The sequence below is a fragment of the Pseudophryne corroboree genome, chromosome 2 (assembly GCF_028390025.1).
Source record: "Pseudophryne corroboree isolate aPseCor3 chromosome 2, aPseCor3.hap2, whole genome shotgun sequence".
Taxonomy (NCBI): Eukaryota; Metazoa; Chordata; class Amphibia; order Anura; family Myobatrachidae; genus Pseudophryne; species Pseudophryne corroboree.
In genome coordinates, this window is record NC_086445.1 from 426,401,867 (window position 1) to 426,653,913 (window position 252,047).

Below are 252,047 nucleotides of genomic sequence, written 5' to 3' on the forward strand. Positions count from 1 at the left end.
TGCTCTAGACACTAAAAGCATTTACAGCAAGAGCCTTAAACCCACATCAGAACAAATCTTCAATTAAACGCATCCACACGATAGAACGGGATACAGATAATCATTTTAATGCTTTAGTTATTCATGTAGTAGTTTTTTTTTCACATTATTTTGGTCACATTTTTCTTTTATAATTTTTCTTTGATACTTCGCTTCACTGAGCCCTTGAGGCTGAATAGATATTAGTATACAGAGCCCTACAGGTAACAGCGACGCTCTCTGCATTATCTGGCGGTTACAGCGACGCTCTCTGCATTATCTGACTGTTACAGCGGCGCTCTCTGCATTATCTGACTGTTACAGCGACGCTCTCTGCATTATCTGACTGTTACAGCGGCGCTCTCTGCATTATCTGACTGTTACAGCGGCGCTCTCTGCATTATCTGGCGGTTACAGCGGCGCTCTCTGCATTATCTGACTGTTACAGTGACGCTCTCTGCATTATCTGGCGGTTACAGCGACGCTCTCTGCATTACCTGACTATTACAGCGACGCTCTCTGCATTATCTGACTGTTACAGCGACGCTCTCGGCATTATCTGACTGTTACAGCGACGCTCTCTGCATTATCTGGCGGTTACAGCGACGCTCTCTGCATTATCTGACTGTTACAGCGGCGCTCTCTGCATTATCTGACTGTTACAGCGACGCTCTCTGCATTATCTGACTGTTACAGCGGCGCTCTCTGCATTATCTGACTATTACAGCGACGCTCTCTGCATTATCTGGTGGTCACAGCGACGCTCTCTGCATTATCTGGCGGTTACAGTGACGCTCTCTGCATTATCTGACTGTTACAGCGACGCTCTCTGCATTATCTGACTGTTACAGCGACGCTCTCTGCATTATCTGACTGTTACAGCGACGCTCCCTGCATTATCTGGCGGTTACAGCGACGCTCTCTGCATTATCTGACTGTTACAGCGACGCTCTCTGCATTATCTGGTGGTCACAACGACGCTCTCTGCATTATCTGGCGGTTACAGTGACGCTCTCTGCATTATCTGGTGGTCACAACGACGCTCTCTGCATTATCTGGCGGTTACAGCGACGCTCTCTGCATTATCTGACTGTTACAGCGACGCTCTCGGCATTATCTGACTGTTACAGCGACGCTCTCTGCATTATCTGGTGGTCACAACGACGCTCTCTGCATTATCTGGCGGTTACAGTGACGCTCTCTGCATTATCTGGTGGTCACAACGACGCTCTCTGCATTATCTGGCGGTTACAGCGACGCTCTCGGCATTATCTGACTGTTACAGCGACGCTCTCTGCATTATCTGGCGGTTACAGCGACGCTCTCTGCATTATCTGACTGTTACAGCGGCGCTCTCTGCATTATCTGACTGTTACAGCGACACTCTCTGCATTATCTGACTGTTACAGCGGCGCTCTCTGCATTATCTGACTGTTACAGCGACGCTCTCTGCATTATCTGACTGTTACAGCGACGCTCTCTGCATTATCTGACTGTTACAGCGGCGCTCTCTGCATTATCTGACTGTTACAGCGACGCTCTCTGCATTATCTGGCGGTTACAGCGACGCTCTCTGCATTACCTGACTATTACAGCGACGCTCTCTGCATTATCTGACTGTTACAGCGACGCTCTCGGCATTATCTGACTGTTACAGCGACGCTCTCTGCATTATCTGACTGTTACAGCGGCGCTCTCTGCATTATCTGACTGTTACAGCGACGCTCTCTGCATTATCTGACTGTTACAGCGGCGCTCTCTGCATTATCTGACTGTTACAGCGACGCTCTCTGCATTATCTGACTGTTACAGCGACGCTCTCTGCATTATCTGACTGTTACAGCGACGCTCTTTGCATTATCTGGTGGTCACAGCGACGCTCTCTGCATTATCTGGCGGTTACAGTGACGCTCTCTGCATTATCTGACTGTTACAGCGACGCTCTCTGCATTATCTGACTGTTACAGCGACGCTCTCTGCATTATCTGACTGTTACAGCGACGCTCCCTGCATTATCTGGCGGTTACAGCGACGCTCTCTGCATTATCTGACTGTTACAGCGACGCTCTCTGCATTATCTGGTGGTCACAACGACGCTCTCTGCATTATCTGGCGGTTACAGTGACGCTCTCTGCATTATCTGACTGTTACAGCGACGCTCTCTGCATTATCTGACTGTTACAGCGACGCTCTCTGCATTATCTGACTGTTACAGCGGCGCTCTCTGCATTATCTGACTGTTACAGCGACGCTCTCTGCATTATCTGGCGGTTACAGCGGCGCTCTCTGCATTATCTGGCGGTTACAGCGACGCTCTCTGCATTATCTGACTGTTACAGCGACGCTCTCTGCATTATCTGACTGTTACAGCGACGCTCTCTGCATTATCTGACTGTTACAGCGACGCTCTCTGCATTATCTGACTGTTACAGCGACGCTCTCTGCATTATCTGACTGTTACAGCGACGCTCTCGGCATTATCTGACTGTTACAGCGACGCTCTCGGCATTATCTGACTGTTACAGCGGCGCTCTCTGCATTATCTGACTGTTACAGCGACGCTCTCTGCATTATCTGACTGTTACAGCGGCGCTCTCTGCATTATCTGGCGGTAACAGCGGCGCTCTCTGCATTATCTTGCGGTTACAGCGACGCTCTCTGCATTATCTGACTGTTACAGCGACGCTCTCTGCATTATCTGACGGTTACAGCGACGCTCTCTGCATTATCTGACTGTTACAGCGACGCTCTCTGCATTATCTGACTGCTACAGCGGCGCTCTCTGCATTATCTGACTGTTACAGCGACGCTCTCTGCATTATCTGGCGGTTACAGCGACGCTCTCTGCATTACCTGACTATTACAGCGACGCTCTCTGCATTATCTGACTGTTACAGCGACGCTCTCGGCATTATCTGACTGTTACAGCGACGCTCTCTGCATTATCTGACTGTTACAGCGGCGCTCTCTGCATTATCTGACTGTTACAGCGACGCTCTCTGCATTATCTGACTGTTACAGCGGCGCTCTCTGCATTATCTGACTGTTACAGCGACGCTCTCTGCATTATCTGACTGTTACAGCGACGCTCTCTGCATTATCTGACTGTTACAGCGACGCTCTTTGCATTATCTGGTGGTCACAGCGACGCTCTCTGCATTATCTGGCGGTTACAGTGACGCTCTCTGCATTATCTGACTGTTACAGCGACGCTCTCTGCATTATCTGACTGTTACAGCGACGCTCTCTGCATTATCTGACTGTTACAGCGACGCTCCCTGCATTATCTGGCGGTTACAGCGACGCTCTCTGCATTATCTGACTGTTACAGCGACGCTCTCTGCATTATCTGGTGGTCACAACGACGCTCTCTGCATTATCTGGCGGTTACAGTGACGCTCTCTGCATTATCTGACTGTTACAGCGACGCTCTCTGCATTATCTGACTGTTACAGCGACGCTCTCTGCATTATCTGACTGTTACAGCGGCGCTCTCTGCATTATCTGACTGTTACAGCGACGCTCTCTGCATTATCTGGCGGTTACAGCGGCGCTCTCTGCATTATCTGGCGGTTACAGCGACGCTCTCTGCATTATCTGACTGTTACAGCGACGCTCTCTGCATTATCTGACTGTTACAGCGACGCTCTCTGCATTATCTGACTGTTACAGCGACGCTCTCTGCATTATCTGACTGTTACAGCGACGCTCTCTGCATTATCTGACTGTTACAGCGACGCTCTCGGCATTATCTGACTGTTACAGCGACGCTCTCGGCATTATCTGACTGTTACAGCGGCGCTCTCTGCATTATCTGACTGTTACAGCGACGCTCTCTGCATTATCTGACTGTTACAGCGGCGCTCTCTGCATTATCTGGCGGTAACAGCGGCGCTCTCTGCATTATCTTGCGGTTACAGCGACGCTCTCTGCATTATCTGACTGTTACAGCGACGCTCTCTGCATTATCTGACGGTTACAGCGACGCTCTCTGCATTATCTGACTGTTACAGCGACGCTCTCTGCATTATCTGACTGTTACAGCGACGCTCTCTGCATTATCTGACTGTTACAGCGACGCTCTCGGCATTATCTGACTGTTACAGCGACGCTCTCGGCATTATCTGACTGTTACAGCGGCGCTCTCTGCATTATCTGACTGTTACAGCGACGCTCTCTGCATTATCTGACTGTTACAGCGGCGCTCTCTGCATTATCTGGCGGTTACAGCGGCGCTCTCTGCATTATCTGGCGGTTACAGCGACGCTCTCTGCATTATCTGACTGTTACAGCGACGCTCTCTGCATTATCTGACTGTTACAGCGACGCTCTCTGCATTATCTGACTGTTACAGCGACGCTCTCTGCATTATCTGACTGTTACAGCGACGCTCTCTGCATTATCTGACTGTTACAGCGACGCTCTCGGCATTATCTGACTGTTACAGCGACGCTCTCGGCATTATCTGACTGTTACAGCGGCGCTCTCTGCATTATCTGACTGTTACAGCGGAGCTCTCTGCATTATCTGACTGTTGCAGCGACGCTCTCTGCATTATCTGACTGTTACAGCGGCGCTCTCTGCATTATCTGACTGTTACAGCGACGCTCTCTGCATTATCTGACTGTTACAGCGGCGCTCTCTGCATTATCTGACTGTTACAGTGACGCTCTCTGCATTATCTGACTGTTACAGCGACGCTCTCTGCATTATCTGACTGTTACAGCGACGCTCTCTGCATTATCTGACTGTTACAGCGACGCTCTCTGCATTATCTGACTGTTACAGCGGCGCTCTCTGCATTATCTGACTGTTACAGCGACGCTCTCTGCATTATCTGACTGTTATAGCGACGCTCTCTGCATTATCTGACTGTTACAGCGGCGCTCTCTGCATTATCTGACTGTTACAGCGACGCTCTCTGCATTATCTGGCGGTTACAGCGGCGCTCTCTGCATTATCTGGCGGTTACAGCGACGCTCTCTGCATTATCTGACTGTTACAGCGACGCTCTCTGCATTATCTGACTGTTACAGCGAAGCTCTCTGCATTATCTGACTGTTACAGCGACGCTCTCTGCATTATCTGACTGTTACAGCGACGCTCTCTGCATTATCTGACTGTTACAGCGACGCTCTCGGCATTATCTGACTGTTACAGCGACGCTCTCGGCATTATCTGACTGTTACAGCGGCGCTCTCTGCATTATCTGACTGTTACAGCGACGCTCTCTGCATTATCTGACTGTTACAGCGGCGCTCTCTGCATTATCTGGCGGTTACAGCGGCGCTCTCTGCATTATCTGGCGGTTACAGCGGCGCTCTCTGCATTATCTTGCGGTTACAGCGACGCTCTCTGCATTATCTGACTGTTACAGCGACGCTCTCTGCATTATCTGACTGTTACAGCGACGCTCTCTGCATTATCTGACTGTTACAGCGACGCTCTCTGCATTATCTGACTGTTACAGCGACGCTCTCTGCATTATCTGACTGTTACAGCGACGCTCTCGGCATTATCTGACTGTTACAGCGACGCTCTCGGCATTATCTGACTGTTACAGCGGCGCTCTCTGCATTATCTGACTGTTACAGCGACGCTCTCTGCATTATCTGACTGTTACAGCGGCGCTCTCTGCATTATCTGGCGGTTACAGCGGCGCTCTCTGCATTGTCTGGCGGTTACAGCGACGCTCTCTGCATTATCTGACTGTTACAGCGACGCTCTCTGCATTATCTGACTGTTACAGCGACGCTCTCTGCATTATCTGACTGTTACAGCGACGCTCTCTGCATTATCTGACTGTTACAGCGACGCTCTCTGCATTATCTGACTGTTACAGCGACGCTCTCGGCATTATCTGACTGTTACAGCGACGCTCTCGGCATTATCTGACTGTTACAGCGGCGCTCTCTGCATTATCTGACTGTTACAGCGGCGCTCTCTGCATTATCTGACTGTTGCAGCGACGCTCTCTGCATTATCTGACTGTTACAGCGGCGCTCTCTGCATTATCTGACTGTTACAGCGACGCTCTCTGCATTATCTGACTGTTACAGCGGCGCTCTCTGCATTATCTGACTGTTACAGTGACGCTCTCTGCATTATCTGACTGTTACAGCGACGCTCTCTGCATTATCTGACTGTTACAGCGACGCTCTCTGCATTATCTGACTGTTACAGCGACGCTCTCTGCATTATCTGACTGTTACAGCGACGCTCTCTGCATTATCTGACTGTTACAGCGACGCTCTCGGCATTATCTGACTGTTACAGCGACGCTCTCGGCATTATCTGACTGTTACAGCGGCGCTCTCTGCATTATCTGACTGTTACAGCGGCGCTCTCTGCATTATCTGGCGGTTACAGCGGCGCTCTCTGCATTATCTGGCGGTTACAGCGACGCTCTCTGCATTATCTGACTGTTACAGCGACGCTCTCTGCATTATCTGACTGTTACAGCGACGCTCTCTGCATTATCTGACTGTTACAGCGACGCTCTCGGCATTATCTGACTGTTACAGCGACGCTCTCGGCATTATCTGACTGTTACAGCGGCGCTCTCTGCATTATCTGACTGTTACAGCGACGCTCTCTGCATTATCTGACTGTTGCAGCGGCGCTCTCTGCATTATCTGACTGTTACAGCGGCGCTCTCTGCATTATCTGACTGTTACAGCGACGCTCTCTGCATTATCTGACTGTTACAGCGGCGCTCTCTGCATTATCTGGCGGTTACAGCGGCGCTCTCTGCATTATCTGGCTGTTACAGCGGCGCTCTCTGCATTATCTGACTGTTACAGCGACGCTCTCTGCATTATCTGACTGTTGCAGCGACGCTCTCTGCATTATCTGACTGTTACAGCGGCGCTCTCTGCATTATCTGACTGTTACAGCGACGCTCTCTGCATTATCTGACTGTTACAGCGGCGCTCTCTGCATTATCTGGCGGTTACAGCGGCGCTCTCTGCATTATCTGGCTGTTACAGCGACGCTCTCTGCATTATCTGACTGTTACAGCGACGCTCTCTGCATTATCTGACTGTTACAGCGACGCTCTCTGCATTATCTGACTGTTACAGTGACGCTCTCTGCATTATCTGGCGGTTACAGCGACGCTCTCTGCATTACCTGACTATTACAGCGATGCTCTCTGCATTATCTGACTGTTACAGCGACGCTCTCGGCATTATCTGACTGTTACAGCGACGCTCTCTGCATTATCTGGCGGTTACAGCGACGCTCTCTGCATTATCTGACTGTTACAGCGGCGCTCTCTGCATTATCTGACTGTTACAGCGACGCTCTCTGCATTATCTGACTGTTACAGCGGCGCTCTCTGCATTATCTGACCATTACAGCGACGCTCTCTGCATCATCTGACTGTTACAGCGACGCTCTCTGCATTATCTGGCGGTTACAGTGACGCTCTCTGCATTATCTGGTGGTCACAACGACGCTCTCTGCATTATCTGGTGGTCACAACGACGCTCTCTGCATTATCTGACTGTTACAGCGACGCTCTCTGCATTATCTGACTGTTACAGCGACGCTCTCTGCATTATCTGACTGTTACAGCGACGCTCTCTGCATTATCTGACTGTTACAGCGACGCTCTCTGCATTATCTGACTGTTACAGCGACGCTCTCTGCATTATCTGACTGTTACAGTGACTCTCTCTGCATTATCTGGCGGTTACAGCGACGCTCTCTGCATTATCTGGCGGTTACAGCGACGCTCTCTGCATTATCTGACTGTTACAGCGACGCTCTCTGCATTATCTGACTGTTACAGCGACGCTCTCTGCATTATCTGACTGTTACAGCGACGCTCTCTGCATTATCTGGTGGTCACAATGACGCTCTCTGCATTATCTGGCGGTTAAAGCGACGCTCTGCATTATCTGGCGGTTACAGCGACGCTCTCTGCATTATCTGACTGTTACAGCGACGCTCTCTGCATTATCTGACTGTTACAGCGACGCTCTCTGCATTATCTGACTGTTACAGCGACGCTCTCTGCATTATCTGGCGGCTACAGCGACGCTCTCTGCATTATCTGACTGTTACAGCGGCGCTCTCTGAATTATCTGACTGTTACAGCGGCGCTATCTGCATTATCTGACTGTTACAGCGGCGCTCTCTGAATTATCTGACTGTTACAGCGACGCTCTCTGCATTATCTGACTGTTACAGCGGCGCTCTCTGCATTATCTGGCGGTTACAGCGGCGCTCTCTGCATTATCTGGCTGTTACAGCGACGCTCTCTGCATTATCTGACTGTTACAGCGACGCTCTCGGCATTATCTGACTGTTACAGCGGCGCTCTCTGCATTATCTGACTGTTACAGCGACGCTCTCTGCATTATCTGACTGTTACAGCGGCGCTCTCTGCATTATCTGGCGGTTACAGCGGCGCTCTCTGCATTATCTGACTGTTACAGCGGCGCTCTCTGCATTATCTGACTGTTACAGTGACGCTCTCTGCATTATCTGACTGTTACAGCGGCGCTCTCTGCATTATCTGACTGTTACAGCGACGCTCTCTGCATTATCTGACTGTTACAGCGACGCTCTCTGCATTATCTGACTGTTACAGCGACGCTCTCTGCATTATCTGACTGTTACAGCGACGCTCTCGGCATTATCTGACTGTTGCAGCGACGCTCTCGGCATTATCTGACTGTTACAGCGGCGCTCTCTGCATTATCTGGCTGTTACAGCGGCGCTCTCTGCATTATCTGACTGTTGCAGCGACGCTCTCTGCATTATCTGACTGTTACAGCGGCGCTCTCTGCATTATCTGACTGTTACAGCGACGCTCTCTGCATTATCTGACTGTTACAGCGGCGCTCTCTGCATTATCTGGCGGTTACAGCGGCGCTCTCTGCATTATCTGGCTGTTACAGCGACGCTCTCTGCATTATCTGACTGTTACAGCGACGCTCTCTGCATTATCTGACTGTTACAGCGACGCTCTCTGCATTATCTGACTGTTACAGTGACGCTCTCTGCATTATCTGGCGGTTACAGCGACGCTCTCTGCATTACCTGACTATTACAGCGATGCTCTCTGCATTATCTGACTGTTACAGCGACGCTCTCTGCATTATCTGGCGGTTACAGCGACGCTCTCTGCATTATCTGACTGTTACAGCGGCGCTCTCTGCATTATCTGACTGTTACAGCGACGCTCTCTGCATTATCTGACTGTTACAGCGGCGCTCTCTGCATTATCTGACCATTACAGCGACGCTCTCTGCATTATCTGACTGTTACAGCGACGCTCTCTGCATTATCTGACTGTTACAGCGACGCTCTCTGCATTATCTGGCGGTTACAGTGACGCTCTCTGCATTATCTGGTGGTCACAACGACGCTCTCTGCATTATCTGGTGGTCACAACGACGCTCTCTGCATTATCTGACTGTTACAGCGACGCTCTCTGCATTATCTGACTGTTACAGCGACGCTCTCTGCATTATCTGACTGTTACAGCGACGCTCTCTGCATTATCTGACTGTTACAGCGACGCTCTCTGCATTATCTGACTGTTACAGCGACGCTCTCTGCATTATCTGACTGTTACAGCGACGCTCTCGGCATTATCTGACTGTTACAGCGACGCTCTCGGCATTATCTGACTGTTACAGCGGCGCTCTCTGCATTATCTGACTGTTACAGCGACGCTCTCTGCATTATCTGACTGTTACAGCGGCGCTCTCTGCATTATCTGGCGGTTACAGCGGCGCTCTCTGCATTATCTGGCGGTTACAGCGACGCTCTCTGCATTATCTGACTGTTACAGCGACGCTCTCTGCATTATCTGACTGTTACAGCGACGCTCTCTGCATTATCTGACTGTTACAGCGACGCTCTCTGCATTATCTGACTGTTACAGCGACGCTCTCTGCATTATCTGACTGTTACAGCGACGCTCTCGGCATTATCTGACTGTTACAGCGACGCTCTCGGCATTATCTGACTGTTACAGCGGCGCTCTCTGCATTATCTGACTGTTGCAGCGGAGCTCTCTGCATTATCTGACTGTTGCAGCGACGCTCTCTGCATTATCTGACTGTTACAGCGGCGCTCTCTGCATTATCTGACTGTTACAGCGACGCTCTCTGCATTATCTGACTGTTACAGCGGCGCTCTCTGCATTATCTGACTGTTACAGTGACGCTCTCTGCATTATCTGACTGTTACAGCGACGCTCTCTGCATTATCTGACTGTTACAGCGACGCTCTCTGCATTATCTGACTGTTACAGCGACGCTCTCTGCATTATCTGACTGTTACAGCGGCGCTCTCTGCATTATCTGACTGTTACAGCGACGCTCTCTGCATTATCTGACTGTTATAGCGACGCTCTCTGCATTATCTGACTGTTACAGCGGCGCTCTCTGCATTATCTGACTGTTACAGCGACGCTCTCTGCATTATCTGGCGGTTACAGCGGCGCTCTCTGCATTATCTGGCGGTTACAGCGACGCTCTCTGCATTATCTGACTGTTACAGCGACGCTCTCTGCATTATCTGACTGTTACAGCGACGCTCTCTGCATTATCTGACTGTTACAGCGACGCTCTCTGCATTATCTGACTGTTACAGCGACGCTCTCTGCATTATCTGACTGTTACAGCGACGCTCTCGGCATTATCTGACTGTTACAGCGACGCTCTCGGCATTATCTGACTGTTACAGCGGCGCTCTCTGCATTATCTGACTGTTACAGCGACGCTCTCTGCATTATCTGACTGTTACAGCGGCGCTCTCTGCATTATCTGGCGGTTACAGCGGCGCTCTCTGCATTATCTTGCGGTTACAGCGACGCTCTCTGCATTATCTGACTGTTACAGCGACGCTCTCTGCATTATCTGACTGTTACAGCGACGCTCTCTGCATTATCTGACTGTTACAGCGACGCTCTCTGCATTATCTGACTGTTACAGCGACGCTCTCTGCATTATCTGACTGTTACAGCGACGCTCTCGGCATTATCTGACTGTTACAGCGACGCTCTCGGCATTATCTGACTGTTACAGCGGCGCTCTCTGCATTATCTGACTGTTACAGCGACGCTCTCTGCATTATCTGACTGTTACAGCGGCGCTCTCTGCATTATCTGGCGGTTACAGCGGCGCTCTCTGCATTGTCTGGCGGTTACAGCGACGCTCTCTGCATTATCTGACTGTTACAGCGACGCTCTCTGCATTATCTGACTGTTACAGCGACGCTCTCTGCATTATCTGACTGTTACAGCGACGCTCTCTGCATTATCTGACTGTTACAGCGACGCTCTCTGCATTATCTGACTGTTACAGCGACGCTCTCGGCATTATCTGACTGTTACAGCGACGCTCTCGGCATTATCTGACTGTTACAGCAGCGCTCTCTGCATTATCTGACTGTTACAGCGGCGCTCTCTGCATTATCTGACTGTTGCAGCGACGCTCTCTGCATTATCTGACTGTTACAGCGGCGCTCTCTGCATTATCTGACTGTTACAGCGACGCTCTCTGCATTATCTGACTGTTACAGCGGCGCTCTCTGCATTATCTGACTGTTACAGTGACGCTCTCTGCATTATCTGACTGTTACAGCGACGCTCTCTGCATTATCTGACTGTTACAGCGACGCTCTCTGCATTATCTGACTGTTACAGCGACGCTCTCTGCATTATCTGACTGTTACAGCGACGCTCTCTGCATTATCTGACTGTTACAGCGACGCTCTCGGCATTATCTGACTGTTACAGCGACGCTCTCGGCATTATCTGACTGTTACAGCGGCGCTCTCTGCATTATCTGACTGTTACAGCGGCGGTCTCTGCATTATCTGGCGGTTACAGCGGCGCTCTCTGCATTATCTGGCGGTTACAGCGACGCTCTCTGCATTATCTGACTGTTACAGCGACGCTCTCTGCATTATCTGACTGTTACAGCGACGCTCTCTGCATTATCTGACTGTTACAGCGACGCTCTCGGCATTATCTGACTGTTACAGCGACGCTCTCGGCATTATCTGACTGTTACAGCGGCGCTCTCTGCATTATCTGACTGTTACAGCGACGCTCTCTGCATTATCTGACTGTTGCAGCGGCGCTCTCTGCATTATCTGACTGTTACAGCGGCGCTCTCTGCATTATCTGACTGTTACAGCGACGCTCTCTGCATTATCTGACTGTTACAGCGGCGCTCTCTGCATTATCTGGCGGTTACAGCGGCGCTCTCTGCATTATCTGGCTGTTACAGCGGCGCTCTCTGCATTATCTGACTGTTACAGCGACGCTCTCTGCATTATCTGACTGTTGCAGCGACGCTCTCTGCATTATCTGACTGTTACAGCGGCGCTCTCTGCATTATCTGACTGTTACAGCGACGCTCTCTGCATTATCTGACTGTTACAGCGGCGCTCTCTGCATTATCTGGCGGTTACAGCGGCGCTCTCTGCATTATCTGGCTGTTACAGCGACGCTCTCTGCATTATCTGACTGTTACAGCGACGCTCTCTGCATTATCTGACTGTTACAGCGACGCTCTCTGCATTATCTGACTGTTACAGTGACGCTCTCTGCATTATCTGGCGGTTACAGCGACGCTCTCTGCATTACCTGACTATTACAGCGATGCTCTCTGCATTATCTGACTGTTACAGCGACGCTCTCGGCATTATCTGACTGTTACAGCGACGCTCTCTGCATTATCTGGCGGTTACAGCGACGCTCTCTGCATTATCTGACTGTTACAGCGGCGCTCTCTGCATTATCTGACTGTTACAGCGACGCTCTCTGCATTATCTGACTGTTACAGCGGCGCTCTCTGCATTATCTGACCATTACAGCGACGCTCTCTGCATCATCTGACTGTTACAGCGACGCTCTCTGCATTATCTGGCGGTTACAGTGACGCTCTCTGCATTATCTGGTGGTCACAACGACGCTCTCTGCATTATCTGGTGGTCACAACGACGCTCTCTGCATTATCTGACTGTTACAGCGACGCTCTCTGCATTATCTGACTGTTACAGCGACGCTCTCTGCATTATCTGACTGTTACAGCGACGCTCTCTGCATTATCTGACTGTTACAGCGACGCTCTCTGCATTATCTGACTGTTACAGCGACGCTCTCTGCATTATCTGACTGTTACAGTGACTCTCTCTGCATTATCTGGCGGTTACAGCGACGCTCTCTGCATTATCTGGCGGTTACAGCGACGCTCTCTGCATTATCTGACTGTTACAGCGACGCTCTCTGCATTATCTGACTGTTACAGCGACGCTCTCTGCATTATCTGACTGTTACAGCGACGCTCTCTGCATTATCTGGTGGTCACAATGACGCTCTCTGCATTATCTGGCGGTTAAAGCGACGCTCTGCATTATCTGGCGGTTACAGCGACGCTCTCTGCATTATCTGACTGTTACAGCGACGCTCTCTGCATTATCTGACTGTTACAGCGACGCTCTCTGCATTATCTGACTGTTACAGCGACGCTCTCTGCATTATCTGGCGGCTACAGCGACGCTCTCTGCATTATCTGACTGTTACAGCGGCGCTCTCTGAATTATCTGACTGTTACAGCGGCGCTATCTGCATTATCTGACTGTTACAGCGGCGCTCTCTGAATTATCTGACTGTTACAGCGACGCTCTCTGCATTATCTGACTGTTACAGCGGCGCTCTCTGCATTATCTGGCGGTTACAGCGGCGCTCTCTGCATTATCTGGCTGTTACAGCGACGCTCTCTGCATTATCTGACTGTTACAGCGACGCTCTCGGCATTATCTGACTGTTACAGCGGCGCTCTCTGCATTATCTGACTGTTACAGCGACGCTCTCTGCATTATCTGACTGTTACAGCGGCGCTCTCTGCATTATCTGGCGGTTACAGCGGCGCTCTCTGCATTATCTGACTGTTACAGCGGCGCTCTCTGCATTATCTGACTGTTACAGTGACGCTCTCTGCATTATCTGACTGTTACAGCGGCGCTCTCTGCATTATCTGACTGTTACAGCGACGCTCTCTGCATTATCTGACTGTTACAGCGACGCTCTCTGCATTATCTGACTGTTACAGCGACGCTCTCTGCATTATCTGACTGTTACAGCGACGCTCTCGGCATTATCTGACTGTTGCAGCGACGCTCTCGGCATTATCTGACTGTTACAGCGGCGCTCTCTGCATTATCTGGCTGTTACAGCGGCGCTCTCTGCATTATCTGACTGTTGCAGCGACGCTCTCTGCATTATCTGACTGTTACAGCGGCGCTCTCTGCATTATCTGACTGTTACAGCGACGCTCTCTGCATTATCTGACTGTTACAGCGGCGCTCTCTGCATTATCTGGCGGTTACAGCGGCGCTCTCTGCATTATCTGGCTGTTACAGCGACGCTCTCTGCATTATCTGACTGTTACAGCGACGCTCTCTGCATTATCTGACTGTTACAGCGACGCTCTCTGCATTATCTGACTGTTACAGTGACGCTCTCTGCATTATCTGGCGGTTACAGCGACGCTCTCTGCATTACCTGACTATTACAGCGATGCTCTCTGCATTATCTGACTGTTACAGCGACGCTCTCTGCATTATCTGGCGGTTACAGCGACGCTCTCTGCATTATCTGACTGTTACAGCGGCGCTCTCTGCATTATCTGACTGTTACAGCGACGCTCTCTGCATTATCTGACTGTTACAGCGGCGCTCTCTGCATTATCTGACCATTACAGCGACGCTCTCTGCATTATCTGACTGTTACAGCGACGCTCTCTGCATTATCTGGCGGTTACAGTGACGCTCTCTGCATTATCTGGTGGTCACAACGACGCTCTCTGCATTATCTGGTGGTCACAACGACGCTCTCTGCATTATCTGACTGTTACAGCGACGCTCTCTGCATTATCTGACTGTTACAGCGACGCTCTCTGCATTATCTGACTGTTACAGCGACGCTCTCTGCATTATCTGACTGTTACAGCGACGCTCTCTGCATTATCTGACTGTTACAGCGACGCTCTCTGCATTATCTGACTGTTACAGCGACGCTCTCTGCATTATCTGGCTGTTACAGCGACGCTCTCTGCATTATCTGGCGGTTACAGCGACGCTCTCTGCATTATCTGACTGTTACAGCGACGCTCTCTGCATTATCTGACTGTTACAGCGACGCTCTCTGCATTATCTGACTGTTACAGCGACGCTCTCTGCATTATCTGGTGGTCACAACGACGCTCTCTGCATTATCTGGCGGTTACAGCGACGCTCTGCATTATCTGGCGGTTACAGCGACGCTCTCTGCATTATCTGACTGTTACAGCGACGCTCTCTGCATTATCTGACTGTTACAGCGACGCTCTCTGCATTATCTGACTGTTACAGCGACGCTCTCTGCATTATCTGGCGGTTACAGCGACGCTCTCTGCATTATCTGACTGTTACAGCGGCGCTCTCTGAATTATCTGACTGTTACAGCGGCGCTATCTGCATTATCTGACTGTTACAGCGGCGCTCTCTGAATTATCTGACTGTTACAGCGACGTTCTCTGCATTATCTGACTGTTACAGCGACGCTCTCTGCATTATCTGACTGTTACAGCGACGCTCTCTGCATTATCTGACTGTTACAGTGACGCTCTCTGCATTATCTGGCGGTTACAGCGACGCTCTCTGCATTATCTGGCGGTTACAGCGACGCTCTCTGCATTATCTGACTGTTACAGCGACTCTCTCTGCATTATCTGACTGTTACAGCGACGCTCTCTGCATTATCTGACTGTTACAGCGACGCTCTCTGCATTATCTGGTGGTCACAACGACGCTCTCTGCATTATCTGACTGTTACAGCGACGCTCTCTGCATTATCTGACTGTTACAGCGACGCTCTCTGCATTATCTGACTGTTACAGCGGCGCTCTCTGAATTATCTGACTGTTACAGCGACGCTCTCTGCATTATCTGACTGTTACAGCGACGCTCTCTGCATTATCTGGTGGTCACAACGACGCTCTCTGCATTATCTGGCGGTTACAGCGACGCTCTCTGCATTATCTGACTGTTACAGCGACGCTCTCTGCGTTATCTGACTGTTACAGCGACGCTCTCTGCATTATCTGACTGTTACAGCGACGCTCTCTGCATTATCTGGCGGTTACAGCGACGCTCTCTGCATTATCTGACTGTTACAGCGGCGCTCTCTGAATTATCTGACTGTTACAGCGGCGCTATCTGCATTATCTGACTGTTACAGCAACGCTCTCTGCATTATCTGGTGGTCACAGCGGCACTCTCTGCATTATCTAGTGGACATAGCAACGCTCTCTGCTTTACATGATGGCCACTATATCGTCTGTATTATTTGTCGGGCGCTGTGATGCTCCGTGTATATAATAATTATAAGTCTGTATAATATGGTGGTCATTTCAGCGCTCTATGCCACACCCCTTCAATCATCTGTAGCTTTGCGCCACCTCTCATCAGTGGGCCCCTACCATTGCATTTGCCCTGTGGACCCTTCATGTCCTAGTCCGACACTGCCCCATTCCCTGTCCTTTCAGACCACACATTGAGAAGAAGTGGAAAGAGGGCGGTCATGACAGCAGGGACACTGCTCTCCATGTTGAACAGTGCTGCACTGGCTGTTGTGTCCCTGTTTTAGCCTGCAGACATGAGAGCTGCATCAGAAATGGACCCCCTGTGCATTGCAGTAGTGCAACCCGGCAGAGTGAGACACTTGAGATCAGCAGCACATGTACCCAGAAAGTGCAGACAGGTAGGTACAGGGCTGTTCTGGGGCATTAGAGGGCACATTACTAGCCATAGCACCACACTTTGTAAAAAGTGTATTCGATCAGTGATGTGCGGTGCCAGGGACAGCCGTCAGAGAATTCACAGCCGGTACTCGGGAGAGCTAAAGGTGGCAAATTTAAAACTGCAGACATTGAACAATGAAATGTGCATTCTGTGATCCTGTGACTGAAGTGACAGAGCAGCCTGCATTCCTCACCATTACACTCACTGCTCCAGAACCCCTCCAGTGATTTTATTAGGGTCCCTGGCAAGCTGACTCATGTTTAACCCTTTGGATGCAGGAAGTAGTTGTAAATGTGTGTGTTGCTGCTGTGTGTGACATGGAAGGTATATAACTGCTTACTTTTATTATTGCAGTTTATTTATGTGCTGTAAAACCCTGTGTCTCTGTGAGTTGCGGGGGTTGGCTTTTTGGCAGGGGGGCACCAACCATTATCTTGCCTCCAGGCGCCTGGTATGAACTTACGCCACTATTCCAGGTGTATTAACAATCTCCACCGGCAAACTGCACTGCGGGCCGCTATTGCGGGCGTGTCTGAATGACCCCCTAATTTAACAATTTATGCATTAAAAATAATCATGTACATTTAATTGTGGATTAAACATGAGAATTACTACAGTACATAATTTTTCTTTTCAAAAATACATTACATACAGTACATGATCATTTTAATTGCAGTTCATCTATTAAGTATGCCAAAAATATTATGCTGGTCTCATGTTTGCTAATTCTGTCCATGAAGTGATTAAAATGATGACTAAATGCTATGGAATGAAATGTATTTGAAAGAAACGTAAGAAAATGAATATGGGATAGATCATAGAGTATTTAAGAATGAAATAGGTTACAGCACTAGTAATGAGTATAAACAGTAACCCGGTCTAAGTTCCTCGCAGACACTCGGAATGAGATAATGATTTCCTTCCTCCAATGTATGTGTTCTGTTAATTGAATCCTGTCTCCATCCATCTAACAACGAGGAGGCATGCAATGAGCTGAATTTGCCTGCAAAGTATTTTGATATATGAAAGGACTCAGATGAAGTTTTGTTATTAAGACATTTTACACTTTACATATGGGTTTCAGTCTTAATGGATTTCATGGGATATGTCACAGAACCTCAATGTGACGTTAATACTATATTAACAATAATCTTTTAACAGATTAGTAACATTTGTATGGAGTCATATTATTTTCTTCTTTGTAGTTTGTCTTATTATTATACTTATTTCAATCTGTTGTTTGGTTAAGGAAATGCAAACCTTTGGTAATAATGTCTTAAGTACAGAAAACATTTCTTATTTTCTAGGTTCCAGGATAATTGTATCATATTTACCTACTCTCCTGGGAGGTGAGGGAGGCTCACGGTTATTGGAGTAGTATCCCGCACTCCCAAAAAAGTATCTGATCTCCTGCATGAAGTAGGCACTGCAGGATTGGGAGGTAAAACTGGGCGCTGCAAGAACCCGGGGAAGGATTGGGGCTAAAATGACACGAAACACGTAATTTTAGCCTCACCCGCCTCTACCCATGGACCTGCGAATCGCAGAATTTTTGCTGTGATGGGGTGGAGCCTAATTATGTGAGTGCCGCCCCCAGAGGAGTCTGCAGCAACCCCTCTCTTGGCTTCTCCCGGAGAGGAGAAAAAGAAAGTCGGCAAGTATGCATTGTGTCCAGAGTACGGTAAAATGCTGATATTTTTCAAACCAGAGAAACTGCTGTTAACAGTGCTCTCTTCGAATAGCTCCAGACGGTAAAGCCCAAAGGCTACCACCTTTATTTCACACCTGCTATGTGTAGTTAGAAGGGCATGTAACACAACAACTATGTGAAAGAGGGGAACATAGTGGTGACTCCTTGCCTCTTATCCAGTCAATAACAAATCAAAGGAGGCAAGCTATGTTATGCTGTTTAACATCAGTCAAATTGTTCCCTCTTTTCTGTACTGTTTAGCCTTGTACACACTGGGTGACCTCTCCTAATTGGCAATGCTAATTAGGGGAGATCGCCAGTGCATACACACTGAACGATATCGATGAATGATATTGTTCAGTGACATCACCCCCTGCACGTATCAATATAGTTAAAGTTGAGCTGCAAGTTCGGTAGATAATGCCTGAATGAGAACAACCTGCGAGTGCACGCATCGTTCATCGTTCAGGCATATTTATTTTATTTATTTATTAACAGTTATTTATATAGCGCACACATACTCTGCAGCGCTTTACAGAGAATATTTGGGCATTCACATCTGTCCCTGCCCCAGTGGAGCTTACAATCTATATTCCCTATCACATGTACACGCAGACACATTCACGCTTGGGCTAATTTTTATTTTGAAGCCAATTAACCTATATCAAAGATAAAAGGTAGATCCAAAGTGCGCAATAAATGTTACAGTGGGCAGCCGTCACACAGAAAAAGGGAACACCAAATCCCTGTGGTACAATGCAAACAAAAAAGATTTATGTGTGCATAGGCGCCTTTGTAACAAAGATGAGAGGATAATGTAAAACAATATTTATTTACACAATAAAAACATAGAAGCATAGACAGCGTAACAAAATACAATGAACATATATATTGCACTTGTCCCAAAAAGATTTCTCACCCTCTAATGGATTTGCGGTGGGCAGATGGCTTTCTCAGCAAAAAAGCGATCAGTTCCCAGTGTGGTTCAGATGGCACCACCGCAAAAAGCTTTTGTCTTTAGAAGGCTGAGTAGGGATTCAGTCAGTGCATTCAAAATAGGGTATCCATATCGTCCAAACAACGCGTTTCGGAGTGTGCAACTCCTTTTTCAAGCTTGGATGGTATGGATCACAACCAAATGGATATTTATACCCTTACTAATTGACACAATCTTTCAATTATTCCCATTTCCGGTTTCGCCGACCGGAAGTGACGTATGCAGTTCATCACTTCCGGTTGCGTCTCAGTATCTCTATGTCGTAATATTCCATATAATATATATTACCCCCAGCACTTATGTGCAGGCACATCCGCCTGTTACTCATTATCTAATGGACTTCACGGTCACCAAAAACGAAAACAAGAACTTTCTTCCGTTTTCGCCGACCGGAAGTGACGCATGCGTTCCACCGCTGCGTTCCAAACGGCGGCCATTTTAGAATTTAAGAATTTCAATCATATACTTATGCTGGGGATCTACAAACTTCTAAATTTTAAAAGAAAGAATCCCTTCTATTTGATCTATTAACATATACATAAGATCCACATATACATATAGAAAAAATGTACAAACAATGTCCCCAAACAAAAACTTTGTCATTAAAAATGGAAAAGACTTCCGAAATCACTTTGCCGGATATGACATATGTGTTCCACCGCTGCGTTCCACATAACGGCCATTTGTAGATTCCTTTTTCGATTCATTTGAGAAGTATTTTGCAGAAAAGAAGAGGGAATTAGATCCACTGCCATATCTCCTCACCAAAACTTTGCCGTACTGTGTATTCCGGGCCAGTCCGTCCCTAATACCGGGAGATAGGCATCTCAAAAATCCAAAAGAATCTTCATTCTAATATAAGGCTCAGAGAGAAGAAAATAAAAACAATTAAGAATCACATACAATGGTTAAAATTACTCTAAAAACCATTTCAACTCAAAATCAAAATTATGTCCTTCAGGTTGTAAAGTGTTCAAAGTGTAGATCCACTTCATTTCACTCTGCGCAAGTTTTCTTTCTGTATTTTTATATTTCCAATTTCCTTTAATTAATTGGATCCCAAGGAATCTTTTTATTCCCTTTTCGCATTTGTTATGAACCACTGAAAAGTGTTCAGACAAGGGATGAGTACTGAGACCCTTCTTAATATTATAAATGTGTTCTGCTGTTCTTGTTTTATGGCTTCTAGTAGTTTTGCCTATATATAATTTTCCGCAGTTACATTCTATAAGATAAATTACATTGCGCGAGTGACAAGTTATAAATTCTCTTATTTTATGTTTCTTTCCTTTTATTTCAAAATCAGTAGTTTTTCTTTCTATTCCCTTTTTTGTAGTGGATTTACACATAAGACATGTTCCGCATCGGTGAAATCCAACATTACGTTCACTCGCTCCTTTCTCATTTTTTAGAGCACTCTGTACTAAAATATTTTTAAGAGAGGGTGCTTTTTTATATATGAATCTAGGTTGTTCGGGTAGGATATCACACAAAATTGGGTCATCTTTTAGGATTTTCCAATTTTTTTTGATGATACCTTCCACTTTCTTATGATGGGCTCCATATTTCGTAATATAGGCCCATTCATACCTAGTATCCTTTGTTGTAGGTCTAGTTTTCTCTTTTAACAACTCCTTTCTATCGATAATTTGTACTTTTTGTTGTGCAGTATCCAATAAATTTTTTGGATATCCTTTTTGTTGGAATCGTGCAGTCATTTCATTTGTCTGTTCAATTAAAGTGCTTTCATTAGTGCAATTTCTTTTCAGTCTTTTAAACTGCCCCAGAGGGATATTTTCCAACCACCTCTTGTGATGTTCACTCGATATTTCAATATAAGAGTTGGAATCCGTTGGTTTTCTGTGAGTTTTAGTACATATTGCTCCATCCTCTATATAAATAGTTAAATCTAAAAAAACTAGAAAATCTGCACTTTTATTGAAAGTCAATTCGATATTAAAATGGTTTTGATTTAAAACTTCACAAAAAGGTGGTGGGAGGTGGCCAGTCTGGAACATTATTATAAAAACAAAATGGTTCCAAAGGGCCTCCAAATACAAAAGGTTGCCTCCTTTGAAACAGCCACAAGAGATTTTAAAGATGAATGGTGTAGAATACTACACAGTTGTTCTTTGTCTCTAATAGAACTTATTCTAAAAGAGAGACAAAAAAATCTAAAGGATATCAATTTACAAATTTACAAATTATCGATAGAAAGGAGTTGTTAAAAGAGAAAACTAGACCTACAACAAAGGATACTAGGTATGAATGGGCCTATATTACGAAATATGGAGCCCATCATAAGAAAGTGGAAGGTATCATCAAAAAAAATTGGAAAATCCTAAAAGATGACCCAATTTTGTGTGATATCCTACCCGAACAACCTAGATTCATATATAAAAAAGCACCCTCTCTTAAAAATATTTTAGTACAGAGTGCTCTAAAAAATGAGAAAGGAGCGAGTGAACGTAATGTTGGATTTCACCGATGCGGAACATGTCTTATGTGTAAATCCACTACAAAAAAGGGAATAGAAAGAAAAACTACTGATTTTGAAATAAAAGGAAAGAAACATAAAATAAGAGAATTTATAACTTGTCACTCGCGCAATGTAATTTATCTTATAGAATGTAACTGCGGAAAATTATATATAGGCAAAACTACTAGAAGCCTTAAAACAAGAACAGCAGAACACATTTATAATATTAAGAAGGGTCTCAGTACTCATCCCTTGTCTGAACACTTTTCAGTGGTTCATAACAAATGCGAAAAGGGAATAAAAAGATTCCTTGGGATCCAATTAATTAAAGGAAATTGGAAATATAAAAATACAGAAAGAAAACTTGCGCAGAGTGAAATGAAGTGGATCTACACTTTGAACACTTTACAACCTGAAGGACATAATTTTGATTTTGAGTTGAAATGGTTTTTAGAGTAATTTTAACCATTGTATGTGATTCTTAATTGTTTTTATTTTCTTCTCTCTGAGCCTTATATTAGAATGAAGATTCTTTTGGATTTTTGAGATGCCTATCTCCCGGTATTAGGGACGGACTGGCCCGGAATACACAGTACGGCAAAGTTTTGGTGAGGAGATATGGCAGTGGATCTAATTCCCTCTTCTTTTCTGCAAAATACTTCTCAAATGAATCGAAAAAGGAATCTACAAATGGCCGTTATGTGGAACGCAGCGGTGGAACACATATGTCATATCCGGCAAAGTGATTTCGGAAGTCTTTTCCATTTTTAATGACAAAGTTTTTGTTTGGGGACATTGTTTGTACATTTTTTCTATATGTATATGTGGATCTTATGTATATGTTAATAGATCAAATAGAAGGGATTCTTTCTTTTAAAATTTAGAAGTTTGTAGATCCCCAGCATAAGTATATGATTGAAATTCTTAAATTCTAAAATGGCCGCCGTTTGGAACGCAGCGGTGGAACGCATGCGTCACTTCCGGTCGGCGAAAACGGAAGAAAGTTCTTGTTTTCGTTTTTGGTGACCGTGAAGTCCATTAGATAATGAGTAACAGGCGGATGTGCCTGCACATAAGTGCTGGGGGTAATATATATTATATGGAATATTACGACATAGAGATACTGAGACGCAACCGGAAGTGATGAACTGCATACGTCACTTCCGGTCGGCGAAACCGGAAATGGGAATAATTGAAAGATTGTGTCAATTAGTAAGGGTATAAATATCCATTTGGTTGTGATCCATACCATCCAAGCTTGAAAAAGGAGTTGCACACTCCGAAACGCGTTGTTTGGACGATATGGATACCCTATTTTGAATGCACTGACTGAATCCCTACTCAGCCTTCTAAAGACAAAAGCTTTTTGCGGTGGTGCCATCTGAACCACACTGGGAACTGATCGCTTTTTTGCTGAGAAAGCCATCTGCCCACCGCAAATCCATTAGAGGGTGAGAAATCTTTTTGGGACAAGTGCAATATATATGTTCATTGTATTTTGTTACGCTGTCTATGCTTCTATGTTTTTATTGTGTAAATAAATATTGTTTTACATTATCCTCTCATCTTTGTTACAAAGGCGCCTATGCACACATAAATCTTTTTTGTAAGCCAATTAACCTACCAGTATATTTTTGGATTGTGGGAGGAAACCGGAGTACCCGGAGGAAACCCACGCAAGTTCGGGGAGAATATACAAACTACACACAGTTAAGGCCATGGTGGGAATTGAACCCATGACCACAGTGCTGTGAGTCAGTAATGCTAACCATTACACCATCCGTACTGCCCACACGCTAGATGATATGAACAATATAGTCTAGTATATCGCCCAGTGTGTACGCAGCTTTATATGTATGCCAATTCTGGCCCTTTATTGTCCTATAGGTCTTGTGAAATTGTTTTTCTAAATTGAAGCAAATCAGCTCTTTTGAGGCAAGAGTTCATCTGCAGAACATATACAGTTAAGACCCGTACACACGGGGGAGGTGTGCTGAGTGATCTATCAGTGACCGCTCAGCACACATCTCTCTACCTGCTCAGCACAATGCGATGTGTGCTGAGCGAAGGGGCAGATGGGGGAGGTGCTTATTTCAGCCAGCAGTGAAATGAGTGAACCTGCTAGATTGTGCCTGCATGCAGGCAAATCTAGCACCGGCGATAGCGATGCGCGGCCCTATCGCTATGGGGCATACACACGGAGAGATCCGTGCTTAACTTCTAAGCACTCTAGTCAATCTTCTAAGCAATCTGGTGCATGTGCTGACTCTGTACTGCAACTCTGTACAAACACCATCACGGTGCATGCATGTGCAGATAAAAACATTGCACAAGAAAGAAATAAAACACAGAAAACAATGCAACAAATTGCAGCCCACAGGGGAAATAATAATAATTGAATAATATGGCTTTTGGAATTACAGCTAGTTTCAAATTTCCTTTGCTGTTTGAAAGGCCCAGTCACACCAGTGGCATCACAAAGCAGGTGCGGGGGGTGCTGCCCGCACACGGGTGTGACGCCTAGAAGGGGTGACACCAATCTGTGGGCTCCTCCGCAGTGACAGGAGCCAGGTGCTGCAGTGTGAAATTCTGCTACAGCACCTGTCTCCTGTCGTAGAAGAGGAGGCGACAGCGCTGCAGACAGTCTCCGGGGGCAACCCAGCATCTCCGTAGATGCTGGGCACGCCCCCAGAGTGAAGATCCGCGAGGCCATGCCCCCTTTATTTGCGGCCACGCCCCCTTTTTGCCACAAGCGCGCCTCCGGCATATCAAGGGTGCGCATCGGGTGTCACCACACCCGGTGACGCCTCTGAGACACACCAAGAGGTTTTATCATTCTTGGCTGTAACATCTATATATTAATTAATGTATTAACATTTATGTAGCGCTAGCATATTCCATTGCTCTTTCAAATTTGGACATGTGTAGATTAGCAGATTTGGAACTGAAAGTGGACTTGGAAAAATTAGTAAAAGCGGCCTTACACGGGCAGCACCAGAGGTATACAAACACAACAGGCCCCACTTGCACAACGGCCCACTGGGGATCTCCTCTGTGGGACCTGTGAACAACAATCCGCCCCAGAAGTATCTCATTCTTTATCACCGGTTTGTTAATTGTTTTACCTTCTAATGTCTTTATGTATTGCTAAGATTTCCAACGTACTGTACTGAGCCACAATAAAATAAAAACTGGGACTGTTGGCATTATTTCCAAACCATCACTTGACAAGGTATGTAGAAATCATTCTAGCACTATAGAAATATATGAAATAATTCCTGATGACCTGTCCAGGGCAGGGTATACTGTAGGTAGTAAAGTAACATATCGCTGATATATGGATATAGTAGAAGATATTAATGAGTTGATGTATTCTGACTTGAACATATATAGAAAGGCATTACGAGCTTTATAGAGGAATGCTAGTAAATATATAGTTGATAGATTTATTTTTTTATGTATTGCAACAGTGGGTTGCACATTCTTATTAATATTAGATTTTCCTCTGTCATATTCAGCACTGCACTTAGTAGCAGTATTCCAGCCATGCCATTGCGGCGTAGTTTATGAGTCTGCAAGTTGTTTCAGCTCCATCTGGTGGTAAAATCTGCCAACGTCATTGTTGCTTACATTTGGAAACCACATGTGCATATTTTGTGTCCAATATTTTATTTCCTCCGATTAAAAAAGAAGCATAGGTTATATAACTGGAAATCACATACTGTGATAAGATGCTGGTATTGTATGTCTGTATGTATTGGGAACACTCAGTAATGAATGATCAGTGAAATATATGGAACACTACTGACTCTTTTACAGATCTTCTGATCATAGGTTCTTGTAAACTATGCCTCTTTTGTTATTAAAGGCTGTTTAAGTCATTTACTGTAAGTGACTACTGACTGCAGTGAAATAGCAAAGTGTAACAAGATGGCATGAGAGTGATTGTACAATATCACTGGAGACAGGGAATTTACTGTATATTTGGAGGAGAGAAGGGAAAGGGGAGACATGATACAAACTTTCAAATATATCAAGGGTCTTAACAAAGTTCAGGAGGGAAACATTCTTCAAAGGAAGAGAAGTATTAGAACTCGAGGACATACACTAAGACTGGAGGGGGGGAGGTTCAGGGGAAATTTAAGGAAAAATTACTTCACAGAAAGGGTAGTGGATAAGTGGAATAGTCTCCCATCAGAGGTGGTAGAGGCTAAGACTGTAGGGCAGTGGTGGCCAACGCGTGGCTCTTGAGCCACATGCGGCTCTTTCTTCATTCAAATGTGGCTCCCAACACTCAAACTCACGTGACCACAAGAGATCTGTAAACCGCTTCACTCCAGCCAGACATGCAGCAGCACTACGTAGACTGAGAACTGAAGAAGCCAAATACACACGGGGAAGCTGGCTGGAGTGACACAGGCGGGTGCTGGCTGGAGTGACACAGGCGGGTGCTGGCTGGAGTGACACATGGGAGAACTGAAGTATATTATGTGAATCTGGCTTTTCAATATATTTTATGCGGATCTGGCTTTTTCAATTATTTGATGTAGAAGTGGCTTTTTCATTGTATTTTATGTTGGATCTGGCTTTTTCAATGTATTTTACACCAGGGGCATGTCCTAGCAGGCACAAGGTCACACCCCATTTTTGCAAGTGCGCCTTCGGCTCGAAGTCGGCTCTTTGATGTGCCTAACAAGATTTCTTGGCTCTTTGTCTCTGACTGGTTGGCCACCCCTGCTGTAGGGCAATTTAAACATGCTTGGGACAGGCATATGAATATCCTTACAAAGAATTAAGGTTCAAAAAGGGTTGAGATTACCTAAAGGATAAAAAAAAGGGGGCAGACTAGATGGGCCAAGTGGTTCTTATCTGCCGTCAAATTCTATGTTTCTATGTTTCTATGTTTCTATGTTTCTATTTAAAATGGCTGTGTCATTTTGTTTCACAAACATACCATTTACTGTAGCTTAGTAACTTTAGAATGGAACACTGTGGGGGAGATGTACTAAGTATTGAAGAGTGATAAAATGGAGAGAGATAAAGTGCCAGCCAATCATCTGTCATTTTTCAAACACAGCCTGTACTTTGGCAGTTAGGAGCTGTTTTGTTGGTACTTTGGGGTCCATTTACTAAGCCTTGGATGGAGATAACATTGCTGGAGATAAAGTATCAGCCAATCAGTGTCTAACTGCTCTGCCACAGGCTGTGTTTTAAAAATGACAGTTAGGAGCTGATTGGCTGGTACTTTGTCTCCATTCAAGGCTTAGTAAATCAACCCCTAAATCTCCATGCACTTTATCTCCATCTAAGGCTTAGTAAATAGACCCTGTTATCACTGTGCAATTATTCACTCTCCAAGGCATGATAAATCTGGGCCTGTGTTTTAAAAAATGAGTTAGGTTGGTAGTGTATCTCTATCCATTTTATCACTTTCCAAGGCTCAGTACATCAGCCCCTATATTTTAAGTCCTCAACCATCCTGCATGGTAGATAATCAATGGCCACATCAGCCAATTTAAGCTGGGTACAGGGTCGGTGCAAGTTTTCTCGACACCTTAGGTCATACTTGCTTACTTTTGAAAATGCATTTCAGGAAGATTGTGAAAGTAACACCACAGTTGCCTACCCTCCCTCAAATAGTAGCAATCTCCCTGACTCCCTGAATAGACCAGCAATCTCCCTGACTCCCTGAATAGACCAGCAATCTCCCTGACTCCCTGAATAGACCAGCAATCTCCCTGACTCCCTGAATAGACCAGCAATCTCCCTGACTCCCTGAATAGACCAGCAATCTCCCTGACTCCCTGAATAGACCAGCAATCTCCCTGACTCCCTGAATAGACCAGCAATCTCCCTGATTTCACCTTATCCCCACTATGAAGCTGTTTCATTCTTTTGAGTGGAAAAATAAATCAGAGATACATACATTTTAATGGGCTCATCAGTGCCATTTCCCTGCATTGGTTATAAGGCACAATGATCCCTATGGCAACATGCATTTTAAATAAAGTTTCTCATGGCCACTTACAGTATATGGAAGCTCTTGTAAAACACAATACACAAAAATTTCCTGAAAAATCTCAATGCATTTTCTTCAGCAAGTAGATCTTACTAACTTTTGGACTCATTTACATTTGGATATAAGTCATGTTCATGACACGCCTCTCAGATGTAGCAGTACACGTCCGCGCTGATAGGTGTTACCAGTGCCGTAACTAGACATTTTGGCGCTGTGTGCAAGAAACGGCATTGGCGCCCCCCCTTTATGTAAAATAGGGGCAGTGTTCACCGCAGGCGCACGTGAAAAATATAGAGGCGTGGCTTCATGGAGAAGGGGTGTTGCCACAAAATAATACCAATTCATATTACAGTGCATAGTAGTGTCCATTATTCAAATTACGCCGCACAGTAGCGCCACTACACCAGATAGAGCCCTTTTTACACATTGCGGCAGACGGATTCCCCTTTTTACACATTACGGCAGACAGCGTCCTCTTTTTTACACATTACGGCAGACAGCGTCCACCTTTTTACACATTACGGCAGACAGCGTCCCCCTTTTTACACATTACGGCAGACAGAGTCCCGCTTTTTATATATTACGGCAGACAGCGTCCCCTTTTTAGACATTATGGCAGACAGCGTCCTCTTTTTTACACATTATGGCAGACAGCGTCCCCCTTTGTACACATTACGGCAGACAGCGTCCCCCTTTGTACACATTACGGCAGACAACGTCCCCTTTTTACACATTACGGCAGACAGCGTCCTCTTTTTTACACATTACGGCAGATAGCGTCCCACTTTTTAACACATTACGGCAGACAGAGTCCCCCTTTTTACACATTACGGCAGACAGCGTCCCCTTTTTACACATTATGGCAGACAGCATCCCCTTTTTACACATTACAGCAGACAGATTCCCCTTTTTACACGTTACGGCAGACAGCGTCCTCTTTTTTACACATTACAGCAGACAGCGTCCCCTTTTTACACATTACGGCAGACAGCGTCCCCTTTTTTACACATTACGGCAGACAGCGTCCTCTTTTTTACACATTACGGCAGACAGCGTCCTCTTTTACACATTATGGCAGAAAGCGTCCCCCTTTTTTACACATTACGGCAGGCAACGTCCCCTTTTTACACATTACGGCAGACAGCGTCCTCTTTTTTACACATTACAGCAGACAGCATCCCCCTTTTTACACATTACGGCAGTCAGCGTCCCCCTTTTTTACACATTACGGCAGACAGAGTCCCCCTTTTTATACATTATGGCAGACAGCGTCCCCTTTTTACACATTATGGCAGACAGCGTCCCCTTTTTTACAGACAGCATCCCCCTTTTTACACATTACGGCAGACAGCGTGCCCTTTTTACACATTAGGTCTGGTAGGGGATAGGGTGAGGGGGAAAATGCGGCTTTTCGACAAAAGAATATTCAATTGAAGAATGTCTATTCAACAACAGTGCTTTTCGACAGTCATTTCATCAATTTCATTCCGCCTCATTTTGCTGTCGTAATCTAATAAAAAAAATTAAAAACATGTTTTTTTGTGTGTTTTTTTTATTGCTAATAGCATATCTATTTATATTAGAAGGGATTATCTACTTGGTTTGTCTATTTAGGAGCCACAAGTATTATTTTATATATTTTTTAAAAGAATATATTTTTTTTTTTTTACTGACTAAAATAATATGGAGAGATCAGAGCATGTTTTCAGTGGGAATGGGTTAAAATTTCAGAAACAAAATGCGTGGGGTTCCCCCTCCTAAGCATAATCAGCCTCGGGCTCTTTGAGCCGGTCCTGGTTGTAAAAATACGGGGGGGGGGAATGACATGGGATCCCCCGTATTTTAACAACCAGCACCGGGCTCTGCGTCCGGTCCTGGTGCCAAATATATGGGGGACAAAAACACGTAGGGGTCCCCCGTATTTTTAACACCAGCACCGGGCTCTACTAGTCAGAGAGATAATGCCACAGCCGGGGGACACTTTTATATCGGTCCCTGTGGCCCTGGCATTAAATCACTAACTAGTCACCCCTGGCCGGGGTACCCTGGAGGAGTGGGGACCCCTTAAATCAAGGGGTCCCCCCCCCTCCAGCCACCCAAGGGCCAGGGGTGAAGCCCGAGGCTGTCTCCCCCCCCCCCCCCCATCCAAGGGTGGCAGATGGGGGGCTGATACCCATGTGTCAGAAAAAATTATATTGTTTTTTGTAGCAGAACTACAAGTCCCAGCAAGCTGCTACTTGGAGAACAACAAGTACCAGCATGCAGTGGAAAAAGTAGTTCTACTACAAAAAAAATACCCAAATAAAAACAGTACACACACACCGTGACAGTATAACTTTATTACATACATGCACACCAACATACACACATACTTACCTATGTTGAAACGAAGTGTCTGTCCCCTTCTCCACGTAAAATCCACGGGGTACCTGTAAATAAAATCCAGGACGCACACTATTGTCAATTGGTCCGTTTTTTATTGAATATGTCGAATTCGGTCCCGGCAGCAGGGATTCGACTGTCGAATTGTGTCGAATCCAAAAATGGTCGAATTCCAGCCGGAATTCGACCGCAATTGCATATACCCCTAAGAATGTATTAGCGCACCTGAGGTATATTTTTTTGTTTTTATATATAATAATGGCACTCTTGGTTCATGTCAGCAGATACAGCCAAGGTGCCCTCCTCAGAAATGCATATATGACTATATAAAGAGGTGCCAACGTTTCAAGGCTCTGCATGCTTTTCGTCAGGGTGTTCTGTCACACCCTGGCGAAAAGGGCACAGAGCCTTGAAACGTTTGCAATCATGGATTAAAATTCACCTTTTTTGAAAGACCGAAGGAGTGCAACCTGGTCTATTATATATGAGATCAGTGGGTTCTCTACCAAACCCCCCCAAACTTTGCTATCCGAGCTCAGCTCAGGTTTTCCCGCCTGCCTCGATTACGTCATTGATTCTAGTGGGTTTTGGATTCTATATAAGTCCCCGTGCATCTGCGCCATCTTCACTCCGGCATTGGAGAGTGTACTGGACTGACGTGTCCGTCTCAGTAATGTGTGGCGTGTTGTGGCGTGCTGTGGGTGGGGGTGCTCTGTGTGCTGTATCTGAAAAAGGAGTGCTCTGCTGTATTTAAAAGGGGTGCTCTCTCTCTCTGTCAGCTGTATCTAAAAAAAGGGGTGCTTTCTGCCTGCTGTATTTAAAAGGGGTGCTCTCTTTCAGGTGTATCTGAAAAAGGGGTGCTCTCTTTGTCAGCTGTATTTGAAAGGGGTGCTCTCTCTCTCAGCTGTATCTGAAAAAGGGGTGCTCTGTGTCTGCTGTGTTTGAAAGTTGTGCTCTATCTGTCAGCTGTATCTGAAAAAGGGGTGCTCTCTCTGTCAGCTGTATCTGAAAAAGGGGTGCTCTCTGTCAGCTGTATCTGAAAGCGGTGCTCTCTCTCTGTCAGCTGTATCTGAAAAGGGGTACTCTCTCTGTCAGCTGTATCTGAAAAAGGGGTACTCTCTCTGCCAGCTGTATCTGAAAAAGGGGTGCTCTCTCTGTCAGCTGTATCTGAAAGAGATGCTCGCTCTCTGTCAGCTGTATCTGAAAGAGGGGTGCTCTGCTGTATCTAAAAGGGGTCATCTGTCCGTACATCCAGGGTCTTTGACCCAGCTTGCGGGGGAGGCTTGCTGGGGCTTGTAGTTCTGCTACAAAAAACAATATTCTTTTTTCTGACACATGGCTATCAGCCCCCCATCCGTCGCCCTTGGATGGGGGGACAGCCTCGGGCTTCAACCCTGGCACTTGGGTGGCTGGAGGGGGTACCCCTTGATTTAAGGGGTCCCCACTCCTCCAGGGTACCCCAGCCAGGGGTGACTAGTTAGTGATTTAATGACAGGGCCGCAGGGACCGATATAAAAGTGTCCCCCGGCTGTGGCATTATCTCTCTGACTAGTGGAGCCCGGTGCTGGTGTTAAAAATACGGGGGACCCCTACGTGCTTTGTCCCCCGTATTTTTGGCACCAGGACCGGACACAGAGCCCGGTGCTGGTTGTTAAAATACGGGGGAACCCCTGTCATTTTTTCCCCCGTATTTTTACAACCAGGACCGGCTCAAAGAGCCCGACGCTGGTTATGCTTAGGAGGGGGGATCCCACGCAATTTTTTTCAGGTTTTTTTTAACACTTTTGTGCCGTCCATGAAGTCGAATCCAGGACGCACACTATTGTCAATTGGTCCGTTTTTCGACAGCGGGACTGTCGAATCCGTTTTTTATTGAATATGTCGAATTCGGGTCCTGGCAGCAGGGATTCGACTGTCGAATTGTGTCGAATCCAAGTCGAATTCCAGCCGGAATTCGACCGCAATTGCATATACCCCTAAGAATGTATTAGCGCACCTGAGGTATATTTTTTTGTTTTTATATATAATAATGGCACTCTTGGTTCATGTCAGCAGATACAGCCAAGGTGCCCTCCTCAGAAATGCATATATGACTATATAAAGAGGTGCCAACGTTTCAAGGCTCTGCATCCTTTTCGTCAGGGTGTTCTGTCACACCCTGGCGAAAAGGGCACAGAGCCTTGAAACGTTTGCAATCATGGATTAAAATTCACCTTTTTTGAAAGACCGAAGGAGTGCAACCTGATCTATTATATATGAGATCAGTGGGTTCTCTACCAAACCCCCCCAAACTTTGCTATCCAAGCTTAGCTCAGGTTTTCCCGCCTGCCTCTATTACGTAATCGATTCTCGTGGGTTTTGGATTCTATATACAGTAAGTCCCCGTGCATCTGCGCCATCTTCACTTCGGCATTGGAGAGTATACTGGACTGACGTGTCCGTCTCAGTACTGTGTGGCGTGTTGTGGCGTGCTGTGGGTGGGGGTGCTCTGTGTGCTGTATCTGAAAAAGGAGTGCTCTGCTGTATTTAAAAGGGGTGCTCTCTCTCTCTGTCAGCTGTATCTAAAAAAAGAGGTGCTTTCTGCCTGCTGTATTTAAAAGGGGTGCTCTCTCTTTCAGGTGTATCTGAAAAAGGGGTGCTCTCTTTGTCAGCTGTATTTGAAAGGGGTGCTCTCTCTCTCAGCTGTATCTGAAAAAGCAGTGCTCTGTGTCTGCTGTGTTTGAAAGGTGTGCTCTCTCTGTCAGCTGTATCTGAAAAAGGGGTGCTCTCTCTGTCAGCTGTATCTGAAAAAGGGGTGCTCTCTGTCAGCTGTATCTGAAAGCGGTGCTCTCTCTCTCTGTCAGCTGTATCTGAAAAGGGGTACTCTCTCTGCCAGCTGTATCTGAAAAAGGGGTACTCTCTCTGCCAGCTGTATCTGAAAAAGGGGTGCTCTCTCTGTCAGCTGTATCTGAAAGGGATGCTCGCTCTCTGTCAGCTGTATCTGAAAGAGGGGTGCTCTGCTGTATCTAAAAGGGGTCATCTGTCCGTACATCCAGGGGCTTTGACCCAGTGTAAAATTAAAATACTAAAAGCTAAAAACAAAAAGCCTAAAATTATAATTTAAAAAAATGTATATATATTTTTGTTTGTGCTGTACTCCTGTGTACTATACAATTTTTATTTTATTTTCAGAAGTACTGTGACACTGCCGGTCAGACCACAGTATATTATTTTCTACTCATACACGTATTGTGCGACACTGTCGGTGAAGTCAACCTCAGTGTGTAATTATTATTATATACATTTCTGACTCATTTGTGTGACGCTGTCGGTGAAGTCAACCGCAGTGTGTAATTATTATTATTATATACATTTCTAACTCATTTGTGCGACACTGTCGGTGGAGTCAACCGCAGTGTGTAATTATTTCTTATATACATTTCTGACTCATTTGTGCGACACTGTCGGCGAAGTCAACCGCAGTATGTAATTATTTATAATATATATTCCTGACTCATTTGTGCGACGCTATCGGTGAAGTCAACCGCAGTATGTAATTATTTATAATATATATTCCTGACTCATTTGTGTGACGCTATCGGTGAAGGTCAACCCCACTCTGTGTTGATAGAAATGGAGGCTACTACTAGTGCTTAAGCTGCTGGCACTAGTCATGACATTGACAATGCAAGTCCGTCCCGTCAACATCATCTGCTAAGGCAGATGCAGAGGAGCATAGCGGGCTTAGGCCACAGTATGTACAATCATTTAATTTTAGAGTGGTAAAGAAAAAAAATCTAAAGGAAAGTTAGCTGCAGAGGCAGTAAGACAAACTGCGCATTCAGAATCAGAACCATCAGATATTCTTGAAGAACGTTTAGGGGTGTCCATGTCAGCTGACATTTCTCACACTGTCCTCATAGAGAAGCCTCTTTCACCTCCTTCCACCATTTCTGAACCATCTGCACATGTGGGGAGCAGTACAAATAAATAAGGTGATGAATCTGATGATGAGGACATAATACAAATTGAGAATTTGTGTGTGGAATTGGGAGAGGATGAGGGAGATATGTGTGTATTATCTGACAGTGAGGCTGTTGATGATGATGTTGTTTGTGTAAGTCAGCAACCAGTGGGTGCAGTTGTTGACCGTGATAAAAAGAAAGCCATTACGATGCCTGGGCATAATACCAAGAAAGCCACCTCTTGGGTGTGGGGTTATTTTTACCCCAATTCTGACAATTGTTTATGGAAGCATCTGCTCCATTTGTGAGGCCAAATTTAGTAGAGGTAGGAACGTTAGCCATCAAGGCACCTCCTCCATGTTACATCATTGCGGCAAAGACATTACATTTATTGTACAAGATTATAATGTAATTAACACCTCATCATCAACATCCTCAGAGTAATTACTTAATGGAGGAAGTCCTTTTAAAAATTTGTTTTGTGGGGGACGAAAAAAACAATAATTTCAGCCACAAGTGACGGTCCCTGTCACTGAAATGATTGGTTTGCTAAACTCTGCATGTCCTATTTAATATATACAACATAAAGGTGGGTGGGAGGGTCCAAGGACAATTCCATCTTGCACCTTATTTCTTTGTATTATGTGCTCTCTGAAGCATTCTTTGAGCATAGTTTATAAAACTGCCATCTTGTCTGCCACTTCAGAGCCACTCCTGGATGTGCCAGGCGTTTGTGCCACTCACTTTTGTCGCTTAGCTTAGTCATGCAGCTACCTCGGTGCAACCTTTTGGCATAAACTGGATAAAAACAATATTGTGAGCTGTGAGGTGTTCAAAATAGACTGGTAATGAGTAGGAATGAATGTTAATGAGAGTAATAATACTGTAGGAACAAAAACACCCACAAATTCCGTGATTTTAGCTGTTTTGATGACTTAAAAAAAAAATTAGAACCAAAACACACATGGGCGGTTTTGGCAAAATCAGTTCAAAACCCAAACATGGGAGGAAAACACAAAACAAAAACCTTAAAAAAGGGCAGGCGCACGCCTCTAATATATATATACTGTATGTTTTATTCTTAAAAATGTTCACACCACATGGGGCATTTAGCAGGTTTTACCCGTGCCTCTGAGTGGACTTAAAAATCACTTGGCTTGTTTAAAATCACCGGCATTGGCTCCACTACCCGTCTGTGCCAGTGACCAGTCTGTGCCGGTGGGCACATCTGTATATACATATTTGTGTGTGAAACATCTGTATATATATATATATATATATATATATATATATATATCCATGGAAGTCCTGCACTCACGTCCATATATAATCAACTTTGGGGTGCACCCAGTAGAATCCACACAATCTCTGTAGATCAACACATATAGTAGTAGTTCCAGTTTCCTGGGGGGCACTCTCCTTTGCACATCATCCAACGAAATTTCTTAATTCACAATAGGCTTTATTGGGTCTCACAATCGGCTTTATTGGGTCGACGTTTCGGCTCAATAAATGGAGCCTTTATCAAGACAAGCCATACATATAATCATATTGTCAAATGATCGTAACTAAAATAAGTATAAATCGGCAGTACAACACTGTGGACGGACTATCGGTCACTCCAGCATATTGGCTTCACAGAAAAAAACTCCTGGATAACTTATCCAAATAGTGGCACCTCAGTCAAAAGAGCCTCCCTGGAGCTCGCGGATCAACGTCCATTCAGTGTGCCTGCCACGCCTATTGTGAATTAAGAAATTTCGTTGGATGATGTGCAAAGGAGAGTGCCCCCCGGGAAACTGGAACTACTACTATATATATATATATATATATATATATATACAAACAAATCTAGAAAACCACAGCACTCACCACCCCAGAAGCGGGGTGCAATATCTGCACTCACCACTCATAGGGTGCGGTGCATGCAGCCCATGGCCACCAACCCAAATATATACAGACAGAAAGTTCAGCACTCACCATAGCAAGCTCACTTATCCTCACAACATCAATAAATTAATGATGGGGGTTTAGTTAGTGAATTGGCCAATGTACGGAAGCCTGCATACCGCTCGCCAAGGTACCCCACCTTCATGCAGGTCCTACACTATCCCAAAGTCTCAAAAATTAAAACCTGGCAACTGTATCACACATAATATACTGCACACATGCCCACTAGGTTTAATGTGTATCTGCCATGCATCTTATGGCTTTTAAAGGTACACTAGTCACCTGACACTGGCTGATAAATTACTAAGGAGCAGCTGACACAGGTTTAGAACAAGTGAGATTACACAGGGGTGCATGAAAAGGCCTGTGACCACTGTTAATAAGAGTTAACCAAAGATTAACCCCGTAATATACAAACAAATCTAGAAAACCACAGCACTCGCCACCCCAGAAGCGGGGTGCAATATCTGCACTCACCACTCATAGGGTGGGGTGCATGCAGCCCATGGCCACCAACCCAAATATATACAGACAGAAAGTTCAGCACTCACCATAGCAAGCTCACTTATCCTCACAACATCAATAAATTAATGATGGGGGTTTAGTTAGTGAATTGGCCAATGCACGGAAGCCTGCATACCGCTCGCCAAGGTACCCCACCTTCATGCAGGTCCTACACTATCCCAAAGTCTCAAAAATTAAAACCTGGCAACTGTATCACACATAATATACTGCACACATGCCCACTAGGTTTAATGTGTATCTGCCATGCATCTTATGGCTTTTAAAGGTACACTAGTCACCTGACACTGGCTGATAAATTACTATGGAGCAGCTGACACAGGTTTAGAACAAGTGAGTTACACAGGGGTGCATGAAAAGGCCTTTGACCACGGTTAATAAGAGTTAACCAAAGATTAACCCCGTAATATACAAACAAATCTAGAAAACCACAGCACTCGCCACCTCAGAAGCAGGGTGCAATATCTGCACTCACCACTCATAGGGTGGGGTGCATGCAGCCCATGGCCACCAACTCAAATATATACAGACAGAAAGTTCAGCACTCACCATAGCAAGCTCACTTATCCTCACAACATCAATAAATAAATGATGGGGGTTTAGTTAGTGAATTGGCCAATGCACGGAAGCCTGCATACCGCTCGCCAAGGTACCCCACCTTCCTGCAGGTCCTACACTATCCCAAAGTCTCAAAAATTAAAACTTGGCAACTGTATCACACATAATATACTGCACACATGCCCACTAGGTTTAATGTGTATCTGCCATGCATCTTATGGCTTTTAAAGGTACACTAGTCACCTGACACTGGCTGATAAATTACTAAGGAGCAGCTGACACAGGTTTAGAACAAGTGAGATTACACAGGGGTGCATGAAAAGGCCTGTGACCACTGTTAATAAGAGTTAACCAAAGATTAACCCCGTAATATACAAACAAATCTAGAAAACCACAGCACTCGCCACCCCAGAAGCGGGGTGCAATATCTGCACTCACCACTCATAGGGTGGGGTGCATGCAGCCCATGGCCACCAACCCAAATATATACAGACAGAAAGTTCAGCACTCACCATAGCAAGCTCACTTATCCTCACAACATCAATAAATTAATGATGGGGGTTTAGTTAGTGAATTGGCCAATGCACGGAAGCCTGCATACCGCTCGCCAAGGTACCCCACCTTCATGCAGGTCCTACACTATCCCAAAGTCTCAAAAATTAAAACCTGGCAACTGTATCACACATAATATACTGCACACATGCCCACTAGGTTTAATGTGTATCTGCCATGCATCTTATGGCTTTTAAAGGTACACTAGTCACCTGACACTGGCTGATAAATTACTATGGAGCAGCTGACACAGGTTTAGAACAAGTGAGATTACACAGGGGTGCATGAAAAGGCCTGTGACCACGGTTAATAAGAGTTAACCAAAGATTAACCCCGTAATATACAAACAAATCTAGAAAACCACAGCACTCGCCACCCCAGAAGCGGGGTGCAATATCTGCACTCACCACTCATAGGGTGGGGTGCATGCAGCCCATGGCCACCAACCCAAATATATACAGACAGAAAGTTCAGCACTCACCATAGCAAGCTCACTTATCCACTTACCTTTAAAAGCCATAAGATGCATGGCAGATACACATTAAACCTAGTGGGCATGTGTGCAGTATATTATGTGTGATACAGTTGCCAGGTTTTAATTTTTGAGACTTTGGGATAGTGTAGGACCTGCATGAAGGTGGGGTACCTTGGCGAGCGGTATGCAGGCTTCCATGCATTGGCCAATTCACTAACTAAACCCCCATCATTAATTTATTGATGTTGTGAGGATAAGTGAGCTTGCTATGGTGAGTGCTGAACTTTCTGTCTGTATATATATATATATATATATATATATTTAAAGAAGATTAGTGGTTGAGCAGGGGGAATGGGGTGGTGGTACATAGATATCAGTTTTCAGGGCCCTAAGACTTCTGTTGCTGGCCCTGCTGGTATCACAACAGCACACCAGACTGGGTTTTCCCTGACATCTGATGCAGCCAGTCCAGTGTCAGGCTGAGGCATGAAGAGCCCATCGGGGGAATGCAGTAGCAGAGGTCCATGCTTAAGGGATGTTGCCAGTTACTACAGGGTGAGACCAGCCTCTACAGTGGCTTGGACAGCCATTAGAGAGCATGTAACTGACTCTCTAACTGTATAATTTGAGTGCACTGTTTGAAAACTGACATTAGATGAAGGATGTGGCCCTCAGGCAGTGAGGCCCACCGGGGTATCTCCTCTAGCTCTGTGGGCAAGTCAGAAATACCCACTGAGCCTCGTTGGGACCTCGCAACCCGTCTAAATCCATAGCTTTGACCCCATGTCTGCCTATCACTGCTAGTCGCAGTGATCAGCCAGCCTTGGGGACCCCTACCCGGCGACTGCAGAGAGAAGTCAGGGAATGTAATCAAAGTAGAACACTGCCCCAATATATACAGGGTCTGACTAGGGCGTGAACGGCCCACCAGGGAATGCAGAAGTAGGGGCTCATGTTTAGAGGCTTGGCTAATCAGCGAGTGCATGGTCTGGATCCCTTGATAAATATATGTAGTAAATACTGCTAGCACATGCATGATAATGTACCAGATTAATAACAGCAATGCACTGTAGAGAATACACCATAGTCCCGTGCACTATAATGTAACATATGCATAATTGAAGTGCACAGTCTGGAACTTGATCTCTAGAAAAAGGGGTGGGACCTTGGGCAGTGGGGCCCACCGGGGGTTTCCCCTGAACCAATGTGGGCCAGTCTGACACTGCATATATACCTGGCAGCTGCAGAGAAGAAGAGCAGCCACCAGTTAAATGTACTCAAACCAGCGCTAAGTCCAACTGTATACCCGGGGCAAGGACGGTGGAGAGATTGGTGGGAGCACCGGAAAAGCAGGAAGCATGGCATAATTATGACAGTGTGGCCATGCCCCTTAAAAACACATGAAAAGCCTACTGTTAATGTGCCCGTCTGCACAGGGCAGCACTGTGCACCCCTCAACCAAGCATAGATTGGGGAGGGGATGGGGGGCATGATCAGTGCAATTGCTAACACCCCTAGCAAGCAGGGGAGACTGCTCCATTGAGTGGCAGTATCCTCCCTGGACTCACCACAGCTCAGACAGCAGTGTGTGCTGGGCTGGGGAGAGGGACTGAGGCTGGCTAACAGGTAATGGAAGTGGAGTGCAGCCTCGGACCCCTTCAACAGGCCCGGGCCCGGGTAATTTGTACTCAGAATCAGAATCAGCTTTATTGGCCAGGTGTACTCACGTACACTAGGAATTCTTTGTGGTACAATGCATCGCCAAGCAGCAACATGAAGGGGGAGTACATAGCATAAGAAGGGGGAAGAACATAGCATACATTACAAACATTACACATACGAGTTGATACTGCACATTGCAACTGTACAATAGACTCAACATATTAGACATATTATACACGTAAGACTAAAAACGAAGGCTGCTTGGCAAAGCAGCACCGAGGCAGCCATCCGCGGCGCCAACTAGAACTCAAACAATACACATAATACAGAAGATTTAAGTATTACATCAAAAGATTAACCACACAGACAAAAAAAAAAAAAGCACACAGAAAGCATAATGCAGGGTTGGTGTAAGCATTTTGGGTAATAACCTCCAGGGGTTGTGTATTCCACCCTCACAAGGTACCAGGTGCGGCAGCCATCTTAGGCGCACTGCGTAGGATTACCCAGGGTGGAATAGTCCACCCCTAGAAGAGAACACAAAATGGGGAGATTGCAGAGTCCTTAAGTTCAGAGTAGGGTTCCAATAAAACCATCAGGTCCATGTATTTTTCATCCCATCCACAAGTGTACCAGATAAGGCAGCCATGTTGGGCGCACTAGGAAGGTTACACAGTGGGAGATGAGCCATACAAGGGCCAAATGCATTTATGGGAAAACTGACACGTGTGTAGGAGTATGCTATACCCTGCATGGAAAGATCCAAATGAAGCACACCCTGCCCATGGAGGAACCATCCGAGGCAGCCATGTGGGGCGCACTGTGTAGGTTACTGCTGGCAGGGTGTGCAACCAATGGAGGTACACATTACAGGAATAGCACACAGTGGGGGGAAAGTACCCTGTAAGAAGAAAGAAGAGAAAGACACATTTGCAGGAAAACAGTACTAACATTAATTTGTGAAAATGATAAATGTCCTGGTCTCATGAGAGCAGTGCGGGTGGGTGTGAGAGTGTGGGGAGCAGTGTGGGTGGGTGTGAAAATGTGGGGTGCACACTAATGTCCAATGGAACTGACCCAGCAAAATCTGGTCCTGATGCGCACGCCCCTCAGTTCCCTGCTCAGCTTGAGGGGTAGTCTTGGGGGCAGTCATGCCTGTGCCTGAAGAGAGTAGCAGCCAAGGGGGACATTCAGTATAACAGCAGAGCCTCTTCCTCTCCCCCAGCCCCATAGCGTGTCACGATCTTCGATGTATCGGAATTCATTCTTTGTGAAGATCTACATTACTATTATTCCTAATTTTATGCTTTCTTTTGATTGTGTTGCTACTGTATTGATCAAGAATTATGATATGGGACTGTGGATTAGGGATGATTGCACTGTGCCACACAATTTACCTGGACTTCTGGTAGTTCCTGAGCATTTATTACTTGTAGCTGGACTTGTCTTTATCTCCATTGGACCAGAGGCCCTTTCATTTCTGGATGCCACGTGGACAACCTCTATAGCCTGCCATCTGTGCAAATTTGGTTGCTAAAAGGACTGTTTGGGACATCTATCCACCTTATGGTAATACCTTACTGCTTAAACTGCTTAAAATGTACATATCTATAGGGTTGGTTATCTTGTGGTTTTAGCACTGGAAACTGGAAGAATTTAAACAGGGCTGTCTCTTCGTCTGGGCTTTTTCCAGGGTACCAGATTTTTACAAATCAGCCCTGGGGAACTGGAGGTATTTAACTTCAAAGCAGTGGTCCCCACCCGAGCCTGTTAATGATTTTCACAGCCAGATATCTCAAGTTTTTCTGAGGGCATACTCCAAAAGCTGGGACTCTCCCCTTTCGGTGGACACTGGCAGCTTGTCTTTACTATGCCCAGAACCAGACATATCAGCCTTCCAGCAGCTCGGCTCTGCTGCAGCTCCACAAGCCTAGTATGCAGATTTAGATTTTCATTGGCGGATTGCTCTGGTTCCTGAACTCTGATCCCCAAGTTCCCAGTACCACTTGAAAGGTGGGACTATCTAGTTTTTTTTCATCCCATTGAACGCTAAGATATCTATTTCCAGGAACTCAAGATATCTGCAGTCAAGCAAGCTGCCCTCCAGCCGGAAAATTATGAATATTAAGCTCACACCAGTATCCACCCCTCCCCTGCGATTTAAACACCCAGTAACACCCTAGGCCCCCTTCATCCAGCCCAATGCTCTACAGTTTTAGTGTTCTCCCTCCTGCCCCATCTCCCACCATCTGTGCAGTAAAGGAGTAATGAGAGGTTAAAGTGGGGGGGAACGAGGTGGAACTGAACCTATAATGGTAGGAGGAACTAGTTCCACCATATCCCATTGCCCTGCACAGTAATTCCAACAGAAAAGCCCACCCCATCATCTGTATCAATCGATGATACAGGCTGCACTAGTGTTACTGATGAGCTGCAGCCACCTACTCCTTCCTCAGTTCCTGGTGCCTCCATGATCCTCATCCATGAGTTCCACCACCTCACCTGGACCACTTTAAGCCTTGGGAGTAATTAGCAGAAATTAATACTTCAGGTCCTACATGCTGAGTGGAAGATAGAACACCCCCTACCACCCGTGGTACATCAAAGCTGCCATTGATAGCACCCTCCACCTCTGCTGCTGGGGGATGGGTAGGGGCCCCAGCAGACCTGGATTAAGGTGATGGGAGGTCAGGGGCACTTCAGACAGTGGGGCCCCTAATAAAGAGACAGGTAGGTTAATTATATAATCACAAGTAGATCAAACAGCGGCACTCATAGACCTCACAGGAAGGATTAAGAAAACTGCAAGAAGCCGTTCAACACTTTCTGATTAAACAACCTTCAGAGGTCCGTGAGTGCTGTGGTTTGCTCTGTATATATATATATATATATATATATAGTCGGGAAAAAGACTGCGGCACTCAGGGTCTTGTATTAGTGTAAAGATGTATTAGAAATACATGACAGAGAACATCAACGTTTCGGGGGATCTAACCCCGTTGTCTCACATCTTGACAACGGGGTTAGATCCCCCGAAACGTTGATGTTCTCTGTCATGTATTTCTAATACATCTTTACACTAATACAAGACCCTGAGTGCCGCAGTCTTTTTCCCGACTACCTACAAGTGTTGCTGAGGGCACCGGGGCGCTATATTCAGAGGAGGAGTGCCGGGCCATACATGATCTATATATATATATATATATATATATAATTTAAAAAATATATTCTGTATACACTATATGTATGTATATATATATATATATATATATAGTATCATCCCACAGCACTGAGTCACAAATCACATAATAGACGGCAGGTTAACTGTGTATTGTGACTCAGTGCCGCGGGATGATGCTACATATGTTGGTGTTCGCAGTGATACCTACCTCTGGCACCAGGACTCTATATGTACCACTACCTATATATATCTATATGGCCTACACTGCTGTTAAGACAGCCTTGCAGGTGGCAGCTACTCTTCCTCTTCTCCCTCCTGACTACTCATGTGGTGGCAGGTGCAGTGGATCAGGAATGAGGGATGGAGGTTGAGCTGAGAGCCGCAGGAAGGACACAGGTATGTGGCTTGCACAGTGTCGGACTGGGGCATGAAGGGCCCACCGGGGAATGCAATAGCAGGGGCCCATGTCTAGGGGTGTGGTCAGTCTCCAGAGGGGGTGTGGCCAGCCGTTATATTGGATTGCCTAACCATTATTGAGTGCATGGGCTGGGCCCATTGACAAATATATAAATACAGCTAGTGCGTGCATGATAATGTAACAGATAATATTGGCAATGCACTGCAGAGAATACATTATAGTCCGGTGCAGTATAAGGTAACATATGTATAATGTATAACTCATGTGCACAGTCTGGAACCTGATCACTAGAGGAGGAGGAGGGCCCCAGGCAGTAGGGCCCACCGGTGGTTTCCCCTGTACCCCTGTGGGCCAGTCCGACCCTGGGCTTGCATGCTGTACTGATGCCCTCCGGTTATTGTCTTGTTAATGACCCTTATACATCAGTGATGTGCGGTTGGGTGAGGCAGAGCCTATCCTGTCATACTAACGTTTGTGCCAGAGTTTTGACTGTATAAAGTACATGAAAAATACAAAGAATATGTTTGAAATATCCTCTTTGTATTATTCTAATAATTTTTATAGCCAAAACTCTGGAGTAAAAAGTCTATGGCAGGTGAGGCAGTGCCTCATTTGTCTATCTTTTCTGCACATCTCTGATCAAATAGCAGCAAATTTCCCGGAGTTTATACTGCTCCTGTGTATAATGCCCAGATGTACCCTTTGGCTCATATATTGCATGTAAATCTGGCTCTGGTGCTAGCCAGTGCCTCCTGAGCTATTTAGCTCACCGCACGTCCCTGTTATATATAATAAACTACACTACTTTATTACCATTTTCTATATAAGAATAATAATATAAATATATTTAAATAATGATTGGCTTCATTCAAATTTGCTTTATCAAGCCCCACAGGAGTTTGTTTAGTTTACTGAATGTTCATACTTAAGTCTTGAGGAGTTGCAGGTATGCCAGTGGACAACTTCTAATACTGCCGGGTAATGAACATTAGGCATAAAAGGCTGCGCAAAGGCGAATTCATGCATTATTGCATATATGCGATTCTGAGATGGACAAATCTTTGCCTGATCTTGCTTTGTGTATAATGGGCATTTCAGGGTATGAACTAGTCGGTGACAATGCAATTGCATGGAACTATTCTTGTGGCTGTGTAGCTAGAGTTACAGTATGTGCTATTCTGAGTGGTACAATGGGCTGCTGCAAGTGCAGATACTGTAATTTATGATAACATTGTGGCTGTGGATGGAAAAACAGTTGGCAGAGAAGCTTCTTGCTTGAAGCCGCACTGACCCTTGAATTAGCCCTACAGAAACGGGCATTAGCACAAGGTAAATCTGGCTTTTGCAGCATCACACAAACAAATGCGCTTTGTGTCTGACTCAGAATTATCCCCTATATATGTACAAAATGCCGCTATTAGTCTCTGCCTTAGTCTGCCTCTGAAAGGATATAAGCCCCAGATTCCCTATCCTCCAATTTTATTTATACAGATTTCTGTGAAAGTGAGACCTACATTTAGCATACCTCCCAACTTTTCTATAAAGGGAGTCGGGACCCTCAGCTGAGAGGGGTGCGCCTTCTGCAAAATGGGCGTGGCCTCATGTATCCCCTTTTCTAGTCATTTTGGGGACGTGCCCAGCGCCCCCTGCTCACTTGCAGCACTGAATAGATGCCGTGCACATGGCATACATTCAGAGATCACTCGCTGCTTTGCAGAGCAGCGGGTGATCAAAAGCTCCCACAACCGCCCCCCCAGTTGGACACTGCAACCCTCGGGTGGGATAGCGGGACAGTGCCCGAATATCTGGAATCAGGACAGTTGGCAGGTATAATTTAGTGTGTTTTTTATTTTATTTTTACTCTTATAGACAGGGTAACACAGGGTCACTGGAAAGCAGGGCCGGATTGGGATGGAAAGCCAGCCCGGGAAATTTATGAAAGCAGCCCTAATGGGGGTGCAGCCTGATGAGAGTGTGGGGTCCGTTGAGAGGGCAGGATCCCTCCTCATAGGGCCTTATTGTACACTGCTGCGGCCTTTCTTGCGTCTTTTGCTGAGGTTTTGTCTGAGTCCAGGTGCGGATTGGGAACTAAATGGAGCTCTGTAAAATTTTGTAGAAGTGTCCTGACATGGGCAGCACAAGAGGTATAACATACCATGTAGCCATGGCAGCATCACTGGATGGCAGAGTTGCTGTACTGCAGAGATGGAATATCAGAATGAATGGGGACAATGCAGTGTACTGAGGGGGTCATTCTGAGTTGATCACACCAAGCAACGTTTTGCTGCTGGTGCGATCAACTAATCTCCGCCTATGGGGGAGTGTATTTTAGCATAGCAGGGCTGCGATCGCTTGTGCAGCCCTGCTATGCTAAAAAAGTTTTGTGTAAAAGAAGACCAGCCCTGCAGCTACTTACCCTGTGCGACGATCTCAGCGATGATGGGGCCGGCTTTGAAGTCAGACATCCGCCCTCCGTTCTCCTGGACACGCCTGCGTTTTCCTTACCACTCCCCGAAAACAGCCGCCAACGGACAGGTGGCACCCCGGAACGCCTTCCTTCTGTCAATCTTCTTGCGGGCACCACTGCGACCGCTTTCTTCGTAACCAGCGTCATAGCCCGGGGACCGCTGTCGCCGGGCAATGACACACATGCGCAATGCGCACACCGCGCATGCACATTCCAGACCCGTTTGCCCCGCAGCGAAGAACTGCTGCGTGCGGATGGGTCGGAATGACCCCCTGAGTGCGGGGTGGGCCCCACAGACATGTTGTCCCACCAGAAATCTTCCTGGTGAGCCCTATGGCATCTTCCCCTGCTGGAAAGAGTCAAAATAGTAATGTAAGCAGTTAGGGGGATATCCAATTAGCCCCCGCAATTTACCGAGGCTAATTGTCCCACCGAGGGCTATCCTATTAGCCCTGATAAGCCGTCACGAGCGGCTTATCAGGGGTTACCTGATGCAGCACTGGGTGCTGGCTCCTGACAGCTCCCTGTGCAGCGCTGCAGTTCCGGCTGCCTCCGGTCACATGACGGCTCTTCATGTGACCGGAGGCAGGGGAAGATGGAGGATTCGGGTCATGGCTCTGCCCCATATTGGATAGCCTGTAAAAAAAAAAAAATCAGTGAAACATCAGAAAAACAGATGTTAATTGGATATCCCCCATAGTGAGAGAAAATGTAACGATACAAACAAACAGTCTATTATTGCTGCTCACTCATTCTTTGTTGAGTTTTCATTCTGATTAGACCATTTCAGTGTGCTCATTATAGAACAGAACTGAAGGCTGTAGATATTTACAGCTTAATTGCAACGCAGTAGATTAATGACAGTATTCTTTATGTGCCAACAGTCTGTCATATCTAATTGGTTCTTGTTCAAAAGAACACAGAACATAAAGATTCGATTGTGAGCAGATGGACATCACTGAGGCCTCCATTCAGTATTATTGTGCGAGCTCTGTACTCCATTTAGCTCTTGTAGACGTTTAACAGGTGAATTTTTACAGACATACTCTATCTTGTCACTTATTGTATTGCTGCAATTGCAAATCAATTTTCTGTACAATATAAATGAAATCAATGAATTCCATAATAAAATCAATAAGAATTTGTGCATAACTTTTAATTAGAAATGTATCATACCTCTTGCCCTACTATATATGGAGAGAAGCAAGTCAGTGAAATAAATCACTGCTTAAAATCGTAGCTCTTGTTAAAATGTATCACTTCCTTTCTTGTTTCAAACAGTTTTATGTTAAATAACCAATGAAATAATAATAAACTTTTTAGTGATAAACTCTTTTGAACAGAACAATAAAGATAATTCACAAATAGAGGATCAGTAAATGTGTTATTAATATCAGATTTATTAGTGACTGTTATTAGGCTTATATTATTACAGATATACTATTCCTCCATGAAGGGTATGAAGTGGCGTTGCCGCAGCATGTAAATGCCGCCAGTGGCACCTGAACTTCGACCCTCAGTGGACCCTTTTAGTGCCCAACCAACAGATTTTTGTTTGCAGTCCACTCCTAATTTGAAAAAAATAATCAAGTTCTAAATAGTAAATAGTGGCAAATGTTGATGCAACTCTTTTTAACTATCTTTTAGAAGTAGGCTTTTTACAACAATCTTTCTATCCAGTATCTTCTATAAATTATGGATAATTAAGACCCTGGTAATCATTTTATTCTGTTCTGTAACCTGATGATTCATTATCAAAGTTTCTGTTTAGCCACAGCTCTCATGGCATCAGACGTCAGACTCAAGAAAATTGTAGACACCTGGGGATACCACAGGAAGATATATACTGTACATGGGCCCTCATTCCGAGTTGATCGCCCGCTAGCTGCTTTTAGCAGCAGTGCAAACAATAAGCCGCCGTCCTCTGGGAGTGTATCTTAGCTTAGGCGCAGTGCGCACCATATGCATGCGCAGAAGTGTTGCTTTTATACCTAATCGCTGCGCTGCGAACAAAAGCAGCTAGCGATCAACTCGGAATGACCACCATGGATCCTGCTTGTTATTGGCTGAGCGGGTATGGACCTTGTCAGTCAATTGAGAGTATTTATTCAGTGCAGTGACTCCATGTGAAGTTATATACAAAATATTTAGATTTCTTTGATCTTTTTTTCTGTTTGAATTATAAAGAAGATCTCTGTTTGGATTATTCAAAAAGATTATGTATCAGGGAACTTTAGAGTTTATTTAACCCATGTGTGTCCACGTGTTTATTTTAATTTTTCTAAAACAGCTATTAACAAAATTATGTTATGGGGGCTGCCAGGCTATTCGGAAAACTCCTGATGAGACCTGTGGCCAGACCTACCCTGCCCTCACTGGTGTACCAATCTCCGTTGACACTTGCTCCACTTACTGTACCTTAGCTCTGCCCATTTCCCCAAGATTGTAAACTCTCATGAGCAGGGCCCAGTCTTCTGTACTTATTTTTATATATGTACTTATGCTTTCTACTTTGTAAGCCCCATGTTACACCACAGTGTCTAACAGACATATTTAACCCAATCTGAAGATATTACTGAGATGGTACTTAGATCAAAGGAAATTCTACCACTAATCATGTCCTACTTTATTGGAAGAACTGTGGGGAAACTATAGATCTAGCTAACGGATCTGGTTCTGTTTCAAACTTTAACAAACGTCCTGCAATTTTCAAGCTAATAATAACCAATTTTTGTGCAGATGCTCTTCATTCACAGACCATCGTAGCTCTAGTGCATGCATTTTCTTTAAATTTGGGGCAACCATTTTAGGACATATAATTCATAGTTGCAACTAGGGGTGGGTGAATGGTGCTACTGACCATTGAGCAGTGTCTTGGAGGCAGAACCATCTCTACCTAGAAAGCCACTGCCTGGAGCATTTTGGTCAGCTTCCCCCTAGTGCTAGTGGCAAGCCACTGCAGAACCAGTGCATCCAAAAGACACTCCAGGAGCTCAGCTTCTCCCACTGGCTCCAGTGGCCCCAGCAACTGCGACCCAAAAGGTGGCAGGTTGCTGTCTGCCTTAGCAGCTAGGATGCTTAGGCAGAGGGCAACCCGAAACATGCAAATATTTTTGCATGTTTGCGGGGAAAGGGGGGGGGGGGGGGGTCTCAGGACCCGACATGTGGGGTGGACTTGCCCCGTGCTGGGTGTCCCCCCGCATTTTAGTGTAATGGGTCATAGATGTGCGATTTTTCGCACATCTATGATCCATGCCGAGTTAGGCCCTGGGTGCACAGAAGTATATTTTGTTGTCATGTAGCCAAAACTAAGTAAGGGTGTGTACATAAAAATGCATCTTTTTCATATGAGCACATACTGGAATATAAGCCTATTAGGAAGTACACGATGATGATGATGATGATGATGATGATGATGACTTGTAGAAAACTGGGAGCATTTTCAACCCATGCAGATGTGGGCTCTTCTTAAGATGCATACGGGCGAAATTAGGCATTTTTTCAGTAAATGTTTCTTTTGAGTATGTACTTCCGTTTTACTTAAAACTTAGCAGTCCTGTAATGCTGCCCTGTAGGAGACAAATTATAATACACACAATACTACATAAGTGATATAAATATTTTTCTGATAGATGCCTCTCTCTAATTTTGTTTCTGTCAACTGAGTAACCAGAAGGACAGTCGCATAACTACCATTGGTGCAGGGGATGGAGCTGCTATGGGGCCCGGACTGACTTCAGGGCCCGCTGCTCCCCCTGCACCAAGTCACAGTCCCCCACTAGAAATTACCCTGCTGAGGGAAGGACCTCAAGCTGCACCCCCCCCCCCAGGGGGCCACAGGAGTATAGCAAACCATCCCCCCCCCCCTTCCTTACTTGCCATGGAGCAAGGACAGAGCGGTTGAGTGGGTGATGACGATGATCTGTACTGCCCTCCCCCCCAGAATCCTGCATTCCATCCCTGCAGTCGCTCCATTGGGGGAACCAGATCTCGGCCACAGAATCTCCGATGGCTCCTCCGTGCCCCCAGCCTCACACTTTACTGGCCCGGTGGTGACGTGGGCTGGGTAGCTGCAAGGTGAGATCCGTGTTCGCCCTAGATCTTCCCGCTGCTGGCCTCCCCAAACCCGGCCAAGAAGGCAGCTCCGATACCGAGGGGACTGTATTTGGGTCTCAAGCCTTCTTCTCTGACACCCTGCTGCTCTCCCTGAGGTGGAAATGGAACACAGAGTGTTGAGTGCCCAGGAAGCCCAGTACTCCCCAATTCCCCTCCCCCCAGTGTGTGACCCCATGTACCTCCTACCCCCCCTGGTGTGTGATCCTTTGTACCCACCTATCGCCCTTTGATGTGTTACCCCCTTATACACACCTATCCCTCCTCACCCCCAGTGTGTGACCCCCTGTACCCACCTACCACCCCTCACCCCCAGTGTGTGACCCCCTGTACCCACCTAACTCCCCTCACCACCAGTGTATGACCCACTGTACCCACCTGATGCCCTCCGGTGTGTGACCCCCTGTACCCACTACCACTCCCCCCACTAGTGTGTGAACCCTGTTCCCCTCTACTCTCACCCCCAGTGTGTGACCCCCTGTACACACCTACTGCCCTCTGGTGTGTAACTCTCTGTACCCCTTCACCTCTCCCCTCTGGTCTGTGACCCCTGTACCCCCCTACCCCTATGTATATGACACAGTGTACACCACCTACCCTGTTTGACAACCTGTACCCCCTACCCCCATGTATGACACACTGTACACACCCTAACCATGTGTGTGTGCCACCCTGTACCCACCTAGCCAGGGCCGGATTAATCCTTGGAGTGGCCCAGGGCACTTAAGACAAGGGAGCACCCGGGTAAGGGGGGTATATTACATTGTGCATACTTCCCAACATGAACCAGTCCCCTCTTAATAAATGATTGGCATCACCTGTGTTGAATTATTTAATTGTTAAGATAGGCACAGTGTTGCCAAACAGAAGAGGAGGAGAAGCTGGGATCCCTGGGTCACTTATAGCTCTCTTCCCCCCTCTCATCCCTACTCTGTTCAGGAAGCTTCATCGGTAGTTCATGAAACCTGATACTTCTGTGTTTCTGTCTGCACTGCATACTGTCCTCACATTCTGGCTACCTGGTTCTGATGCTGGACAAGAGGGAGAGCTAGTAATGTAAGTGTGTGCACCAGTAGGGGGGGCCACTGACAGAGGGGGGCCAGTGGTACAGTATCCCCTGCACCCCACCCTTAATCTGGCTATGCCCCTAGCCCTTGTGTATGAAACACTGTATACCCCCAACTGTGTGTGTGTGTGTGTGTGTGTGTGTGTGTGTGTGTGTGTGTGTGTGTGTGTGTGTGTGTGTCACCCTGCACCCCTCTTTCCCCGTGTATGACACATTGTACACCCCCTAACCCTGCCTGTTTGTGACACCTTGTGTCCCCACTATACCTGTGTGTGTCACCCTGTACCCCAACTCTACCCATGTGTGTATGTCACCCTGTACCTCCCCTCTATGTAGAACGGGGGCCCTTTCAAAATTTTGCTGTGGGGCCCACAAAGTTCTAGTTACGCCTCTGCAGAAGGCATAAACAAATATAATTTGTATGTATATCTGTAATTTAACATTCAGAATGTAATACATATTATGTTTGTCTTAAAACATAATGTATATAATTTCTATTAGTAGTAAATGAAAAAGCCCTCACCTGGACCAGAGGGATCTGTAAGGAAGTTTATCCTATTAACTAATACACTGAGCAGACTTCCCAGACACATGTGCTTTGCACACTTAGGAGGATTGCCATTCACACATGAGTTGCCTATATATAGATTTGAGAACCAATTAGGGTAAATTCAATTATCCAGCTGATGGGAAATTGCAATCTCTTAGTGACAATACAATTATACAGTACTTTTTAACAAAAAGAGTCATTAGAAGCTAATTGCTGAGATACTGTGCTTTACTGTTCTCAATACTACTGTATAACGATTGTGGAGGACAATCCTTCTTTACTCTATTGTTCTAGCAGCATAATTCATATCTAAACACATTGTTTAAACGTTCATGTTAATAATGATCTGGAAAGCATGCACTGTTATACCCCTTTCACATAGCCAAAATAATCTGGATTTTTTTTTCCCGGGTTGGACACGGAAGGGACCTGTGTTAAGGAGCAGTGTTAACGGATGACCCGGCTCAAGTTTACACCATAGATTGAGCCAGATCCCCGGCGCTTGGAGATGAACAGGTAACACTGCATCCATGGTGTGAACAGGATCTGTCCTGGGTCTAACCTGGGTTAAAACCGTATTTTTGGTGTGAAATGGGTATTAGAGTTTCATGCAGATGGGGTTTCAGAAACACGGCTCTGCAGCATTCACTGAACGGAACTATTAGCATTGCATTCATCTACTTTCCTATTTTCATTCTGTTTCCATTGTAATCTATTGAATACTGGCAAGGGATAAGTTCACAGGCAGCATTTAGATAAAGGAAACATATTCTCTTTGAGATGTACAGCCTGCATTACATAGCATCCAAGAGAGACAGCTACAGCAACAACTGTCTGATGGTGAGTGTTCTTCCAATTGTTGCATCTCCAACAGAAGAACTCTCACTTCTGCTATTTACATTGCTACAGCATCAATATACAGATTTAGCCATGCTCATATATGCTGCGATGCAGCATGCTGCATGGCGCACCAGGATGTGACCATTCGCAGCCGGCAATCGCTCCATTAATTCCTGTTCATCCACTGAATCGGAATGCTGACGATCCTTTCTTTTTCTATTTTCTAACATTCAATGGAACAGGTCTGTATAAGTAGGTGGGAAAAAAAAACCTTTGCACAGGTGGATGGAGTTAAAGATTCCATTGGTTCCGCATGTTTTCCATAAAAAAGTGCTTCATACATTGGCCCCCTATTGTTTTATGGATCTGAACATTTCCTCATATATGGCTGATAACTGATTGCACTTTTCTATTCTGCCAGCAGCACTAAACACACTGATATACAGTTCCTTTGAAAAGTGTGGTAAATTTATATGTGAATGAACCACAATCTCTTTGGTGATGTGACACCTGGAAAGTTCCACTCTTCTAACCCCACCCCATCCCCCTCCAAGGCCAAATTTCATCCAGCAGTAAAGTGTTGTTCACTTGCGGTAGTCGGTTGAAGTGAGCGGTTTAGCAGTTGCAAAAAAATTATCAAAGACTAATTATGTGCAGAGATAAAACACTTTTATTTAAAGAAGTGGACAGCAGCGCAAATCAAAGCAAAATTAGATGAAGTTCATGGGACTGTGCGCTGAAGACCATTTATTTCTGGACAAAGGAATTTAAACATGGCTAAACCTGCACTGAAGACAAAGCGTGCTCCGTGCGCCCAATTGAGGTCACCACATTGGATATGGTTGCAAAAATCCATGGTTTCGTTATGGAAGATCGCCAAGTGAAGGTGTGTGAGATTGCTGAGGCTGTAGACATCTCAAGGGAATGAGTGCATGAAAAATTGCACATGAAAAAGCTGTGTGCACGATGGGTGCCACGATTGCTGGCTCTCGATCAAAAATGCATGCAAAAGTACAATTTTAAACACAATCCGATATTTAAGTATAAGCACAATCCGCAGGATTTTTTTTTATCGATTCGTGACTGTGGACGAAACTTGGATCCACCACTACATTCCTGAGTCAAAGAAGCAGTCAAAACAGTGGACAATGCTTGGTGAAAGTGCGCCGAAGGAGACGAAGACTGTTTTGTTGGCTGGAACGGTGATGGACACTTTTTTGGGGGATTCCCAAGGAATTATCCTAATTGACTTCTTGCAAAAGGGTAAGATAATAACAGGAGAGTACTATGCAACATTATTGGAACATTTGAAAGAAAAGCTGAAAAATAAACAGCCAAGATTGGCGTGCAAAAAAGTGCTCTTCCACCAAGATAATGCACCATCCAAGTCAACCATTGCAATGGCAAAATTACATGAATTGGGCTTTAAATTGATTCCCCATCTACCCTAGTCTCCGGATTTGGCCCCGTGCAACTTCTTCCTGTTTCCAAATTTATAATCTGGCTTGGCGGGTAAGAAATACTCGTCAAATGAGGAAATCATTGCTGTCATCAATGAGTATTTTGCAGGCTTTCAGACACCCTACTTTTCAGACAGAATTGTAAAAAAAATCGGCAACTCGCTGGACCAAGTGTATCGCCCTCAAGGGAGACTATGTCGAGAAATAAAGGCGATTTTTATTTTCCAGAAATGTGTTTTAATTGCTTTTTTTTTTTTACCACACTTATCAAACGGCCCTCAGTTACCTACATTTCTTTCCATAAATTGCAGAATTGCCCAGATTTTCTTCCTCTTTTGTTGAAAATATCTGCATCATTGCATACCATCAGTGCCTTTTCTGATGGTACCGATCAGTAAAGGGTACTGCCAGGGAAATAGGAAGTTCTACCGTAATCACTGGTACATTTTAACACTTCTGCCTGTAACTTGTTTCACCAGCTCCTCCATTCCTCCATTATAGACTTGACAGAGACTTGCCAGGCCACAGAGGTAAATTGAGGTACATACTGTATTGGTACCATAGAAAAAAGGCATTGATACATCACTATATATATTCTGCATTGGTGTTGATACTTTTCTTCTTTGCCAGGGAGACAGCTTCAGTGTCGATAGTACAATCATTACCATGAAGTTGTGACCACTCTGTCACATTTCCTTTTCTAGTGCTACTGAAGACTTTGTGTGAGCATTTCTTGCTGATGCAAATCATAGACTCCCTTTCTGATTCATTTCTAATTAATTGTCTTTTTTTTTTTAAATGCCACAATCGTGCTTGCTAACAAACTGGGTCACCACAACAAACCTGCACAGCAGTTACAAATGACTTTTATTAGTTGCCATTGCTGTTGTTGGGAAAAATTGTCAAAATGCTGTATATAATATAACCTAACCAGTGATGCCTTTTCTTTGCACATACAGTTTCTAAAGCCTAGCCATGACAGCAGGGCCATCTATAACACTTTGACCCTGCGGCTGTTTTTATCCTGGGTACCCCTCTCCTTAACAGACTAGTTTGAAAAATACTGTAAATTTGTGCAAAATATACAGCCGTAACTTAATTCCTTTCAGATATAAACTACTATACATTTTTATTTTGGCCCCACAACTGAAAATAAATGTTATTTAAGGTCAAGACATGCCAATTTCTTACCACAGCCCCATTTCTTCTTGGGAGGAGGGTTTCAGAAATGTAATAGCTCTATATCTAACTAATCAAATAAAGTATAGATAGTATCCCCTGAGTCCTACTTATTCAGCATATACTGTGGTCTGCTTTCTAAGCCTTGGAGAGAGCCAAAGTGGAGAGAGATAAGTACCAGCCAATCAGCTCCTAACTGCCATGTTACAGGCTGTGTTTGAAAAATAACAGGAGCTGATAGGTTAGTACTTAGTAAATAGACCCCTTCCTTAGATACACCCAGTAGTGACAGGTCTGAGTGCACTATACACACTCTCCACGTTACTCGCAATTCAGTGAAGTGTAGAGTCTGATCATGACATGGTCTAATTCCAGGGTGAGAAAGAAATAGGCTTCTGGTGATTATATATGTGTATGTAAGCATAGGGAAACAAAGGCAATAACTAACATAGATAAGACTGCAAAATCTTGTGACTCTGCAATCATTGTCCAAGTACTGGTGTGTACAGTGCCATGTATGTTATATGTAGTAGTATACACTATACCGACAGAATATGATGGTGCCCTGTACTGCAGCTGTGGGATCATGCATGCATCCATGACATGTGCCCGCCCCAAACCAAACCCAAAGCCCCAAACTCCTGGAGAGCTGAGCACAAACTTACCATCAACACACAGCTGCCACTAATCAAGACCAAGCTCTGAGTCCCCTGCATGTCGGCCTGGTAGTCACTCTAGTTGCATTCCCGCTCCTGCTTGGCCTCTCCTCACAGCAGAGACAGGGCAGGCGGGGAAGAGAGGAGGACGCAGCATCATGCGTAGGCAAGCGTAACGTCATTGCACACGCGGACTGGCTGCAGGACTCGGAGTTCCAGACAGCTGACCTGGGGCTGGGCTGGGGGCAGTAAGGGGTGACCACAGGGGGGCCACTATTACTGATAAATGCTTTTAAGTACACAGTGGGTGCGCAGCATGATGCGAGCTATATAATTATTTAGATCTATGCCATGCTGCTGCCGCCGCTGGACCTTGGGGCCCAGGACAAGTGTCCCTTTTGACCCCCCACCCCACCCCTCCCTCTGTCATCGGGCCTGGATACATTGGCCTGTTATTGTATTGGTATATGTAAAAGCATCTCTGTACAATGAGACTATGCACCTGAACAATACATGGGGTGCTTTATTTGTTCTTAAAAAAAAAACACTGAAATGGGATGATGTTGACCACAATCTTGATAATGAAGATGAAATTGATTATAACAGCAATGTCAGTTTTCCACTAGATTCTTGTACTAAAGTGGGGTTTCCGAATGCAGTCCACAGTCTACCGCTCTGCGTAACATTGGAGCAAGTGCAGGAGTCTGGGGGACCGGTAGAAGAACCCAGTAACGATCCTAGACATTGGTAATTTTATACACTGTATTGTATAGAATACAGTATTAATATTTAACACTATAGATGCTCTATAGTATAGGCTATATCAAACATATGTAAATAACACAAATAAGTGAGCAGGAAAAGTTTAAACATACCATAATAAATAAATACACAAATATAATAGAACCAGTCCTGCACTTTCTAAGCACACATTCTCCCACCTTATGGTAAGTCTCCTGTCTCTTCTTCCTGGCAGTTACTCTCTGGTCCAGTGCACTGACTGAGGGCTCAGATCCACACACACAGCAAACTGGGTAGAAGAAACTGCTACCACTGGGCATGTGCAGTAGTTTTGCTCTGTCCCTTAAACTGCATGTTGTGGTGGCAGCTCTAGTAATCATATTATATACCATTGCTATTGCTGTCATAATTTGAGTCACTTCCTAGAGGAGAGGGATTTCCGGCTCCCTGCGTTTGCCAATCTGTGGAGGTAGGAATGGTTGATGGCACTCAGATACTTTGTCAGTCACTTCTTCACAGGCAACATGAAAGCCATCAAAACCCAAAATGATTCACCAGACTTGAAAGGTATAATTATAACCAGACTGCAGACAAATAAGCAAAATCTCACCATTTTAGAAGATGCCACAAGACACCTCACCGTTTAATTTTTTTTTTTTTTTTACATGTCAAGAATACAAACAACAAAACATATCAAAAGGTGGTTTTGCAAACTGCTTCAAAAAATGAGGTAGTTATGGCAGGCTAGATTGCTTCCACAGTCATCCATCGTGCACCTAGACTCGGGTGCGTCTCATGTGGCGTGAATTAGACGCATGCACCGCCGTGTGCATGTGTCTAATTCTCATCAGTGACAATAGCCTTTCTATGGCTTTCCTATCACGGGTATAACTAACCACAGTTCGACGTACTACGTTGCACCAGCTGCAGGTGTGCATGTGCTGCCTGTAACTGGCCAATTAGCAGATGAGGAGGCACAAATAGTTTATTATATGGGCAATAATTATGTATTAAATAAGGTGGATAACAACCTTAGTATCTTATGAGAACAATATTAATTATTATATTGGGGGGGTGCAGTTAATATCCCAATAGTCGGGATCCCAGGCGGTCGAAATACAGACGCCGGAATCCCGACAACAGTCAAAATGCCGGCGGTTGAAATCCCGACCGCCGCCAGGTATACCCACTAGGGTGATGGTCCACACCACCACCCGAGGGGCAATATAATAGTGTGGGGAGCGAAGCTCGTCACCAAGCCCGCAAAGGGACATGCTGCGCTCGATGTCGGGATCTCGGCATTGGTATTTTGACCAACGAGATCCCGACTGTCTGGAAATCCTACTGAATCCATTTGGCGGGGGAAGTTAGTGAATAAATAGATTAATAAATCAACATTTATTTATTACTTATATTTAATTGCCAATATTATGTGATTGCTAATAAGGTCAATAAAAATGTATTTATGATAGGGGAAAAAATTGAAATATGTCATATAAAATGGCATGCACATCATAACATTTTAATTGTTTCATTATATGCTAAAGGCATTTGGAGGATAATTTATTTATTTCAATAATTAAGTTACATTGGTAAATTATTACATAGTATAAACAGCTTTTTTAATTATATGTCAAGTAGCTGTCAACATACTTTATTAAGCAAAGGGTATTTAGGGCATTGTTCAATAGAAGATTAATGACAATGTCAATTAAAGTTCCACAGGTTGCAGTTCTACAGTTCAATTATGGGTCATCTGTCCTTCTGCATTTTAGTCTCCATCATGTAATATGCTTACAATGCACCCTACAGACACAGTAATCTATTTCAACGTGCTTTACTTAATCTCCTTTACGATAAACTGATTGAGCTTTTGAAAATGGAGTGAAATAAATGTTTTGGATTGTTGTGGTTTATATGCTTAAAGGTATTATTTAAAAAAAATCTAAATTATAATTTTAAATTACATAATGGGGAAGTTTAGACATAAGCACATTTTTACCCAAAACAGTCATGTAAAATGTGTACCACAATGGCGCATTTACATGCTTGTTGAGTTGGACATATCTCAAAATCTGTACAACTCATAATATTACAGTATGTTTAAAGTGTCCACATGAAGACACATTGAGAGCGCATGCAGATACATAAGAATGTTATGGTGCGACTACACACATGAATGCTATTTATCACCCTCACTTTCATTGTTTTTTTATTATTCTGTTGCAGTAAATAGCATTAGGCTTAATAGGAGGTTACCAATTATACCTAATGTCAGAGAATGACATAATAAAAAGTAATACAAGCAGTATAAAATACGGGTGTAGTAGGGCCGCTGGGGGGCGGGCTCCCGGCAGCCAGCATACCGGCACCAGAATCACCGCCGGCATACCGACAGCTGGGCGAGTGCAAATGAGCTCCTTGTAGGCCCGCTGAGCTCACCATGTTGTGGACACGGTGGCGCGCCACGCTATCTAGTCTTCCTCTAGGGGGGGGCGTGGACCCCCAAGAGGGAGAAAAGGTGTCGGCATGCCGGCTGTCGGGATTCCGGCGCCGGTATACTGTGAGCCGGGATCCCGACAGCTGGCAAACTGAAGACCACCCATAAAATACTAATACAAAGTGTCTAATATACTCATCCTCTGAGTAAGAGAATCATGAGGAATTATAAGAGGAAAGCAATCAGTGTAATTATGCTTACTTTCTTTAAATTCACACCAAATACTTGTTTTTATGCTAAGTGCTGTGATATATACCCAGAATGTAGGTGTTATTTGACAAATGATGAAAACAAAATATGAAATAAATGATGAGACAAACATTGTTTTTTCAACAAAATATAAGAATTTGAATTTTCAACAAGTGACCACATTGACCCCAAGTGCATTACACAAAGGGGGAGATGTATAAAACCTTTGAGAGAGATAAAGCATAGAATTTTCCATAGCAATTAATCAGCTTCTACAGTAGCTATCATTTATGTAGCACATTTTATAAAATGGCAGGTAAAGGCTGGTTGGTTGCTATGGGCTACTTATTAACTTTATCTCTCTCAAATGTTTAATACATCTCCCCCAAAGTAACTTGCTGTTCTTCTTTTCATTAGGTCATTTCCTGTATTTTACCTCCCAATTTAGATAATGTAGGGCCTGATACCGAGGCATACTTACTGGAAAGCTCCAGAAAATTAGGTGGCAGAGAAAAGTAGACAAGTCTTCCAGAGCTGGCCTCCAGATGTATGCACTCCCCCGCATCTACCTGCTTGCTGAGTGAAAGTGGGCGGGGCGATGAGACAATTTGCTATGAATCATGTCATCGTAGCCCCACCCCCCTTCACAATTTCAGTATTCTGAGTACTGTACAGTGGGGGTGGGCCATGATTATGCGGATGGGCCTCCATGACCCTTCCGCCTTCCCCTGTTGAACCGACCTGGCCGCCTCCTTCCAGACAAAGCAGTTCTAGGCATATGCCAACCTGCTGAAAAGTGCTACATTTGAACACTGCTTTACCTAAATTGATAAATGAAATGCTTCAATAATAAAATGTAACATAATAATATAGTGTAGCTGAATATATACTCAGTGCCCGAACAAAAACGACATGCACATATAATAAAATGAAACACAGATGGAGACTTTCCTAGTAAACATATGTATTTGAAATTGATATCAAAGTACAAAAACAGAAACATTCAAACATGTAATGATTATAATATTCCTATCACATAGTGTATCCACCATGGTATAAGACAAAAAAGACATGTATTATTGGAATGAACCATTAGATGAGAATTACAAAGTGTATGTTGGACTGCCTGTCTGATGTACTATAATTTACAGTAAAATTATAATGCTATATAGTACTATATAATTCTCTGTTAAATACACTTTATTTGTAATTGTATAGGTACATTCAATGTACGATATACCATGTGAACAACTCATGTATTATATTGAGTTTGTATTCATTTCAAGGTATATATTGTTTGGGAAGTATGGGGTCAAAATAACTGGTAATGAGACCCCAACCAACAATACAACATATTTCATTTAGATGTGGGACTATATACCAGTCACAATATTAAATATCTATATCTGACAGTGTATTGATGAAGTGCACCCTCTGTATTTATGTACACATGAAAAACAGTTGTTTACCAATACAAAAGGCACACCTTATGCATTAAAGTACACAAACAAGAGAAAAGAGAGCAAACAAACAAAAACAAATCAACAGTAGCACACAGTTTTGTAGTTTAAAACATATCATTTGGTTGTAAAACAGAAATAATTCCTAATAGCATTATGTACAGTTTAGTAAACCTTTCACTGCAATAGTTCAGTATTAATTACCGGACTGAGCATTTAGGTGAAAAACACATTGAGTTCTAGTCCTTCATTAAGACCAGTGGGGTTCAGTGTTCAATGATACAAAAACCTCTGCACTCAAGAGGTCTATTGGATCCTTATATTAAGTGCACTGAGCCCCATCAGTTTTCATGATGAAGGACTAGACCTTAATGAGCTAGTTGCCTAAATGTTCAGTCTGTTAATTATTTGAATATAACAATTCTAATAACAACAGTTCTAAAAATGCCATTTACTGAATGGGTTTCAGTGTCAATATATTTTTATACCCAGTAAATGCTGGACACATTTACTCTTAAAATGCTAGCCACAAAAATATATGTAATTATGGGGCTCATTTATCAAAGAGTCATAAAATTAATTCATTCTAACTTCAAACACATGACAGGAGCTGAACATATGACAGTTAGGAGAAGATTGGCTGGAGGACCATTTATCATATGCAACAGGTTTTATCATTCACAACAAGTTTTATCACTCGTTGATAAATGAGTCCCTATGAGTTCAACCTATGTATTTTGATCACTTTTTGTATTTTTTTTTCTTTTTTTTACACTGCAAAAGCCTGTGGTGATGGTTATGTTTGTACAGTACTAGGGCTGGAGCACCTACAACAGATGTCGTCCAAGCCCATCTCTGCTTTCGATGCAATTCAGTGAACACGGCCATAACGTACTTGACCTTCTCGGCCACCTCTTCCCTCCACTCTCCATTCACAAAGAGTCACAAGTGTAAGGCGTAAACTGATCTGCATGTGGAGGCAGGTATGTGTATTTTTGGTAAATACACGCAGCCTGAAAATGCATACAGATGGGTCCACGTTTATCTTGACCTTTAATAGGATTAACTGAGACTGGCCAGTCAGACTTAAGAGCCGTATTCACGGCCCGATTTGGGGAGAGATGTGTGCTGAGCGGTTCGCTCAGCACACATCTCTCCCCCCGCTCAGCACAGCGCGATGTGTGCTGAGCGATGCGGAGGAGGACGGGGGCCCGCTCATTTCACCCAGCGGGTGAAGTGAGCAACCTGCTAGATTGGCCTGCAAGGCCAATCTAGCACCAGCGATAGCGATGCTCGGGGCTGCGCAGCACTATCGCTGTGAGGGGTACACACGGAGTGATCGCTGCTTAAAATGTAAGCAATCTAGTCAGATTGCTTAGATTTTAAGCATCGATCGCTCCGTGAATACCCCCCTTTAATCCCCTGCTGTAATGATATAATCCCCTGCTGTATTGTTCTCTGTACTGTATTGCAGCTGAGAACAATAGATTAAGGGTTTATGCTAATAAGTCATGTTGTGCCTAGGTGCAGAAAACTAGTAAAGATAACCGTGGACCCATCTGTACTTCCTGCTAATAGACTGGCACATGCCCCATTCTCCACGCAGCCCTCAGTATACTGACTATGAGAACTGTTGACATGCACTCACTAAACTGAGCCTATATATGAACAATACCAACCAGGTGCATGTAGACATACTCAGAGTGGCCCATAGATGCATACAAAACATGCGGCCTGGTTCCCTGCATCAGCTGGTGTTACCTTTCACACACAGAGAATGAATGTAGGGCCTCTGTTTAGTACCATAAAACATATAATAATGGCCAATATGCTAATCCTAAGGGTTATAGTTATTTTATTAACACTGAAAATGAACTTGTCTTCTGCTGTACCATGGTATAATAATCTTCTACACCTACTTCTCAGTTTATAAACACAGAGTTACCTGACGTGGAATCTTAGGGGTTTACCACCTAATGGCTGATGTCATGTATTAGAAGGCAGATGACACAGACATGTGTTAAAACATTGTTAGTCATTTCTGAACTTTGACCGTAGGCTGTATGGCACAAAACAGCCATTCCTATATACATTTGCATAGATTATACAGAACATATTCAGATAATCTATTGTATTTTCAAAATCAACAAAACAAAACAAAATACTGTATTGTAAAAGATAATCACATTTACAAAAATAACTGAAAATGAAACAGTATATTGTTAAAAAGAAAATATTAGCAACATGTGTTTTCCTAATGGTAATTAAAAATCATCATTCATCATCATTTTGTGAAAGTCTTTATGTACTAAATATTTACAATTCTGGCATAAGCTGTTCCTTAGCACAACATGAGGTAACTCATTTCTAATGGCAAAACGTCTCTGTGTTGTTCCAATGCCTTCATCCCTTCCTAAAGCAGAAAAGAGTAAAAGGGAAAGTGGTTGGTTGGTTGGTTGGTTGGTTGGTTGGTTGGTTGGTTGGTTGGTTGGTTACAGACATTTTAATAGAATGGATAATACAAATTTTATACTAAAATGGAAATACCAGAAACACAAGGTTGTTGATGTGTTGTGTGGCTTTTCAATATGTCCATTCAGTTGGTTTGTAGGGAATTCCCTGAGCACAAGGTACGTTTGATTAAAGCTATAAATAGATTCTATAAATATTTCAAGATCACACAAAATAAACCTGTATACTGACTAGTAAGTGTGCATCCTTCATTCATTGCTGCGGAACAAGGGCATGCATGAAAAAGCGTAGGGCACAAGAGTACCCTACTTTCAGAGACCAAAGTCAGTGAGGTATGTCTGAGGCCATGGTTTCAAATGATGGAATCAGTATGATTTGCCGGTGGCCAGGATGCCGGCTGTCCATATCCCGACAGCAGCATCCCGCCCTCCAGAATGCCGGCAGTGGGGCAAGCGCAAAGCATCCCCTTGCTGGCTCGCTGAGCTCAGCACATGATTTATTCCCACTCTATGGGTGTTTTGGACACCCATGAGTGGGAATATTCCTGTTTTGCCGGGATTCCACCTGGCGCCATTGCCGCCTATCGGTATTCCGGCGTCAGTATCCTGACCGCCGGGATCCCGACAGCCAGCAAATTGAACGGATCCCCAAATGAGATGGGTTTTTCATCTACAGATCTCGTGGTTTTAGGCAATTGGATGTGTGCCACTAATTTGACAATTATTGTGAGAGTTCTCATTATATAATTATATAAACAACATATGTGTGTTGGGCCTGATTCAGAGGGGACTTTCGGAATATGTTAAAGAGTCAGCCACCATCTTGTGCACAGAGACTGCCACTGCCGGTATCTCACATCCAGGGGTGTATCTGGTCTGAGCGCCCATGGCAAAGTAAGGAACTGGTGCCCCCCCCACCTCCCCCACCCAGGGACACAGTGGGGGGAGTTACAGATAGGCTGAGGTCAGGGACACTGATAGGGAATTACAGGGAGGGTGCGGGCAGGGACACTGAGACAGAATTACAAGAGTGTATGGGCAGGGTCACTGAGGGGGCAGTTACAGGGATGGTGCGGGCAGGGACACTGAGGGGGAATTACAAGGAGGGTGCAGACAGGGACACCGAGGGGATATATGCACACATACATACAGTTAAAAAAACCTTCTAGGTGTGATGGCACTACATGTCTTAGCAAATCCAGTTGACAAGGTGTGCTGGGACTTGTAGTCTCAACACAGCTGGACAGGCAGTCACTGGTCTAGATACCACTCCATACAGTGCTCTTTGTTAGCTTTGATCCAGACTGCCAGGATAGACCATGCAGTGCAGCTACGGTACCGCAGAAAATGTACAGGTATGCTCATGCTGCACTGCTGACTGGTGCTGATTGTAGTGGCTGGTGTTTGGTGACAGACTGCGTGGGACCAAAGAGAAGGGGAGCGGATGAGGAGGTGCCTCGCCCCTCCCCATACCTGGAAGAGCCCCGCTCACTGGCTATAATCACCATCATTGTGACTGTAGTCACAGAGAGTGTCAGAGTGCAATACCCTTCTTAGAGTCTGGCAGTGGATGAGCACTGCTAAGGGATGTAGTGAGAACTACTATGTCATTCTACCCCCCATAACCCCTCAGCCCCCCCCCCCACCCCTTGGCCGGCACCCCTGTTAAGTGCCATCCTGGCCAATAGGAAGATATACCCCTGCTCACATCTGCCACTTTCATATGCATGTGGAAACATCAAACACATTTCAGTCACACCATCGGACCTCTCAGCAACCCTATGCTGTCTCAGGCTAAGCCTCTGTCCCAAGACCCCAGTGTCTCTCCAGCTACAAATGAATTCTCAGTGACTGACTAGGTATTTCCAAAAACAGTCCCAATACACCTGCATTTTTTTTTTAATTCACCCCTGTTACCTACCCCAGTCACTGGCTATCTGTCACTGCATGTAGTGACAACAGTTCACTTCACTGCATCCAACACACTGTAGACACTGCCTGGACCTCTGAATCAGGACTAAAGTCATTAAAGTGACAATAATTATACTAAAACAATTAGTTTGATTTACCCTTTTCTCTCTAAACAGGAGAAAATAAATGGACAATTCATTTCATGGGTTTGCTGTTCTGACATTATCCACAGTCCTGTTAATAAAATACAGAAATATTATTTAATTAGGACAAATAGACTGAAAAAAGATGTGTATCATTGTATTATTATTGCAGTGTGTCATTTAACCATTATTGCAGTGTATTATTTAACTAAAATTAACATTTTTGTTTCATTACATTCTATCATAGACAGAAGCAAACATTCAAATAAATATTTGTAACATTTAAAACTTAAAAATGGGCTTAAATTGATGTGCTTTCAGCTCTGAATCCTGACAGAGAATTTGTCAGTTTAGGCAGCTGCATAAATAGTTTAGGCAGCTGCATAAATAGATGGTTCTTCTGGGATTTGGTGTAAAATGTTCAGTTCGGAGCTATGCAAATAAGCCACAACTGTTCATTAGAAAAGGCTTCTGGGTAATGCTGATTTATGTTACCCAGCAGTCTATGCAACCAAAGGAGTTGCTTATTTGCATATTGTCACCACAGAGCAATTTCAACTCTTTTCATAGTTACAATAGTAACTGTAAATGGACAGCAAGTACTAGCAATGTTTCACATGAAGGTCAATACATAACATACAAAATGGTTTCATAGCACAGGAAAACATGGGCCCCATTCTTGGCAGTTTTCCACTTGCATTTAGGATAATTGGTTATTAGTCATCATCCTGCCCTAATTATAAGTAGTAGTCCATTATGGACATTTACTGACTCCTAATACAGTCTGTTGAAAGCCAAGATTGTACGCAATCATAGTGACTTGTATTATCTCTGCTTTTGTACATAAAATGACTATGTGCACATAAGATTTGCAGTTCAGTAAAGTATAACATAAGAGTCTGTTTTACTTTCACTATTTGAAAGTTTAAACTCCATGTAAACTATCTCTACATGATACAGTGTAATGACTTTTATAGTGTAGCTACATCAGTGCAGAGGCGTAACTAGGGCAGGGCGAGTGGGGCACGTGCCCTGGGTGCCTTGGCAGGCCCAACAGAGGGGGGCCTGGGCATCATGCCCCACTCACCCCCGTCACGCTGCAATGTGAGGGGAGGAGAGCGCAGCGTCTCTCCTGCCCCTCAATGTCCTCACTACCGCTGCTGCGCAGCGCTGTCAGCAGCGCTGCGTGTGTCCGGTCTCCAGCGGCGTTAGCCAATCAGAGCTTGTGGACTGGCTCCTGATTGGCTGCCGGTCCGTGAGCTCTGAGTGGCTAACGAACCAGCGCCACATAGCCGCCGCCGGAGACCTGGAGCGTTGAGGGGCAGGAGAGGCGCTGCGCTCTCCTCCCCTCACATAGCAGAGGGAAGGAAGCGGTGAGTGACGGGGGGGGAGGGTCTTATATCTGGCACTGTGGGGCATGTATCTGGCACTGTGGGGCATGTATGGCACTGTGGGGCATGTATCTGGCACTGTGGGGCATTGTATCTGGAACTGTGTGGGGCATGTATGGCACTGTGAAGCCTGTAACTGGCACTGTGGGGCATGTAACTGGCACAGTGGGGCATGTAACTGGCACCGTGGGGCATGTATCTGGCACTGTGGGGCATTGTATCTGGCACTGTGTGGGGCATGTATGGCACTGTGGGGCCTGTAACTGGCACTGTGGGGCATGTAACTGGCACAGTGGGGCATGTAACTGGCACCGTGTGGCATGTAACTGGCACCGTGGGGCATTGTAACTGGCACCGTGGGGCAAAGTAACTGGCACCGTGGGGCATGTATCTGGCACTGTGGGGCATTGTAACTGGCACTGTGGGGCATGTAACTGGCACTGTGGGGCTTTGTATCTGGCACTGTGGGGCATTGTATCTGGCACTGTGGGGCATTGTATCTGGCGCTATGGGGCGCTGTATCTGTCACTGTGGATCTGACACTGTGGGGCACTGTGTATCTGGCACTGTGGGGCAATTGTGTATCTGGCACTGTGTAAAAAGGGGACTCTGCATGCGTACTGTGCAAAAATTGAATGAAGGTATGCTGAGAGGCGACATAAGGGGTAGGTGATAGTGTGCTGAGAGGCGACACAGGGGGTAGGTGATAGTCATGTTGGCACGCCCCATTTTCAGTGACTACACCCCTTCTGGTACGTGGCCACGCCCATTTTTTCGAAGGCGCGCGCACATACTTCTTTTGGTCTGTGTGTTGTTGTTTTTTTTTTGTTTTTTTTTTTGGGGGGGGCACTCTTCATCTTGCCCTGGGCTCCGGAAACCCTAGTTACGCCTCTGCATCAGTGCAAACCATGTAAAGACTACAATATAAATAGATGCAGGTGAGGAGACAAGAGGAAATGTTGGAACACATGCATGCCAATACAGTAAGAAAGACTACATTACTGTATTTGAGATTTCTGTAGCCAATATTGTAACATTCTCATTGTTCCCTATGTTTAATGCCACCAACTGTTGGTATTTGCTGGGGTACTGTAAGAAAATCAGCAATCCTTTTGCTTTGCCGCTGAGATACATTTCCAACAGTATGCAGTTTATTTGCCAGCGGTCAGGATACAGACACCGGAATCCCAGATGCTGAAAATACTGACAGCCGGAATCCCGGCTCACAGGGACTATTCCCACTTGCTTGTGTTCACGACACTCATAGAGTGGGACTATAACCTGTGGCGAGCACAATGAGCCACGGAGCCCACAGCACAGCGAGCGCAGCAAGCCTGCAAGGAGGCTCTTTGCACTCGCCCTGCTGCCGGCAAACTGTTGGCCGGGATGCCATTGTCGGTATACTGATGGCCAGCATCCCAACCGTTAGTAAATCATACTGAACCCATTTCCAACACATAGCTCCAAATTCTCAGCTTCTAATCCCAATGTGATTTATATAGATACTGTCAGTAATCTCAAGTGAGCAAACATGTTTCTTACATCTGATGCTGTCTCACAAAGTCAGCAAACTGGCGATCTTTAGCATACAGTTCTATTATTCGTATTCGGTCTTGAATTTCCTGAAGAATAGAAAAAAATAATTATAATAAAGGAAACTTATTAGCCAATGATATTGCTGCTGGACTGTTGTGAATATGCAGGGTGCATTTACTATTACAAATGGAAGCTATTCAAGTTCCTAAACTGAATCTTCTTCAAATTGGATAAGACAAGGGCCCTCATTCCGACCTGGTCGCACGCAGGTGGATTTTTGCACTGCTGTGACCAGGTAATCGCCGCCTACAGGGGAGGGGTAAACGCTGTGCAGGGGAGCGATCGCTTGGGCAGAGAGCTGCATAAACAAAAGTTACTCAGCCGCTGCAACGATCCTGCCTGGAGGTGACGTCAGGATCCCTCCCTGGAAACGGCCGGGCACGTTTGCGTTCGGCCGGACACTCCTTCAAAATGGTGAGTTGACACCCCCAGCCGGCCTTTTCCTGTCAATCTTCTTTTGTTCGCCGCTGCGAATGCTTTCTGCGTTCTTTTCGTCACTGCCCGGTGACGGGCAGCGATGCGCCTGCGCGTTGTGGCCCGCACGCATGCGCTGTTGAGACCCGATCGCACGGCTGCAAAAAACTGCAGAGTGCGATTGGGTCGGAATGACCCCCAAAGTTCAAAAGTATTAACTGCACTTACATAAGACAAGTATTACATGGGCATATTAACTACCTGGCCAAAAAACTCTGCATTGACATGCTCTACTTGTCTTCACATAGCACCAGCAATAATCACATAGTTTATTTGTATGTTGCCACAGATTCTATATAGCCTGGCATTAGAACAAAAAGCATAAAACAGCTATGTGATTACAACTGAGTAGAATAATAAAGGCATGTATTTAATTAATAGAATAAATTGCATAGAATATAGAGATAATTTAGCATCATACTTTTCAAGGGACATATGAGGTATGCAGATAGAGGAAAACATGATACATATGGATAGTACGAGATCCCGCCGGTCAGAATACCGACACCGGGATCCCGACATGCACAATCTCGACAGGGGGTGAGCGCAACGCAAGCCCCTTGCGGGCTCACTGCGCTCGCCACGCTCGGCACACTAATTTTTATCCCTCTCTGGGTGTCATGGACACCCACAGAGGGAGAATATGTCGGGATTGTGCCGGTCGTGATCCTGGTGTCGGGATTCCGACCGCCGGGATCCCCTCCGGCGGGATCTTGACCGCATCCCATGGATAGAGGGGGTGAAGAAAGACAGCAAGAGCAAGTGTGGGACAGTTACTTTGGGGTATGGACCAGGTGAAAGGGTAGCGTGAAGAGACATGGAAACAATAAGTCACCTTAGAAGTACTGGTACATAGTAGTGGAGCACTAAGGCACAAAGCACAAGTTCAATTATGGCATGGTAGTAGACAGTTCTGAGGGAGTTAGAGCTGAAAAAAGGTTGGATGAACTGTGTTGCAGACATCAAAATCACATGGAACCTCTGAAGTTACCAGATGACAGCTTGGACAGGATATTGGGTGGTGGGAGATGAGAGGCCTGGAGGACCGAAGCATGCTAGAGATCCAATGGCTAATGTGTGTATATGTAAACAAATCCCAGTGAGGCAGATTGTATTGAGAATGCAGGGAAGAGAACGGCGTAGTGTCCACAATATCAGCAATGGTAGTGAATCCACAGTAAAGCTATACCGTAACATTAAAATCAGGGATTAAATGGGAGAGAGCAGATAGGGAGAGATTGTGAGTGGGTAGGGAGAGACATTTGGTAGAGACCACAGTAGCATCCCAGTTAGTCAGATATAGCACGAAGAGTATCAGGCAGCAGAGGACATCATTGTTTAGGAGTCCATACTGTGGGCCTAATTCAGGTGGTCATTCCGAGTTGTTCGCTCGTTGCCGTTTTTCGCAACGGAGCGATTAGGTAGGAAATGCGCATGGTACACAGCGCGAATGCGTTCAGTAATTTAACACAAAACTTTGGAGATTTGCACATGCTCGAGCGACGTTTTTTCATCGCTCGAGTGATCGTTGAGTGATTGACAGGAAGTGGGTGTTTCTGGGAGGTAACTGGACGTTTTCCGCGAGTGTGCTAAAAAACGCAGGCATGCCAGGTAAAAACGCAGGAGTGGCTGGCCAAATGCAGGGCGTGTATGTGACGTCAAACCAGGAACTAAACGGACTGAGGTGATCGCAATCTAGGAGTAGGTCTGGAGCTACTCAGAAACTGCAAGGAATTATTTTAGTAGCAATTCTGCTAACCTTTCGTTCGCACTTCTGCTAAGATAAGATACACTCCCAGAGGGCGGCGACCTAGCGTTTGCAATGCTGCTAAAAGCAGCTAGCGAGCAAACAACTCGGAATGAGGGCCTCAGACCTGATCGTAGCAGGTCTGGGCAAAACCATGTGCACTGCAGGGGGGGCAGATATAACATGTGCAGAGAGAGTTAGATTTGGGTGGAGTGTAAAAATAAAGCAGCCAGTATTTACCCTGCACAGAAACAATATAACCCACCCAAATCTAACTTTCTCTGCACATGTTATATCTGCCCCCCCCCCCCCCCCCTTCCCTGCAGTGCACATGGTTTTGCCCATCTGCTAACAAATTTGCTGCTAAGATCAGTTCTGAATTAGGCACAAACTCCAGAAGGATGACGTGAGGTAGCAACATTCCAAATCAACCCAGGGTTTAGTGTTAGGGGACAAAGATCAGTCACTGATCTGTGCTACTTAACAGGCATGCTGATACGCTAATAAGTCAGAGTACCTCCAGGCCACCAAAATGTTTAGTCTGGGTCAAATGGTTATAAGTAATCCAGGGGAGGGGGGGGTCCCTTTTCATATATAGTTTATATAGATCATAGTATGGACTTATACGGGAAACCAAATAAGGGATTGTATGAAACAAATACATTGATTTGTGTAAGGTTGTCATTTTAAACGCAGCTAGTCTACTCAGCCAGGGTTCCTCATATCCCATCCAGATCCTTAACAAAACATCCACCTGATGCAAAAGGGGTAAGAAGTTAGTCTCCACTAATCTAAATGCAGATTTGGGAATGTTGATACCTAGATACAAGATAGAGTCCTTCTTCCAGTTATATTTATAAAGGAGTTTAAGTCGGGTCAAAATCTTAGGATTCATATGAAAGGGTAAGACCTCAGTTTTGGCTGTGTTTAGTTTGTAAAAGGAAGCTGCACTATATTGATCAATAATATTGTGATGGGTAGGAAGGGAGGATTCAGGTTCGGTGACAAAGAGAATAACTTCATCCTCAAATAAATGCAATTTGTGTGGAGAAGGGCCCACCTGTATCCCATGAAATGATAAGGAACTACATATTGTAGCAGCAAGAGGTCCAATAGCAAGGATGTACATAAATGGGGAGAGTGGGCATCCCTGTCTGGTTCCATTTGAAATCACAAAAAGGGGAGACACAAATCCATTACTTAGTACTGTAGCAGTACGGCAGCTATATATGCAGATACAGATGATGCTATCGCTCCTTGCAGTTCAAAATTTAACAATACAACATTAAGGATGTCCCAGTGCAGGCGATTAAATGCCTTTTCAATGTCAAGTGAGAGAAGAATGGCTTCTTGTCTCTCCCTCATGAACATTTCGGCTAGGTCCAAGACCCTGCGAGTATTGCCCGACACTTGCATACCCAGTACAAAGCCCACCTGCACCAGATGGATAAGTTGAGGTATAAATGGGGAGAGTCAATTGGCAATCAATTTACAAAAACATTGAGATCACTGTTGAGAAGGGCAATCGGCCAATAGTTCTGAGGGATAGGGCTTTCCCTAGCTTGTGGATGGTGACGATTTGAGCCTGAAGCATTTCCGTACGGAGAGAACCGTGAACAGTGGCATAAGTATAAAGACTAGTGAGAGTAGGGGCAAGGGCAGATGCAAACTGTTTATAAAAAGAGTTGGTAAATCCATCCAGGCAAGGAGACTTCTCCAAGGGGAGAGACTGAATGACATCTAGAATTTCTCTATCAGTCCATGGAGATTTAAGGGAGTCTAAATCATCAACTGTCATCTTGGAAAAATTTAAGTCTTTTAAAAAGGAGGAGATTAGGGTGGCATTAGCCTGAGGGACAGTGGAGTCAGATTTCTGATTATACAGTTTTTCATAATAATGGGCAAATGCAGCAGCAATATCTGGGGGGCTAAGTAGGGTCCTGCCATACGGAGACCATATGGCCTTTATTCTATTTCTAGTCTGGCGAATTGACAGTTTACGAGACAAGAATTTACTCAATTTATTACCCAGGGTATAGAACTTCTGTTACAATTTGGCAAGAGCTGACTGCATATGGGTTGGAAAGAGTTTGTGAAGCTGGTTCCGAATAGAAACTAACTCACGTTTCAAAAAGCAAGGAGGGCCTGGTTCGATTTAAGAATTCTACCTGGAGTAGTCGCTCCTCTAAATCAGCCTGACGACTTAGATATTGTCTCTGGGGGAGTTAGTCGCCAAATAGGCAGTCAGAGCATCGGATAGAGCAGAATCCTCATCTGGGGAGGACAACAGTCTGGAAAATGCCGAACTACCCGGCGAACTCGGCCACATTGTTTAGCTTAACAGAGTCGTACGTAAGCCACATCAGCCAAGGGGCACTCAATCAGGGGAGCTGTAAGCAGCATGAGCAACAGCAATGTCCCAGTCAGCCAACAATTTGATTCCAGCTTCAATTGAGGAGATCATGTATGTAGAGGAGTCATATTGAGTATCTTGACTGGGAAACCTCATCAGTACTGGATATCATTGTCACGGAGTGCAGCTGTAATGGCATGAAAGGAGCGTCTCTTGGCCAAGGTGTAAGGTGACAAGCCTGGAAAGATCTGGAGACCACCCAGGATGTCAGAACCCTCAGCTTGCTGGGCTGTCTTATGAATGCTCTCTTTAATATGGAAAAAATGGATCCTCATCAGGCTATCTTTGGAGAAGTTAGTAGGCCCCACTCTTGGCCTTGGTAAACAGTGTACTCGATCCACGAGCAAATCCCATTCCGTAGCCAAGGGGAGGACTTTCTGGAACAACTTAGTAACATATTCCTGGAGGTCTGCAGGTGCCACGGAGTCTGGGATACCTCTAATATTAAGTTATTACGCCTTGATCTGTCCCCAAGATCTGCTAACTTATCGCGGGTAGATGACATCTGAGTCTGCAGCTCCGAATGAGTGGTAAGGAGTTTGTTATGCAAAGATACCAATTCATGCCTCTTGCCCTCTAGGTGGTCAGTATGGCCTCCAAGTCCCATAAGCTCCATCCTAAGTGTTTGATGATTCCAGACCTGAGAGGATAATGGAGCAAAAAGGAGAGAACAGTTGGAACATTGATTGGGCAGTGAGAGGAGCTAGTGGGTCCATATCCAGCCCCATGGCAGATGGAGAGACGGAGGCGGCAGCCATATTAATAGCAGGGGGTCCAGACGGCTTGACCGGCATGTGCGTGGAGGGTTTCTCACCAGATGCGGAGGATCCACCCCCATTTCATTGGCATACTGACTGGAGAGACAAAATCAAGGGACGCTGAGAGGGGAATCCAATATTTAGAGATCGCCAATGGCAGGTGAATAACCAACCACTGAGGTATTACTGCATGGGTGTAAGGATAATGATAATCAACTCATTGAGGGAGACACCACAAACGATAACATTATGTTCCTGGTGTAGGTCACCAACTAAAATCGTTCACGTATCCTCAATGGAGCTGAGCTGTAGGCTTCAATATACAACCGAGGAAAGTCTAGATCTGTGGTGCATAGGGACTCGTATGGTGAGCCCGTAAACACAGGGTATGTATCTTAAGCGGGTATGTGGAGACCCTCTGTAAGGGAAGCAACAGAGCTGGGCAGCGTAACATAAAGACAGACAGGACCTTACTTGGCAGATGGGATGAGACCTGCAAATATTATTATAAAGATAGCCACCTGCCCTTACCAGTCCCAGGAGTCTCACAGGTCTGGCTGATATAGGAGCTCTGCAAAAGGGTGCCACCGCTCACTCTACAGGGAAGGTGGGAATGAGTCCTGCTCCAAGCCACCACACCAATTACAGAGTGCAGAAGCAGGGACAGGCTAGATAGATGCAGCACCCATCTCACAGGAACCAGTCCAAGATGGCAGGCATCCACACTCGCGGGGACAGAGCTCCGATCTCTGAGCACAGAAGGCTATTGGGGCAATCAGGTGAAGGGACTCAGGAGCACAGGTGGTCCCGGGAGTCAGCGCTGGTCCAAGAAGGAGGAGGGCTGGAAGTTGAGCATGCGGTTTCTCCCAGTAGCCAGGCCTCAACATGGAAGGACATCACCGGGACTTCCCAGTGCCAGCAGGTGCAGACATGGGAGATTGGTAGGCAATCAGGTGGCTCAAGTAGCATACTGGAGGTTGGAAACCTCCTCACAAGTGCACTCAAACAGATTAACATAATAAACTGTGGTCTGTCCTGTCATTGTCATGTGCATACTCCACTCACAATGGCTCCCACTGAAGCAATTGGAAAGACCACCAGGAGAGGACAAACACTCCACTTGCAAAAGGGTATATGTAAGGCAAGGAGGGTAGGGGGAGGCAGTGGCTGAGGTGACCCAGCATATTCCGCAGGACTTTATAAGTACTTACTGGGTCAGATGCTGCTGTCTCTTGGGACTCAGGTCTACTGACTCTTCCTCACTGTCTCCGTTGTCTGCTTGAAGCTCCGGTGTGGTATCCTCCCTAGTGGGGAGGGGACATGGCTTTCCTTGTTGCTTATACTTTCAGCTGTGTGATTGCTGCTATCACTGGAGGTAAGCTGTACTAATGAGGCAGCCTATTTAAACTCCGCTCTGGCTACAGGAAGTTGCTGGAGTATTAGGTATTACAAAATACCTACATCCAGTATTCCTAACCCGTTTTCTTTTGCCCTCAGTGTATAGCCCTGCTAGCTCCACACTCTTCTAACTGCATCAATCCTTGGCATTTTTCAGACTATTGCATTTTGAACCCAGCTGGTGACCAGACCTTTCTGCTGATTTTCCCTTTGGATTGGACATTCCTACTCCATTACCAGACCCGGCTTACTGCCTTCTCTCTACTATCACACTCAGAGCCAACAAAGGGGGCGGGACCTGTGTGCTGGGTGCAGCTAAGTCCATACCTGCTTGGTGGCAAAAAATAAGAGTTATGGTAGAACCTACCTTTGTTAACTCTTTTTCTTCAAAGTCCATAGGGTCCACAGGGATACCGTGGGGTGGTAAATGGTTGAGGAATGGGCACCAAAAAGTTAAAAGCTTCAGCTCCCAGGATGCACTGGTGCTATTCCCCTATAACCCCACCTCCAGCTAAGGCCTAGTCAGTATAGTGAACAAGCCCAAATTCAGGAGCAGGCAAAGGAAGAATTGTACAACCAAAGAAACACACTCACAGTAGAGGAGAACTTAGGGACCAAAAAGAAATACCCATGTCAGGGTGGGTGTCCTGAGGACCCTGTGGACTTTGAAGAAAAACAGTTAACAAAGGTAGGTTCTACCATAACTCTTATTTTCTTCTTCAAAGTCTATACGGAGTCCAATAGGATACGATGGGGATGTCCTAAGCAGTTTCCCCTAATGGTTGGGACATGCCTGAGCTTGGAGAACTCATCTCCCTAAGGCAGCATCCAGAGAAGCAAATTTATCAAAGGAGTAGAACCTTAGAAAAGTGTGGATAGAAGACCACGGGGCCTTTGAGATGAAGACAGGGTGGACTTCTTTCAATTCATGATCCACCCATGTGTCTGTAGGATGGCAATAGTCAGGCAGAGATGTTGTTGCAAAACCTCCGAAGACTGAGCCAAGATCAGTAGGTCGTCCAGGTAGAGAAAATTCTGAGCCCCTGATGTGCAGCTATGGCTGCCATATTTTTGGCAAACACACGAGGGGCCATAGAAAGTGCAAAGTGCAGTACCTGGAACTGATAATTCTGGTAAAGGATAGCAAACCTAGGTATTGCTGATGGTTGGCATTGATAGGCACATGCAGGTATGCATCCTGAATGTCCAGAGAAGCCATAAAGTTCCCAGGTTCCATTGCCAGGACAATTGACCAGAGGATTTCCATGCGAAACCTGGGCACTCATATGAACTTGTTGAGAGCCTTAAATTCGAGTATGGGTTGAAAAGAGTGGAGTAAATGCATATCCCTTATTGTAGCGAGGGCACCAGTACAATGACTCACGATTGTAGAAGGCCTGCTGCAAGGAGACAGCGTACCCGTGGGAGACCACTTCTTGTACCCAGGCGTCTGTAGTAGTCTGATGCCAGGTAGCTGCTAACTGAAGAAGTCGGCCTCCCACCCTGGAGTCCTCTGGGAGTAGGCCCAACCCATCAGGCATAGGGTTTATCCTCTGTCCGGCCTCCCTTTGCGGCTAGCTGCCTGGAAGCCCATAGCTGCCTGGATCTAGGCTTGGCTTTAAAAGAGCTGGTCTGCTAAGGAAAGGACTGACCCCTAGCCTTCCCCTGAGGCTGAAAGGACAATGAAGCTGCGACAGTGGGCACTATTTTGTCCTATTCAGAACCAAAAAGAATATCTCCTGTGAAAGGAATAGATTTAAGAGCCTTTTTAGACTCAAAATCTGCTCTCCAGGGAATAGGTAATGTGGAATTCCTTACCAAATGAGCAACATGCGCATCTACTGATGGAGGCACTTCCCACTTAGCACATTCCTTATTTGAAAGAGGGTAGAAGGATTTAAGCCTCTTTGGTTGCAGGAACCGCTAGGTAGGTGTAATTCAGGCCTCCTGCATGAATTCAGAAAGATGATCAACGGGGGAACTCTATTTTAACTACCTTCTGTCATTTCAATAATGGAGCTAGCAGCTGGCTCCTCCTCCTCAATATTCAAAATAGTTTTTACCACCCTCACTAAAGCTGGAACATCCACCTTCGAACTGTGTTCCTGCTCAACTGAAACAAACAGGGATCTGAGGCATTTGTATTCTTGATCAGATGACTCTTCAGAATTCGATGCATATATAGACTGTAAGGAAGGAGCCATATGTCTATGCCCTTTAGCTTGTCTGTCGCCCTGTTACATTTGTTGAAAAGCAATAGAGGTTTGGCTAAACTCTGAACAGAATGTGGAAAGTATCCATCCAAGAGGCTGTAACTGGGGGGGCAGAAAATGCAACTTGTAATTGCTGAGAATAACCTACCATAGGAGGGAGTGCAGCAAACCATCCTGTACAAAATCCTGTTGAGATAATCCAGCAAAACAGGTTTTACACATAATCAAGGTAGGAGCCCCAGCCTCTTTTCCTTTGTCTGTAGCAAACATGGCGTTAATACACAGTAAAGCCAGACAATACAACGTGACACCCCTGCACAGATACAAGTAAATGTGAGATACTTATACTGCTTTACACCTTTCAATGGGTTTAGAGAGAAAGCACAGTTGACAGTTGACAGCTAAGAACACAGTAAATCACAACAGCAAATATATATTTTTATATATATATATATATATATATATATATATATATATTAGGATTCACATGTTTTATAAACCTGGCTTGGAGGAGAGGTATAGAGGGATACAAGACCCTCCTGAGGCCTGTTGCAGTAAGCACCTGTAGCAACTGAGCATCTCACTGGGGAGGAGGATTCAAATACTCCGCTCAAAGGCGGGAAACCTCCCTGAGGGATCGCGCTCTGAGCCAAGGAGAGGTGCTATTTGGGGAGATCCTTCCTCTCCTTGCTGATATTAAGCCCAGGGCTGCTGGCCTCATATGATTACCGATGCCATTTAAAAGCCCTGGTGGCATAGTGGGACAAACCGCGCATGCACATCAGCGCCTCCGGTGTTAGAGACCACTGGAGTAGCGCTGCAAAAAAATGAAAACGGTATTACTCTTGTAAGGCATTATGGCATGTATATCATGATTTAAAAGCATTTCACAACTAGGCTGCTTATACACACAATCCTCCACAAGTGGGAGATCGCTTTACCTACTCCCCAGTGTCCAGCTGCAGCCTGAGCGTCTCAGTAGTGGTGCTACGCTGACAGGCACTAGCAGTTACTAGCATTGCAGTCTCCAACAGGGAGTTGGTGGTGCAGCAGCGTCGGCGTCCTATGGACTGCCCAGCACTGTTTGCTCAAAAAAATACTAAAAAGAAAATACAAAATAAAAGCTTGGGACTGAAACATAGAACCATAGAATTTGACAGCAGATAAGAACCACTTCGCCCATCTAGTCTGCCCCTTTTTTTTATCCTTTAGGCAATCTCAACCTTTTTTGAACTTTAATTCTTTGTAAGGATATTCATATGCCTATCCCAAGCATGTTTAAATTGCTCTACAGTCTTAGCCTCTACCACCTCTGATGGGAGGCTATTCCACTTATCCACTACCCTTTCTGTGAAGTAATTTTTCCTTAAATTTCCCCTGAACCCCCCCCCCCCTCCAGTCTCAGTGTATGTCCTCGAGTTCTAATACTTCTCTTCCTTTGAAGAATGTTTCGCTCATGAACTTTGTTAAGACCCTTGATATATTTGAAAGTTTCTATCATGTCCCCCCTTTCCCTTCTCTCCTCCAAACTATACATGTTAAGATCTTTTAGCCTTTCCGGGTAAGTTTTGTGATGTAGGCCATGCACCATTTCAGTTGCCCTTCTTTGTACACTCTCTAATGTATTTATATCCTTCTGGAGATAGGGTCTCCAGAACTGGACACAGTATTCCAGATGGGGCCGAACCAATGACCTATACAGTGGCATTATTATTTCTCTTTTCCTGCTACTGATTCCTCTCCCTATGCAACTAAGCATCTGACTTGCCTTTCTCATTGCTTTGTTGCATTGCTTTCCTGCCTTCAAGTCACTTGAAATAGTGACTCCTAAATCCCTTTCCTCCTCAGTAGTTTCCATTATAGTACCCTTGATACTATATTTAGCCTTTGGATTTTTGAGACCCAAGTGCATGATTTTGCATTTTTTAGCATTAAACTGGAGTTGCCACGTTCTTGACCATTTATCAAGCCTACCTAGGTCATCAATCATTTGGTTTACCCCTCCCGGAGTGTCTACCCTGTTGCATATCTTTGTATCATCTGCAAAAAGGCATACCTTCCCTTCAATACCATCTGCAATGCCACCAGCAAAGATATTAAAGAGAACTGGACCAAGTACAGATCCATGGGGTACTCCACTGGTAACATTTCCCTCCATAGATTGCACTCCATTAACTACAACTGTCTGTTTCCTATCCTGCAACCAGGTTCTTATCCATTTAACTGTTTTATAATCTACCCCCACGCTTTCAAGTTTATTTAGCAGTCTAAGATGTAAGACAGTATCAAATGCCTTACTAAAGTCTAGATATCTACAGCTCCCCCTTGATCTATAATTTTCATCACAGAGTCAAAAAAGTCAATAAGATTTGTTTGGCATGATCTCCCACCAGTAAATCCATGCTGTTTTTGGATCCTGTAAGTTGTTTGATTTAAGATATTCCACAACTCTTTCTTTTAATAGTTTTTCCATTACTTTCCCTACTACTGATGTAAGGCTTACTGGTCTGTAGTTACTTGCTTTTTCCTTGCTTCCACCTTTGTGCAGTGGAACTATATTTGCTCTTTTCCAGTCCTCTGGAATAGCACCTGTGTTTAGTGACTGGTTAAATAATTCTGTTAAAGGTGTAACCAGCACATCCTTTAGCTCTTTGAGTATCCTTGGGTGTATCCCATCTGGTCCCATTGATTTATCCACTTTTAGTTTTGAAAGTTCTGTTAGGACCTTCTCCTCTGTAAATGTACTACATCTGCCTTATTTTTATGAATGTCCTTGCAACTTAACTGTGGACCCATCCCTTCTTCTGTAGTAAATACTGAGCAAAAATAAGTATTTAGGTGATCTGCTATTGCCTTGTCTCCCTACACCAAATTCTCACTTTTCTGTCTTAAGTCTTATTATTCCTCCATTTGATTTTCTCCTTTCACTTATATACTTAAAAAAAGTTTTGCCCCCTTTATCTACTGACTGGGCCATTTTCTCCTCAGCTTCTGCCTTTGCACGTCCCCCTGTCTAAAGGTGCCTGGATGATACCGGCACCAAACAAATACTGACTAGTCCTTGGCTGGAGGCAGGGTTATAGGGTAGTAGGACCAGTGCATCCTGGGAGATGAAGCTTTTAACTATTTGGTGCCCGGTCCTTAACCACCTACAACCTCATGGTATCCCTGTGGACTCCCTATGGACTCTGAGGAAGAAATCACCAATTAGACTCTGTACCCGTGTTTGGTTGTGCCATTCCTAGCTGATATATTTATTGGATTTGCACTGACATGGAATCCTGACAAATTATTGTTTTTAAATATATTGCACAGTCATGGGAAATCGGTTTGCAAGAAGCTATGCTAATCTATAAAGTCAATCCAATTGCCCGTAACTTCATCGTGGTGTGAATCTGGAGTGACATTGGGCCACAAGGGGGTGAATTGTGGTGCCGTTGCCGGCATTTACACACTGCTGGAACGGCAACTTGCCCCCGTCATGGGTAACTGGATTGAGCCCTATATGTGGGTTTGTGGGAGCCTGATCCTCTGGCATTATTATATATAGTATAGATAATGTGACTTTTATCTGTGGAAGCATTCTGTACAATTTAGTAACTACTTGAAATATCTAATCATAATGATTTTAAATGTACATCAACTATATTTATAGTTAAATTTATGCATATTTCTTTGCTTGGAATTCACAAAGGGGACATTAAAATTCTAAAACACTAAAAAGTTTTTAATTCACAAATGGAACATTTAGGTGAGTAGCTGCATTAATTCACTTTGTATCTGATATATAAATCTGGAGTCACCATTATATTTCCTACATATCTGATTTTAATGCAAGAGGTGACTTAAACACTATTTATATCTATGTTCAGTAATTAGCTTTGATGCAAATGAAAGTGAAACGAGATGTCTTCAGGGCGGTACAACACCTTTACTATAAATTGAATTAAAAAAAAAATACAAAAAGTGAACTCAGTATATATAGTAAATTAGAACACCTTTATCATTCATGTGGAAATACTGCCCAACTTACCTCTTTAGTGAGCTCACTGTTTTCGTAAATGTGCCTGATCTCTTCACTGCTGAAGTCTGCAGAAGTCTCTGGACTTGTGGAACTGGTTGATGGGAGCTGTGGGTATCTCTTATAGTAATGACTGTAGCCTGTGGTATCACTCTCATACATTGGATTGTACTTCACAGCATTCTCAATAGATGAAATACTATCACTTTGCCTCCTGCAGGGTATACAACGCGATAATTAATGTCCAGGCCACATCAAGTGATGCACTGCCACTTTGTAACTTGTTCATAACATGACATAACTGAAATATGATCTGATACTACTCAATTGTACACAACATTTTTTTGGGTAAAATGATTAAAGTCTTATAGGCCCTACACATTGGCCGATCCGCCGCCGAGCTGTCCGGCGGCGGATACGGCCGACGGGCGACCCGGTGGCGGGGGGGCAGTGACGGGGGGAGTGACGTTTCTTCACTCCCCCCGTCACGCGGCTCCATTGAAGTGCAGGCAAATATGGACGAGATCGTCCATATTGGCCTGCATGCACAGCCGACGGGGAACCAGCGATGAACGAGCGCGGGGCCGCGCATCGTTCATCGCTGGAGCCTCCACACTGAAAGATATGAACGAGTTCTCGTTCATTTATGAACGAGATCGTTCATATCTTTAACACAAATCGGCATGTGTGTAGGGCCCTTACGAACTAGTTCTGGAGATGGAAATCAGTTCTATTGATCCAGAAATTAATAACATAAAGGGTCTGAAGACTTGCACAGAGTATGGAAGCTACTATAAATGTAGTATTACCTGATAACTTTAGGTGAGTACTGGCACCTTTTCTCATAGAAACCAAATGCACTGGTTATGCTACAGCTGTAATAAATTCTATGGTGCTGTCACTCTATGCCAGTGATGGGGAACCTTTGGCACTCCAGCTGTTGTTGAACCACACATACCAGCATGCCCTGCTACAGTTTTGCTATTTGGCCATGCTAAAACTGTAGCAGGGCATGCTGGCATGTATAGTTCAACAACAGCTGGAGTGCCAAAGGTTTCCCATCACTGATCTATGCTAATGTGAGATTCTGTTCAGCTAATGTGCGGATCAGTTCTCCTGCAAGCGGGAAACTGGACCGCCCGTTGTTCTTACACTAAACATATCATTTGCCCCAGCCCCATGCTAGGTACAAGACATCTGGCACCAATAGGCTTCAGTTTGCCACGCGCTTGGCTCAGATTCACAAGGATCTTTATATACATGCCCACGACACTTCCATGACAGTCCCACAATGCAATCCCAGTTTACAGACTTTTAAGGAAAGACAGATCGAGCCAAGATCCATCTGACTCACAAAAAGATGAAGAAACTCATGTAAATCCACATCTGCATATGTGCTGTATGCTAAAACTCATCATTGGCCGCCGTGCACAGAGTCAGCATCTATATGTTTAAGCAAGCTAAGTTTTATTGCTGTCCTTCAAAAAAAGTACAGCGTACCATCCAACGTCTAAATCAGATCAACAAACATTTGTGTATTCCTGCCCTAGAATCCCTCCCTCTTTCCTCAGATGTGACTGCATTAAACTTTTTGCTAATGTTTTAGCTCTCAAAGTCTAGATTTTGTACTTTATTATTTTTGCTAACATAAAAGACAATTTTCTTCACTTCAAACTGTTTTAGTTGCTATCCCCAAAAAATAGTTGCTTTAAAAAAAAGTGGGTGAATATAGATGTTGATGATGGTTAGTGATTGCATGGCTGATCATATAAACTAGTTTCTTACTCGCAGTGATAAAGGAATTGGAATGGCTAATATGGATTTTAAGAGAGATTGTCAAACTTGAAGAACTTTTACCATCAGTACACATTGGATATGACAAATATGGGATCCGGACTGAAAGTCGACAGTAACTAGGTCGACAATGTCTAGGTCAACCACTATTGGTCGACAGTAACTAGGTCGACAGGGTCAAAAGGTCGACAGGGTCAAAAGGTCGACATGTTCTAGGTCGACAGGTCAAAAGGTCGACATGAGTTTTTCACAATTTTTTTCTTTTTTTGAACCTTTTCATACTTAACAATCCACGTGGACTACGATTGGAACGGTAAAGTGTGCCGAGCGAAGCGGTAGCGGAGCGAAGGCACCATGCCCGAAGCATGGCGAGCGAAGCGAGCCATGCGAGGGGACGCGGTGCACTAATTGGGGTTCCCGGTCACTCTACGAAGAAAATGACACCAAAATAACATTAAAAATCCATGTCGACCTTTTGACCTGTCGACCTAGAGCATGTCGACCTTTTGACCCTGTCGACCTTTTGACCCTGTCGACCTAGTTACTGTCGACCAATAGTGGTCGACCTAGACTTTGTCGACCTAGTTACTGTCGACTTTCAATACCACACCCGACAAATATTCCAGACCTAAAAACTGTAAAGCTCTTTCTTATTGTATACATATATTAATGCAGAACTACTGTAGGCACCTGCCTAAAGCAACCTAGCTCCAGAATGAGCACCTGGGGTTACCACCAATCCAGGATTACTCCAGAAGGTCTGGATGGGTGAAGAGATGAATTCTACTGGTGACACATCTGTGGGAATGTGCTGGGAATAAGCATCTTCTGAGGAGCTGCTGCGGCTTTTCAATTTGGCACCGTCCACAATCTCGATGACTAGCAGACATGAGCTCACTCACTACAAAATGGCATAAAGTCAGTATGACAGAAGAGGGTGAGCATAGAAAAGGCAATCCAGTGTGAAGAAAATGAAAGGCACTGGAAGAAGACCAGAAGAGGCAGCAGAAAGAAGACAGAAGATGCCAGGTCAAGCCAGACGACTCCAGGAAGCCAAAGCCCTAGAAAAATCTTATTCTGGCCCCCTTACTGTTGAAGTGAAGTCCGATGAAGACAAACCAGCACCAACAGGCAAGAGAGGATCTGGCACTTGTCAAGCTAAGAAGCACTGCCGGCCGCCACCGCCGCAGAGCAAGTAACACCCTCTAGTCCTTTTTCCAAGCACTCATCTCTTCTCAGTCCTCCTGTCCACGCCGTCTCTTTGAAACTTTCAACACTCTCCTTCGCCCCCCTCCCCCTCCCCTCCCATCCTTCCTCACTGCCACTGACTTTGCCTCCTTCTTCATCTCCAAAATTGAGGACATCCAACACAACATCTCCAGCCGTCACCCCTCTGCTACCCCCCTGCCCCCTCTATCCCTCCCCTCCATCTATCCCACCCTATCCTCCTTCCGTTCTACTTCAGAAAAGGAAGTCCACTCCCTCATCTTATCCCCCCCCCCCCTCCACCTGCCCCCTGGACCCCCTTCCCTCCCGTCTTCTCCACTCCCTCTTCCCCACTGCCTGCTCCCACCTTGCTCACCTCTTTAACCTGTCCCTCTCTACCGGCATCTTCCCCTCACCATTCAAACATGCTCTGGTCTCACCTATTCCCAAAAAAACCAACCTCGACCTCTCATCACCCACTAACTACCGCCCCATCTCTCTTCTCCCTTTAGCCTCCAAATTACTTGAATGACTAGTCTACAGCCGTCTCACAAGCTACCTCTCTGACAACTCCATCCTCGATCCACTACAATCTGGCTTTCGCCCACTCCACTCCACTCAACTGAGACTGCCCTGGTGAAAGTCACCAATGACTTGCTTTCGGCCAAATCCAGGGGCCACTTCTCTCTGCTCATCCTTCTGGACCTCTCTGATGCCTTTGACACCGTAGATCATCCGCTCCTGCTCCGTACACTCCAAAACGCTGGCCTCTCTAGCACTGTCCTTGACTGGTTTTCTTCTTTCCTCACTAACCGCTCCTTCTCTGTGTCTACCTCCAGCACCACCTCACACCCTTCCATCCTTCCTGTTGGTGTCCTTCAGGGTTCTGTCCTTGGACCCCTTCTGTTCTCTCTGTACACCTCTTCCCTGGGTGCGCTCATTAACTCATTTGGCCTTCAATACCACCTCTATGCTGATGACACACAACTCTACCTCTCCTCTCCTGATCTGTCCCCCTCTGTCCTCTCTCAGGTTTCCAGCTGCCTCTCCGCAATCTCCTCCTAGATGTCTGAACGCTCTCTGAAGCTCAATATGGACAAAACTGAACTCATCATCTTCCCCCCATCCAGAGCAACACCCCCGACCAATATCTCCATTATTGTTGACAACACCACCATCTCCCCCGTTCCCCTACTCCGCTGCTTGGGCGTCACTCTTGACTCTCCTTTGCACCCCACATCCAAGCTCTGGCACAATCCTGTCGCTTCCAGCTATGCAACATTGCTCGTATCAGGCCATATCTCTCCCAGAGTGCAACTAAACTCATCATCCACTCACCTCATCATCCACTCACTGGTCATCTCACGACTTGACTACTGCAATGTTCTCCTCACTGGCCTCGCTTGCTCCCATCTTGCTCCCCAGTGGCGTAACTAGAAATTTTTCTCCCCAAAGCCAAAAAAATTCTTCGGCGCCCCCCCATCCCCCATAAGTGGCACTATCAAAGGGATAAAAATGCGTGCGCCGTAGGCGCGCGCGTTGCAAAAAGGGGGCGTGGTTTTGCATAAAGGGGCATGGCATTGCAGGAAAAGACTTCCTTATACCCCAGTTTTGCAACCTGCATGCCCAGACGTTAGCCACCACAGGAAAGAAAAATAATCCTGATTCATGCCCCTTACATTATTTGTCATTTTTCCTCCTTATAGTAATGCCCAGTATACATTATGCCACATACTGCAATGGCCCTTAGACATTATTCCACACACAATAATGCACATGACACAATATGCACACACCATAATGCCCCCGACACATTATGCCACACACCGTAATGCCTGTGACACATTATGCCACACTGTAATGCCTGTGACACATTATGACAGGAATCGCAATACCCGTTATACATTATGCTACACACTACAATGCCCCTGATACATTATAGCACATACAATGTCTGTGACACATTATGACACACACCGCAATGACCCTGAGACATTATACCACATACCACAATGCCCGTGATATAGTATACAACACACAGTAATGCCTGACACATACCGCAATGCCCGTTATACCCTATGCCACACACCGCAATGCCCGTTATACATTATGCCACACTGCAATGACCCTGAGACATTATACCACATACCACAATGCCCGTGATATAGTATACAACACACCGTAATGCCTGACACATTATGACACACACCGCAATGCCGTTATACATTATGCCACACTGCAATGACCCTCAGACATTATACCACATATCACAATGCCCGTGATATAGTATACCACACACCGTAATGCCTGTGACACATACCGCAATGCCCGTTATACCCTATGCCACACTGCAATGCCCCTGAGACATTATACCACATACCACAATGCCCGTGATATAGTATACCACACACCATAATGCTTGTGACACATTATGACACACACCGCAATGTCCGTGATACATTATGCCGCACACCGCAATGCCCATTACACATTAAGTCCTACAGTAAGGCTTCTAATTACTTTTAAATTACCTGCTCGTTGCCAGGGGTTTCATGCTCTTGGTTCCATGCACGGTGCCAGGGGTTTTCATGCTCAGGGTGTCATGCTCGTTGCCAGGTGTTTCATGCACTGGGTGTCATGCTCGTTGCCAGGGGTTTCATGCACTGGGTGTCATGCTCGTTGCTAGGGGGTAGTGCTTGTTGCTAAGACTGTGCTCCCAGTGCCACATATGTCCCCAGTGCCAGATATTCCCCCATGGTGCCAGGTACTCACATGCCCCCAGTGCCAAATATAGCCCCCACCCCATGTGTCAGGTACACATATACCCCCCCCCCAGTGGCACATATGCCCCCAGTGCCAGATATTCCCCCACAGTGCCAATTATACCCCCCCCCCGTGCCACATATGCCCCCAGTGCCAGATATTCCCCCACAGTGCCAAATATAGCCCCCCTCCCCCCCCATATGTGCCAGGTACACATACACCCCCCTCAGTGCCACATATGCTCCCTCAGTGCCCCCTCCCCTCCCCCGCTGCTGTGTTGGAGGGACACGGATGGCACAGAGCACGCCTCTCCCGTGTCCCTCCTGCGTCTTCGGCGGGTCTAATAAAGGAAGTGCCATTTCGTGAGCCAATCAGAGCCCACGAACGGCACTTCCTTTATTAGACCCGCCGGAGACGCAGGAGGGACACGGGAGAGGCGCGCGCTGTGCCCTCCGTGTCCCTCCAACACAGCAGGGAGGGTTATTGACAACAGATTGACATACGGACGCTCGTCCGCATGTCAATCTGCTCTAAATCAGTGGCGGCGCCCCCGCAGCCCCTCTTTCCCAAGCCACCGCGAGGACTGCGGGGGCAGTAGTTACGCCAGTGCTGCTTCCCTCCAATCTGTCCTGAACTCCGCAGCTAGTCTTATCTTCCTCTCCCGCCGCACCACATCTGCCACTCCCCTTCAACAAAATCTACACTGGCTCCTATTCCCCTACAGAATCCTCTTCAAACTCCTCACCCTCACATACAAGGCCATCTCTAATTCCACTGCTCCCTACATCTCCAACCTCCTTTCCCTTCATACTCCCTCCCACCCCCTACGGTCGACCAATGACCGTCGCCTCTCCACCGCCCTGGTCACTGCTTCCCATGCACGAGTTCAGGATTTTGCCCGTGCTGCACCACTTCAGTGGAACACACTCCCCCGCTCCATTAGACTCTCCCTGACCTTGCAAAGCTTCAAACGGTCACTAAAAACCCACCTATTCATCAAAGCATACCCTCCTGATGCATAACCCAGTGCTGAAGCCGTGCCTCCATCCCCCTGCCTCATGCCGTGAACATCTCAGCTTTGCTTGCATACTGCCATCAGGCTACCTCCCACTTGCCTGCACCTCTTGTCATCTGTCTGTCGCCCCTCCCCACTAGATTGTTAGCTCTTCAGAGCAAGGCGCTCTTTCCTCTTGTTATCTAAGCCCTCGTCTCGACACATTTCACTCGCAGCTCTCCCCTACTCAATGACCATCTTTACCCTGCTAGTAAAGGCTCATCTCCATCTATGGCCACCTGCCCCTAGTAGTACGATGATCACTCCATCAATACTTACATCTTAGCTGTATTATGTCTTGAGAATGTGTGGTGCTCTATGTTACCTGTACTCTATTTCTGTTATTTATTTATTTACTGTACTGCTATGTTTTGTCTCCCTGTACTGTCCTTTGTACGGCGCTGCGAAACACATGTGGCGCCTTATAAATAAAATGTAATAATAATAAATAATAATAGGACCAAAAATGGTCAGGGCTGGCGCTGCTCAGTGTTTCCTAACTCCATTTCTCAAGTACCCTTAACAGTGCATATTTTTCAGATCTCCTAGTGGGAAAACAGGTGCATTCATTACCGGCTGACACATTTAAAAAAAAAACACAGGTGGAACTAATTATTTAAATTGTGATACTGAGGAGATATGTAGAAAAAGTGCATTGTTGGGGGCCCCTCCTCTGCTATTTGCTTAGTGGGTGTCAGGGCTGTTGTAGTGGGTAACCAGGGCTCTTGCTGATCTACTTCTAGTCTCACCACTGCTGGCCTGGGTCCATGGAAAAAATTCTCAGTGCTGGGAGGTGATTTGCCTGGTTCACAACTGCCCAATGCTGTGCTTTCCTGATGCTCCTCCGCACTTGGTGGTTCTCTACTCACCCCAGTCTCCCTGCCCACAGCCTGTCACTCCCGATAGCCATCACTCATTTTCCATATTAGCTCTGCAAGTCACTGGTACAGGAGTGCCAGCCAGACACAGCTCCTCTGCTGCAGGTTACAGGTTGGAAAAGCTGTTTAATGGTTGTCGCCTACCCTTTTTATAGCCGGTGGCTTATGCTGACTTCTTTTACAGCTGCCCAGTATTTAAAGTCAGATATGTGCCCACTGGCTTGTCATACATTTGCCTTTATTATTTATAAACAATATTACTTTACATACTGTACATTTCTTAGTAATGTGCACCGGAAAATTTTCGGATTTTGTGTTTTGGTTTTGGATTCGGTTCCGCGGCCGTGTTTTGGATTCGGACGCGTTTTGGCAAAACCTCCCTGAAAATTTTTTGTCGGATTCGGGTGTGTTTTGGATTCGGGTGTTTTTTTTACAAAAAAACCCTCAAAAACAGCTTAAATCATAGAATTTGGGGGTCATTTTGATCCCATAGTATTATTAACCTCAATAACCATAATTTACACTCATTTCCAGTCTATTCTGAACACCTCACACCTCACAATATTATTTTTAGTCCTAAAATTTGCACCGAGGTCGCTGGATGACTAAGCTAAGCTACCCAAGTGGCCGACACAAACACCTGGCCCATCTAGGAGTGGCACTGCAGTGTCAGACAGGATGGCACTTCAAAAAAATAGTCCCCAAACAGCACATGATGCAAAGAAAAAAAGAGGTGCACCAAGGTCGCTGGATGGCTAAGCTAAGCGACACAAGTGGCCGACACAAACACCTGGCCCATCTAGGAGTGGCACTGCAGGGTCAGGCAGGATGGCACTTCAAAAAAATAGTCCTCAAACAGCACATGATGCAAAGAAAAAAAGAGGCGCAATGAGGTAGCTGTGTGACTAAGCTAATCGACCCAAGTGGCCGACACAAACACCTGGCCCATCTAGGAGTGGCACTGCAGTGTCAGACAGGATGGCAGATTTAAAAAATAGTCCCCAAACAGCACATGATGCAAAGAAAAAAAGAGGTGCACCAAGGTCGCTGGGTGGCTAAGCTAAGCGACACAAGTGGCCGACACAAACACCTGGCCCATCTAGGAGTGGCACTGCAGGGTCAGGCAGGATGGCACTTCAAAAAAATAGTCCTCAAACAGCACATGATGCAAAGAAAAAAAGAGGCGCAATGAGGTAGCTGTGTGACTAAGCTAATCGACCCAAGTGGCCGACACAAACACCTGGCCCATCTAGGAGTGGCACTGCAGTGTCAGACAGGATGGCAGATTTAAAAAATAGTCCCCAAACAGCACATGATGCAAAGAAAAAAAGAGGTGCACCAAGGTCGCTGGATGGCTAAGCTAAGCGACACGAGTGGCCGACACAAACACCTGGTCCCTCTAGGAGTGGCACTGCAGTGTCAGGCAGGATGGCACTTCAAAAAAATAGTCCCCAAACAGCACATGATGCAAAGAAAAAAAGAGGCGCAATGAGGTAGCTGTGTGACTAAGCTAAGCGACCCAAGTGGCCGACACAAACACCTGGCCCATCTAGGAGTGGCACTGCAGTTTTCTAGCGAGAGGATGAGTGCTTCCATCCTCATGTGAAGCTGAACCACTAGCCATAAACATAGGCCAGGGCCTCAGCCGTTCCTTGCCACTCCGTGTCGTAAATGGCATATTGGCAAGTTTACGCTTCTCCTCAGGCGCTTTTAATTTTGATTTTTGGGTCATTTTACTGAACTTTTGTTTTTTGGATTTTACATGCTCTCTACTATGACATTGGGCATCGGCCTTGGCAGACGACGTTGATGGCATTTAATCGTCTCGGCCATGACTAGTGGCAGCAGCTTCAGCACGAGGTGGAAGTGGATCTTGATCTTTCCCTATTTTACCCTCCACATTTTTGTTCTCCATTTTTTAATGTGTGGAATTATATGCCAGTATCAATAGCAATGGCCTACTACTATATATACTGCGCACAACTGAAATGCACCACAGGTATGGATGGATAGTGTGAAGATACGGATTCTCTGATCACTCAGGTAAACAGTTTAGTAAAGTGGCAAATGCCCTTTATTGTAAAAATACACACACAGTACACAAAACAGTAACTATTACATGCCAGGATGGTATCTTACCTACTAGGTTCCCACAATAGTATAGGATTACAGATGTGTGAGGGAGTATCTGTATAGCAGAGCCAACAAGTCTGCACTCCCAGGAAAAGCTTGTCATCCAGTGTCCACAATGCATTCAGACACAATCCTCACTCAGCACACTGGCAGCCTCGTCCTCAGTGCACGTCCAGTAGCCTTTTTGAAACGAGAGGATAACAACAATACTTCTAGGCCTCAGCACACTGGAAGTGCTATCCTACCAGTAGCTTTCAGAAGCCATACACCTTATTCCTCCCAGGTCAAGAACTCCACTCTCTCTTTTAAAAATCCCACCAATTCCTCTAGGTGTAGACCTGCCTTCCAGGGCTGTCCAAGACGTGGTGCTCTCTGCTTATTGGAGCTGCAGAGTAAGGGGTGGATATGGCTGGGAAAAGGCCAGGTTCATCGCAGGGTAACACCTGCTGTTGTCCTGTAACATGTCTATACAGGCCTACTAAAAGAACAATGGATGCTAATTAGGTTATCCCTCTTCCAAGTATCAGATAGTGTCCATTCACCACCAGATTGATCCCCTTTATAGCAGACAAGGTATTCCAGCTGACCAGCTGCTATTTGTCTGTGAAATCCTCTGGCAGATAACTATTCCTATAAACAACTACGCACATTGGCCCTCATTCCGAGTTGTTCGCTCGGTATTTTTCATCGCATCGCAGTGAAAATCCGCTTAGTACGCATGCGCAATGTTCGCACTGCGACTGCGCCAAGTAACTTTACTATGAAGAAAGTATTTTTACTCACGGCTTTTTCTTCGCTCCGGCGATCGTAATGTGATTGACAGGAAATGGGTGTTACTGGGCGGAAACACGGCGTTTCAGGGGCGTGTGGCTGAAAACGCTACCGTTTCCGGAAAAAACGCAGGAGTGGCCGGAGAAACGGTGGGAGTGCCTGGGCGAACGCTGGGTGTGTTTGTGACGTCAACCAGGAACGACAAGCACTGAAATGATCGCACAGGCAGAGTAAGTCTGGAGCTACTCTGAAACTGCTAAGTAGTTAGTAATCGCAATATTGCGAATACATCGGTCGCAATTTTAAGAAGCTAAGATTCACTCCCAGTAGGCGTAGGCTTAGCGTGTGTAACTCTGCTAAATTCGCCTTGCGACCGATCAACTCGGAATGAGGGCCATTGAACACAGTATAACCAAATAAACCGCATAGTCCAAATATAACATATAAAATATAACTGTACAATATAATAACACAACACAATACAATCATATATATATATATATATATATATATATATATATATATCTTCATATGCATTCTGTACAAAACATCAGGCTAGAGATAATATTCCCTGTTAAACACAAACACATATAACAGGGGGATAATGTTTCACAATAATATGTGATGTCCATTTCTATTGGGAATCCAGGCAGCATGCAGTATAAGTGATAACCAAGTTCTGGCTTGTCTCTTTACCCTAACGCACTGAATCTAGAAACAGGCTGGCAAAAAGTACTCCTCAAGAGCCAGCTGGGCTGCGTCCGTTACAGACCTCCCCTACTTTTTCCAGCCGCTGCGATTCAGTGACAAGAGTAACCCATTTGGGATGGGCAAACATCACATCTGGACCGCCTGGGTCAAACAAGTGTGGGCTTACATTTCCATCTGGCGGTGGAGGGTCTGGGCTCAGCAGTTCACAGTTTATAAGACCCCCTCCAGTATCCCAGGCACTGTGTTTAAACAGCCTGATTGGTGGTGGGTAACCCCTATCATCAGAGGTGCGTCCCTCACCACCCTCCTTTTTGGGTGACAACACTCCCTTTATCTTTGGTGCATCAGAGAGGAGAGTGAGCTGCATCAACAAAATCTGGTCTCTGGGGTCCTCACTCTCCCTCCCCAACACTATATTCCCTGGGAACTCCACTTCCATCACCTCTGGTGCATCTGGACAGTGGTTTGCCTCCCCCTCCCCCATTTTGAGTGACGTTACTCCCTCTACTTCTGAGGTATCACAGGGTAGCACAATCTGCATCACCAGCCTTGCATCAGGAAACCTGGCAGGGATAGTCAGTGGCTGGGGCCCTTCTTCTGCACTTAACCACTGGGATGAATTTGGCTGCAGGGGAGCAGTGAGTATCTGTAATTCTTCTCCACGTGCTCCCCCCTCAAAAGCCTCTACCCCCTCCCTTGGGTCTGAAATGTCTTCTACGCCCTCAATTGATAATTTCTGGGCCTCCCCTAGCATAGCAAACTGGACAGCTGGTTCAGGTGCCACTGGCAGACTAGACCTCACCTGCAGCAGTGAGTCCTCGGCCCTTATCAGCTCCTTGGTGCCCTTGACACCAACATCTTCTTGGAACTGGCATTCATTCACCATTTCTTCATTTTCCACCTCTGAAAAGGGAAAGCTGGGTAGCAGCACCTCTGCTTGGTCTGTAGTTATATCAAGCAGATCCTCACTCTGTGTCTTGTCCTCTGTGTGTGGGGTATCGAGCCCTCCCACCACAGGCACCTTAGCTGACTGGTTAGTACTTTGTAAAGGAATGCTATAACTCAGCTGTTCCTCAGATATTTCTTGCATAGAATAGCACAGGGTAGCATTCACTGCACTTACCCGCACAGTATGGTCCAGACTCCATGTACGCCTTTCTGGGGATAACTGCCTCCTGGAGTGATCCAACACACCTTGCTCCCTGGTCTGTTCATGCCACCTTAGAGTGGATTCCATCAGCCGACTGCTCGAGCTCTCCATCCTCTGACCCAGTCGCTGGTTTGGCAAATCTCCTCTGTATGAAACTTCAGGCGCCAGGTTGCGTCGCTGACAACTTCTCAGGGGCACATCCTGATGGGACAGGGCAGTCTGTAGAATGGTGGCTGCTGGTGCAAGAGTTCGCACTGTAGGACTGTCTTCTGGTAATCCCAGCACCTCCTTTATTACCCGCATCCGATCCTCGGGTGTCGCGCCATCTCCCAGTGCTTCTAGACGGGCCTGTAATAACTCTGGTGTCTTTTCAAACTTTTCTCCAACCTTCCCCTCTCCAAGGGCTTTCAGACGGGGTTGTACTAACCCTCGGGATCCCACCTCCGATCCACCGCTCTCCCTGCGGTTACTGGCATCGAATGTCCCGGCTGTAGGTCTCAACCACTCCGTCACTTGTTCCATCTCATCTGACTCCTCAGAGTCCTCCTCCTCATCACAAGGGTGTTCTTGATCCCATTTCAGCAATTTCGCAATTAGGGATTCCTTTCCATCTGTTGCGGTCACCTTAATACCTCGTGCTCGACAGACCATATGCAGGAATCTCTTGTTGAGGTTTATGTACATTTCTGTTTCTGCCTCCATACTGCTGACTTTCGAAATGTACTAACAACTTTTCAGCAAGATACCTGGCTACTGTGTGCCACACTGTTTACAAGGCTCTTAGGTGCCCTCCGCTGACACCTCTCGCAGCCTTACCCAGGGTAAACTGGGACTGAGTGACCCCACTGCTTGCCACCAATTGTGAAGATACGGATTCTCTGATCACTCAGGTAAACAGTTTAGTAAAGTGGCAAATGCCCTTTATTGGAAAAATACACACACAGTACACAAAACAGTAACTATTACATGCCAGGATGGTATCTTACCTACTAGGTTCCCACAATAGTATAGGATTACAGATGTGTGAGGGAGTATCTGTATAGCAGAGCCAACAAGTCTGCACTCCCAGGAAAAGCTTGTCATCCAGTGTCCACAATGCATTCAGACACAATCCTCACTCAGCACACTGGCAGCCTCGTCCTCAGTGCACGTCCAGTAGCCTTTTTGAAACGAGAGGAAAACAACAATACTTCTAGGCCTCAGCACACTGGAAGTGCTATCCTACCAGTAGCTTTCAGAAGCCATACACCTTATTCCTCCCAGGTCAAGAACTCCACTCTCTCTTTTAAAAATCCCACCAATTCCTCTAGGTGTAGACCTGCCTTCCAGGGCTGTCCAAGACGTGGTGCTCTCTGCTTATTGGAGCTGCAGAGTAAGGGGTGGATATGGCTGGGAAAAGGCCAGGTTCATCGCAGGGTAACACCTGCTGTTGTCCTGTAACATGTCTATACAGGCCTACTAAAAGAACAATGGATGCTAATTAGGTTATCCCTCTTCCAAGTATCAGATAGTGTTCATTCACCACCAGATTGATCCCCTTTATAGCAGACAAGGTATTCCAGCTGCTATTTGTCTGTGAAATCCTCTGGCAGATAACTATTCCTATAAACAACTACGCACATTGAACACAGTATAACCAAATAAACCGCATAGTCCAAATATAACATATAAAATATAACTGTACAATATAATAACACAACACAATACAATCATATAAATATATATATATATATATCTTCATATGCATTCTGTACAAAACATCAGGCTAGAGATAATATTCCCTGTTAAACACAAACACATATAACAGGGGGATAATGTTTCACAATAATATGTGATGTCCATTTCTATTGGGAATCCAGGCAGCATGCAGTATAAGTGATAACCAAGTTCTGGCTTGTCTCTTTACCCTAACGCACTGAATCTAGAAACAGGCTGGCAAAAAGTACTCCTCAAGAGCCAGCTGGGCGGCGTCCGTTACAGATAGTATACTTGACGACACAGAGGTAGGTAGAGCAGTGGCCTTCTGTACCGTACTGCTATATATTATATACTGGTGGTCAGCAAACTGTGCAAAACTGAAATGCACCACAGGTATGGATGGATAGTATACTTGACGACACAGAGGTAGGTAGAGCAGTGGCCTTCTGTACCGTACTGCTATATATTATGTACTGGTGGTCAGCAAACTGTGCAAAACTGAAATGCACCACAGGTATGGATGGATAGTATACTTGACGACACAGAGGTAGGTAGAGCAGTGGCCTTCTGTACCGTACTGCTATATATTATATACTGGTGGTCAGCAAAATTATGCACTGTACTCCTACTATATACTACAATGCAGCACAGATATGGAGCGTTTTTCAGGCAGAGAACGTATAATACTGGTGGACACTGGTCAGCAAAACTCTGCACTGTACTCCTCCTATATAATACTGCTGGTCCCCAGTCCCCACAATAAAGCAGTGTGAGCACAGATATATGCAGCACACTGAGCACAGATATGGAGCGTTTTTCAGGCAGAGAACGTATAATACTGGTGGTCACTGGTCAGCAAAACTCTGCACTGTACTCCTCCTATATAATACTGCTGGTCCCCAGGCCCCACAATAAAGCAGTGTGAGCACAGATATATGCAGCACACTGAGCACAGATATGGAGCGTTTTTCAGGCAGAGAACGTATAATACTGGTGGTCACTGGTCAGCAAAACTCTGCACTGTACTCCTCCTATATAATACTGCTGGTCCCCAGTCCCCACAATAAAGCAGTGAGCACAGATATTTGCAGCCACCTGAATAAAACTGAGAGGACGCCAGCCACGTCCTCTCACTATCATTTCCAATGCACGAGTGAAAAATGGCGGCGACGCGCAGCTCCTTATATAGAATCCGGATCTCGCGAGAATCCGACAGCGGGATGATGACGTTCGGGCGCGCTCCGGTTAATCGAGCAAGGCGGGAAGATTCGAATCTGCCTCGGAACCGTGTAAAATGGGTGAAGTTCAGGGGTGTTCGGATTCCGACGAACCGAACCCGCTCATCACTAATTTGCACATATAATAAACAAGTATTCAAAGATCTATATTTTATCCCAAAGGGGCCTTTTTTAATGATTCGCTGGTCTTTAAGGGGTTTGTAATATTCAGTTTAAGCTTAACGATAAACGTTTATCTTTAGGAATAATTTCATGCAAAGAATGTCCATCTGTACTCTGGGAGAAGTTTGACCTTTCTCTTTTTTATATAGATATTTTTTAACACAAACTCCTTGCTTATATGTCTGTTTTTTGGAACTATCTGTTCAGCTTAGTTCTTTTTTTTCTGTCTCATGTTAAATGATCAAAGGTCTATATATAGTACTAGCTAGGTTTGCACCTTGGCTAGAGAAATCTGGCAACATAATGAAGCACTTTGTAGTCAGAGCGTCTATTGGCAGTTGCCCATCTATAGGGCTGGACACACGGGGAAGATTTCCCCAGCGATGTGTGCTGAGTGATCTAGCACGAACACTCAGCACACATCTCTCCCCCGCTCAGCACACAGCACGATGTGTTGAGCGAGGGGGGGTAGGGGACGAGGGAGCCGCTCATTTCACCCAGCGGGTGAAATGAGTGATGTGCTAGGTTGTGACTGCATGCAGGCCAATCTAGCACCGGCGATAGTGATGCGCGGGCTTCGCATCGCTGTTGCTGAGGGGCTTACGCGCGGAGAGATCCGTGCTTAAATTCTAAGTAATCTAGTCAGATTGCTTAGATTTTAAGCACGAATCTCTCCGTGTGTACCCCCCTTATGACTTTGGTCTATGAAAATAGCCTACACACTCCTTGCCTTGTGTACCAATGTGCAGCCCAATGTGCATGGACTGAGGCACCCCCTTTTAGCACCTATGCACACTGTAACACCAATTGGCGCATACTTATATACCACCATCAGTCGCAGGTGCAGTGTCTCAGTCTGACCATGGTCACCTATACAGACGTCAGTCTGGGAATGCAGCCGCTTGCACTGACACACAAGCAACACTCCCATAATACGCCCACAGAACACACTATTTCTTCCTGCACTACTGGCCACCCCTCAGTTACTGCCCAGGAACACCCATCACTGTTCCGCCACCTTTCTGATACCGCCTGTCCTGATTGCAACAGTGCCTTTGTGCACCTACTCTGTGTACAGCATGCACCTTAGGGATTTTCACAAATATTTACCCATGCGCAAATAATTGCTCAAATACATGCAAATCGGCAGTGTGTGTGGCTGTGAGTGAGGCGCTGTGCATTGTTGGACTGTCCTGCAGGTGTACAGGGGAAACCACGGGTGGGCACCACTGCATGGGGGTTCACCCAGGTCCGGACTGTGCACTTGAATTATACAGTACATTACACATATGTTATATTATACTACACAGGACTATGGTGTATTTTCTAAAGTGCATTGTTGTTATTAATCTGATACATTAATTATCATACATAGACTAGCAGTATTTACTATATATACTGTATATATTTGGGTGGGGATCATAGGGTCGACAATCATTTGGTCGACCACTATTGGTCGACAGTGACTAGGTCGACACCTGTCATAGGTGGACATGGTCATTAGGTCGTCATAAACAAGGTCGAAATGGAAAAAGGTCGATATGGTTTTTTGTTTTGTTTTTTGGTGTTGTTTTCTCCATACAGTGACCGGGAACCCCAATTAGTGCACCGTGTCCCCTTGCATGGCTCGCTTCACTCACCATGCTTCGGGTAAGGTGCCTCGCTATGCTCTGCACAGGTTGCTATTCCCAATCGTAGTCCATGTGGACCATAAAATAGGAAAAAGTTGAAAAAATGAAGAAAAAAATGTGAAAAACTCATGTCGACCTTTTTCCAAGTCGACCTAGTGATCATGTCGACATATAGACCATGTTGACCTAATGCATATTGACCAATTGTGGCCGACCTAATGAGTGTCGACCTAAGTGCAGTCAACCTAAAGTCCGGATCCCATATATTTATCAAGGGGCACGGACCATGCATTTATTAATGGTTAGCCAAGCCTCTATGGGGGCTGGTCACACCTCCTCTGGTGGCTGGCCATACCCATAAGAATGGGACCCTACCACTGCATTCTCCCAGTGGGCCCTTCAAGCCCCAGTCTGACAATGGCCTTCTGTGGTTCTGGCAAGGTCATTTGAACAGAAATAAAGATGAGATTAAAGCATGTGATGTTCTTGCATATCCCATACATACCATAGTGTCTATGTATCTGGCTTGTACTGTCTTTGCCCATTATGCTGCTTGTTACTGACACTGCTAGTTTTGACTATGCTGCCTACCATCCACCTTTGCTTCTATTTAGTTATGTATTCTTCTCTGTGGCCTCTGTCAACTCTTGGGTGTTACAATTTTCATTGCATATTGCCCATGCTGACTCCAGCTTGTTAGCTTACTATCCTGTTAGGTGCCTGCCCCAAGCTCGGATCTATACTTGACTAATTGTTACTGACTGTTGTTCCGATAGTTATAACCTCAGCAAATAATTGTTTGAAGTTCAGTCTCCAGTTCTGTCAAAGTTGAAGATCAATGGACAGGTTCAACAATATCTTCAGAAGCTGCCTAGTGCGTCTAGCCTTGGGGCTGTGACCTGTGAGTATCTTGCAATGAGGTCCATTGCTTCATTGTGGCCATGTTTCCTGAAAAATCGGCTGCCCATTACACTCTGGTTAAATATTGTAAAAGTATTGGACACCTTTCTTTACTTAATAAATCATTGTGCCACCATAATTAATTAATAAATCAGTGTGAACACTTTGAAAAAGAATCCTAGCTTCCTATCTCAAAGTCATTAAACTAAGAAAGTTAGTATGGGCTCTCCAGTTGGGTTAAGTTTAATTTTACTCATAGCAGCTTTCAAATACTTAACTCCAGGTCTCCTTATATTTACCATGCAAACAAAGGCTTACCAATTTAGGGGGTTATTCTGACCCGATCGCAGGCTGCAGTTTATCGCAGTGGCACGATCGGATCAGAACTGCGCATGCTAAAGCTGCGCTGGCCGGGAGCTACTCCTGAAGTGCAAAACCATCGTCGCTGTGCGATGCTTTTGTACTTCTGCAGGGGGAAGGGGAGGCCGGCACGGACATGCGGGGCGGGATAGCCCTGTGCTGGGCGCCCCCCCACCCCGCATGACTATGGACATTTTGCAGGGCTACGATCAACTCGGAATGACCCCCTAATATGAAAACCTATCTTCAAGATGGCATTCCACTTTACATATGGAATGCCAATCTAAAATAAGCATTTCAGAAATATACTGTAGATTCTTAATTAAAATAATAATTCATGTATAGACTTACCCTCCAGATTCTTCAGAATCTCCCTTTGTACTTTGATCTCTCAGTGTCCTTGCTAAGAAGAATATAATAGCAGAAGCAACAAGAAGAAATCCAGCTACTGATGCAATAGCAATGCCAACAACTAGGGGTTCTGAGACATACTCCTCACAGTGTTCTCCACGGTACCACCAGTTTTCCCCTACCCGACACCTGAAGGCACAGAAAGAAAAAACAGGTTTCCTCACAATCTGAACAATGAGTATACCGGATTTATGTTGTCTACTTAATAATTTGTACATGGAACCTTGGCCCTCATTCCGAGTTGTTCGCTCGCAAGCGGATTTTAGCAGATTTGCTCACGCTAAGCCGCCGCCTACTGGGAGTGAATCTTAGCTTCTTAAAATTGCAAACGATATATTCGCAATATTGCGATTACACACCTCGTAGCAGTTTCTGAGTAGCTTCAGACTTACTCGGCATCTGCGATCAGTTCAGTGCTTGTCGTTCCTGGTTTGACGTCACAAACACACCCAGCGTTCGCCCAGACACTCCTCCGTTTCTCCGGCCACTCCTGCGTTTTTTCCGGAAACGGTAGCGTTTTTTCACACACGCCCATAAAACGGCCTGTTTCCGCCCAGTAACACCCATTTCCTGTCAATCACATTACGATCGCCAGAACGATGAAAAAGCCGTGAGTAAAATTCCTAACTGCATAGCAAATTTACTTGGCGCAGTCGCAGTGCGAACATTGCGCTGCGATGCGAAGATTTTTACCGAGCGAACAACTCGGAATGAGGGCCCTTATGCACAAGCCAGCGAGATTCAGACTCTGGCAACGTTCTGTTGAGCCTGCCCATAAATTTAAAGGGGCAATCAGTTAAAACGCAAAACCCGGTTGGTGTTTCCTTTTAAATGATTGCCGCTTTAAAAATATGGGCAGACTCACTGTAATCTCGCCAGAGAATGGATCTTGCATGCTACAACAGAAGCCACATATACTTAACATAATACAGAAAATATACAGAGGAACTATTATTTTATTAAACAGAACTAAGGTGTTACCTGCAAATGGCTCCTTGTCCAGGAATGACATCACATTTGCCATCATTCTGACAGAAATCTATTTCCAAATCACAGAGGCTCTGACAAGGCAAACCGTCCATGCTAACATATCCTGGGTTACAAACGCATTCCCCTTCACCAATCCACTTGTTAATGAGACACTCTGAATACTCGTTGCAAGCTTGGAATTTACATGGGTCAGCTACGTCCCCTGATAACACAAAGGAACGACACATATACAGTGGAATTCAGTGTTATTTTAAAAGTAAAACATCTGCAAAATACAAACTGAATCTAATTGTTGCAGTGAGTTTGCAGTGCCGATACCTTTTCATCTATGTTTATAGTCATTGTAATTCGCAAGTGGTGCGAATAAGGGAGTATAAAGGAAAGAATATACATACAAACATCATAAGGACTGTGTCAGCTATAATAGGGTATAGTTACAATGGAGGAGAGAGACAGATTAATTCACTATACCGTGATAAGAAGGGTACGCCTAATTTACCGAGCACAGCAACTGGGTATCATGCAAAAATCCTCCTTGGTGGCGCTATGAGCTTTGATATGAACAAATGCGGTTAGAGTTCTACATGGATTTGTAGGTCAAAATGGTAGTGTCTGTAGGGGAGCACTGGTGTAGAGTAGGCGCAGCAGTAAGCCTAGATTTACAGAGCAGTGTTGTACCCATTTCACACCGCACAAATAACCCGGTATCGACCCGGCCATGGTCATGGTCGCCTGACCTGGCAATTCAACCTGGGAATAAAGCAGTGTTATTCCCGGGTTGCATACCGGGTCAGTGGCAGCGTGAACAGTTTCCCAGGTCGATGTGACCCGGTATCCATTCACTACAATAGGGAGAGGCGGCACGGAGTTAAGCTCATCTCGCAGCGCCGCCTAGACCCCCCGCTGCCGGCTCCACCCCTGCTGATATGGCAACCGACCCGAAAAATTGCCGGGACGGTATGCCTGCTGTTAGGGCTAAAACACACTACCCGGCTTTTGCCGGCCGGGAAAAAGCCGGATGGCTTTTTCCCGTGCCGGCATTGTAGTTAACAGTGTGAGGCAGACGCGGAACTACCGCCAGTGCAAGCAGTGCGTTGCACTGGGGCCCGCCTCTGTCCAGGGGCCCAAGCATGTAATGAGTCAAATTGACTCATTACATGCCGCTGTGCGCTGCGGGCAACCGCTGCCCGCAGCTCACAGCCGCCCACAGAGGAGAGGAGCAGCGGCACGGACGGGGGAAGGAGGAGGAGGGAGGTGGAGGAGGGAGCCGCAGCAGCGCTTTGTTACTGGTGGAGGCGCTGCTGCTGCTGCCCCTCTGCTTCACTATAGGCTGTCTTCCGAGAACAGCCTATAGTGAAGCAGAGGGGCAGCAGCAGCAGCGCCTCCACCAATGACACAGCGCTGCTGCGGCTCCCTCCTCCACCTCCCTCCTCCTCATTCTCTACTGCCCGGGAATCGTCTGACGCTGCACCGAGGAGCCTGAGCCAGCGGAGAGGGCAAGTATAATTCTTCTTTCTGTCTTTCTTTCTTTCTTTCTTTCTTTTTTTCTTTCTCTTTTTCTTTCTTTCCTACAAAAAAGGGGGACTGTGTGCCGCAATGTGTAAAAACGGGGAATCTGCCTGCCGCAATGTGTAAAAATGGGGAATCTGCCTGCCGCAGTGTGTAAAAATGGTGAATCTGCCTGCCACAATGTGTAAAAATGGGGAATCTGCTTGCCGCAATGTGTAAAAATGGGGAATCTGCCTGCCGCAATGTGTAAAAACGGGGAATCTGCCTGCCGCAATGTGTAAAAATGGGGAATCTGCCTGCCGTAATGTGTAAAAACGGGGAATCTGCCTGCCGCTATGTGTAAAAATGGGGAATCTGCCTGCCGCAATGTGTAAAAAGGGGGAATCTGCCTGCCGCAATGTGTAAAAATGGGGAATCTGCCTGCCGCTATGTGTAAAAATGGGGAATCTGCCTGCCGTAATGTGTAAAAACGGGGAATCTGCCTGCTGCTATGTGTAAAAATGGGGAATCTGCCTGCCGCAATGTGTAAAAAGGGGGAATCTGCCTGCCGCAATGTGTAAAAATGGGGAATCTGCCTGCCGCTATGTGTAAAAATGGGGAATCTGCCTGCCGCAATGTGTAAAAAGGGGGAATCTGCTTGCCGCAATGTGTAAAAAGGGGGAATCTGCCTGCCGCTATGTGTAACAAGGACACGCTGTCTGCCGCAATGTGTAAAAAGGGGGAATCTGCCTGCCGTAATGTGTAACAAGGGCACGCTGTCTGCCGTTATGTGAAAAAGGTGTACGCTGTCTGCCGCTATGTTTAACAAGGGCACGCTGTCTGCCGTTATGTAAAAAAAGTGTACGCTGTCTGCCGCTATGCGTAACAAGGACACGCTGTCTGCCGCAATGTGTAAAAATAAGAATTTACTTACCGATAATTCTATTTCTCGTAGTCCGTAGTGGATGCTGGGGACTCCGTAAGGACCATGGGGAATAGCGGCTCCGCAGGAGACTGGGCACATCTAAAGAAAGCTTTAGGACTAACTGGTGTGCACTGGCTCCTCCCCCTATGACCCTCCTCCAAGCCTCAGTTAGGAAACTGTGCCCGGACGAGCGTACACAATAAGGAAAGATTTTGAATCCCGGGTAAGACTCATACCAGCCACACCAATCACACCGTATAACTTGTGATCTGAACCCAGTTAACAGTATGATAACAGAGGAGCCTCTGAAAAGATGGCTCCCAACAATAATAACCCGATTTTTGTAACAATAACTATGTACAAGTATTGCAGACAATCCGCACTTGGGATGGGCGCCCAGCATCCACTACGGACTACGAGAAATAGAATTATCGGTAAGTAAATTCTTATTTTCTCTAACGTCCTAAGTGGATGCTGGGGACTCCGTAAGGACCATGGGGATTATACCAAAGCTCCCAAACGGGCGGGAGAGTGCGGATGACTCTGCAGCACCGAATGAGAGAACTCCAGGTCCTCCTCAGCCAGGGTATCAAATTTGTAGAATTTAGCAAACGTGTTTGCCCCTGACCAAGTAGTTGCTCGGCAAAGTTGTAAAGCCGAGACCCCTCGGGCAGCCGCCCAAGATGAGCCCACTTTCCTTGTGTAACGGGCTTTTACAGATTTTAGCTGTGGCAGGCCTGCCACAGAATGTGCAAGCTGAATTGTACTACAAATCCAACGAGCAATAGTCTGCTTAGAAGCAGGAGCACCCAGCATGTTGGGTGCATACAGGATAAACAGCGAGTCAGATTTCCTGACTCCAGCCGTCCTGGAACATATTTTCAGGGCCCTGACAACATCCAGCAACTTGGATTCCTCCAAGTCCCTAGTAGCCGCAGGCACCACAATAGGTTGGTTCAGGTGAAAACGCTGGAACCACCTTAGGGAGAAACTGAGGACGAGTCCTCAATTCCGCCCTGTCCGAATGGAAAATCAGATAAGGGCTTTTACAGGATAAAGCCGCCAATCCTGACACGCGCCTGGCCCCGGCCAGGGCCAACAGCATGACCACTTTCCATGTGAGATATTTTAACTCCACAGATTTAAGTGGTTCAAACCAATGTGACTTTTGGAACCCAAACTATATTGAGAACCCAAATTGCCACTGGAGGCACAAAAGGAGGCTGTATATGCAGTACCCCTTTTACAAACGTCTAAACTTCAGGGACTGAAGCTAGTTCTTTTTTGGAAGAAAATTGACAGGGCCGAAATCTGAACCTTAATGGACCCCAATTTCAGGCCCATAGACACTCCTGTTTGCAGGAAATGTAGGAATCGACCCAGTTGAATTTCCTCCGTCGGGCCTTACTGGCCTCGCACTACGCAACATATTTTCGCCAATTGCGGTGATAATGTTTTTGCGGTTACATCCTTCCTGGCTTTTGATCAGGATAGGGATGACTTCATCCGGAATGCCTTTTTTCCTTCAGGATCCGGTGTTCAACCGCCATGCCGTCAAACGCAGCCGCGGTACATCTTGGAACAGACAGGGTCCTTGCTGGAGCAAGTCCCTTCTTAGAGGTAGAGGCCACAGATCCTCCGTGAGCCTCTCTTGAAGTTCCGGTTACCAAGTCCTTTTTGGCCCATCCGGAGCCACGAATATAGTGCTTACTCCTCTCCATCTTATCAATCTCAGTACCTTGGGTATGAGAGGCAGAGGAGGGAACACATACACTGACTGGTACACCCACAGTGTTACCAGAGCGTCTACAACTATTGCCTGAGGGTCTCTTGACCTGGCGCAATACCTGTCGAGTTTTTTAATCATGTGGACGACTTCTGGGTGAAGTCCCCACTCTCCCGGGTGGAGGTCGTGCTGAGGAAGTCTGCTTCCCAGTTGTCCACTCCCGGAATGAATACTGTTGACAGTGCTATTACATGATTTTCCGCCCAGCGGAGAATCCTTGCAGCTTCTGCCATTGCCCTCCTGCTTCTTGTGCCACCCTGTCTGTTTACGTGGGTGACTGCCATGATGTTGTCCGACTGGATCAACACCGGCTGACCTTGAAGCAGAGGTCTTGCTAAGCTTAGAGCATTGTAAATGGCCCTTAGCTTCAGGATATTTATGTGAAGTGATGTATCCAGGCTTGACCCTAAGCCCTGGATATTCCTTCCCTGTGTGACTGCTCCCCAGCCTCGCAGGCTGGCATCCGTGGTCACCAGGACCCAGTCCTGAATGCCAAATCTGCGGCCCTCTAGAAGATGAGCACTCTGCAACCACCACAGGATGGATACCCTTGTCCTTGGTGACAGGGTTATCCGCTGATGCATCTGAAAATGCGACCCGGACCATTTGTCCAGTAGGTTCCACTGGAAAGTTCTTGCGTGGAATCTAACGAATGGGATTGCTTCGTAGGAAGCCATCATTTTTTTTCCAGAACCCTTGTGCATTGATGCACTGAGACTTGGTTCGGTTTTAGGAGGTTCCTGATTAGCTCGGATAACTCCCTGGCTTTCTCTTCCGGGAGAAACACCTTTTTTCTGGACTGTGTCCAGGATCATCCCTAGGAAACAGAAGACAAGTCGTCGGAACCAGCTGCGATTTTGGAATATTGAGAACTCAATCGTGTTGCCGCAACACTACCTGAAATAGTGCTACACCGACCTCCAACTGTTCCCTGGATCTTACCCTTATCAGGGAATCGTCCAATTAAGGCATAACTAAAATTTCCTTCCTTCGAAGGGATATCATTTCGTCCATTACCTTGGTAAAGACCCGGGGTGCCGTGGACCATCCCTACGGCAGCGTCTGAACTGATAGTGACAGTTCTGTACCATAACCTGAGGTACCCTTGGTGAGAAGGGTAAATTTTGACATGAAGGTAAGCATCCTTGATGTCCCGAGACATCATGTAGTCCCCTTCCTCCAGGTTCGCAATCACTGCTCTGAGTGACTCAATCTTGAATTTGAACCTCTGTATGTAAGTGTTCAAAGATTTTAGATTTTAGAATCGGTCTCACCGAGCCGTCTGGCTTCGGTACCACAATAGTGTGGAATAATACCCCGTTCCCTGTTGCAGGAGGGGTACCTTGATTATCACCTGCCGGGAATACAGCTTGTGAATGGCTTCCAAAACTGCCTCCCTGTCAGAGGGAGACGTCGGTAAAGCCGACTTTGGAAACGGCGAGGGGGAGACGTCTCGAATTCCAATATGTACCCCTGAGATATTACCTGAAGGATCCAGGGGTCTACTTGCGAGTGAGCCCACTGCGCACTGAAATTCATTGAGAACGGGCCCCCACCGTGCCTGAGCTTGTAAAGCCCTAGCGTCATACTAAGGGCTTGGCAGAGGCGGGAAAGGGTTTCTGTTCCTGGGAACTGGCTGATCTCTGCAGCCTTTTTCCTCTCCCTCTGTCACGAGCAGAAAAGATGAACCTTTTGTCCGCTTGCCAACAAAGGACTGCGCCTGATAATACGGCGTCTTATTTTGAGAGGCGACCTGGGGTACAAACGTGGATTTCCCAGCTGTTGCCGTGGCCACCAGGTCTAAAAGACCGACCCCAAATGTCCCCTTTCAAAGGCAATACTTCCAAATGCCGTTTGGAATCCGCATCACCTGCCCATTTTACTGGTAGAATTGGACAACGCACTTATACTTGATGCCAGTCGGCAATTATTCCGCTGTGCATCATGCATATATAGAAATGCATCTTTTAAATGCTCTATAGGCAATAATATACTATCCTTATCTAGGATATCAATATTTCCAGTCAGGGAATCCGACCATGCCAACCCAGCACTGCACCTCCAGGCTGAGGCGATAGCTGGTCGCAGTATAACACCAGTATGTGTGTAAATACCTTTTTTTGGATACCCTCCTGCTTTCTATCAGCAGGATCCTTAAGGGCGGCCATCTCATGAGAGGGTAGAGCCCTTGTTCTTACAAGCGTGTGAGCGCCTTATCCCCCCTAGGGGGTGTTTCCCAACGCATCCTAACCTCTGGCGGGAAAGGGTATGCAGCCAATACTTTTTAAGAAATTATTAATTGTTATCGGGGGGAAACCCACGCATCATCACACACCTCATTTTATTTCTCCGATTCAGGAAAACTACAGGTAGTTTTTCCCTCACCGAACATAATACCCCTTTTTTGGTGGTACTCGTATTATCAGAAATGTATAAAAACATTTTCCATTGTCTCAATCATGTAACGTGTGGCCCTACTGGAAATCACGGTTGTCTCATCACCGTCGACACAGGAGTCAGTATCCGTATCGGCGTCTGTATCTGCCATCTGAGGTAACGGCCGCTTAGAGCCCCTGACGGCCTATGAGACGTCTGGACAGGCACAAGCTGAGTAGCCGGCTGTCTCATGTCAACCACTGTTTTTTTATATAGAGCTGACACTGTCACGTAATTTTCAACAGTACATCCACTCAGGTGTCGACCCCCTAGGGGGTGACATCACTGTTACAGACACTCTGCTCCGTCTCCACATCATTTTTCTCCTCATACATGTCGACACCAACGTACCGACACACAGCACACACACAGGGAATGCTCTGATAGAGGACAGGACCCCACTAGCCCTTTGGGGAGACAGAGGGAGAGTATGCCAGCACACACCAGAGCGCTATATATATACAGGGATAACCTTATATAAGTGTTTTTCCCCTTATAGCTGCTGTATGTTTTAATACTGCGCCTAATTAGTGCCCCCCTGTCTTTTTTTTTTTAACCCTTTCTGTCTGCAGGGAAGAGCCAGGGAGCTTCCCTCCAACTGAGCTGTGAGGGAAAATGGCGCCAGTGTGCTGAGGAGATAGGCTCCGCCCCCTTTTCGGCGGCCTTATCTCCCGGTTTTTTGTATATTCTGGCAGGGGTTAAATGCATCCATATAGCCCAGGAGCTATATGTGATGCATTTTTTGCCATGTAAGGTATTCTGTCATGTTTTATTGCGTCTCAGGGCGCCCCCCCCCAGCGCCCTGCACCCTCAGTGACCGGAGTATGAAGTGTGCTGAGAGCAATGGCGCACAGCTGCAGTGCTGTGCGCTACCTTATTGAAGACAGGAACGTCTTCTGCCGCCGATTTTTCCGGACCTCTTCGCTCTTCTGGCTCTGTAAGGGGGCCGGCGGCGCGGCTCCGGGACCCATCCAGGCTGGACCTGTGATCGTCCCTCTGGAGCTAATGTCCAGTAGCCAAGAAGCCCAATCCACTCTGCACGCAGGTGAGTTCGCTTCTTCTCCCCTTAGTCCCTCGATGCAGTGAGCCTGTTGCCAGCAGGTCTCACTGAAAATAACAAACCTAAACTAAAACTTTCACTAAGAAGCTCAGGAGAGCCCCTAGTGTGCACCCTTCTCGTCGGGCACAGAAATCTAACTGAGGCTTGGAGGAGGGTCATAGGGGGAGGAGCCAGTGCACACCAGTTAGTCCTAAAGCTTTCTTTAGATGTGCCCAGTCTCCTGCGGAGCCGCTATTCCCCATGGTCCTTACGGAGTCCCCAGCATCCACTTAGGACGTTAGAGAAAAGGGGGAATCTGCCTGCCGTAATGTGTAACAAGGGCACGCTGTCTGCCGTTATGTGAAAAAAGTGTACGCTGTCTGCCGCTATGTTTGACAAGGGCACGCTGTCTGCCGTTATGTGAAAAAATTGTCCGCTGTCTGCCGCTATGTGTAACAAGGGCACGCTGTCTGCCGTTATGTGTAAAAAGGGGACGCTGTGTGCCGTTATGTGTAAAAAGTGCACGCTGTCTGCCGTTATGTGTAAAAAGGGCACGCTGTCTGCCGTTATGTGTAAAAAAGGGGGACGCTGTCTGCCGTAATGTGTAAAAAGGGGACGCTGTCTGCTGTAATGTGTAAAAAGAGGAATCTGTCCGCCGTAAGGTCTAAAAGGGTCTCTACCTGGTGTAGTGGTGCTACTGTGCGGCGTAATTTGAATAATGGAGACTACTGTGCACCGTTTTATGAATTGGTATTATTTTGTGGCCACACCCCTTCCCCACGAAGCCACGCCACTATGTATTTTTGCGCGCGCCTACGGCGCGCACTGCCCCTGTTTTGCATGCAGGGGTGGGGCTCCAATGCCGTTTCTTGCACACAGTGCTAAAATGTCTAGTTACGGCATCGTTGCTAGGTATCCACTTCCCTGAGCAGGTTCCCCTCACCAGATCCTCTCCAGGGGTGAGGGGGTGGACTTGTATGGGATGGGGGATGGGGGGGGGGGCAAGCCATTTTGTCGCACATGGGCCCACCGCTCGCTGGTTCCGCCACTGGTGTGAGGGGTAGGGTCCCTTCACACTGCACGGCCCCGGCCCGGCTGCCGGGTTGCAGCCGGGTCTCACCACTGGAAGGTCCATCTGCCGGGCGGGCGCCGGGCCGTCTTTGTAGCCAGTAAACCATGTGTGTGTGAAGGGGAGCTTTCACACACAACGGTTTTTTCTGAAGCCGTGTCTGATGCTGCGCATGCGCACAGCATCACACACGGCTCAAAGCCGTCCTGTGTGACAGACTCTGCCGGTTTCTCCCGGATGGCAAAAAGCCGGACAAAGTTTGTCCAGCTTTTTGCCATCCGGGAAAAACCGGAGTGTGTGTTACAGCCCTTAGGGTCCAATGCCAGATCCCACCTGGGAAGAATCCGTTTCCAGTTCCCGGGTGGGATCCGGCATTGGCGGTGTGAAAGGGGTATAAGATGACATCTCAGCTTGTGGAGTGAAATTATTAAAATGAGATAAAGAAGTGGAGATGGTGCATTTCAGGAGCATTCCCTGCCATTTGCAGTAACAGACTTAATGATGGCCTAATTCAGACATGATCGCTCCTCTGCGAATTTGCAGAGGTTTGCCATCAGATAGTTGCTGCCCAGACAGATTAAATACCCGCCCCGTGCACGTCTGCATACGCCTTGCAAAAATCTCTGCGTACACCAGTCAGCTGCAAACCGGTTCGCAACTCACTCACCATTAAATGATTTTTCAGGTCTGTGCATAAGCCCAGGACCTACTCCTATAGTGCGATAGCAACAGGCTGATCAGGGCCGGAGCTGACGTCACACACCCTCCATGAAAATGCTTGAGCACGCCTGCGTTTTTCCTGACACTCCCAGAAAATGTCCAGTTGCCACCCCCAAACATCCGCTTCTTGTCAATCTATTAGCGCACGCCTAGCGATAAAAAAAGATGCTGGATTTTTTTAGTTTGGCCCCGCGCGCGTGCGTATGCACAGTCAATCCATAATCGACCGCCTTGCGAATTCGCACAACAGCGATCAGGTCTGAATTATGCACTGAATACGCAAAAGGCCTTAATTTCTACACCAGCTTTGAGCTGGCAGATATGGGGTGTTAGGGTTTGGTATATGAGTTTGACAGTTAAAATGTTGACACAAAGGGGGACACTGGGAGAACCTGGAATGCCAACATGATAATAATGGGATTTACAGTATTTTACCAGGGTCAGCTTTACAACTTCTTACATGATGGCAAAGCATCAATAAAACTGCTAAAATATGTAATACAGCAGTAGAAACAACATGATTTGCTTAAAGATCATGATTTGGCAGCTGTCACATCTATGTATATAGATAAGGTAACCACTGTCACCCTTTTATAGTTATGCTGAGATTTGAACTTTTCCTTAGCTGAATAACGCTAAGAGGCCCGTTTCTCAATTATCGCATTTGCAATACGATCTGGGCGCGATATTATCACCCAGCACAGGCAGGGACAGGGGTTCCCATACATTGGTGGAATATATAATATTTGTGGCTATACCTGGAACTTTGTTTAATAAATGGGCCCCTAGATCCATATTTAGAGGTGGGAGGAAGTGATCAGAAAACCACAGCTTTTGTGGATGAGTTGTTGTTTTTTGTTTTGTTTTTAATCATACTCACTGTCCTCCCTCCCTGTCACTATGCAGGAAAGTATTACTGTGCCCCATCAAACTTCAAAATTGCTGTTAATAAATCAAAAGCTGCAAAGTTACCGTATGTCCTCTACAAGGTTTACAATTTGCTGGCCTCTCCAAGGGCCAGTTGGCTGCCTCTATATGTTACAAAACGGTTAATAGACATACATACAGTACCAACGTATCACGTAATGGAATAGAATTTTACGCTTTTCCTAAAATTTTCTGTTGCCAGTAGATATCTCCAGGTGGGGTTGAAAATTCTTGAGTCAATGAATGAAGTACTATACTACAGTGCCCACCTTTTGGAAATACAGCATCTCACATCTTAACACAGCACTGATTGTTAAGGTATGTGATATGATGACTATGGGGGATCTTATATCAATTACCAAGTGTCAGTTGGAAATCTTTTCAGTATCTTGGTTCCGTTTCTGGTATCTATCTTATCTACTGTCCCTCTAATACTTCCTCCTTCTGGATCGGGCTTTGGGCACTGAACATTTGAAATCGCCAAACAGTAAGACCCTGGGGTTGCAGCATTAGGACAGCATGGCAGGGTACTCTGTAATATATTTTCACATCTAGCAGTGTGATGGGACACCAAGTACTGTACCTGTACTGCAGATAACGTCTATATTCACAGTGGGCACATGGCAACACACCACATAGACAGTCCATCCCACTTCCCCTCCAAATGCCATCACTGAGGTGGCCTTGTGGGCTTTAAATGCCAGGGCTAATTTTTAGCTACAGGTCTGGCAATGGGACTGTCATCAACTATGTGTACCTTCCACTGACCACCAGCAAATAATACAGCTTTCTTTAGAGCAATTGCAGCCTTGCAATAAGCGTAATTGGTGAAATCATGCAAATCTGTATTGGATTATTATTATTATTATTATTATTATTATTATTATTATTATTATTATTATGACATTTTATTTATAACGCGCCATAAGTGGTTAGCCGTGAGATGCATAGAGCACACATTAGAATAATACAGGGTAAACACAACATCACAATAACCAACACTAAACGGAGCACTAGAAACAATTAGCACTACAACTCTCAATACTTAATACAGCTGGAATGTAAGGTAATTGAAGGCGTAATCTGTACTACTAAGAGAGTACAGTCATTGAAAGAGATGAATGGATATGAGTGAGAGGAGATGCGCTTTAGACGGCCACTGGGTAGGTGAGGGCTGTAGTTGATTTGTGAGAAGAGAGCTGTGAGGACAGGAGGGAAGAGAGGCCTGCTCCAATGAGCTTACAATCTAGGGGAGAGAGGGAAGACAGGTGACATGAGGCACGAGCAAGACTGAGGGCAGGAAATAAACAGGATGGAGATGGCCAAGGCATGGAATGGTTTTGAAACTGGTTATGTGGTGGAAGGGTACACTTTGATGAACAGGTGGATTTTCAGTACCAGTTTGAAGCTTTGCAAAGTTGGGGAGAGTCTGATAGAGCAAAGGAGTTCGCCCCAGTGAAGGGGGACAGCATGGGCAAAATCTTGGATTCGGGAGTGAGTTACAGTAACCAGGGTAGAGGAGAGGTGATGGTTACTGGCTGACAGGAGAGGGCAAGAGGGAGTATGTAGAGACATGAGGTTGGAGATGTAGGGAGCAGTGGAGTTGGAGAGGGCCTTGTAAGTGAGAGTTTGGAGCTCACTCTGTAGGGGAAGGGAAGCCAGTGCAGGTTTTGGCAAAGGGGCGCGGCAGATGTGTAGTGGCAGGAGAGGAAGATTAGTCTAGCTGCAGCATTAAGAACAGACTGGAGGGGAGCGAGATGGGAAAGTGGGAGACCAGTGAGAAGGTTGCAGTAGTGGAGCTGAGCCGAGAAATGACCAGTGAGTGGATAGTACATTTGGTTGCATTCCGGGAGAGGAAAGGCCTAATGTGAGCAATGTTGCATAACTGGAACCGACAGGATTGAGCTAGAGTTTGAACGTGGGGGAGAAGAAGAGGGAGGAGTCAAGAGTGACACCCAGTCAACAGAGTTGGGGAACGGGGGAGATGATATGTGTGCATTCACTTTTCTCGGCATGTGCATAGTGATTTAATACAAGATAAACTACCGCAGTTGGAGTAGTACTCACTTGACATCAGCTCTTTATGCTGGAAACAAACTATGTAATATAATATCCATACAGCCGACAAATTATACCTCTAACATGCATCAGCTTGTGTGTACACACAATATGTCTGTGAATGGTGTTGTTCATAGACATATCACGGCGGCCCTGCAGCACAGCAGATACAGATATATCTGTACATCTGCTTGTGAACGGGTGATTGACCAACCGATCCATTATGCTGGTTGCAGGAGTTGACAACAATGTCATGACACCTGGGTGAGCCAATTTAAATGCCCACCCAGTTGTTATGCCTGCAGCCGATTGGTAAGGGTGTATGCTTACCAAAGTTGGTCGCTGGGTATGTCGGTCGGTGGTGTCATTGGCCAAGTGTGTACCCAGCCTAAATGTTTACATACAATAAATATTGGTTATTAGTTAATTAGTTTGTTATTTAAAAGGGCATATCTTTGCTATAGTACCTGATTCAACATCCAAGGAGTATTTGTCAATTGCCAAGTTCATAGTTTGGTAAGCGGTGTTGCAGAAGTCTTCAAGAATTATATATACAGCATTTGTTACATTACGTGGGACAGGCTTTGCAAACTTCATTCTGCTGTTTATAATGATGCTGCCATTCCTAAAATTCAATATTTCAAGGTTTTGAAATCCAGTTAAGTTGGACTGCAGATAGGGAACCAGCTGAAACAAACAAATTAGTAAAAGTAATCTGTACGCTCTACACAAGTTTAGCTCAGTATTTTTCATGTGAATTCTTACCTAGGGTCAGTAAACACAATAAATGTTAGAGTGTGATTTAAAACAAATTATTATTATTATTATTATTATTATTATTATCCTTTATTTACATAATCAAATGAGCAAACAAGAAAACAGCACTTACAGTACAAGACAATGTAGGACAGGTATAGAAACCCGGGGTTAGGTGCCATCAGAGAGAGTATGGAGTATAAGATAGTGTAATAAGAAAAGGAAAGGCAAATGAGGAAAGAAGTCCCAGCTCTTGCGAGCTTACAATCTAAAAGGTGAGGGGCTAACAGACCGGGGTGACACAGAATGGGTAGACAGTGAGCATAGACAAGAGGGTTAGGAGGAGAGTTGGCTGGATTTGGTGAAGAAGTGGGTCTTAAGAGCCAGATTGTAGTTTTGTAGAGAGGTGGAGAGTCAGATGGGGAGAGGTAGAGCATTCCAGAGATAGGGAGCAGCATGTGCAAAATCTTGTAGGTAGGAATGTGGGAGGTAATCAGTTGGCAGGAGAGACGGCGTGCATTAGCAGAGCGAAGAGGATGGGTGGGAATGTAAAGAGAGATAAGGTCAGAGATATAAGAAGGAGAAGAGTGGGTGTGGTCTTTGTAGGTGAGTGTGAGAAGCTTGAATTGGATTCTGAATGGGAAGGGTAGCCAGTGAAGGTCCTACAAGAGAGGGGTTGTAGATGTAGTACGTTTGGTGAGGAAGATGAGATGGGCAGCAGCATTGAGGATAGATTGGAGTGGAGAGAGGCATTTTTCAGGGAGGCCAGATAGGTGGAGATTGCAGTAGTCCAATCTGGAGATGACCAGTGAGTGGATGAGGGTCTTAGTAGTGTCCTGGGTAAGAAAGGCTCTGATCCTGGAGATGTTTTTGAGATAGAAATGGCAGGTTTGTGAGAGGTACTGAAAGTGTGGTTTGACGGAGAGGGAGGAGTCAAGGATTACTCCAAGATATCACACTTGGTGGCTATAGGAGATATTTGTGCCATCAATTGATAAAGAAATTGAAGGAGGTGAGGTTATGCGGGAGGAAGGGAAGATGATCAGATCAGTCTTAGACATGTTAAGTTTAAGAAAGTGCTGGGACATCCAGGAGGAGATAGCAGAGAGACAGTAGGAGATACGAGTGAGGAGAGCAGGGGAGAGGTCAGGGAAGGAAAGGTAAATTTGAGTATCGTAGGCGTAGTGATGATATTTTAAGTCAAAAGAGCTAATGAGCTCACCTAATGAGGATGTGTAGAGAGAGAAAAGGAGAGGCCCAAGAACAGAACCTTGAGGGACACCTACTGGTAGAGAAAGTGGGGGGGAGGTGGAGTCATGAGCGGAGACAGAGAAGGAACTGTCAGAAAAGTAGGAGGACAGCCAGGAGGGAGCAGTATCACACAAACCAAAGGAGTAAAGGATTTGCAGGAGGAGAGGTTGGTTTACAGTGTCAAAAGCAGCAGAGAGGTCAAGGAGAATAAGCAGAGAGTAGTGGCCCCTGGATTTAGCAGCAAGGAGGTAATTTCAGACTTTTGTGAGGGCAGTTGCAGTGGAGTGCTGAGGATGGAAACCAGACTGGAAAGGGTCAAGCAGTGAGTGAGAAGAAAGAAACACAGTGAGGCGGTTGTAGACAATACGCTCAAGGAGTTTGGAGACAAAAGGTAGAAGAGAGATGGGTCGGTAGTTAGAGAGATTGGTTGGATCAAGGGTACATTTTTTAAGAATAGGAGAGACAAGTGCATGTTTGAAGGCAGAAGGGACAGTGCCTGGTGAAAGTAAGAGATTGAGTAAATGGGCAAGATGGGAACAGGCAGAAGAAGAGAAGAAGCGGAGAAGGCGAGAGGGAATAGGGTCAAGTGGGGAGGTGGAGAGGGGTGAGGACCGGATGAGGACCATGACTTCCTCTCCAGATACAGGGAAGAAAGATGTCAGAGTTGGTAGGAGGAAAGGAGAGGGGGTGTCTGGAAATGGAGGAGGGGGGTTGCTCAGGTTCTGGTGGGATGTTATGTCCTGACGAATGGAGTCAATTTTGGATGTGAAGTAGGTGGCAAAGTGAAAAGCAGAAAATGAAGAGGGGAGTTGAGGCGGGGTGGGCAGAGGAGTGAGTTGACAGTGGCAAAGAGGTGCCGGGGTTTGAGGATTGGGAGGAGATGAGGTTTTTGAAGAAAGACTGTTTTGAGTGGGTAAGTGCAGCAAAGTAGGATGAGAGCATAAATTTGTAGTGGAAGAAGTCGGCCTTAGAGCGTGATTTCCTCCACTGTCGCTCAGTGGCACGTGAGCATTTTTGCAGATATCTGGTGCATTTTGTGTGTCAGGTTTGAGGTGTCAATCTACGGGGGTGAAAAGTGGTTGGTGGGATGACAGCATCAAGAGCAGAGGTAAGGGATGCATTGTATAGGGAAGTAGCTTGTTCAGGGCAGGAAAGAGAGAGAATAAGAGAGAGCAGTGAGTCAAACAGGGAAGATAGGGAAGTGGTGTCAATAGCCTCAATGTTACGCTTTGTGATGGTAGTCTTAGGTGGTAAAGATGGAGAAGCAGATAGAGATAGGTTAAAAGTGAGCAGGTGATGGTCAGGCAGGGGGGACAGGGAGTTGGAGAAATCAGAAAGACCACAGCGATGAGTGAAGACCAGATCCAGTGAGCTTCAACTCACATGGGAGGGGGAGGAGGTCCACTGGGAGAGACGACCAAGAGAAGAGGTGAGGTTAAGGAGTTTAGAGGCAGTTGATTTTGTGGGGTTATCGATGGGGATGTTGAAATCACCTATGATAATAGAGGGAAAGTCAGAAGAAAGGACGTGAAGAAGCCAGGAAGCAAAGTTGTCAAGGAATTTGGAGGGCATGCCAGGGGGGTGGTAAATGACAGCTACTCGAAGATGAACAGGTTGGAAGAGGCGTATGGCATGGACCTCAAATGTAGAGAATGTAAGGGATGGTTCTGGTGGTATGAGTTGGTATGAGTAGCTAGAGGGTAGTAGGAGCCCAACACCACCGTGGCGACACACAGGTCAGGGGGAGGAATGTGAGACCCCCTGCAGAGAGAGCAGCGGGAGAAACTGTGTCAGAGGGAGTAATCCAAGTTTCAGTGATGGCTAGAAGATGCAAGGAATTTGAGATGAAAAGGTCATGGGTGGGGGCCAGTTTATTACAGACATATCTGGCATTCCAGAGGGCACAGGAGAGAGGGAGAGAGTCTGAGGGAGTGATGTGAATGAGATTATCAGGGTTACTGTAGCAATGAGGTGAGATGAATTTAGAAGACAGGGATACAGAGGGTGTAGTGAGGGTGCTGGCTCCTGGGCTAGGAAGGGACACTGCAGCAGTTGAGCATGGAGAGAGTAATTTGTGGTACAGAGGGATATGAGGTGTGTAGGGAGAGGGGGGAGGGAGCAGGGCAGAGTGGTGAAAATGGAGAAGGATTATAAATATAGTAAAATTGATTAAGAAAAAAGTGATAAAAACGTGCCTTTTTATGTGGCATATTTATTAATTAACAGGACTTGACCCTGACAATTATAATTTATCACCATTTATCACGGCAATAATAAAATAAGTATCACTCAAATGTATGAAAAATCACATCCTGGGACAGGGTCTCCAATAGCACCAGCCCATTCCTGTCATGTGTAAAATGAAAGTGATCACTAGTGCAATCACTTTATTTCCACTACTGTGCATGCATGGTCTGCTGTACATGTGCGAGCGACCATTGTACGGAAAGGGTCCATAGGATCCCTCACCAGCTAACTTTGTATAATGTAGACCATAGCCTACATGGCTAATGCATCTAAAGATGGCATTACAGTAGCTACCCGGACCAAGCTTGCCATTTTAGAAGCTGTCAGAGAAACCTATGGTGGCTGCTTTTGTAATATAAAATGGGGTATTGCAGCAGATATCTACAATAACTGCTGTAGTCCAGAGTGCATATGGCCAAAAGATCCTTAATATTTGCAGGTAGCCCCTGAAAACTGGTATTTTCATGGGATATCCCACAAATATTATTTGAGAAATATGTCACGCATCAGTTAGTGTGGGAATTGCTTAATTTACCAAAACTTCAGCCATAAGAATATGGGAAATGTGCTGTGATACAAAAAGGAGTATTTATTATCGTTACAACTTCTCACAAAGGTTAGGGAGAGTTTAGAACTACTCATCAGATGCATGTAAATATATTATTTATTAGTATTTACATGGGAGATCTTTGAGCCCATACTTTACCACATGGGTAATTAGAGAATAGTGTATGCAAATCCCACTTAATTATAGTTTCCTTCATTAGGCGGTTGATCCATGCAATGTAATAAAAGTCTAAGAACTCAGTGACGGTTAGACGTATATCTACAGATGCTACAGTAGTTAAATTTGCTAACAAAAATAGCAAATTCTATAAATTTTGTTCTGGCAATAAACGCAAATTTAACTATTTTACATTTCGCAGTTAAAACTTACCAGTTCTAGAAACCTTTGTTCCAAAGATTTATATTCAGGAGAGTTTTTATTAAAGAGGTCCTCAGAGAATATCATATTAGTGACACGCAGGCTGAAAAACACCACAAGTGCCCGAGCTTGCGCTGAAGCATTGATGTTGCTCCCATGAGTAGAAAAGATGACATCAGACAAATCCGTAGAGTCAATGTTTTTTCCTATCAAGCTTCTCTCTTCTGGACTCAAGTCAGGATGAAAGTATACTGTGCTCATGTGATCTAACTCCAGAGATATATCTTGAACGCCAACAGTATCTACTTCATTCTGTGTCAACAAAGTTGTCGGGCCTACATAAGTTTGACTGGATTGTGGCTCATACTGCATTGAGTCTGTAATAGCAGCCTCCTTTGGTACTATAGGAATAATATTGGGCATGTTGTTTTCACTTCCAGAATCAAAGTCACTGAGAGAATGGGTCTTCTTAGTATCCAGGCTTGGGATGGTATTTAACAATTCCTCATGTAAAATAATATTTTTGTCAGAACTAGTTATAAATTGATTATCATGTCCATTAGTTGTTGGAATTGGAGTGAGATCATTTACAGGAATATATGGTTTTAGTGGTTCTATTTCATTAGAAGTGGAACTTTCCATCATATCTGTGTCATAGTCCAGAACTAGGCTTGTCTGGGATGGTGGTTCTGTCGTTTGTACAGGCCATGAAATATCCTCAGAATCTGATTGTAAATATTCCTCTGTGGTATAATGTAAACTATCTGATTCAGGGAATAAGTACACATCTTGGTCAGATGATTCTGGTGTTTGCACAGACTGGTCAATATTCCAGTATTCTGAAGTCAGCAACAGAGAAGGCTCAGTTGAGGTCTCATGAAGGAGAGGTTGTACTGTAGCAATAGGGTTATGAGTAAGTTCAACATCTTTTGTATCCTGATTTGTAACAGGGCTCATTTCAGTGCTGACCAAGCTGATACTCTTCTCAATGAATTTATCAGTAAAACGTTCTTCAAGTAATTCATCATAGTTTCTTGTTGTCTCAGTTAAATCTATATCTATTGTTTGTCTTTTGACTGAGGAAACATATTCTCCTGTTGTTTTTGTCCAAGACCATGTAACAGCTTTGTATTCGTCAGTCATAAGATCAAATCCTGAGCCTGATCCCTCATCCAGAGGAACAATACTTTCAGGGTTTTTATAAGTTGGTAGTAAATGGTCCTCTACAAGTATTTCAGCTGTTTCTAGATTGCTTTTAGAAGTAACTTCTGATGTTATAGTATCACGATCTCCATTAAAGCTTTCACTCTTATTTAATAAGATTGTGAAAGAAGATTGACTTAAAGCAGGCTCTTCAGCAGCTATTGCAGATGTCACAATGTCAGAATCGCCTGCTCCAGCTGATGGAATTGTTGCACTTGGTGGCAGAACGGTGTTAATTACTTGGCCCTCATAAGACAATGATATATCGTTAGACACAAACTCAGAGAGTGAACCAATAGTTGGTTGATTGATCTGTAATATATCATGCCCTGATCCTTCTTGATTTTCTAAGTCTGTGATAGAATCAATAACTACCACTGTTCTTGAGTCCAGTGAACTGAAGATTGTGGTATGCTGGAAAGTCAAGTAATCTGAAGGTGTAGTAAAGATATATTCAGGAACAGGAGTAACATGAAGGTTAAAATCAATGTCTTCTGTAACAACATGGCTTTCTGCCCCCAGAGCAAGTTGACTTCTTGATGTTAGGTCTTCACTTGTTTCTTTATATGCGAAAGTGTTTATAGTTGAATAAGCCGTTGGCAGCCATTCAGCTTGTAGCGCATTATCCTAAAAACACATAAATGACATATAGGATATTACAACAAAATAAATAACAAAGTATTTAAAAGCTCATAAAGAGATGCTCATGATTATATAAAAGAATATAATAAAATATACATTGATTTTAATTTTTTTACTGGCTGGTTTCTTCATATTTCTGAAATTTAGGGCGGGATGTACTAAGCCTTGGAGAGTAATACAGAGGAGAGAGATAAAGTAGCAGCCAATCAGATCCTATCTGCCATGTTACATGCTGCATTTGAAACATTGCAGGAGCTGAATGGTTGGTAGTCTATCTCTCTCCACTTTATCTCTCTTGAATGCTTAGTACATCTGCCCCTTAGTGTTTAGCCATCCATTTCTACCTTGACTAATTTCAAACATTTCTTTGAGTTGGGGAGTTCACCAATTCATTACTACTTTATTTTTTGGCATTAACATTTTATTTTTAGATGTTGTGATCTTAAAATGTTTTAATTTATAGAATACTTACAACATCAGCTGTGGATGGGATAGGAAATGCTGGTTTCTCAGTTATTATGGTCCATTCATTGTAAATATGTGATGGAACATTTTTAACTAAAAAAAAAAAAGACAAAAAATATATACATATAAATATTTCATTAGTTAAATAGGTGAATACACACGGTGCGATATAATCTTACGATTTTGACTATATAGTCAAAATCGTAAGGACAGTTAGTGCAAATTGCACCGTGTGTACACAGCTTGCGATACCGATGAGGGCTCCCGTGGGGTTGGTATCGCAAGAAAGGATAGACTGTGCAGGCAAGTCAATCTTGACTATGGCCCTCATTCCGAGTTGTTCGCTCGCTAGCTGCTTTTAGCAGTATTGCACACGCTAGGCCGCCGCCCTCTGGGAGTGTATCTTAGCTTAGCAAAATAACGAACGAAAGATTAGCAGAACTGCTACTAAATATTTCCTTGCAGTTTCTGAGTAGCTCCAGACCTACTCCTAGACTGCGATCACCTCAGTCAGTTTAGTTCCTGGTTTCACGTCACAAACACGCCCTGCGTTCGGCCAGCCACTCCTGCGTTTTTACCTGGCACGCCTGCGTTTTTTAGTACACTTCCTTAAAATGGCCAGTTACCACCCAGAAACACCCACTTCCTGTCAATCATACTACGATCACTCGAGCGATGAAAAAACTTTGCTCGACCTTGTGTAAATCTACAAAGTTTTGTGTGAAAGTACTTAGCGCAAGCGCGCTGCGTACCATGCGCATGCGCATTTTTGCCATTTTTTCTCTTAATTGCTGCACTGCGAAAATCGGCAGCGAGCGAACAACTCGGAATGACCACCTATATTGTGTAAAATCTAGTACATAGTATAGTCAAAACTGGCCCTTAGTCAAAATCTCACATAGTCAAAATCTCAAGTAAAGATAGTCAATATCGGTGGTTCAGGGCTCCGGGGAGCAGAGGCGTAGGGAGGGCGGTTCCAGCAGAGCGCAAGCTCCAGGCGCTGAAACTGCAAGAGTTCGCCCGCGGGTTCCGGAGCAGCAGGGAGCGTGATCAGCGGAGCGACAGTACCCGTAGCTGCAGGGAGTGTGATCAGCGGAGCGGAGAGTCCAGGGGATGCAGGGAGCATGATCAGAGGAGCGGCGGGACCTGTAGCTGCAGGGAGCATGTTCAGCGGAGCGACATGTCCCGAAGCTGTAGGGAGCATGATCAGTGGAGCAGTGGGTCCCAGGGCTGCAGGGAGGGTGAGCAGCAGAGCGGCGGGTCCCGTGAGTAGTGGAGCAGCAGGTCCTGGAGCTGCAGGGCGGGTGAGACACATACTCTCACCCTGCTGGCTAGTGTATATGGGGCTACCTGGCGTAAAGTGTATGTGGGGCTGCCTGGCGTAAAGTGTATATGGGGCTGCCTGGCGTAAAGTGTATCTGGGGCTACCTGGCAAAAAGCGTATATGGGGCTACATGGCGTAAAGTGTATGTGGGGATGTCTGGCGTAAAGTGTATCTGGGGCTACCTGGCATAAAGTGTATATGGGGCTACCTGGCGTGGAGTGTATATTGGGCTATCTGGTCTAATGTGTATATGGGGCTACCTGGTGTAATGTGTATGTAAGGGATACCTGGCGTTATGTATATGTAAGGGATACCTGGCATAATGTGTAAGTAAGGGATACCTGGTGTAAAGTGTATGTATAGGATACCTGGTGTAATGTGTATTTAAGGGATACGTGGTGTAATGTGTATATAGGACTACCTGGCGTAATGTGTATATGGCACTACCTGGTGTAATGTGTATATGAAGCTACTTGGCGTAATGTGTATATGGGGCTACCTGGCATAACGTGTATGTAAGGGATACCTGGTGTAATGTGTACATAGGACTACCTGGCGTAATGTGTATATGGGGATACCTGGCATAACGTGTATATAGGGTTACCTGGCGTAACATGTATATGGGGCTACCTGGCATAACATGTATATGGTGCTACCTGGCATAATGTGTATATGGGGCTACCTAGCGTAATGTGTATATGGGGCTACTTGGCGTAATGTGTATATAGGGTTACCTGTCGTAATGTGTATATAAGGCTACCTGGCATAATATATATAATGGGCTACCTGGTATAATGTGTATAAGGGGTTCGACTGAGGTGTAATGTGTGTAAGGGGCTCCACCATGGTATAATTCAGGTTTCTGTTGCAGGGAAGGTGATGGAGCTGGGGTCTGAGGAAGGTGAAGGCTGAGGATGGTGATGGGGTTGGGAATGGTGAGGGGGCTGTGGCTGAGGAAGGTTAGGGGACTGGGAGATGAGGGAGACGATGGGCTGGAAGCTAAAGAAGGTGATGGAGCTAGGGGCTGAGGAAGGTGATGGACCTGGAAGCTGAGGAAGGTGAAGGGCTGAGGAAGGTGATGGAGGCTGAAGATTGGGCTGTGGCTGAGGAAGAGGAGAGGCTGGGGAGCTGAGGATGGTGATGGGTCTGGAAGCTGTGGCTGAAGAAAGTGATGGGGATGTGTTTATGTATATATGGGGGGGCAGGGTGCCGTGGCATGAGCTTGCTCTGGGTGCAATGGCTACATGCTACACCTCTGCCGGGGAGTTCAGGGGAAAGTTGCAAAGTCAAAATCGAAGATAGTTAATAGCTCACCGTGTGTATGCACCTAAAGGAATATGCATTATATATGTATAAATGAAAATCACTAGGTACTTTATTGTTTGTGTCTTTTTAAGCTGCTCAATTTACCTTGAAGAACTTAAATGTTGCCATTGACATGTATGGAGGAAAGTAAATTACAGCAGTCTTTACAAGCACTTCTACCACAACCCACCTCACTCATACCACCCAGCTCATATCACTCCCCTATTCCCCACCACCCTGTCTGTTGTGGAAATATTAAAAAAAGGAGAGATGCAAAATAGACAGCTATTACAGTTAACTCTGGTGGCTACAGCGGTCTAGTGAAGTCAATTAGGTCAAACTGGCCTTGGCTAGATCAAAGACATAATACATTTATCAAAGACATAAAAAGCACTTCACTACCAATGTAACTTTTCCACAAAACATCACATATATAAAATATTTTCCAAAACTGCCCCTTCTGTATATTTTTATTATGCTTATGAATACCCTGTAATACATCTATGTGTTGTTGTTGTTGTTGTTGTTGTTGTTGTTGTTGTTGTTGTTGTTGTTGTTGTTTTGTTTGTTTTTTTGCTACTTCATCTGCCTTATTGGCGACTAATAAAATGTTGTGTTTTTATTTATTTCACTATATATATTGAGTACAGTATGTGCTTTAATTTTTTTATTAATTTTTTTATGTCAGGTTATTTTTCTCTTGGCAGACATTTTATATATATATATATATATATATATATATATATAGGAGATAAAGTCAGGCGGCACTCACGGATTTCAGACAAACAAGTAAGGAGACGACCACTGCTTGTAGACTTAACGTTTCGGTTTATTAACCGTCTTCAGAAGTAAATTATATATAAGTAAAGTATATATATAAAATAGAAGAAGCAACATAGCTATGTTAGTTAGAGAATGAGGGGCTAGTCAAAGGATATGCCTTACAAATTGTATACCAACAGGATGCCAACGGTCAGAATACTGACAGCGACCTCCTGATGATTGTAATCCCAACACTTTTTGAAAGGTAAGCTAATTCTACCACTTACCCTGGACCATCAGGACAGAGGGGCACCCCACACACATTGGGGGGAAGACGGAGAGCCAGCTGGGGGAAGCAGAGGACCAGAAGCCGCTTTAAGCCGGTGACTCTGCAGCTTGCAGCCATAGACTCCTCACCAATTTGCTGCACCCTTGCACTGCAGGTCGCTGCCGCACGGTGTTGATGTGGGGGGGGGGGGTGAAAGTGTCCCCATCCCCTGTTCCCTCTTGTGTGCTGGAGCCGCAATGTCAGTACTGCAGGTGTGTGGAGGGAGACTCTGATTGCTGCCCCTGGCACTGCAGTCCCAACATGGAGCCAGCGGAGGATAGAAGCAGCAGGTGTTGGGGAATTCTCTGATGGTGAGTGATGGCCTGAGAGTTACCCTTCATATGTATCTCCCCCCTGCTCTCCTCTTATCCATGTGTATCCCCTGCTCCCACCTCATGCATACGTGTCCCCCCTGCTCTCCTCTCATCCATATGTATCCCCCTGCTCCCCTTCCACATATACCCCCCCCCCCTGCTTCCCGCTAATCCATATGTATCCCCCCGAGCTTGAATCTTTCTGAAACCATGCCCCCTCCCCATTTAAACCATGCCCCCTTTTCGGAAGTTTACAAGGACACTTTTATTTTAAGCGTGGGGGGCACCATTTTACCTCTTGCCCTGGACACCAAAAACACTAGTTATGCATCTGTCCTCTCCCCAAACCTCCCTACCTGCAGCCTAACCCTAACCCTCCCCTCCCATAAACTAGCCCTATCCCTCCCCCTAGTGCCTAACCTTAATCTCCCCTCCCACAGCCTAACTCTAACCCTCCCCGACCTACTTACATTCAGGATTCAAGCTCACTGGCGTATCTGTAATGGGTGCAAGGTATGAGGTGCACATGGGCCCTTGGGTGCAGGGGGCCCAAACACTGCAAACCCTGCATCCATTTAATTATCCTCACCTCTCCATAGGCCCGACGCTGGCTGCACAGTGGCAAATATCACTCAGAAAATGGCTGCTGAAGCTATTTTCCAGTGATTTAAGCAAGCGCAGTAGAGATGTCTACAGGAAGGTGGTGCAGGCGCATTATTCCCGGAGACCTGCACATGTGCAGTAGACTCTGTCACAACGCAAAAGTCTACTGCACCACCAAAGAGGCGGACACTGCACATGGGCCCCCTCCTCCCTGAAAGCACCACTGTTCAGGCTGCTGGAGTTCCGTAGCCGGGATTCTGAGCGGTGAAAACATCATTCTTGGTTTAGAAACATTTAACACATTTTTACTATTATTACTTTAGCAAGCATGTAAAAATAAATACTTACCATTATAAAGTTGTAGAGAGTCTGCGTTGAAATCCAGAGTTTTTTCACCAATTAATATTTGCTTCTTTAGAGCGTCAACTATATAATTTCTAAAGCTACTGACTGTATAAACTGCTGTCGGATTATCTTCAATATTATTTATGGAGGTATCTTCAATTTTATTGGAATGGAGATTCATGAGGTCCAAAGTTGCATTGTTAATGGCATCAGCATCTCCATCAAATATTACAGCATATTGTACTTCCAAAACTGCTCTACATGGAACAATTAGACGAACAAACATTTTACAACAAGAGTATAAAAAACATTAAAAAGAACATAAATATTAGATATGTCATAGAACAATGCACTAGTCAATGTCTAATGGAAGATAAGAACTATATACTTGTAGCTAAGGACATTAGCAGAAGAGATTATGAGTCCAATTTACAGGTCATAGTGATCACGAGGGTCGGATTAAGGGCCACATGGGCCTGGAGCTGAAAATTTTCAAGGGCCTACACTGAGAAGGGGAGGAGCTGTGACCAGAGTTGCCTACCCTCCCTCATTCTGCAGGAGACTCCCTGAAATAGTAGCAATCTCCCTCACTCCCTGAATAGACCAGCAATTTCCCTGATTTTACTTTACGTTCTTGAGGTATAAAAATAAATCAGAGATAAATACATTCAAATGAGTTCATCAGTGCCATTTCCCTGCATTGTTAAAGGGCACAATGATCCCTATGGCTACATGCATTTTAAATAAGGTTTCTCTTGGCCACTTACAGTATATGGAAGCTCTTCTAAAACATAATACACAAACAATTCCTGAAAAATATCAGTGTCTTTTCTTCAACATCTTACTATCTTTGGGGCTCATTTACATTTGGATGTAAGTCATGTTTATGACACGCCTCTCAGATGTAGCCGTACACGTCCGCACTGATATGTGTTACGGTCATAATCTCCCTGAAATGCTTTTTCAAAAGTAGGCAAGTATGGCTGTGACTAGTGCTGTGTGGGTGTGGTCAGAGCTATATGGGTGTGTACACCCTATACACTACTGTATAAACCCTAATGTCTCCCTAAATACATAAACATAGAAAATATGCATCATTTTGTGAGAAAATGAAAAAACTATTTTAATACTTATGATTTATGATTGTTGGCCAGCTGTGTGCCTGGTCATCATCCTGCTGCTAGCATGATGGGCCTTTTATATGTGGAGGCCTGGAGCTGTAGCTCCATCCGCCCCATTGTTAATCTGGCCCTGGTGATCACCACAGAATATATGTAATGAGAAATTTGGAACTCAAGAAACAATGCAATTCCTATTTTAAGCTTTATTCAATTCTATGCAAATAAGTGACACACAAAGTGAATATTCAGTTTACCCTAAGATGGATACAAGGGGGAACCTTAAGGAATACAAGTGTGTAAGTAAACGTATAAAAACTTGCACTAAATCACAGCAGCCAACGAGATTCTATAATTTTTCTGTTATATCAGAGTTTCCCAAAGTCCGCCATTACAGTTCAGGGTTTAAGGATATGCATGCTTGAGCACAGTTGGTTAAAGGGCCTTATTCAACTTCAGTTGCAAAATTACAAAATTGAAAATTGGGCGATTATCAGCAGACTGCACATGCGCTACGAACACTTGTGTGTGCGAAGGCTAAATTACAATCACAATTTAATGAAATGCAATCGCAATTTGATTGACAGCTAGTGACCGTTTGTGGGTGTGAACATGGCGTTTGTGGGGAGTGGTTGGAAAGATGCAGGCGAATCATGGCTGATTTCGGGACATGTTTCTGACGTCATGGATTGATGTCAATGGATTGTGACTAAAAGCATGGCAGCAGTGTGACTGCATTCTCATTATTCTGAATAGCCCTGAGTCAACCGAAATTGTTGATGTTATTCGATTTCCGCATATGCATCGCAATTCTGCAATTGCATAAACAATTTTGCGATTGCATAAGTGGGTGTCTTTTACCTTTCTGCACGGCTCTTCACATGTGATTTTTAGCAGAAGCAGGATTGAGAAAATCACAATTTCTCAATAGCGACCCAAGCTAAATGAGGTCTTAAGTCAACTGCGCTCAAGGCATACTTGCCTATTTTCCTGGAATGGCCGGTGAGGCTCCCAAAAATCTTGTGGCGCTCCCGGCCTCCCAGAAGGGTGGGCAAGTTCCCCGGCCAGGCGTCATCTACCCACTACCCCCTGCAGTCTGCCGCAGCCCACGGCATTACCAATCATATCCTCCCACAGCTGTCTCGAATTGCTCCGCCCCCTGCCTAACAATGTGGTAACCTCGGCATTATGTAGCGGGGGCAGGGCCACAATGACATAGCCATACTGTCATGCCCCTGGTTCCACCCCAATTTAGCATCAGTTTGTCCTCTCCAAGCCCCTCGCAGTGCTGACCTTGCTGCTCCCTCCCGGAGTGGGCAGCCAGAAAGTTGTCATGTATGTCTCAAGTATGGATAGCCTTAAAACGTGGCCTACAATAGCAGAATTTTGGAACCTATTTGTTAGACTTTGAAAGTAAATATCTGACAATATCTGGCAATTACATGAATGTAGCTTGTTAACTATACCTTCTATCCAGTAATACAGGACTGAAATAAAAAGAAAAGTCGCATTAGAATGTACATTGTACAGTAGCTATTTTACACATTTTCATGGTTTACCATGCTAGAGATATACAGTATATACAGGCCCGGCGCTACCCGCTCAGCAAAGGGATGCAGAGCAGGTAGGCACCAGGCAGGAGGGGCGCTCTCCCTGCTCTGCATCCCTGCTGAAGCACTGTCCTGTCCCCCCTGCTGCTGCTGACTACTGCGCCTATCACACTGACAGGCAGCCGCAGCAGTGCCAGCAGCATGAATCCTTCTCCCCTGTGACAGTGAGAGGAGTGTCAGTGTTCTTTCGGCCGAAAGGGGGTGTAGCTACACAAGACCATGCTTTTGAAGATCTGGCTTACATCCACTTACCACTTACTGTGGTAAGTGGATGTAAAAATAATGTGAGAGAGAAAGTGTGTGTGTCTGTGTATGTATATGTATGTGTGTGTTTGTTTGTATGCATGTATGTATGTATGTCTGTATGTATGTGTGTATCTTGTGCAGGGCTATAACGAGTGTGTGTGGGCAGAGAGTTCACATCCATAGGCTTGCACGGATCTCCTGCAGTTCAGGGCCCAAGAGGCTGTAGTAACCCCCCGGCCCTATATGACGCTCGCAGCTTGCTTTGGGATCAGCAGCAGTGGGAACCATCTAACCCCGCTATGGGGCTGGTTGACCTCTGCGTGAGAACATGGGCAGGCATTCACTGGCTTTTGTGTGGGAGGCGCAGCGTACAGGGACATGGGTCAGTTAGGCACCTCCTTCTATCAGGATGCACAGCACTGCCTATACAGAGTGCTGAGGCTGGAGAAGGTGGTGTGAGGGGGTGTCTGACATCCCGTGCGCACGGGCCATGGACCATGTGCAAGTTGCGAGTGCCATGCAGGGCCAGAGGGTTACCAACAGTGACGTGCGGTGGGGTGAGGTAGAGCCTTTCCTGTCATACTAACCTTTGTGCCAGAGTTTTGACTGTATAAAGTATATAAAAAATACAAAAAATATATTAGAAATATCTTCTTTGCATTATTTGAATTATTTTTATAGCCAAAACTCCGGAATAAAAAGTCTATGGCAGGTGAGGCAGTGCCCCCCCTCCCCCCCCACCCCCCCCCCACCCTGCCTACTGTATCTTTTCCGCACATCTCTGATCAAAACTCACCAAATTTCCAGGCGTTTATACTGCTGCACCTGTGTATAATGCCCAGATGTATATACTGCTGCACCTGTGTATAATGCCCAGATATATATACTGCTGCACCTGTGTATAATGCCCAGATGTATATACTGTTGCACCTGTGTATAATGCCCAGATGTATACACTGCTGCACCTGTGTATAGTACCTGGATGTATATACTACTGCACCTGTGTATAATGCCCACATGTATATACTGCTGTGCCTGTGTATAATGCCCAGATGTATATACTGCTGCACCTGTGTATAATGCCCAGGTGTAATCACTGCTGCACCTGTGTATAATGCCCAGATGTACCCTTTGGCTCATATATTGCATGTAAATCTGTCTCTGGTGCTAGCCAGTGCCTCCTGAGCCATTTAGTTCACCGCACGTCCCTGGTTACCACGGCCTCTTGGGCCCCTGAGCCGCAGGAGATCCATGCAAGCCTGGCCATGCTGGGTCAGATGGAGGCTGATGAGGACGACTGCCGTGTACCCGGGCACACTCACAGTGCGCCGGAAGAGCATCAACACCAACAAGTTGGTCCCTGTCCCCAGCTCTGAGCACATCATAGAGATCGTGGGGGGGCAGAGTGAGTTCCCCAAGGCTCTGCGGGCAGGGGGGACTATAAGAGGGATTCCTGGAATGGAGACTAAAAAGAGGGACCACTAATGGAACAATGAGGACTAAAAGGATGGATCACTCATAGGGACAATGGGGACTAAAAGTAGGGGACCATAAAGGGACATCGACATGCCCAATCACCTGTACAGCGCAGGGATGAGGACAGTACCAGATGCAGCTGGCAGCACAGGATGCTGAGGTGTAGTTTTGGGATACAAATGACTATGGACTGCTGCATATTATTCTATGTTATTCTAGTTTAATGTGTGTAAGGGGCTGTTCCTGGTGTAATGTGTGTAAGGGGCTGTACTTGGCATAATGTGTGTAAGGGTCTGTACATGGCATAATGTGTGTAAGGAACTCTACCTGGCGTAATATGTGCAAGGGGCCGTTCCTGGTGTAATGTGTGTAAGGGGCTGTACTTGGCATAATGTGTGTAAGGGGATCTACCTGGCATAATGTGTGTAAGGGGCTGTACCTGGTGTAATGTGTGTAAGGGGCTGTACTTGGCATAATGTGTGTAAGAGGATCTACCTGGCGTAATGTGTGTAAGGGTCTGTACTGTACCTGGTGTAATGTGTGCAAGGGACTCTACCTGGCGTAATGAGTATAAGGGTCTGTACCTGGCGTAATGTGTGTAAGGGGCTGTACCTGGTGTACTGTGTGTAAGGTACTCTACCTGGCGTAATGTGTGTAAGGTACTCTACCTGGCGTAATGTGTGTAAGGGTCTGTACGTGGCATAATGTGTGTAAGGAACGCTACCTGGCGTAATGTGTGTAAGGAACTCTACCTGGCTGAATGTGTGTAAGGGACTCTTCTGTAGTGTAATGTGTATATGTGGCACTACTGTATGTTGTGATTTGAATAATGGACACTACTGTGAATGTAATGTGAATTGGTACTATTCTGTGGCCACGCCCTTTCCCCATGAAGCCACACACCTATATTTTTGTGCAAGCCTTCGGGGCACACTCTCCCTATTTTGGATACGGGGGGAGGGGGCACCAATTCTCTTTCTGTCACAGGGCACCAAAATGTCTAGTTACTGCTCTGTCTATGTGTATATGTGTGTGTGTGTGTGTGTGTGTGTGTGTGTGTGTGTGTGTGTGTGTGTGTGTGTGTGTGTGTGTGGGCATAATGTGTATAAGTGGCACTTCAGGTAGCTGTATCATAAAGCATACATCATTCTTTAACTATTCAGACCTGCTTCATCGCATTATCGTGGTAAAGCGGGTACATACTTCGCCAGCATGTATTAACATGCTTGCTGCTGATATTGGAGTGCGTTCGCTCATCTCTCCGGTGATACGCGTCCTCCAATATCAGCTTTCTTTGGCGGCTGCACCAATAGTGCGCATACACTGTCACACTCGCTCCCACGGCCTGCTCACTGGGCATGAGTGAGATCTCACTAATATCGCGAGATCTCAGAAGGAGCCCAAAGCCAGCAGCCGCTGCAGGCTGCATTGTGTATAAGCGGCACCACTACTGGGGGCATTATGTGTATAAGCAGCATTACTACTAGAGGAATTATGTGTATAAGCGGCACTCATATTGGGGGGCATTATGTGATTAAGCGGCACTACTACTGGGGACATTATGTGTATAAGCGCCACAACTACTGGGGGCATTATGTGTATAAGCGGAACTACTACTGGGGACATTATGTGTATAAGCAGCACTACTACTGGGGGCATTATGTGTATAATCGGCACTACTACTGGGGCATTATGTGGATAAGCAGCACTACTACTGGGGCATTATGTGGATAAGCAGCACTAGTATGTGCAATGTAATGTCAATGAGATTGTGCTGCTATGTGGTGTAATTTGTGTGTACTGTGTGGCTATGCCCCTTCCTCGAGAGCCCACACCTTTTTTTTTCAACGTACACTGTCCCCTTGTAAAGTAGGGAGGGTGCAAATTTATATTTTGCAGGAGGGCGCAGAACACTCTAGCACCGGCCCTGCGTATATATTCATATTAACACTTTTCTATTACTATGGAATCTATGTACTAAGCCTTGGAGAGAGATAAAGTGGATGGGGATAAAGTATCAGCCAATCAGCTCCTGTAATTTGTCAAAAATAGCCTGTAACATGGCAGTTAGGAGCTGATTGGCTGGTACTTTATCCCTATCCACTTTATCTCTCTTCAAGGCTTAGTACATAGACCCCTATATGTCTGAATATAAAACCGTGTAAGCCATACCTGATTTTTTGGACTATGATTCGTTTATATCCAGGCAAAGCTTGAAATATACTTTCCATCTGTAAAATTAAAGAAATGATGCACTATTTTATTTACCAAACCCGATTACAACCATTACAGTGATGGATATAATATGAAATACAATAACCCAAAATGTTTATTTGTAAAATGTACAATGTGCAAAAAAAAGTCCTGCAACATTATTGTAGAAAATACATTTAACTCACAACAAATGAGTGTTGTAAAACAATGTTACCTAAGGAACAGACAAAACGTAACTTTAACAGAGTGCTTACACCTGGTCCATTAATTCTTCTCAAATCTTTCAAAGCAAACAGTGTACTTAGGGGCTGATTCAGAGATGGACGCAGCCTCACGCCTGTACACAGCGGCCGCGTCCATCTGGTCTGCGCACGCGCACTGACTGCAGTGCGTATGCGTGACCCATCCTGGATGCGGCCACAAGGAGAAGGGTCTTGCACATGCACTACGGTCAGTGCGTGTGCAGAGACCAGATGGACGTGGCCGCTGCATACAGATGTGGCGGACGTTCGCAGGGCGGCGACGCGGCATTCGGGGGGTGGGCCGGGCTGTGATCTAATTGCAGATGCATCGGGAGCAGGCCATCACACATGCCGGGCGGCCTTGACCTGTGCTGGGCAGCCCCAAGCATGTGAGGAGATGGACGCAGATCTGGCTGTATATACAGCGATCTGCGTCCATCTCTGAATGAGCTCCATAATGTGTATTGTTAATTATATACAGTATTTGGAGTACTGTAATTTAACACTTGTGAACACTGCTTGTGCCAAAATTGATGCGAAATGTAATAAATATTTGTCAGTATGTGTGCTTATGCACAGGTCCATCCACTGGCAGTATGTGTGCTTATGCACAGGTCCATCCACTGGCAGTATGTGTGCTTATGCACAGGTCCATCCACTGGCAGTATGTGTGCTTATGCACAGATCCATCCACTGGTGGTATGTGTGCTTATGCACAGGTCCATCCACTGGGGGTATGTATGCTTATGCACAGGTCCATCCACTGGGGGTATGTGTGCTTATGCACAAGTCCATCCACTGGGGGTATGTGTGCTTATGCACAGGTCCATCCACTTGCAGCATATATGCTTATGCACAGATCCATCCACTTGCAGCATATGTGCTTACGCACAGGTCCATCCACTGGCAGTATGTATGCTTATGCACAGGTCCATCCACTGGCAGTATGTATGCTTATGCACAGGTCCATCCACTGGCAGTATGTGTGCTTATGCACAGGTCCATCCACTGGCAGTATGTGTGCTTATGCCCAGTCCATCCAATGGAAGTATGTGTGCTTATGCACAGGTCCATCCACTGGCAGTATGTGTGCTTATGCACAGGTCCATCCAATGGAAGTATGTGTGCTTATGCACAGGTCCATCCAATGGAAGTATGTGTGCTTATGCACAGGTCCATCCAATGGAAGTATGTGTACTTATGCACAGGTCCATCCACTGGCTGTATGTGTACTTATGCACAGGTCCATCCACTGGCAGTATGTGTGCTTATGCACAGGTCCATCCACTGGCAGTATGTGTGTTTATGCACAGGTCCATCCACTGGCAATGTGTGTGCTTATGCACAGGTCCATCCACTGGCAGTGTGTGTGCTTATGCACAGGTCCATCCACTGGCAGTATGTGTGCTTATGCACAGGTCCATCCACTGGCAGTGTGTGTGCTTATGCACAGGTCCATTCACTGGCAGTGTGTGTGCTTATGCACAGGTCCATCCACTGGCAGTATGTTTGCTTATGCACAGGTCTATCCACTGGCAGTATGTGTGCTTATGCACAGGTCCATCCACTGGCAGTATGTGTGCTTATCCACAGGTCCATCCACTGGCAGTATGTTTGCTTATGCACAGGTCCATCCACTGGCAGTGTGTGTGCTTATGCACAGGTCCATCCACTGGCAGTATGTTTGCTTATGCACAGGTCCATCCACTGGCAGTATGTTTGCTTATGCACAGGTCCATCCACTGGCAGTACGTGTGCTTATGCACAGGTCCATCCACTGGCAGTATGTGTGCTTATCCACAGGTCCATCCACTGGCAGTATGTTTGCTTATGCACAGGTCCATCCACTGGCAGTGTGTGTGCTTATGCACAGGTCCATCCACTGGCAGTATGTGTGCTTATGCACAGGTCCATACACTGGCAGTATGTGTGCTTATCCACAGGTCCATCCACTGGCAGTATGTTTGCTTATGCACAGGTCCATCCACTGGCAGTGTGTGTGCTTATGCACAGGTCCATCCACTGGCAGTGTGTGTGCTTATGCACAGGTCCATCCACTGGCAGTATGTTTGCTTATGCACAGGTCCATCCACTGGCAGTATGTGTGCTAATGCACAGGTCCATCCACTGGCAGTATGTGTGCTTATCCACAGGTCCATCCACTGGCAGTATGTTTGCTTATGCACAGGTCCATCCACTGGCAGTGTGTGTGCTTATGCACAGGTCCATCCACTGGCAGTATGTGTGCTTATGCACAGGTCCATCCACTGGCAGTATGTGTGCTTATCCACAGGTCCATCCACTGGCAGTATGTTTGCTTATGCACAGGTCCATTCACTGGCAGTGTGTGTGCTTATGCACAGGTCCATCCACTGGCAGCATGTGTGCTCAAGCACAGGTCCATCCACTGGCAGTGAGTATGTGTGCTTATGCACAGGTCCATCCACTGGCAGTGTGTATGTTTATGCACAGGTCCATCCACTGGTTAACCTATTTTTTGTTCTGTGGCATCAAGTGAGTTTAGTAGATTCTATAATATATTCCTCAAAGCTTATTATGGCTTGTATTTCAAATTAACGATAATGTGTAACTAATTGCCTTTGGCAGAACTAATGAATAATTATCATCATCATCATCATTTGCAAATAAGATTGCTGCATATCTTAGAGATAAAATGTCGCATACAGTAAAGTGGAAACAGCCATTTTGTTGTCTGAAAACAGAGCCTTAATAATGGTCATGAAATGCCCACCTTATGCAGCTGGTGTTGGAGAATGACAAAGGATTACAGGATTAAGGGGAGATGTAGCAAGCCTTGGAAAGAGATAAAGTAGAGTAGTTACTCAGAGCAACCCATCTGCTTCTGTCCTTTATCTAGTGCAGTCCTTGAAATGACAGATTCTGATTGGCTGCTTCGGATAACTACTTCTCTTAATCTCTCCCCAAGGCTTGATACATCTCTCCTTAAGTATGTTCTAAAAACCCATATAGGAGGGACGGGGATGGGTCGTTGGGTCGACCCAATTTAGGTCAACAGTCATTAGGTTGACCACTATTGGTCGACGTGCATTAGGTAGACAGGGTAACTAAGTCGACATGGTCATTAGGTCGACCGGTCAAAAGGTCGACATGAGTTTTGTAAAAAAAAAAATGTGTCGTTTTCTTCATAAAAGTGACGGGGAACCCCAATTAGTGCACCGTCTTCACTCGCCATGCTTCGGGCAAGGTACCTCGCTCCGCTACCGCGGTGCTCTGCACAGGTTAGTAGTGGATCGTAAAGTATGAAAAAGTCCCAAAAATTATAAAAAATGTGAAAAACACGACCTTTTGACCTGTCGACCTAGTACAGGTTGACCTAATGACCATGTCAACCTAGTTACCCTATCGACTGTTAGGCGCCGGGGTCCGCTCATCGGTGCGGCCCGGCGCCTAGCAACCAGGGACGCCGTACGCGAACAGCCGCCGGCTCCCTGGTAACGCTGGACGCCGGGCGCGCTGAGCCGCACGGACCCTAGCAACGGGGACGCCACTGGCAGACCGTGTTCCCTGTTGCTAGGCTTTAAGGGTTAATGTTTTCTCCTGCTCTCTGGCCGGGCAGCAAGGCAGCTGCACGGCATTTATTCTAATCAGCCTTTTGGCAGCTGATTGGAGGACTCCTTGTTAAATACACTCCCAGTGCTTCTCACAGACGCCGGTAATAGCTTCCTGCATGCTGTCTTTGTTTGCTGAGAGTCTGTTCCAGTCTTGCTGTATCCGGTCATTCCAGTATTGGAAGCTCTGAACTCGGAAGTTTGTCATCTAATTCCTGGAGTCCTGACTAATCACCATATAACATCCAGTGGTGTTCGTGAGTCACGGCCTTGCCGTGTGTTGCGGCTTGTCCGCTTTATTATTTATTATTTATGTTTTGGTGCATTTTGCGGAGGGTTCCGCTTCCACAGGTCCACTCTGGTATCCGGCGGTGCCGGGTAGGAGTATTGGACAAGTGGATTTTGGTTGTCCTTTTCCCTGGCGGGTTTCCGCACATACTTTAGGTTTTGTCAGTTAGCTTGTAGCCCCTGGCCTGGTTGTTTAGTCAGAGGGCCCCTTGTTATCACCCTGTCTCGGATTTCCCTTTGTCTCCCATTAAGACCTGAGGGGGCATCGGAGTTGGGCAGACTTAATCCGCCCTTCAAACGCGGCTGCCATGGGCTCAAGCAACCATAGTCTCGCAGGGGATTTCTGACAGCACGGGCGAGACAACGGAGTTAGGGCGCCAGGGGCTATTTTCCATTCCCGCTCCCATAACCAGCATTCCCTTCCAGTACTCTGACCATTGCCATGAGATCTCCTCCGGTCAGGAGTACTGGAATTATAACATTATTACCGGCCATACCAAAACCTAAAATTAAACTGGGTTTAATTTTTTCCTTATTCAGTTTTGTAAGAGTTATCGGCCTCATGAATCCCACAGGTTTAGGGCCAAATCCTGGTCAGCTCCTAGTCAGCCAGATTCAAGAACTTACTCAGATGTTTCAGGATCTTTCCCTTCGGGTGAAGTCGCAGGAAGATCTTTTACGAACTTCCCCGAGGGTAGTCCCTGAACCAAAAATGCACTTGCCTGACCGTTTTTCTGGTGATAGGAAGGAGTTTTTTAATTTTAAAGAATCCTGTAAACGTTATTTTCGTTTAAGACCGATCTCCTCAGGTACTGAATCTCAGCGGGTCGGAATTATTATTTCTTTGCTCCAGCGAGATCCTCAGACCTGGGCATTCGGTTTAAAAGTAGAGGATCCGGCGTTGTCATCAGTAGACGCCTTTTTTGGGTCTTTAGGGCTTTTGTATGATGACCCTGATAGAGAGGCATCCGCTGAGAGTCAGTTACGCACTCTCAGACAGGGTAGAAATCCTGCAGAAGTTTTTTGTACAGAGTTTCGCCGTTGGTCGAACGACTGTGGCTGGAATGACCCAGCCCTGCGCAGTCAGTTTCGCCTCGGCTTATCAGAGTCTATAAAAGACAGTCTCCTTCAGTATCCCGCTCCTGAGACTCTCGATAAACTCATGGAGCTTTCTATTAAGATTGATCGTCATCTCAGAGAGCGGAGGGCTGAAAAAGGAGCACCTGTCAGGTCTACTCCATGTGTATTTTCCATTCCTGAGGACGTAGAGAAGCCCATGCAGATGGGTCTCTCCCGGCTGTCTCCAGAAGAAAGAGCCAGAAGGCAAAACTCTGGTCTTTGTTTGTACTGTGGGGGTAAGGGACATTTTGCCCGTAATTGTCCGATCAAGTCAGGAAAACGCCTCGACCAAGTGAATTGTGAGGGGGTTCACTTTGGTCTGCAGCTTATCTCCTCGAAGAACTCCCTTTTAGTCCCAGCTAAAGTTTCCTTTGGCAGCCTCTGTTCCTCGGTGGCGGCTTTTGTTGACAGTGGAGCTGCAGGGAACTTTATGGACTTAACGTGGGCCAAGGCCTTAGGTATTCCTCAGTTAGCCTTGGGTAGGTGTATCACCATGCATGGTTTAGATGGGAGTCCCTTGTCCAATGGGGTTATTTCCCTCTGTACACCCCCTGTACTACTTACGGTAGGAGCTCTTCATTCCGAAAAAATCGAGTTTTTCCTTACCCATTGCCCAGCAGTTCCAGTGGTTCTGGGTCACCCTTGGCTGGCCTTTCATAATCCCACCATTGATTGGCAGTCGGGGGAGATTTCACAATGGGGTACCATCTGTAATAAGGAATGTATTACGTTTCCCGTCAGAATAGCTGCTGCCATTCCCGAACTCATTCCCGTGGAATACCAGGACTTTGTTGATGTGTTTTCCAAGGGCAATGCAGACATTCTGCCTCCCCATCGGCCTTATGATTGTGCTATTGAGCTAATTCCTGGTGCCACATTGCCAAAGGGAAGGTTATATGCATTATCCGGGCCAGAAACTGCGGCCATGAATGAGTATGTTAAGGAGAGCCTAGGGAAAGGATTTATCAGGCCATCTAAATCCCCTTTAAGTGCAGGCTTCTTCTTTGTGGAGAAAAAAGACGGATCACTCAGACCTTGCATTGACTTTAGAGCCCTGAATAAGATCTCAGTTAAAAATACTTACCCTCTGCCGCTGATTTCTGTCCTCTTTGATCAGCTGCGTTCGGCTGTGATTTTTTCTAAAATTGACCTGAGGGGAGCGTATAACCTCATCCGAATCAAGTCGGGAGATGAGTGGAAGACGGCTTTCAGTACTCAGTCGGGTCACTACGAGTATCTGGTGATGCCGTTCGGCTTGTCTAACGCTCCGGCAGTATTCCAGGATCTCATTAACGATGTGCTCCGTGATTTTCTAGGAAGATTCGTGGTCGTTTACTTAGACGACATCCTGATCTATTCTGAATCAATTGAACAACATGTTACCCAGGTGCGTCAGGTTCTTCAAAAATTACGTGAAAATCATCTATATGCCAAGCTGGAGAAGTGCGAGTTTCATGTCACGGAGGTATCCTTTTTAGGGTACATTATTTCCCCTCGGGGATTCTGCATGGAACCTAAGAAGCTCCAAGCCATCCTTAGCTGGGCGCAACCCACCAACTTAAAAGCAATTCAGCGCTTTTTAGGGTTTGCGAATTATTATAGAAAATTTATTCATTCTTTTTCCGACCTGGTTGCTCCCATTGTTGCACTGACTAAGAAGGGAGCGGATCCTACCAACTGGTCACATAAAGCCGAGTTATCCTTTCAGGCCTTGAAACAAGCTTTTGTCTCAGCTCCAGTCCTCAGACATCCCAACCCAGAATTGCCCTTCATTGTTGAGGTTGATGCCTCGGAGGTTGGAGTGGGGGCTATCCTATCTCAGAAGGATCCGGACACTCTGGAACTACATCCTTGTGCCTTTATGTCCAGGAAATTCTCATCCGCTGAATCCAACTACGATGTTGGTAACCGGGAGTTACTGGCTATTAAATGGGCTTTCGAGGAGTGGAGGCATTGGCTTGAGGGAGCAACACATACCATTTCAGTATTGACTGACCATAAGAATCTGCAATACATCGAATCAGCTAAGCGGCTGAATGCCCGGCAGGCTCGTTGGGCTTTGTTCTTTACTCGTTTCAAATTTATTATAACTTTCAGGCCAGGTTCCAAGAATACCAAGGCAGATGCTCTGTCACGCAGTTTTCTTCCGGTTCATGATAACAGTCCTGTTACTCCCATACTTCCATCTTCAGTCATTTGGGCAGGCCTCACACAAGATTTATTTACCCAGTTAAAACAGCTTCAACACCAAGCTCCTGGAAATACTCCTGCTGGTCGTCTTTACGTCCCTGAGTTCTTGAGAGCAACTGTTTTGACTGAGTTCCATGATAACAAAGTTTCCGGGCATCCGGGGATCTCTAAGACATTGGAGTTAGTCTCCCGCTCAGTATGGTGGCCTGGTCTTTCTAAAGACGTTAAGGAGTTTGTTTCTTCATGTCAGGTTTGTGCACAGCATAAGGTTCCCCGTTCCTTGCCTATCGGGCAACTTATGCCCTTGAATGTCCCTCTCAGGCCATGGTCTCATATTTCCATGGATTTTGTGGTGGACCTTCCCCTTTCAGCTGGGTGCAGAGTCATTTGGGTGGTAGTAGACCGTTTTAGCAAGATGGCTCATTTCATTGCCCTTCCCCGACTGCCATCTGCCCAAGGATTGGCAGTGTTGTTTCTCCGCCATGTTTTCAGACTTCATGGGTTGGCCACTGATATTGTTTCTGATCGGGGTCCACAATTCATTGCACAATTCTGGAAGTGTTTCTGTGCTTCATTAAAGATGAGATTATCATTAACATCTGGTTACCACCCACAGTCCAACGGGCAAACCGAGCGAGTTAACCAATCATTGAAACAGTATTTGCGTTTGTATTCAGCTAAACTCCAGAATGATTGGTCCGAGTTTCTTCCATTGGCGGAGTTTGCTTACAATAATTCTTGTCATTCCTCCACCAACGTGTCTCCATTCTTTTCAGTTTTTGGTTTTCACCCCAGAGCTAATTCTTTTTTTCAACATTCCTCAGTTTCCTCGCTAACCTTAACCTCCCATCTCAGAGCCATTTGGAAAAAAGTGCACCTTGCTCTCAGAAAAGCGGCCTTTCGAGAGAAAAAATTTTCTGACCGGCTCCGACGTCCTTGCAGTTTTAAGGTGGGAGATAGGGTATGGTTGTCGACTCGTAACATTAGACTTCGACAATCTTCAGCTAGGTTGGGACCCAAATTTATTGGACCATTTCATATCATTAAAAAAGTTAACCCAGTTGCTTTCCGGTTACGTTTACCAAAATCTCTTCGGATTGGTAATACGTTTCATTGCTCCCTGTTGAAGCCATACATTTCTTCCAATAAATTTCCTCGGAAGATCTCTCAGGGAAGATCTCCAGTGGATGTACAGGGGCAACAGGAGTTCCTGGTGGAGAAGGTTCTCGATTCTAAGTTGTCCAGGGGCCGGCTCTATTTTCTGGTTCACTGGAGAGGTTATGGTCCAGAGGAAAGGTCCTGGGTCCTGGATAAGGATCTTCATGCCCCAAGGCTCAAGAGGGCATTTTTTCGGGAGTTTCCTTGGAAGCCTGGCTTTAGGGGTTCCTTGACCCCTCCTCAAGGGGGGGGTACTGTTAGGCGCCGGGGTCCGCTCGTCGGTGCGGCCCGGCGCCTAGCAACCAGGGACGCCGCACGCGAACAGCCGCCGGCTCCCTGGCAATGCTGGACGCCGGGCGCGCTGAGCCGCACGGACCCTAGCAACGGGGACGCCACTGGCAGACCGTGTTCCCCGTTGCTAGGCTTTAAGGGTTAATGTTTTCTCCTGCTCTCTGGCCGGGCAGCAAGGCAGCTGCACGGCATTTATTCTAATCAGCCTTTTGGCAGCTGATTGGAGGACTCCTTGTTAAATACACTCCCAGGGCTTCTCACAGACGCCGGTAATAGCTTCCTGCATGCTGTCTTTGTTTGCTGAGAGTCTGTTCCAGTCTTGCTGTATCCGGTCATTCCAGTATTGGAAGCTCTGAACTCGGAAGTTTGTCATCTAATTCCTGGAGTCCTGACTAATCACCATATAACATCCAGTGGTGTTCGTGAGTCACGGCCTTGCCGTGTGTTGCGGCTTGTCCGCTTTATTATTTATTATTTATGTTTTGGTGCATTTTGCGGAGGGTTCCGCTTCCACAGGTCCACTCTGGTATCCGGCGGTGCCGGGTAGGAGTATTGGACAAGTGGATTTTGGTTGTCCTTTTCCCTGGCGGGTTTCCGCACATACTTTAGGTTTTGTCAGTTAGCTTGTAGCCCCTGGCCTGGTTGTTTAGTCAGAGGGCCCCTTGTTATCACCCTGTCTCGGATTTCCCTTTGTCTCCCATTAAGACCTGAGGGGGCATCGGAGTTGGGCAGACTTAATCCGCCCTTCAAACGCGGCTGCCATGGGCTCAAGCAACCATAGTCTCGCAGGGGATTTCTGACAGCACGGGCGAGACAACGGAGTTAGGGCGCCAGGGGCTATTTTCCATTCCCGCTCCCATAACCAGCATTCCCTTCCAGTACTCTGACCATTGCCATGAGATCTCCTCCGGTCAGGAGTACTGGAATCATAACATCGACCTAATGCATGTCAACCAATAGTGGTTGACCTAATGACTGTCGAGCTAAGTTGGGTTGACATAACGACCGTATCCCGGAGGGACAGTAGGTGGCACTATGGGGACATTTATCAAATTTTGAGAGAGATAAAGTTGCGAGAGATAATGTACCAATTAATTTGCTTCTGTCATTTTCCAAACACAGCCTGTAAAGTTACGGTGAGGAGCTGGTTGGTTGGTACTTTATCTCCCTCCAAGCTTTGATAAATCTCCCCTCTTAAAGTGTCACTGTATTTGATGTTTTAATGTAGTCCTGTAGAAATGTGTTTGGCAGTAACCCATATTACATTATAGTTTTTACATATCTGGTCACTGTAAATGTTATACCACAATCTTCACTGCATGTTGATGCTTGGGCAGAGAAGCTGCAATAATTGGATCCTGGTAAATAAGTAGGCTGTATTCTTAAGAATCAGTTTACAAAATAGCGTCCCTATGCAATACTTGTTATGTTACTGACATTTCAGAACTATGGGGGTAATTCCAAGTTGATCGCAGCAGGAATTTTGTTAGCAGTTGGGCAAAACCATGTGCACTGCAGGGGAGGCAGATTTAACATGTGCAGAGAGAGTTAGATTTGTGTGTAGTGTGTTCAATCTGCAATCTAATTTGCAGTGTAAAAATAAAGCAGCCAGTATTTACCCTGCACAGAAACAAAATAACCCACCCAAATCTAACTCTCTCTGCACATGTTAAATCTGCCTCCCCTGCAGTGCACATGGTTTTGCCCAACTGCTAACAAAATTCCTGCTGCGATCAACTTGGAATTACCCCCAATGAACTGGGAAAGCAACACATACTAGGATGTCCACTGTCTCACAGTTTGAGAAGACTCTTAAGGGGGGTACTCACGGGAGAGATGTGTGCTGAGCGATCTTAACACAGACCGCTCAGCACACATCTCTCACCCCGCTCAGCACAGCGCGATGTGCTGAGCGAGGGGGAAAGCCGACGGGGGGCCGCTCACTTCACACAACGGTGAAGTGAGCGACCCGCTAGATTGAGCCTGCATGCAGCTCAATCTAGCATCGGCGATAGCGATGCGCGGGGCCGCGCATCGCTATCGCTGGAGGGCATACACACGGCAGATCCGTGCTTAAAATCTAAGCAATCTAGCAAGATTGCTTAGATTTTAAGCACGGATCTCTCCGTGTGTTACCCCCCTTTAGTAGAGACAAACTGAAGGCAGGGAGTGAAACAATTAAGCATCTCTCCCCCACAGTTTGCTGGGTATCAAGCATCATCCACAGCAATACAATAGTTATAGTCGGTACTAGATATTTAGCTATTACCTCAGTAATGAACTTTTCAGCAAACTCTTTATGTTCATCACTAGACTTGTCACTTAGTTCCTTGCTGTGTGGCTCGTTTAGAATAAGAATTCTGAATTCAACCATTTTGTCCCCTGGTTTCCTTGGCTTCTCTGTCGCTTTTATTATTTCATTGTCCATCTGGTGAAAATTATATGTTTGCAATGTGATTATAATTACACTAAATTATCAAAGTATCATGGATGCACTTATTTACAGATAATAAAGAATAAACTGTACTCATCATTACATAATATTTAGCAATGTTAATTACTATTGCCTTACTAAGACCAATACACCTATTTTGAGCTATGAAATCTATATGAAAGCAATATTGATAAACTGATCATCTTCTTTTATTCAACATAAATTACATTGTTCCTGAATCAGGAAACACAAAGATGCAAATAGATTTAAACAATTGTGCCTAGATTTACACCAAAGCAGTGTACAAAGCAAAGTGGTGACATTTGCAGTGTCAAACACATGAAACACACTGGCAGACCAATTGGCTTCTGACAAAAAAATTAACCATAGTGTTTATGTGTTTAACCCAGAGCCGGCCATAGGCATAGGCAAACTAGGCAATTGCCTAGGGCATTTGATATGCCTAGGGGCATCAGCAGCTTCTGCTGATTAAAATGATATGCAGCATGCCTATATTCTGTGTGTAGCATTTCATATGCAGATACAGCCACAGCCTCACACAGTATATAGGCATGCTGCATATTATTTTAATCAGTAGAAGCTGCTTGTGCATCCTAGCCACATATCAATGCAAATAAGATGCATTTTCATAAAAAAAATGTGCCAGACGTTAGCATTGAGGCAAGATTTATGAGGACACATCTGTATCCAAGCAGAGGCAGAGGTAACAGTGTTAGTGGCAGTGTGAGTGTTGTGTGCATGTGAGTAGGTTGGTTGTGCAGTAGTGTTCGGAATATGTGTAAGGAGCATTATGTGTGTCATGTAAAAATGCATTAATAATGTGCAACATATGTGTAAGGGGCACTATGTGTGTCATTATGTGTATAAGGGCATTAATAATGTGCGGCATATGTGTAACAGGGTACTACTGTATGTGTGTCATTATGTGTATAGGGGCACTAATAATGTGCAGCAAATGTGTAGGGGGCACTATGTGTGTCATTATGTGTATAAGGGCATTAATAATGTGCGGCATATGTGTAAGGGACATTACGTGTAAAAGGGCATTAATAAAGGTTGTCATAATGTGTAAGGCGCATTATGTTTATAAGGACATTAATAATGTGTCTCATATGTGTAAGGGACATTACTGTGTGGCATTATGTGTATAAGGTGCTCTACTATGTGGCATTGCATATAGAAAGGGCACTAATTGAATAAAGAGCAATAGGGTGTGGTGTAATGTGAATAAGGAGCAATTCAGTGTGATGTAATGTGAATAAGGGGCTCTACTGTGAGGAGTAACGTTTAAAAGGTAAAGTGATACTACTGTGGTATGTAATATGAATTATGGACACTATCGCATGATCAAATGTGAATAAAGTTGCAGTACTGTGTGGCGTATTTGGAATTGGGGTTAATATTGTGTGGCCATGCCCCTTGCCAGCAAAACACACCCCTTTTTGGGCTGTGCGCCAAATGTACAAACTGTTCCTATTAAAATATAGGGGGGTACAAACCCCAAAATAAGGACTGCTATGGATGAGGGGTGATGGTGCTGGGAAAAAGATGCAAGGTCAGAGGCGGAACCAGCGGTGGTGCTAGGGGGCATCAGCCAAAATCTTGCCTAGGGCATCATATTGGCTAGGGCCGGCTCTGGTTTAACCATATGATAGGAAACACTGGGGGTAATACAGAGTTGATCGCGCAGCAAATTTGTTAGCAGTTGGGCAAAACCATGGTGGTCATTCCGAGTTGTTCGCTCGCTAACTGCTTTTAGCAGCATTGCAAACGCTAGGCTGCCGCCCTCTGGGACTGTATTTTAGCTTAGCAGAATAGCTAACGAAAGGTTAGCAGAACTGCTACTAAATAATTCCTTGCAGTTTCTGAGTAGCTCCAGACCTACTCCTAGACTGCGATCACCTCAGTCCGTTTAGTTCCTGGTTTGACGTCACAAACACGCCCTGCGTTCGGCCAGCCGCTCCCCCATTTCTCCAGCCACTCCTGCGTTTTTTACCTGGCACGCCTGAGTTTTTTAGCACACTCCCTGAAAACGGCCAGTTTCCGCCCAGAAACACCCACTTCCTGTCAATCACACTATGATCACTCGAGCGTTGAAAAAATGTCGCTCGAGCTTGTGCAAATCTCCAAAGTTTTGTGTTAAATTACTGAACGCATGCGCGCTGGGTACCATGCGCATGCGCATTTTCCAGCTAATCGCTCCATTGCGAAAAACGGCAACGAGCGAACAACTCGGAATGACTGCCCATGTGCACTGCAGGTGTGGCAGATATAACATGTGCCGAGAGTTAGATTTGGGTGGGTTATATTGATTCTGTGCAGGGTAAATGCTGCCTGCTTTATTTTTACACTGCAATTTAGTTTTCAGTTTGAACACACCCCACCCAAATCTCTCTCTGCACATGTTATATCTGCATCCCCTGCAGTGCACATAGGGGGTCATTCAAAGTTGATAGCTCGCTAGCTACTTTTTGCAGCGCTGCGATCAGATAGTCGCCGCCTATAGGGGAGTGTACTTTCGCTTTGCAAGTGTGCGAACGCTTGTGCAGCTGAGTTTCTGAGTTGCCCAGAACTTACTCAGCCGCTGCGATTTTTTCAGCCTGTTTGTGTCTGGAATTGACGTCAGACACCTGCCCTGCAAACGCTTGGACACGCCTGTGTTTTTCCAAACACTCCCAGAAAACGTTCAGTTGCCACCCACAAACGCCTTCTTCCTGTCAATCTCCTTGCGATCGGCTGTGCGAATGGATTCTTCATTAAATCCATCGATCAGCAACTATCCACTTTGTACCCGTACGACACGCCTGCGCATTGTGGTGCATACGCATGTGCAGTTTTGACCTGATTGCACCGCAGTGAAAAAACCTAGCGTGCGATCAGGTCAGAAGGACCCCCATGGTTTTGCCCAACTGCTAACAAATTTGCTGCTGCGATCAACTCTGAAATAACCTCATAGACTGTAAGCTCCACTGGTGCAGGCACTGATGTGAATGCCTGAAATATTGTCTGTAAAGAGCTATGGATACTGTTAATAATAACTTTGCATCAGCCAATGGGAGAAGATGGATGAAGTGAGGATGTTTGTTACGAAGCATGTGCAATTTTTAGTTCAGGGCAATAAAAATGTAATTATTGAAGGGGAAACAGTTATTATTATTATTAATATTATTATTATTAATATGATTTTATGATATGGTCCTTAATGAATATTAGCTGTTAACATAATGGATAAATAATATTGCTCTCTTAATAAAATTATACATTTGGCACAATAATATATTAATACATTAATATTGCCCTAGTAGAAACGGTTTAATGCGTTTATTGCCTCTTTAATTAATACACAATGATTACCAAGTATATTAAGCATCATGTGCTGATTGGCCAGATAGCTATGACATTTTAGTACTGCAAGTTTTTAATGATTTTCCAGTGTTTCTGAGCAACCCACCAGCAGTTTTGTCATTTCAAAACTGCAACACATCGCCTGTGTCTGGACAATCAGTCTCCAAACTGATGAATAGTATATTTGGAGGTGAAAACTGCCATCGATTTGCAGTGGTTTCAAATAACCACACAATACAACTTTTACTAGATTTCCCGCTAAATCTCTTTTCTTCCAGCTGCAAGAGGTGACTTTATGTCCTCTGTGGGGACCGTATACTAAACAGGTGTCCGGAATTCTGGCATGAGTTGTTACTACATTTACACAGAGAGATCATTTCCACAAACCTTAATCTTATCTTTTATAGTATAAATGGATCTCACTCCGGTAGTATTTGTTCATTACTATGACTTTCCTTAAGATCTTTATTAATTTAGTTGCAGTCAATTTGTACTCTATAATGCGGACAAAGATAAAGAGGTCTATTTACTAAGCTTCGGATGGAGATAAAGTGGACGCAGATAAAGTACCAGCCAACCAGCTCCTAACGGCCATTTTTTAAAGACAGTCTATAATATGGCTTATTAGGAGCTGATTGGCTAGTACTTTATCTGCGTCCATTTTATCTCTTTCCTAGGCTTAGTACACAGACCCCATAGTATCCAATATACTATCAGCACTGGATGCAATGGATTGGCATTACATGCTATTGGTAAGTCAATTCAATGCAATTTCTTTCATTCATAAATTCTATCATTAGTGCTCCAAGACATATATATATATACAGTGGGGCAAATATTATAAATATACAGTGGGGCAAAAAAGTATTTGGACAGCCACCGATTGTGCAAGTTGACCCACTTAAAAAGATGAGAGAGGTCTGTAATTTCCATTATAGGTACACTTCAACTGTGAGAGAAAGAATCTGAAAAAAAAAAAACCTAGGAAATCACATTGTATGATTTTTAAACAATTTACTTGTATATTCTTGCGGAAAATAAATATTTGGACACCTACCAAGCAACAAGATTTCTGGCTCTCACAGACATGTTACTACTTCTTTAAGAAGCGCTTCTATCCTCCACTCGTTACCTGTATTAATGGCACCTGTTTGAAATGGTTATCTGTAGAGATGAGCGGGTTCGGTTCCTCGGAATTCGAACCCCCCCGAACTTCACCCATTTTACACGGGTCCGAGGCAGACTCGGATCCTCCTGCCTTGCTTGGTTAACCCGAGCGCACCCGAACGTCATCATCCCGCTGTCGGATTCTCGCGAGATTCGTATTCTTTATAAGGAGCCGCGCGTCGCCGCCATTTTCACTCGTGCATTGGAGATGATAGGGAGAGGACGTGTGCAGCGTTCTCTCAGTTGTGTTCAGTGTGCTGCAAATATCTGTGCTCAGTGTGCTGCAAATATCTGTGCTCAGTGTGCTTGCAAATATCTGTGCTCAGTGTGCTGAAAATATCTGCGTTCTCTGCCTGAAAAACGCTCCATATCTGTGCTGCACTGTAGTATATAGTAGGAGGACAGTGCAGAATTTTGCTGACCAGTGACCACCAGTATTATATCAGTACGGTACAGTAGTCTACTGCTCTACCTACCTCTGTGTCGTCAAGTATACTATCCATCCATACCTGTGGTGTATTTTAGTAGTTGTGCGCAGTAGTAGGAGGACAGTGCATAATTTTGCTGACCACCAGTATATAATATATAGCAGTACGGTACAGTAGTCCACTGCTCTACCTACCTCTGTGTCGTCAAGTATACTATCCATCCATACCTATGGTGCATTTTAGTTGTTGTGCGCAGTAGTAGGAGGACAGTGCATTATTTTGCTGACCACCAGTATATAATATATAGCAGTACGGTACAGTAGTCCACTGCTCTACCTACCTCTGTGTCATCAAGTATACTATCCATCCATACCTGTGATGTATTTAAGTTGTTGTGCGCAGTAGTAGGAGGACAGTGCATAATTTTGCTGACCACCAGTATATAATATATAGCAGTACGGTACAGTAGTCCACTGCTCTACCTACCTCTGTGTCGTCAAGTATACTATCCATCCATACCTGTGGTGTATTTAAGTTTTGCGCAGTAGTAGGAGGACAGTGCATAATTTGGTGACCACCAGTATATAATATATAGCAGTATGGTACAGTAGTCCACTGCTCTACCTACCTCTGTGTCGTCAAGTATACTATTCATCCATACCTGTGGTGCATTTTAGTTGTTGTGCGCAGTAGTAGGACAGTGCATAATTTTGCTGACCACCAGTATATAATATATAGCAGTACGGTACAGTAGGTTATTGCTATTGATATATTACTGGCATATAATTCCACACATTAAAAAATGGAGAACAAAAATGTGGAGGGTAAAATAGGGAAAGATCAAGATCCACTTCCACCTCATGCTGAAGCTGCTGCCACTAGTCATGGCCGAGACGTTGAAATGCCATCAACGTCGTCTGCCAAGGCCGATGTCCAATGTCATAGTAGAGAGCATGTAAAATCCAAAAAACAAAAGTTCAGTAAAATTACCCAAAAATCTAAATTAAAAGTGTCTGATGAGAAGCGTAAACTTGCCAATATGCCATTTACGACACAGAGTGGCAAGGAACGGCTGAGGCCCTGGCCTATATTCATGGCTAGTGGTTCAGATTCACATGAGGATGGAAGCACTCATCCTCTCGTTAGAAAACTGCAGTGCCACTCCTAGATGGGCCAGGTGTTTGTGTCGGCCACTTGGGTCGCTTAGCTTAGTCACACAGCGACCTTGGTGCACCTTTTTTTTTTCTTTGCATCATGTGCTGTTTGGGGACTATTTTTTGAAGTGCCATCCTGTTTGACACTGCAGTGCCACTCCTAGATGCGCCAGGTGTTTGTGTCGGCTACTTGGGTCGCTTAGCTTAGTCACACAGCTACCTCATTGCACCTCTTTTTTTTCTTTGCCTCATGTGCTGTTTGGGGACTGTTTTTTAAATCTGCCATCCTGTCTGACACTGCAGTGCCACTCCTAGATGGGCCAGGTGTTTGTGTCGGCCACTTGGGTCGCTTAGCTTAGCCACACAGCTACCTCATTGCACCTATTTTTTTCTTTGCATCATGTGCTGTTTGGGGACTATTTTTTAAATCTGCCATCCTGTCTGACACTGCAGTGCCACTCCTAGATGGGCCAGGTGTTTGTGTCGGCCACTTGGGTCGCTTAGCTTAGGTACACAGCGACCTTGGTGCACCTCTTTTTTTCTTTGCATCATGTGCTGTTTGGGGACTATTTTTTAAATCTGCCATCCTGTCTGACACTGCAGTGCCACTCCTAGATGGGCCAGGTGTTTGTGTCGGCCACTTGGGTCACTTAGCTTAGTCATTCAGCGACCTCGGTGCAAATTTTAGGACTAAAAATAATATTGTGAGGTGTGAGGTGTTCAGAATAGACTGGTAATGAGTGGAAATTATGGTTATTGAGGTTAATAATACTATGGGATCAAAATTACCTCCAAATTCTATGATTTAAGCTGTTTTTGAGGGTTTTTTGTAAAAAAACACCCGAATCCAAAACACACCCGAATCCGACAAAAAAATTTCAGGGAGGTTTTGCCAAAACGCGTCCGAATCCAAAACATAGCCGCGGATCCGAATCCAAAACCAAAACACAAAACCCGAAAAATGTCCGGTGAACTTTCACTAGTTATCTGTAATAACCTGTCCACACCCTCAAACAGTCAGACTGCTACCTCTCCACCATGGCCAAGACCAGAAAGCTGTCTAAGGACACCAGGGACAAAATTTTAGAGCTGCAAAAGGCTTGGATGAGCTATTCGACAATAGGCAAGCAGCTTGGTGAGAAAAGATCAACTGTTGGTGCAATTATTTAAAAAATGGAAGAAATACAAGATCACTGACAATCTCCCTTGACCTGGGGCTCCATGCAAGATCTCACCTCGTGGGGTATCAATGATCTTGAGAATGGTGAGGAATCAGCCCAGAACTACACGGGGGGACCTGGTCAATAACCTCAAGAGAGCTGGGACCACAGTCACAAAGATTACCATTAGTAACACACTATGTCGTCATGTATTAATACCCTGCAGAGCCCGAAAGGTCCCCCTGCTTAAGCCAGCACATGTCCAGGGCCATCTAAAGTTTACCAGTAACCATCTGGATGATCCAGAGGAGGATTGAGAGAATGTAATGTGGTCAGATGAGAGCAAAATTTAACTTTTTGGTATAAACTCCACTCGCCTTGTTTGGAGAGAGAAGAATGATGAATGGCATCCCAAGAACACCATACCCACTGTGAAGCATGGGGGTGGAAACATCATGCTTTGGGGCTGCTTTCTGCAAAGGGGACAGGACGACTGATCCGTATAAAGGAGAGGATGAATGGGGCCATGTATCATGAGATTTTGGCCAAAAACCTCCTTCCCTCAGTAAGAGCATTGAAGACGGGTAACTAAGGAGTGGCTCAGTAAGAAGCATTTCAAGGTCCTGGAGTGGCCTAGCCAGTCTCCAGACCTCAACCCAATAGAAAATCAGTGGAGGAAGTTGAAAGTCCGTGTTGCCTGGTGACAGCCCCAAAACATGACAGATCTAGAGAAGATCTGCATGGAAGAGTGGGCCAAAATACCTGCTACAGTGTGTGCAAACCTGCTCAAGAACTACAGGAAACATTTGACCTTTGTAATTGCTAACCAAGGTTATATTACAAAGTATTGAGTTAAACTTTTTGATTGTCCAAATATTTATTTTCCGAAAGAATATACAAATAAATTGTTTAAAAATCATACAATTTGATTTCCTAGGGTTTTTTTTAGATTCTATCTCTCACAGTTGAAGTGTACCTATGATGGAAAATACAGACCTCTCATCTTTTTAAGTGGGTCAACTTGCACAATTGGTGGCTGTCCAAATACTTTTTTGCCCCACTGTATACAGAAAGTCTAGGTACAACTACAATCCCAATATACTATAAATAAATAGTGCTAAAAAATAAATCTATTGTACATATGATCACTTACATCTTCATTCTCCTCTTGCGTCAGAGTGCTAGTGGGTGAGTAACTTTCAATGGATATTTCATATGACAGCGGTACATTGGCTGCTGCTTCTAGAATAATACGACATCACAAAAAAATCAATAACGTTACTATAAGAATTTAAAATAAACACTTGTAGACACTTGTGAGTTCTAGAGCATGATGGGGCAAGGTTACTGTACACTGCAAACTGACAGAAACACGCATTTACAGACTGTAAGAGTGCACATGTTCGTTTGCAATGTCTTGTCCTTGTTGAACAATAATATCTGGTTTAACAGAGACATTAATTTTGAGGGTTGAGATGACACTGGTTTCACTGACCAATTAGAGGAACTGGGTGGAGCAAGGTTTACATTTGCAGGACCAAGACACCAAGATGGCTGCCTCACCTTTTGCATGCTCCTGATCATCTCCATAAAACAGCTTAAATTCACCACAACTGACCTATGAATCATCATAAATATCCAAGGGCTTACCTTTAACTTGTACTACTCTACACGGACATCTCATCAAAACCAACGGATTGCATTCCTGCGCTGAGATACACACTAGATTGAAACCTCTGCATCTCTCCACTGAGAAGTCCTTCAGTTTGGAATCTACTGTACTCTACATTGGACATCCCAGACAAGGTACTGTAGACTACAACCTATCTTTGGCTCCATCCAGCCTTTCACTTAGACATCATTCACCTCTGTTCTCTGAGCAACAAATAACTGTGACTTCATGCATTAATAAACTAATATACAGCATATTCGGGCTCTGAATCACTGAAGGGTCACTGTTCATTTCAAATTGCAGGAGCCATTCCACAGGACACATGTTATTACTACCCCCACAAGAAATCTACTTCAAATGCCTCTGACTACTGCCCCGCCTGCCATGGTGTCAGGACTTAAAGTAGCACTTCCCTTCGCCTGGCACAATTCTCAATTGAAATATTACCAGGGATCTTTCACGTCTTTTCGATTCTAACTTTACCCCCCTCCTAACTAAACTTCGTGCAGACCTCCAGTCCTGGACTTCCAAGTCTTTCTCTTGGCTAGGCAGACTGGGCATTCTCAAGATTAACTCCCTCCCTAAAATCTTGTATCTATTGCAGACCCTACCGATCAAAATGCCTCCAACATGGTTTCTGGAGGTTCAACTGCTATTTAGAGAGTTCATCTGGGGAGGTAAGAGGCCCCGCTTGAAATTTTCCATGATGGTTAGGCAGAGAGACAGAGGTGGCTGTCGCCTGCAGGACATACTGTACAAGGTTACTACCGAGCCTGCCACCTCCAAAGGATTCTTTGGTGGTCTAGAGCTGCACCATCAAAACAATGGGTGCAGATAGAGAGCCAGGTGCTGCCGTCACCTATTGCTGTTGTTCCGTGGTTGCATACCCTCCCCGCCATTTCTCATCCCACTGTAGGCCCCACTTTGGCATGTTGGAGGGCGATTAGAAAATCTCCCTCTATTTCCTCGCCGACTTCCTCTTACATGTCCTTTTTATTTGATGAACGATTTCCCCCTAGTAGTGCCACGCGGGCTTTCCAGCCTTGGTATGATTTAGGACTCTGGAGGGTCAGACAGCTGGTGGATGGGGGTGGGGTCGTCTCTTTTTCGGATTTACAAGAGAAATGGCATTTGCCGCCGATAGATTTTTGGCGCTATCTGCAGGTTCGCCACTTTATGGTGTCTCAGTGCTATCCTGGTGGGAGACCCCCAACCCTCACACCGTTTGAACGCCTCTGCGATAGCCCGTCACCTCCGCCCCACTCTATCTCCTTGATATACAATCTTCTATTGGCAGACTCCAGCTCAACTCTCCCACCCTTTACTGAGACGTGGGATAAAAATCTCGGCCGGGAGCTCGGCGAGGACGTTTGGGAGAAAATATTCAAACTGGCTCATGCTTGCTCCCCTAGTACACTTGTAGTAGAGACCCAGTACAAATTGATCTCTCGGTGGTATAGATGTCCTGATATTCTTTCTAAGATGGGTCTTGGACTCCCCAATACCTGCTGGCGCTGCTCCTCTGGCCCAGGGAACCCGCTCCATATATGTTGGTCGTGCCCCGTACTCCAACACTACTGGAAGGAGATACTTTCACTTTCTGCTGAAATTACGGGTGAAGAGGTACCAACAGATCCCCTGTTTTGGCTGTTTCATTACTCGTCTAAACCCATCTCGAGCTATAAACATTCCTTATTATGCCATCTCAACAATGCCGCTAAAGCGGTGATCCCTGTCCGTTGGCGATCCTCCTCCCCTCCAACCGTTAGAGATTGGATGAATAGAGTAGATCTTTATATGGACTTAGATGATATAATGACATCTGCTGATGGGGGATATTCATCCTTCAGGGACACGTGGGTTCGATGGCTACTTTTAAAGATTCCCCAACCTTTAGGTCCATCCTCGCCTCCAGTTCTTCCACGTCCTCTTAGACATTTCCCCACCTAAACCTACTGCTTCCCGTTGTGTAGTAGGCAAGAGACTCGCGCTTTGGACCAGGTGATTCTGATTCTGGTTCTTATCCTTTCCCCTTTCTTTTTCTCCTCTACCTCTTTCCGTATCTTTTCTTTCTTCTTCTACTTCTTTCTCTTGTTTCTTGATTTGGGTTAATAGGGTTAACAAGACATGTTTGACTATCAAATTATACCTTCCCACGTGTTTGAGCTGTTACAACACATTGTTTACATGCTCTCCTGTTATTAGCTATGGAAGCTAGACGAGCCTGCAGTTGTATTACGATACTACTTTTTATTGCAATTGTCTGTATGTTAACCGTTTGTCATTGCTAATGTTTTTCAATAAACATATTTTGCACTAAAGAAAAACAAAAAAAACAAAAACAAAGGCCTCTGACACGGAGATTTTTCACACCTACACAACAGGAATTGGATTCTAACACCTTTCCACAATCCTGCTTTGTCCTGGAATAATTTCACTAAATCAGCAACAGAAAAAGCAAAGTTATTTTATTTATCACTTGTTTTAAATATACCCATTGGATTAAAGAGTAGCAATAGGTTATAGCAACAATGATTATATCGATTACAATCTAAGATGGTGCCGCAGATGGCTGCCTCGGAGCTACGCAGCTCAGCCAAAATACCTGTTTCCCCTTGTTTTCCCCTGCCCTTGCTACCCCACCGGTGACCAAATACAGCAGGGAAGCCCTTCTAAGTTGGAGCACTCCCGCAGTGATTACTCCACGTTCGTGCCCATCGGCGGGCGGATCAGTGGCCATTGCAGCCCTCGCTGCCCTGTGTGGCAGGGATGCAGACATCGTGGACGCCAAAGTGGATGACCAAGCATCCGCACCCCCTGCAGCCCGGGCGGCAACTGGCGGGTGGATCACCGGCCCCGGAAAGAGAATGACGGAGGCCCTCATGTCGGCCCAAGTAGAAGGACCTGGGCTCAGAGGAGAGGCTTTCGCGCATGGGGCCCTAGTGAGGTGGTGGCAGCAGCAAGGGCACCGGTCTGCACTTCCCATGATCCTGCTTTCGAATGTGCGCTCACTGGCAAACAAGTTCGATGAACTGTCCCTCCTTCTGTGCAGCGCAGAGTCAGGTATTACAGAGTCGTCCGTCCTCTGCTTTATGGAGACATGGCTGGGTGACCACATTGCAGACAACCCGATGTCTCTGTTGGGCTTCAGTCTCTTCAGGGCTGATCGCTCCAAGGTTCTCTCAGAAAAAACGAAGGGTGGTGGCATCTGCTTCTACATCAATGACAGATGGTGCAGCAATGTCACGATCCTAGGCAAATCATGTAGCCCTCACCTGGAGATGCTAAGTATTGACTGTAACCCCTTCTATTCCCCCCTGGGAATCTGCCTCAATTGTCCTTGTGGGAGTGTACATCCCCACCCTCGCCTGCGGAACGAGCCTTGCACCACCTGGCCGTATGCATATCTGACATAGAACAAAAACACCCAGACTCTCTGCTTATAGTACTGGGCGACTTCAACAGAACTAACCTGAGCAAGGAGCTACCTAAGTACAAACAACAAGTCACGTGTCCCACTAGGGAAGGGTGAACCCTTGATCACTGCTACACTACCCTCAAGTCTGCCTTCCATGCTATCCCACGTGCTGCACTCGGCCTATCTGACCACTGCCTCGTCCACCTACGCCCTACCTATACACAGAAGCTAAGAGCGGTTAAACCTGTTGTCAAGACTGTTAATAAATGAGCCAACGAGCCTAAGATGAAGCTCCAGGCCTGCTTTGATTGCACGGAATGGGGGGTCTTCGAAGCCTCAGCAAACGACCTGAACGACCTGACAGACACTGTCACATCCTACATCAGCTACTGTGAGGACATGTGTGTACCTACCAAGACTTACTGCATTTACAACAACAACAAGCCCTGGTTCAATGCCCAGCTCAGGCAACTTCGTTGGGCCAAAGAGGAAGCCTATTGAAGTGGTGACAGAGCACTATACAACCGAACTAGGAACTCTCTGACTAAACAAATCAGGCTAGCAAAAAAGCAGTTCTCGGACAAGCTGACAAACGATCTCTCCACCAATGACCCCGTATCTGTCTGGAAAGGAATGTATTCCATAACCAACTACAAGAAAACATCGAAGTCCACCACCATGCACCAAGACCTAGCAGACGAGCTGAACCACTTTTATTGCAGGTTCACAAAAGAAGTCCCCTGCGACCCAAACAATCACCTCTACGATGCCTCGGACACTGACGGCCAACTCCAGGCACTGCAAGTCGCCCAAGAAGAGGTGGAGGAATTGTTCAAACCCAGGAAAGCTCCGGGTCCTGACAGAGTGTCACCATCTGCCCTAAGAGCATGTGCGGGTCAGCTCACCCCCATCTTCACCAAGATCTTCAACAAATCGCTGGAGCTACAGAAAGTCCCTTCCTGCCTCAAAAGATCTACTATTGTCCCGGTTCCCAAGAAACCCTCTATCACAAACCTGAACGACTACAGGCTGATAGCACTGACATCTGTGGTCATGAAAACGTACAAGCATCTGGTTTTGAACCACCTGAAAACTGTGACTGGCCCCCAACTGGACCCCCTACAGTTCGCCTATCGATCGAATCGGTGTGTCGAGGATGCAGTCAACCTGGGCCTGCACTACATTCTACAGCACCTAGACATTCCCGGTACCTACGCGAGGTTCCTGATTGTTGATTTCAGCTCGGCTTTCAATACAATCATCCCCAGCATCCTCCACCCCAACTTACTTTGCCTAGCGGTCCCAGAAGCTACCTGTTCCTGGATAGTAGACTTCCTGACAGATAGGACACAGGTGGTGAAAGCGGGAGATTTCATCTCTCAAGCGTGGTCCATTAGTACAGGGGCCCCTCAGGACTGTGTCCTCTCACCCCTGCTCTTCTCTCTGTACACACATGACTGCACCTCATAGGCGCAATCAGTAAAGATCATCAAATTCGCCGATGACACCACTGTCATCGGCCTCATCAAGGACGGGGACGAATCGGCCTTTAGACGGGAAGTAGACCGGTTGGCCCAGTGGTGCATCCACAACAACCTTGAGCTCAACCCCTCAAAACTGTTGAGATGATAGTGGACTTCAGGAAGAAGTCAGCTAGTGCACCTCCGCTAACGATTGCTGACAGTGTAGTATTGCTAGTGGACTCCTTCAAGTTTCTAGGGACCACAATCTCCCGGCCCCTTAAATGGGGGTCCAACGCTGGTGCCACTGTCGGGAAAGTGCAGCAGAGGTTGTTCTTCCTCAGGCGACTAAGGAAGTTCAACATCCCACAGAAGCTTCTGCTCCTCTTCTACTCCGCGATTGTGGAGTCGGTACTGTGCTCCTCGATACTGGTATGGTACAGCTCCGCCAGCGCGAGGGACAGATGCAGGCTTCAAAAGGTGGTCAGAACTGCAGAGAAGATCATCAGGGCCGACCTTCCCTCAGTCCAGGACCTGTACCTATCCATAGCTAAAAAGTGGGCAACGAAGATAATAAAGGACCAGGTACACCCTGGCCACAGCATGTTGAACTTTTTTCCTTCAGGCAGGCAATACAGGGCCGTCCCCGCCAGGTTCACCAGAAGCCTCAAAAGTTTTTTTCCCCAAGTGGTCCGTCTGCTGAACTCCTGAACATTGACTGACTAGACGTACATGTAACTAACTTGTGTCCCTACGGTATACCTATCTGTATGACTTTACTTCCCCCACCTGCTTATCTGTTACCTACTACTGAAGACAAATTCCTAGTATACGCAAGTATACCTGGCCAAGAAAGCTGATTCTGATTCTGAGGATAGTATGTTTAAACAAGATGAGAGGGACGCCAATGGTTTGTGGAACGGGATAAGCCTCTTCCCTTTAACTGGACTTGAAATCACTATCTCTGGGGTCCATAGATCAGGTTTCATCCTTATATTTATAATGGGGTGCATTTTGTACCTTCCATTTGTAAAGAAAGCACTTTGTTTTCACATTTCAACCAATTTAAGAAAAAAAGCTTCAACCGTGTACATTTCCCAGAAAATTAGCGTAATTCCAAATAAATCAGCATAAAAAATGTGAATTGGGCATCCCATTAAAATGCATGTCACAGACAAGTTGCTATCGAAAGCCACAGCATAGCAATATATTTGAAGTTATTACAATAGTGTTAATTTCAAAGATTTGTGAAAAGAAAATTAGACATTGTATCTATTTAATGTAGCAACATGTACTGTATATTTATTATATGATAGCCATGAGATTTATATGCAGGTCAACTACTTGCAAAATGTAAGAGTTAAAATGAGCACTATCCCACAGCAATCAATCTGCAATTATCTTTAATCATCTTGCCCAAATTAGACAGATGGTATAAAATGTCTGACTGATTGCTAGGGATTACAGCATGTTTTCATGTTTCCACAATGATCCTAAATGACAACAGTAAGTGGAACAATGTAATTCAATGATCCTGGAACTAAATACCTTGAAACGTTGTATTGTCCACTGTTGCTGGGGATGATATAATATCAGTACTGGAAAACATGAAAACAAGTTAAAATGATGAAATATACACCGCTCCTTTATAAACATATTAATACAATGTGTAGTCTGGTATACGGTTTATACTTATTTATTACCACCTTGCAGTATAAGACACTCTCCTCATTTTTACTGTAGTTCTTTTTCATTAACTTTTTTTTTCTTTCCCTTGCTTACTGTACCTACATTTTCCAATCTCTTTTATTTTACTAACGTGTTCAACATATATATTTCTCATCATTTCCCATGGCATTGGATTTCTCGTGTCCCCTAGCATCCCACATCTCCATACTACTATTACTCATACTCGAACGTAACACTGCAGGACACAAGTGTAACACCATTCCGTCATCATCTAACAGAGTTTCATGTTACTCCATACAGCGCTATGGTGATGAACGCTTAAGTAACTATTTCTAGGCTTACTAGGTCATTGTGTTTTGTAGCACATACACATGACAACTTGCACTACAGCTATATACAATAGCATATATGCATCAGTAATAAAAATGTAATGCTGATCATAATGTCTGTAACATGTTACAATAATGAAGAATCTTGTAGTTGCAGGTCTACTGTTAATTCTTTGCAAACAAAATTACATGGTGTTTACAATGTATTTACACCAGTTGGCTTGATTGGCAGAATTATGTTGGAGATTCTTTATATACATTTATTCTACAAGGTCAGGAAATACAGGGAAATTATATGAGAACTGCAAATTGCCACTACTCTTAGTTGTAATCATCATTAACAGGATTTTGTACTGCAGTTTTATAGAACATGTACTTGTGTTCATCCTTTTATAAGACATAAGGCAACAAAATTATTTTTTATCTAAATTTGTAGGTCACAATCACATCCTGGTTATTGGAAGTAAATGATAGGTGAGCCAAATAAGCACAAAAAAAATTAAACGTCAACATTTTTCAGTATTAATTATCGTGGACTACTTGTTAGTGTTAGGGTTAATGTTTTAGTTGCTGGGTAGTTTAGGTTGTTGCAGCAGCCAATAGGATTATAGGTCAACTTTGGTCATGGAGTCATGTAGGGGGTTATATAAGGAATGTGTGTTAGGTGATTCTGTCTCGATTTCCCATTTGCCCACCACCAAGTTACTGTAATATTGTATTTTATCCTGCTATTTGTTTTTAACTATTTTCCTGATAGACGGGTGCAGCAGGCAATAAAGCACGACAGCAAGAGGCCATAGATGGCAAAACCCCCCATTTTATGCTGCTGTGGTTTGATTTCAAGGAAAGGGGTGGACAGTCATTACCTAATACAGAGGTTCCCAAACACGTTCCTCAAGACACCCTAACGGTCCTGGTTTTAAATGTATCCATCCTTGGCCACAGGTGACTTAATTAGCACCTTAGTCAATTTGATTTAACCATCTGTGCTGAGCCATGGATATACTGTACCTAAAACCTGAATTGTTGGGGTGCCTTGAGGACCGCGTTTGGGAACCTCTGACCTAATAGATAAAGTAATTACAGGCTAAATCTGCTTTGTTCTTCTCTAGGCCACCAAATTATCAATAAAAACTATGACCTCTTTTACTATAAACTTCTGTGTCTTTGTTTCATTTATGTGGTATTATAACTCCCACTATAGAGTTGCTTATTTACAAACAATATTCATTTGAGCTCATCATTACAGCAGTAAGCCTGATTTTAGGTTGTGTAATAGATATACTGGTACCCACTACATATCTGCCCTACTGAACTGCTGCTGAAAGTACTAAATTATTAACTTATTAACTAAAATGAGGAATCTTACTGCTAGGGTAAGTAAGCTTTAAGTGGGGTTGCTCAGTGGGGGCTGCCACAGACCAAAATTAGCATGGGGGGATGATAAAAAAGAAACAGTAACTGTACCTTTAAATGATTTTTTAATATCAACAGGTGCCTGTGGTTCAGCACCATGTACCACTGATACGGCAGCCAGGACAGAGCAGTCAGCGCCTCCCTCCTGTATCTGCCCTTCCCACAGACTCCTGTGTAAACTAGCTAATGGAATCTGGGGGGCAGGCAGATACAGGAGGAGGCGCTGATTGCTCTGTCCCAGATGCAGCGTCTGTGAAACATGATCCTGATTCCTGAGATCTTATGTTTCCGCAGACACCCGCCAATATTAAAAAAAGGTGCAGCTACAGTAGGTGTTTATGTTCTATCTGGCCACATCTCTGCTAATTTTAATTTGCACTGTGGCCCCCACTGAGCAACCGCTACTGCTTCTATGCATCTCAGTTGCAACTCCACTTGTGGCTGAATGGGTGTAATAGGCTATGCTGAGTGGGGGGCGGGGGGGTTGTGGACGTGGAGACAGAATTACGGGCTTTGCTGAGTTGTGTGTACACAGAGATCCACCTGATTTCAGACAGATCTCCTGCAGCAGATATAGGGCTGGTAAAAGTGTGTGCTGATTAGGAAGACAGCTATTTACACAAATGTATGGATTTGGGGCCAGGTACATGGATAGGTGCATACAATTCTACATATGGTGAATATCTGCATTATGGGGGTCATTCCGAGTTGATCGCTCGCTAGCAGTTTTTAGCAGCCGTGCAAACGCTATGCCGCCTCCCACTGGGAGTGTATTTTAGCTTAGCAGAAGTGCAAACGGTTGGATCACAGAGCGGCTACAAACATTTTTTGTGTAGTTTCAGAGTAGCTCAAAACCTACTCAGTGCTTGCGATCACTTCAGACAATTCAGTTCCGGATTTGACGTCACAAACCCGCCCATCGTTCGCCCAGCCACGCCTGCGTTTTTCCTGGCACGCCTGCGTTTTTACACAAACTCCCTGAAAACGGTCAGTTGCCACCCAGAAACGCCCACTTCATGTCAATCACTCTGCGGCAACCAGTGCGACTGAAATGCATCGCTAGACCCTGTGCAAACTACATCGTTTGTTGTGCCCATACATTACACGTGCGCATTGCGCCGCATGCGCAGAACTGACGTTTTTTAGCCTGATCGCTGCGCTGCGAACAAATGCAGCTAGCGATCAACTTGGAATGACCCCTTAAGTTCCATGCGCAGAGTGCAAGTTTAATTGTGATCAACTTGCAGTAACCTCTGCATCAGCCCCTCTGTTCTTTGCTTCTTACTAGTGGGTCAATAAATACATTGGCTGAATTACTATTATATGTGCTGCAAAAAACAATTTTGAGGGGGAGATTTATCAAAGCTTGGAGAGCAATAAAGTGGAGAAAGATAAAGTACTAACCAGTCAGCTCCTATCTGACATTTTGCAGGCTGTGTTTGAAAAATGTCAGGAGCTGATTGGTTGGTACTTTATCTCTCCACTTGTTCTCTCTCCAAGTTTATTTAAATCTACCACTATATGTAACAATAATCTATTATGTACTGAGAATAGCTTGAGGTCCTTCATATACTGTACCAATGTGCAGGAAATAATTTTGCTGAATAACTTTTTCCCCTTGTTATACTGCTCTTTGTACTTACTGTATTACAGCATATGTTTCTATTACTGTTTCTCACTGTTCATTGCTTTGGCAAGCTAAAAGGCGTATCTCCTAAAAGCTTTATATTTGTAGGTGGGACTTACCTGCACAGGTGAAGCCATGAATCAGTATCTGTGCTGCACATTATTCAAAATAAGACAGAGAGGACTAAACTTGTAGAGGCAATAATGTGTATTTAGTAGATATTCATTATCAATAGAATAGTTTTGAAGCAATATTGATTCACCTGACACTGCTCAGGCCTCCCCAAGACTGCAACCAGCCACCAAAATGGCGAAAGCCAAGTAACTAAATGTAGCATTTATCAACTGAATTATTTCAACTGATCACATTCCACTGTGCAATAAATCCATTTGGTAATTGATGCGTAGTAAAGCTAATTATTGACTGACTGACTGACTGACTGACTGACTGATTGATTGATTGATTGATTGATTGATTGATTGATTGATTGACAGATTATACAGTATGAATATTTTACCTATAATCAGAGATGAGCGGTTTTGACTTTGTTCTTTCCACCAAGTTCAGATCTAAAAACGGGGCAAATCGTCAACTTACATGGATGGAACGTCATGTTTCTTGAACGCCCGTCTACGAAACATAATGTTTTGCCTCATTTTTTATTTTGGCAGGAGGAACTGAAATAAAACCGAACCACTCATCTCTACTTATAATGGCAAGACATTAGCTAGAGCCATAAACCCTTATGTTGTGCACAAGTGTCATCCCACTTATCATACTATGCAAATGTTTTGTCCCTAGTTTGTTTGTTTGTTTGTTTGTTTTTTACATTAATGCAATTTCCTTAAATAACTTATTGTTTATACCAAATTTTGAAAAAACAAAACAAATGCAAACCAATTACTGTACTTAAACCATTTACTGTACTAAAACCCAGTGACGTGCGGTGGGGTGAGGCAGGTGAGGCAGAGCCTTTCCTGTCATACTAACGTTTGTGCCAGAGTTTTTACTGTATAAAGTATATGAAAAATACAAAAAATATGTTAGAAATATCTTCTTTGCATTATTCTAATAATTTGTATAGCCAAAACTCTGGAGTAAAAAGTCTATGGCAGGTGAGGCAGTGCCTCACGTGGCTAACTTTTCTGCACATCTCTGATCAAAACTCACCACATTTCCAGGAGTTTATACTGCTGTACCTGTGTATAATGCATAGATGTATGTTTTGGCTCATATATTGCATGTAAATCTGGCTCTGGTGCTAGTCAGTGTCTCCTGAGCTATTTAGCTCACCGCACGTCCCTGCTAAAACCAAAATATTGTTTTGACTTGAATGAAGAAACATTTTATAGAATACATAGGATATCTCGGTGGTGGGGTTGCCAGCAGTCAAAATACCGACTGCGGCATCCTGGCATTGGGAATCCCTGCACCTAAACAGTGGGATACCTACCCCTAATCCCTAACCCCGCTAATCCTAACCCTCCATTCCCACAGCCTAAACCTAACCCTTCCCCACCTGCAGCCTAATCCTAACCCTCGCCCCGCAGCCTAAACCTAACCTCCCGCCCCTCCCTGCACCTTACCTCTCCTGAGTGGCGGCAGTTCCTCGTTTGGGATACCAGCGCCGGCATTCTAATCCATGTCGGGATCCTGGCATCGGTTTTCCAAACAGTGTTGGGATTCTGGTATAGGTATTCCGAATGCCAGTATTCCAAACTCTGGAATCCTGACCGCATCCCTCAATGACAACTCTGATCTTATAGTATATTATGTCTTTTATATAGTGCTTAAACATTGTGCAGCCTTTTATAGAAAATATTTCATAAATCAAATCAGTCTCCAGTGGGGCAGCAATCTGCACACATGGGTTAATTTTTGAATTATGGTAGAAACACACAAAGCAGAGGGAGTACATACAAACTATACACAGATATGACAGCGGGTGGAATCAATAGCATAACCCCAGTGGGGTCATGAGAGGCAACAATGAGCACCATGTAGTAGTAACAGTATTTGCCCATCTTAGGCCCTCATTCCGAGTTGTTCGCTCGGTATTTTTCATCGCATCGCAGTGAAAATCCGCTTAGTACGCATGCGCAATGTTCGCACTGCGACTGCGCCAAGTAACTTTACTATGAAGAAAGTATTTTTACTCACGGCTTTTTCTTCGCTCCGGCGATCGTAATGTGATTGACAGGAAATGGGTGTTACTGGGCGGAAACACGGCGTTTCAGGGGCGTGTGGCTGAAAACGCTACCGTTTCCGGAAAAAACGCAGGAGTGGCCGGAGAAACGGTGGGAGTGCCTGGGCGAACGCTGGGTGTGTTTGTGACGTCAACCAGGAACGACAAGCACTGAACTGATCGCACAGGCAGAGTAAGTCTGGAGCTACTCTGAAACTGCTAAGTAGTTAGTAATCGCAATATTGCGAATACATCGGTCGCAATTTTAAGAAGCTAAGATTCACTCCCAGTAGGCGGCGGCTTAGCGTGTGTAACTCTGCTAAATTCGCCTTGCGACCGATCAACTCGGAATGAGGGCCTTAGTCACAAGTTTGGTCCAGAAGCCAAAGACTCAGAACTGACTATAGTTTCTTTTTCATAACTTACATTTCATTACAGCATTTTGCTAAATGTATAGGTCACAATAAACAGGTAAGCATTGGACTATGGTTTTAATTCCATTGGGTATATTTTATATTAAGTTCTGTGCTATTTCTAAAGACAAACAAAGATCTAAATTGATGTGTACATTTATACAGGGGATGCAGTTGGAATCCCGGTGGTCGGAATCCCGGAGGTCAAAATACCAATGCCGGAATCCCGACTGCCAGAATGCCGGCAGCGCCGCCACAGCTATTCCCACTCCTGGTTGTCTACGACACCCATGGAGTGGGAATAGAACCTGTGTCAAGCGAAGCGAGCCACCGAGACCGCAAGGAGTTTTGTTCCGCTCGCCTCCTGCCGACATTCTGACAGTCGGGATTCCGGCATGGGTATTTTGACCGCCGGGTTTCCGACCACTGGGATCCCATACCCAACCCATATATAGCATAGATCGCCATCTAAAACAAACCTAATGAGAGGAGTAAAGATTTTTCATCAATAACTTTAAAATATGTTATTCATATTATTACTGGCATTCTTCTTATTATTATTATTATGATTATTATTATTTTATTAGAATGTTCACATTATCTTCAATGTTTATTCTGCAAGTTACATGGCCTGAACTTTTTACCTTCTTTGTCAGTTTACTTAGAATGTAAGGCATCTGTCCTGACACAGTTCTCTAAATAACTTCTCATTTACTTTCATTTGGTTCAAAAAGATTTTGTAGATGGCCCTATTAACCCAATTACTTAATAAGTATGCAACTATTATTCAACACAATAACAATATGCAGCATTGTGCTGAAATAATGGATTTCACTTCTGCTAATGAGCATTAAAATGAGGCTTCCGGTACGGTAGCTGAATACGTTTTATAAATATACAGTTTATGCAAAGAATTTCAATGTTTGCTCTGATCCACTTTGAAATTTTCAATTTCATAATTATGTACAATGTCCTTTATGTAATTTCTCTATATACTATATGCAAAGTGTTTAAAGAAGTTAAAGTGTTTCCATGACTTCTAGTCAATATAGAGAGTTTTCATACATTTTTAATTTATTCATTTTCCCGACAGAGTATTTAACTCCATATGCTGTATAATAATGGCAGTGGGGGGAAAAGGGCAGCACTAATTGCTCGCCAGCAGCAAAGTTTTCAGATAATTTGTCATGTGACTGAAATGAAGTTCTTCCATCCAGCACCATTGGTCCATAGTAAAGTCTATGCACACAGAGTTTTACTACATAATAAATGATGCTCTTCCTTTTGTACTGTCATCTTTTTTGACCAATATATATAACGTCCATATAACTGTCAGTCCAGATAGTAACTGTATAAAGGATACACAAAAATATGTCATAAAGACACTTTTACAATCTGTACAATTTGGTTCAATACATTGCACTTGGAGGCTGATGATGGAGTGTGAGTAGTATCAGTATATAAGGGGCATCACAAGGGGGTTGCGGGGACTGCGGACCACACCCAGGGGGTAACACCAACATGTGGCTCCTCTGCAGTGACAGAGAGCAGGGTGCTGCACTGTGCAATTCTCATGCAGTGCCTGTCACTGAAGAGGAGCTGGCATTGCAGTCAGAGGAATGCTGGGCATGTCTCCTGAGTGATGTAACATGGGCTTCCTGCGAGACCAAGCCCTGCCCTGTGAGGCCTTGCCTCTGTATTGCAGTAAACGCATGCTTCCTGTGAGACCACGCCCCTTCCCACAAGGCCATGGCTCCTTTTTGGCCGCCCAGGCCAAAGGGGCGCAAGGGGGGAATGGTCTACTGCAAATTGTGTGAGGGAAGAACGGATTACTGCACTGGATGTTACCGCTCCTGCAGTATATGTAGCATAAATTGTGTGATTTCATTAGAAAAATTAAGAGAGAACACAAAGAATCTGCACATAGAAGGCTAATCTGAAAATATAATCAATTAACAATCCAAGGTAAAATTATTCAGTAAGGTGTGAACAAGCTCTACGTGAAACGTGCGTAGCCGAGAGTGTTATTTCCGGGTCCTGTGCTGTGCTCATGTGACCCGGCGCCCGCGAGATGCAGCTTTGGATTTATCAGCATTAGCACCCACTTCGCACGCTCTGCCTGCCATCATCCCTGCAAGTACTGTAAGGTATTTCAGTGGGCTCTTTCATCCCTGACCAAAACTGTTACCACTCCCTGCAATGTGATCACATACCAGGGGAGATCTGACAGGGAAGCAGAAGCCTGTGCTATTACTACACTGCCTTCTAGTCCTGTGTTGGGAGTCCCCCAGTCTCATTAATTCATTCAGCACATGGGTTAAAAGTAGAAGGGTTTCCCACAGAGCACACAGGATTACCAGTTTATTTCCTTCTCTCCTCCTATGGGATCGGTATGAAATACCTACAATCAAAATCCCAACGGTTGAAATCCCGACAGCAATTGACCGACAGTCAAAATCCCACAAGGTCAAAATCCCGACATGGACAAAATACCGACATTTAAAATACCGACAAGGTCAAAATACCAACAAGTAAAATGTCGACAGGTCAAAATGCTGACATGAGTTTTTCATTGTTTTTTGGTGTGTATGTTGACATGGACACCATATAAGTGTACCACATCCCCTTGCATGGCTCGCTGCGCTCACCATGCTTCGGGCACGCTGCCTCGCTGCGCTCGGCACACTATTGTATTCCCCCTCCAGGTCCACTGGGATGTTAAAGTATAAGTCGGTTTCAATGAAAAAAATCATGAAAAACTCACGTCGGCATTTTGACCTGTCGACATTTTACATGCCGGTATTTTGAACTTGTCAGTATTTTGACCGTCGGTCAATTACTGTAGGTATTTTGACCGTCGGGATTTTGATTGTCGGTAAATTTACTGCATCCCCCTCCTATAGTTACACATTGTGTACACACATTATATTATGCTGGAGCTTTGATAGGGAAATTACATTGGTGAATCCTCTCAAGCTCCATCAGGTTGGATGGGAAGCGTCAGTGCACAGCCATTTTCAGATCTCTCCAATGATGTTCAATCGGATTCAAGTCTGGGCTCTGGCTGGGCCATTCAAGGGCATTCACAGAGTTGTCCTGAAGCCACTCCTTTGATATCTTGGCTGTGTGTGTAGAATCATCCTGCTAAAAGATGAACCGTTGCCCCAGTCTGAGGTCAAGAGCGCTCTGGAGCAGCTTTTCATCCAGGATGTCTCTGTACATTGCTGCATTCATCTTTCCCTCTATCCTGACTAGTCTCCCAGTTCCTGCCGCTGAAAAACATCCCCACAGCATGATGCTGCCACCACCATGCTTCACTGTAGGGATGGTATAGGCCTGGTGATGAGCGGTGCCTGGTTTCCTCCAAATATGACACCTGGCTTTCACACCAAAGAGTTCAATCTTTGTCTCATCAGACCAGAGAATTTTGTTTCTCGTGGTCTGAGAGTCCTTCAGGTGCATTTTGGCAAACTCCAAGCGGGCTGCTATAGCTTCCATCTGGCCACTCTACCATACAGGCCTGATTGGTGGATAGCTGCAGAGATGGTTGTCCTTCTGGAAGGTTCTCCTCTCTCCACAGAGTAATGCTGTAGCTCTGACAGAGTGACCATCGGGTTCTTGGTCACCTCCCTGACTAGGGCCCATCTCCACCGATCGCTCAGTTTAGACGGCCGGCCAGCTCTAGGAAGAGTTCTGGTGGTTCCGAACTTCCTCCATTTATGGATGATGGAGGCCAGTGTGCTCACTGGGACCTTCAAAGTAGCAGATATTTTTCTGTACCCTTCCCCAGATTTGTGGCTCGAGTCAATCCTGTCTCGGAGGTCTACAGACAATTCCTTTGACTTCATGCTTTGAATGTGCTCAGACATGCACTGTCTAGTGTGGGACCTTATATAGACAGGGGTGTGCCTTTCCAAATTATGTCCATTCGACTGAATTCAGCACAGGTGGACTCCAATTAAGCTGTAGGAACATCTCAAGGATGATCAATGGAAACAAGATGCACCTAAGCTCGATATTGAGCTTCATGGCAAAGGCTGTTAATACTTATGTACATGTGATTTCTTAGTTTTCTATTTTTTATAAATTTGCAAAAATCACAAAAAAAAAACATTTTTAATGTTGTCATTATGGGGTATTTTGTGTAGAATATTTGTACGTTCAATTATTGATTAGTGATTGTAACATTTGTTTATGTTTTTTTATCACCACTTTCAATAATTATTCAATAATCATTACAGCACATTGACAAATGCAGCTTTATAACCTAAAGCTGTCCTTTACCCATGTTCTATATGTTTTATAGTCATAAAGCCTCATCATCCTCAGGCAGCAGACAAAGTTTGGTTGCCAAAAACACAACTTGTTGAGAGTGGTCATTCATTATTATAATTGCTTAGGCCAGAGGTTCTCAAACGCGTTCCTCAATGCACACCAACGGGACAGGTTTTAAGCATATCCAAAGCACAGCACACATGTTAAATTAAATTGACTGTGGTACTAGTTGAGTCACCTGTGACCATGCATGGATAGACATAAAACCCACACCGTTTGTGTGCTTTGAGGACCACGTTTGAGAACCTCTGTCTTAGGCAGTTGTAGACCAGTTCTACTTTGTTTTTATTGAAAGTATCACTTTGCCTAAAACTGTGATCAAATCACAGTGGAAATGTGCCACACATGCTTCTGTGCCACTTCCCAGTCTGTTGATAATGTCACATATTAGCAGACGGTTACCATTGGCTGACATGGTTTTAAATCCTTCGGGATCAAACCTGAGTGGAACTAATCCAACTGGATTGTGATTGTTTAGGACAAGGTCTATGCTACAGAGTGGTGGGGCAAATTCATTGCTAAATCATTTCTTGTCAACTTTTCCTAATGCATCATCTCAAAAAGTCTACTTACTGCCAGCACTCTCCGCTATATGTCCCTGCTACCCATAAGGTCACTGTACTTAAATGCACATATATTTTAAGAAGAATTATAAATACATAACCTATAAGAATCAAAAGAGACTCTACCCAAATACTTTTTTTTAACTAAAACATTACATAGTAAAGTAGATTATAGCAGCCATGACATGTCATAAAGTACAATAGAAAGACTGTAAGTAGAGCTACTTACCCACATGTCCAGTCTCTGCAATAACTTAAATAGAAAGGTAATAGAAATAAGTTTTCGTTTTGATAAATAAAAACTAAGGGGCTTATGCTTAGTTGGGTGTTTGGCTGTTTGCTTCATGTACAATATGCATATATGTACTGAGTATGCCCACAAGTAAGTGACTGCCTAGGTCTGTATACAGATTTGGTGCTTGCACTTTCATATGTTTGGGCTCTCTGATTACCAGCACTAGCTAAATACGTCTGATTGGCTGATTGTGAATTCACCACTAAAGCTGATAGGTGCTTTCTTCCTTCAGCATGCACATATTATATCATTGTATGGGTGTATTCAGCTGTATTTTATAATTAGATCTTTGCTAGTCTCATTCATGCACATGAAGGAATATTATTCTGTCTGTATTATATAAGTTTTTTTGTTTTATTATCAAAAACTCAGGCAGATGTACTAAGCATCGGAGAGAGATAAAGTGGAGAGAGGTAAACTACCAACCAATCAGCTCCTGTCATTTTTCAAACACAGCCTGTTACATGGCAGTTAGGAGCTGATTGGCTGGTAGTTTATCTCTCTCCAAAGCTTAATACATCTCCCTTAGTGAAAAACTTTTCTATGATCTGGTTGGCATGCATGTATCTGGATGTAAGAATACCTGGTGTAAGAGCTGGATGTATCTTTGTAAATATATTTGTATGATGCAGTAAATACACTTTTTGTACACATATGCAGAAGCCCCAAATTATCTGAAGGAATACGGAAAATTACTATTTAACTCAGTGGTTCTCAAACTGGTTGCTGTAACACCCTAGGGTGCCACAGGGCAACTGCAGGGGTGTTCAAAAGTTGATGGCCCAGGATCAAATCAAATTATTTATGGTCAATGTGATAGACAAAAGTGCTGCTGGCTGCCAATCATAAGATATGTGGACAAACAGAAGTAGAACCTTGTACACCACCACATAACCGACCATAAGGATGACAGATAAGCACAATTTACATATTTTAATAATTTTTACTTAATTTATCAATATGAAACTTATGGCCTAGGGGTGCTGTGAAAAAATGCTGATTCTATAGGGTACTGTGATTCAAGAAAGTTTGGGAACCATTGGCATAACTATAATCTATTATACAACAATATGTATTCAATTAAATTCACATTCTGTATAACACTTTTAATTTCAAAATTTCTGTTTTAAGACAAAACTCTGTCACATATTTTTTGGGAGCTAATGCGGATATTTGCCTATTGCTAAAGTTTCTTGAAATACAAGTGTTATTGGGATTGCTTATCACACCTGATGGACTCCCACAAGACATGACACATAACTGCATAACAAATGGCTCAATAATTAGAGTAACTACAAATGTTTGTCAATCAGTGACTTACCTGCTTGTAGCATGTTTGATCATTGTCAGTTTCTGTAAGCAAATAATCAGATTGTATAGCTGTGTCATAAAAATACTCAAAGGATATACAGCAAAACAATGATATTCTGTGAACTGAGTTAATTCAATATTACAATTACAACTAATACTTAATATAAATGTAATTAAGACATGTTTATAGTTGTATAAAATGAGTTAAATGTTTTATCAAGATAAATGTAAATGTATCCTGGTGTCTCCATCATCCAAATATATAAAGTCTCAAACTATATTATGGGGAGGGGGGAAAGGTTTGCAGATAGTCCAGGCTTTTGGCTCCTCAACCTGACACATTATAAACAGTACTTTTTCAAATAACTAACTTAGGGGTACATTTACTAAGCAGTGATAAGAGTGGAGAAGTGAGCCAGTGGAGAAGTTGCCCCATAAACCAATCAGCACTGAAGTAACATCTATAATTTGCATGCTATAAAATGATACAGAGCTGCTGATTAGTTGATGGGGAAATATCTCCACTGGCTCACTTCTCCGCTCTTATCACTGCTTAGTAAATGTACCCCTAAACCTGTAAAGAAAGTAGAAGCCATTGACTGGAGATTCTCCTCTCATCCAACCTTGACATATTGGTAAGGTAAAACTGAAAAATGAACAACAGGAATCTTGTCCACTAGCACAAGGGAACCACTGAAGTTAATTTAATAACTATTGGAAGCTGCCATCTCATGGCATGGTAAAAAAATAATTATCGCTAAAATATCCAGCTCAGAAACAATCCTTTCAAATATCTGCCAACACATAAATAGGAGTGTAACAAATATTGTTGGGGAAAAAAATGTTTCAGTTCAAAAGTGTAACACCAGGAGTGTAAACATTTATCTTTCCATAAGTTGTTGTATATATTGTTAGGCAGAAACCACTGTCATTGCTACAAAACCACCTGCTGTATCAGATGTTAAAATGTTCAGTTATCCATAACACAGTAAAGCTGGGTACTCACCTTGTCGACTTGATGGTGGATCCACTATTGCAGCAGGGACGTGCAGTCAGGGGAGGCAGGGGAGGCAGTGCCTCCCCTGTCATTAATGAGTAAAATAATACAAAGAAGATACTTATGATACATAAGTATCTTCTTTATTATTTTACTCATGATTAAATCAGTTTGGGAGGCACCGATCGTGGTGCCTCCCGTACCGACTGATAAAAGATATGGGAGCGGGGGGCGGGTGCGGGTGGGGCCTAACAATGGGCAGGAAAAGCCCATTGAAATTGTATGGGAAAGCGGCACCATTAGAGGTGCCGCTTTCCTACAGGGACGTGCTTTCAACCTATGAAAGCACATCCCCTGTCAGTAAGGCCACAATGATTGGCCAGCGGATCCGTCACTGGATCCGCTGTCAATCACTGTGTGGGCCTCGGTGGCGGCGGAGGTGCGGGCGGCGGAAGTGCGGGATGCGGCGGGCCGGGCGGCGGAGGTGCTGGCGGCGGTGATGCGGACGACGGTAGAGGCGGCGGGACGCGGCATTACCTACAGTTCAGCAGAGTTTGGCAGCGGAAGCGGTACCCATTTCAAAAATGGCGCCTCAGCGTCATTTTTGAAATTCAAGATGGCCGCCGTGAGCCAATCATGGCTCGCCGCGTCATCGCCCTGCCCCCTCCGCTGACTTATATAAGTCAGCGCGAGGCAGCGGCTGTCAGTCCGACGGCGGAGGAGGAGCTGAGAAGAGCTCCTGAAGACCGAAGACGCCGGAAGTCCTGGATGGGCGGCGGCTATGCAAAAGAGCTTAGCAGCCGCCGCCCACCAGGTGAAGATGCTGGAAGTCCTGGATGGGCGGCGGCTATGCAAAAGAGCTTAGCAGCCGCCGCCCACCAGGTGAAGATGCTGGAAGTCCTGGGAAGGCGGCGGCCATGCGAAAGAGCTTACAGGCCGCCGCCTCCCAGATGAAGACGCCGGAGGAAGACGCCAGAAGCCCTGGGGAGGTGGCACCCCCCCAGGTGAAGACGCCAGAAGCCCTGGGAAAGGCGGGGGCCACGCAAAAGAGCTTAAAGGCCGCCGCCCCCAGGTGAAGACCCTGTTTAATAAAGTTATTTTTTTAAAGTATGTGTTGTGTTTTATTTTTAATATTTTCTTTACAGGTGGACTACGGGTGCCAGCGGGCCCTTTATGTCCGGGCATGCTGGCACTTGTGGTTCTCCAAGTGCCAGCATGCTGGGGCAGGCTTGCTGGGACCTGTAGGTCACCTGTAAAGAACAATATTACTATTCTTTGCAGGTGCCAGCAGGCCATTTATGTCCGGGCATGCTGGCACTTGTGGTTCTCCAAGTGCCAGCATGCTGGGGCAGGCTTGCTGGGACCTGTAGGCCACCTGTAAAGAACAGAGCATACAATGAACCCCGCACCCACCGCCACCAGGGGTGCGGGGCATAGCACTGGGCTATCAGCCCAGTGCTGGTTATTGCTCGGGAGGGGGGACCCCATTTTCATTTTTTGGGGGCCCCACTTTCCGAGGAATGCCAACACTGGGCTGACTGGCTGGGGGGTGTATAATGGCATGGCAGGGGGACCCCACACTGAGTGTCTCCCCTGCTATGGCATTACCCCCCCCCCCCCCCAGCTGGTTCTGCCTGGTGCTGGTTTTAGCGGTGGGGGGGGGGACTGCATTTTTTTTTTTGTGCGGGGGGGGGGGGGGGGGGTTAGTTGCAGTGCCTCCCCAGCCCCTGACCTCACCGCACGTCACTGTATTGCAGTAACAATACAGGTAAGCATATACACTTACCGAGCCGCCACTCAATTAGTTTACCTGACTAGCTGGGAGGGCAGTCCCTGCAGCAAGTGTACGGGAGGTTGAAGGACCGCCCATACACACAGCTAGATGTGCAGATATATCTCAGCCACTGGCTGTGCTGCACATCTGACATGATATGTCTATGAATTACATTGTCCACAGACATATCAGTATAGACACCTACCAACTGCATCACGTTATATCGGCCATTGCATCTAAAGTGATCTGTAACTGCTAGCATGGAAATATTACCAACCATACTAGCCGTTACACACTTAGTTCTGTTTGTAACAGTGAAACATTACCTTAATATTACAGTATAATCTGTCACAGTCTAGAACAATATTTGGCAACAAGCGGCCATAATGTTGCACCTCCGACCCCCAGCTTCTTCCTGATTTGTTAGATACGTTTTTTAAGACTTGTTAAGCTTATTAAAAAATGTCTGTTGATATGTTATTACAGATGAGTTTCTCTTTCTTTGAGTGTATTGTTTTAGCCATTTAATGATATTTAGGGTAACTAGCTGATGTGCCCAGTTTCAACTGGGCAAAGGTTTGCTGGGCACATCATTTTACCCATTTTCACCCCCTTAGGAGTCAAATTTAGAAAAATCAAAAAATAACTGTCACAGTTTTTAAACCACCCAGCAGGTCACATGTTTCAGGTCACCCAACAGGTACACAGGGATAGTTCACCAACTGTCACATTTTCAAAGAGCACAATGGTGGTGCATTGTAAAGGGCTGGCAGGCGTTTTGCCACATACCAAGCAACCAATGACAACGCCAATATAATTCTGCAAATCTCCGGACCAAGACCCTTCATTTGGTAAATGATGTGCCCTGCTCAGACAATGGCATCATAGAAATAAGTCACTCATAAAAGTCGTCCTTCTGTTATTAATATACAGATATACTGTATTGAAGGTTAGCGGGATGTCCATGTGGACACTTAGATATACTAGGTTGCCTATCAGTGATCTAGAAGGAACATATTGCACCAATTGGGATGCCCACAATCTGGAAAGTACAACTAATAAGGAAGTAAAAACTTCACCTGACTATTAGGGCAATACCAGTAGAGAGGTGATAAAACATTTAGAACAACTTCATGAGGTCTTCACATTTAGCAAGCTGTCTTTGCCTTAAAGCTTGACACACTTACCAGATGCCCCTAGATCTTTAACTGCATGTAGTAAATACGTATCTCCCAAAGGTATTGCAGTGGTTTAAGGATAAACAGGACACTAAGCAAGACCACATATATGTTAAACAGGTGAGACAGAAAGACAGGAATATGCTCACACCTGGCAGGTCATAATGGCTAAGACTGACAAATAGGCAGGAATTTCCCAAGAGAAGACAGAAAAACAAAGCTCTAGGTTAGGCAGTGGCAGGCTGACTATATCTGTATACAGTTTGGGATCCCAGAATAAATCTGGGATCAGGGCTGGTGGAAGGTAAATTACTTTAGTTATACAATATATGGTCAAGGTGGCAGTGAGACAAACTATATTGGTTGTACACTCTGAGGTCAGTGTTGTCAGCAGACAATCTACATCAGTTACACAAGCCAGGCAGGCAGACAAACTATACAATCTGGGGGTTGGGAGTGCAGTATACGAAATACATCAGTGAGGGCTGACAGCATGCAAACTATATTGGTTATACGGTCTAGGGTCAAAGCTGGAGCCAGGACACTTACATAAGTTATATAATATAGGTCAGGGCTTGCAATGGACAAAACACAATCCAAAAACAGGCCTAGGTCAGGGCAGGAGAAATCAGTGAGAACCAAGACAATCCCACAAAGTCATACCACAGGAACTCAAGTTCAGGATCCAACAAAACAGCAACTTTCACAAGCACAGGCACCAACAAGCAACAATGAAAAAAAGGATGCAATAGAAGTCTCCACGATACTCAACCTAGAAGCTGGGAGAGTTGTGACATCAGCATGCAAGACTCTGGCATCTGATGCAAAGTGCTGCCAGCATGTTCAGCATGAACAGTTGTTACTTTTAATGTTCATTCTGTCTTAAACTAAGTATATGTACATTAGGACTCCAATACATAAACTGAAAAGCTTCTAACAGCATAGACATTCTGTTCTTCATAAAATGCCCTCTGTCTGTGCCGGAACTGGTTCCAGAGACAGAAGTGTAGAGTTTTAAGAGCAATACATAAAAATCATAAACTTAAGATTCATTGTGGTTAACCTTAAAATTATTTGTGTGGAATTTCAGTATGAAAACATAAGTATATAAAACTAATTAATAATCAGAATGTTAACTATCTTGTTGAGTTCAACATATAAGAAATATTGTAGTCATTTACCTCTATGACCAGCTTATGATGGTCTTCAGAGCGGCTGAAATTCTCTCCTATTTCAAACGCAGGCATAGTGCCCTCTTCACATAAATGCATCCAGTGCTGATATTCTGCTTGGTCAGGAAGTCGGTCCCAAAATATCTTGAAAACTTCCCAAACTGTTTCTTGGCAAACTATGCAAATAGATAAAAAAAAAGGTAATGTTTGTTATGATTGAATACTAAATAAATTATAGTAAATAGAGCCATAGCATAAAAACATCTTAAGGTCCATACACACTTAACGATAAAATGAGCGACGTCGCTCATTTTCCCCCTCCTTGAGCGACGTCGCTCATTTTATCGTTAAGTGTGTATGCCGCCAGCGATGACCGATGCGCGGCCCCGCGGGTCGGCAACGATCGTCGCTGTCGGTAAGGCATGCATGAAGGATGTGGACTGTCGTCCACGACCTTCATGCAGGGCTGGCGGGGGCGTGACGTCACTGAGCGATATGAGCGGTCATATCGCTCAGTGCGTGCAGGTGGCCGCCGACCGGCCGGCCCGGGAGGGGGAAACGTTAGACGATGTCGCTCACAGAGCGACATCGTCTAATGTGTATGGGCCTTTAGTTTTGTGTTTGTTGGTATTTTGCAGTTAATCATTGAGGTTAGTCCAGTAACCATAAAGTGCAGACAGTACATCTTATCATTCTTTATCAATCAAGTGTCCAGTCTCATGTTACATGTTTTTTTAAGCTCATACTATATGAAACGAAATACCATATAGATGCTCCCATATAGATGCTCTATGGGCCCTACACATATGGCGATGTGCCGCCGAGGTGCCCGACGGCCGATACGGCCGACGGGCGACCCGGCGGCGGGGGGGCAGTGACGGGGGGAGTGAAGTTTCTTCACTCCCCCCGTCACGTGGCTCCATTGAAGTGCAGGCAAATATGGACGAGATCGTCCATATTGGCCTGCATGCACAGCCGACGGGGGACCAGCGATGAACGAGCGCGGGGCCGCGCATCGTTCATCGCTGGAGCCTCCACACTGAAAGATATGAACGAGTTCTCGTTCATTTATGAACGAGATCGTTCATATCTTTCAAACAAATCGGCATGTGTGTAGGGCCTATAACATGTATAAATAGACTAGTGAGCATTACAAAATTGAATATATATTAATAAAGTATTGCTGATTTAACAAATGTCCTTCCAGTCTTCTCTATTTTAAAGGTTTATTTTTTATTTTAAAGACTAACTAAGCTTCTACAAAATATATTTACATCAATACACTGTTCTTTTTTCATATTGTATATGCTGGATGTTTATTCCAAACATCTATTTTTCAGTTAAAGAATATTTTCCTGAGCCGTACATCACCTGTGGTTAGTAATACCCCTTTTCCACTGCCTTGAAAAACTTGGGGTTTTGCATATGATCCCATATCAACCCAGGTTTTTGTTCAGTGGAAAAGAGTCCCCCCCCAAAAAAAAAAAACAACCTAGGTCCAGTGGTCCAGTTGAAGGGGAATGAATACTGCACGATATTTGTAAACACAAGCATATTTCATTTTTATCGCTGATACAAGTATATTCATATGCAAAAGTACATTTAGAGCTGTTCATTAATAAATCTGATATGTATGTTGATTCATTTTATTACATTTTTATATATAATACATATTATTAAATGAAAATTTTATTTCTTACTTTATTTTAGTTTCCTTTTTTACAGAGTTAAAATCAATAATAATAACAATAACTATATCAAAATGAAGAAAAGACACAAATATCCACTTGAATTGTGTGGCAACATTCAAACTCTTTCTGAAGTAGGCTGTACTCATCGACAAATTGTAAAATAAATAAATAAATATTCCACAATCTAGTGTAACATATACATTAGCTCGATACAAAGCAACAGGTATAAAGGCAGGGTTTGACTGGCTCACAGGGGCACAGGGGAAATGCCCTGTGGGCTTCACTACCCGGGGACCCCATCTCCTCCTCTAAAGATCATGATCCATGCTGTGTACTTGAATTAAACATAATACAAAGTTACCTTTATACTGCAGACTACTATGGCATATTTTCTAGGTGTTGGGGCTGGGAGACCAGCGCTGGGGATCCCAGCAGTCAACATACCAACACTGGAAAGCATAATGGGGGGGGAGTGGGGGGCGAACGCAACAAAGCATGCCGACTGTTGGGCTGGTAAATGGGTGGAATCCCGGCATTGGCATGGTGACCGCCGGGATCCTGAGTGCCGGTCACAAGACCGGATCAGATTTTCTACAGTGCATTGGTGTTATTAATCTTGTACTGTGCATGCACTATCAGTATGTACTATATATTCTTATCAAGGGGCCCAGACTATACACTCGCTAATGGTTATCCAAACCTCTGTGGAGACTGGCCACTCCCCTACATATGGGCCCCTGCCACTGCATTTCCCCGGTAATGAGTAATCAAAACTGAAGACTCCCAGCAACTACAATCAATAAAGAACTCAATAAAATTAGACAAACTCCAGAAACAGTTGATACAGTTAAAAGACACCTGCATAATCTAGATCTAAATGGTCGCATAACTGGCAGAAAACCATTGTTGAGGTCTGTAAATAAAGTAAAACACCCTTGATAGGCCAAAGAACACTGATATTGGATGCTAGATCAGTGGAAAAAAGTATTTGGAACCGTGTTCCAATTTGAACTTTTTGGAACCAGAAGACGTCAGTATGTTCAAAAAGTGGTTGGAAAACGTGTGTTAGATAATTGTAGAAGTCATAGTTAAACATGGTGGGGGTCACATCATGATTTGGGGTGGTTTTGGTGGACAAAAGGTTGTAGATTTAGTTCAAATAACATCAACTATGGAGAAACGATACCACAATATTTTAGTACATCACGCTGTACCAATATTGTAACTCTAAATATTGTAAAGGGGTTCATCATGCAACAAGATAATGACCCTAAGCACACATCTAAACTGTGTATCAACTATTTGAAAAGCAAAGAAAAGCAAAAAGTTCTACAAATTATGACATGGCCTCCTCAGTCACCTGATTTCAATCCCATTGAGAAACTCTGGGATAAATTAGACAGAAAAGTTTGTGTAATGGCTCCAACAAATACTAGAAACTTATGGGAATGTCTGAATGAGGACTGGAAAGGCACAACTTCCGAAATTTTAGAAATGTTGGTGTCTTGAATGCCCAAACTATGTGAGGCAGTGATACACGCCCATGGAGGACACATTGATGAAAGACAAATTTAAATGTATTTTTACTATAAAAGAATTTATGTATTGTAATGATTTTACCATATTTCAGAGGGTAGGCAGTTACGTGACCTACGCTCAGGGGACCGCCAGTCACATCTCCGACGCCCGAATCTCACCCTCTTACAGTCCCGACAGTCCGCATGCTGACTTACAGGGACTATTTCCACTCGTGGGTGTCCACGACACCCACAGAGTGGGAATACAACCTGTGGCTTTGGAATGGTGACCGGCAGTCTCCTGACCGCTGGTCACGCATACCCAACCCTTTCAGAGAAATTATTGACATGCAAATGTAGAAAGAAATGGGCACGGCAGTTATGTTTTGTTTAATTGTCTCCTTTCTCTGAGACTTTTTGTTGTTCTTTACACTAGATTCTTGTTGGGAGAACAGCAGCACTCAGTCTGCACTGTCCCACGGGCTTCAGGAGTTTACTGAATTACCATCGCTTAGGTACACAAGCACCCCGCTGCCACCTAGTAAGTGTACAGCCTGTTGGTGCATACCACACCAGGGGCAGTACAATGCCCAGCAAACTCTGTATGCTCCAGGCTGCCACTGCAATTCTACTGTTGTGTTATGACTGATATGCTGTTTGTACCACAGTGTTTAATCCCTGCATTACCACTGTGTTCCTGCATTAACCCTTTACTTGCTGTTACCAATAAACCCAGCAAACTGGCTAAGGAGTCTCAGTTTGGCCTAACAGTCACTTTCACATCAGCTGTGTCCCTTTTGTGACCAAATCCCAGTAGGCAATATCCATAATTCTTATATTTTCTCAGTCAATGGGTATCTAGAAAGCCCAGATAAACTTATGAATATAAAGCTGCACTTCCATGCAGTCATTCTTTTCCTCACACCCTTTACAGGAAACTGGGGCAACCTATCAATGAGAGAACCAATCACAACCTGTAATCAGAGATGGCAGTTTGTAATTGGTTCTCCTGCTCTTACATCTACTCAGATGTCATTTTAAAGTGTGGCAAATCTTCTAAAGGGCGGAGATGTGGACAAGTCGAGTAGTTGCCCAATCAGCTTCTACCTATAAATTTATAGACTGTACTTGATAAATGCTAGCTAGAAGCTGATTGGGTGCTATGGGAAACCTCTCTACTTGTTCACTCTTTAGGAGGTTTGATACATTTCCCCTTTCATTGTTAAAGGTGCCATCTTAACATAAGAATCAGACAAAGATGATTATAGAAACATTACAGGGAACGTGATCATTGCTATGGTTCAATGCAATAAAATGATATGGAAGAATAGAATACTACTGAAATAGCCTGAGTTATGTGTAGAGTCACAGAAGGTAATATATACTAGAATAGCTTAAAGATGCAGTTCTGCACATCACCATCAGATTTCTGCTTATTGACTAACCTGCACCACGTAGATAAAAGCTCATAAATAACAGTTTACTATAGTTTTTGTGCATATATATGCACTTTTGACCAATGTTAGTAAATAAGCCCCACTGTATTGGAAAAATATGCCATGATATGTGGGTGAGTTAAGTATTCTCTTTTCAGCAAAATACATTCATGAGTAGGAAGGAGAGGGTTGTGAATATACATCTTGCTTGTGAGGAATGGGGTGTCACTGCTAAGGCCAATTATAGATGGTTGGGAAGGAACAGTTGAGGTGGTCATCTGCTACAGTCCTGAGAGAATGTTCAATTATATATGACTCCACACTGTGTGAATCTTTACTTCATGAAACAATAATGTGGCATTACATTACAGTAACCAGAAAGTAACAGTAACAAGTTCTGGTGTATCCTTCCGCAGGACAGCCTATAACATGTAGGGTACAAACACAACATCTTCCCCAACTCCAGTCACTTTCTTTTACTGGTGAAGATAAATAAAGAGCCAAAAATTGAGTTTCCCCTTGGCATTTACTAATGTTTTTTTATCTAAGTATCTGGATACATCTACGTACCTTTCTTATCAGCATAACATCTTCCTTCCTCTTTACTTCCTCTGTGTATTCATTCCCTAACAGATTCTCTGCTCTTATTTCTGAGGCTCTTTATATTGTTCATTCTGAGACTCTATATTTTGCAGGGGATTGCTGGAAAATGTAGCCAGGGGGAAAGCACACGGCTCTGGCCTTTAAGTGGTTTCCAGGTATAGAAAACAAGGGCAGCGTTATCAAAAGATAAAAAGCCCTGTTGCTGAAGAAAAATGGGCGTTTGCATAGGTGAAAAGGCTTGCTTTCACTTTGTCCTTTGGGGAAGCTTATTAATCAAGCATCAAGGCAGTACTCCATGTGCACAGAGATGCCAGCAGGGGTGTACGGGGGTACTGAGATAAGGGTGCTCAGACTGACCAGGGGGTCATCTGCCAACTAAAGATCCCAGGCCTTGCAGGGGCACAACTACTCACCATGCAACATCAAAAGTATTTTCAATGTGATGTGTACATGTCAAAAGGTGTCTTGTCCCAAACTATGTATCTGTGCCCTGATGCCACTCCTGGTGACCCTGACTGCACTCCTGGTGGCCCTGCTTAAGCTGGTGACTCTACACTGAGATGTGGTACCATAAAATAAGGTGGGTGTGTGTGTGTGTGTGTGTGTGTGTGTGTGTGTGTGTGTGTGTGTGTGTGTGTGTGTGTGTGTGTGTGTGTGTGTGTGTGTTTGTGTTAAAATTAGCCCTTTCAGTACAGAATATAAAAACAAAGATAGTTGTCCTGCATAGAACCTATTTATTAGGTGTACTACCAACCTAATCTGGAAGGCCCCTGTTCCCTGACTCGTAGCAGGAAAACTTTATAGTTTGCTATATCATGTATGCAGAGGAACTAATTAAGTCTCAGTAGTACAAGTAGCTCTTCTTGTATGGAGAGAGCAATATATTAACAATAGAATCAATATTGTCTCCTTAATTCTAAAGGTGAATCACAATGTCTTATTTCTTTGTAACAATATAGCAGGTTATGTCTAAAGAGAAAGCAACAGCATCTATATAAATGTTATATCGTGTGTGTGTGTGTGTGTGTGTGTGTGTGTGTGTGTGTGTGTGTGTGTGTGTGTGTGTTATGTCCCTATGTAATAGTAACATGGACAATAGAAGAAATACCTAGTCAAATAATAAAATAATTCTCTGAGTACATGGTGAACACTGTCAACTGTACTGTATATCCTACAGACCCCCTACTCATTACTTGCCAGCTGAGTTCTGAAATATTTTCTTGAAGGTTGAAGCTTACTACCTTCTAAGGAGAAAAAAATATACAAAGGCTTTACAGAAAGATAAAAAGGATGACACTTTTGCAAATCTTCCATTCTAATAGAAAAATAGATTGATACTGTTGTAAAACACACACCAACTATTCATCACTCACATGTATAATTCAAGTACACAGTATAGTACCTGATCCCCAGGCAGTGGGTCCACCGGGGTTTTACCCTGTGGGCCAGTCTAACACTGATCCCAAATACAAGGGTCTTATTAAGTTGTCAAGCAGCAGACTTTTCTTTCTTTTTTTTTTTACCACTTTCATATACTTTACTCACATATTCTATCTTCTAATAATATTTTGCTTACATTATGAAGGGAGTTTTTTTGCACACCTTTTTAATAATAGAATATTAAGAGTTATGTGTTAATGTTGGAAATGTTAAACTGTTTAATGTTACCGAATTCCTAATAGGGCCCCCATAGAAAATACTCTTCCTTTTTTCTGTGTGTATTCAGGTATAGACTATGTAACTCCTGCTGCTTGTATATGTCAGTGAATAAAATAAGTGATAGGCAGCAAAAGATTTGAAAATAGCTTTTCACAAGGAGGAAATGGCATTGGCTTAATTAGCAAGTTCCAAAACAATACAAACTTTATTTAAATGCATTTTATTTATCTCAAAGTAGACATAACAAAAATTAAGCTTTCCCCCTGGCAGGTAGCTACAGTACCGTAGGCTGACCATACTATCCCTTTAACCTGGGACACTCATGAATTACACAGGTTCTGTGGCTGCTTAAAACCAGGTGAAATGTAGGTTTGTTGACAGCCAGCCACAGAACCTGTGTAATTCATGAGTGTCCCAGGTTAAAGGGATAATATGGTCAGCTTAAGTCATAACTACTGTAGGATCTGCAAACAGCAAGCACATATTAGCAATAAATCAGTAGTTGCAGTAGCATGTTATCTGTTCCTCAGGAGGCTTGCTATTTAGCAACAGCTAGCAAACAGCAGTGCATGGTCACATGCGTGCTAAGCCAGCCCCCTGCTCAGCTCTAACTCAGCAGCGGGAGATGGAGGACATAGTGTCTGTGGGCCTTATTCAGCTTCAGTTGAAAAATCGCAGAACGGACGATTATTGACCATCTGCGCATGTGCTATGAATGCATTGCATGTCTGTAGCCCGCAATCTGCGATTCTGCTGCGATCGCATCTTGCCAGGATGCGATCGCAGGTTTTTGACAAGCTGTGAGCTTTTGTGGGCATGCACATGGTGTTCATGGGGAGTGGTTGGAAAAACCCAGGTCTGTCATGGCCGTTCTCGGGGCGTACATCTGATGTTAGCTGCGATTGCTGCGACTTAAAAGATGGTGCCCGGTGTGACTGCATTCTCATTATTCTGAGTAGCTCTGGGTCAACCGCAACCGTTGATGATACTCATTTTTTGCGATGCATATTCAATTCTGCAGCTGCATTTACAGAATTGTGAATGCATGGGTGGCGGCTTGTTGTGTGCTGGACAGCCTTTTAAACATGCCGGGTGGCTCTTGCTGTGCAATTCTATGCAGAACAATCTATACAATCGCAGAACTGCAACTAAAGCTAAATTAGGTACCGTGTCTGCTACAGACACTTTAGTACTGTCCCCATCTCACAGCAAGAGACATAATAGATATCCCTCTAACAGAGCCGGCCCTAACCAATATGATGCCCTAGGCAAGATTTTGGCTGGTGCCCCCTAGCACCACCGCTGGTTCCGCCTCTGACCTTGCACTTCTTTCCCAGCACCATCACCCCTCATCCATAGCAGTCCTTATTTTGGTGTTTGAACCCCCTATATTTTAAATAGGAACAGTTCGCACATTTGGCGCACAGCCCAAAAAGGAGTGTGTTTTTGCTGGCAAGGGGCATGGCCACACAATAGAAACCCCAATTCCAATTACGCCACACAGTACTGCACTTTATTCACATTTGATCATGCGATAGTGTCCATAATTCATATTACATCCCACAGTAGTATCACTTTACCTTATAAACGTTACTCCTCACAGTAGAGCCCCTTATTCACATTACATCACACTGAATTGCTCCTTATTCACATTACACCACACCCTATTGCTCTTTATTCACATTAGACGACACAGTAGTGCCCTTTCTATACGCAACGCCACATAGTAGAGCACTTTAAACACATAATGCCACACAGTAATGCCCCTTACACATATGAGACACATTATTAATGTCCTTATAAACATACAGTAATGTGCCTTACACATTATGACAACCTTTATTAATGCCCTTTTACACATAATGTCCCTTACACATACGCCGCACATTATTAATGCCCTTATACACATAATGACACACATAGTGCCCCCTACACATTTGCTGCACGTTATTAGTGCCCCTATACACATAATGACACACATAGTGCCCCCTACACATTTGCTGCACGTTATTAGTGCCCCTATACACATAATGACACATACAGTAGTACCCTGGTACACATATGCCATACATTATTAATGCCCTTATACACATAATGACACACATAGTGCCCCTTACACATATGTTGCACATTATTAATGCATTTGTACATGACACACATAATGCTCCTTACACATATTCTGAACACTACTGCACAACCAACCCACTCACATGCACACAGCACTCACACTGCCACTAACACTGTGACCTCTGCCTCTGCTTGGACACAGATGTGTCCTCATAAATCTTGCCTCAATGTGAACGTCGGGCACATTTTTTTAATGAAAATGCATCTTATTTGCATTGCTATGTGACTAGGATGCACAAGCAGCTTCTGCTGATTAAAATGATATGCAGCATGCCTATATACTGTGTGTAGCTGTATCTGCATATGAAATGCCACATACAGAATATAGGCATGCCGCATATCATTTTAATCAGCAGAATCTGCTGATGCCCCTAGGCATATCAAATGCCCTAGGCAATTGCCTAGTTTGCATATACCTATGGCCGGCTCTGCCCTCTAAACATCGCTTGTCTGGCTCTACTGAAAATTCCTCTGCAGAGGAGGAAATATTGTACAAAAGGAGAAGAATTATTAACCCTGACAGCCTGTGACAGGTCTGATGACAGCAGGGATGCACCCAGGCTGTGCAGTATCCTTCTCCTCCCGCCTTCTCACACAAGGTTGTGAAGAAGTGCACCTAGAAAAGAAATACATATGCAGTGTTTCTTCAAGAGATGCCTGTCAGGAAGAAACATATCTTTTGTAAGTATGACCTGTAGTGGAATACCTCCACAATCTACAGCAAACCGCCTCCAATGGCCGGCACACCTTCCTGCCACTGACTAGAGCTATGTGCAACCGTGCTCCCATAAGGGGTTGAGTCAGCAGCGTTTACTGACCCCAGCTCATTCTTATGAAGATGACAGTTACCCCCTGTGGACTGGGAGTCAGAGGAGGTTACCAGAACCAGTGCATCCTCTCACTGAGGCCAGTATAGTGACCTCCAAATGCCCAAGCAGTATTGGCAGGCAGAACGTCAATTAATAAAATGAGCTCATCACATTGGGTGCTGAGCGAGCGCTCACAAGTATATCAGTTTGCTCAGTTAGCAACAGCCCTCATTGAGAAGGATGTAAGTGAAAGTTTCTTTCACTTTGCCTTCTCTAGCAAAGTCGGGGAGTATACATAACTACACACCAGCCTATTCCTGAGAACAAGGGTGGGGAACCTTTTTTCTCTTACCTACTAGAGGATACTGGGAATCCATTAAGTACCATGGGGTATAGATGGGTCCACTAGGAGCCATGGGCACTTTAAGAATTTGATAGTGTGCGCTGGCTCCTCCCTCTATGCCCCTCCTACCAGACTCAGTTTAGAAAATGTGCCTGTAGGAGCCGGTCACATCTCTGGAAGCTCCTAAAGAGTTTTCTGCATTTATTTTCTGTGTTTGTTGTTTTCAGGCAGGACTGGATGGCACCAGCCTGCCTGCTTCGTGGGACTTAGGAGGGGGAATGGCCAAACTTCTTGAAGGGTTAATGGTCCCGTTCCCCGCTGACAGGACACTAGCTCCTGAGGGAACTATTCGCAAGCCCCACCATGGCGAGCGTACATTTCCGCAGCACGCTGCCACCCCTAACAGAGCCAGAAGAAAGAATAGTGGTGAGTACTAAGCCGGCGTCCCAGTTAGCGGGTCGCCAGCCATTATAGCGGCATGAGGGTATGGAGACGCACGGCTTTTGAGCGGGGCGGACTTGCAACAAAGCCATAAAAGGAGTCTGTCTCCATTTTATGCACTCAGATACAAACAGTCAGTATAAAAAAGAGCGGGAAGACCGCCATTGAAGGGGAGGGGCTTCACTATGAGCAGATCCAGCAGTTCACCGGCGCCATTTTCCCTCTGCAGCTGGCACATACGCTGACTGACAGGGACACGCAGCTCCTCCGGAGAGACTCCAGATTACCTCAGCGGTACCAGGGGGGTCCTAGCAGGGGGGGAGCAGTTATTAGTGTACTAAGGGGGTTATCCTGAGTTGATCGCACCAAGCAACTTTTTGCTGCTGGTGCGATCAACTAATCTCCGCATATGGGGGAGTGTATTTTAGCATAGCAGGGCTGCGTTCGCTTGTGCAGCCCTGCTATGCTAAAAAAAAGTTTCACTCAAAACAAGACCAGCCCTGCAAATACTTACCCTGTGTGACAGATCCAGCGATGAAGGTACCGGCTGTGACATCAGACATCCGCCCTCTGTTCTCCTGGACATGCCTGCGTTTCTCTTACCACTCCCCAAAAACGGCTGGAAATGGTGAGTATCCGCCCCGGAATGCCTCCCGCCTGTCCATCTTCTTGCGATCGCCGCTGAGATCACATTTGTCATTGGCGGCGGCGTTGCCCAGCGACGATCGTCACCAGGCAATGACGCGCATGCCCATTTCCAATCCGTTTGCACCGCTTCATGTGAACGTGTCGGAATGACCCCCTAAGTCCCTAATCTAGGTACTTAGTCTGCGACCCGGCTAAGCTTGGCATTAGCGGTAAGGGCGCCGTGTGCTGGTTCCTTACTCCCTCTGTGTCTCCCTGGAAGGGCTCTTTGTGGGTTAATTGTGCATGTAACCTTTTCCTGTGTGTGTCACTATACAGTATGTCAGGCAAAGAGTTTGTTTTATGTAAGGTACAGTGTTCCTCTTCCCCAGGGGGTTCACTAGTGTGTACTCAATGTAGTGTCCCTTCCCAGGCTAGCAGGGCAGAACCAGCATGGCTGGACTCCATTAGGGGAATGATTTCCAACATTTCTAGCAAATTGTCCCGCAATGAGAAAGAGACACAATACTTAAGACAATCCATGACTGAATTTATGAAAAGAGACTTAGTACCCTGCCATTTGTCCGCAAAAACGTACTTTGGCCCATATCCTGCAATCTGACTCTGATGATGAGGGGTCAGACATGGAGGAGGGGGAGGGTACTCTGTCACAGGGAATAGAGCCTCTCATAGAGGCTATCAGAGAGGTTCTGCAAATCCCTGATAAGGTGACAGAGGAGAGTGAGGAATCTTATTTTAATATAAAAAAGAAATCCTCAGCCACTTTTTCTGTGTCAAAGGAACTAAATACCCTGTTTGAAGAACCGTGGGTTAATCCTGATAAGAAGTTTCAAATCCCTAAACGGTTGTTATCATCTTTTCCTTTTCCCCCTGAGGATAGCAAAAAATAAGGGAAAATCCACCGATAGTGGATGCATCAGTTTGCACATAAACCATCCTGAACCAGATAATACAGTTTTGCAAGACAAACATGATATGAGTGTTGGTGTTACTGTAAGTGTATCTTCATCACTTTTGCCACTCTTAGACATGATAAATAATCAACACTTTCACAGTGTACTACACAATTTGTGACTGTAATCACTTTAACCTTCTAAAGTGATATCAATCTGACTCTACCCATGCACCAGCATTGAGGATCAGAAGAAACAAACTGACAATCATATATTAAAGTCAGCAATCACACTAGCAGTCAGTCACATGTTATATATTAGTCATATGAGCACATTATCAACTACAAACACATTTTAAAGTATGTAGGAGTACATATTACTGAATCCTGTTTTACACAGATCTAACTTATTCAGACGCATTGCGAAGAAAACCACAGTAAATGTACACAGACTCATATGCAATAGGCACTTAACTTAACTATTCATACTGAACAAAGTAGATAGAAATTTAGTGCTGTATAGCCCATACTCAGTAGAGTGGGATACAGGGAGACTCACCTCGCTTCCAGGATCGATCAATGCATTAGCGAACGCTGAGTGGATCCAGATGCTACGAGTGTACACTGTCGCACCGGGAACCTATAGTGAACATAGATGCTCAGTGAACACAGAGACGCACTGGTCACACAGCCCAATGCTGCGACCTGGTCTACTCGCGGTAGTACTTAGTGAACACAGATGCAGCGGCCTATGCTGCGACCGAGTCCCCTCATGGTAGCATCTGGGACGGAAGCGAGGAAACAGTTCATGGCGGGAGACTCGGAGGAAACTGGTCATGAACCGGGGAGCAGGGGTGACCAGGAGAGCATCTAACTCCCCCTGCTGACATCAACCCTAGGTATCGCGGCCTCATACTATTCCTGGTGCCTAAGATCCCTAAGGCCTAGCGCTGGTGCACCCGCGGTGGCAGCCGCGTCAGCTACTGCTTGGTAGTCTACTCCCAATACAGTGCGGCTGTGTCCGTATTCCATCTACTAAGCGGAATCGATGCCTTAACTTCTCTTCGTGCTCTGGACACAGCCTGGTAACGTCTGCTGGACCTGCTAGCATATCCGACACAGACGCCCCGCCGAAGCAGCACTGTACTCATGGGTAAGCGTTGTCGCAGCCCGGTGGAGAGTTGTTGGAGCGATTCTTTCTAAGCGTATAAGACACTGTTTAGAAAAGATCAAGTAAAAAATTAGTAAGACTAAAAAATAACATAAGAAAGCTTAGGGCTGCTAAAAGGAACAGCAGCCCTCTGACCATGGTCCGGCTCCTGCCGCACCAAACAAAAAAAAATGATTTGCCTGAGCCAGTGGGCAGGGATATATGGACAGGCCCATTGCATCCTGGGAGGCCTGAAAGCTTTTGATCGTTTGGTGCCAAACCGCTGTCGCTCCATCATATCCCATTGTTAACCTGTGGATAACCTGTGGACCCTGCCGGAGAAAAATTGTATTGATTGTCCCGGGTGCAGCCTCCCTGAAAGACGCAGCTGATCGTAAAATTGAGACCACACTCAAATCCTTGTATACAGCTGCCCACTATAGCATGTGGGTGGATTACAAGAGCCATTGCCAAATAGTCGGGTAACCTAATTGAGGGGTTAGATATCTTGCCTCAAGGGGAGATTATTGTACTCCTGCAACATATACAGGACTCTGCAAACTTTATGGTGGAAGCCATAAAAGAAATAGGCTTGCTTAATACATGCACCACTGCTATGGCAGTGTCGGCACGCAGAGGTTTATGGCTACGCGAGTGGACTGCTGACGCGGACTCAAGAAAAGGCTCCCCCAGCTAGGAAGGCTTACTTAGGTCCCAATTTACAGTCCTTTCAGACGGCCAAGTTTAGGGGCAAGCCCACAGAATCATCTACAACCACCAGAGGCGCTAGAGGCAAACCACGCAAACCAGCAACTGCCGGTTCACAGGAACAGGGCTCAAGCTCTGATTCCTCAAAATCTTCAGCATGACGGTGGACCGCGATACCTGGAAGACTGGCAGGTGGGAGCCCGGCTAAAATTCTTCAGTCATATCTGGACAAGTTCGTGCCAGGATCCCTGGGTCATAGATCTTATTTCCCAGGGCTACAGATTGGAGTTCCAGGAGCTCCCACCTCACAGATTCTTCAAATCAGGCTTACCAGTTTCACAAGAGGCAAGAATAACTTTACAGGACACCATTCAAAAACTGGTACAGACTCAGGTCATTGTTCCAGTTCCACCTCATCTGCAAAACAAGGGGTACTATTCAAACTTGTTTGTGGTACCAAAACCGGACGGTTCGGTAAGACCGATTCTGAACCTCAAGTCGTTGAACCGGTACTTACGAGTGTTCAAATTCAAGATGGAGTCTCTGAGAGCGGTCATCTCAGGTCTGGAGGAGAGGGAATTCCTAGTGTCTCTGGATATCAAGGATGCGTACCATCACATTCCGATCTGGCCGCCTCATCAGGCTTATCTATGGTTTGCACTGCAGGACTGTCACTACCAGTTCCAGGCCCTGCCATTTGGTCTCTCCATGGCACCAAGGGTGTTCACCAAGGTGATGGCAGAGATGATGTTTCTACTCCGCAAACAGGGAGTGAACATAATTCCATACCTGGACGATCTTATGATAAAGACACTGTCCAGGCAGAGGTTGCTGGACAGCATTTGCCTCCCAACAAGACTACTCCTGGATCACAGGTGGATTCTGAACCTACCAAAATCTCACCTAGAACCAACACAGAGTCTTCCTTTCTTGGGAATGATACTGGACACAGAGTCTCAGAAAGTGTTCCTTTCCTTGGAAAAGGCAATGGTAATCCAGTCGATGGTTCGGGCTGTCCTGAAGCCATCCCAGATCTCGGTGCATATGTGCACTCGCCTTTTGGGGAAACTGGTGGCCTCTTACGAGGCGCTTCAGTACGGAAGGTTACATGCAAGGCCCTTCCAGCTAGATCTGTTGGACAAATGGTCCGGATCACATCTTCACATGCACCAGAGATTCCGTCTGTCACCAAAAGCTAAGATCTCCCTCCTGTGGTGGCTACAGACTTCTCACCTAGTCAAGGGTCAAAGGTTCGGGATTCAGACTTGGATTCTTCTAACCACAGATGCAAGCCTCAGAGGTTGGGGAGCAGTCACCCAAGGGATGCAGTTTCAGGGAAGATGGTCAGGTCAGGAAGTTGTCCTTCCAATAAACATCCTGGAACTCAGGGCTATATACAATGCCCTTCTGCAGGCCTAATCTCTTCTTCAGAATCATGCTATTCAGGTCCAGTCGGACAATGTGATGGCAGTGATGTACATAAACCGACAGGGCAGAATGAAAAGCGAGCCACAATGTCAGAGGTGTCAAGAATTCTCTCCTGGGTGGAAAAACACGGCGTGGCATTGTCAGCAGACTACATTCTGGGAGTAGACAACTGGGAAGAAGATTTCCTCAGCAGACACGACCTGAACCCGAGGAAGTGGGGTCTTCACCCAGAGGTGTTTCGGTGGTTGACACGTCGGTGGGGATATCCACAAATCGACATGATGGCCTCTCAACTCCACAATAAGCTCAAGCGGTATTTTTTCAGGTTGAGGAACCCACAAGCAGACGCTCTGACAACTCCGTGGGTCTACCAGCTGGTGTACGTGTTTCCTCCACTTCCTCTGATCCCAAGAATTTAAAAAAAAAAAACGGGAAAAGGTTCAAGCAATCCTCATTGCTCCGGACTGGCCATGAAGGGCCTGGTATGTGGATCTTCTTGAGATGCTGCTCGAAGATCCGTAGCCTCTACCTCTTCACGAGGATCTTCTGCAACAGGGCCCGTTCGCCTATCAAGACTTGCCGTGGTTATGTTTAACAGCATGGAAGTTGAACGGCTGATTCTAGCCAGGAGAGGGATTCCTAACAAAGTTATCCCGACTATGATCCAAGCCAGGAAGGGGGTAACGTCTAAGCATTACCATCGTATCTGGAGGAAATATGTCTCTTGGTGCAAGAGCACACAGTATTCTGCGGTGGAATTTCATCTGGGACGTTTCCTGTTTTTTTCTGCAGTCAGGAGTGGATGTGGGCCTACATCTAGGCTCCATAAAAGTCCAGATTTCTGCCTTGTCTATTTTCTTTCAGAAACAATTAGCTTCTCTCCCTGAGGTCCAGACGTTCTTGAAAGGTGTTCTGCACATCCAACCTCCCTTTGTGCCTCCCACGGCATCTTGGGATCTCAATTTGGTGCTGCAGTTCCTCCAATCGGACTGGTTTGAACCATTACAGGAGGTAGATGTAAAGTACCTTACGTGGAAGACCGTCACACTGTTGGCCTTGGCTCAGCAAGACGTATGTCAGAGTTAGGGACGTTGTCTCACAAGAGCCCCTACTTAATTTTCCATGAGGACAGAGCTGAACTCAGAACTCGTCAGCAATTTCTTCCTAAGGTCGTTGTCTGCGTTTCACATCAACCAACCTATTGTGGTTTTGGTTGTTACCGACACCTCTGCTACTTCAAAGTCTTTGGATGTTGTGAGGGCTTTAAAGGTGTATGTAAAGAGAACTGCTCGTCACAGGAAATCAGACTCACTGTTCTTTCTCTATGATCCCAATAAAATTGGGTGTCCCGCTTCAATGCAGTCAATTGCGCGCTGGATCAGGCTCACTATTCAGCATGCTTATTCCACGGCAGGCTTGCTGGTTCCAAAATTTGTATAGGCCCACTCTACTAAGTCGGTGGGTTCTTCTTGGGCGGCTGCCCGGGGTGTCTCAGCTTTAAAGCTCTGCCGAGCAGCTGCTTGGTCAGGTTCAAACACGTTTGCTAAGTTTTACAAGTTTGATACTTTGGCCTCTGATGACCTTCAATTTGGTCAATCAGTTCTGCAGGAACCTCAGCACTTTCCCACCTGGTTTGGGAGCTTTGGTACTTCCCTATGGTACTAAATGGATTCCCAGTATCCCCTAGGACGTAAGAGAAAATAGGACTTTAATTACCTACCGGTAAATACTTTTCTCGTAGTCCGTAGGGGATACTGGCGCCCGCCCAGCTCTTCGTTCTTCCTGCACTGTTACTTGGTTAAGTATTCTGGTTTGTTCAGCTGTTGCTGTTCATGTTTCAAGTTTGGTTAGCATGGCTAGCCTCTTGTTCTGTGTGTGCTGGTTCATAATCTCACCACTTTCCTTATCTATCCTTCTCTCAAAGTATGTATGTCTCCTCGGGTACAGTTTCCTAGACTGAGTCTGGTAGGAGGGGCATAGAGGGAGGAGCCAGCCCACACTATCAAATTTTTAAAGTGCCTATGGCTCATAGTGGACCCGTCTATACCCCATGGTACTAAATGGATTCCAAGTATCCCCTACGGACTACGAGAAAAGGATTTACTGGTAGATAATTAAAATCCTATTTTCTACCAAGGGCCATTTGGATATTTATAAAATCCTACGGGGGCCATACAAAAATTCTTAACTTAAAAATGACCCTGCCCTCTAGTAGTTATGCCCCTTAGTGGGACGGAGTGCCAAAAAATGGGTGTGGCCAATTAAAATGGGACGTGATACACATATGCCCCCAATAGTGCAGTGCCAGATACACAGAGCCGGCCATAGGCATAGGCAAACTAGGCAATTGCCTAGGGCATTTGATATGCCTAGGGGCATCAGAGGCTTCTGCTGATTAAAATGATATGCGGCATGCCTATATTCTGTATGTAGCATTTCATATGCAGATACAGCCACAGCCTCACACAGTATATAGGCATGCTGCATATCAGTTTAATCAGCGGAAGCTGCTTGTGCATCCTAGCCACATAGCAATGCAAATAAGATGCATTTTCATTAAAAAAAGGTGCCCGATGTTAGCATTGATGCAAGATTTGTGAGGACACATCTGTATCCAAGCAGAGGTAGAGGTCACAGTGTTAGTGGCAGTGTGAGTGCTGTGTGCATGTGAGTGGGTTGGTTGTGCAGTAGTGTTCGGAATATGTGTAAGGAGCATTATGTGTGTCATGTAAAAATGCATTAATAATGTGCAACATATGTGTAAAGGGCCACTATGTGTGTCATTATGTGTATAAGGGCATTAATAATGTGCGGCATATGTGTAACAGGGTACTACTGTATGTGTGTCATTATGTCTATAGGGGCACTAATAATGTGCAGCAAATGTTTAGGGGGCACTATGTGTGTCATTATGTGTATAAGGGCATTAATAATGTGCGGCATATGTGTAAGGGACATTATGTGTAAAAGGGCATTAATAAAGGTTGTCATAATGTGTAAGGTGCATTATGTTTATAAGGACATTAATGTGTCTCATATGTGTAAGGGCATTACTGTGTGGAATTGTGTATAAATGCATTACTAATGTGTGACGTGTGTATAAGGTGCTCTACTATGTGGCGTTGCATATAGAAAGGGCACTACTGTGTCGTCTAATGTGAATAAAGAGCAATAAGGTGTTATGTAATGTGAATAAGGAGCAATTCAGTGTGATGTAATGTGAATAAGGGGCTCTACTGTGAGGAGTAACGTTTATAAGGTAAAGTGATACTACTGCGGGATGTAATATGAATTATGGACACTATGGCAAGATAAAATGTGAATAAAGTTGCAGTACTGTGTGGTGTAATTGGAATTGGGGTTACTATTGTGTGGTCATGCCCCTTCCCAGCAAGAAGATGCCCCTTTTTGGGCTGTGCGTCAAATGTGCGAACTGTTCCTATTTAAAATATAGGGGGTACAAGGACTGCTATGGGTGAGGGGTGATGGAGCTGGGAAAAAGGTGCAAGGTCAGAGGCAGAACCAGCGGTGGTGCTAGGGGGCACCATCCAAAATCTTGCCTAGGGCATCATATTGGTTGGGGCCGGCTCTGCAGATACACATATGCCAGTGCAGTGCCAGATACACATATGCCAGTGCAGTGCCAGATATGCAAATGCCCCCACAGTGCCAGATAACAAATGCCCCCACAGTGCCAGATACACAAATGCCGCACAGTGCCAGATACACATTGCCCCACACATGACCCCCCACCCCCACCCCACTGTGCTGCTCACCGCTGCTGATGTGTGTCAGAGGAGGAGAGCGCAGCATGCGCCTCTCCTGCCCCTTAGTGCTCAGTCCGGCGGCGCGTGTCATGTCAGGGACCAGGCAGAGAGGAGAGCGCAGCTATGTCGGGCAGCGGTGGCATGTAGGACCTCAAACCAGCTGTCAGTTCGTGAGCCAATCAGAGCTTTATGTGCAGTTATTAACGCTTAAACTCGAACTGCGATACATTGCTGTATCGCAGGAATGTATTTACAATTCGGGTGCCAGGACAGTGCTCCGCATCTGTAAGGCAGCTCCATTCGCATTTGAGTTAACCTGTATGATACTGCGCATGCGCCATAGTTAGAACAGCCATGCATAGCTTCACAGCACAGGGGAGCCGCGCTGTTTTCCGAAGAGAGTTCCCCGCTACACCCGACAACTGAACGCTGCAATGGAAGGGAAGAAATGAGAGGAGGGAGGGAAGCACCCATGCTCGCTACACAAGACGCTAAAGTCTGCAAGTGGTATGGAGACAAGTGAGAGGAGGGAGGGAAACCCCCTGCTACACCCGATGCTAGAGGCTGCATACAGTAACCTAAACAAATATATTTACACACACTGTAATAAAAGCATCATTAACAACAGCAGTGTCTCGTCTTGTGCACAGAGGATTCGTGCCGATTCCTTTGTAAACACAGACGAGAGGAAGGAGGGGGAGAGCGGGCAGGGAGCTGCTGAAGGACAGCCTGATTGCAAAGTCAGACACACAAAAGCCTGGTTAACGTGGCTCAGAAGTGGCGTTAATATCATTAGGTGAGGTTCCGAATTTTTTCTTACAACTGGATCAAGTAAATTTGACAAGATAACATTTCCCACTACAATTATGGGAAATGCGATCTGCTTACTTAAAAAAATGCAAAAAAAATTGGGTTTGGAGGAAAATTTTGAGAATTCTCCTACAATTCCCGTTTAGTACATTTAGGTGAAACTAAAATAATATGAAAAGTGTGAGAAAACACCTTTTTTCACATGATTTTAGTAAAAATAAATTTGATAAATAGTCCCCGATATGATAAATAGGCCCCTATATGTATTAATACGCTGCAAAAAACGCCATTGCAAAAGCAGAAAATAGGATTTTAATTACGTACCGGTAAATCCTTTACTCGTAGTCCATAAGGGATATTGGGGAATGTAGTATGATGGGGTATAGACGGGGTCCAAAGGAGCCGGTGCACTTTACATTTCTTCAACTGGGTGTGCTGGCTCCTCCTCTCTATGCCCCCTCCCACAGGCAGTTATAGGTAAAATAGTGCCCTCACGAGAGGATGAACATCTCTGCAACTCCAGAGCGTTTTCTTCAGTTTCTTTTTAAACTTTTATTATTTTCGGTATAGGAGAAAGGACATACTTGAGAAAAGGAACATAACAACAATGAGTGGTGAGATTTACACACCAGCACACCACTAACATAAAACGACCAGCAACAGCTGGTAACAAAACAGCAACAGCTGAACAGGTAACCATAGAAAAGAGAACCTGCAGAAATGTCAACGCACTGAAGCGGGCGCCCAGTATCCCTTATGGATGCTAGAGAAAATAAGATTTTAATTACATACCGGTAAATCCTTTTCTCGTAGTCCATAACGGATATTGGGGGAATCTAGTATGATGGGGATGTCACAAAGCTTCCACAACGGGCGGGAATGTGCAGAGACGTCTGCAGCACCGCCTGCCCAAACTGGGAATCCTCTTTGGCAAGGGTATCAAACCTGTAGGACTTCACAAAGGTGTTCTTCCCCGACCAGGTAGCAGCTTGGCATTGTTGCAAGGCCGAGACTCCACGGGCAGAGACACCCAGGAAGACCCCACCGACCTTGTAGAGTGGACCTTCAGAGACTGTGGAACAGGTAAGGCTGCCGACACATAGGCCTGTTGGATAGTAAGCCTAAGCCAACAAGCAATGGACTGCTTTGAAGCAGGGTAACCCTTTTTCTGCGCATCATATAGCACGAACTCTCTGCAGATTCAGGAAAGTGAAACTGGGCTTGTTCCGTGTGAAGAAAAATGACTGCTGTGATGCAGCATCCTCTAGAGGGAGTTTTAACACGTCCCGTATAGGCAAAATGAGGGGTGCAATACCCTGTGCAGAAGGGGAATCCCCAGTAATAGTTTTCAATTCCTCTCCCTCCTCCAGTATTTCATCATCTAAATCTGAGAGTAAAGCAGGTATCCCATGTTTTTGTGGTCCTGAATTGTAGAGGGGGGGGGGGGGGCTGCTCAGCCCTTCCAGCCAGGTCTGCAACAGCCTGCTGCAATTGTTGAGTTTTTTGAGCATTAGCAGTGAGCTGAGATGACATCTGACATCATGTTGTTAATGGCACTCATCTAAGAAGGCTCTCGACCCTCCCCCCCAGTCCCCTCACTGAGCTGTGAGGACTGACTACATTGTTCACATGATAATGAAGGAGGAGGAGAGAATCTGGTGTGACATACACTGCATAATTGGTGTTTTACCATGTTTACAGTAACAAAACTTACATGCAAGTAATATGATAGCAAGCCTGCCCTTACTGTATGTGAGAGGGAGACAGAGAGGAGAGACCAGTACACCCAAGCTAAAAAGCCCCAGTGAGGCTGCAAGCTGATATACCACGGTGAAACACCAGTGTTTTGTCCTTTTCAGGACACAGATTAGTGTACAAAAGCAGCTCTCCCCCTTTATTACACCATTGTACCCAGAGCCGTAACTAGGTGTGTGCGAAGGGTGCACCGCACATAGCGCTGCATGGTAGGGGGCGCTGTTGACGGCACTTATCAATTATCTGTTTTAATTATTTTCACTTGCAGTTTCCCCTCTTTTTGAAGACCAGCATCTCCCGACCGCCGCTGTCTTCTACCCTGACCTCTTCTATCGCTAATACCTATACAACATTTATGAACTCAACTTGAGATTTCTTTGTTATTCAGTCACACTGTCCATTATTACTTTTCAAGATGCTGACATACCCGGGATTCGAACCCATTGCCTGTGGCATTGCAGTCAGAAAATCTATACATTTGAGCTATGAATTCTAACTATTTGAAGCTTACCTCGTTCTTTGTAAAAAAATGATCAACATTGTGGCTGAGCAGATCTATGTAGTGTGTGGCTGCAAGAGATTGGATATGCGGGTGCACACTACATAGATCTGCTCAATTGCAATGTTGATTATTATTTTACAAAGTACCAGTAGCTTCATATAGTTCTAATAGTTTTTATGCAGGATCCAATAGTTCAATGAGTAGGGTGTTTGATTAGAATTCAATAGGTTATAGGTTTGAATCCTGGGCATGGCAATATATTAAAACACGTTATTTAATAAAGGGTATTGTAACTGATTAACAACAAGCTCTCAAGTTAAGTACATGAATGTGATATAGAGATGATTTGTGTCCAAATCCATTTTCTTGCAGTGGTTTCTAAATATGTGTGTAATATACAGTATATAAATGTGGAAAGGGGCATCATAGCGTGGGCTATCTCTGGAATCAATCATGTCATGCCCCTTGCCCATGAGGCATGCGCCTTATGTCACTATTGAAAAAAAATAGGGGGGAGGGTGGGGCGCCAATTCTCTCTCTGGTACAGGGCACCAAAAAGTCTAGTTACGGCCCTGGTGTGTGCCTGCTGCTGCAGCTGCAAGCAGAGGAAGTCGCCAAACACGGCTGGTCTCACTATAAGGAAGCTCCGCCCCCTGTAATGGCGCCTGAGGTACAGCTGTATTTATATTGTCAAAAGTCTCCCCCTGAGTAGAAAACATCACACAAGTGCTAGTTTTACCCACCGCTGCCAGTGTACACAGGGAGGCTATAGCGGATTCCCCCCAGGAGGGTCCCGTATGGTGCACCTGCGTTCTGCCGCACCATGAACCAGGGGACCCCCTAGCGGGGCCCCCGGTTTGTACTCACCACTGATGTCACCTTCAGGCTATCGTTAGTGGTGTGCGGTGTGCTGCGATTGTGACCATAAAGGCGCAGTGCCCTGCTGAACAAACAACCTCTCAGGACGGTGGTCCTGCAGTGGGGAAGCGGCTCTGACACCTCGCAAGGTCGGTGACCGTCCCCCCCCCAAACTCCCACGGTGCAGGTATGCTGTTGCCCAAACAGCATACTGAAAAAAATAAAAGTTTAAAAAGACACTGAAGAAAACTCTCTGGCGCTGCAGAGATGTGCATCCTCTCCTGAGGGCACTTTTTTCTAAATTGCCTGTGGGAGGGAGCATACAGGAGAGGAACAAGCACACCCAGTTGAAGAAATTTAAAGTAAACCGGCTCCTTTGGACCCCATCTATACCCCATCGTACTAGACAGTGGCGTAAGTTCGCCCCAGTCACCCGGTGGCATGATAAAATGTTGGTGTCCCCCCTCCCCACACCCCTATACATATAGGGGTATATATATATATATATATATATATATATACACGCCATATGTAAATATCTGGTACTCAGGGTGAACAGTAGAAGCGTACTCAGGTGCCTTTCACAATAGTATAGATACACACACACCTCTTTCACTTTCACACACATATGCCTCTTTTCCTTGCACATACAAATGCCTTTTTCACTTAAAACACACACACCTTTTTCACTTACACACACACCTCTTTCACTTACACACATGCCTCTTTCACTTACACACACACACGCTTTTTTCACTTACACAGACACACGCCTTTTTCACTTACACACACACATGCCTTTTTCATGTACACACAATTTCACACACATCACTTTCACACAATTTCACACACACACACGCCACTTTCACTTACACACAATTACACACACGTCACTTTCACTTACACACACACAATTACACACACACACACACACACGCCTCATTCACTTACACACACAATTACACACACATGCCACATTTACTTACACACAATTGCACACACACTTGCCTCTTTCACTTAAACACACAACTTTCCTTTAAAAAACACAGACATACACACTCACTTAAAAACATTCACACATAAACACAGTGCTGCCAACATTTATTAAGGATACCCCCGGTAATCACCCCCCTCCTTCACACACACACACACACACACACACAGTGCCAGTGCCTACTTGTTGCTGTCCCCAGGACGGAGGAAGAGAGAGCCTCAGCCGGCCAGCTCTATTGGAACGAGTGCCTGTGAGCAGCTGTGCGCTGGAGCTCCCCCTAGCTGCAGCCAGCTGTCAGCTGAGCTCTCTCTGTGGATACGAGGAGGCAACTGCTGCAGCCGTATCACGACACTGACACAGCTCCTCCGTCGAGTCAGATGCGGCGATGGATTGTCGGGCAGTGTGAGGCAATGGAGAAGTGCCCCCTGCAGATCAGGAGCCTGGCTGCAGCAGACTCCATTGCCTACCACAGTTCCGCCACTGGTACTAGATTCCCCCAATATCCCTTATGGATGCTAGAGAAATTGGGTCTATACAAACATATAACTGATGCACCTATGCAAGCATACCTTTAGCTTAGCTTCTGAATTTGGGGATATATTTAAACAAAGTGATGGGTTTCCCTTGAAGGAAGTATTCTACAGGGGGCATTTTTTCATGTGTCATTTATAAAATGCAGTACATGATTTTGGAATATTATCGTATTTTAAAGAATAACAGTATACTGAGAAATACATTAAACATACAGGACAAGAAAACTGGCACTATGCCGCTGGTTATTGCTACATAAAAAAATCACTCCCTTACTGTATGGCAGTTTTAAGAACATGAGATCATAAAAGGCCACATTTTTAATGCCACCTGTTAGGTGAGCTATTCTCATCCTTTTCGTGTCATAACTGGGAACAGGAGAATGCATTGTGCTAATTCTAACATTTTAATGAGTTTCAGAAATCTGACATCTGGAAATTAACTGGAAAATCAATAATAATTCAATAAACATTCACAAACTGAATAATGTCCACTGGAGAATCAGAACAATTAGTGCAACGTAAAGTAACCAATCAGCAGTCCTTATAAAAGGAGATTGCAAACATTATATTTTTTACTGTACAAGGCAACAATATATGTAAGTGATCTCTGTAAGCTATGATGTGAATTGCGACTATGAGGGGCCAAAACTACTTCTGTGCACTGTACTTGTACATGTGGCAGGGTCGCTGAGAGTGGGAGGAAGCAGGTACTACTTACCTGGGTCAGGGCTTGTTTAAGGGACCCAGTGGCAGAGCCGGATTAAGGGGGGGGTTCTGGGGGTAAGTACCCCTGGGCCCCACGCTGTGAGAGGGCCCCCCGCCATCCATCGCAGACCGGATCTCTTACCGATCCGATCTGCGACACTGCACTCACCACTGACAGCTTTCAAACAGCTGCCGGCGCTGCAGAGTTTTACAGGGCAGCCGAGCCGAATGAAGGCTCAGCTGTCCAATGATAAGTGAGGATGCAGCCTGCGGCTCCGTGACTGGTTGGAGCGCAGGCTGCAGGGAAGAAGGAGGTGGGATCCCGGGCATGCACATCGGTGCGGGTGGAGGTGGATGTACCCGGCAGAGGAGAGAGAAGAACTGATCTCCTCCTGTTATGTGTCCTGCGTGCTTTACACGTCACAGTCTATCTTTGCCAACATCATCGCAAAAGTAAGACAGGTAGCATGAACTTTTTTTATGTTATTGAAATTTGAAACTAATGTCCTGGGTTATATATATATATATATATATATATATATATATACACATAGTCCATAGCAGCCGGCACTCCTACTCTGAAGAACAACAGGTCTCTGTGCACCAGTGTCAAAACAACATACACTCCTCAGAAATCACGGCACTGGAAACTGATAATACTGAAAAGTATCACTTGTATTGTAGGTATACCTACAATACAAGTGATACTTTTCAGTATTATCAGTCTCCAGTGCCGTGATTTCTGAGGAATATATATTAGTGCAGCGGATCCCCCGTTGCTGGGGGAAACGAAGCTGCACTCTAGAAATTTGTGAGACGCAGGTTTATGATCAATGCATGTAAAAAAGCATTGACGTTTCGGGGCTCGCACGCCCCTTCTTCTAGGTGAAACACGTGTGTCACCCAGAAGAAAGGGCGTGTGCGAGCCCCGAAACGTCGGTGCATTTTTACATGCATTGATCACAAACCTGCCTCTCACAAGTCTCCAGAGTGCCACTTTATCTCCACCAGCAACGGGCACTGGAGCACCCATAGGATCAAGTGGAGTGCCAGTCTGAGTATTCCTTGTTTTATATATATTTATATATATATATATATATATATATATACACACACATACATACAGTATACACACACACACCGACTTAGTGCGGCACTCGCAGCTCAATAAATCTCGCTATACCAGTTTGTAATATATCAACGTTTCAATGCATTACATTTTCTTCAGTATATCATGAAGAAAATGTAACACATTGAAACGTTGAATGTATGTCCACTTAGGAAGCAATACTGATTGACAATCAATTTCACATGCTGTTGTGCAAATGGAATAGACAACAGGTGGAAATTATAGGCAATTAGTAAGACACCCCCCAATAAAGGAGTTGTTCTGCAGGTGGTGACCACAGACCAGTTCTCAGCTCCTATGCTTTCTGGCTGATGTTTTGGTCACTTTTGAAAGCTGGCGGTGCTTTCACTCTAGTGGTAGCATGAGACGGAGTCTACAACCCACACAAGTGGCTCAGGTAGTGCAGCTCATCCAGGATGGCACATCAATGCGAGCTGTGGCAAGAAGGTGTGCTGTGTCTGTCAGCGTAGTGTCCAGAGCATGGAGGCGCTACCAGGAGACAGGCCAGTATATCAGGAGACGTGGAGGAGGCCATAGGAGGGCAACAACCCAGCAGCAGGACCGCTACCTCCGCCTTTGTGCAAGTAGGAACAGGAGGAGCACTGCCAGAGCCCTGCAAAATGACCTCCAGCAAGCCACAAATGTGCATGTCTCTACTCAAACGATCAGAAACAGACTCCATGAAGGTGGTATGAGGGCCCGACGTCCACAGGTGGGGGTTGTGCTTACAGCCCAACACCGTGCAGGATGTTTGGCATTTGCCAGAGAACACCAAGACTGACAAATTCGCCACTGGCGCCCTGTGCTCTTCACAGATGAAAGCAGGTTCTTCTTACTGAGCACATGTGACAGAGTCTGGAGACGCCAAGGAGAAGGTTCTGCTGCCTGCAACATCCTCCAGCATGACCGGTTTGGCAGTGGGTCAGTAATGGTGTGGGGTGGCATTTCTTTGGGGGGCCGCACAGCCCTCCAAGTGCTCGCCAGAGGTAGCCTGACTGCCATTAGGTACCGAGATGAGATCCTCAGACCCCTTGTGAGACCATATGCTGGTGCGGTTGGTCCTGGGTTCCTCCTAATGCAAGACAATGCTAGACCTCATGTGGCTGGAGTGTGTCAGCAGTTCCTGCAAGACGAAGGCATTGATGCTATGGACTGGCCCGCCCGTTCCCCAGACCTGAATCCAATTGAGCACATCTGGGACATCATGTCTCGCTCCATCCACCAACGCCACGTTGCACCACAGACTGTCCAGGAGTTGGTGGATGCTTTAGTCCAGGTCTGGGAGGAGATCCCTAAGGAGACCATCCGCCACCTCGTCAGGAGCATGCCCAGGTGTTGTAGGGCGGTCATACAGGCACGTGGAGGCCACACACACTACTGAGCCTCATTTTGACTTGTTTTAAGGACATTGCATCAAAGTTGGATCAGCCTGTAGTGTGTTTTTCCACTTTAATTTTGAGTGTGACTCCAAATCCAGACCTCCATGGGTTAATAAATTTGATTTCCATTGATAATTTTTGTGTGATTTTGTTGTCAGCACATTCAACTATGTAAAGAACAAAGTATTTAATAAGAATATTTCATTCATTCAGATCTAGAATGTGTTATTTTAGTGTTCCCTTTATTTTTTTGAGCAGTGTATATATATATATACGGCAGTGGAACGCACGCCATCCAGCATGGGGATTGTATGGACACAGGGTTGACATACACATCTACAGGTGAGCTTGCACTTTTTGCTACGATATGTGTTAAATGTAAACATCTGAACACCCACTAGTGTGATTCTTAAATGGTTAAAATGGATTTTACTGTGATTGGCTATTGTTAATTGGTGGGTGGGCATACACTGGGTATATATGTCTGTCCTTTTCATTATGTATTAATCCTGACAAAGGTCCAAGTGAGGACCGAAACGTCGATTACTCTGTCTGGTATGAATTTATAAATAAACCTCTGCTTTAATGAAGACTGGTGAGTGCTCCCACTTTTTTCGCTTGTATATATATGTATATGTATGTATGTGTAATGAATTTAATTTTACCCCTTAGGGCCCCCTTGTTTTAAGTACCCCAGGCTACCCGAAGCCTTGATCAGTGGGCATAGTTGCCTACTCTCCCTCATTCTGCAGGAGACTCCCTGAAATAGTAGTAATCTCCCTGACTCCCTGAATAAAATATCAATCTCCCTGATTTCACCTTACCCCCATTATGAAGCTGTTACATTCTTGGGGGGAAAAGAAAAATCAGAGATACATACATTCATATGGGTTCATCAGTGCCATTTCCCTGCATTGGGTATAAGGCACAATGATCCCTATGGCTACATGCATTTTAAATAAGGTTTCTCGTGGCCACAGTATATGGAACCTCTTGTAAAACACAATGGGGGTAATTCTGAGTTGATCGCAGCAGGAATTTTGTTAGCAGTTGGGCAAAACCATGTGCACTGCAGGGGAGGCAGATACAACATGTGCAGAGAGAGATAGATTTGGGTGTGGTGAGTTCAATCTGCAATCTAAATTGCAGTGTAAAAATAAAGCAGCCAGTATCTACCCTGCACAGAAACAAAATAACCCAGCCAAAACTAACTCTCTCTGCAAATGTTATATCTGCCCCCCTTGCAGTGCACATGGGTGGTCATTCCGAGTTGTTCGCTCTGTTTTTTTTCCGCATCGCAGCGATTTTCCGCTTAGTGCGCATGCGCAATGTCCGCAGTGCGACTGCGCCAAGTAAATTTGCTATGCAGTTAGGAATTTTACTCACGGCATTTTCATTGTTCTGGTGATCGTAGTGTGATTGACAGGAAGTGGGTGTTACTGGGCGGAAACTGGCCGTTTTATGGGTGTGTGCGGAAAAACGCTACCGTTTCTGGGAAAAACGCGGGAGTGGCTGGAGAAACGGAGGAGTGTCTGGGCGAACGCTGGGTGTGTTTGTGACGTCAAACCGGGAACGACAAGCACTGAACTGATCGCAGATGCCGAGTAAGTCTGGAGCTACTCAGAAACTGCTAAGAGAGGTGTAATCGCAATATTGCGAATACATCGTTCGCAATTTTAAGAAGCTAAGATTCACTCCCAGTAGGCGGCGGCTTAGCGTGAGTAAATCTGCTAAAAGCAGCTTGCGAGCGAACAACTCGGAATGACCCCCATGGTTTTGCCCAACTGCTAAAAAATTTCCTACTGCGATCAACTTGGAATTACCCCCACGGTTTTGCCCAACTGCTAACAAAATTCCTGCTGCGATCAACTCAGAATTACCCCCAATACACAAACAAATCCTTCAAAATATCAGTGTCTTTTCTTCAACAAGTAGATCTTACTAACTTTGGGGCTCATTTACATTTGGATGCAAGTCTTTTTTATGACACACGTCCGTGCTGATAGGTGTTACTTTCACAATCTCACTGAAATGATTTTCCAAAAGTAGGCAAGTATGCAGTGGAGGCCTGGGCCAGCTCTTGAAGGGGACAAAAACCTTGTTTGTTTGAGCACATAATATTTTCAATTTAATTTTTAGAGGGGACATGGTCACACCCCCCGGATTTCACTACGCCCCTTCCGTATCACCTGGGCTCACCATTTGTCTTGCCGGCCCTTACATGCAGTGGTGCACGGAGGGGGGGTTTCTGAGTACCCCCACCCCCACCCCCGATGGACCAAATTAATTTTTCTAGAGATGGAGACAGCTATGTCTCCGTCTCAGAATAAACCGCGACCGCGATCGCAGCAGAGACTTTTTCCGGCAGAGCTCAAACAGAATGTCAGGGACGGGAGAGCTGGGGAGTTGCTGCGCGTGCTCATCCCACAGCTGCTCCTTCATCCGACTTGTCACATTCTGAAATGCATGGGCCGGCTGCCGCTAGTCTCCTCCTCTCAGCACTAGGTTTGTGTGTACATATGTAAAGTGTGTGTGTGTGGTATGATATGTATGATTTTGTAATGTATATGTGATTGCAATGCTACTGTGCAGTGCCGTAACTAGGTGTGTGCCGATGGTGCATTGCCCACAGCGCACATGCACTGAAGGCGCACCATCGGCAGCAACACCCTCCCCGCCATCAGCCAGCTCGTCATATTACTAAAATCAGGCTCAGGTAAACTGGAGCCAGTTTGCGGCAGCAGAGAAACCAGTCCATTAGTGGATCCGAGGTGTCAGGAGAAGAGAACCCCGGCGGCAGCCAGCAGCAGAGGAGCCCAGCATCAGCCAGGATCGGTGAAGCCCGGCGGCGGTGTCAGGAAAAGAGAACCCCGGCGGCAGTCAGCAGCAGAGGAGCCCAGCGTCAGCCAGGATCGGTGAAGCCCGGCGGCGGTGTCAGGAGAGGAGGACCTCGGCGGCAGCCAGCAGCAGAGGAGCCCAGCGTTAGGCAGGATCGGTGAAGCCCGGCGGCGGTGTCAGGAGAAGAGGAGCCCGGCAGCAGCCAGCGGTGAGTAGCGCTACTGGGGACATGTATGCATCTGGCACTGGGGGACATGTCTGGATCTGGCACAGGCGGACATGTCTGGATCTGGCACTGGGGTACATGTCTGGATCTGGCACTGGGGGACATGTCTGGATCTGGCACTGGGGGGCATGTCTGGATCTGGCACTGGGGGACATGTATGTATCTGGCACTGGGGACATGTATGTATCTGGCACTGGGGACATGCATGTATCTGGCACTGGGGACATGCATGTATCTGGCACTGGGGACATGTATGTATCTGGCACTGGGGACATGTATGTATCTGGCACTGGGGACATGTCTGGGTCTGGCACTGGGGGACATGTCTGGATCTGGTACTGGGGGACATGTATGTATCTGGCACTGGGGACATGTCTGTATTTGTCACTGGGGACATGTATGTATCTGGCACTGGGGACATGTATGTATCTGGCACTGGGGACATGTCTGTATCTGGCACTGGGGACATGTATGTATCTGGCACTGGGGACATGTCTGTATTTGTCACTGGGGACATGTATGTATCTGGCACTGGGGACATGTCTGGGTCTGGCACTGGGGGACATATCTGGATCTGGCACTGGGGGACATGTCTGGATCTGGTACTGGGGGACATGTATGTATCTGGCACTGGGGACATGTCTGTATTTGTCACTGGGGACATGTATGTATCTGGCACTGGGGACATGTCTGGGTCTGGCACTGGGGGACATGTCTGGATCTGGCACTGGGGTACATGTCTGGATCTGGTACTGGGGGACATGTATGTATCTGGCACTGGGGACATGTCTGTATCTGGCACTGGGGACATGTATGTATCTGGCACTGGGGGACATGTATGTATCTGGCACTGGGGGACATGTATGTATCTGGCACTGGGGGACATGTATGTATCTGGCACTGGGGGACATGTCTGTATCTGGCACTGGGGACATGTATGTATCTGGCACTGGGGACATGTATGTATCTGGCACTGGGGACATGTATGTATCTGGCACTGGGGACATGTATGTATCTGGCACTGGGGGACATGTCTGTATTTGTCACTGGGGACATGTATGTATCTGGCACTTGGGACATGTCTGGGTCTGGCACTGGGGGACATGTCTGGATCTGGCACTGGGGTACATGTCCGGATCTGGTACTGGGGGACATGTATGTATCTGGCACTGGGGACATGTCTGTATCTGGCACTGGGGACATGTATGTGTCTGGCACTGGGGACATGTCTGTATCTGGCACTGGGGGACATGTATGTATCTGGCACTGGGGACATGTATGTATCTGGCACTGGGGACATGTATGTATCTGGCACTGGGGACATGTCTGGGTCTGGCACTGGGGGACATGTCTGTATCTGGTACTGGGGGACATGTCTGTATTTGTCACTGGGGACATGTCTGTATCTGGCACTGGGGACATGTATGTATCTGGCACTGGGGACATGTCTGTATCTGGCACTGGGGACATGTCTGGGTCTGGCACTGGGGAACATGTCTGGATCTGGCACTGGGGGGCATGTCTGTATCTGGCACTGGGGGACATGTATGGATCTGGCACTGGGGGACATGTCTGTATCTGGCACTGGGGGACATCTATGGATCTGGCACTGGGGGACATGTCTGGATCTGGCATTGGGGGACATGTATGGATCTGGCACTGGGGGGCATGTATGGATCTGGCACTGGGGACGTGTATGTACTGTATCTGGCACTGGGGACGTGTGTGTATCTGGCACTGGGGACGTGTCTGTACTGTATCTGGCACTGGGGACGTGTCTGTATCTGGCACTGGGGACATGTCTGTATCTGGCACTGGGGAAATATCTGTATCTGGCATAGGGGGCATAGGTGTATCTGGCACTATACTGGGGGAATAGGTATACTGGGGACATTATGTGGGCATTGGGCCTGATTCAGAGCTGATTTCTGCTCTGCGTTTTCGCACAGCGGGCGATTATTGATAGACTGCGCATGTGTATGCACCGCAATGCACATGCGCGTCACCAAACAACAGGCATCGCCGAACTGCGACAGGCTGGTGCGAAAATTTGGATCGCCCAGCCATTCGCATGCTGATTGACAGGAATAGTCCGTTTTGGTGGTAACTGACCATTTTCTGGGAGTGTCAGGGAGAACGCAGGCATTCCCAAGCATTTTCAGGGCGGGTGGGTGACGTCAGCTCCGGCCCCGATCAGCCTGTTCTCATTGCACTGTAGGAGTAAGTCCTGGGCTGCGTACACACTGCACACAGTGGTAACATCATTAGATGGTGAGTGTGGTGGGAACGGATTTGCAGCTGTCTGCTGACTGAGGGACATTTGTAGCACGGTGTACACATGCAATCGCACACTTGCACAGGTGAATTTACACTTCCCTTGGGCGGTGACTATCTGAACCCAGGACAGCAAAATTAGCAGCACAGCAATCAGGTCTGAATCACCCCCATTGTGTGTAAAGTTGCTAATTGTGTGTGTATGTGTAGAGGGGTGATTGATTTGATATATATATATATATATATTTACTTTTTTTTATATGGGGGGGAGGGGGAGGCGCCGATGCTGTTTCTTGCACACAGCACCAAAATGTCTAGTTACGGCACTGCTACTGTGTGTGGTATGATATGTATGTTTGTGTAGTGTACTGTGTATGTGTGTGCAATGTTTGTCGTGAACTATATATATGTGTGTGTGGTATGCTGTGTATGATCATTTTGTACTATGTATGTGTGTGCAATGTGCGTGGTGATCTATGTGTGTATTTGTGTGGGATACTACGTATATATGTATATGTTTTGTACTATGTATGTATGTATGTGTGTGTGTGGTGTGCTATGTATAGTGTGTGTCTGTGCAATGTGTGTATTTGTGTGGTGTTCTATGTAATGTATATGTGTGTGTGCTATGTATGTGTATGCAATGTGTGTTGTGAGCTACAGTATGTATGTATATATATATATATATATATATATATATATGTATGTATGTGTATGCAATATGAATGTGTGTGTGTGTGTGTGTGTGTGTGTGTGTGTGTGTGTGTGTGATGTACTACTGTGTATATATATATATATATATATATATATATGTGTGTACAGTATGGAAACCCCCCTCAGAAAATCCTGCGTTAGCCCCTGACGTGGTACATACCTAAAAAAGAACAGCAGCACTAGCCACATTTATTAGCTATATACGGGTGAATAAATAGCCCATTAAATGTCCTGGAGGGGAGATGCAGCTAATCCCTCTTAGGGGCGAGGCAGAACACTTGTAATCATTTGGCACCGCCCATCTTTGAGAAATGCATCATTGCACCTCCCTATCGCGCCACCCATTTCATTAGGAACTTCCATTACAGGAGTTTGCAGGTATGAATTATAATTTGGGTGGAGAGAATGCAACATAGAACCAACCAACCAGCTCATAACTGCCATTATTTAAACACAGCCTGTAACATGGCAGTTAGGAGCTGGTTGGCTGGCACTTTATCTCTCTCCTCTTTATCACTCTCTTGGGTAAATGTATTATCTTTCATTATGGGGAAGAAGTGGTATCAGCGCATGCTATGTGCACTGATACCACTTCTCCTCCATGTATGACACTGGCAGTGCGGGCTCAGTGACAGGGGCGCTATACGCCCCTGTCCATATCGGCACTGATATCTAATAGTCAGCAGGCCGATATCCAGGGCAGTGTATGAATGGTCAGTAGCACTGACTGCTTCGGCACCTGCAGCTATCGATATTGACAGCTGCAAGTGGCATTGGGCTATTTCCACAGCAGGGACAGGGCTGTCCCTGGCTGTAAAGGCATCCAGACTCTGGACTGTGCAGGAGATCTCGTGTGATTTGCAAGATCGCGCGCATGCGCAGTGGAGCCGGCCGGGTTGGGAGACACTTGCGCATCAGCACTAAGCTGCTGCGCTGTGTGCTCTGCGGGGATCAGCTGAAGCAGATAATGAGACAAAGCAGGAAGTGTTAAGGGGGGTACTCACGGAGCGATATTCTAAGCAATCTGACTAGATTGCTTAGAATATCGGCAGGATCGCTCCGTGTGTAGCCCCCTCGGCGATAGCGATGCGCGGCCCCGCACATCGCTATCGCCGCTGCTAGATTGGCCTGCATGCAGGCCAATCTAGCGGGTCGCTCACTTCACCCGCTGGGTGAAGTGAGCGGCCCCCCCGTCTCCCCCCGCACGCTCAGCACAGATCGCGCTGTGCTGAGCGGCAGGAGAGATGTGTGCTGAGCGGTTCGCTCAGCACGCATCTCTCCTTGATCGGCCCGTGAGTACTGGGCTTTATAGCGGCATGATCCATTCCGCTCTAAAGCCCAGTACTCACGGGCCGATCAAGGAGAGATGCGTGCTGAGCGAACCGCTCAGCACACATCTCTCCTGCCGCTCAGCACAGCGCGATCTGTGCTGAGCGTGCGGGGGGAGACGGGGGGGCCGCTCACTTCACCCAGCGGGTGAAGTGAGCGACCCGCTAGATTGGCCTGCATGCAGGCCAATCTAGCAGCGGCGATAGCGATGTGCGGGGCCGCGCATCGCTATCGCCGAGGGGGCTACACACGGAGCGATCCTGCCGATATTCTAAGCAATCTAGTCAGATTGCTTAGAATATCGCTCCGTGAGTACCCCCCTTAATACATTTACCCATCAGAGGCTTATTACATCTCCCCATACAGCTATAAAGTGACAGGAATCTGGCAAGAAGAAACACTACCACCAGCAGAAAAATTAATTTGGAGGTAGAACTTCGCCAAATACATCTAGTTGAAACATAAAATACTTGTGACAAGTGACAGGAAATTTAAATTAGTTCTCCTATGAAAAGTACTTAAAGAGGAGTTATCGGGTCTCAGGCCATCCTCCTCTATACCGCATAGTGCTAATGCTATTTAATACAGTTATTTACATAGTGCACACATTTTCCACAGTGCTTTATTTGGCCATTCACATAAGTCCCTGTTCCATTGGAGCTTACAATCTATATTCCACACTCAGGGGCGGATCCAGAAGAAAATGATAGGGGGGTCACCATGGAAGGGGCAAGTACATTTGCGTGCGGCTTCAGTGCATGTGAGGTGGCGCTTCTTATACAATGCCCACAGTTGTAGCGCTCATTATGCAAAGTCCACTATACTGGTAGTGCCCCTTATATAGACCCCATAGTAGTGGTGCCCCTTATGCAATGCCCGTATTGCCCTCAGTAGTAATGTTGCCTGTAGTAATGCCCCCAGTCATTTAGCGCCCTAGTAGTTATGCCCCCAGTGGTAATGCCCCTGCAGTTATGACCCCAGTAGTTTACCCCCCCTTTAGTTTAGCCTCCCAGTGGTAATGCCCCCAGTAGTTTGCCTGCTTGTAGTTTAGCCACCAGTAGTAATGCCCCCCTGTAGTTTGCCCGATTGTAGTTTAGCCCCTGTAGTTATGCCCCCCTTGTAGTTTAGCCCCCAGTAGTAATGCCCCCAGTAGTTTGGCCCCTGTAGTTATGCCCCCAGTAGTTTGGCCCCCCTGTAGTTTAGCCCCCAAGTAGTAATGCCCCTGTAGTTACGCTGCCAGTAGTAATGCCCTCCTGTAGTATGCCCCCAGTAGTTAGCCCCTTTGTAGTTGGCCCCCAGTAATAATGTCCCCCAGTAGTTTGCCCCCAGTAGATGCCCCCCAGTAATAATGTCCCCCAGTAGTTTTCCCCCAGTAGATGCCCCCCAGTAATAATGTCCCCCATTAGTTTGCCCCCAGTAGCTGCCCCCCAGTAATAATGTCCTCCAGTAGTTTGCCCCCAGTAGTAATGCCCCCTAGGAGTTTGCCCCCAATAGATGACCCCCTAGTAGTAATGCCCCCAGTAGATGCCCCCCCAGTAATAATGCCCCCAGTAGTAATGCCCCCAGTACTAATGCACCCAGTAGATGCTCCCCCAGTAATAATGCCCCCAGTAGTAATGCCCCCCTCACCCAGTAGTAATGCCCCTTGATGATGCCCCCAGTAGTAATGTCTCCCCCTAGTTTGCCCCCAGTTGATGCCCCCGCTGCACTGAGGTAGAGAAAAGAGAACATACTTACCAAGCCCCATTCCCGCTTCCAGACCGCTGCAGTCCTCCTCCTGGCGTCCTCTCCTCAGCACTATGAGAGACGTCATGACTGACGTCTCTCCCATAGCGCACGCCGCACAGTGACAGCGCCGGAGGCAGTAGCTCAGTACTGAGCTCCTGCCTCCGGCTGCTGCTGTGCAGGGAGACGGGCGTCCGCTGGTAACACAATCTCAGCGGGCGCCCGTCATCTCCCTGTGCGGCGCTGGGGGGGGACGGAGGGACTGGGGACGGAGGCCACAAACGACAGGGGGGGCACGGGCCCGAGTGCCCCCAGCCCCTGGATCCGCCACTGTCCATACTACATAATTACACGCGCACGCACACACACTCACACTAGGGTTCATTTTTTGTTGTGAGCCAATTAACCTACCAGTATATTTTGGGATTGTGAAAGAAATCTGGAGCACGCAGAGGAAAACCATGTAAGCACGGGGAGAATATTCAAACTCCACACAGTTAAAGCCATGGTGAAATCAAACCCATGACCTCAGTGCTTTGAGACAGTAATGCTAACAATTTGTGCTGATACTATGTATGACTATAGCATACCTCCTGTTTTGTTCATACGTTTGTAAATCCAGTCATCAGGACACAGAGACATGTGAGTTCACTGCTGTGCTGTTTATTCCCTCCAACTCCAGGCACACTGCACACTGGACCACCCACTTCCCAGCATCCCCCTGGTCCCAGGGACTATCACTGAAGATTCAGGCTTACACAGATCAGTAAGGGAGTGTCTACAAATATTAAGCATTCTAATACACTAACATCACATCCTCTTTTCTTTAAAGATAATCCCTGTACGCTTCAATGCAACAATTAACAACGTCATATTAAGAACATCATCTAACACGTTTCAATGAGTCTCTCAGGTCTGCGTATTTCCCTTTTGGGCCTTTCATACACAGTCTGTGTTTCATCGACCATGTTGGACCTTTCTAGAATCATGGTTTGTTCACCATTATCAGGATCATCATACATGTCAGATGAAGGGTATTCTTCAGTCATGTTGTCTTCAGTATGGTTAGGTTGAGATCTTAAATCCACCCGATTTCTTCTTACTTCCGTTCCACGCTCTGTACGTATAGTATAAGATCTTGGTGCTACTTGTGCTTGCACAATACCTTTCTGCACCCAAATACCTTTCTCGTGATCTCTGAGACGGACTTGGTCACCCGATTTTAGATCAGATAAGGGTTTTGTTCGTCTGTCATGGAACAGTTTCTGTTTCGCCTGTTGACGTTCCTTACTCAGTCTGACCAACGCTGAGTTATGTGTATTAAGCAGTTCATCATGTATCGGGAGATTTGCTCTAATCCTCCTTCCCATCAGTATTTGTGCAGGAGAAAGGCCATTCTGTAAAGGTGTACTGCGGTAGATTAAAAGACTTTTGTAGAAATCTTCTTTACCTTCTTGAGCTTTTTTCATGAGACTCTTTACAGTTTTTACTGAACTTTCCACCAACCCATTTGAACGTGGATAGTGGGGACTTGACGTAGTATGGACAAATTCCCACTCATCAGCAAATTGCCTAAATTCAGCACTGGAAAACTGAGGACCATTGTCAGTGAACACTTCCATAGGAACACCATGCCTTGCAAAGATTGACTTCATGCAATTGATTACGGCTTTACTAGTAGTTGTATGTAGTGTCTTCACCTCAGGGTAGTTAGAGTAATAATCAGTCACGACAATGTATGTTTTCCCATTACAATCAAACAAATCTGCGCCAACTTTCTGGTACGGTCTCTCTGGCACTGCGTGAGGACTCAGTGGCTCGACTTGTTGTTTCGGTCTATACGTAAGACATAATTCACATGTAGCTGTAGTCTGTGCTATGTCTTGGTTCATTCTTGGCCAATACATAACTTCACGCGCTCTCCGCTTACATTTTTCTTCTCCTAAGTGGCCTTCATGTATCTTGCACAGCATAGTTTTTCTTAGTCGTACAGGTATGACAAACCTATTGCCTTTGTAAATAATACCATCGACAACTGTAAGGTCACTGCGGTACATCCAATAATCATGGATAGACAGCGGGCACGCATGTTTTTCTGCTGGCCAACCTTTCAGAATGATATCTTCCAACACTTTCATTGTGTCATCTGTCTCAGTTTCTTTCCTAATCTGTTCTTGTCTTGCAAGAGACACTGGTAGAGAAGCTACGATCAAATTAACATAGGCTTCTATCTCTTCATCCATCAGACTTTTGGAACCTTCACTTTTGTCCACAGCATGAGAAAGTGTATCAGCAATGTACATGTATTTGCCGGGACAGTACAGCAAGTGTACATCATATTTCTGTAGTCCTATAAGCATTCGTTGAATTCTCATGGGACAGTCATGTAATGATTTAGTCATGATAGCTATCAATGGCTTGTGGTCAGTTTCCACTGTAAATGTTTGACCATACACAAACTGATGAAATCGCTCACATGCATATGTGATCGCTAGAAGTTCTTTTTCTATCTGAGCATACCTTGTTTCAGCACTTGTCAGTGCTCTTGATGCATAGATTACTGGTTGCCATGTATCCTCATGTTCTTGTAACAGCACTGAGCCTAGGCCAAATTGTGATGCATCTGCTGAAATTCTTATTCTTTTCGCAGGATCAAAGAATTTTAGCACTGGTTGCTCTGTAATGATCTGTTTCAAGTTTTGCCAACTTTCTTCTTGTTCATGTGACCACATCCACTCGTTATCTTTGTCCAACAACCATCTAAGAGAGGCTGTTCATTCAGAGAGTTGAGAAATAAACTTTCCCAAGTAAGTAATCATTCCTAGGAATCTTCTGACGTCGTCTTTGTTGTTAGGACGTTCCATGTTCACTATGGCTGATATTTTCCTTGGGTCATGTCGCCGATAAAGGTAAGTGTATTTACGCCAAATTCACATTTGTCCTTGTTTAGCTTTATATTCACTTTCTTGACAAGTTCCATTACTTGTCTCAATCTAGAATTATGTTCTTCCTTTGTAGATCCCCAGACAATAATGTCATCCATCATTGTTGCAACACCTGGAATATGTTCAAAAATCATGTGTATCTTTTTGTGATATACTTCTGGAGCAGACAATATTCCATATGGTAGTCGAAGAAATCTGTATCGACCTTCTGGTGTATTAAATGTACAAAGCTTTGAGCTGGCCTCAGCTGGCTTCATTTGCCAGAATCCTGAAGATGCGTCCAATTTACTGAACCATTTTGCTCCCGCAAATTGCGACATGATTTCATCTCTGGTTGGTAGTTTGAAATGTTCTCGTTTAATAGCTTTGTTTAAATCTCTGGGGTCTAGACATATTCGGAGTTGTCCATTTTTCTTTTCAACAATTACTAAGGAGCTTACCCATTCAGTAGGCTCATCAACTTTCTGTATCACACCCAAGGCTTCCATGCGATTTAACTCTTGTTTCAGTTTTTCCCTCAGCGCAAACGGCACTTTTCTACAGGGGTGTATCACTGAAGAAACTTGCGTGTCTATATTTATTTTATGCTCTCCAGGCAAACAACCTAGACCTTCAAACAAGTCTCTGTATTCTGTAAACATCGATTTGCAGTCATCTTCTACTTGTGATGTCACCATAAAAACTTTCTTTAGCAAGCTTAGTTTCTCACAGGAACTTAATCCTAGAATCGGTTGCACATTTTTATCCACAATCAGTAGATATGTTTTAAACTGTTGTCCCTTATATTTCAGTGTCACTAAGCATGTACCTTCCACAGGAATTTCCTCCCCAGTGTACCCTGTAACTTTCACTTTGGCTGGGTGAATTTTAGGTTTTACTCTTAAAGTCTTATAGTCTTGAAATTATATTAAATTCACCTGCGCACCAGTATCAAGCTTAAAGGGAATGACAATCTCATTCACAGTTAAAGGGGCAATCCATTCTTTCTTATCTGCACTGCAAAGTTCAATGCAATCCACAAAGAATTCATCTGTTTGTTTAACAGCATGCACTTTGGTTGTTTTACTTTTAATTTTACAGCATTTGGCAAAGTGATTAAGTCTACCACATTTCGTGCAGGGTTTTACCATAAGCCGGGCACATTTTAGGATTGTGAGCATTTCCACATCTACTACACATTTCCTTATTAGACTGTGGCTTAGACTGCTTCATTCTTGAGAATGGAGGTTTGCATGGCTCTGTTTTCTGCACTACATGCACATCAGCTTCCTTGTGTAACTTTTTGGCTTGAAATCTAGTTATTTCTGCAGATCTACACATAGTCACTGCCTTTTCTAGTGTTAGGTCTTGCTCTCTCAGCAATCTCTCTCTGAGTCCATTATCAGGTATTCCACAGACAGTACGATCTCTAATCAGTGAATCCTTTAAATCACCAAACTCACAGGTATTACTGAGTGATTGCAGCTCTGTAACATACTGATCAAATCCATCTACAGACTTCTGATCACATGTGAAAAACTTATATCTTTCATATGTCACATTTTTCCTTGGCACAAAGTAATTTTCAAACTTTTGCATTATAGAAGATAGCACCATATTCTGCCCCTCAGCAAACTGAAAACTATTATAAATGTCCAGCACATCCTCTCCTATCACATGGAGGAAAATGGATGCCTTCGTTTTGTCAGTGTCTGAATCAGCTCCACATGCAGCAAGATATATATTAAACGTTTGCTTAAATCTTTTCCAGTTTTCAGACAAGTTACCAGACATCAGCATGCCAGTTGGAGGAGCTAGTTTATCCATGGTTACTCACTGTTTGAAGATAGGAGCACACGACAGGTTTTGCAAACACAGAGTATCCCAGCCACAGACTTCTGCAAGATTCTTTCACACTCTGAGAGTACTAGCAGTCCAAGTTAAATTTCTTCTGACACCATGTTTTGTTCATACGTTTGTAAATCCAGTCATCAGGACACAGAGACATGTGAGTTCACTGCTGTGCTGTTTATTCCCTCCAACTCCAGGCACACTGCACACTGGACCACCCACTTCCCAGCATCCCCCTGGTCCCAGGGACCATCACTGAAGATTCAGGCTTACACAGATCAGTAAGGGAGTGTCTACAAATATTAAGCATTCTAATACACTAACATCACACCTCCCAACATGACCCTCTCCAGGAGGGACACAATGCTCTGCTTCTGGACTTTTCTCTTAATGTATGATTGTCTGCACCTGTGTTAAACAGGTTAATGGATAAGAAAGATGTTTCACCACAGGTGATGTCAATCATACATTAAGAGGGAAGTCCAGGAGCAGAGCATTGTGTCCCTCCTGTAGAGGGTCATGTTGGGATGTATGCTATAGGTAGCCTGTCTGGGACAGCACATTAAAAGCATTAACAGCAATGGCACAAAAGGGGGAAACGAGTGGGTATTAATTACCTGTGTCCGCCACCACCACCACCACCACCACCACCACTTCTTACTTGGAAGCAGCCTCTCTCTCTCCAGTCCAGCACATGCTGCTGAGTGCTGGAGTGTGGTGGGTCCAGGGAGGCTGCTACCACTGAACGCAGCAGTCTCCACTACCTGGGGAAGTGATCCCACTGATTCCAACATACAGTGCTATATGGTTTGCTAAGGTGTAAATTGCTCCTTTTTTTGCTCCTAACTTTGAATCGGGCCCTCAGTATAAACTGGATTTAGTAACAGTTGACCTATGGTAAAAAAAATAAAAAATAAAAACTGCCAGCATTTGTGGGCTACATGCAAACCTAGCTAGTATATGTACTATTATTATTATTATTATTATTATTATTATTATTATTATTATTATTAGTTGTAAATAAAATAATAAATATATATTTGCACCTCTTGTACGTTGCAACATGATTTCTCTAGCTGTAAAAACTCATCCTTTTTGCTTTGCGCTCAACAAGGAATCAGGCCCTTTATCTGTCAGTGCTTATGCTTACACACATAATAACTTGATCCATATGTGGGGAGAAATGTAATAGGGTGTGAGAATCAGAAAGTAAGTGATTTTGGTAAAATTCTCCTGGGTTTTTTTTTAAAGTGGCAATCATTTACATGGCAAAACCAGGTTGATTTTGCCAGGTAAAAGATTACCACTTTAAAAAAAAAGAGGAGAATTTTACCAAAATCTCTTACTTTCTGATTCTCACACCCTATTACATTTCCCCCGTGATTTGATCTTAGTAATATCCAGTACCCCTGGCGACTTCCGTCAGCAAGGAAAATCCCTGGTGATTGCACTATGCAATGTGAGGGGATCATTGTTGTATGATATATGAAATAAGTGACTGATTACTGCTGAACTATGTTAAACAATAATAAATGATACAATTAATGTCGTTATAGTGAAAATGTGGTAATAGCATATAGCACCAGCTTAGACTTGCATGTCTAGACTCCTATCGAGCATGCAGCCCCATGCCCAAAATAGCCACATCTCCAGCATATGGCACCATATCCAAACTACAGCCAAAAATCCTGCAATGCTATCTGGCTACCAAGAAACCTTGGGGGTCATTCTGAGTTAATCGCTAGATAAAAATCTTTGCAGTGCAGCGATTAAGTGAAAAAGCATCACTTCTGCGCATGCGTATGTGGCACAATGCGCATGCGCGATGTACTTTCACAACAGCCGATGTAGTTTTACACAAGATCTAGCAAGGATTTTCATTTGCAATATCCGCCGCAGAGTGATTAACAGGAAGGGGGCGTTTCTGGGTGTCAACTGACCGTTTTCAGGGAGTGTCCGGAAAAACGCAGGCGTGCCAGGAAAAACTCAGGTGTGGCTGGGAGAACGCAGGGCATGTTTGTGACGTCAAATACGGAACTGAACAGTCTGAAGTGATCGCAAGTGCTGAGTAGGTCTGGAGCTACTCTAAATTTGCATAATTTTTTTTTGTAGCTGCTCTACGATCCTTTCATTCGCACTACTGCTAAGCTAAAATACACTCCCAGTGGGAGGCGGCATAGCGTTTGCATGGCTGCTAAAAACCGCTAGCAAGCGATCAACTCGGAATGACCCCCCTTGTGTCCATAATTACCTAACCAGTGATTGGCTGCCAGGGGCACCATTCAGTCACACAGCAATCAGCCTGAGGTGTCATTGCTTAACAGCTCTGATTCATTCTCAGTCATGTTTACGGCAGGAGAAGCAAGCAATGCTTATAGACAGGTTGATACTGGGTGGCGTTATCTTAACCGCTTCCCCTCTGTCTTATCGCCACTTTTAAGCAAATCTTATTATCTGATAGCAAATGGATGATAAAACTTTAAAGCACAGCTTCCCCAAGCCTGCATATAGTCTTGTCCTTGCAACATATTAAATCCTGTTGAGATCATTGTATTAAGTGTTTGTTTACTGATAGTATTTATGTACAAAATATGGAATGTAAATGTATTTCTGTCCTCTTCCGTGCACTTGAGATGTTTTTTTTTAACTCATTACTTTTTCCCCGGTACTCCATATGAATATGGATTAGAGGGACTCTATATACAGTGGTGCTGTACTGCATTTGGCATCGTGAATAAAGCAGGGGATGGTAAATGTCTGATCACATTGTTTATTCCCAAACACCAAGGTTATATATGTTATATAACTAATGTCCTGCTGTTTAACACTCCTAATAATCAGTTTTAAATCCTGCTTCTCCCATCCATGGCCAAGTCAGCTCTTTATCCAGCTTAGTTTAGGGATATTCTATGGTCTTACAAAATAGCAGGAGCTTATGTTTGCTCACTCCATAGACAAGGAGCTGTGAACCTGTATATCAGTAGTGGGGGAATTGTATAATTAATGTATTCAGTATTATTGTAATTCAGATCAATGCAATTCATTACAAACATAAATACATTAATAACTTGATGTAGTGCCCTTTTCCTTTATATACAGGCAACACATTTTGTCTTCACTGATGTTCTAGGAAACTACCAGAGAACTACAGTAGGTTGCACCCCCTTCCAAACAACTAAAAGACTAATAAAAATTCAATATAAATTGATCCAATATAAGAGCTATGTTTAAAATAGTGTTAATATAGCTATGTGTCCTCCGTTGTTGCTGCTGCACTCACGTTAAACTGTCCTTCTAGTCGCACTTAGGGCCTAATTCAGCATGGAACGCTGCTGCGGCAGTGTTCACATGCTGAAGCCATGTTAAGTGTGCGCATGTGCATCGGCCGCACTGCGTGTGCGCACACTGGGGGTCATTCTGACCTGATCGGTGCATGCCAGACGGCCGACGGCTGACGGACTGCTATGATCGCCTCTGCCTGATTGACAGGCAGAGGCAGTCGCTGGGCGGGGGGGCGGAACGGCGTTGTTTGGCCGCCATTTCGTGGGTGCGGTCCGGCCAATGCAGGCGTGGCCGGACCGTGCGGGGGTTGGGCCGCAGCAACTGCGACAAGTAGCTCCCGGCCAGCATGCTAAAGCTGCGCTAGCCGGGAGCTACTCCAAAAGTGCAAAAGCATCGCCGCTGGGCGATGCTTTTGCACTTCCGTAGAGGGGGAGGGGGGGGCGGCAGTAGCACAGCTACGATCAACTCGGAATGATCCCCACAGTCCGATGCTGAAGCATCTCTCATCTGTGAACACCTCTGCTAGATTGACAGGCAGAAGCATTCGTAAGGTGGTGGGGAGCTTTATCAGAGCGCGGTCCACACAATGCAGGCATGTCCAGAGAGTTTGCAGGGCGGACCGCAGCGGCTGCATGACGTCATCTGCAGCCGATGCGACCTGAAAGATGGCGGGTAGCCGCCAGAGGGCTACCATAAACATGTAAAGGCATCACCGCTGTGTGATGCTTTCGAATGTTTGCAAGGGGGAGGGAGGCTGGATCTGGCATGTCAGACAAATGAATCGTAGATGTGCGGTTATTCGCACATTTATGATCCATGCTGAATTAGTCCCCTAGTCCCAAGCTAGTTACCAATTCCAAGCGTCTTTTTGTGTATCTTTTTCCCTGAAAATGCTTAAATAAAATGCATAAGCAGACGAATGATGTGTGGCATATGTATATCCATCGGAGATGCGACCGCAATGTGCGCACCAATACAACATCTTGGTCTGAATGACCCCCGATGTGTGGCATGTGTATATTTCGAGTGCGACTGCAGTTGTATCTCTATACAAGATGCTACATTTCAGTGTCAGTGGCTGTTTTCCACTGACACTGTAAGGTAGCATTTTGTATAGAGATACAACTGCAGTCGCACTCGAAATATACACATGCCACACATCGGGGGTCATTCAGACACAGCCACTGTTGTGGAGCACAGTACAGTTTGCCGGTGACAGCAAACTGCGTATGACACTGGCATGCGCGGACTCACACATTGCAGTTGCATCCCCAATGGATGCAACCACAATGTGATTGACAGTGGCAGGCGTTTTCTGGGGCAGCAACGCGGCATTGGGGTGGTGGGGCAAGGTGAACGGGGGCAAGCCGGGATCGTTTTCAGGGCAGCTGCGTGACATCACATGCAGCCGCTCCAATAAAAAAAATGGCCACTAACCGCCAGGCTGCGCTTACCAGGGGTCAACCTTAAATCCGATGCGTTTGCAATTAGATTGCGAACACAGCAGGAGGTGGCCTTACACATGCTGGGTGGCCTTGCCCTGTGCTGGGCGGTCCCCAGCATGTGTAGAGATGAACGCAGATCTGGCTGCGTATGCAGGCATCTGCTCTGAATAACCCCCGTCATTTGAATCACATATCATTCAGCATAGTCTACTTGTGCATCTTTTTTGCATAGCAATGCGAAAAAGATGAATTTTCAGGGAAACAAACACCCGCCACATAAGGGCTGGTGGCTCTCATGAGCCCTGTGTAATGCGACTCATAATGTATAGGGAATCAAGGACCATTGGTATCCGGATGATAGATAAACACTGTCTAGTTAGACAGTCAATAGATAGACACCATGGGCTAGATGTTACATTTGTAACTTGCTATTTTTTTTACTAAAAATCGCAAATGTAATAGGGTGCGAATTTTAAGGTAGTAATAAAAACATGCGGCTTTTGGTCATGTTTTTATTACTTAGTCAGAAGCATGCACAGATCAGTGAGATCCGTGCATGGGTGGTCATTCCGAGTTGTTCGCTCGGTAATTTTCTTCGCATCGCAGCGATTTTCTGCTAATTGCGCATGCGCAATGTTCGCACTGCGATTGCGCCAAGTAAATTTGCTATGCAGTTAGGAATTTTACTCACGGCATTACGAGGTTTTTTCTTCGTTCTGGTGATCGTAATGTGATTGACAGGGAGTGGGTGTTTCTGGGCGGAAACTGGCCGTTTTATGGGTGTGTGTGAAAAAACGCTGCCGTTTCTGGGAAAAACGCGGGAGTGTCTGAAGAAACGGGGGAGTGTCTGGGCGAACGCTGGGAGTGTTTGTGACGTCAAACCAGGAACGAAACTGACTGAACTGATCGCAGTTGCCGAGTAAGTCTGGAGCTACTCAGAAACTGCTAAAAAGTGTATATTCGCAATTCTGCTAATCTGTCGTTCGCAATTTTACTATGCTAAGATAGACTCCCAGTAGGCGGCGGCTTAGCGTGTGCAAAGCTGCTAAAAGCAGCTTGCGAGCGAACAACTCGGAATGAGGGCCATGCTTCTGTATGGAACAGTAATGAAAGTGTTAAAAAACTTTTTTGAAATGACGTGCAGGTCCCCCCCAAAAGCATAACCAGCCCCAGGCTCTGTGATCCGGTCCTGGTTGCAAAAATACGGGGGGGGGGGAATTAACTGGGGTTCCCCGTACTTAAACAACCAGCACCAGACTCTTGGACTGGTCCTGGTTCCAAAAATATGAGGAACAAATGAAGTAGGGGTCCCCCATATTTTTGAAACCAGCACCTGGCTCTACTAGCCAGGGAGGTGATGCCGCAGCCGGGGGACACTTTTATATAGGTCCCTGCAGCCAAAGCATCACAAACCCCCCAACTAGTCACCACTGGCCGGGGTTCCCTGGGGGAGTAGGGACCCCTTAAATAAAGGGGTCCCTCCCTCCAGGCACCCAAGGGCCAGGGATGAAGCCGGGGGCTGTCCCCTCCATCCGTGGGCTGTTAATGGAGGGTTGGTAGCAGTGAAAGTGTTAAAAAGAATATTGTCTTTTGCTGTGGAACTACAAGTCCCAGCAAGCCTCCCCTGCATGCTGGTACTTGGAGAACCACAAGTACCAGCATGAGGGGACTTAAAGGGCCCACTGGTACTTGTAGTTCCACAACAAAAGAAATACCCCAAAAAAGACAAGACACACACACCTTAAAAGTAAAAGTTTATTTACACACTTACACACTCAGACGTACTTACCTACATCCCATGCCACCATGCACGTCCCCTTGTCCAAGTAGAATCCATTAGGGTACCTGTTTTAACAAAAAATATACTCACCAAAAATCCTGTGTAGATCTGTCCTCTTCGATCCATATAGGCATCCCTGGGGTTAAAATAATAAAACGCATTTACCCGAACCAACAAACATGTAGAAGTGTATGTGTAAACATACACTTCTACTACACGAATGAGGACCCTCTACCGATAGTAATATCAATAGAGGGTCCCGCCAGCCAATCAGGAGCCGCTGCCGCAGCAGCAGCTTCCTGAATGGCTCTATGTTGCTAGGGTACAGCCAATAGCGGCTTTCCCCATTCATTATTAGGCTGTGTAACGCTTAATTGATGTAACCGCAAGGGTCAGCATCAATTAACCTTGTGGATTCCCCACAAACCACAAGGCCAATTGATGCTGACCCCTGCGGTTTCTTTTGTGATTTTCGGAAAATGTGCGAATTTGCTGTAAAAAAGCACGTTTTCCAAAATTGCACCCTATTACATTTAGCCTCATACGTTAGACAGACATTGGGTCGACAGGGTCAAAAGGTCAACAGGGTCAAAAGGTCGACATGAAAAAAGTACACCGTACAAAAGGTCGACCGGGTCAAGAGGTCGACATGAAAATGATCGACATAAAAAGGTAGACAGGGTTTTTTAAATTTGACATGTTTTTGAACTTTTTCATACCTTCTCAATCCATGTCGACATAGAGTTGGTTCTAAACCTTGTGGCAAGTGCAGCAAGTTACCAAGCCCGTAGCGTGGCGAGCCAAGGGTGCCCCACGAGTGGATGCCTTTCTACAATTGGGGGTCCCAGAAGACAAAACTATACACACAAACATCAAAACTGCAAAAAAAATGGCGTCTTCCTTTTTTTATGTCGACCATTTTTATGTCGACCTTTTGACCCTGTTGACTTTTTGTACTGTCTACTTTTTTCATGTCTACTTTTTCACCTTGTCGACCTTTTTACCCTTTCGAACTTTTGACTGACTATCATGTGGTGTTTATCTATTGACTGTCTAATTAGACACTGTCTATCTATTATACCACACCCGGACCATTATGGGTGCAATGTGTGTGGTGCACATGGGCCCCTGGGTCCAGGGGGACCCACACCACACCCATATTGTTTTAATACTTACCTTTCCGGAGTTCCATGATGAGTCCTGAAGCCACGGTAAAAATCACTCCCAAAATGGCTGCCACGCATGCACAGTTGGTAATTAGTCTCTGCACCATGGCAGACACCATGTTTTCAGAGACCTGCTGTTAGGGTCTCCTGCCCTGTGCTGCCACGTCGTCATGGCAACCGGGAGACAAGTGCTAGCGGAGTGACCTGAGCGCAGCTGATACTCCGGTTCGGGTCTTTTGCTGTGCAGTGGTTATAGGCTCTGTGCATGGCAGGGGATCCGGTGCTGGTTTTTGTGCTCACAGTCTGTGAGGTCTGAGTGGGGCGTGGACAGCACCTGCTTTATAAGGCCTCTTCTCAGGGTAAGCAGATGCTGCTGAATCTTTGTTGGTTAGTCAGTTTCTGAAAGTTAGCCAGTACTGTGTAGCTTTGTATTTGTTTGTTGCTTACTGCAAATAGGCCTGGGGATTTGGTATTACACTCTGCCAATCCAGACCTAGCAGTAAGACTGGAGTCAGTCGTTTAGCTTGCTGGGGTTCTGTTACTACTCTGTGAACTTAGCAAGTTTGCGGCTGTATTCTAAGACTTGCCTGTCTAATCCTGTCTCACTGTGCTAGGTGTCAGGGGTCAGTTTAGTGGCAGTAAGCTGAACCTGTGCACTGCAAGTGAGAATTAGGATTGTGGAGACTCTCCTTGTGTCTATCATTCCATCTCTGACCAAGGAGTTTACTGCCACACCCGTTGGTAACCCTTTAGGGTTTTGCTGTTGCCCTTAGCAACAGCATTTCGGGTTCTCTACGTATTAAAACACAACATCTTGCTTTTCCCATCTGAGCAGTTCTAATACAAGGGAGATACCCAGTTCCTTAGCCTCTGGGCTTCTCTGTTCACTTTGTGTGTATTTTGTTAACCTATCACCTTCTGTGTACGTTATGTCATATTCCCCAGTCTGTCTGTAAGTCCATTTGTTTTGCATAACAGTTCAAACACCAGTACATTCCTGCAGGCACTGGAGTGCATAACAGTCCTGACACCAGTACTTTCCTGCAGGCACTGGTGTGCATAACATATTCAGCAGCCTAATACTCCTGTTGAAATTTTGTGGGATTATGGAGCATACCCCTCAAAATACGTTGCAACAGGTGGTCGATCAGGTGCAGGTCCTGACTCGACAATTTAATGATTTGTCCATTAAAATGCACACCTCCCAGGCTGCTGGCGGAGCTCCCGCAGCAGCAGCACCTGCAGGGGTTAAGGAGCCGAAAGTAAATCTCCCGGATCGTTTTTCTGGAGATCGCTCGCAGTTCTTTTGTTTCAAGGAGAGCTGAAAGCTATACTTCCGGCTTAGGCCTCAGTCTTCTGGGTCGGAGATTCAGCGGGTGGGCATAGTGATTTCCTTGCTACAAGGAGACCCACAGGTCTGGGCATATGGGTTGCAGCCTGACTGTCCGTCGCTTAAAAGTGTTGATGCTTTTTTTACGGCACTGGGCATGTTGTATGATGACCCTGACAAGACGGCCTCAGCCGAGGCTCAGATTTCGATCCTTAAGCAAGGGCGAAGGCCAGTTGAGGTTTACTGTACGGAGTTTCGGAGGTTGGCCCATGATACCCAGTGGAATGACCCAGCCCTGAGACACCAGTACCGAAGAGGTCTTTCTAACCAGATAAAGGACCAACTGGTACAATATCCCTTGCCTGATAGCTTGGATCAGCTCATGCAGTTATCCATCCGGGTGGATAGACGGCTGAGAGAGCGTAGGCTTGAAAGGGAGACTGAGATTTCCTTCCTTCCCAAGGGAACCTCAGACTCTGAGGAATTTTCAGAGGAGCCTATGCAGATTGGGGCTACCCGCCTCTCCTCGCGTGAGAAGACGCGGAGGAGACAGCAGGGGTTGTGTTTGTACTGTGGGAATAAAGGTCATGTGGTAGTATCATGCCCAGAAAAGCCGGAAAACTTCAGGGCCTGAGGGTGATGGGAAATATCCTGTCAGGCCAGAAGTCAGAATTTCCCAAGAAGACTTTTATCATTCCGGTGACCTTGAAGATCCTCGGTCAAACTGTCAAGACTGAGGCCTTTGTGGACAGTGGGGCCGACGGGGTTTTTATGGACCGCCAATTCGCCCTGAAACACTCTGTTCCCTTAGTACCCCTGGCATCGGAAATTGAGATTTGTGGGTTAAACGGGGAACCATTATCCCAAGGTAAAATTACCTCTTGCACTAGCCAGATTTCTTTGTTTATTGGAGCCACACACTCTGAAAAATTGTCCTTTTATGTGACTGTCTGTACTTTTGCCCCATTGGTGTTGGGGTTACCCTGGTTAAGGGCCCACAATCCTCAATTTGACTGGGTCTCTGGGGAGATTCTTAGTTGGGGTACTGATTGTTTCAGGAGTTGCTTGAGCCTTCCAGTCAGGCTCTCGCAGCTAAGTTTGCCAGGATTGCCAGGGTGTTATGCAGATTTTGCGGACGTGTTCTCCAAAAAAGTTGCAGAGGTACTACCTCCCCATCGCCCCTATGACTGTGCCATTGATTTGTTGCCAAATGCTAAGCTTCCCAAGAGCAGGTTGTACTCCCTGTCACGTCCTGAGACTCAGGCTATGGCAGAGTACATTCAGGAGAACTTGGCTAAGGGATTTATCAGACCTTCACAGTCTCCAGTTGGGTCGGGGTTCTTCTTCGTGGGTAAAAAGGACGGTTCGTTGCGACCCTGCATCGACTTCAGGGAATTGAACCGTATCACGATTAAAAACTCATACCCACTGCCTCTCATTTCGGTCTTGTTTGACCAGCTTCGTACTGCCACCATTTTTTCTAAGATTGACCTACGCGGTGCGTACAATCTAATCCGAATAAGAGAGGGGGATGAATGGAAGACTGCCTTTAATACCCACTCAGGGCATTATGAATATTTGGTGATGCCTTTTGGGCTCTGTAATGCCCCGGCAGTCTTCCAGGATTTCATGAATGATGTGCTCAGGGAATATTTGGATAGATTCTTAGTTGTATACTTAGATGACATCCTAATCTTCTCCCATTCCCTGGAGGAACATCGGAAGCATGTACGCTTAGTCCTCCAGAAACTCAGAGACCACCGGCTTGGGGCGAAGCTGGAGAAGTGCGAATTTGAAGTTCAGCAAATCGCATTTCTAGGATATATTATCTCCCCAGAAGGTTTCCAAATGGAGGGTTCCAAGGTACAGGCAGTCCTGGATTGGGTGCAGCCCACTAGTTTGAAGGCGCTTCAGCGTTTCCTGGGCTTTGCGAATTTTTATAGACGATTTATCGCTGGATTTTCGTCTATAGTGGCGCCCTTGGTGGCACTCACTAAGAAAGGGGCGGATGTTGCTCACTGGTCTTGTGAGGCTAAAGCGGCTTTTGCCCGTCTCAAAAGGGCATTTGTTTCGGCCAAGGTGCTGCGACACCCAGATCCAGAGCGTCCTTTTGTGGTGGAGGTGGATGCCTCTGAGATGGGTATTGGGGCAGTGCTTTCTCAGATGGGAGTGTCTGATAATCGCCTTCATCCCTGTGCTTACTTTTCCCGTAAATTTTCGCCTGCCGAGATGAATTATGACGTGGGTAACCGGGAATTGTTGGCTATTAAGGATGCACTCGAGGAGTGGAGACACTGGCTTGAGGGGGCTACGTTTGTGGTCTCAATTCTCACTGACCATAAGAATCTGGCATATTTAGAGTCAGCGAAGCGTCTCAATGCCAGGCAGGCACGATGGGCTTTGTTTTTTGCTCGCTTTAATTTTTTGATAACATATCGCCCTGGGTCAAAAAACATCAAGGCTGATGCGCTCTCGCGGAGTTTTGCTCCAATCCAGGAGACCACCGAGGAGCCGTTGCCCATTGTTTCCCCATCATGTATTAAAGTGGGCATTACCCAGGACCTCTTATCATTAGTCCTTAGAGCACAGGAGCAGGCTCCTCCAGACCTTCCGGTAGGTCTTTTGTTTGTGCCTCCTAGGTTAAGACAGCGAGTGTTCCTGGAATTCCATGCCAAGAAGTCTGCAGGTCACCCGGGTATTGCCAGAACTCGGGAGTTGCTATCTAGGGCGGTGTGGTGGCCCTCGGTGGCTAAGGATGTGGATCAGTGGGTTCGGGCATGTGACATCTGTGCCCGAAATAAGACTCCTAGAGGGGTTCCGGTTGGCCCATTACATCCACTCTCTATCCCATCTAAGTCATGGACCCACATTTCAATGGATTTTGTGGTGGACTTGCCCAAATCCTCGGGGATGACAGCCATCTGGGTTGTCGTTGACAGGTTTTCGAAGATGGCGCACTTCGTTCCACTGGTTGGGCTGCCATCGGCCAGACGCCTGTCTGAATTATTTATGCTGCATGTTGTGCGTCTCCACGGGTTGCCACTTGATGTGGTCTCTGACCGCGGATCACAGTTTGTGGCCAAATTCTGGAGGGCATTTTGTTCCGATCTCCAGATTTCTGTCAGCTTGTCGTCGGGCTACCATCCGCAGTCTAATGGGCAGACTGAAAGGGTGAACCAGTCCTTGGAGCAGTTCCTCAGGTGTTATGTCTCCAAGTGTCAGACTGACTGGGTTGCTCATCTGTCCATGGCGGAGTTTGCCTATAACAACGCGGCTCACTCTGCTACAGGGATCTCTCCATTCCTTTGTGTGTATGGGCATCATCCTAAGGCCAATTCTTTTGACCCCCTGGACTCCACGCCTGGTGGTTCCTCTGTGGTTTCGGTCCTTAGAGGTATTTGGCGGAAAGTGAAGAAAGCCCTTGTGTCTGTGTCATTAGTGACCAAAAGGGTTTTTGATAAGCGGAAAAGACCCTGCAGCTTCAAATTAGGAGACTTCGTCTGGTTGTCTACCAAGAATTTGAAGTTGAGACAGCCATCTCATAAGTTAGGCCCCCGGTTCATCGGCCCTTATAAGATCACCAGGGTTATCAATCCGGTGGCATTTCAGTTAGATCTGCCCCGTTCTTTGGGTATCAATAAAACCTTTCATTGTTCCCTTTTAAAACGGGCGATTAGTAATCCTTCTTCCAGTGGAAGACCTTCCCCTCTTCTGATACGTGGCCAGAGGGAGTTTGTTGTTGAAAGGATTCTTGACTCCAAGGTGGTTCGGGGTCGGCTGTCATTTTTGGTGCACTGGAAGGGGTATGGCCCGGAGGAGCGGTCGTGGGTGCGCAGTTGTGATCTTCATGCCCCCAGACTGATACGCTCTTTCTTCTCGCAGTTCCCCGATAAACCCGGTGGTAGGGGTTCTTTGACCCCTCGTCAGAGGGGGGGTACTGTTAGGGTCTCCTGCCCTGTGCTGCCACGTCGTCATGGCAACCGGGAGACAAGTGCTAGCGGAGTGACCTGAGCGCAGCTGATACTCCGGTTCGGGTCTTTTGCTGTGCAGTGGTTATAGGCTCTGTGCATGGCAGGGGATCCGGTGCTGGTTTTTGTGCTCACAGTCTGTGAGGTCTGAGTGGGGCGTGGACAGCACCTGCTTTATAAGGCCTCTTCTCAGGGTAAGCAGATGCGGCTGAATCTTTGTTGGTTAGTCAGTTTCTGAAAGTTAGCCAGTACTGTGTAGCTTTGTATTTGTTTGTTGCTTACTGCAAATAGGCCTGGGGATTTGGTATTACACTCTGCCAATCCAGACCTAGCAGTAAGACTGGAGTCAGTCGTTTAGCTTGCTGGGGTTCTGTTACTACTCTGTGAACTTAGCAAGTTTGCGGCTGTATTCTAAGACTTGCCTGTCTAATCCTGTCTCACTGTGCTAGGTGTCAGGGGTCAGTTTAGTGGCAGTAAGCTGAACCTGTGCACTGCAAGTGAGAATTAGGATTGTGGAGACTCTCCTTGTGTCTATCATTCCATCTCTGACCAAGGAGTTTACTGCCACACCCGTTGGTAACCCTTTAGGGTTTTGCTGTTGCCCTTAGCAACAGCATTTCGGGTTCTCTACGTATTAAAACACAACATCTTGCTTTTCCCATCTGAGCAGTTCTAATACAAGGGAGATACCCAGTTCCTTAGCCTCTGGGCTTCTCTGTTCACTTTGTGTGTATTTTGTTAACCTATCACCTTCTGTGTACGTTATGTCATATTCCCCAGTCTGTCTGTAAGTCCATTTGTTTTGCATAACAGTTCAAACACCAGTACATTCCTGCAGGCACTGGAGTGCATAACAGTCCTGACACCAGTACTTTCCTGCAGGCACTGGTGTGCATAACACCTGCGCATGCTCAGTAGACTCCGGCACAATGCCGGGGCCTAAGTCGCCGTGGAAATGAGGGGGCCTATCTGGAATCTGCACACAGGACACTTCCTCTCTTAAAATGCCCCTGGGAAGGACCTTTCTGTACTTTCATAATTTTGAATATCAATCACTGTGTTGATATTGGGGCTGAGACACAAGTTTGTGTATCTAGCATGATTTTGCTGTGTGCATGCTCAGAAAGCAAAAGCGCACACATATGTGCAATTGCAGACTTGCATGCATCTGACTAAGGGTTCATTTAGAGTGACAAATGCAGCGTATGCATATGCATATACAGTTAGGTGTGCTACTGGTACCGTCGCGCAGAGCGCAAGACTCTGTGGACAGCAAAGTCACCACCCCATGGCCAGTAACACTGCAGCAGTGACTACATTGAATCCTTTTGGATGCTACAGGCAGGCACCCTGCAATGTATGCAGCTGCACAGAGTGTCTTGCAAACGCTTTGTGCACTGCCGTGCTTCTGTGTGCCGGCTGGCCCCACCCCCTATGTGGGACATCATGACATCATGTGCATAGGAGGCGGGGCTGGCAGAGGGCACGTTAAATCCTATTACGGCTCTGAGGAGGGCCGCATTAAGGTCTGTGGGGGTCCCAGTGCAACTAAGTAGTGGCAGCCTCTACCAATAACATTGTTAATATGATATGCTGGCAATGTTACTGGACAGTACAAAGTGTATATACTCCCAGCGACACAAATGTATTAAAAATCAAGACTAAACCATGCCTTGCACCTGATTGCCCCTTTAAAAAAAACATCAGAGTCATCCTGCATGACCACCGAACTCGGGCGTTATTACATTCCACCCCTTATATCTAAAAAAGTTACATTTGAGAAAATGTAATTACATTGCTTGGAGTTTGCCTAGAAATTAATTTCTCTGGCCAAGGTTGGAGAAGATCATGCCCCAGCCTAGATTCAACAGAAAAGCATGTTTGCAAGTGCACTGAAAATGACATTAAACCTGTGTTAAAAAAGCCTCCATAAAAATTACTTCTCCCCTGAACTGACAATACCGGCGCAGGTATTGCTTCAGTATATCACAGGAACCCCTCTTGGTCCACCCTAATAGTGAAAACAAGCCCAGGGTGCAGGGCAGTATTATCCACCAGACTGACTACGCTGAAGCCTAGGAACCCTGGAGATATTAGGGTCCCTGCAGGGGCTAGGGCAAAGCAATGCTCTGGAGCCCCTACCCATGGGGGTGCTATCAGCGGCAGCTTTGCTGTCCCGCGGGCGGTAGGGGGTGTTCTATCTTCTGCTCAGCATGTACGATCTAGAGCAGTAATTTCTGCTAATTACTCCTATACGGCACAGATGGTGGGAGATGGGGCAGGAGGGAGAACACTGAACTGTAGAAGGGGAAATTGGGCTAAATGATGGGGCCTCGGTATATGACTTCCAGGATGGTAGGGGGTGTTTAATACACAGGGGAGGGGTGGAGTGGGCTTAATATTCATCATTTTCCAGTGGGCGGACAGCTTGCATGACTGCAGATATCTCCAGTTCCTGGATATAGATTTCGTAGCTTTCAATGGAATAAAAACACTAGAGATTCCCATCTCTTATGAGGTACTAGGGACTTGGGGATCAGTGTTCAGAAGTCAGAGCAATCCACTGATGAAAATATAAAACTGCATACCAGGTGTGTGGAGCTGGAGCAGGTTCTGCTGGAAAGCTAATATCTCTGGTTCTAGGCACATCAGAGACAAGTTGCCTGTGTCCACCAAAAGGGGAGAGTCCCAACTTCTGGAATATACCCTCCGAAAAACTCTTAGAAAGAACCTGAGATATCTGGCTGGGAAGAGTAATTAACTGGCTTGGATGGGGACCACTGCTTGGAAGTCAGATAACTCCGGTTCCCCAGGGCCGATTTCCAAAAATCTGGAACCCCCCGGAAAAAGAGGACCCTTAGCAATGAGCCTAGGGACCTTATACTCTTGGAGCCCTTGGGTAACTGCCCACTGAGCCAGTACAAAAAGATGGCCCTGAAGGGCCTCACCCTAAGGCTCCAATGATTAAAGGCATTTAGCACTCTGCGCACACTCGTAGTCAACTGGGGTTTTGAGACAATGTGGGGTGAAGGGGGCAGTGGACCAATAGGACACTAGCGCTATTTCAAAAGAGAAAAGAAAAAGGATGAACAATTCCACTGTGAGAAAAGAGGTCAGCACACTTTATTTAATATGGGTATCAGCGTCTGTGTGAGTACTGAAAGTGTAAATGATGGCATAAGCTCTGCTTCTCAAACTTCAGCTGTAGTGGGGTGAAATATTCAAGCGTTGGAGGGGGCCCAAACTACCTAAGAGCCTAGGGTTATTACAGCCCTGCCAGGGGTCTACTGCTGTTGCTGTAAGAGAATGTGTGGGGATGTGGTGTGCCCGATATGTACTCTGCCCTGAAAGCTAGAAACAACAAACACCCCCACACACACACACGCTGCAGTGCCCCCTTCCCCCCATGCCTGTGCAAACCAATGCCCACAAAACTATGCCCTGAGCAGAAATGTATACACATTTATACAAATCAAGGCCCGTGTAAGCTCAAAAGTTGCATTTGCATTGTGGAACTGCCATTTTTTGCTAATCACCTGCACTGAGGGGGTAATTCAGATCTGATCGCTGGGCTGCTAATTTTGCTATACTGCGCTCAGATAGTCGCCGCCTCCAGTGGGAGTGTAAATTTGCCGTGCAAGTGTGCGATCGCATGTGTATGGCGAGCTGCGAAAATCCACTTTGTGCAGTCTGTGCGCAACCCAGGACTTACTCCTACAGTGCGATGAGAACAGGCTGATCGGGGGCCAGAGTGGACGTCAGACACACTCCCTGAAAACGCTTGGGTACGCTTGCGTTTTTCCGGACACTCCCAATAAACGGTCAGTTACCACCCACAAACGGCCTCCTCCTGTCAATCACCTTGCGAACGCCCGTGCGATCAGATGTTTTGCACCATCTCATCACTGATTGGCGATGCCTGTTGTTGTTGTCCAACACGCATGCGCATTGCGGTGCATATGCATGCGCAGTTAGAACCTGATCGCCCGATGTGTGAAAACGCACAGCAGCGATCAGATCTGAACAGAGGCGTAACTAGGGTAGGGCGAGTGGGGCACGTGCCCTGGGCGCCTTGGCAAGCCCAGGAGAGGGGGGCGCCGCCGGCGGCCAGGGCATCATGCCCCACTTGCCCCCGTCACGCCGAAATGTGAGGGGAGGAGAGCGCAGCATCTCTCCCTCCCCTCACCGCCGCTGCCAGCACTAGCACTGCGTGTGTCCGGTCTCCGGCGGCGTTAGCCAATCAGAGCTTGCGGACCGACTCCTGATTGGCTGCTGGTCCGCGAGCTCTGATTGGCTAGCGAACTGGCACCACACAGCCGCCGCCGGAGACCTGGAGCGGAGTCTTGTGTATCCGGCACTGTGGGGCATGTATCCGGCACTGTGGGGCATTGTATCTGGCACTGTGGGGCGTGTATCTGGCACTGTGGGGCGTGTAACTGGCACTGTGGGGCATTGTATCTGGCACTGTGGGGCATTGTATCTGGCACTGTGGGGCAATGTAACTAGCACTGTGGGCCATTTTCAGTGGTCACACCCCTTCTGGTGCGTGGCCACACCCCTTCTGGTGCATGGACACGCCCATTTTTTCACCGTGCGCGCCTTCGCCGCACGCACATTCTTCTTTTGGTGGTTTTTTTTTTTTTTTTTGTTATTTGGGGGGGGGGGGGGGGGGGCGCCATTTTCCATCTTGCCCTGGGCTCCGAAAACCCTAGTTACGCCTCTGGATCTGAATCACCCCCTGTGTTTTAAATCTTTACCATAACCTTAAATATCCAGCACATATTTCATAACAGTGCTGGTGTGAAATATGACACTGACAGAACAGTTGCCTCATTGAAATTCTAAGGAACTTATGCTAGATGTGATTAACATGATTACATATACAAGACTGATACAGTATGTGTACCTTCTTCCCATTTTAGTGATAACCACATTCAAACATGTATTATTTGCTGTATTGTTTTTTTAGGGGGATATTTATCAAAGCTTGGAGAGAAATAAAATTTTGAGAGAAAAAGTACCAACCAATGTTTTTTAAAAAAAAGCCTGTAAAATGTATGGCAAAAACTTTTGGCTGGTACTTTATCTCTCACAATTTTATCTCTCTCTGAGCTTTGAGAAATACCTCCTTTAATGGTATTACAGTTCTACTTTAATAAAATACAAGTAGCAATGTATCATAAAGTAGACATTTAATTAATAATTTCCTATAGTTTTATGTCACAGTAGCAAAACATGCCTGATCTTGCATCATATCATGCATTATACTGTGTGGCAGCACGGATGATGTAATGGTTAGCATTACTGCCTCACAGCACTGAGATTCCCACTAGGGGTTCATTCCGAGTTGTTTGCTAGCTGCTTTCGTTTGCAGCGCAGCGATGAGGCAAAAAATTGGCACTTCTGCGCATGCGTATGATGCGCAGTGTGCACCCGCGATGTACTTTCACAAAAGACGATGCACAAGGTCTAGCGACGCTTTTCAGTCGCACTGCTGATCGTTGAGTGATTGACAGGAAGTGGGTGTTTCTGGGTGGTAACTGACCGTTTTCGGGGAGTGTGCTGAAAAATGCAGGCGTGCCAGATAAAAATGCAGGCGTGGCTGGGAAAATGGGGGAGTGGCTGGCCGAACGCAGGGCGTGTTTGTGACGTCAAAACAGGAACTAAATAGTCTGAAGTGATCGCAAGCTAGGAGTAAGGAGCAAGGCTACTCTGAAACTGCACAATTTTTTTTTTGTAGCAGCGCTGCGATCCTTTCGTTCGCACTTCTGCTAAGATAAGATACACTCCCAGAGGGTGGCAGCTTAGCGTTTGCACTGCTGCTAAACGCAGCTAGCGAGCGAACAACTCGGAATGAGGGCCTATAACCCTTACTGTGTGGAGTTTATATATAATCCCCGTGCTTCTACTCCGGTTTCCTCCAACAATCCAAAAATATACTGGTAGGTTAATTGGCTCCCAACAAAATTAGCATGATGTGTGTGCGTGTACATGCAGGGACGTTTCTTGGGGCGGGCGAGCCGTGCAATCGCACGGGGCGCACGCCGCGGCACTGACAACCCCCCCTCCAGAGCGGGGTACTAAGGAGGAGGGGGAGCCAAGCTACGAAGAGGGAGAGGCGGCCGGCGTGAGGAGCGACTGGTAAGGCGGGCCGAAGAGCGGGAATCGCTTCTGTAAGTATTCTCTCTCTCTCTCTCTCTCTCTCTCTCTCTCACTCACTCTCACTATGTGTAAAATGGGGACACCTGCCATAATGTGTAAAAAGGGGACACTTGCCTGCCGTAATGTGTGAAATGGGGAATCTTGCCTGCCGTAATGTGAAAAATGGGGACTCTTGCCTGCCATAATGTATAAAATGGGGACGCTTGCCTGCCGTAATGTGTAAAATGGGGACTCTCTCCTGCCGTAATGTGTAAAATGGGGGACTCTTGCCTGTCGTAATGTGTAAAGTGGGGACTCTTGCCTGCCATAATGTGTAAAATGGGGACTTGCGCCTGCTGTAATGTGTGAAGTGGGGACTCTCTCCTGCCGTAATGTGGAAAATGGGGACTCTGCCTGCCATAATGTATAAAATGGGGACTCTTGCCTGCCGTAATGTATAAAATAGGGATGCTTGCCTGCCGTAATGTGTAAAATGGGGACTCTCTCCTGCCGTAATGTGTAAAATAGGGACTCTTGTCTGCCGTAATGTGTAAAGTGGGGACTCTTGCCTGCCGTAATGTGGAAAATGGGGACACTTGCCTGCCGTAATGTGGAAAATGGGGACACTTGCCTGCTATATTGTGGAAAATGGGGACTCTTGCCTGCCGTAATGTGGAAAATGGGGACTCTGCCTGCCGTAATGTATAAAATGGGGACTCTCGCCTGCCGTAATGTGGAAAATGGGGACTCTGCCTGCCGTAATGTGGGGATTTACTGTATCAAAGGCATTGCGGTGTGTGTGGCATAATATGGTGCAGGGGGCATTACTGTGTGGGGCTTAATATGGTAGAATTTTTTTTTCCTATGGTTGCCGTGATCTGTTGGTGCAGGGTCAAAAACTGGGGTGTGGTAGTCTTTTCAGATGAGGCCACGCCCATTTTAATGAGGACACGCCCATTTGCATGAGGCCAAGCCCCCTTGCCGGGAGCGCCAAGGTTTTTTTTTTAAATCTAGGTGGGGGGGCGTATTTTTTTAAGTCATGGGGGACGGGGCATTTTTAAATCTCACACTGGGAGCCAAATTGGCTAGAAACAGCCCTGTAATATAGATTGCAAGCTCCACTGGGGCAGAGACTGATGTGAATGGCCAAATATTCTCTGTAAAGAGTTGAGGAATATGTGTGCGCTATATAAATAACTGGTAATAAATAAAATAATAATAAATATATGGAACACATAGTTAGCAGAACTCATTTAAAAAAGACCCATATTGCAGTTTCCAACAAGAAACAGCTGAAATTATGGACTTGATTTACTTCAGATCCACTTTATAAACAAAATTAATGGTTATACAGAGTATGCTGACCCAATATTAATAATAATCATGGTACACTTGCATCATTGCATTGTGACAGTCATAAAACATGACACTAACGGGTGAATTTCTGCTATAAAATATACCTTAAAATAGGGATGAGCGGATTCGGTTTTACTCGGTTTTACTCGGTTCTCAAAACCGAATCTTATTGGCTATCCAAAACACGTGACATCAGTGAGCCAATAAGATTCGGTTTTGAGAACCGAGTAAAACCGAGTAAAACCGAATCCGCTCATCACTACCTTAAATAGACTTTCTAAGGTTTCATTGTTTAAACCTAGTTAACACTAATTAGGCAACAGTGCCAAGTATGGTGGCTACAATGGGCAAGTGACAAACACCTAGCAGATCATCAGCATTAATCTTCCTTATGATCCCTGCTGTGCAGATTAATATTATCTCTGGCACTAATACACTGGGGCCTGGGAAACCACTATGAAACACTAGCTATTTCACTACAGGGCTAGTGTCAATAATATATGCTGTACAATTGCATTCTACATTGCTTTCAAACACTGGTCCCAAACTCCGTCCCCAAGGAGCACTAACAGTTCTGCTAAAAGCACAGGTGACATAATTAGTACCTAGCCAGTTTGATTGTGCACAAGCATGGATACACTTAAGACCAGGACCAGGCTTGGACTGGCCCACAGGGGTACAGGGGAAACCACTGGTGGGCCCTACTGCCTGGGGGCCCACCTCCTGCTCTAAGGATCAGGTTCCAGACTGTGCACTTGAATTATACATTATACATCTGTTACCTTATACTGGACTAGGTGTATTTTCTACATTGCATTGCTGTTATTAATCTGGTACATTATCATGCATGCAGCAGCTGAATTTACTGTATATATTTATGAAGCAGCCTAGACGTTGAACTCTCTAATGGTTAGTCAAACCAATGTGGTGGCAGGCCACACCCCCTCTGCAGTCTGGCCACACCCCTAACATGGACCCCTCCCACTGCATTCCCCCGGTGGGCCCTACATGCCCCAGTCCGACACTGACCAGGACTGTTAGTGCAACTTAATAAACAACACTATTTTCAGCTATTTCACTTACCCCTTAGTTTAAAAAACTTTATATGATTCACAAGAGCTTGTTCAAAGGTTTCTTCTGGGCACACCTTGACTCCACTGGGGAATAAAATGGACCTCTTCCTTCTCCGGAGGAAGCTCCTGTAGAGTTGGCTATGTGATTTGGCTGAAGATGGATCGGGTTCTGGTAATGATCCGCTTCCTTCTTCCATTCCATAATGAACGTCTGTAAGTCCTTTGTACAGTATGCTGTCCAGGGGCGTTCTGGATTCTGCAGCTACATAAAGCAAAACAGTGTGCGATAAAGCTCATCAAAATCAGTCAAATCTTTGTTACTTCAGTTGAATATCTTATATCATAAAAGTCTGACGCTGTTCCTCACCTCTATGGGGGAATGCAAGTGTTTTGCGCACTGGCAGGCAACTAGATGGCGCCTGATGGAGCAATTCAAGTGTTGCTCCTTTCGGGTGCACACAGCCTCCGGCGCTGACATTACTATTATGTTGTTCCGTTATTTTGATGGGCTGGTAACTAGTTGAAAATAAAATGCACTATGTTGTGAATCTAGACCAGGCATTCCCAACCGCAGTCCTCAAGGCACACCAACAGTGCAGGTTTTAGTGATATCCAGGCTTCAGCACAGATGGTTAAATCAAAATAACTGAGGTGCTAATTAAGTCACCTGTGCTCAAGCCTGGATATCACTAAAACCTGGACTGTTAGTGTGCCTTGAGGACCGCGGTTGGGAAACACTGATCTAGACTATAAAGGTTATCTGAATCCAGCTGATAGTAAACCATTGAATGTCTGAATATTCCTGCAAAGTGTTGTTAATGGATGTAAGCTATTATATTGTGCTTAAGACATTTAAAATATGACAATGGGGATGATGACAACATTATAGATAAAATGAACTCAGTAATGAATATAACCAGACAAAGGGGGCTATTCAGGTCGCTAATCAATGCAACCGCAATAACCCCGATTAACAGGCAGAGGTATTAGCAGGATGGTCGGAGGGTGGCGGCCGAGCGTTGCGGGAGCGAGACGTCGAAAACAGGGGTGGGTCGGCGGTGTTTTTGGGGCGGCTGCGTGATGTCACACACAGTCGCTCTGGACAGGAAAATGGCAGCGGTCCGCCTGCAAAAGCAGCCTAGCTGCGGGCTGCAGGGGGTCTTCCACAGTTGCTGCAACCACAATGACAGGCCTTTGCCCTTCAACAGACGGCCCCTAGCATGCAAAAAAAAGGATTACAGATTCTGCTTTTTAGCAGAAACTGCAATTCAACCTGAATAACCCACAATGTATGGCTTTACCTACAGCCCCAGTTATTCTAATTACAGAAAGTCACATTTAGATTGGAGGTGAAAATCAGAGTAAATGTAATTTGCTGTTTCAAGCAGTGTCAAAACAGCATTATCTAATTTCTTACGTTTTTTATATATATATATATATATATATATATATATATATAAACATAGAAACAAACTCAGAATTATAATCATTACAAAACCGGCTGAAAATATTGCTGCTTTAATTGCAGACTTTGCTAATATTGAGAAATGGCTGAGAAAGTTCTCTCTGTATATCTTGTTTAATTAATTGTCAGGAATGACTGAATTCTGTACAAAGCCTTACCCAGCCATTAATAGTCGTGCGACAAAGTGAGGTGCGGCGAGGTCAATGGCTGGCGAGGCACTGGTTAGTATCAGAGCCAGAGTTACACACATGTAGAATACTACAACTAGGACTGTAAAAATAATTATAATAATTCAATGATGACTGTTTTATATAAAACAAGATATTTGTAAGTTATAAATATCTTTTTTGTATTAATGTAATCATTTTTATAGTCAAAATGCTGGAGTATACTGGTTTATGAATATCCTGACTGCACGTCACTGGTATGACAAAGGATCAAACATTCAACCTTTTCAACTTTATATATTGCTCAAAATTTGAATAAACAGCAAAAAATGTGGCATATATTATGCTTGATTTAAATGGGCAATAATAGCATGTAATTTATTTTATACAGTGCTTCTATTTAGTGGGCTCAATATCAACAAGGATAAATGACCACAATCTATGTATATGTACATAATATATGTATGTATGTATGTATGCATATATCTATAGATAGATATATAGATAACCTAATGACAGATACATGGTACACTTCCAAAAATGAAGCAAGAGCTCTGTGTAATATAGAAAAGTCACCATGGATAATATGTAATATGGTTTAATTAACTATTTAGAGCTAAGAATAATTTTTCCATTTACTGTCCTCTTATGAACAAGTAACATTTTCTTCAGACTATGTTTAGATAGATTCAAAATATTGGACAGGTTGTATTTAATTTTAACTATTCACTATTACAAGGAAGGATCTTAACATAACTTGAAATGATAACGATTACATGTATATGTGTTACGTCATATAGGTGCTATACTGAGATACTCTGCACAGTGTGTTGTTACCTGTAGGAGTTTGCAGCTGTCCGTCAAGTAGTGACATGCAGAAAAGTCCCCAAATGGTTATCCAGAATAAATGAACCATTCTTCTTACCCTGGCTAAGGAAAGAAACAAGTGCATCTTCAATCATAAAGAACTGAAAACTTAGTATGCATGCACATATTAGACACGTTTCAGAATAAATATAGCTACTTACGCAAACTTCCAACTTAGCAGCCGAATGCTGAATGACAGCTCTTCCACATAACAGATGGGAAACAATTTTTTTTAGCTTTAATCTGCACTGTTAAGCTCTTTAGCAGAGCTTGTCAAGTTGTGAGGAGAGAGACAGCCCATTGATAGGCTGAGCATTTCACACCTAACTAAACACATCATTTATTGGGTCCTAAGCGCTGTCCGTTCTCACTGCCTAGGCAAAAACAAAAGAAGATTCTGCTTTTGTGGTTATTGTTTGTCCATATTTCAGAAATGGGTGATGTATACAAAGAGTGCCATAAAACGTCATAGGTTTATTAATGTGGCTAATATCAACTAATTTATTATTATTATTATTATTATTATTATTTATTTAAATGCACAAATAGCAACAAGATAATGCATAAAACTGTACATAAGAAGCAATTTTGTAAGGTGTCTAACAAACAAGTGTCATACAGGACGTTCAATCAGTAGGCCGTCTGTTACTTACAGATGTAGGTGTCAGCATATATCAACCCTTCAAAGCTTTTGGCACTAGAAAGCTCTTTGAAGGGTCAGCCAGGCCATACATATAAGGAACTGTTGCTAACAAATGCATAACAACAACTAAATAATGGCCCAGATTATAAAAGGCTTCAAACTAAAGCTAGAATCAGTAGATGCAAGCTACCTAAGCTAAGGCAGTGCGTAATTCCCCCCATGCACACCATCCTGCCTGGTAGCAGCGCAATGTCTTTGGTGCAGTGGCCTATTTCACTAATTCCTCTGGGATCAGTATGAGATCCCGGTGCATGGGATCCCAGCGCTCAAAATACCGACACCGGGATACCAATTTTGAAGAAGCAGACAGGGGTAAGGGGTGTTCTCCCCTCTCCCCAACCCCCTAACCTCGCACCTTGGTACCTAACCCTAACCGCCCCCCAGAGGTGCCTAAACCTGACACCGTGTCCCCGCTGCCTCCCCCCCCCCCCGCTGCCTAACCCTAATCCCCCAGGACGCAGCCTAACCCTAACCCTCCCCCGCAGCCTAAACTTAACCACCGCCAACCCCCCCCCCACCACCACCCACGGCTTATCTGTAGTGCGCCGCAGTCTGTCCTCATTCGGGATCCACGCTGCCTAACCCTAACCGAAGTGATGTTGTGACATGCTGAACATAAAGATGTTCGCAAGCACAACCTGAGGGGCTAACTCCCTAAACCGAGGCCAGTTACATCACGAGAGCGCATCTGCAATGGAATTCTGCATCTCTGGGAAAAAATCAAACATTACAAATTAGGATAACAAATGAACCGCTGGTAGAGAAGTATCCCTCAACGTGAAGCAGTCAGGAACCCGACTGTCGGTATCCCAGCAGTCAGAATACCGACTCTATTCTGAATGCAGATACCGGCATCCATAATGTGTGCACCATCCTGGTGCCGGAATACCAACAGCCGGGATCCCGAACGAAGACAGAGCGTGGCGCACCACAGGTAAGTCGCAGGGGGGGCTTCTAAACAAATCCTCCCCTGTGTATGGGAGACCTTCAACCTCTCTCTTAGATTCGGCATCTGCAGACCACTGATGAAGCCAAAATGCCTGGCGTGCCGAAACCGTGATAGCCGATATCCTGGAAGTGAGCAGGCCAATCTCTCTGAAGGTCTCACACAGATACACAGCTGATTCCTGGATGTGTTGTGACAGAACGATCCCCTTGGGGCAGATCACCTCCAATGCCAGAGGCAAGTTTTTGAGCCCATGCCTCTATATCCCTAGGGACCCAACAATCCACTATAACAGGGCGAAGGGAAACCCCAGCCGCCGTGTACATACAGTTGTGCTCATAAGTTTACATACCCTAGTTATTTGTGGATTTTTCTTTGCATCCCGAACAATTTTCCTGGCAGTTGTGAATGAAATTTTTGTTGGTCTACCTGACCGTGATTTGGTTTCCACAGAATCCCTCATTTTCCACTTCTTAATTAGAGTTTGAACACTGCTGATTGGCATTCTCAATTGCTTGTATATCTTTTTATATCCCTTTCCTATTTTATACAGTTCATTTACCTTTTCCAGCAGATCCTTTGACTATTCTTTTGCTTTCCCCATGACTCAGAATCCAGACACGTCAGTGCAGCACTGGATGAAAGATGCAAAGATCTTTCAGGAGTCCAGAAACTCACTGACCTTTTATACACACACACTGATTACAAGCAAACAGATCACAGTTGAGGATGGTTACCTTTAGTAGCCATTCAAACTAGAGATGAGCGCCTGAAATTTTTCGGGTTTTGTGTTTTGGTTTTGGGTTCGGTTCCGCGGCCGTGTTTTGGGTTCGAACGCGTTTTGGCAAAACCTCACCGAATTATTTTTGTCGGATTCGGGTGTGTTTTGGATTCAGGTGTTTTTTTCCAAAAACACTAAAAAACAGCTTAAATCATAGAATTTGGGGGTCATTTTGATCCCAAAGTATTATTAACCTCAAAAACCATAATTTACACTCATTTTCAGTCTATTCTGAATACCTCACACCTCACAATATTATTTTTAGTCCTAAAATTTGCACCGAGGTCGCTGTGTGAGTAAGATAAGCGACCCTAGTGGCCGACACAAACACCGGGCCCATCTAGGAGTGGCACTGCAGTGTCACGCAGGATGTCCCTTCCAAAAAACCCTCCCCAAACAGCACATGACGCAAAGAAAAAAAGAGGCGCAATGAGGTAGCTGTGTGAGTAAGATTAGCGACCCTAGTGGCCGACACAAACACCGGGCCCATCTAGGAGTGGCACTGCAGTGTCACGCAGGATGGCCCTTCCAAAAAACCCTCCCCAAACAGCACATGACGCAAAGAAAAAAAGAGGCGCAATGAGGTAGCTGTGTGAGTAAGATTAGCGACCCTAGTGGCCGACACAAACACCGGGCCCATCTAGGAGTGGCACTGCAGTGTCACGCAGGATGGCCCTTCCAAAAAACCCTCCCCAAACAGCACATGACGCAAAGAAAAAAAGAGGCGCAATGAGGTAGCTGACTGTGTGAGTAAGATTAGCGACCCTAGTGGCCGACACAAACACCGGGCCCATCTAGGAGTGGCACTGCAGTGTCACGCAGGATGTCCCTTCCAAAAAACCCTCCCCAAACAGCACATGACGCAAAGAAAAAAAGAGGCGCAATGAGGTAGCTGTGTGAGTAAGATTAGCGACCCTAGTGGCCGACACAAACACCGGGCACATCTAGGAGTGGCACTGCAGTGTCACGCAGGATGTCCCTTCCAAAAAACCCTCCCCAAACAGCACATGACGCAAAGAAAAAAAGAGGCGCAATGAGGTAGCTGTGTGAGTAAGATTAGCGACCCTAGTGGCCGACACAAACACCGGGCCCATCTAGGAGTGGCACTGCAGTGTCACGCAGGATGTCCCTTCCAAAAAACCCTCCCCAATCAGCACATGATGCAAAGAAAAAGAAAAGAAAAAAGAGGTGCAAGATGGAATTATCCTTGGGCCCTCCCACCCACCCTTATGTTGTATAAACAAAACAGGACATGCACACTTTAACCAACCCATCATTTCAGTGACAGGGTCTGCCACACGACTGTGACTGATATGACGGGTTGGTTTGGACCCCCCCCAAAAAAGAAGCAATTAATCTCTCCTTGCACAAACTGGCTCTACAGAGGCAAGATGTCCACCTCATCTTCACCCTCCGATATATCACCGTGTACATCCCCCTCCTCACAGATTATCAATTCGTCCCCACTGGAATCCACCATCTCAGCTCCCTGTGTACTTTGTGGAGGCAATTGCTGCTGGTCAATGTCTCCGCGGAGGAATTGATAATTAATGAACATCATCTTCTCCACATTTTCTGGATGTAACCTCGTACGCCGATTGCTGACAAGGTGAGCGGCGGCACTAAACACTCTTTCGGAGTACACACTTGTGGGAGGGCAACTTAGGTAGAATAAAGCCAGTTTGTGCAAGGGCCTCCAAATTGCCTCTTTTTCCTGCCAGTATAAGTACGGACTGTGTGACGTGCCTACTTGGATGCGGTCACTCATATAATCCTCCACCATTCTATCAATGTTGAGAGAATCATATGCAGTGACAGTAGACAACATGTCCGTAATCGTTGTCAGGTCCTTCAGTCCGGACCAGATGTCAGCATCAGCAGTCGCTCCAGACTGCCCTGCATCACCGCCAGCGGGTGGGCTCGGAATTCTGAGCCTTTTCCTCGCACCCCCAGTTGCGGGAGAATGTGAAGGAGGAGATGTTGACAGGTCGCGTTCCGCTTGACTTGACAATTTTGTCACCAGCAGGTCTTTCAACCCCAGCAGACCTGTGTCTGCCGGAAAGAGAGATCCAAGGTAGGCTTTAAATCTAGGATCGAGCACGGTGGCCAAAATGTAGTGCTCTGATTTCAACAGATTGACCACCCGTGAATCCTTGTTAAGCGAATTAAGGGCTGCATCCACAAGTCCCACATGCCTAGCGGAATCGCTCCCTTTTAGCTCCTTCTTCAATGCCTCCAGCTTCTTCTGCAAAAGCCTGATGAGGGGAATGACCTGACTCAGGCTGGCAGTGTCTGAACTGACTTCACGTGTGGCAAGTTCAAAGGGCATCAGAACCTTGCACAACGTTGAAATCATTCTCCACTGCACTTGAGACAGGTGCATTCCATCTCCTATATCGTGCTCAATTGTATAGGCTTGAATGGCCTTTTGCTGCTCCTCCAACCTCTGAAGCATATAGAGGGTTGAATTCCACCTCGTTACCACTTCTTGCTTCAGATGATGGCAGGGCAGGTTCAGTAGTTTTTGGTGGTGCTCCAGTCTTCTGTACGTGGTGCCTGTACGCCGAAAGTGTCCCGCAATTTTTCTGGCCACCGACAGCATCTCTTGCACGCCCCTGTCGTTTTTTAAAAAATTCTGCACCACCAAATTCAAGGTATGTGCAAAACATGGGACGTGCTGGAATTTGCCCATATTTAATGCACACACAATATTGCTGGCGTTGTCCGATGCCACAAATCCACAGGAGAGTCCAATTGGGGTAAGCCATTCCGCGATGATCTTCCTCAGTTGCCGTAAGAGGTTTTCAGCTGTGTGCGTATTCTGGAAAGCGGTGATACAAAGCGTAGCCTGCCTAGGAAAGAGTTGGCGTTTGCGAGATGCTGCTACTGGTGCCGCCGCTGCTGTTCTTGCGGCGGGAGTCCATACATCTACCCAGTGGGCTGTCACAGTCATATAGTCCTGACCCTGCCCTGCTCCACTTGTCCACATGCCCGTGGTTAAGTGGACATTGGGTACAACTGCATTTTTTAGGAGACTGGTGAGTCTTTTTCTGACGTCCGTGTACATTCTCGGTATCGCCTGCCTAGAGAAGTGGAACCTAGATGGTATTTGGTAACGGGGGCACACTGCCTCAATAAATTGTCTAGTTCCCTGTGAACTAACGGCGGATACCGGACGCACGTCTAACACCAACATAGTTGTCAAGGACTCAGTTATCCGCTTTGCAGTAGGATGACTGCTGTGATATTTCATCTTCCTCGCAAAGGACTGTTGAACAGTCAATTGCTTACTGGAAGTAGTACAAGTGGGCTTACGACTTCCCCTCTGGGATGACCATCGACTCCCAGCGGCAACAACAGCAGCGCCAGCAGCAGTAGGCGTTACACGCAAGGATGCATCGGAGGAATCCCAGGCAGGAGAGGACTCGTCAGACTTGCCAGTGACATGGCCTGCAGGACTATTGGCATTCCTGGGGAAGGAGGAAATTGACACTGAGGGAGTTGGTGGGGTGGTTTGCGTGAGCTTGGTTACAAGAGGAAGGGATTTACTGGTCAGTGGACTGCTTCCGCTGTCACCCAAAGTTTTTGAACTTGTCACTGACTTATTATGAATGCGCTGCAGGTGACGTATAAGGGAGGATGTTCCGAGGTGGTTAACGTCCTTACCCCTACTTATTACAGCTTGACAAAGGGAACACACGGCTTGACACCTGTTGTCCGCATTTCTGGTGAAATACCTCCACACCGAAGAGCTGATTTTTTTGGTATTTTCACCTGGCATGTCAACGGCCATATTCCTCCCACGGACAACAGGTGTCTCCCCGGGTGCCTGACTTAAACAAACCACCTCACCATCAGAATCCTCCTGGTCAATTTCCTCCCCAGCGCCAGCAACACCCATATCCTCCTCATCCTGGTGTACTTCAACACTGACATCTTCAATCTGACTATCAGGAACTGGACTGCGGGTGCTCCTTCCAGCACTTGCAGGGGGCGTGCAAATGGTGGAAGGCGCATGCTCTTCACGTCCAGTGTTGGGAAGGTCAGGCATCGCAACCGACACAATTGGACTCTCCTTGTGGATTTGGGATTTCAAAGAACGCACAGTTCTTTGCGGTGCTTTTGCCAGCTTGAGTCTTTTCAGTTTTCTAGCGAGAGGCTGAGTGCTTCCATCCTCATGTGAAGCTGAACCACTAGCCATGAACATAGGCCAGGGCCTCAGCCGTTCCTTGCCACTCCGTGTGGTAAATGGCATATTGGCAAGTTTACGCTTCTCCTCCGACAATTTTATTTTAGGTTTTGGAGTCCTTTTTTTACTGATATTTGGTGTTTTGGTTTTGACATGCTCTGTACTATGCCATTGGGCATCGGCCTTGGCAGACGACGTTGCTGGCATTTCATCGTCTCGGCCATGACTAGTGGCAGCAGCTTCAGCACGAGGTGGAAGTGGATCTTGATCTTTCCCTAATTTTGGAACCTCAACATTTTTGTTCTCCATATTTTAATAGGCACAACTAAAAGGCACCTCAGGTAAACAATGGAGATGGATGGATTGGATACTAGTATACAATTATGGACGGGCTGCCGAGTGCCGACACAGAGGTAGCCACAGCCGTGAACTACCGCACTGTACTGTGTCTGCTGCTAATATATAGACTGGTTGATAAAGAGATAGTATACTCGTAACTAGTATGTATGTATAAAGAAAGAAAAAAAAACCACGGTTAGGTGGTATATACAATTATGGACGGGCTGCCGAGTGCCGACACAGAGGTAGCCACAGCCGTGAACTACCGCACTGTACTGTGTCTGCTGCTAATATCTAGACTGGTTGATAAAGAGATAGTATACTCGTAACTAGTATGTATGTATAAAGAAAGGAAAAAAAACCACGGTTAGGTGGTATATACAATTATGGACGGGCTGCCGAGTGCCGACACAGAGGTAGCCACAGCCGTGAACTACCGCACTGTACTGTGTCTGCTGCTAATATATAGACTGGTTGATAAAGAGATAGTATACTCGTAACTAGTATGTATGTATAAAGAAAGAAAAAAAAACCACGGTTAGGTGGTATATACAATTATGGACGGGCTGCCGAGTGCCGACACAGAGGTAGCCACAGCCGTGAACTACCGCACTGTACTGTGTCTGCTGCTAATATATAGACTGGTTGATAAAGAGATAGTATACTCGTAACTAGTATGTATGTATAAAGAAAGAAAAAAAAACCACGGTTAGGTGGTATATACAATTATGGACGGGCTGCCGAGTGCCGACACAGAGGTAGCCACAGCCGTGAACTACCGCACTGTACTGTGTCTGCTGCTAATATATAGACTGGTTGATAAAGAGATAGTATACTCGTAACTAGTATGTATGTATAAAGAAAGAAAAAAAAACCACGGTTAGGTCACTGGTATATACAATTATGGACGGGCTGCCGAGTGCCGACACAGAGGTAGCCACAGCCGTGAACTACCGCACTGTACTGTGTCTGCTGCTAATATATAGACTGGTTGATAAAGAGATAGTATACTCGTAACTAGTATGTATGTATAAAGAAAGAAAAAAAAACCACGGTTAGGTCACTGGTATATACAATTATGGACGGGCTGCCGAGTGCCGACACAGAGGTAGCCACAGCCGTGAACTACCGCACTGTACTGTGTCTGCTGCTAATATATAGACTGGTTGATAAAGAGATAGTATACTCGTAACTAGTATGTATGTATAAAGAAAGAAAAAAAAACCACGGTTAGGTCACTGGTATATACAATTATGGACGGGCTGCCGAGTGCCGACACAGAGGTAGCCACAGCCGTGAACTACCGCACTGTACTGTGTCTGCTGCTAATATATAGACTGGTTGATAAAGAGATAGTATACTCGTAACTAGTATGTATGTATAAAGAAAGAAAAAAAAACCACGGTTAGGTGGTATATACAATTATGGACGGGCTGCCGAGTGCCGACACAGAGGTAGCCACAGCCGTGAACTACCGCACTGTACTGTGTCTGCTGCTAATATATAGACTGGTTGATAAAGAGATAGTATACTCGTAACTAGTATGTATGTATAAAGAAAGAAAAAAAAACCACGGTTAGGTCACTGGTATATACAATTATGGACGGGCTGCCGAGTGCCGACACAGAGGTAGCCACAGCCGTGAACTACCGCACTGTACTGTGTCTGCTGCTAATATATAGACTGGTTGATAAAGAGATAGTATACTCGTAACTAGTATGTATGTATAAAGAAAGAAAAAAAAACCACGGTTAGGTCACTGGTATATACAATTATGGACGGGCTGCCGAGTGCCGACACAGAGGTAGCCACAGCCGTGAACTACCGCACTGTACTGTGTCTGCTGCTAATATATAGACTGGTTGATAAAGAGATAGTATACTCGTAACTAGTATGTATGTATAAAGAAAGAAAAAAAAAACACGGTTAGGTCACTGGTATATACAATTATGGACGGGCTGCCGAGTGCCGACACAGAGGTAGCCACAGCCGTGAACTACCGCACTGTACTGTGT

The 252,047-nt window shown here is 45.4% G+C and overlaps 1 protein-coding gene across 3 annotated transcripts; it reads right to left on the reverse strand.

Annotated features, from left to right (window-relative positions):
- Positions 1-60,370: 60,370 nt before the first annotated feature.
- IMPG2 (interphotoreceptor matrix proteoglycan 2) lies at positions 60,371-243,131 on the reverse strand. 3 transcript variants are annotated; one of them, XM_063953575.1, is made up of 20 exons: positions 243,045-243,131; positions 240,586-240,837; positions 177,282-177,448; positions 172,162-172,193; positions 170,775-170,798; positions 159,537-159,586; positions 152,592-152,680; positions 143,999-144,157; positions 132,810-132,868; positions 128,772-128,792; positions 126,191-126,444; positions 121,214-121,299; positions 118,909-120,726; positions 114,185-114,404; positions 101,261-101,471; positions 100,220-100,408; positions 81,432-81,633; positions 68,342-68,421; positions 65,424-65,499; positions 60,371-63,296 (listed from the first exon to the last, which is right to left on the reverse strand). In XM_063953575.1, the coding sequence occupies exons 1-19, from the start codon at positions 243,121-243,123 to the stop codon at positions 65,466-65,468; spliced, it is 4,026 nt and encodes a 1,341-aa protein (XP_063809645.1). In that variant the 5' UTR covers positions 243,124-243,131; the 3' UTR covers positions 60,371-63,296; positions 65,424-65,465. The 3 variants fall into 3 exon arrangements, with proteins under 3 accessions (XP_063809645.1, XP_063809646.1, XP_063809647.1); XM_063953576.1 differs by lacking the exon at positions 170,775-170,798; XM_063953577.1 differs by lacking the exons at positions 240,586-240,837; positions 243,045-243,131 and adding an exon at positions 214,850-214,975.
- Positions 243,132-252,047: the final 8,916 nt, after the last annotated feature.

Excerpts from the sequence above, each read along its gene's own strand:
- IMPG2 (XM_063953575.1), bottom strand. The coding sequence starts at position 243,123 with ATGGTTCATTTATTCTGGATAACCATTTGGGGACTTTTCTGCATGTCA. Across the intron at positions 132,869-143,998 it reads CTGAAAAGTTCATTACTGAG|ATGGAAAGTATATTTCAAGC; the intron begins GTAATAGCTAAA and ends TTAATTTTACAG. Across the intron at positions 121,300-126,190 it reads CTCTCTACAACTTTATAATG|TTAAAAATGTTCCATCACAT; the intron begins GTAAGTATTTAT and ends TTTTTTTTTTAG.